This window comes from Rhinoderma darwinii, chromosome 1 (assembly GCF_050947455.1).
Source record: "Rhinoderma darwinii isolate aRhiDar2 chromosome 1, aRhiDar2.hap1, whole genome shotgun sequence".
Taxonomy (NCBI): domain Eukaryota; kingdom Metazoa; phylum Chordata; class Amphibia; order Anura; family Rhinodermatidae; genus Rhinoderma; species Rhinoderma darwinii.
The window spans coordinates 180853653-181105633 of record NC_134687.1 but is presented as its reverse complement, the minus strand read 5'-3'; the positions used below and the strand labels follow the sequence as shown (position 1 = coordinate 181105633).

The 251981-nt window shown below is 43.0% G+C and overlaps 2 protein-coding genes across 3 annotated transcripts; both read left to right on the top strand.

The window, feature by feature from the left end:
* The first annotated feature begins 8561 nt into the window (after positions 1-8561).
* LOC142757576 (alcohol dehydrogenase 1-like) lies at positions 8562-56778 on the top strand. The gene is made up of 9 exons (XM_075860629.1): positions 8562-8662; positions 14304-14405; positions 28632-28773; positions 41606-41693; positions 42142-42361; positions 44884-45144; positions 45217-45352; positions 54587-54725; positions 56596-56778. The coding sequence occupies exons 1-9, from the start codon at positions 8645-8647 to the stop codon at positions 56618-56620; spliced, it is 1131 nt and encodes a 376-aa protein (XP_075716744.1). The 5' UTR covers positions 8562-8644; the 3' UTR covers positions 56621-56778.
* Positions 56779-95733: 38955 nt separating this feature from the next.
* LOC142757550 (alcohol dehydrogenase 1-like) lies at positions 95734-217886 on the top strand. Of its 2 annotated transcripts, XM_075860628.1 has the most exons (10): positions 95734-95838; positions 128974-129075; positions 154195-154336; positions 158976-159063; positions 159968-160187; positions 162974-163234; positions 191463-191598; positions 191753-191891; positions 208078-208131; positions 217743-217886. In XM_075860628.1, the coding sequence occupies exons 1-9, from the start codon at positions 95821-95823 to the stop codon at positions 208100-208102; spliced, it is 1131 nt and encodes a 376-aa protein (XP_075716743.1). In that variant the 5' UTR covers positions 95734-95820; the 3' UTR covers positions 208103-208131; positions 217743-217886. The 2 variants fall into 2 exon arrangements, with proteins under 2 accessions (XP_075716743.1, XP_075716742.1); XM_075860627.1 differs by lacking the exon at positions 217743-217886 and having other exon boundaries at positions 208078-208221.
* Positions 217887-251981: the final 34095 nt, after the last annotated feature.

Genomic DNA, 251981 nt, shown 5'->3' with positions numbered 1-251981 from the left:
CCGCATCCTAAGGACCCGAATACAATTGAGTGCAGGGGACCGGTTCCAGTTTCTCGCTTCACCCCGGTTCTGCAAACCGGCTGTAATTTTAACAACTGGTTCGGGGCCTGATCCCACTAAAGTTTTAGGAGAATTTACGTCTAGATAGGAATAATTGCTTTCAAGCAAAAGTTAACAAAAGGTGTGCTTGTAGTGTTCTCTTTTTGACTGAAAGAGAAGCATTGATATCAATAGAGGGTTGAATAGTAATAATTTTACTAGGTGTCCAGAAAACAATGCCATAATAATAATAATGGTTGCCATACCAACAATAATAACATAATGTTACACGTAATATCACTATTGTGACTATGACAATCTAATGATAATTATGTCGTCATAAAGCCTTCCTTTATTACAATGGCATCAAAGTTCTTTTGTCAATATCAACATCATAATGGTTTGCATGTCAATTATCAGAACGTCCTGAAAAGACATCATAGAGGCCAAACAATAAGCATATGGAGCAGGCATTGAGGAGACCGACGAACAGAAAGTTGCCTGAAACAGAAGTATATGGCAGAAGTGCAGCAGACTGAAAATATGCACAGACAGGCGCGAGGCAGTGATGTCATCGTGCCTGTCTGCGCTGAGCCGTGAGCCGTCGACGTTACACAGTGAATAGTAGATCAGGGAGCTGACAGTGCCCGAATCTACTATAGGTTTCAACTGAATCTGCATCCTGAGGATGTTATCAAGCACTTTATCACATTTTGTGTCTTCCCTGTTTCCTCACAGATTGTTAGCTCTTGTGAGCAGGGTCCTCACTCCTCTTGTTTGAATTGTATATTAGTTTTGTCACTATGTAATGTCTGATATTGTCTGTACATGTTCCCTCTGAATTGTAAAGTGCTGCGGAAAGAGAATTAAGAAGGTCAATGGATATAGAAACTGCAGTATACATACAATATACCTGCTTATACCAATGAATTTACAAACAGCAGTACATGATAACTCCATCATTTTTTATTTAATTTATACCATTGGATCTTATATTCAATATTTAAACCCCTAGAATACAAATTGCCTAACAGGAAAATGCATCTTCTTTTTTTTTTTAATAAAGCTTGTCTATCACCGGCTCTACAAGGTCAGTGACATTAAAATGCAACTGACTAATGTTGTGCGACTTCTCTAAAAAAATGTTGTGGGACCGGTAATTCAACCATATTTTTCCAAATGGTGCTCTTGTGTTTATAAATCCTGGCCTTTATCTCCTTAGTTGTCTCTCCAACGTAGTTCAAATTACATGGGCACCTGATCATATAAATCACATAACTAGAGGAACCAGTCTTAGTTGCCTTGGCTCTAGCTGCCTAAGATTATGTAGTGTATCAAAAGGGGCCTAGACACACATGACAAGGACATAATTCTACCACTTTATATATCACTAGTCAGACCGCACACGGAATAGTGTGAACCATTTTGTGCACCACTGCACAGGAAAGACATAGAAGGGCTTGAGAGAGCTCAAAGTTGGGCAACCAAAGTAATTAATTGGTGGACTACAGTACCCAGAAAGATTAACACAATTTTGGTTATTTAGTTTAGTAAAAATACGGCTGAGGGGGTGACCTAATAACTATGTATAAATATATCAAAGGTCGATACAGAGATCTCTCTCATAGTTTATTAATATGCAGGACTGTAACTATAAAAAGGGGGCATACTCTATGTTTAGAAGAAAGATGGATTCTACATCAACATAAATGGGGGTTCTTTACTGTAAGAGCAGTGAAACCGGAACTCTCTGCAAAAGAAAGTTATAGTGAATTAAAAAAAAAAAAGATTCAAGAGGGTCCTGGATGTCCTCGAGTGTAATAACATTACAAGTTTTGTTGCTAGGTTACTGGAAATGTATCGTTGATACTGGGAATTATTCTGATTGCCAGATTTGGAGTCAGGATTCAGGAAGGAATCTTTTCCATAAGTTTATGCCACATGTGGGTTTTTGCCTCCCTCTTGATCAACAAGGCAAGATAATAGGCTGAACTGGACGGACATTTTTTTTCAGCCTTACAAACTATGTTGCTATCATATTATGGCTTTATATACAATCCCCAAGTTATATGGAGCCATGAAACATCAACCATTAAGGTGTATGGGACCTAAAATTTTATAAGGAGGCATACAGAGGTTTTTTTTCTTGTCAGATGACATATGAATTTGCGGCATGCTCCATAAGATGCCTTATTACGAATATATTCTATCCTAAAAGCATTGCCTTTATAATAAGGTGTTGTAAGTGCTTATGGCTTTACACATGCTTTGCTGTGTGCATGACACCTGAAGGACAGAACCGAGAGGCCTGATTCGTCAGTTAAAGTGTAGCTAAACGTTTAACAAACTTCTGACATGTCATAGTGACGTCAGACGTTTGGATTGGTGGGGGTCCAAGCACTGAGACCCCCATCAATCGCTAGAACAAAGCAGCTGAAGCGCTCGTGTGAGTGCTCAGCCGCTTCGTGACTGTTCGGCTTTTTCCGGAAATAAATGTATCGGTGTACGGACTGAATAGAAAGTCTATGAGCCCGTACTCCGGAACATCGGCTTCCTGGAAAAAGAAGAACAGACACGAAGCAGCTTAGCGCTCACACGAGCACTTCAGCTGCTTCATTCTAGCGATTGAAGGGGGTGCCAGTGCTCGGACCCTCACCAATCCAAACTTCTGACATGTCACTATGACATGTCAGAAGTTTGTCAAACGTTTAGCTACACTTTATATGGTATTGCTCCTGTGAATCTGAAGGTCTGTAAAATCAGGTATGTATGTGATTATAATGTTGTTCTTCTGTGAAAATCTGATTCTTTTACAGTATATATGTTTTATATAATTTTAACAGTTGAACATGTTACATTTGGCCATCAATAATAACACCTGAAAGAAAAAGATTATGTTGTCATGTGCATCAGCAAAAATATAGATGATAATTTACTTTAATAATGTAACATTTAAAGTGGCTTAAACCCCGACCTTCACCTTAAATAACAGGAGTATTTGGAGCATAAGTATTGGAGTTTGACATACATGTCACAGTTACATTCTCTGTTTGTTGGTGTTCTTTTTCACTTTGTAATCAAACCCATACCTTGGACTTTGTTACAATGATAAGAAAACTGCTATACTGACAGGATTCACTGTGTTCTTTTTTTCAAAATCATTTGGGACCTTTTTTTTAATAACGAGAATATTTTAATGTGTGTATTTTTTTCTATATCCCCATTGCCTATGATTGATGTCTCTACTTTACTGTAGATATGTATTAGAAAGAGCGGCCAAGTTACCAATGCCTAAAAGGCTATGAACACCTACGGTATGAATGTTTTTTTAAAATGTATTATTAAATCAATGTTTAATGTGTTTTTAATCACTTTTCCAATTGACTAATTAAGAAATAATTTTACCTTTTTACGATACAGCTTCTATGGCTTTATACATCGAAGCTGTATCTTTCTCTTAGTCGATTCCGTCAGTTCATCTTAACTGACGTCTTGGTTGAGAGCGGGTCCTGAATGTCTCTGAAAACACAGTATCCAGCTAATATCGATCATATCTAAATTGCTAATATCGATCACATCTGAGTTCATAACTTAGATGTGGTCGATATTAGCTGGATCCTGTGTGTCAAAGACACAAAGGACATGTTCTCAGCCGAGCTGTGTGTTGAACCGAACTGACTAAATCGCCTGAGAGAAAACGAAAAGCTTCTATGTATACAGCATACATAAAAGCTGTATCGTTATTTTTTTTTAAATAAAAGTCAATTTGAAAACTGTTTAAAAACACAAAACACATTGATTAAAAAAATGAAAATATTCCATTCAAAAGGTGTACATAGCCTTTAAAGGGGTTTTCCCCACGATGGACGTTTATGACATATCCACAGGATATTACGCCAAAGTAAGAGAAAATGAAGCAGCACAAGTCCCGAGTTTCTGGTGCGGTGCACGCTGTCAAGCCAGGCAAACCCACTATGGCATAATGCTAATTCCAAACGAAGTAGTAGGACAACAACAGCACACGTCTCCAAATCTTCAAAAAGGTTTTATTGTCAAAACATCTTACGACAAACAGGCAATGTTTCGACCCATAGTGAGTGAAGGGTCTTTTTCAAGAGTCGAAACGTTGCCTGTTTGTCGTAAGATGTTTTGACAATAAAACCTTTTTGAAGATTTGGAGACGTGTGCTGTTGTCCTACTACTTCGTTTGGAATATCCACAGGATATATCATAAATGTCAGATAGATGCGGGTCCCACCTCTGGTTTTCACCTTCATGGTCAGGAAATCAGCTGACACACACAGAGGTAGAACAGGGTTTAGGGGCCCCATTCTAGAGATAGGTGTGGGACCCGCATCTATCTGCCATTTATGACATATCCTGTGGATATGTCATAAATGTCCCTTGTGGGAAAACCCCTGTAAGGCCTCATGCACACAGCAAAGCCATGTGCAGGAGGCTGTGCAGAGACACATGGCATACATATGGCGTACACATATTGTACTCCAACCTGAAAAAACAAAAACACTTTTCACCATTGATAAAATATAGCTCAGGAGGTGCATCTGGACATTAATCTTGTTCTAGTGTAAAAAATTTTGATGGAATCAGAATTCGGCTAAATTTAAGGGTAGCTCCTTTCCAAGCTCATCATTTTTACTTGTGAATTATCTGTGTAAAACAGCTCTAAACCAATATAGGAGCAGGGACCAGATTCAGTGCAACTAGATAGGACTGGACACAAAAAAAATTCCAATAGTTTTTCCCACTTTCTTACCATTTCAGTAGTGAGTGGATACTAAGCCAATGACTCTTCAATAAGTGTGGCTAGGAATGTCCTTAGAGGAGTGGTTAGGGTATTCTATGAGTATAATGTGCATAGGATTACCTTAAGGTATGTGTCTCGGCACGGAGTGTGGACCCACTGGGCCGTACCACGTAGCAGGATAGCAGACCGGCTGGTCTGGAGTGGGCAACTTTATTTGCTGTGCACACCGTACAGGAGGAGACAAAGTCCATGACGTCTTTGGGCAGCGTGGGCCACCAGAACTGGCGGGCATTTAGGTCTCGGGTCTTACGGGCACCCGCGTAACCTGCCAGCTTGGAACTGTGGCCCCAGCGAAGGATTCTTCCTCTGTCTGCCAGACGTACAAAAGTTCTCGGAGGAATGTCTCTAACTTGCAGAGGGGTAACAGAATAGATGCAGGAAGGGTCGATAATATTCTGTGGGGACTCCACAGTGTCCTCTGTTTCAAACGACCTAGACAAGGCATCGGCCCACAAATTCTTGTCGGCAGGTCAGCAGTGTAGTTCGAACCGGAAACTAGCAAAGAACAACAACCACCTGGCTTGACGAGGATTCAGCCGTTGAGCCGCCTGTAGATAGGTCAGGTTCTTGTGGTCCGTGAAGACCAGGATAGGATGAGCTGCGCCTTCCAGTAGGTGTATCCACTCCTGCAGGGCCAGCTTCATGGCCAGTAACTCCAAATCCCCAATCGAGTAGTTGCGCTCTGCGGGAGAAAACAGCTTAGAATAGTAGCCACATACCACAGTCTTTCCTTTCGAACCTCTCTGGAACAAAAGTGCACCGGCACCAACAGAGGAAGCGTCCACCTCTAATGAAAACTGTAGGGATACATCAGGGTGATGAAGAATAGAGGCTGATGTGAAGGCCCTTTTTAAGGTTTTAAATGCGACTACTGCTTCTGGAGTCCATACATTGGCATTCATGCCCTTTTTAGTGAGGGTGGAGATGGGAGCTGTTAATGAAGAGAATTTGGGAATGAACAGCCGGTAGAAGTTTGCGAATCCCAGGAAGCGTTGTATGGTCCTTAAGCCTTGGGGGCGTGGCCATTCCAGGACAGCCTTTACCTTCTCAGGGTACATTTTGAGGCCCTGATCGGAGATGATATAGCCCAGGAAGGGTAGAGACTTCTTTTCAAACACACATTTCTCCAGCTTGACATAAAGATGATTCTCCCTTAAATCGAAGCAACACTTGGCGGACATGACCCTGATGAGTCACAAGATCTGGGGAAAAAAATCAAAATGTTATCGAGATACACCACAACACAGACATAGAGGAGATCATGAAAAATGTCACTGACAAATTCTTGAAACACCGCGAGGGGCGTTACACAGGCCGAAGGGCATGACCAGATATTCATAGTGTCCATCACGTGTATTAAATGCAGTCTTCCACTTGTCACCCTGACAAATCCAGATTAGATTGTAAGCCCCCCATAGGTCTAGCTTAGAATTTTTTTTTATCCCTCATATGCGATCAAACAGTTCTGAAATCAAAGGCAATGGGTACCTGTTCTTCACCGTGATCTGGTTGAGACCTCAGTAGTCAATGCGGGGTCGGAGGGATCCATCCTTCTTGACAAAGAAAAACCCGGCTCCGGCCGGGGATGAGGATTTACGTATGGAGCCGCTCTCCAGATTCTCCTTAATGTAGGCTGACATAGACTGGGTCTCAGGCAAGGAGAGAGGGTATACTCTACGGCGAGGAGGGGACGAATCAGGAACCAAGTTGATAGGGCAATCATACATTCGATGTGGTGGCAATGCCTCTGCTTCCTTCTTGTTGAAGACATCTGAGAGTAACAAGGAGGCAACCCTGCCAGTGACTGATGTGGAGGATACTGAGGCGGATGGACCTGCACCAGAGAGCGGTCGAGACACTTGGGACCCCACTGGAGAACCTCTCCAGAGTTCCAATCCAGGACTGAGGCGTGTAGAAGGAGACAAGCAAACCCAGCAGCACGGGGTTGACGGTCTTGGGCAGGACAAACAGGGAGATGAGTTCAGAGCGAAGGACTCCCAATTGGAGTCTTAACGGCTTGGCCACAGACAAAACTGGGTCAGGCAAAGGCAGTCCATCTACCAAGGCAATGATCAACGGCCTTTCCAGCAGAACAATGGGCAACTGAAGAAGATCCACAAGGTCTTGGCAGATGAAATTGGCTGCAGAGCCAAAGTCCAGACCATCACATTACCTCCACCATTCTTGACAGATGGCGTCAGGCACCCTTCCAGCATCTTTTCAGTTGTTCTGCGTCTCACAAATGTTCTTCTGTGTGATCCAAACACCTCAAACTTCGATTCGTCTGTCCATAACACTTTTTTCCAATCTTCCTCTGTCCACTGTCTGTGTGCTTTTGCCCATATTAATCTTTTCCTTTTATTAGCCAGTCTCAGATATGGCTTTTTCTTTGCCACTCTGCCCTGAAGGCCAGAATCCCGGAGTCGCCTCTTCACTGTAGACGTTGACACTGGAGTTTTGCTGTACTATTTAATGAAGCTGCCAGTTGAGGACCTGTGAGGCGTCTATTTCTCAAACTAGAGACTCTAATGTACTTGTCTTGTTGCTCAGTTGTGCAGCGGGGCCTTCCACTTCTCTTTCTACTCTGGTTAGAGCCTGTTTGTGCTGTCCTCTGAAGGGAGTAGTACACACCGTTGTAGGAAATCTTCAGTTTCTTGGCAATTTCTCGCATGGAATAGCCTTCATTTCTAAGAACAAGAATAGACTGTTGAGTTTCACATGAAAGCTCTCTTTTTCTAGCCATTTGGAAAGTTTAATCGAACCCACAAATGTAATGCTCCAGATTCTCAACTAGCTCAAAGGAAGGTCAGTTTTATAGCTCCTCTAAACAGCAAAACTGTTTACAGCGGTGCTAACATAATTGCACAAGGGTTTTCAACTGTATTCTAATCATACATTAGCCTTCTAACACAGTTAGCAAACACAATGTACCATTAGAACACTGGAGTGATGGTTGCTGGAAATGGGCCTCTATACACCTATTTAGATATTGCATTAAAAACCAGACGTTTGCAGCTAGAATAGTCATTTACCACATTAACAATGTATAGAGTGTATTTCTGATTAATTTAATGTTATCTACAATGAAAAAAAAAAATTTTCTTTCAAAAATAAGGAAATTTCTAAGTGACCCTAAACTTTTGAACGGTAGTGTATGTCCCTGTCTGTGTATTTATCTGCGTGTGTGTGTGTGTGTGTGTGTGTGTGTGTGTGTGTGTGTGTATATATGTGTCTGTACGTCTATATATTTACCTGTATGTATATATTCCAGATGTGTGTATGTATATTTGCCTGTATGCCTACATACCTGTCTTTATGTATGTACAGTATATATGTTCCAGTATGTGCGTGTCTATATATGTGGTTAATTTTTGGTTTGTGTAGGGGGCGGCAATAGAGAGTCCCGCACAGGGCGCCATCCAACCTAAGGCCTGTCCTGGGCTATAGGCTTTGGGCACTGCCGTAATACAAAATGGTCAGCTCAACTCTGAATCCAATAATAAGAGACTGTGCAGTATAGTGGGGGAATGCAGGATGTCCAATTATATAGTAAACAGGGGCATGTTTTTACCTATTTGTTTACAGCTCTTCACTTACATGTAGTAGATGTTTTTAACATCGAGGAGGAAATTTAGGCATTTAGCCATTTTATGGGCAGGATTGAACGTGGGAGGTTTAATTAATAACTTTTATAAAAGGAACACTGCTAGTCAAACTTGCGTCCGGTAAGTAAATATTGTGTCAGAAGGACAAATCAAATCGAGAAGGACAAATTAAATGGCAACCTCTGGGAAAGTAAGTACACAGCATTTTTATAGATTAATTTGTCCTAAATATAGGTAAAGCAGAACTGTCAAGTAGTTCATGACTATACTTTTTTTTTTTTAAATCTGTCTCTTCAGATTTTTGCACTTAAAAATGTTTTCAACTAATTAGAGGTAGAGCCCCAGAACTAGTGCAAAAACATTTTTGTACAATCAATAGGAAAGAGGGGATGTGTGGACTGAGCCGCAACTGAACTGTTTTTGACCCTGTTCAGGAAGAGGGAGGGTTGCCTCATTATAGAGGACTTAATATTTTTAATGATAGGTAATTGCATTTTTTTTTAAGGGTATGCTCACACATTGCAGATTTGTTGCAGAAAATCCTCTTTGTGAATCTGAATAGGGTAGTGTCTGCATCATGTGCATGGATTTCCTTAAGGGAACCTAGTATATCCAGTAACGAGTGGTTCAAGGCAAGAAAAGTGACTGATAAAGATATTTTTTGTACTAGAAACATTGTTGTGGATTAACTGACTCAGGCCCCCTGCACACGACCATGCCCGTAATCACGGATTGGGATTACGGGCACGGCCAGTAACTGACGGCCGCGGACAGCCACTCGCATTTGCGGGCCATCCTTCGATATGGGAGCACGTTTGATAAAAAGCAAAAAATAGGACATGTCCTGTTTTGCGGAGCCTTTCTACGGCCCGGACACCTTCCCATAAATATACGGGAGGGTGTCCGTCGGCCATAGAAATTAATGTGTCCATAATTCGGTCTGTAATTACAGATCGTAATTACGGGTGAATTCTACGGTCGTATGCATGGGGCCTCGGTGAAAACATCTTTATCTGATCAATTGGTGACCCCTCTAGATTTTAAACAGTACAGATCAGCTGCTGAGTTTGCAGCTACCAGGAGCATTTATAGAACTGGTCACTGCTGCTTACTGAAGCTGTGAGCACATGCATTGGGCAGGTCGTATTGACCCACACAGTCAATTAAAAAGATGGGTGACATTATTTATTTATTATTTATTTATTTCAGTTACTTATATAGCGCCAACATATTACGCAGCGCTGTACAGAGGTCCACTTTTTTACTGTCAGTGATTGACAATCCTACTGAAATAAAAGAAAATAATGTATAGGAAAGTTTAGTGTTGATTCGTTCTTGTGACTGTTAAAAGGGAGGACAATTGAAATCTTTAGTTAGGTATGTTCACACGCTGTGTTTTCAGGCATATTTCGGGGCGTAAACACCTCGAAATATGCCTGAAAAAACGGTAGCTAAACGCCTACAAACATCTCCCCAGTGAATTCAATGAGAAAAATGGTGTTTCGTTCAGACAGGGCTTTTCTTTAAGCCGCCATTTTGAAAAACGTCACTTAACAAAACGCCACATGAAAAGAAGGACCAGGTCACATCTTGAGCCGTTTTTGGAGCTGTTTTTCATTGTGTCAACCCCATAATCCTTATGGTTAAAAATACTTTTTTTTTGAGCCCAGAATTGATTGATTTACTGAAATGTTGGAGTATACTTCCATTGCACATTTGCTCCAATTCTTTCTCTAAGGCTAGGATTGCACACAGATTTTTTTTATAAGATTTGCAAAATCTTACATTGAATTGCACACAACTATGGACTGCAGCTGTCACCCAATAGTTAGGCCCCATGCACACGACCGTATTTTCAGCCAACCGTAAATATGAATCTGTAGTCATCCGCAACTTATTGGCATATACAGAACGGTGTCCGGAAATATGGTACGTAGTGCATCCGTAATGCATCCGGATCCGCAAAAAGAAGTAAACCATAAATGATGTGCAACATCTGCAACCTGGTGTCGCCTTGCAACACTTCCGTAATTACGGGCTGCTACAGGTGCACATTTGTAGCCGTCCGTAATTACGGAAACGCCTATAGACTTCTATGGGCAGTCCGTGCCATAATTGCGGACAAGAATAGGACATGTTCTATATTGTATGGATAATTTCTACGGAACGGACACCCATCCATAAAAATACGGAAAGGTGTCTGTAGCACATGGAAATGAATGAGTCCATAATTACGGTCCGGATGAAAAATACGGTCGTGTGCTTGGGTGCCTCAATGTGTTAAAACCTTGCTACAAAAATGTATTCATATAATATTGTATCATTTTAATCTTTTAACCCCTTAGTGACCACCAATACGCCTTTTCACGTGAGTCACTAAGGGGCTTTAGGCTAAGGCGACGCCTTTTCACGTGATCGCTTTAGCCTAAAGTAGCGCCGAAACGAAAGGTCAGCGCTCCGCTCTCTCAGCTACCGGAGGAGGATCACGAGTGGTCTCTGGTCACGTGATCGCCGTGAATCGTTATTTCACGGCTATCACGGTAAAGCGGCAGATCAGTGCCATTTCTCTCTCCTCTCATGGAATAACTCCTTAGAGAGGAGAGAGAACGGGTAATTAGTGTTCCCCACCCCCTCCCCCGCCCCGTCCGAGTCCCCCCCTTCCGACCCCCCCTCGTCCGATTCCCCCCCAAAAATGGCTGTGTTGGTAGCTGGCACAGCAACAGTCAGGGACCGTTGTGACTGGTCCCTGATCTCTGTGATAAAACCTATCACAGAGATCACTGACAGTTCTTTTCATAACACAGCCAGGACATGGGCTGTGTTTCTCTCTCCTCCCATTTTAGTTGTTATGAGAGGAGAGAGAGATGAGTCTGCGTCCTGTTCTGTGAAGAAAAAAAGTGAAAAAGCAAATCATCTTTCTAATATATACATATATATATATATATATATATATATATAATATATAAAATCTATATTAGTGTCAGCGCTAGCTTAGCGTTAGTGCTAGATTAACGTTAGTGCTAGTTTAGCGTTACTTTAGGGTTAGTTCTAGTTTATCGTTACTTTAGGGTTAGTTCTAGTTTATCGTTACTTTAGGGTTAGGGCTAGTTTAGCGTTAGTGTTTAGGGCCGTATTACTACATTAGGGCTTTATTTTTATTTAATTTTTTTACGTCTGTTATATAAAATAAAAAAAATCCCTACTTTAGGGTTAGGACTTATAGGGTATATGTATATATATATATATATATACACATATCTATAAATATGTCTCAGCGAATGTACAGCGCGGAGCAAGCCTACGCCTTGCTATGTTCCGACACTTCTGAAAGCGAAACAGACACCGCTTCAGAATTTGTTCTCGACAGTGACAGTGATGATTCTAATTCTACCGCTGAACCCCATAGTCCTATGGTGGTAGATACGTCAGTCGCTGTAAAGGTGTCAAGTGCAGGGCCGAGTGTTGCAGTCCCCCCCGTGATGTGGGATCCTGCACTATTATTTTCCCCCCAAGTACCCCAATTTGAAGCGACTCCAGGAATTAGTGTCGACGTCCAAAATTTTACCCCCTATGATTTTTTTCATTTATTTATATGTGATACGGTCCTAGACTTGATAGTCCAGCAGACTAATCTGTATGCTAGGCAGTTTGTTCTGCAAAAGCCTGCATCTATGTACTCAAGACTGTGGAGCCCCACAAGTGTCCCAGAAATAAAAAAAAATGTAGGCATTACCCTCAATATGGGTTTGGTTAAAAAAACAATCTGTCCGGTCCTACTGGATTTCTAGTGCTGTCCACGCTACCACTGTATTTGCACCAGTGATGTCCAGAAACCGCTATGAGGCCCTAATGCGATTCATGCATTTTACTGACAATTCCCAAGTACCCCCAAGAAGTGACCCAGCCTATGATCGGCTGAATAAATTAAGGCCATTAATCACCCTTCTAAGTGATTTATTTTTAAAGTTGTACACCCCTGATAAAAATTTGTCTGTAGATGAATCGCTCATGAGCTTCAAAGGCCGTCTTTCCTTTCGTCAATTCATCCCTTCCAAACGAGCCAGATATGGGGTGAAATTGTACAAAGTGTGCGAGAGCACAACGGGTTACACCTGCGGTTTCAAAATATATGAAGGCAGGGACCGCCAAATTCATACCCCAGGCTGGCCAGAAACTATTGGCACCTCTGGCAAAATTGTGTGGATCCTAATGGAGCCATTTCTGCACAAGGGGTACCACATCTATACAGACAATTTTTATACTGGTGTTCCCCTTTATAAAGCCCTCCATGCTGCAAATACAGGGGCCTGTGGGACAGTACAGAAGAACAGAGTGGGACTCCCACAACAGTTGGTGTCCAGGCGTTTGGGAAAAGGAACATCCATGGCCCTTGCAAATGAGGAATTACTTGCAGTGAAGTGGAACGACAGGAAGGATGTCTACATGCTGTCCACAGTACACACGGACACCACTGTGACAATTACAGACAGGGGGGCTACCACTGCAAAGCAGAAACCTGTCTGTGTAACAGACTACAACAAATTTATGGGGGGTGTAGACCTTTCCGACCAGGTGCTTCAGCCTTAACTGGTGAAGCGCAAAAATAAGGCCTGGTACAAAAAGGTAGCAATCTATCTCATCCAGGTTGCTACCTATAACAGTTTTGTTATTTTCAAAAAAGCCCAAGGAACGCTCACTTTTCTTCAATTTCAGGAGAAGGTCATTGAGCATCTCCTTTTTGAGTCCACTATACCTGCACAATCCTGCGAATCTGAGGATGTGCGCAGGCTTTCAGAGCGCCACTTTTTACACCCTATTCCTTCCACTGAGACCCAAAAATATCCCCAAAAAAGGTGTCGGGTATGTAGCAAGCATGGCAGGAGGAGGGATACCCGCTTTTATTGCCCAATGTGTCCATCAAAACCAGCCCTTTGTAACTACCCCTGTTTCAAAACCTTTCACACGGTTTCAAATTACTAGAATTTAACACCCAAAAAAATAATGAAATGGGTTGGGGGCCTTTTTAGGGAGTCAATTTCTTTATATTTTCTTTTTAGTTTGTGGGCTTTCCAAGTACGGATTATTTTTTCAGACCGTGAAACTAATTTTACCCCTTATGATTTTTTTTTCAAAAGTGCTGCCATAATAGAGTAAAGAGATGGAAATATATATTTAATAAAAAAAATTGTACAGTATGTGTGTACATATGTGACATATTGCAGTTAAAAATAGGGAAAAATGATAATTTTTACAAAATTTCTTCAATTTTTCAAATTTTTTATTAATTTCCGCAAATCGTATCAGTCTACTTTAACCACTAAAATAAAGTACAACATGTGACGAAAAAACAATGTCAGAATTACAGAGTTATTAATCACAGAGTTATTCTCTGATAAAGTCAGACATACCAGATATGACAAATCTGGCTTGGTCATTAAGGTCTAAACAGGCCCGGTCATTAAGGGGTTAAGTTACTCTTCGGCAAGTATCCAAACTGCAGCATATACAAATTTTCCAACTGTCATAACACCTGTGCAAAAACGCAGCAGCTTTGCAAATACACTGCATTTTGTTGCTTTTACCTCTGAAAATTGGGGCAAAATGAGACAGGACTGTCACGTGTGGACTGACCCTTAGGCCCCATGCATACAAGAGGTAACCATGCTATATACTCTACCTTACCATCTGCTGTATTAATTTTTTTAAATAAATACATGTAAAATGGACTGTAATAGATATAAAGATAATTCTAAAATTAGTCATGAATTGTTCTAAATATTTTTTTTTTATAGCAGAGAAAATCATCCTTATTATATATTGTTTCTTTGTAGATTATAAAATGCAAGGCTGCAGTGTGTTGGGGGCCCAACAAACCCCTTAGCATTGAGGAGATTGAAGTTGCTCCTCCAAAAGATCATGAAGTTCGAATCAAGGTAAAGTCTGTTTAATTTTTCTGACTGCTACTTTGAAGCTTCCTTTACCTTGAAGGGTATGTACAACTTTGCAAACAATTCTATTGCTCCAAAGGAATAAAATTGAATCCTAATTAAAAGTATCCTACAGAGTTGTATACAGTTCCTATGCAGACCAATGTGTATTCATGGTTACAGACTACAAACAAACCCTGTGTGTAGTCCAAGAGTATGTGCACACGACCTCTTTTCAGACGTAATGGAGGCGTTTTACGCCTCGAATTACGTCTGAAAAGACGGCTCCATTACGTCTGCACACATCTGCCCATTGCTTGCAATGGGTCTTACGATGTTCTGTGCAGACGAGCTGTCATTTTACGCGTCGCTGTCAAAATACGGCGCGCAAAATGACGGCTCGTCAAAAGAAGTGCAGGACACTTCTTGGGACGTTTTTGGAGATGTTTTCTCATAGACTCTATTGAAAACAGCTCCAAAAACGGCCGTAAAAACGCAGCAAAAACGCAGCGAAAAACGCGACTTGCTCAAAAAACTTATGAAAATCAGGAGCGGTTTTCCCTTGAAAACAGCTCCGTATTTTCAGACGTATTTTGTTAATTGTGTGAACATACCCTAAGGGTATGTTCACACGCAGAGTCAAAAACGTCTCAAAATACGGAGCTGTTTTCAAGAGAAAACAGCCCCTGATTTTCAGACATTTTTTGTGCCACTCGTGATTTTCGCGGCGTTTTTTACGGCCGTTTTTGGAGCTTTTTGTAATAGAGTCTATGGAAAACGGCTCCAAAAACGTCCCAAGAAGTGTCCTGCATTTCTTTTTCGCGGCCGTTTTTTTACATGTAAAAAAACGCAGTGAAATCAGAACAGAACGCCGTTTTCCCATTGAAATCAATGGGCAGATGTTTGGAGGTGTTCTGCTTCCGATTTTTCGGCCGTTTTTCGGGCACTTACGGCTCGAAAAACGGCGGAAAATAGATCGTGTGAACATACCCTTATACTGCAGCCACCTTCTTCTTGTTGGCCTTGCTGACAGTAGGCGTTGTTTTGGGGTTTATGGCCTTGTTTTGGGGTACAAAAATCAGCAGTACATCACAAATTCCAGAATCATAGGCAAAGAAGTTTTCACTGTATACAAATTTGGTGCAAGCGGTGTCAAGCTGTAGCCACTCCAACTTTCCAGATATTATTATTTTGGGGTACATATGTACATGTTTTTGGGAAGTAAATTCCGCCATTGTTCTTTTTTTTGTTTTGGTTTTCATGCAGAACACTATTAATAGTTTGTTACTTTTATCGTGCAAGATCTTATGATTATGGGCACACCAAATATCTGAACAGTACATGTAAAGAAAAACCTATTATCATATGCTATAAAAGTGTCAAATTGAAACTAAAATAAAAAATCACTACAGGAAAGAAAAGTAAAAAAGTAAAAGAAACAATGTAAAAAAAACAAGGCACACATTTTTAGCACTAATAAAGTTCATTACATGTATTTTGCTATAAAAGTTAAAAATACCTTCAAAAACGTTTACGATTTTATGCACAATATAAATAATACGTGTATCTTATGGCTTTTGAAGGTTTAATGTATAGTAACCATCTCAAGGAACAAATAGTCACATCAAGACAAATTTAACATATGGATTATACCCAGTTTTACATACAATGCTTAGCGGCATTATTGGCTCTGTTTCATTTTTTGGAGGTTAAAATGCTGCAGATGTTTGTGCGGAGTCTATAGCAAAATATGCACAGCATTTTGGTTTGTGGCCTTTTAGTGCCATTTTTCCAGTGTTTTTCTTCATAGGATTTTTTAATATAACTTCAAAATCACATGTAGAAAAAGACACAATATAATCCCCTGCCGCACACTAGAAGCGCATGTAAAAAAACACCATTAATTAAAAAACGCTTTATACAGCAGGCACGTCTTTTTACGTCTTTTAAAAAAATGCCCAAAAAAACAACCTTTGTGACGGATGCCCTATTCGTGTATATTCAGATTCAGTAGATTCGTTGCAGAAATTTCTGCAACTGAAAATCTGTTCCATATATCTGAATTGCATTGTTTCTGCAGCATGCACATGACTTTCTGAAAGCCCCCTTTCAGATGAATAAGACAGGTGCAGAAATGTCTACAACAAATCTGCCGCATGTGAATATACCCTTATGCCTCATGCACACGACAATGTGTGCCGGCCGGATCCCATCCATGATCCATGGAAAGATAGGACATGTCTTATCTTTCCACGGATCGGAAAGTCGAGTCTGTTTTCACGGATCCGATTCACCCGCTAAAGTGAATGGGTCAGTAAAAACTATCGGATGCCACTCGGATGCCGTGGAATACAGCCAGAGTGGCACTTGGTCGTGTGCAACGGGCATTGGAGTCACTATACTGGGCTGTAGCAAAAGACAAATGCAAGGAGATCCAATGAACTAATATAAATACAACTATAATATAACATACCCCTACCCAGAGTTGATCGATATGAATAAAATTCAAAATACTTAGTAATAGAGTCTATTAAAAATAAAAAATGAACACATTTTTTAGATGTCAGTTGGAATGCACAAGCATCCATCATTTCCATGTGAAAGGGTTATTCCCATCTAAGATGTTTATGCCATATCCCCAACCCCAATCCTGCTTGGTGAGGCTGGAGAGGTGTCAGCTGCTCACTAAATTCTGTTCTATGGGAGTTACAGAAACAGTTGAGCCAGCCTGCTAGGCTGTTTCCGTAACTCCCTTAAAAGTGAATGCACACATACGCAGTCTCCTCTCCATTCGTTCTCTGCTTGGATGCAGTGGTCAGGGCCCATCTCCTCAGGTGTAATGGGGGTCCACCAGTCTCGGAATTGGTGTGGGTCCCAGAGTTCAGACGCGTAACTATGACCCCATAGATATGCCATAAAAGTCCTGGTTGGAAATAATCCTCTAGGGAGATTGTAAATGACCTTGGAAGAATTTACATAATAAACATTGTCTTACCACTGACATGCCCTATAATTTGCCTCCATACTTGAAAATATGAATATTCAAGGATGACAAGTTATCTGCCAATGCAAAGTCAATGGGGCATGCACTTGTTTACGCACTGTTGTCCTGGGTTATGTCCACCAGCTGTGATGTTTTTAGGTGGACGTCTATGCTCAGATCATACTACCCTGTCCTCAGTGTGTGTGCTTCTCCCCTTACCATCCTGCTTCTCATACACTGACAGAAAATCCTGAGCTGTTGGATACTAACAGGTACCAAAGCAGGGCCCTCCTAAGGTTACATTCACATGAGCGTATCCATTTCACGCGCTTGAAAAACGCGCGTGAATGTGGTCCGTGTGTGTTGCGTTATGCATCAGTGTGTTTTGAGAGTGGCATGCGTTATTCACGCACTCGCAAAGCACATTTTTTTTTTTTTAACCTATTGATGTGCAAATCACGCACCGCACACGCATATGCATCCATGTGCGTGATTTTCACACACCCATTGACTTGAATGCGCGCGTAGGTGCGTGAAAACGCACCAATATGGGACATGCAGTGAGTTTTATGCAGCAGACTCTCGCTGCGTAAAAACTCACGCATGTGTGAACAGCCCCATTGAAATCAATGGGTCCGTGTGCTGCACATGATTTCCATGCGCAGCACACGGACGTTATTCACGCTCGTGTGAATGGGCCCTAACTTGTTTTTCTTACGAGCCATTCTGCTGCCCTGCACTATAGTTAAGTTTACAATATGGTGTGTTAGTATTTTATTATAGCATGCACTACTTTTTAGATACTGTATTCAAAATGATAGCTCCTAAGAAAGCAGTGCATGTTATAATAAAGACTAGGCTGTGCTCTGTGAAAGAAATATTCATGCAGCTGATATACTGATAAGATGAAAGTAGTGCAGGCAGGGTCGCCATCAGGAATTTCTGGGCCCCATAAAGCCAAGGAGTCTGGGCCCCCCTTCATTACCGAGGGTTGGGCAAAGAAACGTGGTGCTCACGTTTGTACGTTATGCGCATTAACTGATTTTCGTACTGATGTCAGTTACAGTGAACAAAACCATGGGTCCGGCACATAACTGGTTAATGCCCTGGATATTGTTCAATTCAGCCAAAACGTATGGCATACAGTGGGATACATCGCCCGGGGAATAGCCCTGGGGAAACTGCTGAAGTCACAGTCCATAAATGGCCAGTGACGTTAGTAGCTTTCCCAGGGCTGGGCTCCCCGTAGTTTCTACTATAGCTCTGCCTAGGGACTCAGGGGGCTGTTCCTGATTTCCATGTTTGAAAAGTGATGTGAGGAGCTTCCCCAGGGCCAAAGTCCAAGTGCAGAGTGATTGCAATGCTGGGGACTCCGGCATTGGGAAGCTCCTGACATCACTGTCAGTATAGTGTTGTCAATCGCAGTATACGTTTTGTTTTTTTAGCGGGATCTCTCAGGAAGGAATATAACAGTCTCCTATGCTATTCCATCCTTCAAAAAAGGGTAAACCCCATTCACATGAGATAGGAGAGTTGTAGCCATGTGCCAATTTAAAAGCAAATTGTTCTTCTATTACTCTTCCAACCTACATGTAGTTTTTAATCTATCTATCTATCTATCTATCTATCTATCTATCTATCTATCTATCTATCTATCTATCTATCTATCTATCTATCTATCTATCTATCTATCTATCTGTGTATCTATTTATCTCATTTTTATTGGTATATAGTAAAGGTAAAGTTTTAGGCTGGACCGGCGGCTTTGGCTGTGACACAGGTCGCACGGCAAAAGATTACTATGTTCCATAGCCTACATGGCAAGTAATGACAGTGAATGTGGTCGCAGTCATATTACTTGCGATGTAGGCTACTGGACAAAGCGATTTTTGGGTATGGGAACGGTGTCGTAATGTAGCCCCAGCCTAGAACTATACTATATATCGATATAGATAGATAGATAGATAGCAGTGGCGTAGCTATAGGGGTCGCAGCGGTCGCAGTTGCGACCGAGCCCGCAAACATGAGGGGCCTGCAGCGCACTAATATAATTTTTTTATGTGCCGTGATGCCGGCACTTCCTGGTTACGGGCATTGTTTGTTTAGACGTCACAGTCACATGGTACACTCAGTGTACCATGTGACCGTGACGTCACGTGAGGGGGCGTTCCAGCCACTGTGGAAGAGCCGATGCGGAAGAGCATGGAAGACTGCAGGTGAGCTGCAGAGGGGGCCCGTAATGTATGTGTGTTGTATTGTACTGTCTGTGCTTGCGGTGGAGAGAGGAGAGAGGGGCTTTAAATTACAGCCCCCCCCTCTCCTCTCTCCACCGCAAACACAAACTGTACGACACAATACATTAAAAAACTGTGGGTCGCACTCCCCCTGTGGGGTCGCATGAAGACCTCCGGGGGGTCGCGAACCACTCACCGAGGTCCTGCTTCCAACTGTATTTGTGTCCTTAGGATGCAGATACAGTTGAATTTAATCCCGGAGCAAGGAGCTGACGGCTCCTTCCTCCAGCATTTACTGTGACGTGAGCTATTAGCGGCTCAGCGCAGACAGGCGCGATTTAGTGACGTCATCACGGCTGTCTGCGCCGAGTCACTCATAACACAGGGCAAAGGAGGAGGAGGATCTCCTCCTCCACCCGTCGTGGAAACAGGGATAGGTAAGTAACTTTATTATTTTTCTATTATGCACATATGAGGAATTATACTGTATAAGGAGGGGGGCTGATATGGTGGCAGCTATGAGGGGCATTATACTGTATGGGGGGCTGATATGGTGGCAGCTATGAGGGGCATTATACTGTCTGGGGGGCTAATATTGTGGCAGCTTTGAGGGGCATTATACTGTATGGGGCTGCTATGGGGCATTATACTGTGTTGGGCAGCTATGAGGGACATTATACCGTATGTGGTCTGCTATGGGGCATTATACTGTAGGGGTAGCGGGGCCCAAGCTGAATTCTTGCACCAGGGCCCATCAGCCTTTAGCTACGCCCCTGATAGATAGATAGATAGATAGATAGATAGATAGATAGATAGATAGATAGATAGATAGATAGATAGATAGATATGATATAGTTACATAGTTAGTACGGTTGAAAAAAGACACATCAAGTCCAACCAAGGGATGGGAAAAGGGATGGGAAAAATTTCTACACATTGACATAGCAGCTGATATTTTTTAATTCTAGGAAATTATCTAAGCCTTTTTTAAAGCCATCAACTGTCCCTGCTGTGACCAGCTCCTGCGGTAGACTATTCCATAGATTCACAGTTCTCACAGTAAAGAAGGCTTGTCGCCTCTGCAGATTGAACCTTTTTTTCTCCAGACGGAGGGAGTGCCCCCTTGTTTTTTGAGGGGGTATTTACATGGAACAGGATTTCATCATATTTTTTGTATGTGCCATTCATATATTTATATAAGTTAATCATGTCCCCACTTAGTCGTCTTTTTTCAAGGCTAAATAGGTTTAATTCTTTTAATCTTTCCTCATAACTTAGATTATCCATGCCCCTTATTAGCTTTGTTGCTCTTCTTTGTATTTTTTCTAACTCCTGGGCCAATTCTCAATCCAATTACAAACTATACTTGCTAAACCTATAGTCCTTAATTTACCCATTAGACATCTATGGGGGACAGTGTCAAATGCCTTTGCAAAGTCCAAAAACACTATATGCACAGTGGCCCCTCTGTCTAGGCTTCTGCCCACCTCTTCATAAAAACAAATCAGGTTAGTTTGACAACTTCTGTCCTTAGTAAAACCGTGCTGGCTGTCACTTATAATACTATTTTTTGTCATATAATTCTGTATATAGTCCCTCAATAGCCCCTCAAACATTTTCCCCACGATGGATGTTAAGCTTACTGGTCTATATTTACCCGGGGAAGACCTAGAGCCCTTTTTGAAAATAGGCACCACATTTGCCCTGCGCCAGTACCTTGGCACTATACTAGTCACTAGAGAATCTCTGAATATTATGAAGAGGGTGACAGAAATAACTGAACTAAGCTCTTTAAGAATTCTAGGGTGTAACCCATCTGTTCCTGGGGCCTTGTGCACATTTATTTTATTTAATTTAGCTTGGACCATATCTACATTCAGCCAATTCAGTATATTAATTGATATATTAAAAGAACTGGCACCGGCTACAACAGCTGCTCTTTCTTCTTTAGTAACTCTGCCTTCTCTTGATCCCTTGTGACCAACTCCCCATTACCACTATTTAGGGGACCTACATGTTCAGACCTTAGTTTCTTCACATTTACATACTTGAAGAATTTTTTGTGATTTGTTTTACTATCCTTGGCCACCTGCCTTTCATTATGTATTTTTGCTGATTTTATTACTTTTTTACAGATTTTATTAAGCTCTTTATAATTTACAAAGGCTACAACTGTATCCTCAGATTTGTATTTTTTTTCTTGTTTTTATCATACATGGATAGATACTAGATAGATAGATAGATAGATAGATAGATAGATAGATAGATAGATAGATAGATAGATAGATAGATAGATAGATAGATTCATGGATAAATAGACAGACAGACAGATGATAGCTAGATTTTAAAAAAGTGTTTTATTATTACTATTATTGATCTCTGTTCTATTATTGTTCTCCCTCTCCTGACAGCCTGCCAGGAGAGGGAGAATTTACAACAGGTCTGCGGGGGTGGGGGCGCGAGAGGGGGGCCGTGAGAGGGGAAATGAAGGGGGGCCGTGCCAGGGGGCCCCGTGGGGGGGCATGAAGGGGGGCCAAGGGGGGTTGAGGGAAGTGGGGGGGTTGGGGAGCCGCCAGTCCGGCTGGCCCCTTTTTGCAGTTATGTGGCCGGGCCCCTGATGGCAGTACCACTAGTACTGCATTGATGGCAGCCCTGAGTGCAGGCAGCAGTTTGGCTATGCGGTGTATGGAGACTTGTGTTGACCAACAACATTGTGCCTGACAGTTATGTTGGGGCAGGTTGAAGGCATGCTCACCAATCGTAAAGTACAAAGGAGCCACAGAAGGAAGAGAAGATGGATCAAATGGGTCAGAGTGAATAATTTTTCAATACATACACTTGTAAGGCGTAGTTCAAATCGCCTGTGTGCCTTCCGTCGGAGGTCTACCTTATATGGTAAGCTACAACTTATCCCACTGATAGGCATACAGTGGGACATGTCGCGAGTACCCCGTGTAGAGCACTACCACAAGCACTGTGCCTGGGAAGCTTCATATATGGAAAGTCATGTCAGTAGCTACAATGCCGGAGTCCCCGGCCAGAGCGCTCTGGCATTATAAAGCTCTTGACATCACTGTCCATATATTGAGGAATTAGCGTAGAGCCTTTTGAATACTGAGCTTTCCCGACTTACGCGCTAAAAAGTTAGGGCAAAAAAGTGATGTGAATTAGGTTTAAGGGCTGTAAATTTGTATGATATGTAAATTTAGCAACTTTTAAAATAAAGAGCATTGTGAAACAACCCCTTTAAAGAGGCTCTGTCACCAGTTTTATACTTCCCTATCTCCTACCTAGCGACGGGAGAATGACCAGACACCAACTCCAGCTGCCTCCAGGCTGGAGGCGATTTCTGGTCATTCTCCCGACGCTCCGGTGAAGGACCTGTGGGAGTAGGTGATGGCACAGCGTGATCTCACGAAATCACGCTGTGCTGTGACTAAAACTGGACATGAATGAAGAGAAGTGTATGATGCTGATTGGTCAGTGTCATACACTTTTCTTTACAACGCCCACTTAGTTAAAGTAAAAATTTGCATAAACTTTAAAATAATCATAACTTTGCCACTAATAAACGTTTTTTTTTTACAAAACAACAACACAGTAGTTATCTACAACACAGCGCCTATTAGATTAGGTAGGAGATAGGGAAGTATTAAACTGGTGACAGAGCCTCTTTAAAGATCATGCACTGGTTTTCTGGCCTGTGCCATTAAAGTGCTACTTTGGGAGGAGGCACTGGCCTATAAATGTAAAAATTATTTTATTATCCACTATGGTGGACTTTCACCGTGTAAATCTCCAGAAAAAGCTAAGTTTAACATTGAGATATATCAAGCTAATATTTAATCTATCCCGTGTTTGGGACCAGTCAGGGCCGCCATCAGGGGGGTATTAGGGGTACTGGTGTGAGGGGCCCGGCCAAACCTAATTGAAAGGGGGGCCCGGCAACTGCCGCGACATTCTTTTGGTAGGAAAAAACGGGCTCCTGCAATGGGGCCCGTTTTTTTCACCAAAAGAATGTCGTGAGCTGCTGCTGCTGCGGGCCCCCTCCCCTCCCCTCGTCATGGGGGGCCGTCAAACAGTCCGCCCGCGCACCTGATCGCGCGCACAACGAAGCTGCCGCGCGTGCGCACTCGTGAGCGTGCACCCACGAACGCCCGCACTCGAGACCGCGCGCGCACCCGCGACCGCGCGCGCGACCCCGACCCCGCGCGCGGCGCGCCCGCGATCGCCCGCGCGGCGCACCCATGGAGACACATGGACAAAACTTACCTGGAGCCTGGCTGGAGGTGAAGGACTGGACGTCTGGACCGAAGACCTCGCCTGGAAGACATCGCCGGAAGAGGACTGGAGTGGGAGCAGCTCTTCTGACACAGTGAGTAAATTATCTCAAAGTGCTGATCATGTATGGCCCTGTTCACACAGTATTTTGCAGGCAAAAAAAAATCTGCCTCAAAATTCCTTAAAGAATTTTGAGGCAGATTTTGACCTGCCCACACTATCTTGCCGCGTTTTTTTGCTGCGTTTTTTGCCCGCGGCGATTGACGACAGCAGACAAAAAACGCAGCGAAAAATGCATTTTCTGCCCCCCATTGATTTCGATGGGAGGTCAGAGGCGGAACCGCGGCAAGAAAGGACGTGCTGCTTTTTCTTTTTTCCGCGACTGGCTCCCATTGATTTCAGATTAAATCAATGGGAGGCGGTTTTGGAAGTTTTTTGGTGCTGATTCTGACGCAGCGTCCGAGTCAATATCAAGGCCCAAAAACTCTGAACTGGGCCTTATTGTTAGGGCTTATTCAGACGAACGTGTAATACATCCGTGCAACGCGCGTGATTTTCACGCGCCTCGCACGGACCTGTGTTAGTCTATGGGGCCGTGCAGACTGTCCGTGAGTTTCATGCAGCGTGTCCGTGTGTCCGCTGCGTAAAACTCACGACATGTCCGATATTTGTGCATTGTTCGCGCATCACGCACCTATTGAAGTCAATGGGTGCGTGAAAATCACGGCCAGCACTTCCGCAGCCGTATAAACTATGAATGAAAACAGAAAAGCACCACGTGCTACAAACATACAAACAGAGTGTCATAATGATGGCGGCTGCGCGAAAATCACGCATCATACGCTGCTGCCACACGGAGCTGTTATGGACCTTTTGCATGCGCAAAATACCACGTTTTTGCGCGCGCAAAAAGCACACGCTGGTGTGAATCCGGCCTTAGGGTAGGAACACACTAGGCATGAACGCTGCGGATTTTATGCAACACATTTTATTGTGGATAATCCGCAGCGTATTAGTCGCAGCAGAGAGGATGAGATGTGAACAAATCTCATCCACACGCTGCAAAAATAATGGACCTGCAGTGTGGCTTTTGGCTTTTTAAGCCGCAGCGTGTCAATGTATTCTGTGGAATCGGCGCTCCTCTGTTGCGGAAATGCTGCGGTTCTGCCGCAAAAATCACAAAAGAGAAAAAAAAAAGGTACTTTTTAAATTGATAAAGTTTAGACTTGCCCCGGCCGTAGTCCTGGTGACGCGATCCTCTATTCTTAGCGCAGCCCGGCCTCCTGTCATGGCGTTTCATCCCATGTGACTGCTGCAGCGGTCACATGGTCTACAGCGTCATCCCAGGAGGCGGGGCTACGTTCAGAAGAGAGAGATGCGTCACTTAAACTACGGCCGGGGCAAGTCTAAACTTTTTTTTTCCTGCAGGATTCCCGCAGCGGACGCGCCTCACCAAACCTGTGCCACTATTTGGTGCGGTTTTGCTGGCAGAATTCCCTGCGGCTCCCGGGATAAGCTGTGTAGTTTTACTCAGCATATCCGCCTAGTGTGTCCCTTATGATGTCGCTCCTGGAGCTGCTGCCGGTCTCTAAATAGGCAGTTGGTCCAGTAGAATTTGGAATTATTTTTTTTTGTGAACCAGCTTAAAAAAAGACAAAACTTTTGTGTTAGGGTGTTAGGGCCAGTTCACATCACCGTTCGCTTCCGCTCCGGGGTTCCGTCTGAGGTTTCTTTCGGGTGAACCCCGCAACGGAAAGTGAAAGTGACAGCACAGCTTCCGTTTCAGTCACCATTGATCTCAATGGTGACGGAAACATTGCTAATGGTTTCCGTTCGTCACCATTCCGGCTGGTTTTCGGACGGAATCAATATCGCAGTCAACTGCGCTAATGGTGACGGAAACGGAAGCTGTGCTGTCACTTTCACTTTCCGTTGCGGGGTTCACCCGACAGAAACCTCAGACGGAACCCCGGAACGGAAGCGAACGGTGATGTGAACAGGCCCTAACACAAAAGTTTTGTATTTTTTTAAGCTGGTTCACAAAAAAAAATAATTCCAAATTCTACTGGACCAACTGCCTATTTAGAGACCGGCAGCAGCTCCAGGAGCGACATCCTAAGGGACACACTAGGCGGATATGCTGAGTAAAACTACACAGCTTATCCCGGGAGCCGCAGGGAATTCTGCCAGCAAAACCGCACCAAATAGTGGCGCAGGTTTGGTGAGGCGCGTCCGCTGCGGGAATCCTGCAGGGAAAAAAAAGTTTAGACTTGCCCCGGCCGTAGTTTAAGTGACGCATCTCTCTCTTCTGAACGTAGCCCCGCCTCCTGGGATGACGCTGTAGACCATGTGACCGCTGCAGCAGTCACATGGGATGAAACGTCATGACAGGAGGCGGGGCTGCGCTAAGAATAGAGGATCGCGTCACCAGGACTACGGCCAGGGCAAGTCTAAACTTTTTTATAAATTTAAAAAAGTGCCTTTTTTTTTTTCTCTTTTGTGATTTTTGCGGCAGAACCGCAGCATTTCCGCAACAGAGGAGCGCCGATTCCACAGAATAAATTGACACGCTGTGGCTTAAAAAGCCAAAAGCCACACTGCAGGTCCATTATTTTTGCAGCGTGTGGATGAGATTTGTTCACATCTCATCCCCTCTGCTGCGACTGTGATACGCTGCGGATTCTCCACAATAAAATGTGTTGCATAAAATCTGCAGTGTTCATGCCTAGTGTGTTCCTACCCTAAGGCCGGATTTACACAAGCGTGTGCTTTTTGCGCGCGCAAAAACGTGGCATTTTGCGCATGCAAAAGGTCCATAACAGCTCCGTGTGTCAGCAGCGTATGATGCGTGATTTCCGCGCAGCCGCCATCATTATGACACTCTGTTTGTATGTTTGTAGCACGTGGTGCTTTTCTGTTTTCATTCATAGTTCATACGGCTGCGGAAGTGCTGGCCGTGATTTTCACGCACCCATTGACTTCAATAGGTGCGTGATGCGCGAACAATGCACAAATATCGGACATGTCGTCAGTTTTACGCAGCAGGCACACGGACACACGCTGCGTGAAAATCACTGACAGTCTGCACGACCCCATAGAGTAACACAGGTCCGTGCGAGGCGCGTGAAAATCACGCACGTTGCACGGACGTATTACACGTTCGTCTGAATAAGCCCTAACAATAAGGCCCAGTTCACAGAGTTTTTGGGCCTTGATATTGACTCGGACGCTGCGTCAGAATCAGCACCAAAAAACTTCCAAAACCGCCTCCCATTGATTTAATCTGAAACCAATGGGAGCCAGTCGCGGAAAAAAGAAGAAGCAGCACGTCCTTTCTTGCCGCGGTTCCGCCTCTGACCTCCCATCGAAATCAATGGGAGGCAGAAAATGCATTTTTCGCTGCGTTTTCTGTCTGCTGTCCTCAATCGCCGCGGGCAAAAAACGCAGCAAAAAAACGCGGCAAGATAGTGTGGGCAGGTCAAAATCTGCCTCAAAATCTGCCTCAAAATTCGGTGCGCGGTTCCAGGTGGTCGCCGGTGCGCATGCGCGGGAGTTTGCGGGTGCGCGCGATCGGTCGCACGGGCGGCGGTGTTTGACGGCCCCCATGCCACCCAGGGCCGATATCAGGGGGGGTATTAGGGGTACTGATGTGAGAGGCCCGGCCAAACCTAATTGAAAGGGGGGCCCGCAGCTCATGACATTCTTTTGGTGAAAAAAACGGGCCCCATTGCAGGGGCCTGTTTTTTTTCTACCAAAGGCAAGTCGCGGCAGTTTGCCGGGCCCCCCTTTCAATTAGGTTTGGCCGGGCCTCTCACATCAGTACCCCTAATACCCCCCCTGATGGCGGCCCTGGGTACCATGATATAGTGCTGGACGGAATACCGTTAACAGGCGGTGCCACGGTAAGGGGGCCCAGAAAATTTCGCTGTAGGGGGCCCTGAAATTCCTGATGGCGGCCCTGGGACCAGTACTATAACCTTTGTAAGGATGATGGGCCAAACTAGTTCCTTCATATGTGAATATAATTACTCTGAAACGTATTATCGGGCAGGCATGGTTTTGGATTTTACAACAGCTATGTAAAATGACTGATGAAAGGATGAGCTGACAAATTTACCCTGCTATGTCCACCTTTGAAAGCATTTTTTTTTTATTGCTTCAATGCGTCTAAAGTAAAAAATGAAACAACTTTGCACACAGTCTTAATGAAAAATATTGTTTCATTTTTTGTTTACAGCTCTTCTGCAGACCTAAGTGTCTCCATGGTAACAGACTACAAACAAACACTACAGTCATCGACATATGATAGGTCAGCAAGAAGTAGCGGATAGATAGAAGAGAATATGACAGTTTGATCAGTCTACACAGAGGAAGTGATGTCCAAAGGCTGAGAGAGATTGAGATTCTGATGACCACATTTAGTTCTTTGATTTTTGTCAGGTCTACTGTTGTCATGGAGATCTTGAAAGGATTTAAATTAGCAAATATATTGATGTCCCCCCATGTACACACATAACTGCCACTATTTTTGTCAGGTAGAAAGTAGATATTGTTGGCTTTGGTGATTTGGATCTACACATGGTCTTCATGACAACACAAAAGCTGACAGAAATGAGAAGGGAACATAATGTCATCGGGTTTTCACATTTTAACATACACTAAATGGCCCTCTGTAGTATACACTGTGTACGTATTCTTTATAATGATACATTAATATCTTTAATTTTTCTACAGATTGTAGCCACAGGAATCTGCCGCTCAGATGAACATGTCTTAAGTGGGGCATTAGATTACGTAAAATTTCCAATCATATTAGGGCATGAAGGTGCAGGCATAGTGGAGAGTGTGGGATCAAGTGTAACTGGCATTAAAGCAGGTAAGGCTAATGTTCCTAAGGTTTCCTATGACTTATAATGTACTGCATAGCCACAGTAGAAAGCAGCACAAAGGTTTGGGCAACCACTCATGCAAGTCTTAGTTTTGAATGTAAAAAACATATAAACTTCATATGATATCTTCCGCAACAATTTAATCCTAGCTTTCTTTTCAATCTTAACTTTATCTTTGTTTTCTATTGTTTTCTCTCTCAGTATTACAGAAAATGTAAATATAGTTACCAGTAATGCATTTATATTGAATCATCCACATCACCAGGGGTGATGCAAGTTAAAAAGAAATAGCAAAAATCTAAATGCACCTCCCCACCCACCTTTTGGAGCTTCTACAGACCCACAAAACACAGCTTCCATCTATGACATGAAAGGCCTGGCACTTGTTTACCCCCACACGACCTTCCTATCTCCAGATGGAGTAGGGGCCCTTTTACGCGGGTCAATTATCGGGCAAACGAGCATTCACAGGACGACAACAACAGGGCAACGATCAGCCTATGAAAGAACAAACGCTCATTCTTCAGCTGATTGTATTGTTTTAAATGGCAAAAATATTATCTTTGTCGGCAGCACATCTCCCTGTGTAAGCAGGTAGACGTGGTGCTGACGTGATGGAAATGTATGGGGATGAGCGATCATACTAAGGAGCGCTCGTCCCCATACTAGCTCTTCGTGAAAGGATCAAACAAGCGCCGATCAACGAGCCATCTCATTAATCGCCGCTCGTTTACATGGCCAACGTCGGGCTGTGTAAGACCACCTTAGGAAAGTATGGTCAGACTCCCCCCTTGCTTGCTAATGCTGCATTAGCCCTGCTGAAAGAGATTATTGATTAGGTTGTTGCAGCTCATTTCAGAAGATGCAAGGGGCTAACCTGACCTAGGGTCTCCTTTCTTAATGGGTCCCCCATTTGCATGGGCTTTCTCTATGGTATGTATGCCCTTGATTGGTTTCCTATTGGAAACTGACACCTTTTTGAAGATGCACAATAACTACAAGTAGGATCCATCCCAAAAATATATTAAGTACCTTTGTAGCAACATGGGTAGGATAGATAGATAGATAGATAGATAGATACATAGATAGATTAAAAAAAGACAAAAGAAAATGTTAGCCGCACAGCCTCCGTAGAATGTGGGTGCAATGTTGCACTGATGGACCAATAATCACCACCACTGTTTCTGCTTATACCTTGGAGTGCTGGCTGAATTTTGATAGATAGATAGATAGATAGATAGATAGATAGATAGATAGATAGTTCGATTTTGTTAAAATGTTGTTAAAATTACAGCCGCTTACAGAATCGGGGTGAAGCGGGAACTGGAACCGGTTCCCTACACTCTATTGTATCCCCGTCCTTAGGACGCAGATACAATTGAGTTGACTAGCGCTGCCTGGCGCGGCACTTTAGCGATGATGCAGTCGGCGCGATGACATAATCGCGCTGCTGCGTCGTTCCGCTGGAGGACTGAGGTCTCTGAGGGATGGCGCGGGAATGGGACAGGTAAGCATATAATATTTATTTTTTTCCTTTTACTGTGGCCAATGTTGGGGGCCTTATCTATAAGGGACACTAACTACAGGGTAGGACTACATAGGGGACACTAACTACAGGTGAGGTCTATATAGGGGACACTAACTACAGGGGAGGACTATATAGGGAACACTCACTATAGGGGAGGACTATATAGGGGCACTAACTATAGGGGAAGACTATATAGGGGGCTCTAACTACACGGAAGGACTATATAGGGGGCACTAACTACAGGGGAAGATTATATAGGGGGCACTAACTGCAGGGGAGAACTCTATAGGTGACACTATCTACAGGGGAGCACTATATAGAGGACACTAACAACAGGGGAGGACTCTATAGGGGCACTAACAGCAGTGGAGGACTATATAGGGGCACTAACTACAAGGGAGGGCTATATAGGGTTCACTAACTACAGGGGATGACTATATAGGGGCCCTATCTACAGGGAATGCTATAGGGGGCACTATCTACAGGGAATGCTACAGGGGGCATTATCTACAGGGAACGATAATAATAATAACGCCACAGGGGGCCCTATCTACAGGGAATGCTATAGGGGGCACTATCTACAGGGAACGATATAGTGGGCACTATCTACAGGGAAGGACTATATTGGGGGCTCTAACTACAGCGAAGGACTATATAGGGGGCACTAACTGCAGGGGAGGACTATATAGGGGCCCTATCTACAGGGAAATCTATAGGGGGCACTATCTACCGGGAATGCTACAGGGGGCACTATCTACAGGGAACGATAATAATAATAACGCCACAGGGGGTCCTATCTACAGGGGATGCTACAGGGGTCCCTATTTGCAGGGTATGCTGCAGGGGGCACTATCTACAGGGAACACTACTATTTACAGAGGGCTCTATGAGGGGTACTATCTACAGGGGGCTCTATGAGGGGCACTATCTACAGGGGGCTCTATGAGGGGCACTTTCTACAGGGGTACTGTTTGTGTGGTGCATTACTTTACAGCGTTTAACACAATTTTATTTATGGGTACAGTGTATGGTACTATTATATTCAGGAGCACAGTGTGTATCCCTATTATATTCGACGGCACAGTGTATGATGCTATTATATTTAGGAGCACAGTATGGTACTATTATATTCAGGGGCACAATGTATGGTACTATTATATTCAGGAGCACAGTGTGTAGCACTATTATATTTGGCGGCACAGTGTATGATGCTATTATATTTTGGAGCACAGTGTATGATACTATTCTATTCAGGGGCAGAGTGTATAGTACTATTATATTCAGGAGCACAGCGTGTAGCACTATTATATTTTCGAGGACACAGTGTATGACACTATTATATTTAGGGGCATAGAGTATGGCACCATGAGAATTTTCTCTTCGTTTATAGGTGCGAAAATGTTAGAAAAGTGAGGAGCCGAACACATCTGAGCGGCAAACTGCAGAAATGGGTCGTGGACGGGAGAAGTCATCATAGATGCCTGGACCATATGGAAAAGAAAAGAGAAAAGCAACGACTCCAATCTGAGTCTCCAGAAGTCGTCACTGGTGAGTCACTAGATGTAAATGTTTATTCTCTCTGTGACTGATCAGTACTGTAGTCACTGTATGATCTGCAGTGAGATGATGTGTGTATCATTCTTTTTTGTGAAACAGCAACTCCCCGCATATCCTTACCATTGTTCTGGCTATACTGGGAGCTGTAGTTTTATGCCATACAAGCTTATATGGCAGGTGTTAAACTGAATTTGCAAATGATCTCTGTAGTGAGCTGTATTTGTGCTTGTACTGTATTTATGTACTGAGCTTGGTTCTAGAGTCATAACAACCAAGCCCAATACGTATATACAGCACCAAAAAGAAGCTTATTACATATATACAATTCCAGAACCAAGCTCAGCATGTAAATACAGCACCAGAACAAAGCTCAGTACATTTATACAGCACCACAACAAAGCTTAGTACATATATACAGCTCCACAACAAGGCGCAGTACATAAATACAATACCAAAACCAAGCTCAGTACATATATACAGCACCAGAGCAAAGCTCAGTACATATATACAGCACCAGAACAAAGCTCAGTACAAAAATACAGCCCCAGAACAAAGCTCAGTACATATAAACAGCACCACAACAAAGCTCAGTACATATATATATCACCACAACAAAACTCAGTACATAAATACAATACCAAAACCAAGCTCAGTACATATATACTGTCACGATCTGTGGGTGTGCGGGCCGCACCGCCGTAGCGGGATGGCAGCTGGCCAAACTACAGTGTACCAAGTCAATAAATATATTGTCCAAGCACTAGGGTACCTGTGATAGTCCAGACAGTAGCAACGGCAGGCACAGATGGGATCTTGACGGGAGGCAATGCAAACGAGACAGATGAAACCAAACATGTGGTGTAACACAGCAGACGTGGCCGATGGCAGAACTCGACTCCAATACTATAGCGGGCACAGGAACAACTCCAACACGGGATGCAGGATACAGGTAGCAGGGCACGGGAAGAACGGGAACAGGATAACACTAAGGGACCATTTTCAAGATTAAGAGAGGAATACGAACAGCGCTCAGGCAGGGAGTGAAAGGGCAGGGCGCCTTTTATAGTCCAGAGTGATTAGGGCTAATTTGTGATATAATTCATGTGCGCACGCACCCTACGGGACAAAGCCGAGCAGAGCGGAAGCCAGCACTCACAGATCCATGGCCGCGGCCGCCGAGGGAGCTGCAGTCCATGGCCGTGTACGCTGCAGTATCCCCCCTCTTTCAGCCCCTCTTCTTGGGGCCAGAGCGAGAGAGAAATTTCTTCATGAGGGTAGGGGCATTAAGGTTCTCTTCTGGCTCCCAGGAGCTCTCCTCAGGACTTTGAGAAAGAATCTGGAGGCCGTGAAACGGCCGTAGGCCAGCTATCTTGTCCGTGATTCCCGTGATATGCCTGCCCCAGTTTATTGAAATAAAAGCACCTTTGGAAAACGGTGAGTGCCGTGCTGTAATGACGGGGTGGGGAGACAGACAGGTGAGCCCTAATCTACCCGCCACTCAGTCCTTGCCTACTTGCACGGCCCGTCCTAGGCGACGGCGTACAACTGGGCGACGGTCCCTACGCTCAATATGTGCATGACAGACAAACAGACAAGGGTACACAGAAACTAAGGGAAATGGGGCAGTTGCCCACGGCAACACCGTGAGCAACAAGAGTAGTGAACGAGCCGAGTCAAACCAGGAGTGTACGAGGTACCAAACGCAGAGCAGGAGAGTAGTCAATAAAGCCAGGGTCAATATGAAGCAGAGGACAATAGTACAAGCAGCAGCAGAGCCAGGAAACAGGCAGAATCACAGGCAAAGGAGGAGCAGGAAATGAAGGTATAAATAGACAGAGGGCGGGAGCTAGCTCCGTCTGGCCAGGCTGTAATAGGCTCTCCCACTCCTCAGCCTCCCAGCCTGAGTAGTAGCAGATCGAGTCACTCTATCAGACTTAGGAGCAGGTGCAGACTGATTAACCACGAGCTGTGTCTGGCAGACCCTTTACAGTACCCCCCTTTTATGAGGGGCCACTGGACCCTTTCTAGGTGGACCTGGCTTATTGGGGAATCGAAGATGGAACCTCCTGAGCAATACCCCAGCGTGAACATCCCGGGCGGGTACCCAAGTCCTCTCCTCAGGCCCGTATCCTCTCCAATGGACCAGGTACTGGAGGGAGCCTTGGACCATCCTGCTGTCCACAATCTTGGCCACGTCGAATTCTACCCCTTCAGGGGTGAGAACAGGGTCCGGAGGTTTCCTCGAGGGAGCCAAGGACGGGGAGCAGTGTTTCAGGAGGGAGGCATGAAACACGTTGTGTATTCGAAAAGACGGGGGTAACTCCAGTCGGAAGGAGACAAGGTTAAGGACTTCAATGACCTTGGCCTTGGCAGGGTCCATGCGGAATTCATGAGGAGTGAGGATTTGAACCAAAAATGGTATCTCCTGCACCCCAAACACACATTTTTCGGTTTTAGCAAACAGTTTGTTTTTCCGAATGGCCTGGAGCACCTTCCACACATGCTCAATGTGGGAGGACCAGTCCTTGGAAAACACAAGTATGTCATCAAGGTACACTACAAGAAATACCCCCAGGTAGTCTCTTAAAATCTCATTTATGACATTCTGGAAGACAGCAGGAGCATTACACAACCCAAAGGGCATGACGAGGTATTCGAAATGACCTTCGGGCGTGTTAAACGCAGTCTTCCACTCATCCCCCTCTCTGATGCGGATAAGGTTATAAGCCCCCCGTAGATCAAACTTAGAGAACGATTGGGCCCCCTGAACCTGATTGAAGAGATCAGGAATCAAAGGAAGGGGATACTGGTTCCTTACAGTGACCTTATTCAAGTTTCGGTAATCGATGCACGGCATAAGACCACCATCCTTCTTCCCTATGAAGAAGAAGCCAGCACCTACCAGAGAAGTAGAGGGGCGAACCCTTGGCCAGGCATTCCTGGATATACTCTCTCATGGCTTCACGTTCGGGAAGAGATTAAATATCCTACCCTTAGGGAGCTTAGCTCCTGGTAGCAAATCAATTGCGCAATCGTATTCTCTATGAGGAGGTAACACTTCGGAGGCCTTTTTAGAAAAAAACATCAGCGAAGTCCTGAATAAACTCAGGTAGAGTGTTCACCTCCTCAGGGAGAGAAATAAAATTAACAGAAAAACATAACGTCATGCATTCATTACCCCATTTGGTAAGATCCCCAGTATTCCAGTTAAACGTGGGATTATGCATCTGCAACCAGGGAAGGCCTAAAACTAAATCGGACGATAATCCCTGCATCACCAATACAGAGCACTGCTCCAAATGCATGGAGCCAACAAGGAATTCAAAAACAGGTGTATGCTGCGTAAAATAACTATTAGCAAGTGGAGTGGAGTCGATACCCACTACCGGGACAGGTTTAGGCAAATCAATCAATGGCATAGCTAGAGACATAGCAAATTCCACAGACATAATATTAGCAGAAGACCCTGAATCCACGAAGGCACTGCTGGTGGCAGACCTACCCTCAAAAGAGACCTGAAAGGGAAGCGAGATCTTATTAGGTTTCATATTTACGGGAAATACCTGTGCGCCCAAGTGACCTCCCCGATGGTTACTTAGGCGCAGAAGTTCTTCCGGCTGCTTATTCATACGCCTAGGACAGTTGTTCACTTGATGCTTGTCATCCCCACAGTAGAAGCAGAGACCATTCTTCCTGCGGAGCTCTCTACGTTGTTGGGGAGACACGGAGGCCCCGGGTTGCATTGGTTCATCCAAGTTTTCCGTGGAAGAACAAAGCAACGGAACCTCGGGAGCCATCATGGGGGAGCCAGAGGAGAAAGCACAAAAACTTTCAAGTCATCGTTCCCTGAGACGTCGGTCAAGACGTACCGCTAAAGCCATAACCTGATCTAGAGAGTCAGAAGAGGGATAGCTAACTAACAGGTCTTTCAGGGCGTTCGACAGACCCAATCTAAACTGGCACCTCAAGGCAGGGTCATTCCACCGAGAAGCTACACACCACTACCTAAAGTCAGAACAGTACTCCTCAACGGGTCTCTTACCCTGACGTAAGGTCACCAAGTGACACTCGGCAAAGGCAGTCTTGTCAGTCTCGTCATATTTGAGCCCGAGAGCAGAAAAAAAAAATCAACAGAGGAAAGTTCAGGGGTGTCAGGAGCCAAGGAGAAGGCCCATTCTTGGGGCCCGTCCTGGTGCCGGGACATAATTACACCCACTCGCTGGCTCTCAGAACCTGAGGAGTGGGGCCTTAGACGGAAATAGATCCTACAACTCTCCCGAAAGGAGAAAAAAGTCTTCCGGTCCCCTGAGAACCAGTCAGGCAACTTGAGGTGGGGTTCAAGAGGTGAGGTGGGGGGCACTACCAGGGTAGCAGCATGCTGGTTGTTCCTCTGAGCCAGGGCTTAGATCCTGTAGGGAGAGGCCCTGCATTTGCTGAGCCAGGGTCTCAAGGGGGTCCATTGTTGTGTCAGGGACCAGGGTAGAAAAGGTATATGGGCCTGTGATTATCTAATGACAAGGTGGGGAGACAAACAGGTGAGCCCTAATCTACCCGCCACTCAGTCCCTGCCTACTTGCACGGCCCGTCCTAGGTGACGGCGTACAACTGGGTGACGGTCCCTACGCTCAATATGTGCATGACAGACAAACAGACAAGGGTACACAGAAACTAAGGGAAATGGGGCAGTTGCCCACGGCAACACAGTGAGCAACAAGAGTAGTGAACGAGCCGAGTCAAACCAGGAGTGTACGAGGTACCAAACGCAGAGCAGGAGAGTAGTCAATAAAGCCAGGGTCAATATGAAGCAGAGGACAATAGTACAAGCAGCAGCAGAGCCAGGAAACAGGCAGAATCACAGGCAAAGGAGGAGCAGGAAATGAAGGTATAAATAGACAGGGGGCGGGAGCTAGCTCCGTCTGGCCAGGCTGTGATAGGCTCTCCCACTCCTCAGCCTCTCAGCCTGAGTGGTAGCAGATCGAGTCACTCTATCAGACTTAGGATCAGGTGCAGACTGATTAACCACGGGCGTCGACACAGAAGCGGTGTCTGGCAGATCCTTTACACGTGCAGTCTATTTTCTTTGTGCTGTGTACCTTTTCTCAGGACCAAACCCTCCCCAGTCCACCAAATAGAAAGTCCTTCCTCCTACCTTCTTGCAGTCCAGGATCTCCTTCACCTCAAACACATCAGATGAACTGCTGGTAGCAACTACGGGACTAGGAGTCTTACTGTAGTGGTTCAGGACCATCAGGTGGGACACATGAAAGGAGTTGGGGATTCTGAGGGTAGGAAGCAGCCGAAGCTTATAGGAGACAGTGTTTATCTGTTGTAGTGTCTCAAAGTGTCTGAGGAACCTGGGAGCAAACTTGTATGAAGGCACCTTTAAACAGATATTCCGGGAGGACAGCCAGACTTTGGTACCTGGAAGATACTGAGGCGGCTCTCTTCTTCTTATATCCGCTTTTCGCTTCATGCTATCAGAATAGAGGACCGGGTCTGTTGCCAGATTTGCAGAAAGTCCCCAAATGCAGAGTCAGTGGCGGGTACCTGAGATGTAGCCGAAACAGGAAGAAAGATTCTAGGATGCTGACCGTACACAATGTAGAATAGTGTGGAAGTGGTGGACTCACTTGTGTGATTTTTGTATGAGAACTCGACCCATGGAAGCAGCTGTACCCAGTCATCATGCTGCATGGAGATGAAGTGGCGGAGATAATTCTCCATGATCTGGTTAATCCTCTCGACTTGACCATTGGACTGGGGGTGATAGACTGAGGAAAAGTCCAATTTCACATCCAGGAGTTTACAGAGGGCTCTCCAGAATTTTGAGCTGAACTGAACCCCCCGATGACACACAATGTGAAGGGGCAAGCCATGCAAGCAGAAGATGTGCTGGATGAAGAGATTTGTCAGTCGAGGAGCAAAATGAAGGGCGGTCAGCGGGATAAAATCTTCATCTTCAAGTACCGGTCCACCACCACCTAGACAGTGTTGCATCCTGCTGAGGGAGGAAGGTCTGTGACAAAGTCAATCGCAATGTGCTGCCAGGGAGCATTGGGTACGGGCAAAGGTTGGAGCAGATTGGCAGGCTTGCAGTGAGCAACCTTATTAGAAGCACACACAGCGCAGGAAAACACATAGTCCACAACATCTTTGGGTAGCATGGGCCACCAGAAATGACGAGTAATCAGGTCTCGGGTCTTACAAACACCAGTGTGCCCAGCCAGTTTAGAGCTGTGTCCTCAGAGGAGAATTCTTCTCCTGTCTGACAACCGAACAAAAGTTCTCCCCGGAGGGATGTCTTTAACCTGCAAAGTATTGTCAGTGACAATGCAGGACGGATCTATGATACTTTGAGGGGACTCCACCGTGTCCTCCATTTCAAACGACCTGGACAGGGCATCAGCCCTTACATTTTTGTCAGCGGGATGGCAGTGGAGCACAAATTGGAAAACGAGTGAAGAACAGCGACCACCTGGCTTGACGAGCGTTTAGCCTTTGAGCCGACTGGAGATATGTGAGGGATATCAGTATGGGGTGAGATATCAGTATGGGGTGAGCTGCGCTCTCTAGCAGATATCCCCACTCCTCCAGAGCCAACTTGATGGCCAGTAGCTCCCAATTCCCAATAGAGTAGTTGTGCTCTGCAGGGGAATAAAATCTTGAGTAATCGCCACATCCTATTGCCTTTCCTTTGGAGCTCCTCTCGAACAGAAGTGCACCTGCACCAACAGAAGAATCGTCCACTTCCAATGGGAACTGCCGAGATACGTCAGGATGATGGAGGATCGAGGCTAAAGTGAAGGCTTTCTTGAGGCTATTAAATGCAGATTCTGCCTATGGAGTCCACACCTTGGCGTTTACACATTTTTTAGTAAGAGTAGAGATGGTGGCCATCAGTGAAGAGAAATTTGGTATAAATTGCCGGTAGAAGTTAGCGAATCCCAAAAAATGCTGTATGGCCGGCAGGCCCTGAGGACGTGGCCACTCCAGGACAGACTTTACTTTCTCAGGATCCATCTTGAGACCCTGATCCGAGATGATGTAGCCCAGGAAGGGCAAAGAATATTTTTCAAAAGTACATTTCTCCAACTTGGCATATAGGCGATATCGGTGTGTTGTCGGATCTGGGGAGAAAAACGAAATGTCATCAAGATAGACTACAACGCAGACATAGTGGAGGTCTCTGAAGATATCATTGACAAATTCTTGGCAGACCGAGGGAGCGTTACACAGCATGTACTGAGCTTTGTTCTGATGCTGTATATATGTAATGAGCTTTGTTCTGGTGTTGTATTTAGCTACTGAGCTTTGTTCTGGTGCTGTATATATGTACTGAGCTTTGTTCTGGTGCTGTATTTATGTACTTAGCTTGGTTCTTATGCTGTATATATGTACTGAGCTTTGTTCTGGAGCTGTATTTATGTACTGAGCTTTGTTCTGGTGCTGCATTTATGTACTGAGCTTTGTTCTGGTGCTTTATATATGTACTGAGCTTTGTTCTTGTGCTGTATATATTTACTGAGATTGGTTCTGGTGTTGTATTTAGCTACTGAGCTTTGTTCTGGTGCTGTATTTATGTACTGAGCTTTGTTCTGGTGCTGTATCTATGTACTTAACTTGGTTCTGATGCTGTATAGATCTACTGAGCTTGGTTCTGGAGCTGTATTTATGTACTGAGCTTTGTTCTGGTGATGTATATATGTACTGAGCTTTGTTCTTGTGCTGTATATATGTACTGAGATTGGTTCTGGTGTTGTATTTAGCTACTGAGCTTTGTTCTGGTGCTGTATATATGTACTGAGCTTTGCTCTGGTGCTGTATCTATTTACTTAGCTTGGTTCTGATGCTGTATATATCTACTGAGCTTTGTTCTGGAGCTGTATTTATGTACTGAGCTTTGTTCTGGTGCTGCATTTATGTACTGCACTTTGTTCTGGTGCTGTATATATGTACTGAGCTTCGTTCTGGTGCTTTATATATGTACTGAGCTTGGTTCTTGTGTTGAATTTTTGTATTGAGCTTTGTACTGATGCTGTATTTATGTACTGAGCTTGCTACTGGTGCTGTATTTATGTACTGAGTTTGGTTTTGGTGCTGTATATATGTACTGAGCTTTGTTTTGGTGCTGTACATATGTACTGAGCTTGGTTCTGGTGTTGTATATACGTACTGAGCTTGTTCTTGTGCTGTATATATATACTGAGCTTGCATCTGGTGTTGTATTTATGCACTAATCTTGGTTTAGGTGCTGTATATATGTACTGAGCTTTGTTTTTGTGCTGTATATTTGTATTTAGCTTGGTTCTGGTGTTGTATTTATGTACTGAGTGTAATGATGGGGGTAGAGAAACAGACAAGTGAACCCTAATCTACCCGCAACTCAGTCCCTGCCTACTTGCAAGGACCCGCCCTAGGCGACGGGGTACAACTGGGCGACGGTCCCTACGCTCAGTAAGTGCACGACAGACAAACAGACAAGGGTACAAAGAAGCTAAGGGAAATGGGGCAGTTGCCCACGGCAACACCGTGAGCAACAAGAGTGGTGAACGAGCCGAGTCAAACCAGGAGTGTATGAGGTACCAAACGCAGAGCAGGAGAGTAGTGAACAAGCCGAGTCAAACCAGGAGTGTACGAGGTACCGCAGAGCAGGAGAGTAGTTAGTAAGCCAGGGTCAATATGAAGCAGGGTCAAATAGTTCAGAAGCTGCAGCAGGGCCAGGAAACCAAACGAGAAGAATCACAAGCAAGGAGTAACAGGAAAGGCAGGTATAAATAGACAGAGGGCGGGAGCTAGCTCCGTCTGGCCAGGCCGTGATAGGCTCTCCCACTCCTAAGCCTGCCCTCCTGAGTGGTGGAAGATGGAGTCAGTCTCACAGACATAGAAGCAGGTGCAGACTGATTACCTATGGGCGTTGACACAAAAGCTGTGCCTGGCTGATCCTTTACACTGAGCTTGGTTCTGGTTTTGTATTTATGTACTGAGCTTGGTTCTGGTGTTGTATTTATGTAATCAGCTTTGTTCTGGTGCTGTATATATGTATTGAGCTTGGTTCTGGTGATGTATTTATGTACTGAGCTTGGTTCTGGTACCATATCTGTGCATTAGCCAGAGATTTGTCATGGCTTACTGTGCACACCACACTGTCCTCCACCCTTCTGACAGTGCACAGCCCCACTAAATTTGCTGAGCATGCTAAGGATATTGAATGTGCGCATATAGGTCTGTATGTAATGGGTGAGTGTAATATAATGTTTGGGTAGGTAGTTATGTATGCCTATGTTATTATATGCATAGTGTGGAAATCCACACTAAAACATTCTGGACAGGGAATTTCCTTATTTAGAGTTCACCTTAATATAGGATGTATTTGGAATATCGTAATAGTTTTATTTTATTAAAATCATTTTCCATGGCGCGATACACCGCAAAACACTGGGACCCCACCCCACCCCCCCCGGTGCGTATGTTTTTGTCCACCAAACAGGGAACCTGTTGTTAAAAATTTGAATCCAACCCCTGTAACGATAGAGAGATAGATAGATAGATAGATAGATAGACAGCACAGATATAGCAGCACTGTGACAATGACTCCAGGTGCAGGCGCGCAGGTTTCCGATCCACATTCCCAACAGTCAATAGAAGAAGAATACCACAGAACTCCAGAACTATATATATATATTAGTATAAACACAACATTTTTGGTTTTGATTTTTACTTTCTATTTGTTTCAGGAGACAAAGTCATACCATTGATTGTTCCTCAATGTGGAAAATGCAGATGTTGCCTAAATCCAGAGAGTAACCTCTGCTACAAAAATTAGTATGTATTAGATGTATTGATGTATGTAACAATTTACATATAAAGTTCAAATATACAGAGGTCAGAACCTTGGGGTTAGGGCCATTATCTGAAGCAGGAACAATGGGGCAGATTTACTATTGGTGATGTGTCAGAAACCAATCACCAACCAGTCACACAGTGACTATTACAATAGTTACAATCACAAAGTACACAATATTTCCTGCCAAACAATGTGCCCATAAACAGAAATGTCCGATCTATTTGACCTATATTTAATATTTATTATTTTGGTGGCGATAAGAGGTTTTGGCAAATGTAATATCTATTTGGTTTGTTGAACGATGCATTGAAAGATGTGGCCTCTCGCTGGTTTTTAAATGCCTTATATAAAGTACTTACAAAAAGTGATCAATACAATAAATATATATTTATTGGTGATCTAATTGTGTTTCCATTACTTATATAGCTTTGGCAAATGTGATGGTACAATAATGGACAACTCCACCAGATTTACCTGCAAAGGTATCGGTGTTTACAACTTCCTTGGTACTAGCACTTTCACGGAGTACACTGTAGTGGATGATATTTCTGTTGCTAAAATCCACGATGATGCTCCGCTGGATAAAGTCTGCTTGATAGGCTGTGGATTTTCTACTGGATATGGCTCAGCTATAAATACTGCAAAAGTAAGAACAGAGCGTGCATTATAACCTTGTATGGGAGTCTGTGTAAATGTTTCCAATACAAAATATGTAATGAGCAATGCTTATTAATTCGTCTTGTCTGCAATTTTAGCAAAATGGAATACACAACATTGTGAAATACAATTAACCCCTTAACAATCGCCGTATAGTGTTTTCTCGGCGGCCGTTCAGGGTAGTTCTGAAGCGCCGCGTTTTCACGTTGGCACTTCAGAAGAACTTTTCCCGCTTTGTGCAGGGTGCTCCTGATGCCTGGGCTGTTGCTAACAGCATCGGGCTTCAGAGCAACGATCAGAGATCACTAGCAGATAATGCGCTCAATAGCGATCATCGCATCTGAGTGGTTTTAGAGGGATGGAGCTCCCTCTTTCAACCCACTGGCACCCCGCGTGCATCGCGGGGTGCCGATGGTTTCTATGGCAACCTGGGGGCCTAACAAAGGCCCCCCAGATCTGCCTTTAGCAATTGCCTGTTAGGCCATGCCAGAGGCATGACCTAACAGGTGCCTGTCAGTTTTAAACTGACAGGCATAATACACTGCAATACAAAAGTAATGCAGTGTATTATAAAAGCGATTAAAAGATTGCACAGTGAAGTCCCCTAGTGGAACTAAAAAAAAAGTTAAATAAAGTTTGAAATAAATAAATAAAAGTCCCAAGTAAAAAAAAAATAAAAAACCCACTTTTTCCCCTTACAAAATACTTTATTATGAAAAAAAGTAAAAAGTTACAGATATTTGGTATTGTCATGTCCGTAACGACTCCAACTATAAAAGGATTACAATGTATAACCCACACAGTGAACACCGTAAAAAATAAAATAGAAAACAATGTCAGAATTGCTGTTTTCCGTACATCCTACCTTCAAAAAAATTTGATAAAAAGTGATCAAAAAGTCACAGGTACCGATAAAAACTACAAGTCGTCCCTAAAAAAAAAACCCTCATACAGCTAAGTCGGTGGAAAAATAAAAAAATTATTGCTCAATTTTGAAAAAAAAGTGTTTTTACTGTCTAAAAGTAGTAAAAGATAAAAAAACTATATAAATATGGTATCACTGCAATCATAACGACCTGCTGAATAAAGTTTTTATGTTATTTATACCACACGGTAAATGGCGTAAAATGAAAGACGCAAAAAAGAATGGCAAAATTTCTGTTTTTTTTTCCAGTACCCCACTAAAAAAGTTAATCAATAAATTATATGTACCCCAAAATGGTGCTATTTAAAAATACAACTTGTCCCACAAAAAAAAAAGTTTTATGTCGACGGAAAAATAAAAAAAGTTATAGCTCTTCGAATGCGACAAACACGTAAAAAATTGCTTGGTCATTAAGGTTTGAAATACCTTCGGTATTAAGGGTTTAAGTATGCCAAAATGCGCATTGGTTATATCACTTGCATTACGTATGAAAGTCTATGTCCACTTAGGAAACCATATTTTATTGTTCCATTAAAAATAAAAAATGAAGCAACTTTGCAAATAGTCTTCTTAAAAAATATTATCATTTTATGTTTACAGCTCCTACACAGGCCCATGTGTTTCCATGGTAACAGACCACAAACCCTGTGTAGTCTGAACCTGCAGTCATACTTCCGTCTTTCTGTCCCCTACTCAGCACTAATGTATATTTGATGGCTTGATAGGTTAGTCAATTCAGCCTTCAGCATAAATTTTTTACAAATCATGATTATATGGAAGTTACAATGACTTTAGACTACTGCTTCTCTGCATTAGAGGGTAATTGTAATCTAAACCACGTCCCTAGACTGTGCAGACACCTGTTGTTAGATAAAACATAAACCAATGTATAACACCTGCGCCCTTTTTATAATAATGTAGAAGCCAGGGCAAAAGTCAGTATTATATATCCATCTATTATCTGCAATGACACATAGTTAGTATTAGATATAGCTCCTTTTAGTGTCCCACTAAATAGATGTTAGCGAAAACAGTTTTTACCTTGCAACATATAAACGTTCACAATGTGATTGAGTAGTTTCATATTTTTAGTATATTAGATACATTGATGTGATATATACCAATTTACAGTGGCACTGTTCTGTATATATTGTCCATACTGCTAGGAAAGGCTGTGCCATATACACAGAGCTATGCTCCTTTACTCAAATCGTATGCCTCTATCTCAAATCATACTTTACCTTAAGTATTGAAAAACGGTTGGCACCTCCTTTCCGGTAGACTAGATTATGAAATATGCAAGTAAATAAACCAATTTAATGCATCCATTATTTATTAAATGGTACCTTTTTCTCTGTTTTCTTTTCTTTATTTTTTCTCTGGGTTAAAAGAGGAATTTAGTCATAAATGTATCTAGGGCGGCAACAAGCTTGGCAATTTTCCAGGGACCCTGTTTAACAGTGGTCCCTTAGAGGACACAAAACCCAGGAACAAACTAAAACCACCCAGTATTATTTAGTGGTGTGCGTAGTGGTATTACAGTACTTGGAAATGTAATTGCATTATTAATGTTTTACCGATTACAGGTTAAGCCCGGCTCTACATGTGCAGTATTTGGTTTAGGAGGAGTTGGTTTGTCTGTGATAATCGGATGTAAAGTAGCTGGAGCTTCCAGAATTATTGGAGTTGATATAAACACTAATAAATTTGCAAAAGCCAAAGAGCTTGGAGCCACTGAATGTATCAACCCCAAAGATTATGACCGTCCTTTCAATGAGGTGTTGGCAGAGATGACTGATGACGGAGTGGACTATGCCTTTGAGGTCATTGGAAACACTGAAGTCATGGTTAGTAATAGAACAGTTATGACAAATTAATTTATTCTGGATTATTTCTTGAATTCTTGTACATTTGTTTAGGAATCTGCTCTGTCTTCTTCTCACTTTGGGTGTGGAACCACCATAATTGTTGGAGTAGCTCCTTCAAATGCCAAGATGTCTTTTGATCCATTGATTCTTCTCACTGGTCGAACCCTAAAGGGATCATCATTTGGAGGTAATGCATTACGTAGCAAGTAGGTGCTGGATACAAAAAAGCAAAGCAAGTAGTAAAGCAATGAGGTTGCTGCTTTATTTTAAAAAAATAAAAAAATTAAGTCCTGGGATTTGATCTATTGCAATAAGCAACTCCTCCACTTTTCCTTTGCACTAATCTGATCAATCTATTTAGACTGGACCAGGATACTGTACAACTCACCTTTACGACTGATACTGAATTTTGTTAACATAATTGTTTAGTAAACTTTGCTCATACGCTCATGGAGTTTGCATTGCGTTATTCTATGGAAGTGTTGCAACGTTAGAGAATCTAAACAAGCAGAGCCTCAGTTTAAAGCATGAGGGAGGGAAAAATGCAGGGAGGGAACAACAGTCTCAGCCTCTGACATTTTCAAAATCTACGGCTCCAATAAATGCCAACCGGCACTGTAGCTGATCAAATAAAAGCCAAACCTCATGAATATTAATAGCATCTAAGCACTAACCAAAGTCTAGTGACCAATAAATATATTTTGAAGACCAAATATGCACTTTTACTTTAAGGGTATGTTCACACAGGGCGTATACGCTGCGTAAAAGTACACAGCGTATCTGCCATGGATGCCACATGGAATTCCGGCCGAAAAACTACACCACATTGAGGTGCAGTTTTTCGGCTGGAATGTCCGCTGCGGAAAATAGCAGGTAAAATAAAAAAGCTTATATTTACGGTAGCCGTGGCGATGCGTCCCTCTGACATCCTGCATCCAGGCCTCCTGAGATGACGTTTCGTTAATATGTAAAATAACTCCCAGTACAATGTCACATTTAGCCATTAACCCCTTAATGACCAGGCCAATTTTAATTTTTTAATTTTTGTTTTTTCCTCCTCGCATTCTAAAAGTGATTACTTTTTTATTTTCCCATCGAGATAGCCGTACGAGGGCTTGTTTTTTGCGGAACGAGTTGTAGTTTTTCATGGCTCCATTCCATTACCATGGAATGGAATGAAAAACTCAAAATAAATTCTTTGTGGGGTGAAATGGGCAATAAACAGCAATTCCACCATTGTTTTTATGGTTTTGTGTGGTAAAACGACATGTTAACTTTAATCTTCGGGTTGATACAATTACGGCGATACCAAATTTACATAGTTTTTTTGTGTTTTACCACTTTTACAAGGAAAATACTATTTGTTAAAAAAAAATTACTTTGTGTCGCCATATTCAGAAAGCCATAACTTTTTTTTTTTTACGCAGTATGAGGGCATATTTTTTTGCAGGTCAGGCTGTAGTTTTTATTGGGGAGCTAAGGTAACCAGAAAATAGCAATTCTGCCGTTTCAAATTTTTTCTTTTTACAGCGTTTACCGTGTGGGTTAAATAATGTTATATTGTAATTGTTTTAGTATTTCATTTTTTTGGGCATTAAAAAACTTCAACTGTTTTTTATTTTATTTATTTCTAAGTCTCCGTAGGGAACTTGAACCAGCGATCTTTGGAGTGCCTATACTATAAACTGCAATTCAATTTTTTTGTGGTATATCGTGATTTTGACAGGCTTCTATTAAGGCCTGGCAGGGCTAAACCCTTTTTCCAACATCCCCTGTATATATAAATTAGTCCTTCTGAATGAATTAGAATATTATGAAAAAGTTAATTTTTTTCAGTAATTCAATTCAAAAAGTGAAACTCATATATTATATAGATTCATTACACACAGAGTGTTCTATTTCCAGCATTTTTTTCTTTTAATGTTGACGATTATGGCTAACAGCTAATGAAAACCCAAAATTTAGTCTCTCAGAAAATGTGAATATTATATAAGCCCAATTTCAAAAATGATTTTTAATACCAAAATGTAGGCCTACTGAAAAGTATGTACAGTATATGCACTCAATACTTGGTCGTGGCTTCTTTTGCATCAATTACAGTATCAATGCGTCGTGGCATGGAGGCGATCAGCCTGTAGCACTGCTGAGTGTCACGATCTAGAGGTATGTGGACCCACTAGGCCGCTCCGCAGTAACGGAGAGGCAGCTGACCAACTCACAGTCTATGCACAAAGTCTATGGTAGGAGTGTAGCACAAGGGTACCTGGGTTAGTCCGGATGGTGGCAAGGGCTCGCGCGCGCACCTTAACAGTGAGAGCAGGACCAGCCGGCCGTGGGTGCTGGTGTTTCCTAGGAGGTAGACGCCGGCAGGAAGCCAACGGACCGCGGTCGTGGGCGTTGCCAGTTAATGAATGGCGGTGGTCCGCGACCACAGTCATGACAATACCCCCCCTTACGCCCCCTGTTCTTAAGTCTGGAGTGCAAGAGGAACTTCCTTATGAGGGTAGGAGCATTGAGGTTCTCTTCTGGCTCCCAAACCCTCTCCAGTCCACTAGATAGAAGGTTCTTCCTCCTATTCTCTTAATGTCCAGAATCTCTTTTACCTCGAACACATCAGATGACCCGCTGGGAAGAGGTTCAGAACCACAGCCTTAAGAAGGGACACGTGGAATTAGTTTGGGATCTTGAGAGTGGGAGACAACCGAAGTTTATAGGATACAGGGTTAATCCGTTGCAGAACTTCGAAAGGACCGAGGAATCTGGGAGCAAATTTGTGGGAGGGCATCTTGAGATGAATGTTTCTGGAAGATACCCAGACCTTGACTCCAGAAGAGAACTGAGGAGGAACTTTTCTTCACTGCTTGGAGATTCGCAGACTTACTCTGAAGCCAGATGTGAATAAACGTCCCAAAAGAAGAATTGGCTGCTAGTACCCGAGTCATGGCTGGCACAGGAAGAGGAACTCGAGGATGGTGGCTGTACACAATGTGGAAGGGAGACGAGGCAGTAGACTCACTTGTGTGATTATTGTACGAGAACTCCGCCCAAGGCAGAAGTTGCACCCAATTGTCATGTTGGGCAGAAACTAAATGGCGGAGATAGCTCTCCAAAATTTGATTGGTCCTCTCCACTTGACCATTGGACTGTGGGTGACAGGCAGAGGATAAGTCCAGCTTTACATCTAACAGGTTGCATAGGGATCTCCAGAACTCGCATGTAAACTGTACTCCTGGGTCCGAGACAATATGCAGAGGAAGGCCGTGCAGGCGTAGAATAAACAAATTTGCAATGCGAGGGCTAGTCAGTGGAACAAAATGTGCCATTTTTGAGAAACGATCCACCACTACCCAGATAGTAGTACATCCAGCAGAAGAAGGAAGGACATCGCAATATACTGCCAAGGGGCATAATGAACAGGCAGGCGGAATGTCTCTGATTTGCAGGGGGTTAGCAGCAATAATCCTAGAAGGATCTATAATATATTGAGGAGTCTCCTCAGAGTCATTGGTTTCAAAGGAGCGAGACAGTGCGTCTGCCTTCTCATTCTTGTCTGCAGGACGGAAGTGAAGCAAAAACTGAAATCGGGCAAACAACACCGAACATCTGGCCTGGTGTGGATTTAACCATTTGGTCGACTGTAGATATGTGAGGTTTTTGTGGTCTGTATAAATGATAATAGGATGAATAGCACACTCCAGCAAGTGTCTCAACTCCTCTAAGGCCAACTTGACGGCCAGCAATTCCTGATCCCCGATTGAATAGTTGCGTTCTGCTGGGGAGAATAATTTTGAGAAGAAGCCACAAGCCATCATCTTGCCTTTTGGAATTCTTTTGGCACAGTAGTGCTCCCGCACCTACGGAAGAGGCGTCTACCTCCAGAAGAAATTGCAGAGAAGCATCAGGGTGATGGAGAACAGATGCTGAGGTAAAAGCGCTTGTGAGATCCGAAAATGCAGATTCTGCCTCCCGAGGCCAGACCTTGGCGTTCTCCCCCTTTTTGGTGAGGTCCGAGATTGGGGCAGTCAGAGATGAGAAGTTCGGGATGAACTGCCGATAGAAGTTTGCAAATCCCAGAATTAGTTTTATGGAACGAAGATCCTGAAATCGTGGTCATTCTAAGACAGATCTCATTTTCTGAGGATCCATCTTGAGACCACTGTCAGACACGATGTAGCCCAGGAAGGGAAAAAAGTTCCTCTCTAACACACATTTCTCGAGTTTAGCATAGACGGTTCCCCCTTAACCGCAAGAGAACTTGGCGAACGTGCTTCCGATGTGTCAACAAATCAGGTGAGTAAATCAGGATGTCGTACAGATAGACCACCACACAAACATGCAGTAGGTCTCGGAAAATGTCAATCACAAATTCCTGGAACATAGCTGGGGCGTTACATAGTCCAAAAGGCATTACGAGGTATTCATAATGGCCGTCTCGGGTGTTAAATGCAGTTTTCCACTCGTCCCCCTTGCGGATACTGATCAAGTGATAAGCTCCACGTAGATCCAGCTTTGTGAACTCCATGGCCCCACGAATTCTATCAAAAAGTTCGGAGATGAGTGGTAGATGGTACTTATTCTTGACCGTAATTTGTTTCAGACACCGGTAGTCGATGCATGGACGAAGAGATCCGTCAATGAACCCTCTCTTGAGGTTCTCCTTAACGTAGACAGACATGGCTAGGATCTCTGGCAGGGAGAGAGGATAAACTCGACCTCTAGGTGGCGAGGCGTCAGGAAGTAATTCAACAGGGCAATCATAGATACGATGGGGGGGAAGCGTCTCTGCCTCCTTCTTACTAAAGACGTCCGCAAAACTAGCATACTGTGATGGTACATCGGAGAGTGACTGAGGCAGTGCCGGGAAAACAAGACGAACCTGTGGCAGGCAGGGGGCAAGGCACTTGGGACCCCATTGGAGGACCTCACGGAACTCCAGTCAAGAACCGGAGCATGTAGTCGGAGCCAAGGCAGGCCCAACAGGACAGGATTGATGGCTTTAGGCAGGACAAGTCAACTGTGTTATATCAAGTCCAGAGTCAACGCAGCCGTCTACCAGGAAATTTTAGAGCACTTCATGTTTCCTTCTGCTGACAAGCTTTATGGAGTTGCTGATTTAATTTTCCAGCAGGACTTGGCACCTGCCCACACTGACAAAAGTACCAATACCTGGTTTAACCCCTTAAGGACGCAGCCTATTTTTGGCCTAAAGGCTCAGAGCCCATTTTTCAAATCTGACATATTTCACTTTATGTGGTAATAGCTTCGGAATGCTTAAACCTATCCAAGCGATTCTGAGATTGTTTTCTCATGAGACATTGGGCTTTATGTTAGTGGTAAAATTTGGCCGATATATTCAGTGTTTATTTGTGAAAAATTGCAAAATTGTAAAACAGACGGTTATACCACCAAAAATAGTTACTAGTTCACATTTCCCATATGTCTATTTTAGATTGGCATTGTTTTTTGAACATTCTTTTATTTTTCTTGGACGTTACAAGGTTTAGAACATAAACAGCAATTTCTCATATTTTTAAGAAAATTTCAAAAGCCTTTTTTTAAGGTACCTGTTCAGTTCTGAAGTGGCTTTGAGGAGCCTATGTATTATAAACCCCCATAAAACACCCCATTTTAAAAACTAGACCCCCTCAAAGTATTCAAAACAGCATTTAGAAGTTTTTTTTAACCCTTTATGCATTTCACAGGAATTAAAGCAAAGTGGAGGTGACATTTGCAAATGTCATTTTTCTTGCTGAATTTCAATGTTATTCCATTTTTTTCTGTAACACAGAAGGTTTTACCAGAGAAACACTACTAAATATGTATTGCCCAGATTCTGCAGTTTTTAGAAATGTCCCACATGTGGCTCTAGTGTGCTCGTGGACTAAAACACAAGCCCCAGAAGCAAAGAAGCACCTTGTGCAATTTGGGGCCTCTTTTTTTATTAGAATATATTTTAGGCAGCATGCCAGGTTTGAAGAGGTGTTGAGGTGCCAAAACAGTAGGAATCCCCCAATAGTGACCCCATTTTGGAAACTAAACCCCTCAAGAAATTCATTTATGGTTGTTGTGACCATTTTGACCCCACAGTTTTTACACAGCATGTATTGGAATTGGGCTGTGAAATAAAAAAAATGATTTTTTTTCCAATAAAATGTAGTTTTTCATCAACATTTCTTATTTTCACAAGGAACAAAATACCCCATTTTGTTGCCCAATTTCTCCGGCGTATTTTACAGACGGTACTGGAACTGTTTTTCAATGAGTCAATGAAAAACGGCTCCAAAAACGGCCCAAAAGGTGACATGCACTTCTTTTTCACGGGTGTCATTTTACGCGCTGTATTTTGACAGCAACACGTAAAATAACACCTCGTGGGAACAGAACACCGTAAAACCCATTGAAAGCAATGGGCAGATGTTTGTAGGCGTAATGGAGACGTTTTTCAGGCGTAATTCAAGGCGTAAAACGGCTGAATTACATCTGAAAACAGTGCGTGTGAACATACCCTTACAATAAACCATTATTTAACGCGCACGGTGAACGGCGTAAAAAAATCAAAATTGAAAAACGCCCAAATCGCTGTTTTTTTTAATCAACTTAGATCTCAAAATTTGTTTTTAATAAAAAGTGATGAAAAAGTTGTATGTACCAAAAAATTATACCGATAAAAACTACAGCTCGACCCGCAAAACATAAGCCCTCACACTACTCAATCGACAAAAAATGAAAAAGTTATGGCTCTCAGAATGTGGCAACACAAAACAAAATTTTTCTTTAACAAAGTGTTTTGTTTTTTTTTTAAATTGTAAAATATAAAAAAAACAATATAAATTTGATATCACCGTAATCGTATTTAGCCACAGAATAAAGTTAAATTGTTGTTTTTACGGTGAAAGACGTAAAAACGAAACCCAAAAAACAATGGAAGAATCGCAGTTTTTTCCAATTTCAGCCCGCAAAATAATTATTTTGAGTTTCCCAGTACATTATATGGTACTTTAAGGGTATGTTCACACGCTGAGCCAAAAACGTCTGAAAATACGGAGCTGTTTTCAAGGGAAAACAGCACCTGATTTTCAGACGTTTTTTGAGCAACTCACGTTTTTCGTGGCGTTTTTCGCGCCATTTTCGCAGCGTTTTTGCACCGTTTTTTTTGACCGTTTTTGGAGCTGTTTTTAATAGTGTATGAGAAAACGGCTCCAAAAAAGTCCCAAGAAGTGTCCTGCACTTGTTTTGACGAGGCTGTAATTTTACGCATCGTCTTTTGACAGCTGTCAAACGACGACGCGTAAATTACAGGTCGTCGGCACAGTACGTCGGCAAACCCATTCAAATGAATGGGCAGATGTTTGCCGACGTATTGGAGCCGTATTTTCAGGCGTAAATCGAGGCATTATACGCCTCGTTTACGCCTGAAAATAGGTCGTGTGAACCCAGCCTAAATGCTACCAATAGAAACTACAACTCCTCCCACAAAAAAATAGCCCTCACACCACTCTATTGATGAAAATTAAAAAAGTTATGGCTCTTGGAAGGCGGGGAGTGAAAAACGAAAATCTAAAAATGTCTTGTTCCTGAAAGGGTTAAATGTGCAGAATCAAAGTTATCTTTGATTATGTTCGTTGCGGTAAGGTGTCGGCTGTATTCAGCCAAAACCCGCTGAGTATGGAGCGCACTAAGCCTGTGAGCACACTTTATACTTCCCTTTAACGCCTATACCAGATATGTAAGTCACAATGCGTTAGGGGTTAAAGAAGACTCGAGAACATAAGGTGGGATAAATTGGCCACAGCAGCCATTTATTGAGAAAAATATAACAGAATTCTTTGATAAATAACCATCAATAACCATTCAATCAAATATTCAAAACACCTGAATGCAACCAGCGTTACTAACACATTACCAACAACACCCGTCAGACCACCACAAACAATTAACACATAAAACAGGGGAAGTCCTCGGTGCTACAAAATATTGAGGCGGCAATCTGCCCACACTAGTTTTACAAGGTATCGGTAAGCCCTGCAGATGCCATAATGTAAACAGCCACCAAACTCTTGAGGGCTAACATCCTAAGGAGCACCCCCACCGTCAAGCCGGACAGTGTAAGTCACACCTTTAAAGAGGCTCTGTCACCAGATTTTCAAACCCCTATATCCTAATGCAGCAGATCGGCGCTGCAATGTAGATTACAGTAACGTGTTTTTTTTTTTTTGCACTGCCAGAAGCTGGGTGGTAATGAAGAGAAGTGGATGATGCTGATTCGTCAGCATCATACACTTCTATTCACAACGCCCAGCTAGTAAAACAAGTAAAAACGCCCAGATGTAACAAACACAATACATGCCCAGTTGGACATAACTTTTAACACGCCCAGTTGTACATAAGAAAGGCTCATTTGCATAAATATAAAAATGGTCATAACTTGGCCAAAAATGCTCGTTTTTGAAAAAAAAACAAACGTTACTGTTATCTACATTGCAGCGCCGATCTGCTTCAATAGGAGATAGGGGGTTTGGAAATCTGGTGAGAGAGCCTCTTTAAATTATGGGGGATACATACCCACAATGCATCCCCCCCACTACTTTTTCCACCAACTCCAAGAACTCCTCCCGCCATGATGAGAGACATAAGATAGAAACACAAAAATAGGACCACTAAACCACAAAGACACGTATCTCAACAAAAAAAAAAATGGGCGGGCGGGAATGCTGTTCCTGTGCTGCTCACGCTGCCAATGACCGGGAAATCCAGTAAGAAGGGTGAGTCTTATTAACTAGATCCCGCCTTCTCTCCACCCACCCGCTGAATATGGCCACGTTGGGACCCGCAGGTTGCCGCGACACTACAGTCACAAGCAATCCTTCAAGTTCTCGTGATAACTTGCGGGTTGCACAGGCAAGAGATACTGGCACGCTGCTCACATGGTGCATCATTATTAATAGAGCTCTCCCTATACAGATCTGTTCTAAATAATTATGGTGAACATTAACTTAATAAAAAATATTCTATATTTGTCAGAGCTCTCAGTGTGGAGGGGGGGGCATACTAATTTTTGCTATGAGGCCCTATGATTTCTGTGTACACCCGTGCCTAGAAGAGGGCATTTCTATGACAAACTATTTTTCATTCTCTACAGAAGTCCAGTGTAGGCTGTCAGGGAGCCACTAGATGGTGCAGTAAAGTAAAAAACGACCAATAGTTGAAAAAATGTTTCCGTTCACAATAATTCTAACAACTGCTAGATAACAAAATACAATGTAATATGTTGTGAAATTGAAACATAGTAACAAATAAAAATGGCAACTAAATATAGAAATTTTGAAAACCACGGTACAGAAAAATATAGTGTATATAATTCAAGAAATTAAATAGGTAGAATCAATACATTATAACATGTATCTGGCCCTATTTTTTACAGGTTGGAAGAGTAGAGATCACGTACCAAAACTTGTGTGTGATTATATGAATAAGAAGTTTAATTTGGATAAACTGATAACACACAAATTGGGTTTTGAGAAGATCAATGAAGGATTCCAGCTTTTGTGCAATGGAGAAAGGTATGTAAATGTTATACCTTGAAATTAATGAGGACCTATCAGTTCTGAGAAAAAGACAAAAAGTGCCAGTGGATGACGTTATACGTATTATTTCCTATATTTATCATAAGCAGAACAGATTTCCCTCAGTATTACAGGACACAATTTAAACTTTCATTTCAGCAGAGTAAAATCCAAATCTTCTTCTGTGGGAGGTACCAAATGTGAGGGGGAGGAGCTGACTTTATACAGCATCTGAATGGCAAAGTGGAGCCTTGTGCTCAGATCTGGTCAGGAGTAGGGGGTGAGAGAATTAATTCACTTGTTTTATCGTTATCTTGCTTTGCTGCTCCATAGAATACAATGGGAGAATCGATTTCCCCATATTTCTCATAAATCCACCAAAAGCAAAACTCAAACCTTGTGAATTAATTCCCCAATGCATCGTAATGAGTGAACAATCAGCGAAGTACATATCGGGCGAAAACATTTCTCACCTCTCGCTCAAAGTCTAAACTTTACTTCATATAAAATATTGTTATTTTATCAGCCATGCAATAAGATTTCCCTGTGCATTATGCAGCCCAGATAGAGGAGAATACAGCTGCTTGTAAAAGGATGTTAACACAGTGCGGATACGCTGCGTAAAAGTACACAGCGTATCCACCCTGAACCCTACAGGGAATTCTGGCCAAAAAAACACACTAAATTGTGGTGCAGTTTTTCGTGCAGTATGTTTACTGCGGAAAACAGCAGGTTTTAAAAAAAATACGTTTAATTGCCTGTGATTGACTGCAGCAGTCACATAAGATGCAATGTTGTCCCAAGAGGCCCGCCTGGACGAAGAAGTAAAGAGAATGGGTATGTTTAATTATTTTTTTTTCTAAATTATGGTTTTTGTGCCAGTATCACAGATTTTCCACTGCAAAACTCACAATTCAACGGGGAGAATCCGCAACAGAAAACCAGCAATTTGCATCATAAATTGACTTGCTACAGATTAAAAAACAGCACCGCGGTCGATTTATTAATGTTTTTAGGCAGATTTTTAATGCAGAGTGTGGATGAGATTTGTTCAAATCTCATCCACTCTGCTGCTGCTGTACTATGCTGCGGATTTTCACTATGAAAAATCTGCAGTATTTACACTATGTGTGAACATACCGTAATGTGTTAATCTAGCAGCAGCCACTGAAAAGAAAGCTGTGACAGGATTACGTCTGCTGCTTCTTCTAGCCTCCCTCCCTATAACAGGAATCCATCGTATATTGCTGCTAAATTGGAGCAAAGATCTCCCCTATGTTTATATGCTACACATATACGCCCAACCCCCTCACAGTGGGTTCTCCCTGCTCATGAGCAGGAAATCTCACACAGCGGTAAAAGTCTAGTGAGACTTTGACTGCACTTTTTCAGCTGAAGTCGAAATTTCTGGGACTGAAAATCAGTTCCATTCATCAGAATGGGGCTTGTATAAATCCATGAATCTGCTGCACAAACAACCTTATTCAAATGAATGGAACTGATTTTCAGTTGCAAAAATTCTGCAACAAATCTGCTGCGTGTGAACTTAGACTTAGGGTGAAACAAATTATGCAAATTAATAGATTCAGGGTGATGTCACATTTAACTAGTAGAATTCATTGCATTTCTGGCTGCTAAGGTAAGATACTGTAGAGGATATGCTGGTGTTAAAATTTTCTTCTTAACATAATCTAAACCAAATTTACAATAGTCATATCCCTTATATGAACTTGGGTACCTAGGTTGGTCGCTTGTCCTGCACTCAAACACAAATATGACATTATATTGTAATGATGCCCACTTATTACTAAAGTGTAACTATGCTCTGATTTATAGCGAAGCTAATGGATATGTTTTTTATCTGCAGTATCCGCACAGTGCTGACTCTATAAAGACCGGCTTCTATCAAGTTTAGTCGAGTGGCAAATTTCTACTTCCGATTAGTGAATCATTCTGTTCCTCCATCCTACTAATACGTGTATTGTTGTTGTTTTGTTTTTTTTGAGCATATAAGGGAGAAAATAGAAATAAAATAAATGCTTGTATGAGATTCTTTACTTTAGATCTTTTGTAAGGATGGGTTCACACATCGCGTTTGAAATGCGTTTTTGCAAAGAAACGCTGCAAAAAACACATTTTAACCACGACATGTGGTCTAAGATTGTTTAGTCACATAGTATGTATTTTTGCACTACTACCATTTACCGAAATACTAGATGTTTAACTACTCTATTTTGAGTCATAATAAAAAGATATATGTATATACTCATGGCAAGAGACAAGGACAAATGCACCATCCTAATCCTCAGATCTTTTCGCATTTGACATAGTTGACCATAACATCTTACTACATAGATTTAAAGTGACCCTCCAGTCCCCACAAAAAAATAAACTTGCGATACTAGAATGATTTTTAACTTACCTAGTGTCCATCCCGTTGGTTCTTCTCTGTTTCATAGTCTGCATGTCCGAGACACACCCCCTCCTCCTCCTTCACTGCCCTCTATTGGACCAGTGCTATTGACGTCATCGCTGGTCCATCGTTACTAACACATCAGAGGGCAGTGAAGGAGGAGGGGACGTGTCTCAAACATGCAGACTACGCTACCTGTGCAATGTTGGATGGAAGGCAACGGGGACCGAGAACGAGGCAACGGAGAGAGAAGAACCACTGGACACTAGGTAAGTTAAAAATTATACTATTGCTGGTTTATTTTTTTCTGGGGAGTGAAGGGTCGCTTTAAAGGGTTACTTACATCTCAGACATTTATGGCATATACACAGTATATGCTTGGCTGTTTCCATAACTCCCATAGACTAGAATGGAAAGAGCCACACGTATTTGCAGTCCCCTTTCCATTCATCTTCTGCCTGGATGCAACGGCAAGTGGCCGCATCACCAGGCGGAACAGGGGTTTGGGGTCCACCATTGTCCAAATAGAATGAGGGTCCCAGACCTGGGACCCGCACCTATCACACGCTCAGGGCATATCTTGTGGATATGTCATAAATGTATGAGATTGGTATAACCCTTTAAAAAGTTTTGTGGAATTGATGCCACAGTTCTTTAGTGCTTTAGTTCCTTCTTGGCTGGCAGACTACAAAGAGTATCTCTTGGCTCATCCTCCTCCTCCTCACCAGTTCCCTCATAATATGGAGAACCACAGGGCTAAGTTCTATCCACAATGCTGTTTGCAGCTTACATGCTACCACTAGGCAAAATAATCCAAAGCCACAGTCTGGCATACCACTGAGATGCAGAATATACTCAACAATACCTATTTTGTGAGCCCGGAGTCAATGACCGTTCTCTAGCTATAAATTCCTGCTTAGCTAAACAAAAAGAATGGATGAATGCAGGCTGGCTAAAACTGAACCCGGACAAAACTGAAGTTCTCTGGGTCGTGGATCAGCATCTAACAGAAAATGGAAACTTACACATCCAACACTTCTATCCTTGGGATACACAATCCTACAAACCTCAGACCATGTGCATAATTTGGGTTTAGTTATTGTTGGGGAACTACTGACTCTCAGGAACCAGATATTGGCTATTATTAAATCTTCATTCTTCCACATGAGGAACATGTAAAAAATGAAACACCTTATTTACTATAAGCGCTATCAACACTAGTACATGCCTTTATTAACTCACGACTGGACTACTGTAATGCCCTATATGTAGGCCTACCAGAGAAAGCGATACGCCACCGCCAGTTAGTTAAAAAAAACTGCAGCTAGGATAATATCCAAACAACCTCGACATTCTCACATAACACCAATCTTTCCCTTACTGCACTAGTTGCCCATAAAATGAAGAAGAAAAAAAGCATTTATATTTTAGTTGCTGACATCATTTAAAGCCATACACATCTTAGACCCTGGCTACTTGAAAGAATTACTGAAGCCCCACGCTTCTTGCCATTCTCTCAGACAGGCATGAATAAATTGTCCATACCCAACCACCATAAAATATTTGAAAGCCAGAGTCTTCTATGATGCAACCCCCACAATCTGGAGTGATTCCTGGACCAATCGGAGATTCCATCCTTCGAAACATTTAAAAAAAGACTTAAAACTCACCTGTTCAGTTAGGACTAAGTTCACACTACCGTTAATATACGTTTACCTCTCTTCCATCAGAGGAAGAGAGGATCGAAACATTAAATGGAAAGCAATGTTTACGTTAGTATTACCATTGATTTCAATGGTAATTCTTTTGTTTCAGTTGCTTTCCGTATGTCTCCGTTCGCTAGGTTTCCATTTTTTTGAATGGAAACAAAAGTGCAGTATGCGCTGTGTGGCAACGGGTGCCCTGTGGGCCCCCCAGGCTTAGGGGCCCAGTCGGAACTGAGACCGTTGCGACCCCTTCAGCTCTGCCACTTCTTACAAATGTGAGGTACTTATGGTACATTTTTATCAAATTGTGTGAGCACAATCTGCTTTGACTGGTAGTCATTGCTGGGATCGAGGCCCCAGGCCTAGAACTGCTTGTTGTTTCCTCCCTGGTAGCGTCTGATTTTTTCCTGCCTCCTGGGTGTAAGCAGGATGGGAGGCCCTGGGAAGTGTGAGTGTTAGGGTATGTTCACACGTAGTCAACAAAAACATCTGAAAATCCAGAGCTGTTTTCAAGGGAAAACAGACCCTGCTTTTCAGACGTTTTTTTACCAACTCGCATTTTTCGCGGCGTTTTCACGCCGTTTTCGCGGCGTTTTTTACGTCCGTTTTTGGAGCTGTTTTCATTGGAGTCTATGAGAAACCAGCTCCAAAAACGTCCAAAGAAGTGTCCTGCACTTCTTTTTACGAGGCGTAATTTTACGCGTCGTAATTGCCGTACGACGCGTAAAATTACGCGTCGTGTGGACAATACAGCGTTCTACCCATAGAAAGTAATGGGCAGATGTTTGACGACGTATTTGAGACGTATTTCCAGACGTAAAACGAGGCAAAATACGCCTCGTATACGTCTGAAATTTGGCCGTGTGAACATACCCTAAGGAAACCACCTGCTCCCTTAAGGTCACTATGACGACTTCTCTAGCTTCTGGGCGGTTTTTCCTTTGCCTTGAGCCTATCTCTTTTCTCTGTCCGTCTACCAATCAGCTGTGGGGTTGTATTGTATTTATGCCTGTCTTTTCCACCTGTAATTTACTTGTGAATTTCCTCCTTTGGTTTCTGATTAAGCTTCTGACATCACCTGCACTTCTGATTCTGGACCTCGTGTACACTGACCTCGGCTTGTCTCCCGTTTACTCTCTGCTTACCGATTTTGATTATCCGCTCCCGGACGGTTTTGACCTTTTGCTATTCCTGATATCCGCTTGCTTTCTGTTTTGAACATTCAATTACCCTCTGGCTGTCTGGTTTCCAACTCAAGTTTGCACGTCTCGTCCCAGGCTGCACTTTGCTAAGACAACCTGGGTTCAGAGAAACAGAGTCCATCCCACCTTGCGGTCGGCTTTGGTGAACACCTCAGAGTAGCCTTAGATGATGTCGATCAGAGTGGTTGCGGATTTGGGTTTGCAGTTTACGTGCATGCTCTCTCCTGGCAGACTCCAGCAGCCTTGAGGTAATCGCTAACACTACAGTGAGGGAGAATGTCAGAAATCAGAGTTGATGGAGGGAAGGTGGTATTTAGCAACCTAGACATCAGAACCGAGTCCTGATCTTAATTGCCCAACTTGGATTGGAGTGCTGCCTTACCAGACCTCCACCCTGTCAGTACTGGTCTCTGATCATACATGACTACACATCTCTATACAGTATCTCTGATATAGATGCACACCTCATTGCCATCTTTAGTTTGCTAATCTTGTTAATATAGAAGATACGTGTCAAATTAGCTTTAATATTGTGACAGAATCCAGATAACTAATTTAATGCCTTCATTGCTGTTTGCCAAAAATGACTGGAAAATTATGGTAGAGAGGGCATACACAGTGCATCTAAAAGGTTACATACAATATTAGACACAATCCGACAATATATGTGAAAAGACACAAGTATGTGAACATTTAATATACAACTTGTCAAATTCTAACTGTACGAAGAAGGAAAACACAAGGATCCACATGCAAGAAACCTCACATTCTTGGGAAAACATTTTGTTCCTTGGCATAAAATTAGAAATCGAATTGCTAGCCCCGGATCGAAGAAATATGAAAAGGAAGTCTGTTTCTTCACCATCGAATGTGTGCTGTTCTTTGTACTACAAATTACCGTTTGTTTTTTTTTAATACTGAAACATTAAAAAAAACAGACTTTCAAAATAGGACGCACTTATAATTATTTCAACAATTTAGACTGCACTGTAGAGCTCTCGCCACTGCTTTAACCCTTTCCTCCCAACCCACATAAATTAACAGGCTAATGGCACAGACCCCATGCCAGAAGCCTGTTAATTTAAATTCTGCATCGACAGGATCGATCCTGTACTGGAAAAATCTGCAACGGAATACAGTAAGGCCGAATTCAGACGAACGTGGGGAAACTCGGACATGAAAAACTTCCAATTTTAACGTCCGAGGTGCCTCCGTGCGGGTCCCGTTTTTACAGATGACCATAGACTTGAGTCTATCGAGGGATCCGTTAAAACAGAACAAATTAGGACATGTTCTATTTTTTAACTAACCCTTCACACTGTCTGTTGAAGCAACGTCCGTGTGGACGGCCCCATTGAAATACATGCATCCGTGTGACGGCCGTTGTTTTAACAACATTCGTCTGAATTCGGCCTAACAGCAAAGTGAATGAGATTTGATTATTCCTCATCCATGTGCTGCGGACAATTTCTGCGCAGAAATTGAGATTTTTATGTAACACCCCTTTGGGCCGACCTCTGTAGAGGGGGGTGTAGTGTAGTTCTCACCTCACTATGGCGCAGTGCCTCCACCCGAATCTTGCTAGGAGCTCTATAGGAAAGCAGGAGGGTCTTCCTCTTCTGCCAGGGGTTGACTCGGGAAACCCCCACCTGAGCTCAGTACACACTCACAAGCGGTTATGGTGAAACTACTAAACAGTTTTATTTAGGGAAAGGTAAACACGGGCGATCTGAATAAGAATGATGCAAATAAAGAAAAAGCACAAATGACATAACAGTTACAGTTCTGTGTGATTGACCCCCTAGTGGTGGGCATGAGCTATATGCCAGACCTGGCTGGTACAACACATCAATATTCCCAGAAATGTTATGGGGATAACAAAGGGTTAAGATAATGTCTTCACCAAACATATACAGTATATCAGTGACCCACACAGGATAATGATCACTCACCCACACTCATACTGCTGGTAATAGCTGGCACGCGCTTATACTGCTGGTAATAGCCGGAACGCGCTTATACTGTACTAATGGCTGCAGTAATGGAATGAACACAGTCCAAACGTTGGGGCCCTGTTGCCACGGATGTTGGCGCGCTTTTCAGGAACCGTTGGTGCACTTAGATACTGAACTTCCTCTCCAGAACAGTTCTCTCACTAAGTCCTCAAGATCAGCACAATAAGTTCCAGCAATGTGTACTCACTACTTCTTACAGAAAAGATGATATTCCCCGGGATCCAGCTCGGGGCCGCAGCGTTCAGATGCGTGGATGACAATGGAGTCGCATGCAAAATCCTCCTGTGCTGCAGACCAGGGAACCTCCCTGGAATCAGGCTGTTTTGCAGAGGGGATGCTGCTGCAGCATTTCTTTCTCTCATACAGTGAGCTGCTGGCCTGTCAGGACTGTCTCTGGGTCTCTGTGCTGTGTGCCCCAGTGCAGGACTCCCTTCTCTCTGCAATGCACTCACAGACTCCCTATCTCCTGACCATGTGTCTCTCCCAAAGATGGCCACCGTCTCTCCTCCCTGCTCAGCCTTGTCCCACAATCCCCTGCTCAGCCAATCAGTGCTCCCCTCTGCTGCTCCTCTCCTAGGCTGCAGGGGTATAGAGAAGCAAGCTGCTACCAATCACACACTGCAGCGATCACGTGACTACACATCATCGATGGAGGCCGGGTGTACAGAGACTGGCGGGGACCAGGGAATTGTTGCCACGGGAGCACCAGGAGATGTAAGTATAGTGTTTGTTTGTTTTTTTAAACTTGCTTCAGGGAAATCCTGCAGAATTAGGTGCAGACTTGCCTTTGCGGATTTCAATGCTGAGATTTGTAATACAAAAAATCTGCATGGTCCAAACTTGTTGGTAAATCTCAGCAGAATAAAAACAGCAAGGCGTGAATGGAAATTCATGAGTTTCCATTCACTAAAAGTCCACATAAGGCTTGATTCACACATGCAGTTCTTGATGCAATTTTTTTTATCCAAACACAAGAGTGGATAAAAAAAAAGATAAATATCAGTCTTTCTCCTTTATACTTTTCCCTCCTTTGTGATTCACTCTAAGGCCTGATTCACACGAACGTGTTAAACGTCCGTGGGACAGCCGTTGAAACAGCGGACGTCCCACAGACCTATATAATTCAATGTGGCCGCTCACACAGCCATTGTTTCAACGGACCATGTGTGAAGGGTCCATGGGAAAATAGGACGTCCTATCTTTTTGCACATCACGCATCCCTCTATAGATTCTCAACTATGGTGGATGCGTGACATCGCGTCCCGCAGCGCTGAGCACGGGTGCACCTCGGACGTGAAAAACTGCAGTTTTTCACGTCCGAGATGCGCAGCGTTCGTGTGAATCAGGCCTTAGTTTTGGCTAAAAAACTGCATGTGTGATATCAGCGTTAGGCAACGATATTGCAAGTGATCGTGCATATTGCAAATTAAAAAAAAAAAAAACACATGTTGAAATACAAAAATGCACTGTACAAAACAACATTTATAATTCTCCACTATTAACTGTAACAAAATACAGCCTGTATGAACCTAGCACAATTGTTCACACGTAGCTCAATTGTTGTAGATTTTCTGTCCAGACTGGAGGGCAGAAAATCTGCAGTATATTACAGTAGCAACAAAGTGGATGAGACTTTACAAATGCGGAAAATTTCAATGCAGAAACTGACCTGCGGTGCAGATATTTTAATCTAACATCTGTCAATTTATGCTGCAGAAAAGATTTGCATTTGTTGCAGATTTTTCCCATTGAGTTTAAAGAGGCTCTGTCACCAGATTTTGCAACCCCTATCTGCTATTGCAGCAGATCGGCGCTGCAATGTAGATTACAGGAACGTTTTTATTTTTAAAAAACGAGCATTTTTGGCCAAGTTATGACCATTTTTGTAGTTATGCAAATGAGGCTTGCAAAAGTCCAAGTGGGTGTGTTTAAAAGTAAAAGTCCAAGTGGGCGTGTATTAGGTGCGTACATCGGGGCATTTTTAATACTTTTACTAGCTGGGCGCTCTGACGAGAAGTATCATCCACTTCTCTTCAGAACGCCCAGCTTCTGCCAGATCACGCTGTGACGTCACTCACAGGTCCTGCATCGTGTCAGACGAGCGAGGACACATCGGCACCAGAGGCTTCAGTTGATTCTGCAGCAGCATCGGCGTTAGCAGGTAAGTCGATGTAGCTACTTACCTGCAAACACTGATGCTGCTGCAGAATCAACTGTAGCCTCTGGTGCCGATGTGTCCTCGCTCGTCTGACACGATGCAGGACCTGTGAGTGACGTCACAGCGTGATCTGGCAGAAGCTGGGCGTTCTGAAGAGAAGTGGATGATACTTCTCATCAGAACACCCAGCTAGTAAAAGTATTAAAAACGCCCCGATGTACGCACATAATACACGCCCACTTGGACTTTTACTTTTAAACACACCCACTTGGACTTTTGCAAGCCTCATTTGCATAACTACAAAAATGGTCATAACTTGGCCAAAAATGCTCGTTTTTTAAAAATAAAAACGTTACTGTAATCTACATTGCAGCGCCTATCTGCTGCAATAGCAGATAGGGGTTGCAAAATCTGGTGACAGAGCCTCTTTAAGGGATAGCTGCATTTCTGCATCAAAATTTGCAACTAGTTAACTTTGAAATAAAAAAAAACTATAGTCACCACTGGCACTCCTGTAGCGTAAGCGTAACATTCCTTCCCCCCGGGCTGGTCTGTTTATCCGGCCCCCTGGGATAATGTTTTGTCCCATGTGACCGTTGCCGCCAATCACAGACTACAGCGTCACTTGGGACGAGATGTCATTCCAGTAGACCGGCTTAACACAGACCGGCCGGGGGAGCAGGGACCCTACAGGAGTACCAGAGGAGGTGACCATGGTCTTTTTTTTCAAATCACACTGCTGTCCTCTTCTTCTCCGAAGCGGCCTGGTTTGCCACTACAAAAAAAGATGAGAAAAGCAGAGGGGATTTAAAAGTCTGCACACTAATTGTTGCGGACTTTCGGACAGAGTTCCCTCCAGAATCTGGATCGGATTTGCTGCAGAGTTTTCTGCAGCAAACACCACCCGTGTGAACATACCCTTAAACTTACATGCAAAACTGGCCAAAAATGGTATCGTTTTGTATCGGGATGAACCATAATGATCGTAAGATGTGTTTAATGCTATTTAATTGTGCAAAAGTTATAATGAAAAATATAGTGCACACAGCATGTCAACATAAGTCTAAGGCCTCGTTCACATCACATTCGGTCAGATGAACAGATGAACGGAAAGGAAAATGGAAACATAGTTTCCTTTTGCATTACCATTGATTTCAACGCTAATGCTTCCGTTGCAAATGGTTTCCGTTTGTTTCCGTTCCATAAGGTTTCCGTTTTTAGCGGAAACAATAGCTTAATCGACTACGCTATTGTTTCCGCTTAAAAAAACGAAAACCTTGCGGAACGGAAACAAACTGAAATAATTTGCATCGGAAGCATTTGCTAACTTCAATCTCCAAAACTTTTTAGATGCTGCGGTCTGTAAGCCCATCCTTGCCTCTCAATGCCGATGCGTTTCTAAGGCAGCCGGAGGACTAACTAAGGCCCTGATCCCGTGATATAGGGATGAGAAGTAAAAACTGCAATGTCAGTGATGATAAAAAAAAACTTTGTGCCAAAATAAACATTTACTTTTGTGTCTAAATAAACATATACCCCTTGTATGAAAATTGCCTTAGAATAAAAGTATTGTTCAGTGATTTTTGCCTGATCCATCAGTCATCAGAATGCATTTGGCAATTTAGTTTGTCAGGTTTAAGAATTTCTTTTGTGAAACTTAAGGCTATATTCACACGTCAAAAACGGCCGTGTGTCAGACATTTTTTTAACAGCCGTCACACAGCCATTTTCAGAAGAATGAAGTTCTATGGGTGTATTTACACATCCTTTTTTAACGACCCGTGAATGCTGGCCGTCAAAAAATAGAACATGTTCCATTTTTGTCCGTTTTCACGGCCCAGCGGCCCCCATAGATGTAAATGGCTCCGTTTTTAACGGCCCTTTTTCATCTATCTGTGAGACGGCCGTTGAAAACTGACCCTGACCCTCACAAGGGGACTCCTCCGACTCCACATATATGGACAGTGATGTCAGGCCTTTCAACTAAGGAGTCCCCGGCCAAAGCATCACAAGCTCTCTGGCCGGGGTCTCCTTTCTTGGGAAATCCTTTGTCTTCACTGTCCATTTATGGCAACCCTCTGGCCAGGTATTCCGCTTCTGAAGGAGCCCTTAACATCACTGTCCATATATGGACAATAACGTCAGGGGCTCCTCCAGGAGCCAAATCCCTGTCCAGAGCGTTGGCAACACTCTGGCCCGGTACTACTGGAGAAGCCTCTGACGTCACTGTACATAAGTGGACAGTGACGTTAGGGGATTGGGACAGTGACGTCAGGGGACGGTGACGTCAGAGGTTACTGCAGGAGCGGAATCCCCGGCCAGAGAATCAGCAACGCTCTGGTCTGCGATTCTGCTCCTAGAGGGATCCCCAATGGCGCTATCTACAGGGGCGGTGTATGGCACTATCTACAGAGAGGGTGTGTGGCAATATCTACAGGGGGGGCATTGTTTCAGGGGGGTGTGGCCCTATTTACATGGGCACTGTGGCACTATATGGCACCATTTACAGGGGACACTGGGACTATTTGCATAGGCACTGTGTGTGGCACTATCTAAATGGGCACTATGACACTGGCACTTGTGGGCACTATGGCACTTTTTATGGCACTTTATATGTGAGCACTATGGCACTTTGTGGGCACTGTGGCCCTATCTACAGTGGGCACTGCTACTATTTATGTTGGCACTATCTACAGTGGCCACAGTGGCACTATCTACAGTGGGCACTGCGGCACTATCTTCAGGGGCACTGTGGTGTTTTCAGGGGGTTGGGACAAAAAAACCCTGACTAATGAAATTCATCCGTTTTTTTAACGGCCAAGAAAAAGGGATGGCAAACGAAAGGATGAAAATTTGCAGACACACTGATGCAAAATTTTTCATATTCGTGTGAATATAGCCTTAGACCAGAGGTCTCAAATACTCGGCCCGCAGACTGCATGTGGCTCCTGAAGCTGTCATCTGCGGGCCCGCTGACAGCGGGAGAGCAGAGAGCAAGCTGAAGGAGGAGCGCCGCACACACACCCCTGTAGATAGTGCCACACCACACCCCCCTGTAGATAGTTCCACACCACACCCCCCCATGTAGATAGTGCCACACCACACACCCCACCCTGTGGACAGCGCTACACCCCCCTCTCAATAGATAGCTTTATTGGGGCTCCCTCTATGAGTGGAATCCCCAGCCAGAGCGCTCTGGTCGGCAATTCATATATGTACAGTGACGTAAGTGGCTCCTCCTGGACGGGAATGCCCGGCCAAAGTGCCGGCAATGCTTTGGCTGGTGATTCCATTCCTAGAGGGAGCCCCATTGGAGCTATCTATAGGGGGATATGTGTGGCACTATCTATAAAGGGGTGTGTGTGGCACTATCTACAGAGGGCACTGTGGCATTATCTACAGAGGGCACTGGGGAATTATCTACAGAGTGCATTGAAGAATTATGTACAGAGGGCACTGTGGCATTATCTAAGGGGGGTGTGGCACTCTCTACCGAGGGCACTGTGACATTATCTACAGAGGGCACTGGGGAATTATCTAGGTGGGGTGTGGCTCTATCTACAGAGGGCACTGTGGCATTATCTAGGGGGGTGGCAGTATCTACAGAGGGCACTATGGCAAAAAGGGGCTGCCAATCTTGACATTATTGTGTCTGCCAAACGCTGCCAACTGAGCAGCCAGACTGCATTTAGCGACACTTAAACTGGATTGTTAAAATAAGCACGTGGAATACACTTGCAAATTTCTGGTAAGTTTAAACCTAACGGTGTTATTATAGTAATGTAATGTAGTATTATTATAGTAATGTAGTATTGTTATAGTAAGGTAGCATTATTATAGTAATGTAGTAGTATTATAGTAATGTAGAATTATTATAGTAATGTAGTATTGTTATAGTAATGTAGTATTATTATAGTAATGTAATGTAGTATTGTTATAGTAATGTAGTATTATTTTAGTAATGTGGTATTATTATAGTAATGTAGTATTGTTATAGTAATGTAGTATTAGTATAGTAATATAGTATTGTTGGGGCATGGCTTGGACCTGAATGGAGTCGGACGTGTGATCGGGAGCTCCGGAGACTTGAAGCCTAAAACGGCACGCTTAAACCCTGCTTTTTTTACTTAATCATCTCTCGATTACTCAGACTACCTCTTACCCTTCTGGAGGCTTGACAGGAGTGGAAGCTGACTGGAACGGGTGTCAGATCTGCTGTGGAGGATTACGTGTCTCAGCGGGGGAGTTGTGCTCTGTGATCCTGTCTGGATGTCGGCTGTCTAGCGGTGCCTGCAAAGATACGTTTATTGCAGGGATTCTGGCATCGTGTGAGGGTGTGGGACTCTGTGAACCTGTGGACGGTGTACAGAATAAGAGTGTACCTCAGTCACCTGGAGCTGGTGTGGGTCACGTGGCTGTAACTTGAGGAATCCTCCATCTTGTTTCTCTAGCAGACACGAGGTGTATGCTCAAGGCATACCTATCTCCTGAATCTATTTACAGCCATTCACAGAGTTAATTTTCATCTGATACCACTCAGACACAGTTCAGTGAAATTGATTTAGTACTTTCACTTGCCTAATAAGCCCAGTACATCATGGGTGGAGCCACAAAGAAAAAAGATCAGAAATCAAAACCCACTAAACTCAGAGTTTTTTGCCAATTCTCCTTCTCAGCGGGTGGGAGCGCAGAGACGCTTATCTTTGCCTCCTTCCTCTCCAACTTCTTCAAGGGCAGAATCGTTAGATACCGATGTGAGGGAAGATCCTGATTTACAGCCAGTGTCAGAGAATACAATTAAAAAATTGTTATCTTCATTGAGAGATTCTTTACAGTCCGATTTCAAGAGCATGCTGGGAGAACTGAAAACTGACATTCTTGCTATATCCTCCAGAACAGAACATATTGAGCATAAAATTGACACATTTGCTAAGTCGCATAATTCGCTGATAGATGCGAACTCATCTCTGGAGGAAGAAGTTCAGAGGCTGTCAAATAAAGTTTTGGATCCTGAAGATAGATCTCGGAGAAACAATGTTAGAATTAGGGGTATACCAGAATCGGTGACCCCGGATCAAATTCATTTATACTTGACAGATTTACTATCATTGGTATTACCTCAAAAAACTGCATTGGATATGACTATCGACAGGATTCACCGTATTCCCAAACCTAGACACATTGCGGCACATCTTCCACGTGATTCCATTGCTCGTATCTATTTCTTCCATATTAAAGATGAATTTTCGTGCTCTGAAGAACTCTCCTAATTTGCCGGAAAGATTTAAAGAGATTGTGCTTTATCCAGATTTATCAGCGGCTACTATGTTAAGGCGTAGAGAGTATCTGCCTTTCACCAAAATATTGCGAGTGTAAAAGTATCATCTATAAATGGGGATTTCCGGTGCAGCTCATTGTTTCTCGGAATGGAAGTGTTCATGTGTGGACTTCCCCCGATGCGGCAAAATATTTACTCCATGACTGGGGATTCATTCCTTCATCTTCACATAGCCCCCCGCGTAGGGGAGATTCCCGTCCGGAAATTGTTACTCCGTTATGGTCAGTGAAGGGCAGACGATCCAGACAGAGAATGGGAGATTGACTGACAATTCACTCTATAATGTTATATGTATAAGAGCTTCATTTTCTTCTGTAATTCTTGGTGGTAGGTTGTTTGATTGTTCCTACTTACCTGCGGACTGACAGGTCCAACTGACTTTACCTCCTATTTTTCCCTGAAAGAGGGAATGAATGTGTTGATTTTTTATTCTTTTTTTTGGGGTACTGTATTAAGTTGGAATTAGTTTTTTCTGACATGTCTTTTTGTTTTTGTTAATTTCTTGGCCTCAATCTTAAAGAGAATAATGATGCATCGGAGAATCTCTCATATTGGTTATAATGGGTCTTAAGTTTTTATCACTTAATGTGCATGGCTTGAACTCCCCCTTAAAGCGTTCCTTGTTATGGAAGGAAGTGAGTACCTCTAGATGTGATATAGTGTGCATTCAGGAAACTCATTTGCGTGCCAATGATGTTCATCTCCTTAAATATTCAAAATTTTCGCATGTTATCTCCGCTGCTTCTGATGTGAAAAAAGCAGGAGTCACTATTGCAATTAAAAATTCGGTAACATTTGAGAATATTAATTTTCTCATAGATCCTCTTGGGCGGTATATAATTTTGGTTTGTAAATTGGATTCAGTTTTGTATACCATTGTTTCCATATGTGCGCCTAACAAACGTCAGGTTCCTTTTATTACTAAAGTTATAGCTAAAGCTAAAAATATGCAACAAGGAGGCTTGTTAATTTGTGGAGATTTTAATATAGTGATGAATAACAGATTAGACAGATCTAAATCAGGGATTGGCAGGGGTTTGGATATGGAGTCGTTGGCTTCAGAAGAATATTTGCATGATGTGTGGCGCTATCAACATGCATCGGAAAAGGATTACACTTTTTTCTCAGCACCCCACAGGGTATATTCCAGAATAAAAAATGTTCTTGGTAGACAGGGAGATTTTATTGAATTCTGAAAAAACTGACATTGGTATTATTACGTGGCCGGACCATGCTCCCATTTCCCTAACCCTAATGGATAAATATAATTTACCCCCTAGAGCCCCATGGAAATTTAATACATTTCTCTTGAATTCTCGGCCTAATCAAGATTCTATAAAGGTAGCATTAAAAGAGTTCTTTGAAATAAATTCACCCTCTTCTTCTTCAGAAATGGTGTGGTGTACTCACAAGGCTTTTGTGCGTGGGCCTTTTATACAACTTGCTGCTAAGGCAAAATGTGAAAGGAATAAAAAGATGGATTTGCTTTTAGCAGCAATTCAGGTCAATGAAACCTTGATGAAATCTACTCCTACAATTGCTGTAAGAGATATCCTACAGACTTAAGAGAACAACTTAAAGGCGTTGTCCGAGATTTTTTTTTTAAGTACAGTTAGAAATACATTACACCAGGGGTCGGGAACCTATGGCTCGCGAGCCAGATATGGCTCTTTTGATGGCCGTATCTGGCTCGCAGACATGAGCTTCATAACCCCCTCCATTTATATTCGTTGTGCTCCGCAGCTCTTACTTCCGCGTTAAACCGTGCATCTTACGTCGTGCTGCCACTGGTGCGCATACGCTGCCAGCAGATTCCATTTACCTCTATGGAGAGAGAGGGAGCAGCGTGACGTAAGATGCAGGGATCAACCCGGTAGTCGGAGCTGCAGAGCACAACGAATATAACTACATATTCGGCAGGTACCGATCGCTGCTAGTTCACTCTTGGGGGGCTTTAAATCAGTTTCTTATACCCCCAAGAGATGATTTAAAAGCCCCCAAGCATGAAATATAGGTGGCAGAAGTCCTTTAATTCCAGGGGAGTCCTGAGGGAGAGGTTTTATTTGGGGAAATGGCTATGTTCACACTGTAGAACAGATTTTATCTGTCGCTGAATCAGCGGCAGATAACATCTGCCGTAATCAAAATTTTCTCTATGCAGATTTCACAGCATTATGCTGATGCTTATTTATATTTACGGGAATGCAATCTGCAGCCCCGTAGAAGTCTATGGGAGTTCCGCCAAATATAGGACACTGCAATAGGTTGAATCGCAGCAGATTCTGCAACTGTGGCATGGATGCAGAATCCGCAAGTCTCCATAGACTTCTATGGATAGCAGATAAAATCAGCGCATATTTAAAAAAAAAATCTGCAGTGTGAAAGCAGCCTAATAGTGTCACAGGCCAATCACCGCTAACTGATGCCTGTATACAGCACTTAAGGCAGTGACACCCCGGTGCTTTCCAGGATTGCGGTGGAGGTGATAGGATGTGACATCTTGCACAATCCTATCACAGCCAGCGCTGCAGCCTCCACTATTCCAGGCAGCGGTATACAGGCAGCGGATAGCAGTGATGGGACTGTGACATTAGTGGTGGTCCTCTACTGTTAGAAGCCCACCGCTTCCACCAGGTGTTTTCTAAGACACCCCACGTTTTTGGGTGACAGTAATATAAGACTGTCTTATTCTCAGAGAAACTAGATTTTTGGCACACTTAGGCTCCTATTCACACTGAGGAATGAAGCACTGAAAATTGTACTTCATTCTTCAGTGTTGGCGCGATGAACATGGGCTGTGTATACTGCCCAATTTGAGTGCAGAAATGCTTCTGCGAGTCCTGTGGGCTCCCATTGAGCTCCTCTTGAGCATAACAGGAGGTCAGCGCAGACCTGCAACATTTATTGTCAGGGTCTTTATGTCAATAGGAGCTCAGTGGCAGGAGGAATGCTGCAGCATTTCTGGACTGAAATTGGGCAGTATACACAGCCCTTGTGCTTCTAGCCTCACGCAGGCAGCACTGAGGAGTGCAATTTTCTGTGCTGTATTACTCTGTGTGAATGTGGGTTATTCTATATATGGGAAAATGTGAGAAACAATAAGCTTGTGTGACAAACTCTCAATAAAGTGATCAAGATAAGCTGTGTTAAATTAAAATGAATGTCACTTTGATACAAAAACAGAGTTATTAGTTCAGCAATGAGCTACATTCACTGCTGAAGTACTTGCTCCTTTTAGCTAATAAAGCCCCTTTATACTTACCTATTGTTCTGACCTCAGATTTATGTCCCAGAAGAGGAGTTTTGACTGTTGCTGTCACAGTGTCTCTTCTTTGCTCAGTGACTGTTTTTTCATCGGAAAGACTGGAAGTTGCGAAGCTATCTGCGCCATATTGGTGAAGAACACCAAGTTGAGAAGAAGCGACCTTCAATCAAATTGCAGACTCCCCCCAAGGATAAAATTTGAGGTAAGAAAATATCTAAACACAAATGGGGCTTTATTAGATAAAATTATGATGTTTTGAATGTAATAGGTACGTAGGCAGGGGTGGGTGATGTTGCTTGTAGTCACTGGGTGTAATAGGTATGGGTAAGGGCACACCACCTGTAGTCACTGGATGGGGGGGGCTACTGGGGTGTAGTAGGTATCCCTACAGCTGACATCTTACCCATATGGTGGGCCATGCTGGGGTATTGAAAGTGACAGCTGAACACGGCCGGCGTCAGCACCCGACTAACACGTGACGAAAAGAAGACAGCTCTTCTAGAGGTCTACTAAAGTTCTATAGCACAAGGACCAAAAGAAACCTGGAGTTGGCCCTGCTTGCAGACAAATCCACAAATTAAAGAAATAATGACTCAGAGCCTTCTTTTCACCCCACAGTACTGCCCTTTATTGAAGAAGATGGCTAAAAGAAATTTAATTTTTTTACTGCTAATTACCATTGTTTCAGTCCAGTTGTGGCTTTATACAGCAGGGAGGAGCATTCCTTGCTGTACTAAGTGAACATTGGAGCGATTGATCTGTCAATGGCCCTTTAAACATATTGTACGGCTCTCGCGGAATTATATTTCAAAATATGTGGCGTTTACGGCTCTCTTAGCCAAAAAGGTTCCTGACCCCTGCATTACACATATTAAAAATTGCATAATATACTTACCTGTGCAATCTTGCTTCTGTTCTCCGCTCTGGCTGCTTCTTCCTTCTGGTCACTTGAGCTCTGACGTCACCTTTTCAGCCGCCTCCACTGTCGTGTCGTATCCCGATCACATGGTCTCGCACCAGAGAGACCTCGGATGGTATATGACACGTCACTTGTCACGTGGTGTAGATCGGCTTCTTCTGCTTCACATGCAGTAACGCGCATGCGCTGTCACTGCTGTTCTCGCAGTCCCTGCTGTTCTCGAGATAACAGCAGGGGCCGCGCATGCGCGTTACAACAGAACAAGCCGATACACACCACGTCACAAGTGACATGTCGTGTACCCGGCAAAAATTCAAGATCAACAATGCGGCAGAGCCGGAGCAGAGAGAGACGTCAACAATCAAGTTCCCGACGACAGGATCTGGAAACTGGGCCACTTTGGAAAGCGTAAGTATATTACAAATGTATTTATTTTTTTAACTTAAATGATTTAATGGTGTTATTAAAAATATTATGTTATCTCGGACAACCCCTTTAAGACCTTGAATTTATTTCAATATGATAAAAATTTAAATCGTCTCAAATTAAATTTTTATGCTCAGGGGGATAGGCCTAGTAAACTTCTGGCAAGGAGAGTGAAATGCCAAATAGCTAAATCCAAAATTCAATACTTATCTCTTTCCAATGGTCACAAGGTATATGATCCTCAAAGGATTGCTGATTGCGTCGCGGAATATTATAGTAAATTATATAATTTGAAAGATGACTCTTCTTTGATTCACTGTATATAAGATAGCAAATGTCGTTCAAAAATGTTGATATATATTCACCGCCTGATAGAACGATTAAAAATGTATTTATTGTTAAATTGATAAAAGATATGGCTCAACCAGCCATTATTTCCAGAAACAGGCAAAAGCAAGTGATTGGCGACAGGAGAGGTGTACCAGAGTGAACGAAGTTTCTCAAACACTCCAGGACCACCCTCCCTGCTTATTGTATAGTATTTCGCTACACCCTTGCCAATAGATAACAATCTATCCAGATCCAACGCGTTTCAGCAACACATCAAGAGTGATGCCTCATCAGGGATTACTAGATAGCGATTTCAATTAGAATTGTTAGATTTCAAAAGCTGGATAGCACTGTATATGTGCAGATTTTAGCCTCCAGACGCGTGAACGGCTCTGATACAATGACCGCACACGCGCCCGGGAAGCTGCAGGCTTATACGATTGAGAGCCCGCCCTCATTCCAATCGTCACCGGGGCAACCGCCAATCCGCATGCAACACGCACATTGTGACGTGCCGGAGGCGGCGCCTCACGATACAGACGACCAATGAGGGTACCTGGACGACAAGCGTCCATAGTTACTAGGGGACGCTAGACGCGGCTCCTAAACTGCTGTCAACATCAAACAACAAGGAATGGATAAAGAACGAATGTCCCTCCTATCACACATAACACCGTCCCCAAACAAGCGGGGCAGTGTGAGGTGGAGGAGATAAGTATCACGGGAGTCGTCAAAAGGAGACTGACCCCCAGTGATTCCATAGTTGCCTAGCAACTTATCGTTACCCTACTAGCCAGGGATCAAACTCAGATAGAGAATGGGTATAGCCCATTATCCCGCAAGGAGTACGCATAGAAGTCCTATACGAGCATCCTCCCAAACAGAAACGGAGGGTGCCCGGCGGAGGAAAAACTCCCATCCATAGTCGCTCCCTTAATCTCAAGGTGCGATAGGTAGACATAAAAAGTAAATAGAAAGGAAAAGGTCAGCAAGTGGAGAACAATACAGCCACAAATCGCAATAGAAAACGCATAGTGTGAACAGGGACTGAAATACCATTTGTCAGTCAAAATATAATATATTGATATATTCACAGAGACATCCCCAATTATCAGAGATGCCATTGTCAGTCAAAATACTATATATTGGTATATTCTCAGAGATAACTGGGAGTAACCAAAATCACAACTTGTCGCAATAAGGCACAAACAACTCGACAGAGAGGAATAAGAAATAAGAGGCACAATGTAACTAGAGAAAACAAGAATAGGAGATTTGTTCATTCAGTCCATGGGGATTTATGGTCTGCATCCTAAAAATCCATTCAGCCTCATTTTGTAATATTTTCTTGTCCAGATCCCCCCCTCTCGCGAGCGGTCTGACATATTCAATTCCCTGAAAGCCAAGAGCAGTAACATCCCCATCGTGACAGGACCATACGTGTCTTGATACCGGGGTGTCCACCTTCCTTCTGACATCCCCAATGTGGTCACGGATCCTTCTCCTAAACTCCCTTTTGGTTTTACCCACGTACTGTAGACCACATCTACAAGTAATCATGTATACAATGCCTTTCGTTTTACAGTTGATGTATGATCTGTTGTCAAATGTTTTACCAGTTTTCGTGCTACTAAAACTCCTGCTACATATAATGGACACACATGCTTTGCATGTTCCACATCTATAAGTACCTTTTAGACTGTTCTCCAACCAAGTACTGCACTGCGCCTGTGGTAGTAGATGACTATGAACCAATCGGTCCCTAAGGTTCCGCCCCCTCCTGTATGTAATAAGCGGGGAGTCATAGAAAACTATGCGTTTTCTATTGCGATTTGTGGCTGTATTGTTCTCCACTTGCTGACCTTTTCCTTTCTATTTACTTTTTATGTCTACCTATCGCACCTTGAGATTAAGGGAGCGACTATGGATGGGAGTTTTTCCTCCGCCGGGCACCCTCCGTTTCTGTTTGGGAGGATGCTCGTATAGGACTTCTATGCGTACTCCTTGCGGGATAATGGGCTATACCCATTCTCTATCTGAGTTTGATCCCTGGCTAGTAGGGTAACGATAAGTTGCTAGGCAACTATGTAATCACTGGGGGTCAGTCTCCTTTTGACGACTCCCGTGATACTTATCTCCTCCACCTCACACTGCCCCGCTTGTTTGGGGACGGTGTTATGTGTGATAGGAGGGACATTCGTTCTTTATCCATTCCTTGTTGTTTGATGTTGACAGCAGTTTAGGAGCCGCGTCTAGCGTCCCCTAGTAACTATGGACGCTTGTCGTCCAGGTACCCTCATTGGTCGTCTGTATCGTGAGGCGCCGCCTCCGGCACGTCACAATGTGCGTGTTGCATGCGGATTGGCGGTTGCCCCGGTGACGATTGGAATGAGGGCGGGCTCTCAATCGTATAAGCCTGCAGCTTCCCGGGCGCGTGTGCGGTCATTGTATCAGAGCCGTTCACGCGTCTGGAGGCTAAAATCTGCACATATACAGTGCTATCCAGCTTTTGAAATCTAACAATTCTAATTGAAATCGCTATCTAGTAATCCCTGATGAGGCATCACTCTTGATGTGTTGCTGAAACGCGTTGGATCTGGATAGATTGTTATCTATTGGCAAGGGTGTAGCTAAATACTATACAATAAGCAGGGAGGGTGGTCCTGGAGTGTTTGAGAAACTTCGTTCACTCTGGTACACCTCTCCTGTCGCCAATCACTTGCTTTTGCCTGTTTCTGGAAATAATGGCTGTTGAGCCATATCTTTTATCAATTTAACAATAAATTAATTTTTAATCGTTCTATCAGGCGGTGAATGACTCTTCTTTGCCACAAGTATCGCCAAATTTAATCAAAGAGTTTATGTCTGAGATTGTTCTTCCAAAGCTTTCGGACTCTCAACTAAGTAGTTTAAATGAGCCCATTTCAGAGATGGAAATAAAAAAGGTAATAAAGGGGTTGAAACAAAATAAATCCCCACGTCCAGGTAGGCTTTCTAATGAGTATTTTAAAGTGTTTGAAGAAATACTTGTTCCATAAATGAATACTACCTATAATGAGATGGTGGCCAAACAGTTCCCTCCGTCAGAAATGCTTCAGGCAATCTTAATTACTCTTCCTAAACCTGGCAAATTACCGGATAAACCAGAAAACTTTCGTCCAATTTCATTGTTAAACAGTGATATAAAGATTTTCTCCAAATTAATAGCGATGCGAATCAATGACTATTTGCCCTCATTGATTTCCCTAGACCAAGTGGGGTTTGTGAAGGGACGTCAAGCCAGAGATGGCACTAGAAGATTACTAGATTTGATTCAGGTGGCATATGATTCTTCGGAACCCACCGTTGTCCTCTCTTTAGATGCGGAAAAGGCATTTGACCGGGTACATTGGCGCTTTCTGGAAGAGGTATTAGATACATTTGGCTTTCATTCCTTTATAAAGCAGGCAGTTCTTTCTCTTTATTCCACCCCTGTCTGCTATTGTTTTTACTTCTGGATTCTTGTCCAAATCATTTTTAATAAGCAATGGCACTCGCCAGGGTTGCCCTTAGTCTCCTCTAATTTTTGATTTATGTATGAAACCCTTCGCGGAAATGATCAGAACATCTCCGCATATTACGGGTATTCAGGCTGGAGGTCGTGAACATAAAATTGGTCTTTATGCGGATGATGTGGTGCTCATTTGTAAATCCCCAATGTCTTCCTTATCTGAAATGTCTAAAATTATAGAATGTTACTCTGAGATGTCATATTACAAATTAAATGTAGCTAAATCTCTGTTGATGCCCATTAATATTCCACGAATATTAAAACCGCTCCTTTCTAGTTTTAACTTTACATGGGCCGATAAGGGCCTACCATATTTGGGGATAATATTGACTCCTCACCTGGCCATGGTTATGAATACAAATTATACGGATCTCCTGTTGCATTTGACACAGGAATGTAATAGATTGGATAAGTTTCAATTATCTTGGATAGCCAGGATTAATTTTGAAAAATGCTACTTTTACCTAAATACTTGTATTATTGTAGGACAATTCCTTATTTAATATCGTCTTCGCTATTATCTCAATTACAGACTTTATTTATGAAGTTTATGTGGAATAATAAGAGAGCAAGGGTAGCTAAATATCTTCTTTTTCAAAGGGTTAAATATGGCGGATTGGGGGTTCCGAACTTAAAAGCGTATAATATAGCGGCTATTATGGACCAGATGCGATCGCGTTGGTGTTCTCCTGATGTGAATTTATGGTCTCATTTGGAAGATATAATGTTTTCTACTTTATCAATTAAACATTTTATGATAGCTACTTATTTGGGTGCTAGACCTCCTCCTATGCCTCTGAGGTCGATGTCTAACTCTCTGCAAGTTTGGAAGATGTATGTTTGTAAAGAACGTTGGATTTATGTCCCACTAAATCAAATTCCGTTACAGGTTATGTCAGTCTTTTTACCTCACATTGCAATAAAACCATGGTTGGAAGCTGGCCTTATCTGGTTTTCAGATTTTTTTGAGGGGCCACAGTTTAAGTCTTTTGAGAACCTTACAAGAGCCTGTAATATCTCTTCTAGGTATTTTTTCCAGTACCTTCAGATGAGGCATCTAATTCAGTCCTTAAAGCTTCCGTCGACGCCAACTAGTCTTAATGCCTTTAATAAATTCTTGTGTGCCTGGCCAGGACATGAAAAGGGTTTGACATGTAGCTACGACTTGATTCTTAAGGTGGGAGGGGGGGGAGGAGGCAATTTATATGAAAAAGTGGGAGGGAGAATTGGGGACTTCCTTTTCAATCGAGCAGTGGATTAAAGCATCTACTTGGACATCTAAACATTCTAAATGTGTGAATAATATGGAATTAATGAAAAAAAATCATCTTAGATGGTACCTTACTCCTTCTAGACTGATGCATATTTTTCATGGGACTTCTAGGGCTTGTTGGAGGGGTTGTGGACTGTCAGGTTCCCTCTTGCATATGTGGTGGTCTTGTCCCATCATTACACCTTTATGGATCGATACATTTGATTTGATTTCGAAGTTCTCCGATTCCTACGTTAATATCGATCCTTCTTTAGCAATTCTTGATATTTCACTTGAACATATTTCTCCTGATTTGAGATTGCTTACACATCATATTCTAATTGCTACTAGAATGGCTATAGCTCACTCTTGGAAGTCCCCGGTTCCTCCCTGTATTTCGGAGGTTATTCGTCGAGTAAATATTTAATGTCACCATGAAACGTCATTACTTTAAAATGTCCGAAAGCATCATCATAAGTTAAAGTCATGGTAAAGGTGGATGCAGTCTAAATACTTCAAGTGAAGTAACTTGAAAAGTATCTATGGATGTTCTCTTTATTCAGAGGCAATGTTTATCTCTTGTTTTGTATCTAATTGTACATTTGTTCGGATCTCGCCTTGTTTAGAGATCTTTATGTCTTTGTTGTTTTTTTGGAAAATTCAAATAAAAATGTATTGAAACAAAAAAAAAAGTTATGTAGTATTGTTATAGTAATGTGGTATTTTTATAGTAATGTAGTAGTATTATAGTAATGTAGTATTATTATAGTAATATAATGTAGTATTGTTATAGTAATGTAGTATTATTATAGTAATGTAGTATTATTATAGTAGTTTAAATAACGAATTGATTAACAATAATTTTGTATTTTATCAAATTTGAAAGTAATGAGGCCCGTCAACTTCATATTTTTTCTATACCCGTCTGAGTTTGAGTATCCTGCCTTAGACAATAATCAGATTCTGAATTCTCCTGTTGTATTTTATGGCACATCTGCGAATAGAGTATTGTTTCTAAAAAGTAATGGTGCATATACGCTTTGTATAAGAGCAGAAAACCTAGTACAGGGTCAGCACCCTGTCGCCTTCCAGTTGTTGTGAGACTACAACTCCCAGCATGGCCTGACATCTAAGGCTTTATTATTACAGCCAATGGCTGTCAGGGTAAGCTGGGAATTTCACAACAGCTGGAGTGCAGAAGGTTGCTGAACCATGACTTAGTCCAGGGCCGATTCTAGCTTTTCTGCTGCCTTAGGTGAAAATTGAAATGGCACCCCCCAGATCTTCATTGACATCACCTGGCTGTTCTACATCACTAGCAGCCTCACCAAAAAAAAAAAATCATACCACCCATTATCTCGCTGCAGATCATACAGTGACATTTCTGCAGTTTTCCGCTCAGATGTCTTCAGCTTCTCATTTTTCAAACATTTCTGCACCTATAAACGAAGATAAAAATATCACGGTGCCACACACAACGCCCCTAAATATAATAGCGCCAAACACTGCACCTCTAATTATAATAGCACCATACACTGTGTCCCTGATTATAATAGCACCACACCCTGTGTCCCTGATTATAATAGAACCATACACGGTGTCCCTAATTATAATAGCACCATACAATACACTGTGTCCCACACACACACACACATACAGTGCCCCCTGTAGATAGTGCCCCCCATAGAGCCTCCTGTATATAGTGCCCTCTGTAGACAGTGCCCCCCATAGAGCCCCCTGTAGACAGTGCCCCACATAGAGCCCCCTGCAGACAGTGCCCCACATAGAGCCCCCTGTAGACAGTGCCCCACATACATAGTGTCCCCTATAGAGCCTCCTGTATATACTACCCCCATAGAGCCCATGTAGATAGTGCACAACATAGATCCTCCTGTAGATAGTGCCCCACATAAAGCCCCTGCAGATAGTGCCCCACATATGACCCCCCTGTAGATAGTGCCCCACATATGGCCACCCCTGCAGATAGTTCTCCACATATAGCCCCCACATATAGCCCCCCTGTTAATAGTGCTCCACATATAGCCCCCACCCCCTGTAGATAGTGAACCACATATAGCCCCCACATACAGCCCCCGCTGTAGATAATACTCCAAATATAGCCCCCACCCCTGTAGATAGTTCTCCACCTATAGCCCCCACATACAGCCGCCCCTGTAGATAATGCTCCACATATAGCCCCCACTGTAGTTAGTGCTCCAAATATATTCCCCACCCCCTCTAGATAGTGCTTCACATATAGCCCCCACATACAGCCCCCCTGTAGGTAGTGCTCCACATATAGCCCCCACCCCCTGTAGATAGTGCTTCACATATAGCCCCCACATAATGCCCCCATTATAGTTTGTGCTCCACATATTGCCCCTCACACTTTTAACAGAAAAAAAACAACTTTACATACTCACCTAAACCCGTTCCCGTGCCGTTCTCTTGCAATGCAGGACTGCTCTCTTCTAAGCAGGTCTACTGGGGCTGAACGACGCAAGCAGCGCGATGACGTCGTTAAAAGATGCTGAGTGGCAGGGCAAGTCATTCTGCCCAGCCAATCAGCACGTTGCGTCATTGAAAGGCGCAGATTGTCAGGCTGCCTTGCCCTGTCATTAAACGACGCACACGCTGCTTACGTCATTGAAAGGCGCTGAATAGCGGTGCACATTCCGTGCCCCGCCATTCATGCGCTTATGCATGTAATTATATCTGTGTCCTGTAGACGCAGGTAGAATTATAATGCAGGAGGGGGTGGTGGCGGCTGGTTTCAGTGGTGCCGCCGCCCCCTCAGATAGGCAGCTGGCCGCCGCCTGAGGCGAGATGCTCATCTCACCTCATGGACGGTGCGGCCCTGACCTAGTCCAATGGTTGACCTTTAAGCTTTGGTTCACCTGTATTGTATTGGTTCATCTATAGTTGTTAGAGGACATCAAAGATAAAGTGACCTCCAAAATAACAGAAACAGAAAAAACCTCTTACAAAGCTGTGAACTCTAAGGGTATGTGCACACACACTAATTACGTCCGTAATTGACGGACGTATTTCGGCCGCAAGTCCTGGACCGAACACAGTGCAGGGAGCCGGGCTCCTAGCATCATACTTATGTACGACGCTAGGAGTCCCTGCCTCGCTGCAGGACAACTATCCCGTACTGTAATCATGTTTTCAGTACGGGACAGTTGTCCTGCAGTGAGGCAGGGACTCCTTGCATCGTACATAAGTATGATGCTAGGAGCCCGGCTCCCTGCACTGTGTTCGGTCCGGTACTTGCGGCCGAAATACGTCCGTCAATTACGGACGTAATTAGTGTGTGTGCACATACCCTAATGCAGTCATTATGGGTTATATTATGATTACATGTTAAAAAGGACCTGTCACCTCTCCTGGCATGTCTATTTTAATAAATACTTGTATTCCCCATTAAATATTTTCTTAGAACTCTGCATTGTGCAATTCATCTGTTATTCTTCCTTGAAATTTATGAATACATTGCAACTGGGTGTAACCATGTCAAAGGGGTTTTACCCTACACAGTCTCACACTGTCTGCACTGATTGGACATTGTCTGTTTAGGGACATCCCCACAACTGGTAACATCCAGTTGTCAATTGATGCATAAATTTCTAGGAGGAATATTAGAGGAACGCCACAATGTACAGATCTTAGAAAAGATCCTCCAGAATTTTTATTTCATGGGAAATGCAATTATTTACTAAAACAGACATTTTAGAAGAGGTGACAGGTCCTCTTTAACGTTTGTGTACTGTATAAAACGTAAGTTTTATTAGTTAACATTATCAAATTAAAGATAATTAACATAAACTAAACAGGGGTTCTGTGATAGGATCATTTAATGAATAAACACATCAATCTCTGCACTACAGCCGTAGGAGATATGTTAAAGACAGCCTATTCCGCTGTATGATATATTATCTATGGGGAGGGTCTGCAATCTGCATCCCCCTTTTACAATAGTACAGAACCACATGCTGTTATTAAAAACAATACTCAATGCCCCCCCCCACATGTTTTACTGTAAACATGGCCTCGTCAGAGGTATAAGGCAATGGTCAATCACTATTGCCCCTATACCCCTGAGGACGCCAAACGCTTCTGTACTATTGTAAAAGGTAGATGTCGACTGCAGACACTCCCCATAGATAATATATTATTGTACAGCACACAAGAAAATGGCAACAGCACTCTGCGAACACTAATGCCACCTAAGCCACTAAACATAAATGAATATGCATTACTGCTAAATCTAAAAAAAATAGGGAGGTTCTTAGTGCACATTTTGATCAAATTGTGTAAGCCCACCTGCCACGACAAGGCGACCTCTATGAGTTGGGAACCTACTCTGCACATACACCCAGAACTGGGACTAAGCCTACATATATATCTGGGGATGGTAGGAACCAGCATTAAACTAATTTAAATCCCCCAGGGCAGAATGGGAGGAGTACAAGATCAAAAATGGAGGCAGTCACTAACCCCACATATATGAATCAAATAAACACCACAAAAGTTTAAACAGCACATTCCAACAAAACGTGTATACAGGCAAACGCTGTGACTGCAAATTTATACAGCACACAAGAAAATGGCAACAGCACACTACGAACACCAATGTCATCTAAACCGCTAAATATAAATAAATATGCATTACTGCTAAATCTACTTACATTAGTGTAAAGGATCTGCCAGGCACAGCTTCGGGGTTAACGCCCATAGATAATCAGTCTGCACCTGCTTCTATGTCTGTGAGACTGACTCCATCTTCCACCACTCAGGGTGGCAGGCTTAGGAGTGGGAGAACCTATCACAGCCTGGCCAGATGGAGCTAGCTCCCGCCCTCTGTCTATTTATACCTGCCTTTCCTGTTCCTCCTTTGCTTGTGATTCTTCTCGTTTGGTTTCCTGGCCCTGCTGCAGCTTCTTGTACCATTGTCCGTGCTTCATACTGACCCCGGCTTGCTGACTACTCTCCTGCTCTGCGTTTGGTACCTCGTACACTCCTGGTTTGACTCGGCTTGTTTACTACTCTTCTGCTCTGCGTTTGGTACCTCGTACTCTCCTGGTTTGACTCGGCTTGTTCACTTCTCTTGTTGCTCACGGTGTTGCCGTGGGCAACTGCCCCTTTCTCCCCCTAGCTCTGTGTACCCTTGTCTGTTTGTCTGTCGTGCACTTATTGAGCGTAGGGACTGTCGCCCAGTTGTACCCCGTCGCCTAGGGCGGGTCGTTGCAAGTAGGCAGGGACAGGGCGGTGGGTAGATTAGGGCTCACTTGTCTGTCTCCCCACCCCCATCATTACATAATCACAAGCACATACCTAGTCTACCCTGGTCCCTGACACCACTATGGACCCCCTTGAGACCCTGGCTCAGCAAATGCAGGGTCTCTCCCTACAGGTCCAGGCCCTGGTTCAGAGGGTCAACCAGCCTGATGCTACCATGGTAGTCCCCCTCACCTCACCTCTTGAACCCCACGTCAAGTTGCCCGACCGGTTCTCAGGGGACCGGAAGACTTTTCTCTCCTTTCGGGAGAGTTGTAGGCTCTATTTTCGTTTAAAGCCCCACTCCTCAGGTTCTGAGAGCCAGCGGGTGGGTATAATTATGTCCCAGCTCCAGGAAGGGCCCCAAGAATGGGCCTTCTCCTTGGCTCCTGACGCCCCTGAACTTTCCTCCGTTGATCTTTTCTTTTCTGCTCTCTGACTCATCTATGACGAGACTGACAAGACTGCTTTTGCCGAGAGTCAGCTGGTGACCTTACTTCAGGGTAAGAGACCTGTTGAGGAGTATTGCTCTGACTTTAGGAAGTGGTGCGTAGCTTCTCGGTGGAATGACCCTGCCTTAAGGTGCCAGTTTAGGTTGGGTCTGTCGAACGCCCTGAAAGATCTGCTAGTTAGTTATCCCTCTTCTGACTCCCTAGACCAGGTTATGGCTTTAGCGGTACGACTTGACCGACGTCTCAGGGAACGACGACTTGAACGTCTTGATGTTTTCTCCTCTGACTCCCCCATGATGCCTCCCGAGGTTCCGTTGCTTCGTTCCTCCCCGGAAGACTCGGAGGTACCTATGCAACTCGGGGCCTCCGTGTCCCCCCAACAACGTAGAGATTTCCGCAGGAAGAATGGTCTCTGCTTCTACTGTGGGGATGACAAGCATCAAGTGAACAACTGTCCTAAGCGTAAGAATGCAGCCGGAGAAATTCCGCGCCTAAGTGATCATCGGGGAGGTCACTTGGGCGCACAGGTATTTCCCGTAAATATGAAATGTAATAAAATCTTGCTTCCCTTTCAGGTCTCTTTTGGTGGTAGGTCTGCTACCGGCAGTGCCTTCGTGGATTCAGGGTCTTCTGCTAATATCATGTCTGTGGAATTTGCTATGTCTCTAGCTATGCCTTTGATTGATTTGCCTAAACCTGTCCCGGTAGTGGGTATCGATTCCACTCCTCTTGCTAATGGTTATTTTACACAGCATACCCCTGTTTTTGAACTCCTTGTTGGCTCCATGCATTTGGAGCAGTGCTCTGTACTGTTAATGCAGGGATTATCGTTCGATTTGGTTTTAGGCCTTCCCTGGTTGCAGTTGCATAATCCCACGTTTGACTGGAATTCTGGGGACCTTACCAAGTGGGGTAATGAATGCTTGACGTCATGTTTTTCTGTTAATTCTATTTCTCCCCCTGAGGTGGTGAACACGCTACCTGAGTTTGTTCAGGACTTCGCCGATGTTTTCTCTAAGGAGGCCTCCGAAGTGTTACCTCCTCATAGAGAATATGATTGCACAATCAATTTGGTACCAGGAGCTAAGCTCCCTAAGGGTAGGATATTTAATCTCTCTTGTCCCGAACGTGAAGCCATGAGAGAGTATATCCAGGAATGCCTGGCCAAGGGCTACATTCGCCCCTCTACTTCTCCGGTAGGTGCTGGCTTCTTCTTCGTAGGGAAGAAGGATGGTGGTCTTAGGCCATGCATTGACTACCGAAGCTTGAATAAGGTCACTGTAAGGAACCAGTATCCCCTTCCTCTGATCCCTGATCTCTTTAATCAGGTTCAGGGGGCCCAATGGTTCTCTAAGTTTGATCTACGGGGGGCGTATAACCTTATCCGCATCAAAGAGAGGGATGAGTGGAAGACTGCGTTTAACACGCCCGAATGTCAGTTCGAATACCTCGTCATGCCCTTTGGGTTGTGTAATGCTCCCGCGGTCTTCCAGAATTTCATAAATGAGATTTTAAGAGACTACCTGGGGTTATTTCTTGTAATGTACCTTGATGACATACTTGTGTTTTCCAAGGACTGGTCCTCCCACATTGAGCATGTCAGGAAGGTGCTCCAGGTCCTTCGAGAAAACAAACTGTTTGCAAAGACCGTAAAATGTGTGTTTGGGGTGCAGGAGATACCATTTTTGGGCCAAATCCTCACTCCTCATGAATTCCGCATGGACCCCGCCAAGGTCCAGGCTGTGGCGGAATGGGTCCAACCTGCCTCCCTGAGGGTGTTACAGTGCTTCCTGGGGTTCGCTAATTATTACAGGAGGTTTATTGCTAACTTCTCGGTCATCGCTAAGCCTCTTACGGATCTCACTCGCAAAGGTGCTGATCTCCTCCACTGGCCTCCTGAGGCTGTCCAGGCTTTTGAGGTCCTTAAGAAGTGCTTTATCTCGGCCCCGGTGCTGGTTCAGCCCAACCAAATGGAGCCATTTATCGTGGAGGTTGACGCGTCCGAGGTGGGAGTGGGGGCTGTCTTGTCCCAAGGTACCAGGTCCCTCACACATCTCCGTTCCTGTGCCTACTTCTCCAGGAAGTTTTCACTCACTGAGAGTAACCATGATATTGGCAACCGCGAACTCTTAGCCATTAAATGGGCATTTGAAGAGTGGCGCCACTTCCTGGAGGGGGCTAGGCACCAGGTAACGGTCCTTACCGACCACAAGAATCTGGTTTTCCTAGAATCTGCCCGGAGGCTAAACCCGAGACAAGCTCGTTGGGCGTTATTTTTTACCAGATTCAACTTTGTGGTTACCTATAGGGCTGGGTCTAAAAATTTTATGTAGCTTCATGGCCAGTCCTCCTTCGGAGGAAGATCCTGATTGTACTTTGCCTCCAGGTATAATCATTTCCGCTATTGATTCTGATTTAGTCTCTGAAATTGCGGCTGATCAAGGTTCAGCTCCCAAGAGCCTTCCAGAGAACAAGCTGTTTGTTCCCCTGCAATTCCGGCTAAGGGTACTTAGGGAAAATCATGACTCTGCACTATCTGGCCATCCAGGCATCCTGGGTACCAAGCACCTCATTGTCAGAATCTCTTGGTGGCCTAGGTTGCCTAAAGACGTTAAGGCCTACGTCGCCGCTTGTGAAGTTTGTGCTAGGTCCAAGACTCCCAGGTCCCGCCCAGCGGGCTTACTATGTTCTTTGCCCATTCCCCAGAGACCTTGGACCCATATCTCCATGGATTTTATCACCGATTTGCCTCCATCTCAAGGCAAGTCGGTGGTGTGGGTTGTAGTAGACCGCTTCAGTAAGATGTGCCACTTTGTGCCCCTCAAAAAACTACCCAATGCTAAGACGTTAGCTACCTTGTTTGTCAAACACATCCTGCGTCTCCATGGGGTCCCTGTCAATATTGTTTCTGATAGAGGGGTACAATTTGTTTCATTGTTTTGGAGAGCCTTCTGTAAAAAGTTGGAGATTGATCTGTCCTTCTCCTCTGCCTTCCATCCTGAAACTAATGGCCAAACTGAGAGGACTAATCAGTCTCTAGAACAATATTTAAGGTGTTTTATCTCTGACTGTCAATATGATTGGGTCTCATTCATTCCCCTCGCCGAATTTTCCCTTAATAACCGGGTCAGTAACTCGTCAGGGGTCTCCCCATTTTTCTGTAATTTTGGGTTTAATCCACGGTTCTCTTCCATTTCACCTGGTAGTCCCAACTATCCCGAGGTAGAGGTCGTTCATCGAGAACTGTGCACAGTCTGTGCTCAGGCAGATAGAAAACTTTCTGCTAACCCCTTGTTTATGGTCGGGGATCTGGTGTGGCTATCGTCTAAAAATTTGCGCCTTAAGGTCCCGTCCAAGAGGTTTGCTCCCCTGTTTATAGGGCCGTACAAGGTCATTGAAGTCCTCAATCCTGTCTTTTTCCGACTGGAGTTGCCCCCATCATTTCGAGTACACGACGTGTTCCATGCCTCCCTCCTTAAACGCTGCTCCCCGTCCTTGGCTCCCTCGAGGAAACCTCCGGTCCCTGTTCTCACCCCTGAGGGGGCAGAATTCGAGGTGACCAAGATTGTGGACAGCAGGATGGTCCAAGGCTCCCTCCAGTACCTGGTCCATTGTAGAGGATACGGGCCTGAGGAGAGGACTTGGGTACCCGCTCGGGATGTTCACGCTGGGATATTGGTCAGGAGGTTTCACCTTCGTTTCCCCAGTAAACCTGGTCCACTTAGAAAGGGTCCAGTGGCCCCTCATAAAAGGGGGGTTACTGTAAAGGATCTGCCAGGCACAGCTTCGGGGTTAACGCCCATAGATAATTAGTCTGCACCTGCTTCTATGTCTGTGAGACTGACTCCATCTTCCACCCCTCAGGGTGGCAGGCTTAGGAGTGGGAGAACCTATCACAGCCTGGCCAGATGGAGCTAGCTACCGCCCTCTGTCTATTTATACCTGCCTTTCCTGTTCCTCCTTTGCTTGTGATTCTTCTCGTTTGGTTTCCTGGCCCTGCTGCAGCTTCTTGTACCATTGTCCTTGCTTCATATTGACCCCGGCTTGCTGACTACTCTCCTGCTCTGCGTTTGGTACCTCGTACACTCCTGGTTTGACTCGGCTTGTTTACTACTCTTCTGCTCTGCGTTTGGCACCTCGTACTCTCCTGGTTTGACTCGGCTTGTTCACTTCTCTTGTTGCTCACGGTGTTGCCGTGGGCAACTGCCCCTTTCTCCCCCTAGCTCTGTGTACCCTTGTCTGTTTGTCTGTCGTGCACTTATTGAGCGTAGGGACCGTCGCCCAGTTGTACCCCGTCGCCAAGGGCGGGTCCTTGCAAGTAGGCAGGGACTGAGTGGTGGGTAGATTAGGGCTCACTTGTCTGTCTCCCCACCCCCGTCATTACAATTAGGGAGGTTCTTAGCGCCACACATTTTGATCAAATTGTGTGAGCCCATCTGCAATTTTTGTGTGTGTTTATGTGTTCTATTGTAATGATGCCACAATAATCTTTGTATTCTGTTATGGGATAAACGCTATTGTGATGATGCTAGCACATGAAGATCTAATCTCTTTGTTTCTATTAATGACTTATGATTATTATTTCATCTCTAACTTTCACCAACATAAAACAATTTGCAAAGACATTGTAAAACAAATTATAAATTCAGCCTGACATGTAAGATGTTTACTACTTAAACTACTGCCAGTAGGTTGGCTTTGAAAAGATAGTGAAGCAATTGGGTATAGGTCAAAAAAGGACAGGGCTCTGTCCTTGTTTAAACTGCAGCAATTGCATGTGCATGTTTAAAGGTGAATCATTTAGACATCCAAGTACTTGAAACAGTTTTAATATGAGACATTATCTAACTTGTTAAGCTACATTCGCACGAGTGTGTCCATTTTGCGTGCAAAAAAAATGGAGCGTATTTCCTGAATTTCATGTCCATGTGCCATCAGTGTCTGTTGTGTATGGCATCAGTGTGCTTTGCGTGTGGCATTCGTTTTTCACGTCCATGCAAGCACTTCTTTTTTTGTATTTCTCTGTATTACTAAGCAACTGATGCATGAAACATGGACAGCATACGGATCTCATCCGTGTACTGTCCATGTTTTTATACACTCATACACTTCAATGGACGAACACGTATGCAAAAACGCAGCGACAAAAGACATGCAGTGAGTTTCACGCAACGGACACTTGCTGCGTGAAAACTCACACATGTCTAAATAGCCCCATTGAAATGCATGGGTCGCTCTTAGGCTTTGTTATACATGTTTTACAATGTACTTGCTAATTGTTATATGCTGGTGAAACGTCTTTTGGAAAGTAGAAACCATTAGTATTAGTATCCATTAGTATTCATGGATCAACCATTCTAAAAAGAGATAAGATCACAAGTACTTAAGCAGATGCTTTTTTCCCCTCTTAGTTTTTCTTGAGTATAGTAATTATTTTGTTTCATTACTTATTAATTGTATGTTGAAATAAAATATTACACATTTTAAATTGTGTTCATACAAATACAAAAGGAGCTTTCCACCTGTTGACAGCCCCTTGTGAAATGCCCTTTTGGGCCATGTCTAAAACGAGCAAAGTAGAGGATCCCCCAGTGTTACCCAAGAACAATGACTATGCACAGGAGACAGACAGTGGTTGACTTGTACTGTGAGATATTGCTTAGAGAAATGCTTGAGTCAATGTAATTGCATTGCATTGCAGCTCTGTAGAAGTTTTGAACTGTACGAAGCCGTATTATGGCACCCACAGAAGTCTATGGGGCCCTACTGGACCTTCGTACGCCACCGATATCCTAATGAGGCAAAAAAAAAAGTGTATTAAATTGCTTCTAGATGTGAATACCTCCATAATATGGTCCTAATATGGAGTCGTACGGTCTCTTTGAAAAAGCAAAGAAGAGGAGACCCCCTAGTGGCTGGCAGGGATAATTAAACAATGAAGAGAAATGTGCCTAGGCACAAAGTCCCAATTTCCCAGCCACCAGTCAATTAGTCGATAAGTGTCAGTAAAGGCAGTTAAAATATAACTTTTATTAATGTATCAAACAGACAAACAACACTGAAGAGTTAAAATTGTATCAGAAGACGGCCAGTATGTAACGCAGGAGTCAGTGTGCATGCATCCAGTACAAGACTGGATGCAGTGAGAGAGACTGATTCGGCAGCTGCAGACTGCCGTACATAGGAACAGTTCCCCCCGAATGGAGGCAATAACTGGACCGTCAGTGATGTATTAAAATGGCGATAGCCCCCCCGACATGTTTCGCTGCAGAAGCAGCGTCCTCAGGGGATAACACGGGGCTAAAAGTTATTTTAATACATCACTGACGGTCCAGTTATTGCCTCCATTCGGGGGGAACTGTTCCTATGTACGGCAGTCTGCAGCTGCCGAATCAGTCTCTCTCACTGCATCCAGTCTTGTACTGGATGCATGCACACTGACTCCTGCGTTACATACTGGCCGTCTTCTGATACAATTTTAACTCTTCAGTGTTGTTTGTCTGTTTGATACATTAATAAAAGTTATATTTTAACTGCCTTTACTGACACTTATCGACTAATTGACTGGTGGCTGGGAAATTGGGACTTTGTGCCTAGGCACATTTCTCTTCATTGTACGGTCTCTTTGCACACAGCTCTGTCGAGTGCATGAAGCCTTATTTTACAACTTATTGATATGATGGAACAGATATAACAGGTACTAAGTTAACTTTTTTGGTAACGCTCGTTGAAATATGGAAAATTTGGCAGGTTTAGGAGAAGGCAAATAAGTTGTTCCTTATAACAACCAGTCAGAATGGGGCTCCTGTTTTCTTAAAGCATGGTGAAAATCTACTATACATGGATGTCTAATGACTTTTGCCCAAAATGAATTGTCCAGTAAATAAATAATTGTGGTCAGTAAATGATTTATTTGAGTGTCATGCCAAAAAGAGGTTTCTTATTAACCTGGTAAATAAAAAGTGTTTGGGGAATGTATCAGGAACATGTGTTTTTATTTTGGCACATTCTTAAATCTGCTATCATATACTTTGACACAGATTCTGTAGCTGTAGAAATGGGGTTGTTATATGACATATGATTATATTATATAATTATTCAAGAATGTACACACCAGAGGCAGACCATGTAGCTGCTATGGTGCACTTGGAGAGAGGGGGCCAAGCCCTGGTGGGTCCCATTGTCTCCTGTGCAGGACTCTCCAAGGGAGCTGCAATGTTATCAAGCTAGGGGGGATTGGGAAACAAACATCAAGCCCTTCTGACCTGTGATATCATAATGGGGGCCCATATTGACCTTTGATACAGGGTCCCATCTCTTTTATATATGCCACTGTAATTATTGTATTTCACAGGTTTCTATGTGACAAGGATGTGTCACCTCAAGCTGGAATCACAACAAACTTGGATACATGCACTAAAATACACGGTTTTATGGTACATGATTGCATGAGGAAACCACACTCTCTAAACAAGTCTGATTATTTTTATGCAAGCAACGTTTCAGCTCAGCTTGTTCAAGCAATGCCTCTTAATAACTTTGTTTCATCTCCAGTTGTCTTTGCGCCACTAAATGAAATCTACGCCAGCGTTTCAGTTTCAATCTATGCCGGGCCGCTAAGAGTGTCCGGAACAGCCCAAAAGTCGCAATCTTTGTGACTTTTGGGCCGTTTGTGACCTCGACGCCAGAAAACTGGCATAGAAACGTTGTTAAATCACCCCCCCCCCAGTGCTTAGTAAACTAAAGGTGAAAATGAAAATACTAGTGGAAAATTAACATACTAGTCTATAAGTATTTATTGCAAATATTTAAAATATATAAAAAGCGTATAATGGGAATATAAATTACTAAAATGCCCATTACAATAGGGAAATATGTGATTGTTAAGAGAGACAAATCTAAGTTAGTATTTCCATTCATTGGTAGTTAAATCCATCATTACCTTAGTGATGATTCCATTTTCAGCCTCAAGTTTCTGTGTGCAAACATTGTGAAAGAGAGGGCACAAATAATGGCAGGTAATAACCACTACGACTGAAATCAACACTGTATATAATAAAAGAGCAATAATATACCAATCAGCAATGACCAATGATATCTCCACCCGCATAAATTGTAAGTGAGTTATCAGGACAACTGCAAACTGGTGGTCAAATTGCTCTCTTGTAAAAAGTGGAAAGCTGTTATGCTGGAACCATGAATAAGAGCCCAAATCTAATTATATCAGCGCTGGTCAGAAATTAAATGTGCTTTTTGGGAAGCTAGAGATTGACCAGCTGGTTGTAGAGAACAGGAGCCACTTCAAATAACGGCTCATGCACACGGCTGTATAATGGCTTCATTTTGTATAGAGCCATAATAGGGTTGCTATAGAGTTGCATGGGCACCTGCTGCACCTCCGTATACCTCCAATTTTATACGGAGACGAACATAGGTTTTTCTGTCAGATTTCTTACATATCTGCAAGAGAATCAATCATGGCATGTTCCATTGGATGCCATATTTGTGGAGGTATTCTAAATGCTTCTAGGGGAGAGTATCAGTGAATGTACGACACCCAATAAAGCCTGTATAGTAGAACACAGAGACTGTACGGCTCTGTACTAAGACAGTGTACAGCCTCTGTGCACTGGCATTCAGGAACCTTGCCATGGGCATCTGCCCTAAAGATGCTCTTACACGGCCCGATGTGTGCCGTGTAAACAAGCACCAATCAACAAGAGGGCTCATTGATCAGCCCTCGTTTGCTGATACCTGGCTGCACATACTCTCCTTGCCAGGTGTCATCTCTTGCTCTCTCATTTGGCTTACCCGATGATCCATCAACAATCCTACTACCAATGGGCTCATAATTGTGGGCGATGCCAAAAGCGTACCTAGAGTGAGGGTAAATGTCAGCCGTCTTACCTTTTGCCGGATTAAAAACCTCAGCGAGCACCTCCACCTATGCTTCTTGAGATGAACAAGAAGGTGAAAGTGATTTCTGGATGATTTCTCCAGTGCATCGTGACTTCGCGTATCCTGTCTTGTACATACTATATATGATGAAGTATCTCTACATTACAAATTTACATTGGAAACCCATGTTGCATATGCATAAACTATGGTTCAAATGGGTGGACTCTTATTTATTTTTTAAAATAGAAAACAAAATTTTATATACTTCTCCATACTCAGCTGATAATCCAGAACATTTAAAAATGCCACCCCATGAGTTCCCGTAAATGCCTGATTAATACCATCAGCAAAAATAATTTTACTAAAATCTGAAATAAAACTAACAATGTTCAAGTAATTTTCACCTCCTTCCCATCTGAGTCTGTAAAGACTCATCTGTGACTGCCGTCACCTCGACCTCCTGTGCAGATTTGCTGGAGGGGAGTAATTTGTTACACAATACCTCCTTTTGAGTGACTACAGCACAGTATACACGGTGCAGGATTTGCCATTCTGGAAGGATCTGGAACATCTAAACAAGAAAACTCAAAATCTAGGTTACTCATCGGGGTCTCATACACATTTTGTAGACCTCCTAGCTCTAAGTTCATTAATTCAAAACAAAATTGTGTGGTGTCTCACTGAAATGTACCTGATCAGTCTCATCACTACTTCCCCCTTTTGAACCCTGTTGAAGTAATGTAAAAAATTTAATATGAAAGATGAAATCTGGATTTTATGAAATGTATTGTGGAAAATTCAGTTAGTTTTATATAATATAACAATAGAGTAAGAAAAATTCTGCGGTAGTTAAGTGCCATGCTGCTGTGCACACAACGTCCTGTTGCTGAACGGCGACAGAGCCCAGCGCTGTGCCCAGAGGTGAAGAGGACCTGACTCAGGAGTTGTGACTGGGTAAATATATGGAGGCCCTAATGGAGATGGCAGCGACTGCAAGAGCGGGGCCCGGGATGCGCGGAGCCTAGGGCATGGGCCCCACCCAAAGGATAGCCCTGTTGCTGTGTAATCTCCATGCGGCTGCTGCTGTAGCTTCTATATATATATTTTTTCTTTGTCTGGTAGTGTCCGTTTATTTGTTTTGCCTTTTAAAATATGGTAGTTTGCTTTAGGGAGATTAAAACATAATACCCATTGAATGCTTCCTACGGCATTATATCAATTTTCTGCATTGCAATTGGGCTTTAATAATTTCTGTGTGGCAATAAAAATGTATTTAACCCAAATTCTAGTTAGTTATTTTGTGAAAAAAGATGAGAACCAATAAAACTTTTATTACGATTTCATCTAGTTTTCCCCAACTTTGAATTGACCAATATGCCTATATATGCAGTGATATAACACCCTGCTCCCATGTATCTGCATAGCTAGTAAGAATTGAAAATGATTGACAAATGCTATGTTAAATGTAATGACAAAAACAATAAACAGATATAAGCAAGAAATGGGCAAAAATATATTTCAAGCAACTGTACAAAATAAACAGCTCAAAGATATTTAATAGGAATTATAATTTTTTTGTGGGGAGAAATAATTTCCTTTAACAGTGTATACGGGTCCCATTTCATATCTCATGTCCTGATTCCTTCAAATATTTATAAGTGAACAATTATACATTGCAATGCGACTCTAATCCCATTTACAGCCTCATTGCATGATTGCATGAATCTTGTCAGAAAAACAGGTTGCGCAGTATTTGAACTATTGGAATTATTTACAGACACTGGGAGGGGTCAGAGATTTGCCTTTTCCTATTAAGTTGTGCATAGTAATAGAACTACATTACAACTATATAAAGTTCTCCAGAAACTTCTGTACTTGCTGAGTCACAATGGATACAGCTGGAAAAGTAAGAAATACTGCAATGTATTGGGGCATTCTGCATTAGAAAATAGTTAAAGGGGTTCATGGAGAAGTGGTTGTAGAAAGATAGACTGTACATTTTTACTATTTATTTATTATGCATTTCTATTTAGTGTTATGTATGTCTATGTTATTATTATTATTATTATCATCATCATTATGATTATCAATAAGGAGAAGGGTTCCAGAGGATCACCAGCAATCCCACATGGACTCCCGTTGCCCCTTGTTGAAGGACTCTCCAAGCAGACCACTGATCTACTATATGTAGTGTCTTTGGGTCAATAATAAATTGGAATATGCTGACACTTTCCAGGATTTTTTGCAGAACAGTCTTAATTCCACAAATATTTTGGACAACACTGTGCAATTATGCAACCTGAAGCTATGAACAAGCACAATGCTCTACATTTACAACCAATGGACAGGTCAGATTGGCTCAGCGGCTTCAGTCAAAGTTTTAGAAACCAGAAAAGTGAATTATCTTTTGTATACTAATAGATTGTAGGAGCAGGAGAAGCTGTAAAATAACTGCTGCATTAAATGGGAAGTCCCAGCAATAATAAATAGGCTTACAAATAAGTCACTTCTAATGAATATGTTTATAATGTATACTTGTAAGGGCAAAATTCAAAGCAGAAATGATGTGGAATGTTCTGCATGCCATGCAAACTTTTTTAGCCCTAACCTGCCCTTAACAGTGTGTGCTAGACATAGATGCTCCATAAGTGCCTCATATGACCCTGCCAAGTGCCTGGCATATAATCCACCTGGATTGCTTGCTAGAGAGGTGTCCTCTAGGGTACCCGCAGAAGAAAAGTCCTAGGAGAACCTGCCACAGATGTCTCATAGATGTTTGTCTACTGTATATTAGAAAGTTGCAAAACTTGATCATACAGTGATATATTTAGCTATACACCAGAAAACCCCTTTAATGAAGAACTATTTATAAATCTCCACGCAAGTAATTAAGAATATAACTTGCAACTAAACACTGTGTTTTTTGGAAATCAGAAATGTTTATTTACATGTACATTACTATTTGCTTACATTTATTGTAAATGGCAATATTTTAAAATTAATATTTAATTATACATGGCAGCAAAAAAGCTTTTTATAATACTAGTAAATATATGAATTTGAACATTGCACCCTCTAGAGATAAATATTTTGCCTTTGCTCCAAGAGTCCTAAGTACTGATGTAAAATAGAAAAAACACATATGTTCGCTAAAATAGCAATAAACATTGTCATAAATATTACAAAAGCATCAGCAACTTATAAGTTTAGCAGAAATTTCTCACATTTTCAAGAAAATGTCAAAAGTCTATTTTTTTAGGGACCAGTACAGTTCTGAAGTGACTTTGAGAGGGCTATATATGAGAAATCCCCATAAATCACCGTCTTTTAAAAATTGCACCTTCAAAGTATTCAAAACAACATTTAGAAAGTTTCTTAGCCCTTAAGGTTTTTCACAGGAATTAAAGCAATGTGAAGGTGAAATTTACAAATTTCATTTTTTTACAGAAATTCCATTTTAAAAACAGAAATCAATATTTATTGACCAGATTCTGTAGTTTTAGAAATATCCCACATGTAGACCCAGCGTGCTAATTGAATGAAACACAGGCCTTAGAAGCAAAAGAAGCACCTAGTGGAATTCGGGGCATTTTTTTTTAGATTATATTTTAGGCACCATGTCAGGTTTGAAGAGGTCTTGTGGTGCCAAGGAAACACACCCAAAAATACCCCATTTTGGAAAATACACCATACAAGGAATTCATCTAGGGGTGTAGTGAGTATTTAGACCCACAGGTTCATAGATTTTATTACAATTTGGATGGGAAAATGAAAAATGAAATTTTTTTCCAATAAGATGTAATTTTAGCTAAAAAAAACAACTATGTCTACAAGGAATAAAGGAGAAACTTCAGTCCCCACCATTACAGCAGGGTATCAGCTGTAACATACAGCTGACACCCGCTGCTGATGGCACGGGCTCAGCTTCAGAAAATGATTAATGTCTCTAATAATCAAATAAAACAATTACAATATTTCAAAGACACTATATATAAAAGTGGACTCTTAATAAATATTTTTGTATGTATCAGTAATATCCTAGAAACTTCCAAGCTTGTGTGTCTCCATATCAAGAATATTTAACTGGATTGTAACATATGTATATAATTCCATAAGCATATACCTATTATGTATAGACATATTTGTGCACATTCAGTTCCCACAATGCAGATTTGCTGCAGATTTTGCCTGCATTTTGTAAGCCAAACCAGAATTGGATCCAGGAGAGAAGACCTACAAGGTTATTCGTGATATATTTCTTCTGTTTAGGTTCTGTACCTGTTTTTAAATTAAAAAATACCTGTAAAATCTGCAGCAAATCTGAATTGCGGGAATCCAGCCTAAGCATGCTCCGCCCATTTAGTTAGGCTGTGCACTGTGGGAAGGGAGGAGAGCAGTGCGGTGTGTGTGCGCCACAATTTGTCACAACCTCAAATACAAAAATTTAGTATACAAATATGTTATCAGATTTAAGTTTAAAGTATAGATACTGAATCAAGCTCAGTACATAAATACAGTACCACAAACAAGCGCATTATATAAATACAACACCAGAACCAAGCTCAGTACATAACTACGACACTACAACCAAGCTCATTAGATATATACAGCACCAGAATCAAGCCCAGTGCATAAATATAGAACCAAAACAAAGCTCAGTACATATATACAGTACCAGAACAAAGCTCAGTACATAAATACAGGACGAGAAACAAGCTCAAAACATAAATATAGTACCAGAACTGAGCTCAGTACATAAATAAAGCACCAGAACCAAGCTCAGTATATAAATACATCACAAGAATCAAGCTCTGTACATAAATACAGCACCAAAACCAAGCTCAGTACATAAATACAGCACCAGAAACAAGCGCATTGTCACGAAGCGGGTTAGCAGCTGGCCAAACAACAGGAAACCCCAGCAATACAATGTCCCGCACAAGGGTACCTTGATAGTCCAGACGGTGGCCGCAGCTCTGGCACTGATAGTCCAGACGGTTGCAGCAGATATCGCCAAACGTGGCAGATGACACAGGTGCCGCAGGTTGCGCCAGACGTGGCAGATTCCTCCAGACAAGGCAGATGACACAGGACATGGCGGATTCCTCCGGACGTGGCAGATGACACAGGACGTGGCACGACTTGATGCTAAAGGCACAGCACGGGAAACAGGAACAGGGAACAAGGCACGGGTAACAACTGGAACTGGAAACACTAAGGGACCATTTGCAAGGCAGACTTGGAAAAATAACAACGCTCAGGCAAGGATCAGAAGGCCTGGGGCCTTCTTATAGACCAGGAAATCGTGGCAGTTGATGATGATGATCTCCTTTGTGCACGCGCTGGCCCTTTAAGGCCGGGCACGAGCATGCACGCACCCTACGGAACACAGAAGACCGAAGCGGAAGTGAGCGCTGGCGTCTCCTAGGAAGGAGATGGGGACCAGCGCTCACGGATCCATGGCTGCGGGCGTCGGGAGGTGAGTAAACCCGACGGCCCGCGACCATGGACGCTAAAGTATCCCCCCTCTTATGCCCCCTCTTATTAAGGCCAGAGCGAGAGAGGGATTTCTTAATAAGCGCAGGGGCACTGAGGTTCTCCTCTGGCTCCCAGGACCTCTCCTCAGGACTAAACCCTCTCCAGTCCACCAAATAGAAAGTCCTTCCTCCTACCCTCTTGCAGTCCAGGATCTCCCGCACCTCGAATATATCAGAAGAACCGCTAGGAGCAACTGTGGAGCTAGAAGTCTTGCTGTAGAGGTTCAAAACCACTGGCTTCAGGAGGGACACATGAAAATATTTGGGGATTCTAAGGGTAGGAGGCAGCCACAGCTTATAGGAGACAGGGTTTATCTGTTGCAGAATCTCAAAAGGACCAAGGAACCTGGGAGCAAACTTGTATAAGGGTACCTTCAAGAGAATGTTCCAAGAGGACAGCCAGACTTTAGTCCCCGGAAGATACTGAGGCGGCTCTCTTCTCCTAGTATCTGCTTTTCGCTTCATGCGGTCGACTGCCAGTAAAATAGAGGACCGGGTCTGTTGACAGATTTGCAAAAAGTCCCCATATGCAGAGTCAGCAGCGGGTACTTGAGATGTGGTCGACACTGGAGAGGGACTCTAGGATGTTGACTGTACACAATGTGAAATGGAGTGGAAGTGGTGGACTCACTTGTGTGGTTGTTGTATGAGAACTCAGCCCATGGAAGAAGCTGTACCCAGTTATCGTGCTGTGAAGAGATGAAGTGGTGGAGATAATTCTCCATGATCTGGTTGATCCTCTCAACTTGCCCATTGGACTGGGGGTGATAAGCTGAGGAAAAGTCCAATCTAACATCCAGGAGTTTACAGAGGGCTCTCCAGAACTTTGAAGATAACTGAAACCCCCGGTCGGACACAATGTGTAGAGGCAAGCCATGCAAGCGAAAGATGTGTAGAATGAAGAGACTCGCCAGTCAAGGAGCAGAAGGTATGCCGGTCAGCGGGATAAAATGTGCCATCTTAGAGAACCGGTCCACCACCACCCAGACGGTGTTGCATCCTGCTGAGGGGGGAAGGCCTGTGACAAAGTCCATCGCAATGTTCTGCCAGGGGGCATTGGGTACAGGCAGAGGTTGAAGCAGGCCGGCAGGCTTGGAGTGAGTAACTTTGTTAGAGGCACACACCGTGCAAGAAGAGACAAAGTCCAGAACATCTTTAGGTAGCGTGGGCCACCAGAAGTGACGAGCAATCAGGTCTCGGGTCTTACGGACACCAGCGTGCCCAGCCAGTTTAGAACTGTGTCCCCAGCAGAGAATTCTTCTCCTGTCTGCCAACCGAACAAAAGTCCTCCCAGGAGGGATGTCTCTAACCTGCAGAGGATTAGCAGTGACAATGCAGGACGGGTCTATGATAGTCTGAAGGGATTCCACCGTGTCCTCCATCTCAAACGATCTGGACAGGGCATTGGCCCTCGCATACTTGTCTGTGGGACGGTAGTGGAGCACAAACTGAAAACGGGTGAAGAACAGCGACGACCTGGCTTGACGGGGATTCAGTAGTTGTGCAGACTGAAGGTAGGTAAGGTTTTTGTGGTCGGTGAAGATCAGGATGGGGTGAGCAGCGCCCTCTAGAACATGTCTCCACTCCTCCAGAGCCAATTTGATGGCCAGCAGCTCCCGATCTCCAATAGAGTAATTGCGCTCGGCAGAAGAAAAAAAAGTCTTGAGTAGTAGCCACATACTACTGCCTTTCCTTTGGAGCTCCTCTGGAACAGAAGTGCACCTGCACCAACAGAGGAAGCATCCACTTCCAGTGAGAACTGCAGAGATACATCAGGAGTATGGAGGATCGAAGCTGAAGTGAAGGCTTTCTTGAGGCTAATAAATGCGGATTCTGCCTCTGGAGTCCACACCTTGGCGTTCACACCCTTCTTGGTAAGGGTAGAGATGGGAGCCGTCAGAGAAGAGAAGTTAGGAATAAACTGCGTGAAGAAATTGGCGAATCCCAGGAACTGCTGTATGGCCCTTAAGCCTTGAGGACGTGGCCACTCCAGGGCAGCTTTCACTTTTTCAGGATCCATCTTGAGGCCTTGATCCGAGATGATGTAGCCCAGGAAGGGCAGAGAACTCTTCTCAAAGACGCACTTCTCCAGCTTGGCGTATAAATGATTCTCCCTTAATCGTAGTAGAACCTGACGGACATGCCTCCGATGAGTCGTCGGATCTGGGGAGAAAATCAAAATATCATCGAGATAAACAACAACACAGACATAGAGGTGATCTTGGAAGATATCATTAACGAACTCCTGAAACACTGCGGGAGCGTTACACAGTCCGAAGGGCATCACTAGGTATACGTAGTGCCTGTCCCGGGTGTTAAAAGCCATCTTCCATTCATGACCCCGGTGAATCCGGACTAGATTATAAGCCCCCCGCAGGTCTAGCTTAGAAAATTTTTTGGCTGCTCATATGCGATCAAACAGCTCAGATATAAGTGGCAACGGGTATTTGTTCTTGACCGTGATCTGGTTGAGACCCCGGTAGTCAATGCAGGGTCGAAGGGATCCGTCCTTTTTAACGAAGAAGAATCCAGACCCAGCCGGGGAGGAAGACTTTCGTATGAAACCTCTCTCCAGATTCTCCATTATATAGGCCAACATAAATAGAGACTCAGGCAAGGAGAGAGGATATACTCGGCCACGGGGAAGAGAGGCATTAGGAACCAGTTCAATGGGGCAGTCATAAGTCCGATGTGGAGGCAGAGTCTCAGCCTCCCTTTTGCTGAAAACATCTGCATACTGAGCAAAATGGGGAGGCAGACCTGCCAATGACTGAGGCAGAGGAGGCTTGACAGGATGGATCTGCAACAGACAACGACCATGGGACTTGGAGCCCCATTGGAGAACCTCTCCAGAATTCCAGTCCAGGACTGGGGCATGTAGTCGAAGCCAAGGCAGGCCCAGTAGAACAGGATTGATGGCCTTGGGTAAAACAAGGAAAGAAATTAGTTCAGAATGAAGGACTCCAAACTGGAGCTTCAACAGCTTGGTTTTAGAAATGATGGAATCAGGCAAAAATCCCCTGCAGGACCTCGGATCTCCGGCAAGAAACACAGTGGATTGGTACCAGTACAGACAGGAAGTGTAGCTGGAGGAACCGCAGGAATGGGTGCAGTGACGACTATGGTTGGAGCAAGCAGCCAATGGGCTAGGGCGTTCACCGACAGTAGGAGCTGGTCTTGTAGTGACTGGAGATCCTCCATCTCGGCCAGCATGGCTTGTGTCGTCAAAGTCTCAGGTTGACCAGCAGGCTCCATGGCCTGAGTGTACTGTCACGAAGCGGGTTAGTGGAACCACTAGGCTGTACCGCCGTAGCGGGGAGGCAGCTTGCCAAACAACAGGAAACCCCAGCAATACAATGTCCCGCACAAGGGTATCTGGATCGTCCAAACGGTGGCCGCAGCTCTGGCACTGATGGAAACAGTTGCAGCAGATAACTCCAAACGTGGCGGATGACACAGGTGCCGCAGGTTGCGCCAGACGTGGCGGATTCCTCCGGACGTGGCAGATAACACAGGACGTGGTGGATTCCTCTGGATGTGGCAGATGACAGGACGTGGCGTATTCCTCCGGACATGGCAGACACATGACGTGGCACGACTTGATACTAAAGGCACAGCACGGGAAACAGGAACAGGGAACAAGGCACGGGTAACAACTGGAACGGGAAACACTAAGGGACCATTTGCAAGACAGACTGGGAAAACTAACAACGCTCAGGCAAGAATCAGAAGGCCTGGGGCCTTCTTATAGCCCAGGAAATTGTGGCAGTTGAGGATGATGCCCTTAAGGCCGGGCACGAGCGTGCACGCACACCCTACGGGACACAGCAGACCGGAGCGGAAGTGAGCGCTGGCTGTCTCCTAGAAAGGGGATGTGGACCAGCACTCAGGGATCCATGGCTGCGGGCGTCGGGAGGTGAGTAAACCCGACGGCCCGCGGCCATGGACGCTACACGCATTATATAAATACAACACCAGAACCAAGCTCAGTACATAACTATGACACTACAACCAAGCTCATTAGATATATACAGCACCAGAATCAAGCTCAGTGCATAAATATAGAACCAGAACAAAGCTCAGTACATATATACAGTACCAGAACAAAGCTCAGTACATAAATACAGAACGAGAAACAAGCTCAAAACATAAATATAGTACCAGAACTGAGCTCAATACATAAATAAAGCACCAGAACCAAGCTAAGTACATAAATACATCACAAGAATCAAGCTCTGTACATAAATACAGCACAAAAACCGAGCTCAGTACATATATACAGCACCAGAACCAAGCTCAGTACATGAATACAGCACCAGAACCATGGCCAGTACATTAATACAGCATCAGAACCAAGCTCAGTACGTACGGTATGTGTATACATCAACAAAATATATAGCACCTAGGCTCTGGTGCTAAATAAATATAGCACCAGAGCCTAGCTCAGTATATACATACAGCACTAGAACCAAGCTTAGTACATAAATACAGTACCAGAACAAAGCTCAGCACAGAAATACAGCACCAGAACAAAGCTAAGTACATAAATACAGCACCATAACCATGCTCAGTACATAAATGCAGCACAAGAACAAAATTCAGTACATACATACAGCACCAGAACCAAGCTCAGTATATAAATACAGCACCAGAACCAAGCTCAGCGTCATGTCCATGGCCGCGGGCCATCAGGATCACTCACCCCCTGACGGCCACAGCCTTTGGTTTGCGAGCGTTGGCCCCAGTCTCCTCCTCCGGAGACGCCAGCGCTCACTTCCTCTTACCTTGGCCGGGTCCTGCGAACGCACCAGAATTTAATGTCTAAATTAGCCCATGAGTACCCTGGACTATAAGAAGGGCCCAGCCCCTTTCACCCATGCCTGAGCATTATTGTCATACCCTAAGTTTGTCTAGCAAATGGTCTTCTAGTATTTCCCAGTTCCCAGTGTTCCCCGTTCCTTTACCTGAATCCTGTATCCCGTGCTACCTGGTCAAGTTCCGTGCTGAGCTGTAGTCGTGCTGTGCTGTATTCCACGCCTTTCCTGCTACACCACGCCTGACGTTTGCCTGCTGCCTAAGTCCCAACCGAGCCTGTCATTTCTACTGTCCGAGCTGCCACAGGTACACTATACGAACTGTAGACTGTGACCTGCGTCCTGTTGGCCAGCTGCCATACCGTCAAGGCGGTACGGCCCAGTGGGTCTACGCACCCTACATGACAGTACGCTCAGGCCATGGACCCCGCTGGTCCATCCAAGACCAAGATGACGTAATAAGGGATGCGGACGGATATGCTGGTCCTCCGGTCTCGACAGGACCAACTCCTCCAGGCCTTGAACATTCTCGCACGTTGGCAGGAGGCACAAGCTGGCGTTCCTCCTACTATACCTCCTAGCAGTGTCGATCCTCAGTCTACACCTCCTGGCAGTGTGGATCATCGATTTTCTTTGCCACTTCCTGACCGCTATGATGGAGACGCAGGGACCTGTCGTGGATTTTTGAACCAGTGCCAGATCCACTTCACCCTGTATGCAAGAGCATTTTCATCTGATGGCGCAAGGGTCGCTTTCATCATCTCTCTCCTCACTGGCAGGGCCCTTGCATGGGCGAATCCTATCTGGAAGAGACAAGGACCAGAGACCCGTGATTTCCAGGGGTTCTTCCGGACATTTTGCACGGTGTTTGAGGAGCCTGGACGAGTCTCGTCTGCTGCAGCCTCCTTGCTGAACCTACGCCAAGGAGACACCTCCTTAGGCGAGTAAGCCATCCACTTCCGCACCCTGGCGGGAGAACTGTTGTGGAACAATGAGGCCCTGGTGGCTACATTCTGGCAGGGATTGTCTCCAAAGATTGTCGCTCGAGATCTACCGTCTACCCTGGATGACCTCATCCCTCTGGCCGCCCGGATTGATATAAGGATCCGAGAACGGCTCCAAGAGGCTTGTCGGGAGGGAGGCCTTACTAGTCCGGTTCCTACTTTGCAGCAACCCCTGTTGTCTACAGATGCCGATCCTCCTAAGGAGTCTGTGAGGATGGACTAGTTTAACCCCTTAATGACCAGCCTATTTTAGACCTTAATGACCCAGCCATTTTTTACGTTTTTCCATCGTCGCATTCCAAGAGCTATAACTCTTTCATTTTTGCGTCGACATAGCTGTATAAGGTCTTGTTTTTTGCGGTACAAGTTGTATTTTTTAATAGCACCATTTTGGGGGACATATTATTTGTTGATTAACTTTTATTAACTTTTTTTTGGGGGGGAATAGAAAAAAACCTGAAATTTTGCCACGCTTTTTCGCATCTTAAATCTACGCCGTTTACCGTGTGATATAAATAACACAATAACTTTATTCAGCGGGTTGTTACGATTGCAACGATACCAAATTTGTATACTTTTTGTATGTTTTACTACTTTTTGTGTCTCCATGTTTGAAGAGCCGTAACGTTTTTATTGTTCCGCCGATGCAGTTGTATGAGGGCTTTTTTTTTTGCGGGAAAACTTGTAGTTTATATTGGTACCATTTTGGAGTAGATGCGACTTTTTGATCACTTTTTATAACATTTTTTTTAAGTCAGGATTCACAGAAAACAGCAATTTTTCCATAGTTTTTTATTTAATTTTTTACGCCGTTCACCGTGCGGGTTAAATAATGTAATAGATTTATAGTCGGGGTCGTTACGGACACGGCGATACCAAATATGTGTAACTTTTTTAATTTATTTTGTTTTTTTAATAGTAAAGGAGTTTGTAAGGGGAAAAGGTGGGTTTTTCATTTTTTTTCAATTTTTTTTTCAATTAACTTTATTAAATTTTTTTTTTACTTTTTTACTAGTCCCACTAGGGGACTATAATATGCGATTCTACGATCGCTATTATAATACACTGCAATACTTCTGTATTGCAGTGTATTACTGCCTGTCCATTTAAAACGGGCAGGCATCTGCTAGGTCATGCCAGAGGCATGATCTAGCAGGCATTCATGGCAGGCAGACCTGGGGGCATTTATTAGGCCCCCGGCTGCCATAGAAGACACAGACACTCGGCGATCTTATCGCCGGGTGTCGGTGGGAGAGAGAGGGAGCTCCGTCCCTCTCTCCAAAACCACTCAGATGCGGTGCTCGCTATTGCACACCGCATCTGAGGGGTTAAACATGTGAGATCGATACGTATATCGATCTCACACGGCAGAGCAGGGACGCTCCCAGCCCTCAGCTGCCTCTGGCAGCTGAGAGCAGGGAGATTTGACGGCTCCCTGCTCTGTTTACTCATCCTGATGCAGTGCCGTAAAAAGGCATATGCATCAGAATAAAGCCCGTTAGTGGCCGCCGTTAAAAGTCGTATTGGCGGTCACTAACGGGTTAAGCTATCTACCCAGGAGAGACAACGCAGATGCACTTCGGGACTCTGTCTATATTGCGGCCTCGGAGGCCAGCTTGTGCGTCTGTGTCCCCAAAAGCCCCAAATCCTAGGGTTGGTAGGAGAGACAACCTTGGGTAAAGATGGACTTCCATCTAAATTGTCCATACCCGTGACCATAGTGTCCGGCAAGAGAACGCATCGGATCTCTGCGTATCTGGACTCTGGATCAGCTGCTAATTTCATTCGTAGAGACCTGGTGAATCTTCTCCAATTGCCCACAACTGCTCTGGAGAGGCCATTGATCGTTGCATCAGAAAATGGACTACCTCAGCAAGACCCAGTTATAGCTGTGACCAAGCCGCTGAGGCTCCAAGTTGGACCCCTCCACTTCGAGCTTTTATCGTTCTTTGTCTTGTCTAAGGCCATTAACCCCATGCTACTGGGCCTGTCTTGGCTCCGACTACATGCCCCAGTTCTGGACTGGAACTCTATGGAGGTTCTCCAGTGGGGTCCCAAGTATCACAACCGTTGCCTGCTACAGATTCGTTTCGCTCAGCCTCCTCTGCCCCGGTCATTGGCAGGATTGCTTGGTCATTATGCTGCAACTTTGGACGTCTTCAGCAAGAGGGAGGCGGAGACGCTGCCCCCACACCGGGCATATGACTGTCCTATCGAGCTGATTCCTGGTGCATCCCTTCCCCGTGGTAGGGTATATCCTCTCTCCCAGCCAGAGACTTTGTCCATGTCCGCCTATGTTAAGGAGAACTTGGAGAGGGGCTTCATACGGAAGTCTTCCTCCCCGGCAGGAGCCGGGTTCTTCTTTGTCAAGAAAAAGGATTGTTCCCTGCGTCCTTGTATTGACTACCGGGGTCTCAACCAGATCACGGTGAAAAATAAGTATCGGTTGCCACTGATCTCAAAACTGTTTGATCGTATACGTGGTGCCAAGATTTCGACTTGTGACGAATGGAAGACTGCATTTAACACCCGTGATGGACACTATGAATATCTTCCAGGTCTTCCAGGAGTTCGTTAATGACATCTTCCGTGACTTCCTCTGTGTTTGTGTTGTGGTCTATCTTGATGACATCTTAATTTTTTCTCCAGATCCTATGACTCATCAGAGACATGTCCGTCAAGTTTTGCTGCGGTTAAGGGGGAATCGTCTGTACGCCAAGATGGAGAAGTGTGTGTTTGAGAAAGATGCTTTACCCTTCCTGGGCTACATCGTCTCAAATCTAGTTCTCAAGTTGGATCCTGAAAAGGTAAAATCCGTTCTGGAATGGCCCCGCCCTCAAGGCTTGAGGGCCATACAGTGCTTTCTGGGATTCGCCAATTTTTACAGACAGTTCATCCCAAACTTCTCCTCACTGACATATCCTATCGCTAACCTCACCAAGAAGGGCATGAATGCCAAGGTGTGGACTCCTGAGGCAGAGACCGCATTCAATAGCCTGAAGAGTGCCTTCATGTCCGCCTCTATCCTCCATCATCCAGAAGTTAGTCGACAGTTCTCGTTGGAGGTGGACGCCTCATCCGTCGGTGCTGGTGCACTCCTGTTCCAGAAAGGTTCCAAGGGCAAGTTAATGGTATGTGGATATTTCTCTAATCTCTTCTCTTCCGCAGAACGCAACTACTCGATTGGGGATCGGGAGTTACTGGCAATCAAATTGGCCCTGGAGTAGTGGAGACATCTACTAGAGGGCGCAGCTCACCCTATCCTGATTTTTACGGACAACAAGAATCTCACCTATCTCCAGACGGCCCAACGGCTGAACCCTCGTCAGGCCTGGTGGTCATTGTTTTTTACTAGGTTCCAGTTTGAGCTCCATTATCGCCCGGCCGATAAGAATGTGATGGCCGATGCCTTGTCCAGGTCATTCAAGACAGAGGACACCATGGAGATTCCACAGAATATTATTGATCCGTCTTGCATTGTCTCTGTCAACCCCTTGCAAGTTAAAGACATCCCTCCAAGGAGGACCTTTGTGCGCCTGACTGACAGAGGGAGAATCCTCCGCTAGGGACACTCCTCTAGACTGGCAGGTCACGCGGGTACATGTAAGACCCGAGACCTTATTGCCTGTCATTTCTGGTGGCCCACACTGTCCAAGGACATTATGGACTTTGTTTTTTCCTGTTCAGTGTGTGCAGTTAACAAGGTTGCTCACTCGTGCCCGATGGTCCCTGGCAGAATATAGCTATGGACTTTATTACTGACCTACCTCTCTCTGCAGGATGTAGTACTGTGTGGGTGGTGGTGGATCGATTTTCAAAAATGGCCCACTTAGTTCCTCTGACCGGCCTTCCTTCTGCTCCTCAACTGGCCAAGCTTTTCATCCAACACATCTTCCGCCTGCACGGCTTGCCGCGGCATACTGTGTCTGATCGGGGGGGGGGGGGGTTCAGTTCACCTCGAAGTTCTTGAGAGCCCTCTGCGGAGTCCTCGTGTGAAGTTGGAGTTCTCCTCAGCCTACCATCCTCAGTCCAATGGTCAGGTCAAGAGGATCAATCAGATCTTGGAGAACTACCTACGCCACTTCAACTCCAAGCAGCATGATGACTGGGTGCAGCTGTTTCCGTGGGCTGAATTCTCATAATAATCACACCAGCGAGTCCACAAGGAATACACCTTTCTTCATTGTCTATGGCCAACACCCACGAGTTCCTCTCCCGGTGCCTGATACGTCCAAGTTACCAGCAGCTGACACTGCTTTTAGGGACTTCCTGCAGATCTGGCAGCAGCCTCGATCCTCCATCCTACTGGCAGTCGACCGCATGAAACGGAAGGCAGACACAAGGAGAAGAGAACCTCCTCAATTTTTCCCTGGCACCAAGGTCTGGCTGTCCTCTAGGAATATCCGACTGAGTGTGCCATCATACAAATTTGCTCCCAGGTTCCTCGGACCCTTCGAGATCCTACAACAGATCAACCCTGTCGCCTCAAGATCCCCAACTCCTTCCATGTCTCCCTCCTGAAGCCGGTGGTTCTGAATCGCTATACCAAAACTCCTAGCCCTGCGGTTGCCTCAAGTGGCCCTTCAGACACCATCAAGGTTAAGGAGATCTTGGACAACAAGAGGGTAAGAGGAAGAACTTTTTATTTGTTGGATTGGAAGGGGTTTGGTCCTGAAGAGAGGTCCTGGGAGCCAGAGGAGAACCTCAATGCTCCTACCCTTTTGAAGAAGTTTCTCTCCCACTCTGGCCCCAAGAGGAAGGGGCATAAGAGGGGGGATACTGTCATGTCCATGGCCGCGGGCCATCAGGTTCATTCACTTTCTGACGGCCGCAGCCATGGGTCTGCAAGCGCTGGCCCCAGTCTCCTCCTTGGGAGACGCTTACCTTGGCCGGGTCCCATAGGTTAATGTCTAAATTAGCCCATGAGTACCCTGGACTATAAGAAGGGCCCAGCCCCTTTCTCCCATGCTTGAGCATTGTTGTCGTACTCTAAGTTTGTCTAGCAAATGGTCTCCTAGTGTTTCCCAGTTCCAAGTATTTCCCGTTCCTGTACCTGTATCCTGTATCCCGTGCTACCTGGTCCTGTGCTGAGCTGTAGTCGTGCTGTGCTGTATTCCATGCTTGTCCTGCTACACCATGCCTGACGTCTGCCTGCTGCCTAAGTCCCAGCCGAGCCTGTCATTGCTGCTGTCCGAGCTGCCACAGGTACACTATACGAACTATAGACTGTGTCCTGTTGGCCAGCTGCCATACCGTCAAGGCGGTACGGCCCAGTGGGTCCACGCACCCTACGTGATACTCAGTACATAAATATAGTACCAGAACCAAGCTCAGTACATAAATACAGCACCAGAACAAAGCTCAGTACATAAATACAGTACCAGAACCATGTCCAGTTAATAAATACAGCTCCAAAAACAAGCTCAGTACATGAATACAACACCAGAATCAAAATCATAACATAAATACAGCATGAAAATACATTCATTACATAACAGCAGCAGAACTAAGCTCATAACCAATACAGTACCAGAACCAAGCTTATAAACAATACAGTACCGTAACCAAGCTCATAACACAATACAGTACCAGAATAAAGCTCAGTACATTACTATAGCACCAGAACCAAGCTCAGCACATAAATACAGCACCAGTTCAAAGTTCAGTACATAAATACAACACAAGAACCAAGCTCAGTACATATATACAGCACCAGAACAAAGCTCAGTACATATATACAGCACCAGAAAAAAGCTCAGTACATAAATGCAGCACCAGAACAAAGCTCAGTACATAAATACAGCTCCAGAACCAAGCTCAGTACATATATACAGCATCATAACCAAGCTAAGTACATAGATACAGCACCAGTACAAAGCTCAGTACATATATTCAGCACCAGAACAAAGCTCAGTAGCTATAAAGGATCTGCCAGACACAGCTTCTGTGTCGACGCCCGTGGTTAATCAGTCTGCACCTGCTCCTAGGTCTGATAGAGTGACTCGATCTGACCTTAATACAGCACCAGAACAAAGCTCAGTACATAAATACAGCGCCAGAACAAATCTCAGTACATAAATAAAACACAAGAACTAAGCTCAGTCCATATATATAGCACCAGACCCAAGCTCAATACCTATATACAGCACAAGAACTAAGCTCAGTATAAAAATACAGCACAAGAACTAAGCTCAGTACATAAATACAGCACCAGAACAAAGCTCAGTACATAAATACAGCGCCAGAACTAAGCACAGTACACAAATATTGAATAGAATAATTTTAAGAAGAAAATCCTCAGCCCTGGTATAGTGCCAAGGGACTGGCGCAGGGCAAATGTGATGCCTATTTTCAAAAAGGGCTCTAGGTCTTCCCCGGGTAATTATAGACCAGTAAGCTTAACATCCATTGTGGGGAAAATGTTTGAGGGGCTATTGAGGGACTATATACAGAATTTTGTGACAAATAGTATTGTAAGTGACAGCCAGCACGGTTTTTCTAAGGACAGAAGCTGTCAAACCAACCTGATTTGTTTTTATGAAGAGGTGAGCAGAAGCCTAGACAGAGGGGCCGCTGTGGATATATTGCTTTTGGACTTTGCAAAGGCATTTGAAACGGTCGATCATAGACGTCTAATGGGTAAATTAAGGACTATAGGTTTAGAAAGTAAAGTTTGCAATTGGATTGAGAATTGGCACAAGGACCATATCCAGAGAGTTGTGGTAAATGATTCCTACTCTGAATGGTCCCCGGTTATAAGTGGTGTACCCCAGGGTTCAGTGCTGGGACCACTATTATTCAACTTATTTATTAATGATATAGAGGATGGGATTAATAGCCCTATTTCTATTATTTGCAGAGGACATCAAGCTATGTAATATAGTTCAGACTATGGAAGATGTTCGTGAATTGCAAGCGGATTTAAACAAACTTAGTATTTGGGCGTCCACTTGGCAAATTAAGTTTAATGTAGATAAATGTAAAGTTATGCACCTGGGTATGAACAACCTGCATGCATCATATGTCCTAGGGGGAGCTACACTGGGGGAGTCACTTGTTGAGAAGGATCTGTGTGTACTTGTAAATCATAAACTAAATAACAGCATGCAATGTCAATCAGTTGCTTCAAAGGCCAGCAAGATATTGTCGTGTATTAAAAGAGGCATGGACTCACGGGACAGGGATGTAATATTACCACTTTACAAAGCATTAGTGAGGCCTCATCTAGAATATGCAGTCCAGTTCTGGGCTCCAGTTCATAGAAAGGATGTCCTGGAGTTGGAAAAAATACAAAGAAGAGCAACGAAGCTTATAAGGGGCATGGAGAATCTAAGTTATGAGGAAAGATTGGAAGAACTAAACCTATTTAGCCTTGAAAAAAGACGACTAAGGGGGGACATGATTAACTTATATAAATAAATGAATGGCACATACAAAAAATATGGTGAAATCCTGTTCCATGTAAAACCCCCTCAAAAAACAAGGGGGCACTCCCTCCGTCTGGAAAAACAAAGGTTCAACCTGCAGAGACGACAAGCCTTCTTTACTGTGAGAACGGTGAATTTATGGAATAGTCTACCGCAGGAGCTGGTCACAGCAGGGACAGTAGATGGCTTTAAAGGCTTAGATAATTTCCTAGAACAAAAAAATATTAGCTCCTATGTGTAGAAATTTTTTATTTCCCCTTTCCCATCCCTTGGTTGAACTTGATGGACATGTGTCTTTTTTCAACCGTACAAACTATGTAACTATGTAACATCCACATTTGGAAAAATATATAAAGAGCTTTATTTAGACATAATATAAAAGTCCATGAGACACAGGTAGGAAGTGTTACCGCTAACGCGCTTCGAACAAAGTGTTCTCACTCATAGCATAACGTAACACACTTAGGACATGTGTTTTAAAATCAACATCGACCAATACGGTAACATTTAAGGTCAGAAAGAAACGATCACACTTTTGAGGAACAAATTAATTAAGCTGCAGGTTTCAGGCAGCCATACCTATACATAGAAGCTAGTTCACACTAGTTTTGATGGAAAAAAAATAAATGCGATAATGTACAACCTTATGGGAAGAAACCCATAGCACACATTGATTAAATGGAATAGAGGACAAGTATTGAACCAGAACCAATACAATGTCCTCTAGATAGGTGCTATGGTGCTCCCTGTAGATAGTGCCCGCTAAAAAAATATATATTATATACTCACCTGTCCCACATTATCCTCTAGTAATGCAGGTCTGGTCTTTTATGACCAGGCCTTATCCAGCGGAACGACGCAGGACTGATAGTACTGATAGTTCCCTTACCTAAATAGCGCAAGTTAGACTACTCAATTGTATTCGCGTCCTAAAGATGCAAATACAATTTAAGGCAGGGGGACGAGGTCGGGATCCCACTTCTCCCTGATTCCACAAACTGGTTGTAATCTTAACAAGGAGGTCGGGTTGTGACCCTTGTTAATGACATGTGAAACTCAGGGAGAATCACTACCAAATAGCCAGGGCTACAATAACAGCTAAATAAAGAAAAGTTGAATGCACTAAAATGTATCAGTTTTATATAGTTTATATATCAGTATTATATATAAACTAGAAAAATAAGGTTGAGTATTTGGCCAAGAGCTATCTCATATGTAGGGCCGACTTCAAGGGAATCTGTTACCAGGTTTATGCTGCCCTATCTGAGATCTCTCCATATGGAGTTCTCGATATTCATGAGAAGTGTGTAGCCATGCCCACTTATCGCTGATTGGTAGCTTTCTTCCTATGCACAGTATGGGAAGAAAGCTGTCAATAAACGGCCGGTGGGCACTATCTTACCGGTATTTTCACCTGATAAATATGGGCTCCATGAAAAAAAAGGGATTTTTAAAAAAACAACTGAAGATTGACAAGTAAGGCTTCGTTGACATTTGTGTTCGGTATTTCCGTTGTACTGTTTCGTCATAGGAGCAGAACAACAAAAATACTGAAGCGAATGATCCGTTGCATGATAGACGCCATCGGTGCCCTACGGAACCTATTAATTTTAATTAGTTACGTCGGATTATTACTATGGTTTATGCAGTTTTACCGAACAAAATGGCGCAGCATGCTGCACTATTTTGTGTGGTATTTTTGACCGGATCTGTGACCGAGCCCTTTAAGGGAGCCTCCAATGCAGATGTGAACGGAGCCTAAGTAATACAGCGTTGGAATTCAGGTCTCTGGCACCACTTTATGCTGCCCTCAGATTCCCTTTAAAACACTCCTCAATAGATGTCAATAGATAATTTTTTGACTTTTGTTTCTTATGTCCATGTGGCTGCTGTAAAATAAGTTTTTGAATTGCTGTTCACAGCCCAGAGATGCAGATGCCACCATTATTATGTACACAAACAGAATAAAAAAATATAAAAAAAATCAAAACAGATTAGAAAAAAAATTATTGTTTCAGTATCTGGTTTTCATTATATATATATATATATATATATATATATAAATGGATTCAATCCCTTTAATGTCTCATATTCCATATGAGTCAGTCTTTAACACATCTTCCTGTACTAAACAGAAACTAAAAAGTTTTTCTTGGACTGTTGTCATGATGACTTCACTTACAAAATTTATGTTTTTATGTGACCCATCTATCTCCACAAAGTCTTAAGGCCAGGATCACACACACAGTTTTGATGCAGTTTTTTGGTCCGTTTTTTTAGCCAAACTCAGGAGTAAGCTCAAAATAAAGCATCTGCTGTACTTTATAAATGTCCTTCCTCTTGGATTCACTTTTGGCTTTGACTAAAAAAAACTGAGCCAAAAACGGCACTGAAAAATGCATCAAAACTGTGTGTAATCCTGACCTAATAGTAGAGCACAGATAAAGGCATGTGTTGCATGATCGTTCCAAAGATCGCATGTAGGGGGACAAAAAAAAAAGTTTAATAAAAAGTTAAGATAAATTAAAAAAAAATACAAAAGTAAACTAAACATAATTGATATCACCGTGTCTGGGAAAATCCGAACGAACAAAATAAATAACGGTATTTAATCCGCCAGGTGATCGCTGTAGGAAAAAAAAATTCACAAGAATTGCTATTTTTTGGTCACTTCACTTTATAAAAAAACCTGGAATAAAATGTGATTAAAAAGTTGCATGTACCCCAAAATGGTACCTGTAAAGACTACATCTCGCCCCACAAAAAAAACATGCCCTCACACCACACAATCAACAGAAAAAAAAAAAGTTATGGTTCTCCGAATACAACACAAAACATTTATTTCTTAACAAATATTTTTTTGGGAAATTTAGTAAAACATAGAAAACTATATTCATTTGGTATTCCTGTAATCATATTGACCAGTAGAAGAAAGTTAACATGTCGTTTTTACCGCACAGTGTATGCTGCAAAAACAAAACCCAAAAAACAAAGCAGAAATCACCGTTTTTTTCCCATTCCACGCCACAAAGTTATTATTTTTTTCAGTTTCCCAATACATTATATGGTAATTAAATAGTGCTATTAAAACTACAACTCGTCTCGCAAAAAACAAGGCCTATGGCTATATTGACGGGAAAATAAAAAGATTTTTGCTCTTGGAATGCGACTACTGAGATACAAAAATGAAAAAAATTTAATTGCCTGTGTTTCCAAGTGATTAATGATCAAAGTTGTTAGAAACCAATTTAATAATCTATGCAGATACTGAGGTGAGTGAGAACAACTTCAATCCTTCCATTCAGGCTGAAGGTTAAGGAAAAGCCAACCGATAACTAAACATCTATATCCTATTAACAAGATGAAAACAATGTTTAACAGATGGACTGTTCTATGTGAATTTACATAAATATAAGTAACTTAAACATTTAATGCATTACTGGACCATAACCTGGGTAACTTATTCTGATTAAAGTGAAGCAGACTTTTGTAGTATATGGAATCTGGTGGTTTTCCACAATTTGTGGAAAACAATAAAAAAAAGTAAAAAACCTCAGTCCATTCACTTGCTATACTGCAGTGGCAATGCCTGCACAGTGACATAACGTAATATGTCCACATTGCTAAATTGCTACCACATATGGAGGAAACATCAGAGCTTCAGCGCCGATTCTAGCTTTTCTACTGCCTGAGGCGAAAATTTTAATGGCGCCCCCATATCTTGATTGACATCCTCCTGGCTGTTCCACATCACTACCAGCCTCTTCCAACTCTTGCGGATGCGCCAATACAGAGTACATCTTGCTGCATGGTGCCTTCCCATGGAGTACAAGGCAATGTCACATCCTAGAGAGCTGGAGGACACTGGTAGTGATGTAGACCAACCAGAAAGATCTAATAAGCATGGAAAGGTGGGTTTGGAGTCAGCACTGTGTGACTCTTCAGTATAGCGGCACCAACCCATGACCTTTAAACAGTAATTAGAATACAGCGTGTACTGTTTTTAAAAGTTGACTTTACAGATTTTGTTGCATCTGAAAAAACATTCAGGGGAATGTTTGGAAATATTGTCAGGTCATGTATTACTGCATGGTGGCAGTTCAAGGGGGTTACAACTACCTGACAGGTTCCCATTAAATAGACAATGAATTGCAACAATTTCATCTGCCCTGCAATTTTGTTATTATAAATACAGTGAAGGAAATAAGTATTTGATCCCTTGCTCATTTTGTAAGTTTGACCACTGTCAAAGACATGAACAGTCTAGAATTTTTAGGCTAGGTTAATTTTACCAGTGAGAGATAGATTATATTTAAAAAAAAAACAGAAAATCACATTGTCAAAATTATATATATTTATTTGCATTGTGCACAGAGAAATAAGTATTTGATCCCCTACCAACCATTAAGAGTTCAGCCTCCTCCAGACCAGTTACACGCTCCAAATCAACTTGGTGCCTGCATTAAAGACAGCTGTCTTAAATGGTCACCTGTATAAAAGACTCCTGTCCACAGACTCAAATAATCAGTCTGACTCTAACCTCTACAACATGGGCAAGACCAAAGAGCTTTCTAAGGATGTCAGGGACAAGATCATAGACCTGCACAAGGCTGGAATTGGCTACAAAACCATAAGTAAGACGCTGGGTGAGAAGGAGACAACTGTTGGTGCAATAGTAAGAAAATGAAAGACATACAAAATGACTGTCAATCGACATCGATCTGGGGCTCCATGCAAAATCTCACCTCGTGGGGTATCCTTGATCCTGAGGAAGGTGAGAGCTCAGCCGAAAACTACACGGGGGGAACTTGTTAATGATCTCAAGGCAGCTGGGACCACAGTCACCAAGAAAACCATTGGTAACACATTACGCCGTAATGGATTAAAATCCTCCAGTGGCCGCAAGGTCCCCCTGCTCAAGAAGGCACATGTACAGGCCCGTCTGAAGTTTGCAAATGAACATCTGGATGATTCTGAGAGTGATTGGGAGAAGGTGCTGTGGTCAGATAAGACTAAAATAGAGCTCTTTGGCATTAACTCAACTCGCCGTGTTTTGAGGAAGAGAAATGCTGCCTATGACCCAAAGAACACCGTCCCCACTGTCAAGCATGGAGGTAGAAACATTATGTTTTGGGGGTGTTTCTCTGCTAAGGGCACAGGACTACTTCACCGCATCAATGGGAGAATGGATGGAGCCATGTACCGTAAAATCCTGAGTGAGAACATCCTTCCCTCCACCAGGACATTAAAAATGGCTCGTGGCTGGGTCTTCCAGCACGACAATGACCCGAAACATACAGCCAAGGCAACAAAGGAGTGGCTCAAAAAGAAGCACATTAAGGTCATGGAGTGGCCTAGCCAGTCTCCAGACCTTAATCCCATTGAAAACTTATGGAGGGAGCTGAAGATCCGAGTTGCCAAGCGACAGCCTCGAAATCTTAATGATTTACAGATGATCTGCAAAGAGGAGTGGGCCAAAATTCCATCTAACATGTGTGCAAACCTCATCATCAACTACAAAAAACGTCTGACTGCTGTGCTTGCCCACAAGGGTTTTGCCACCAAGTATTAAGTCTTGTTTCCCAAAGGGATCAAATACTTATTTCTCTGTGCACAATGCAAATAAATATATATCATTTTGACAATGTGATTTTCTTTTTTTTTTTATATATATATATATATATATATATATATATATATATATATATATATATATATATATATATAATCTATCTCTCACTGGTAGAATTAACCTAGCCTAAAAATTCTAGACTGTTCATGTCTTTGACAGTGGGCAAACTTACAAAATCAGCAAGGGATCAAATACTTATTTCCTTCACTGTATATCCTATATAATTACAGTACCAGAACAAAGCTCTGACATATATACGGCACCAGAACAAAGTTATGTACATAAATACAGTACTAGAACCAAGCTCAGTATATATATACAGCACCAGAACAAAGCTTAGTTCATATATATAGCTCCAGTACAGAGCTCAATACATATATACAGTACCAGAACAGAGCTCAGTACATATTTACTGCACCAGAACAAAGCTCAGCACATAAGGACAGCACCAGAACAAAGCTCAGTACAAAAATAGAACACCAGCACAAATACAGCTCAGTACAGAGATCATTTAATCATTTACAAATTCAGTGTAACCCCTGCCGTATAGGTTTGTACTGTGTAAAACTACAGCTCCCAGAATGGCCCAAACAACGGTAAGAAGTTGCTGTTTCACAAATAAAAAAATCATAACACCCTTCATCTCGCTGCAGATAATACAGTGACTGCAGTACTGATTAGAGGTAAAATAAACATTTACATTGAGTGATTCACAGGTGACGTCTTTTCTTCTACATCAGGTCCAGACCTCATGATGACTTCTCCTGGCAATGGCCCAAATCAGCAGTTTGCCGCTCAGATGTCTTCAGCTTCTCACTTTTCAAACATTTCCGCACCGATAAGTGAAGATAAAATTCTCATGGTGCCACACACTACGTCCCTAGATATAAAAGCCCTATACACTGCACCTCTAATTATAATAGCACCATACACTGCGTCTCTGATTATAATAGCACCATACATTGTGTTCCACACACACAGTGCCCCCTGTAGATAATGGACCTTATAGAGCCCCCTGTAGATACTGCCCCTCATAGAGCCCCCTGTAGATAGTGTCCTTCAAAGCGCCGCCTGTAGATAGTGCCCCACATAGAGCCCCCTGTATACAGTAACTCCCACACATAGTGCCCCATAGAGTCCATAGAGCTTCCTGTAGATAGTGCCCCATGGAGCCTCTTGTAGATACTACCCCCCATAGAGCCCCCTGTAGATAGTGCCCTCCATAGAGCCCCCTGTAGATAGTGCCCCATATAGATCCACCTGTAGATAGTGCCCCACATACAGCCCATTGTAGATGGCTGCCTAGAGTCCCCTCTAGATAAGGCCCCTCCTGTAGATAGAGCCCCCCTGTAAATAGAGCCCCTGTAGATAATACCACTCATACTGGCAACTGGAAAAAAACTAAACGTTACATACTCACCTAACCCTGTTCCTGCATCGTCCTCTAGCAACGCAGGGCTGGTCTCTTCTGACCAAGTCCGGTGAGTCATCGCCCCACTTGCGGCATTGAAAGGCGCTGAATGGCAGGGCATTCAATGAGACAGGTTGCGTGATGATGTAATTTCGCAGCTTGCATCATTGAATGGCATGGCAAGGAACTAATGTTCCTTGTCATGCCAGTGCTAGTGATCCATGTAATTGTATCTGCATCCTATAGACGCAGATACAATTATAGTGCAGGCGGGGGTGGCGCCGGTTGGTTTTAGTGACACCGCCGCCCTCTCAGAGAGGCAGCAGGCTGCTGTCTGAGGCGAGAAGCTCATCTCGCCTCATCGACGGTGCGGCCCTGCACAGCAGCATACAGTCATTGAATGATACAGATATGTGACTAAATGAACATATATTACAGGAGAATGCACTGTGCTAGCAGAATGTCCTCATCCAGATATATAATTGATTGTTTTTTAGGGTAAGAGATACTAGGAAAGATAATAGATTCACCAGAGTCATAGTACAATGGCCTATTAATGCAGTTATAGACACCAAAGTGTACCATGTTTCCTAACAAAAAAGAATGAGGCATCCTGCAAGCAGACACCTCATCCTCTGTGCTCTTTAGTGACTGCTATGGCTGTGCCACCTGCAGTTACACCCATGTTGTTGGCAACATCCCAGAACCATCTGAGAAACTTTCATGTTCACGCTCATTTTCTTTGCATCGTTTTGTAATTGGCTCTGGATTTGATTATTATATTTCCGTAAGAATGGATTTTGTTTGGAAAATTTACTGTTTAACACCTCTTGACACTACAGCTTAGACCCTTTACATTAAAAATTCTAAATTAGCACTAAATGAAATTATTTGTATACATTACCTTGCAGAATGAATAGCGTGATACATAATAAGATTGAACAGTCTGGCTTTGGGACAATATTCCACTAAAATATAATTGCGCTTAATTGAAATCCTCCTGTTTGTCAGCACTTCTAATAACGTGTTTACTGTTCTTAAGCAGGGCCGGCCCTAGGATAGATGGCGCCCTGTGCGAAATGATCTATCGGCGCCCCACCCCATCATTAAAAAAAAATGCCCCATAAAAAAATTATAATGCCCCTTTAGTGCCCCCATATAGTATAATAATAATATTTAATAATATAATATATTACAACCCCTTCAAGGACACAGTATTTTGTCCTCTAATTGTGCACACAGTATTATGCCCCCTGTAGTACCCCTACACAGTATAATGTCCGTTTAGTGGCCCCCACACAGTATAATGCCCCCCTGTAGATTTTGCCATATAGCCTCCCTGTAGACAGTGCCATAATCCCCCACCTCCTTTTTGTAGATCGTGCCATACAGCCCCCCACACCTCCCCCTTGTAGACAGTGCCATACAGTCCCCCACCTCCCCCTTGTAGATCGTGCCATACAGTCCCCGCACCTCCCCCTTGTAGACAGTGCCCCCAAACAAAAACAAAAATTGTACTCATCTAGGCCCCGTTCCCATGACTAACTGAGCTGCTCCATGACGGGACCCTAGTACAGAGTTTCCCAACCTTTTCGAGGCAGCACTGGAAAAACAAAATTTCCTCAGGGCCCCCCTACCAAAAATTGTTTTGAGAAAGACAGAAAACGGCTAAGAACAAGCACGCCACTCGTAGGGCATGTTCACACACGTTTTTTGTAAGGCAAAAAAAAAATCTGCCTCAAAATTCCTTCAGCAACTGACAGCGTTGTGTGACCTTTTTTTTGTGTTTTTTCTTAAGCTGTTGAAGCGAATGCAAAAGACGCAGGAAAAAAAAGCTCCAAACGAGCGCCGCAGGTATCTTCTGCCTCCTATTAATTTCAATTGGAGGTCAGAGGTGGAAACCACTTGAAGACCATCAGCCCCCCACTCACAGAAAAATGACCATCAACCCCCCACTCACAGTAAAATAACCATCAGCCCCCCACTCTCAGCAAAATGACCATCAGCCCACCACTCAGTAAAATAACCATCAGACCCCCACTCACAGATTCCCCCTGTAGGTAGCGCCACACAACCCCTTGTAGGTAGCGCCACACAGACCCTTGTAGGTAGCACCACACAGCCCCTTGTGGGTAGCGCCACACAGGCCCCTTGTGGGTAGCGCCACACAGCCCCTTGTGGGTAGCGCCACACAGCCCCTTGTGGGTAGCGCCACACAGCACCCTTGTGGGTAGTACCACATCGCCCCTTGTAGGTAGCGCCACACAGCCCTTTTGTGGGTAGCGCCACACAGCCCCCTTGTGGGTAGCGCCACACAGCCCCCTTGTAAGTAGCGCCAAACAGCCCCCTTGTAGATAGCGCCACACAGCCCCCTTGTAGATAGCGCCACACAGCCCCCTTGTAGATAGCGCCACACAGCCCCCTGTAGAGTGTGACACACAGCCCCCTGTAGGGAGGGCCACAGAGCCCCCTGTAGGGAGTGCCGCACAGCCCCCTGTAGGGAGTGGCGCACAGCCCACAGCCCCCTAGTTGGTAGTGCCACACAGCCCACAGCCCCCTGGTTGGTATAGCCACACAGCCCACAGCCCCCTGGTAGGTAGTGCCACACAGCCCCCTGGTAGGTAGTGCCACACAGCCCCCTGGTAGGTAGTGCCATACAGCCCCCTGCTTGGTAGTTCCACACAGCCCACAGCCCCCTGGTTGGTAGTGCCACACAGCCCACAGCCCCCTGGTTGGTAGTGCCACACAGCCCACAACCCCCTGGTAGGTAGTGCCACACAGCCCCCTAGTAGGTAGTGCCCCACAGCCCCCTGGTTGGTAGTGCCACACAGCCCACAGCCCCCTTGTAGGTAGTGCAAGGACTACGAAATGACCGATAGCTGGCGGGCAATAGACATTCAAGAAAGGACAACTGTGCAGGAGAACACAGAATACCCAGCTTTCCCAGCTATCAAATAAATGTGTGGAAATAAACTAAGTTATAACTTTTATTTAGTCTGAGTAAAGGATTAATCCTTTTAGCTAAATTAAATAAAAGTTATATCTTAGTTTATTTCCACACTTTTTTTTATACCTGGGAAAGCTGGGTATTTTGTGTTCTCCTGCACAGTTGTCCTTTGTAGGTAGTGCCACACAGCCCACAGCCCCCCTGTAGATAGCAACCCCCCCTCCTTCCAGTAAAGATAGCGCCACCGTAGCTCCCTAAAGGAGCGGAATCCCTGTGTTGTCGGGGATTCCGGTCCTGGAGTGCTGCTTGATGCCTCTGTACATATATGGACAGTGACATCAGGGAAAACTCCTGAGGCGGAATCCCCGGTCACAGCATTGCAGACTCTATGATCGGGGATTCCACTCCAGGAGAAGCCAATGACGTCATGGACACATATCTATATCTATATCTATGTAAACACATTATACCCTAGTTAATCAAGGAGTTGTTGTAAACTGCCAATTTCTGAACGAAAAGGACTTACATGGTGCAGGTCCATTTTACGCGACAAACACAGTGTACAGTACCTTCATTGCTGTAACAGACACATCATCGCTGCTCTTATCCATGCGGCTGTGTCTGGCACTGCAGCTCAGCTTCATTCACTGAATATGGTTGAACTACAGTACCAGACACATTTGCACATAAGGGTATGTTCACACAGAGTTTTTTCAGACGTTTTTCAGGCCGTAAATGCCCGAAAAACGGACGAAGAATCGGAAGCAGAAAGCCTTCAAACATCTGCCCATTGAAATCTTCTGTTCCGATGGGCCTTTTTTTTACGGGGCCGTTTTGAAAAAAATGGCCGCGAAAAAGAAGTGCATGTCACTTCTTGGGACGTTTTTGGAGCCATTTTTCATTGACTCCATTGAAAAACAGCTCCAATAACGGCCGTAAAATACGCCGCAAAAAACGCATCTCCGTATTTTCAGACGTTTTTGGTCACTGCGTGTGAACATACCCTTATTCGGGCGTTTTACGCCTCGAATTACGCCTGAAAGAATGGCTCCATTATGCCTACAAACATCTGCGCATTGCTTTCAATAGGTTTTACGGTGTTCTGTTCCAACGGGGTGTAATTTTACGCGTCGCTGTCAAAATATGGCGCGTAAAAAGATGCCCGCGAAAAAAAGTGCATGTCACTTCTTGGGACATTTTTGGAGCTGTTTTTCATTGACTCCATTGAAAAACAGCTTCAATAACGGCCGTAAAATATGCCGCGAAAAACGCGAGTTGCTACAAAAACGCCTGAAAACAGCTCCGTATTTTCAGACGTTTTTGGTCACTGCGTGTGAACATACCCTTACTGTATTAAAAGGGCCATGACACTTCAGCAAACGCCAATGACCTTCTGTTGATCTGTTGAACCTCCAGAGATCTCACATTAACCCCTTAAGGACCAGGTCTGTTTCGGTCTTAATGACCAAGCATTCTTTTTCGTTTTTTCCTTCCCGCTTTCCAAGAGTCATAACTTTTTCATTTTTACGTCAATATAGCCATATGGGGGCTTGTTTTTTGCGGGATGCGTTGTATTTTTCAACAGCACAACTTTGGGTGTATATATTATATTGCTTATCTTTTATTCATTTTTTTATGGAAGGAATTGAAAAAAACAAACAGCTATTCCAGCATAGTTTTTCGCGTTTCAAATTTACGCCGTTTACTATGCGGTGTAAATTACATGTTAACTTTATACTATGGGTCAGTACGATTACGGCGATACGAAATATGTATAGTTTTTTTATGTTTTACTACTTTTGCACAATTAAAACACTTTTAAACAAAAATTATTTGTTTTTGCATTGCCGCATTTCAAAAGCCGTAACTTTTTATTTTGTATGTCGATTTCACCATATGAGGACTTGTTTTTTGCGTGACAAGATGTAGTATTCATTGGTATCATTTTGGGGTACATGGGACTTATTGATTACATTTTATTGAATTTTCAGGTGGGAGGAATGGAAAAAAAACATAATTTTCGCCGTTGCTTTTGTGTGTTTTATTTGTACCGCGTTCACCCGGCAGTTAAATTAATGTGTTAACTTTATTACTCGGGTCATTTTGATCGTTCGTGGCGATACCATATATGTGTGTGTTTTCTGTTTTTTTTTTGCACTTCTAGAAAATAAAAGCACTTTTTTTTGTTTTATTAAAATGTTTACTGTCATTTTTAATTTCTTTTTTTAATAAACTTTATTTAACTGTTTTAATAATTTTTTTATTAGTCCCTCTAGGGGACATTACCATGCGATCTTCTGATCGCTTATCTAATGCTTTGGTGTACTTAGTATACCAAAGCTTTACTGCCTGTCAGTGTAAAACTGACAGGCAATCTATTAGGCCATGCCTCTGGCACGGCCTAATAGGTATACAATCAGGGCAGGCCTGGGGGCCATTGTTAGGCCCCCGGCTGCCATGGCCAACCATCGGCGGATGTCGATTGCATTTGCGGGTTGCCTATCGGTGACAGACGGAGCTCACTCCCTCTGTCAAAAAACGTAAATGTCGGGGTCGCTATTGACTGCGCCATTTAAGGTGTTAAACGGCCAGGATTGGAGGTTTCTCCAATCCTAGCCATTGCCATTGCAGTGGGAGCTCGGCTGTCAGTCACAGCCGGGTTTCCGCGGCTATCGTGCGGGCACAGCTTCTGCATTCTGTCCCGTGCATGTACGTGATTATGCGCCAATGAGTTAAAAAGCTTGCCCAGGTTATGTGTGGCATTGCAGCTCAGCCTCACTCACTTCAATTAAGCCGAGCCACAATACCAGACAAAACCTATGGACAGGTGTTGCGCTGTTTCTGAAAGAAAGCAGACATGTTTTTCTAATGCTGTACAGTCCCTTTAATGGCTGATCCTAAGAAAAGGCTCTTTTATATGTTTTACATGAAAAAGATAAATCACACATAGGACACCAGTTATGACAGGCACATTCTTTATGGTGCCATCTTTTTACAGCCCTGAGCCATATTAGTTTACAAAAGCCATAAAAAATGTGTAGTTCGCACTCTAGCAGGGACAGTAAAAATGCCTGCCATTCTCTATTTTTTCCTGTGCTCAAAATTGGCACAAAAAATCATTTAAATACTAAGAAAGCCTTGCATTAACTGAATGGAATTTTTTTTAATCACCACAAATGATTAATCTGGGTGCTATTTAGCAGAGGGTAGGGCAGACACTGGATACAGTCCATGCCCCCAGAGGAGTAAACTGGTCTATTGAAATACATCTATTGAAACAACTATTTCTCTATTGAAACATATTTGCATTGAAGTGACATGCCAGGCAAATTTGTCCCTTTAAAGGGATTGTATATATATTCAAGGAATGGAAGGATGGTTTTGTAGGAGGTTTTTTTTATTTCTCCTCCTTCCCCCTTGGGAAGTTGGGGCGGGCAGGGGTATTGATGGAGACTCTGCAATGACACCCACTGACTGTATTGTCTGGCAAACCTACAGGCTCTAGTCTGAAGGAATTCCAATGACTAATTACAGTTGGAGAAATATATATTTTTTTGTTTTTAGTGACACTCTAAAGTTAAACCCTAAAGGAACAACTTACAGAATACCTGAATTTAATTCCATTTGAAACTTTGCCTGATGCACAGAGAAAGCCTGGATCAATTAATTACGCTGGAGGAACTGAAAAGTTCATAAAAAAATATAAAAGGGAATACAGCTCCTAGATTGGATGGATTTTGAACTATATAGGAAATTTAGAGAAGAACTATTGCCTGCCCTGCTAAGGGTAATAAACTCTGCAGTAGAGGTAGGTAAATTACCTGCTACCATGACAGAAGCCAATATTAATTTGATTTTAAAACCTGATAAAAGTGCTCTGGAAATGGAATCATACAGGTCGATTTCATTACTGAACACTGAAGCCACACTTTTGGCGAAAGTGTTGGCGAGGAGATTGGCCAGGATAATTTCCACAGTGATACATACTGATCAAAAGGGGTTTAATCCAGGTAGATCGGTCAGACAATGAATTTGTAGGGTATATGGAAATATCCAGGTGCCATCAGGGGTGGCTTCCCGCTCCATCCTGTCCATAGACGCGTTTGACAAGATGGAGTGGGGCTATCTTTGGGTCATTATGAAGAAACAAGGGTTTGCAGATTGTTTTATTAACCTAGTCAAATTATTATACACTGGGCCTAGGGCGAATATTAATATAAATGGTAAGAATTCAGAGTTTTTTGTTTAACCAGGGGTACTAAGCAAGGTTGTCCTCCCTCCCCCCTGCTATTTGCATTAGCTAGTGAAACGTTGGCTAGTTTGATAAGAAATGATAGTAACATCATAGGATTTGGAGCCAGGGGGAGAGAGGACAAAATAGTTATTTATGCAGACGATCTTTTATTATTTTTAGCTGATCATGAGGAGAAGCTAGAATATTTAATTGTTAAGATTCAGGAGTTTGGATACTTCTCGGGTCTAAAAATAAATTGACATAAGAGTGGTTTATCCGGGAGCTAATTTTAAGTATTTCGGTAGAAAAATCGCAAATGAGATTAAAAAATTTGCAGCTTTGAATCTTTACCCATTGATAAGGAAGGTGGAAAGAAAAGTCAAAATTTGAAGTGAACTACCTATATCCAGAACAGATAGAATAATTTTGATAAAATCAGTTTTGGTTCCGAAGCTTTTATGTGTCTTTGTGGTAGCTCCCATTTGGATGCAAGATAAACTGTTTAAAATAATTATAACGTTGCTAAACAGTTGAGTCTGGAAAATTAAGAGAGTTCGCATGAAACATGAATATCTATGCCTTCCAAGAATAAAGAGTGGACTAGGATTTCCTAATGTTAGAGCATACCACTTAGCAGCGCAACGCCAGTATATAAAGGAATGGAGGAATGAGGTTTTTAGTACAGCTGTTAACTAGGAAAGCTAAAGGATATTGCACAGACATATAGGAGGTTTTAGAATCAGGACTATTAAATTCTGCGAATTTTAAACAAAATTCCATTAGCTGTATATTTACATAAATGTTGGATACTATTGGGGAAGGATTTGGATCGTAGGGGGTCGTTGGATTTTTCGCCGTTATGGCATAACATGAACCTCAATGAATTTAAAGATATTCAAGAATTACCTCCTTTGAAGTTAAAAGGAATAAGGATGATATTGGATGTTGCGGAGGGTGGACAATTAAGCCATGGGAAGGATTGGTGGAGGAATTTGGTTTATCAGAAAAAGAGAGATTTTCATATGCTCAATTGGAATCTGCAATTATACATATGAAAAAAAAAAAGGGGATTTTTAATAAACACTCTATGAGTGTAATTTATAAATTGTTATGAGAACAGGAGACTGGGAAAAATAAAACCCTGTCAAGTATATATAGACATTTAATAGAAAGGAAGATAGAACAGTTAAAATGTAAAAGTGCTCCTAACTGGGAGAAATAGTTGAACACAATTAGGGAGATTGAATGGGAAACTGTTTATAAAAACATTAAGAAAATGTCAATTAACCTTAATCACCAGTTGATTCAATTCAACCTAGTTCATAGATTCTATTATCCTCCTCACTCGCTGGGTAAAATGTATATAAGTAAGAAAGATATTTGTCCCAGATGTGGAGAAGAAGGGGTGGATTATACTCATATTCTTTGGAAATGTGTGGTAATATTTAGGTTCTGGGATGAAATCTTCTGTGAAATCTCTGAATGTCTCGAAGTTGATATTTATTTCTTACCACAGTTGGTGATATTAGGAGATGACTCAGAAGTAAATATGTCAAGGAAAAAAAAAACAGTTTAAGAAAACTCCTGTTTATTGCTAAACTGCAAATTGTAAGAAAATGGCACTCAAATAGTCCCTTAGAAGTTAAAATATGGAAAAATAATGTTGAAAGTATAATGAAATATAAGAAGTTACAGTATGGGGAATCAGAATAATAATACATTGTGGGGAAAATGGAATTGAAGGAGTTGAAACTAGGCTGGTCTTGAGAGTGGGAAGGGTGGGATTAAAAAAATATTTATTTATTGCTTGTTGATTATGTATACAACTGGAATCTGTGATAAACTAAATGAAATTAAAAAAAGTTACACCTTGGTTTCCTCTCTAGTGGCAGAGAATGGGATGCTTTAAAACACTGAATTATGTAATTTAATCCACTTTGATTAAATTTTACTACAAAATAAATCATGAAAAAGCCAAATCACAGAATCTTCCATTTCAGTATAGTCAAGTAACTGTTTTAATAATATTTTTCAGGTTATTAAATGCAAAGCTGCAGTGTTGTGGGAGCCACACCAAGCATTTAAGCTTGAAGAGATTGAAGTTGCACCGCCAAAGGCCCATGAAGTCCGAATAAAGGTAAATAAAACATATACCTAACCTTTTCAGTCAGTTCATTACAATTTTTTTTTTTTTATAATTTGAAAAATAAATTAACAAATTGGAGGAAAATGCATTGGATAAATCTGTTATCCCCAGTAGAAATTAGATATTGAATACCATCAGATTCAACAGGGAAGGTCAGAATCAGTATCATGTTCCAGCTTCGAAGTTTGGCACACACAGGAGTTCTATTCTCACCCAATCAAAGTAGAGTGTAAAGCTCACCCTCTCAAATTTTATTGGCTATGGGGCTGGTGGGGAATATTTTTCCTTCTGTGTACAGCTGGATAAGAATTAAGCTGGATTAACAGCTACACTGATCATTACTGATGTATAATCTCGTCCGTGTTGATGCTACTTCTATAAATGTAAGGCCTGATTCACACAGGACGCGATGTCACGCATCCACCATAGTTGAGAGTCTATGGAGTGATGCGTGATGCGTGAAAAGATAGTTCATGTCCTATTTTCCCACGGACCCTTCACACGGTCCGTTGAAACAACGGCTGTGTGAACGGCCACCTTGAATTACATAGGACGTTGAAACAGCGGCTAATAGATAGAGATAGGAGAGCAGGATTCTCCTCTTCTATGTGTGCTGAGTATAAAAGACATTATAATAGTTAGGCATTACCCACAAGCTCAGGGAAACTGAGATTTAGAAATAGAGTCTGCAGATAGGAAAACTGCAAAAAAAAAAAAAATGCCATTAGAATTACAAAGTCCCTTTATTAACAAAAAATCCCTCTATGCATGCTGCAGCTGGAATCTGTTGGTTGATCAAAATAATTAATCTACTAGTAGTGCTGGAGGCAACAATATTCCACACTCCACCCTAACCCATGAAGAAAAGGCAGCTCTTAAAAAATGGTAACATCTTCTACACCATCTTCAGTGTCAGCAAAACCCTGCTCGAAAGTTGCAATGACCCCAACTAAAATGGATAATGAGAAAAGGGAATAAAGAATCTTTGCTGTATTTCCCTCAACTTGTCTTTAACCCCTTCCCTCTTTAGCCACTTTTGACCTTCCTGACAGAGCCTCATTTTTCAAATCTGACATGTGTCACTTTATGTGGTAATAACTCCGGAATGCTTTCACCTATCCAAGCGATTCTGAGATTGTTTTCTCGTGACACATTGGACTTTATGTTACTGGCAAAATTTGCTCGATATGTTCAGTATTTAATTGTGAAAAACACCAAAATTTAGCGAAAAATTGCAAAAATTAGCATTTTTCTCAATTTAAATGTATCTGCTTGTAAGACAGGCAGTTATAATACACAAAATTGTTGCTAATTAACATCCCCCATATGTCTACTTTAGATTGGCATCGTTTTTTGAACATCCTTTTATTTTTCTATGACCTCACAAGGCTTAGAACATTAGCAGCAATTTCTCACATTTTCAAGAAAATTTCAAAAGGCTATTTTTACAGGGGCCAGTTCAGTTGTGAAGTGGTTTTGAGGGCCTTATATATTAGAAACCCCAAAAAAGTCACCCCATTTTAAAAACTTCACCCCTCAAAGTATTCAAAACAGCATTTAGAAAATGTCTTAACCCTTTACACATTTCACAGGAATTAAAGCAAAGTAGAGGTGAAATTTACAAATTTCATATTTTTCTGCAGAAATACATTTTTAATACAATTTTTTTTATAACACAGAAGGTTTTACCAGAGAAATGCAACTCAATATTTGTTGCCCAGTTTTTGCAGTTTTAGGAAATATCCCACATGTGGCCGTAGCGTGCTACTGGACTGAAACACCGGCCTCAGAAGCAAAGGAGCACCTAGTGGATTTTGGGGCCTTATTTTTGTTAGAATATATTTTAGGCACCATGTCAGGTTTGAAGGGCTCTTGCGGTGCCAAAACAGTCAAAATCCCCCAAAAGTGACCCCATCTGGGAAACTAGACACCTCAAGGAAATTATCTAGGGGTGTAGTGAGCATTTTCACCGCACAGGTTTTTTACAGAAATTATTGGAAGTAGGCCGTGAAAATTAAAATCAACATTTCTTCAAAGAAAATGTAGGTTTAGCGATTTTTTTTCTCATTTCCACAAGGACTAAAGGAGAAAAAGCACCGCAAAATTTGTAAAGCAATTTCTCCCGAGTAAAACAATACCTCACATGTGGTAATAAACGGTTGTTTGGAGACACGGCGTGGCTGAGAAGGGAAAGAGCGCCATTTGGCTTTTGGAGTTCACATTTAGCAGGAATGGTTTGCGGAGGCCATGTCACATTTACAAAGCCCCTGAGGGGACAAAACAGTGAAAACCCCAAACAAGTGACCCCATTTTGGAAACTATACCCCTTGAGGAAATTATCTAGGGGTATAGTGAGCATTTTGACCCCACAGGTTTTTTGCAGAAATTTTTGCAAGTAGGCTGTGAAAATGAAAATCTACATTTTTTCAAATAAAATGTAGGTTTAGCTAATTTTTTTTCATTTCCACAAGGACTAAAGGAGAAAAATCACCATAAAATTTGTAAAGAAATTTCTCCCGAGTAAAACAGTACCCCACATGTGGTAATAAACGGCTGTTTGGACACACGGCGAGGCTGAGAAGGGAAAGAGCGCCATTTGGCTTTTGGAACTCAAATTTAGCAGGAATGGTTTGCGGAGGCCATGTTACATTTACAAAGCCCCTGAGGGGACAAAACAGTGGAAACCCCCCACAAGTGACCCCATTTTGGAAACAACACCCATTGAGGAAATTATCTAGGGGTATAGTGAGCGATTTGACACCACAGTTTTTTTGCAGAAATTATTGGAAGTAGGCCCTGAAAATAATAATCTACATTTTTTCAAAGAAAATGTAGGTTTAGCTAATTTTTTCTCATTTCCAGAAGGACTAAAGGAGAAAAAGCACCACAAAATTTGTAAAGCAATTTCTCCCGAGTAAAACAATACCCCACATGTGGTAATAAACGGCTGTTTGGACACACGGCAGGGCTTAGAAGGGAAAGAGCACTATTTGACTTTTTGAGATCACATTTAGCAGGAATGATTTGCGGAGGCCAGGTCACATTTGCAAAGCCCCTGAGGGGACAAAACAATGAAAACGCCCAAAAAGGGACTCCATTTAGGAAACTACACCTCTTGAAGAATGCATCTAGGGGTGTAGTGAGCATTTTGACCCCACAGATGTTTCATAGAATTTATTAGAATTAGGCAGTGAAAATAAAAACAGTCCTTTTTCTTCAATAAGACGTAGCTTTAGCGCAAATTTTTTCATTTTCTCAACAAATAAAGGAAAAAAAGAACCCAACATTTGTAAAGCTATTTCTCCCGAGTACGGCAATACCCCATATGTGGTCATAAACTGCTGTTTGGGCAAACGGCAGGGCTCAGAAGGGAAGGACCGCCATTTGGAGTGCAGATGTTGCTGGATTGGTTTCTGGGCACCTGTGGGCCCAAAACAGTGGAAACCCCCCAGAAGTGACCCCATTTTGTAAACTACACCCCTCAATGCATTTACCAAGGGGTGTAGTAAGCATTTTAACCCTGCAGGTGTTTTGTAGAAATTAGTGTGCGCTCAATGTTGCAGAGTGAAAATGGGATTTTTTTCCATAGATATGCCAATATGTGGTGCCCGGCTTGTGCCACCATAACAAGACAGCTCTCTAATTATTATGCGGTGTTTCCCGGTTTTAGAAACACCCTACATGTGGCCCTAATCTTTTGTCTGGACATATGACAGGGCTCAGAAGTGAAGAGTACCATGCGGAGTGGAGGCCTAATTTGGCGATTTACAAAGTATTGGTTCACAACTGCAGAGGCTCAGATGTGAAATAATAAAAATAAACCCCTGATAAGTGACCCCATTATGGAACTGCACCCCTCAAGGCATTTATTAAGGGGTGTAGTGAGCATTTTCACCCCACAGGTCTTTTCCATAAATGAATGCGCTGCGGATGGTGCAAATTAAAAATTTATATTTTTCCCTAGATATGCCATTCAGTGGCAAATATGTCATGCCCAGCTTATGACGCTGGAGACACACACCACAAAAATTGTTAAAAGGGTTCTCACGGGTATGACGGTGCCATATATGTTGAAGGAAACTGCTGTTTGGGCACGCTGTAGGGTTCAGGGCCGAGGGAGCACCATTTGGCTTTTGGAGAGCGGATTTTGCTTGGTACTATATTTGTTTGAGTATTGCTGGTGTTTTATAATGTGGGGGTACATGTAAGCGGGGCGGAGTATATAAGGGGCATAGTCAGGTGGTATAAAAAAATAAAAATAATCCATAGATGTGTGTTACGCTGTGAAGCAATCCTTTCTGCACAGGCCGGTGTCGCACTGATAAATGGTGTCATTTCTTATCCCCCTTTTGGTCCACACTCCGCGCCTTTGTAGTTTGGGGAATTTTGCTGGGAAAGTATTATCCTGGTATAATACGGGCACCGTCGCTTCCATCGGATATGATTGGGCCCTCCCTTCCTGGTTCCCTAATTTTAGGTCCTTGATAAATCGCCTCTTGAAACAGAAGAAATGTTCTCCTCGGGCACAACTGCATATTTTTTTATTTCCTGACTTATTGGAGCCATAACTAATTTTATTTTTCATAGACGTAGCGGTATGAGGGCTGGTTTGTTGCGGGACGAGCTATAGTTTTTATAGGTACCATTTTTGGATACGTGCGACTTTTTGATCACTTTTTATTGTAATATTTGTAGGGCAAAGTGACTAAAAAACAGAAACTCTGGTAACGTTTTTTACGGGTTTTTTTTACGCTGTTCACCGCGTGCAATAAATAATATAATATTTTGATACCTCCGGTCGTTACGGTCGTGGCGATACCAAATACATATGGTTTATTATTATTTTTCAATAATAAAGGACTTGATAAGAGTAAAAGGGGGATTGTGTGTTATTTGATTACTTGAAACTTTTATTGTTTTCAAACTTTTATTTTTTGCACTTTTTTTTACACTTTTTTATACTTTTTTTACACTTTTTCTCAAGTCCCACTAGGGGACTTGAAGGTCCAACGGTCAGATTTTTTTTTTTCTAATACATTGCACTACCTATGTAGTGCAATGTATTAGATCTGTCAGTCATTCACTGACAGCAAGCCGTTTAGGCTTCGCCTCCCGGCGGGGCCTAAATCGGCTTCCGTAATGGCAGAGCAGGAGACCATTGTGTCTCCTGTTGCCATAACAGCAGTCGCCAGTCCCGATTGCCTGTCAGGGCTGGCGATCTGCTTGTAACCGCTACGATGCAGCAATCGCTTTCGATTGCTGCATCGAAGGGGTTAATGGCAGGGATCGGAGCTAGCTCCGGTTCCTGCCGTTACAGGTGGATGTCAGCTGTACAGTACAGCTGACTTCCACCGCTGATGACGCCGGATCAGCTCCTGACCCGGCGCCATCTTGCCGGCAGCTACGGAAGCCGATCAGGCTCCGCCGCCGGGCGGATCTTGACCGGCTTCGGTGCTAGGCAGACCGGGAGGCCAGTATTAGGCCTCCGGTTGCCATTGCAGCCACCGGAACCCCGGCAATTTCATTACTGGGGTTCCGATGAGCTGCAAACACCTTAAGTGCAGCGATCGCGTTTGAGCGCTGCACTTAAGGGGTTAATGGCGGGGATCGAAGCTAATTTCGGTCCCCGCCGTTACAGTCGGATGTCAGCTGTAAGATACAGCTGAGATCCGGTGATGATGGGACCGGCTCAGCTTCTGAGCCGGTGCCAAACGTTTGACGTACATGTACGGCAAGATGCGGGAAGTCAGTACTTTCCATGACGTACATGTACGGCAAATGTCGGGAAGGGGTTAAGTCATGAGTCAGTTTGACAATCAGTGGAAATTAACGCCATACCCACATGCCATCATCTGATATTTGTGTAGAGGATAATCTGCCGCTTTCCTTCTTCATAAAGACCTTACCAAATGAGGAGGATAGTAGTTCTATCTTGCTCTATACTACAGTTTTAGGGAATGTCCACATGTAGCTTAAACACTGCAGATTTTCTGCAATGGATTTCCTTGCGGAAAACCTGCGGCATAATACAGTAGCAGGAGAATGGATGAGATTTGAACAAATGTCATCCAAAGGCTGCATAAAAAATAAGCCCAAAAACATTCATTAATTGACCTGCGGTGCATTTTTTTAATCTGCAGCATGTCAATTTATGCTTTGGAATTGCTGCTTTTCTGGTGCGGCTTTTCCCCATTGAATTCAATGATGAGGTAAAACCCGAAACAAATAGCAGATGTTGCGATTATTGTGGCGGAATATACGATGCCTTATGGAGCCAACAAGTGACAGCACAAGGATAGCCTATAGGTCTGTAAAGTCAGTGCAACCCCGGACGATTCTGTGCAACCAGCCATAATATTTGCATGATGCCTCAAAAGAGAAAGTAGAGTCAATCCCTCTGCTGTGTCACTGAACATTCTACCCAACAGTTTCGGTCACATGATCCTTACAGCGTCTGGAAGCCAGTCTCTATATTCGTTCCAATGAGAGACTCGATGTGAGTCTTATAGGAATTGCTCATTGAAAAATCATATTTATATATTCTTTAGGTGTTATTGTGACTTAAAGTATAGCTCTCATTTTAAAGAAATTCAAAAATCTCTCAGTTGCTCTTTAGCACCGACTAAACTACTGAGGTGACATACACTGTTATGACAGTGACAGTTTTTAATTGTAGTTTCAAGTGAATTGGACTGAGCTGCAGTGGTATGTCCCGGTGTCAACTGTGTCTGCGTCCTCAGGACACAGATATAGTTGAATCCAATGCTGAAGCAAGGAACTGTCAGCTCCCTGCTTCAGTATTAGCACAGAGCGGAGGAACAGAGGCAGCTTCTCGGCTCGTCGAGGACTCCCCGGGCACAGTGCTACTTTAAGCACTGAGCCCAGGGAAGCCCTTGACATCACAGTGACGTCAGTGGCTCCTCCAGGAGCGGAATCCCTGACCGTGGTTTCCGCTCCTGGAGAAGCCCCTGGCATCACTATCCATATATGGACAGTGACGTCAGGGGCTACTCCTGGAGTGGAATCCCGTGCCAGAGCATTGCCGACGATCTGACTGGGGATTACTCCCCTAGATGGAACCCCTGACATCACTGTTCATATATGTAGTGACGTCAGTGGCTCCTCCAGAAGCAGAATCCCCGGTAAGAGCGTTGCCTATGCTCTGGTCAGGGTTTCTGCTCCAGGAGAAGTCCGTGGCATCACTATCCATATATGGACAGTGACATCTTGGGGCTACTCCTGGAGCAGAATCCCCTGCCAGAGTGTAGGCAACGCTCTTGCCGGTGATTCTGCTTCTGGAGGAGCGCAGACCATGTCAATGCTCTGGCCATGGATTCCTCGCCTAGCAGGAACCCATGACGTCACTGTCCATATATGGACAGTGACGTCAGGAGATACTCCTGGAGTGGAATCTGCTGCCAGAGGGTTGCCGATGCTCTGGCAGGGAATTCTGCTCCAGGAGTAGCCCATGACGTCACTGTCCATATATGAATAGTGACGTCAGGGGCTTCTACTGGAAGAAGCCCCTGCCAGAGGAATTCCACTCCAGGAGGAGCCCCTGACGTCACTGTCCATACATGGACGGTGACGTCAGGAGTTCCATTTAGGAGCGGAACCCCCGGCCAGAGCATCGGCAACGCATCTATCCATACATGGACAGTGACATCAGGGGCTCCTTCTGGAGTGGAATGCCTGCGTGGCCAACGCTCGACCCGGAGATTCTGTTCCTAGATGGAACTTCTGACGTCACTGTCAATTTATGGACAGTACACAAGAAAATGGCGACAGCACACTGCGAACACCAATGTCTCCTAAGCCGCTAAATATAAATAAATATGCATTACTGCTAAATCTACTTACAATAGCGAGGTTCTTAGCGCACATTTTGATCAAATTGTGTGAGCTCACATGCCACGACAAGGTGTCCTTTAAAGGGGGTAACCTACTCTGTGTCACGAAGCGGGTTAGTGGACCCACTAGGCCGTACCGCCGCAGCGGGGAGGCAGCTGGCCAAACAACAGGACACCCCAGAAATACAATGTCCCGCACAAGGGTACCTGAAAAGTCCAGATGGTGGCCGCAGCTCTGGCACAGATGAGATGGGTGTAGCAGATGGCGCCAAATGATTCCTCCGGACATGGCAGATAACACAGGACGTGGCGGATTCCTCCGGACGTGGCAGATGACACAGGACGTGGCGGATTCCTCTAGACGTGGCGGATTCCTCCAGACGTGGCAGATTCCTCCAGATGTTGCAGATGACACAGGACGTGGCGGATTCCTCCAGACGTGGCAGATTCCTCCAGACGTGGCAGGACTAGATACTAGGGCAAAGCACGGAAACAGGAACGGGGAACAAGGTACGGGGAACAACAGGAACGGGAAACACTAAGGGACCATTTGCAAGACAGACTGGGAAAACTAACAACGCTCAGGCATCAAACTAGGGGGCTGGACTCCTCTTATAGCCCAGGGTACTCACGGGTCAAAGGTCGTTCAAGATGTCCGGTGCGCGCGCTGCCCCTTTAAGAGCGGGGACGAGCGTGCGCGCGCACCCTGCGGGCTCCGACGAAGGAGAGTGGATGCAAGCGCTGGCGTCTTCTGAGGAGGAGGCTGGGGCCAGCGCTTGCCGACTCGTGGCTGCGGCTGTCAGCGGGAGGCTAGAGCTGACAGCCCGCAGCCACGGACGTTACAGTATCCCCCCTCTTACGCCCCCTCTTCTTGGGACCGGAGCGAGAGAGAAACTTCTTTAGAAGAGTAGGGGCATTGAGGTTCTCCTCTGGCTCCCAGGACCTCTCTTCGGGACCAAACCCCCTCCAATCCACCAAATACAAGGTCTTTCCTCTCACTCTCTTGGTGTCCAAGATCTCCTTTACCTCAAAGATGTCCGAGGAGCCGCTGGGAGCAACCGCAGGGCTGGGAGTCTTGGAATAGCGGTTTAGGATCACAGGCTTCAGGAGGGAGACGTGGAAGGAGTTGGGAATCCTGAGGGTAGGAGGCAGCCGAAGCTTGTAGGTGACAGGGTTGATATGCTGCAGGACCTCGAATGGTCCAAGGAACCTGGGAGCGAACTTGTATGAGGGCACCTTCAAGCGAATGTTCCGAGAGGACAGCCAGACTTTAGTCCCCGGAAGATACTGAGGCGGCTCTTTTCTCTTAATATCTGCCTTTCGCTTCATGCGATCTACTGCCAGCAAAATAGAGGACCGGGTCTGTTGCCAGATTTGCAGGAAGTCCCCATATGCAGAGTCAGCAGCGGGAACCTGAGATGAAGTCGACACAGGGAGAGGAACTCTGGGATGTTGACTGTACACGATGTGAAACGGAGTGGAAGTGGTGGACTCACTTGTGTGGTTGTTGTAAGAAAATTCGGCCCATGGTAGAAGCTGTACCCAGTTATTGTGCTGTGAAGAGATGAAATGGCGGAGATAATTTTCCATGATCTGGTTGATCCTCTCAACTTGCCCATTGGATTGGGGGTGATAGGCAGAGGAAAAGTCCAATCTCACATCCAGGAGTTTACAGAGGGCTCTCCAGAACTTAGAGGTAAACTGAACCCCCCGGTCGGACACAATGTGAAGAGGCAAGCCATGCAAGTGGAAGATGTGCTGAATGAAGAGACTTGCCAGACGAGGAGCAGAAGGTAGGCCGGTCAGCGGGATAAAATGAGCCATCTTAGAGAACCGGTCCACCACCACCCAGACAGTGTTACATCCTGCTGAGGGGGGAAGGTCTGTGACGAAGTCCATCGCAATGTGCTGCCAGGGGGCATTGGGTACAGGCAGAGGTTGAAGCAGGCCGGCAGGCTTGGAGCGAGTCACTTTGTTAGAGGCACACACCGTGCAAGCAGAGACAAAGTCCAGAACATCCTTAGGTAGCGTGGACCACCAAAAGTGACGAGCAATTAGGTCTCGGGTTTTACGGACACCGGCGTGCCCAGCAAGTTTAGAACTATGTCCCCAGCGGAGAATTCTACTCCTGTCCGCCAACCGAACAAAAGTCCTCCCAGGAGGGATGTCTCTAACCTGCAGAGGATTAGCACTGACGATGCAGGACGGGTCTATGATGGTCTGGAGGGACTCCACCGTGTCTTCCGTCTCAAACCATCTGGACAGGGCATCGGCCCTCACATACTTGTCTGCGGGACGGTAATGGAGCGCAAACAGAAAACGGGTGAAGAACAGCGACCACCTGGCTTGACGAGGATTAAGTCTTTGAGTGGACTGAAGGTAGTGAGGTTCTTGTGGTCGGTGAAGATCAGGATGGGGTGAGCAGCGCCCTCCAGAAGATGTCTCCACTCCTCCAGAGCCAATTTGATGGCCAGCAGCTCCCGATCTCCAATGGAGTAATTGCGCTCAGCAGAAGAAAACAGTCTAGAGTAGTAGCCACATACTACTGCCTTTCCTTTGGAGCTCCTCTGGAACAGGAGTGCACCTGCACCGACAGAGGAAGCGTCCACTTCCAGTGAGAACTGCCGAGATACGTCAGGATGATGGAGGATCGAGGCTGAAGTGAAGGCACTCTTCAGGCTATTAAATGCAGACTCTGCCTCTGGAGTCCACACTTTGGCGTTCACACCCTTCTTGGTAAGGGTCGAGATGGGAGACGTCAGAGAAGAGAAGTTAGGAATAAACTGCCGGTAGAAATTGGCGAATCCCAGGAACCGCTGTATGGCCCTTAAGCCTTGGGGACGTGGCCACTCCAGGACAGCCTTCACTTTCTCAGGATCCATCTTGAGGCCTTGATCCGAGATGATGTAGCCCAGGAAGGGCAGAGAACTCTTCTCAAAGACGCACTTCTCCAGCTTGGCGTATAAATGATTCTCCCTCAATCGCAGTAGAACCTGACGAACATGCCTCCGATGAGTCGTCTGATCTGGGGAGAAAATTAAAATATCAGAGATAAACAACAACACAGACAGAGTAGATCTCGGAAGATGTTGGTTAACGAACTCCTGAAACACTGCGGGAGCGTTACACAGTCCGAAGGGCATCACCAGGTATTCGTAGTGCCCGTCCCGCGTGTTAAATGCCGTCTTCCATTCGTCACCCCGGCGAATCCGGACTAGATTTTGGCCCCTCGTATGAGATCAAATAGCTCAGAGATGAGTGGCAGCGGGTATTTGTTCTTGACTGTGATCAGGTTGAGGCCCCTGTAGTCAATGCAGGGACGAAGGGATCCATCCTTCTTTTTAACGAAGAAGAATCCAGCCCCGGCCGGGAGGAAGATTTTCGTATAAAACCCCTCTCCAGATTCTCCTTTATATAGGCCGACATGGATAGAGACTCAGGCAGGGAGAGAGGATATACCCGTCCACGGGGAAGAGAGGCATTAGGAACCAGTTCAATGGGGCAGTCATAGGTGCGATGTGGAGGCAGCGTCTCAGCCTCCTTTTTGCTGAAAACATCTGCATACTGAGCAAAATGGGGACGCAGTCCCGACAGCGACTGAGGCAGAGAAGGCTTGACAGGATGGATCTGCAGCAGACAACGACCATGGCACTTGGAGCCCCATTGGAGAACCTCCCAGAATTCCAGTCCAGGACTGGACAAACTGTGAAATTCCACAAATATAAGTTTAACAGTGGGCAAAAGGTGTGTTCTGCATTTTATTTGTAACTACGTTTCGCCAGCAAACTTGTTCTGCAATTCTCAGTAATATAGAATGGAATGCAAACGTATCCACTTCATGTGGTTTTTGGCTCTATGATACCTGCAACAAAAATAAATATAAAACAATCATTTAGCCCAGTGATTATTTACTGTTACAGAGGGAAACCTCTTCCCCATCTATCCCTCACCCTAGAAGAAATCCTTTGATAGCACCAACTTATAGCCAACCATGCTCATGAACAGTCTCCTGCTGCCTTGTTTCTCTTCCTTTGATCAAGTCTTCTTTTTTGCTCTCCACAGTGCTTTGTATAAGAGTAATGTAAACATAGACAGCACACGGCAGCTTTTTCTGGCGGCAAAGCACTTTCCAATAGGACTGCCTCAGTCAACCAGAGTAATATCTTAAATCAACGATCCACTTCGTTATATCGATCAGTTGTCATGGATTTTTACGTTGCAATTTAGAGTCGCCTTTACTTTGAGCTGCGTCTGTGAACCCTTGTTGTAAGTGAGGAGGCAAAGAGTGAGAGATAGTAGGTGTGTGCGGAGAGGTGGTCTGTATTCCTTTTAGTAAATTTGGTGTGAGATTGTGGTGAAATGCTGCAGAGGTAGAACCTGGGGATGTTACTGCACCAGCAGTGTCACTCCCAAAGTTGAGCAGCTCCAAAGGAAACTGGAATGGCATGGTGACCGGTAACAGTCCGCCCAACATGCCGAATGGATTAAGAGAGGTTGTCGTCACATTTGGGTTTGTAACCGATAGCGGTGATGTCATGAGTGTCAATGGTGCCGTATTTGCAAGAAGAGATGCTGCAGCAGACTACAGTAGCTGGGGCATGTAGTCGAAGCCAAGGCAGGCCCAGCATAACAGGATTGATGGCTTTGGGCAAAACAAGGAACGAAATAAATTCAGAATGAAGTACTCCAACCTGGAGCTTCAACGGCTTGGTTCTAGAGGTAATGGGATCAGGCAGAGGCAGTCCATTAACTGAGGCAACAGCCAAAGATGTCTCCAGGGGAACTGTGGGCAGCTGAAGATGATCCACAAGCTCTTTCTGGATGAAATTTGCAGCAGAGCCAGAGTCAAGATAGGCAGAGACTTGATGCGTCCTGTCGCCGGATACCAGGGTCACAGGAATAGTCAGTTTGGAAGCGAATCCTCTGTTAGATTCTGTTCCACCTAGTGTTGTCTCTCCAACCAATCCCAGGCAATGGGGTCTCTCCGGCCTCTGGGGGCACAGACGCACAACATGGCCTCCATGGCCGCATTACAAATAAAGTCCAGAAGTGCGTCTGCGTTGTCTTTCCTGGGTAGACAATTTAACATAATTACTCTGCATCGGGTCCTCTGGTGGGACGACTGAGGAGGATTGCGGGACAGCAGAATCCAGCCTGGGAGGCGAGTAGGATAAGATCGTCCAGGGTAGATGGCAGATCGCGAGCAGCCAGCTCGTCCTTGATCCCTGAAGACAGTCCCTGCCAGAATGTAGCCACCAAAGCCTCGTTGTTCCAGGTCAATTTAGCAGCCAGGATACGGAACTGAATGGCATACTCGCCCACGGAGAGGTCTCCCTGGTGTAGGGTCAGCAAGGATGCAGCAGCCGAAGAAACTCTCCCAGGTTCCTCAAAGATCGAGCGGAAGGTCTGTAAGAAGCACTGCAAGTCCCGGGTCTCTGGTCCCTGATGTTCCCACAGAGGATTGGCCCATGCCAGGGCTTTGCCGGTAAGGAGAGAGATGATAAAGGCGATCCTGACGTCATCGGAACAGAAGGACCTGGCATGTAGTCTGAAATGGTTCAGGCACTGATTCAAAAATCCCCTGCAGGACCTCGGATCTCCGTCATAGCGTGGAGGTAGCGGCAAGAAACACATGGGGTTGGTACCGGTACAGGCAGGAAGTGTAGCAGGCGGAACCGCAGGAACGGGTGCGGTGATGACTGTGGACGGAGCAAGCAGCCGATGGGCTATGGCGTTCACCGACAGGAGGAGCTGGTCTTGTCGTGACTGGAGATCCTCCATCTCAGCCAGCATGGCTTGTGTAGACAACGTCGCAGGTTGACCAGCGGGGTCCATGGCCTGAGCGTACTGTCACGAAACGGGTTAGTGGACCCACTAGGCCGTACCGCCGCAGCGGGGAGGCAGCTGGCCAAACAACAGGACACCCCAGAAATACAATGTCCCGCACAATGGTACCTGAATAGTCCAGATGGTGGCCGCAGCTCTGGCACAGATGAGATGGGTGTAGCAGATGGTGCCAAATGTGGCGGATGACACAGGAGCCGCAAGTTGTGCCAGACGTGGCGGATTCCTCCGGACGTGGCAGATAACACAGGACGTGGCGGATTCCTCCGGACGTGGCAGATGACACAGGACGTGGCGGATTCCTCTAGACGTGGCGCATTCCTCCATACGTGGCAGATTCCTCCAGACGTGGCAGATGACACAGGACGTGGCGGATTCTTCCAGACGTGGCAGATTCCTCTGGACATGGCAGGACTAGATACTAGGGCAAAGCACGGAAACAGGAACGGGGAACAAGGTACGGGTAACAACAGGAACGGGAAACACTAAGGGACCATTTGCAAGACAGACTGGGAAAACGAACAACGCTCAGGCATCAAACTAGGGGGCTGGACCCCTCTTATAGCCCAGGGTACTCACGGGTCAAAGGTCGTTCAAGATGTCCGGTGCGCGCGCTGCCCCTTTAAGAGCGGGGACGAGCGTGCGCGCGCACCCTGCGGGCTCCGACGAAGGAGAGTGGATGCAAGCGCTGGCGTCTTCTGAGGAGGAGGCTGGGGCCAGCGCTTGCCGACTCGTGGCTGCGGCTGTCAGCGGGAGGCTAGAGCTGACAGCCCGCAGCCACGGACGTTACACTCTGCACATACATCCTGAACTGGGACTAAGCCTACATATATCTTGGGATGGTAGGAACCAAATCACCCAGGACAGAATGGGAGGAGTGCAAGTTTAACAAAATTGAGGCAGTCACTAACCCCACACTGGGACTAAGCCTACATATATATATATATATAGGGATGGTAGGAAACAGCATTAAACTAATCAAAATCACCCAGGGCAGAATGGGAGGAGTACAAGATCAAAAAATGGAGGTAGTCGCTAACACCACATATATGAATCACATAAACACCACAAAAGTTTCATAGCACATTCCAACAAAATGAAACAAAACGTGTATTCAGGTGCAAGAACGCCTGTGACTGCAAATTTATACAGCACACAAGAAAATTGCGACAGCAAACTGCGAACATCAATGTCACCTAAGCCGCTAAATATAAATAAATATGCATTACTGCTAAATCTACTTACAATAGGGAGGTTCTTAGCGCACATTTTGATCAAATTGTGTGAGTCCACCTGCCACGACAAGGCATCCTCTATAGGTGGAAACCTACTCTTCACATACACCCAGAACTGGGACTAAGCCTACATATATCTGGGGATGGTAGGAACCAGCATTAAACTAATTAAAATCACCCAGGGCAGAATGGGAGGAATGCAAGATCAAAAAATGGAGGCGGTCACTAACACCACATATATGAATTACATAAAGCCTACAAAAGTTTTAGGTTATGTGCACACGATGAGAGGCTTTTACGTCTGAAAAGACAGACTGTTTTCAGGAGAAAACAGCTGCCTCGTTTCAGACGTAAATGCAGCTCCTCGTATTTTGCGAGGCTTCTCTGACAGCCGTAAATTTTGAGCTGTGCTTCATTGAGTTCAATGAAGTACCTCTCAAATTACGTCTGAAAGAAGTGTCCTGCACTTCTTTTGACGAGGCTGTATTTTTACGCGTCGTCGTTTGACAGCTGTCAAACGACGACGCGTAAATGACAGGTTGTCTGCAGAGTACGTCGGCAAACCCATTCAAATGAATGGGCAGATGTTTGCCGACGTATTGTAGCCTTATTTTCAGACGTAAAACGAGGCATAATACGCCTCGTTTACGTCTGAAAATAGGTCGTGTGAACCCAGCCTAAACAGCACATTCCAACAAAATGAAACAAAATGTATATGCAGGTGCAGGAACGCCTGTGACTGCAAATTTATACAGCACGCAAGAAAATGGTGACAGCACACTGCATACACCAATGTCACCTAAGCCGCTAAATATAAATAAATATGCACTATTACTATACCTACTTACAATAGGGAGGTTCTTAGACCACATTTTGATCAAATTGTGTGAGACCACCTGCACGACAAGGCGTCCTCTATAGGTGGGAATGTACTCTACACAAACAACCAGAACTGGGACTAAGCCTAAATATATCTGAGGATAGTAGGAACCAGCATTAAACTAATTAAAATCACCCAAGGCAGAATGGGAGGAGTGCAAGATTTTTCATTATTATGTATATTCGCTTCTCTTGGACACAGCCGGGTCTTTGATGCTGGGAGAGCATGGTGTGTTGTTGTTTGGCATAGCAAGCAGGGTAGCCCGCTCTATGAATTATCAAGGCGTCACAAATAGGCTTCTACCTGGCTATACACGTTGTGCCTCATGACGTACACACTATCCCTCCATGTTTCACTCACTTGCACCCCATTATCCATTTATTTCTATTGAGGCACTTCATTTATTACTGCCCCCTATATTTCACTTATAGTATTACACTTGCACACACACTATTCATTTATTATTTCTTACTACACCTCACATGCACCACACACCACTCCCCTCAAGACTAGTGGGAGTGGCTACTATTATTTAAAGCACCTGCTCGCCCTTTCATCAGCATTTCTGGCCTGGCTGTGTCCATTTGTAAGTCTTGCAATACCATGTAGGTGAAAAAAATGAAAATGCGGCACTCACTCGTTTGTATTTCTTCTGAACTTTAATGTAGCATCTTGACAAAGATAAAAAGCGTTACAGGGAGGACAGCAAGTTGTAGGTTACAGCCTGTTTGGCTCTGAGACAGCGCTTCTTCTGACCTAAATCATCATTGCTGGTGGCGTTCTTTTAAACTACTGTCAGCTGTAGCTACCATAGCAACGTGTGTAGCAACAGTGAATAGCTTCTGAGACACCCCCCTTTATGTTAATTCCTTTCAGGAAGGAAAACACTTCGTTTTAGCTTGACTGAAAAGGATTCCACAAATCAAAAACGATTTGCGCCAAAAACGAGCGGTAAGCCGCGATATGAACAGCAGCGCTCATCAGCAGGATACATCCACGCCAACAGGGTTCTAGTGCCTGACGAAGGTCTTCTTGGACCGAAACATTGCACGCACTCCGCCCATGGCATTTGAATACAATACAAATAAAAAGAAAGAAATTTTGAATCATATTTGTCTGTGTGCCGAATACTTCTCTACATACTTTAGATCGCTGAGAAAAGAACATTTCTATTGTGGCTGCGTCGGACTCAAATAGGTAAGTGAGATTTTAGTGATAAAGAACCTTTTAATACATGTCGGGTGGTGGAGCATAGAACCGTATTTAAATGTATACGATATTATTAAATTAGGTTATACTTGAGTAAACATTTTTTTATATATAAAACAAAAATGGTTACGATATAGGAAGCCGTTCATTGTTCCTTTACAGAACGCATAGTCAACTGCTGTACACATGAGAAAAGATAAAATGAAACACATATTAATTGTGTAACAAATTAAAAACAAAGACCATAAGCACAAACAAAAGAATCATTATAAAAACACTGCCATGTCATTTTTATCATTTAGACCAGCAGGTCCCATTGCATTGGCACGTATAATCCATCCTGATTCTTTTCTCAATAACATCTTATGTCTATCTCCCCCGTTTTCTGGGATTGGGACATGTTCAATACCTGCAAACCTCAGTAAACTAGAATCTCCACCATGGGCACTATTCATATGTTTAATTAATCTTGGAACTCCCTCATTTGTTGTTATAGATCTGCAGTGTTCTCTAAATCTGACGTATAGGCATCTGATGGTTTTCCCTATATTAAATTGTCCACATGGACAAAAAATGATAAACAACGAATTTAGTTTTACAACTAATAAATTGTTCAATTTTTTTGTGTGATTCCCCCAAAACGTAGTATTTTTGCTTGGAGGTTGAACCTACAAAAAGTGCAGTTTCCACATTGATGGTTCCCTTTCGGGATCTGTTTTTCGAGCCAGTTATATTTAATTTCAGAAATCTACTGCGTACCAGATTATCTTTTAATGTGGCACTTCGTCTGAAAGAGATTAGGTTTTTTTTTTACCGCTACATTTCTTAGGCAAGAATCTCCTTCGATTAAATGCCAGTGTTTAAAATCAAATTTTTTATAATTTGTGCTTGACATGTATGTTTGAAAGTGAAAATGAATGTCTTTTCTTCATTGTCATTTATTTTTTTCTTTTTATGATTTTCGGATTTTAATAAATCATTTTGGTTTTTCATGAAGGCAGTATTCATTGCTTTGTCTATTATATCAAGCGGAAAGCCTCTTTCTAATAGGCGTTTTTTTTTTAAAGCATTTGCCTGTTTTAAGAAAGATTCATTAGTATCGTTTATTCGTCTTAATCTTATAAATTGACCGTATGGAATTGCTCTCTTGACGACGTGTAGGGGATGAAAACTGTCATAACGTAATAAAGAATTTGTAGCAGTTAATTTTCTAAAACCTTCTGTATGTAACGTATTTTCCCTGTTAATTTTACGTCAAGAAAGTTTAACTCCACAGGGTCAATTTTACTTGTAAATTTCATATTCATGACTCTTGCCTAAGAAATGTAGCCGTAAAAAAAAAAACTAATCTCTTTCAGACGAAGTGCCACATTAAAAGATAATCTGGTACGCAGTAGATTTTCTGAAATTAAATATAACTGGCTCGAAAAACAGATCCCGAAAGGGAACCATCAATGTGGAAACTGCACTTTTTGTAGCTTTAACCTCCAAGCAAAAATACTATATTTTGGGGGAATCACACAAAAAAATAGAACAATTTATTATTTGTCAAAACTAAATTAATTGTTTATATCATTTTTTGTCCATGTGGACGATTTTATATAGGGAAAACCATCAGATGCCTATACATCAGATTTAGAGAACACTGCAGATCTATAACAACAAATGAGGGAGTTCCAAGATTAATTAAACATATGAATAGTGCCCATGGTGGAGATTCTAGTTTACTGAGGTTTGCAGGTATTGAACATGTCCCAATCCCAGAAAACGGGGCGGATAAACATAAGATGTTATTGAGAAAAGAATCAGGATGGATTATATGTGCCAATGCAATGGGACCTGCTGGTCTAAATCAGGGGTCTCAAGCATGCAGCCCGCGGGCCACATGCGGCCCCTGGGGCTGTCATCTGCGGCCCATGGGACACAGAGCCGCTAGTATCGGCTCTGCTCTGAGACTCTGGAAGTCCCTGACATCGCTATCCACATATGAACAGCGATGTCTGGGGCTTCCCCAGAGCCGGAGTCCCGGGCAGAGCGCTAGTACATGCTCTGCTCCGGGACTCTGTGGAATTCCCTGACATCGCTGTCAACATATGGACAGTGTGTCAGGGTCTTCCCCAGAGCGGAGTCCCGGGCAGAGCGCTAGTATCGGCTCTGCTTCGGGACTCTGTGGAATTCCCTGACATCACTGCCCATATATGGACAGTGAGTCAGGGTCTTCCCCAGAGCGGAGTCCCGGGCAGAGCGCTAGTACAGGCTCTGCTCCGGGACTCTGTGGAATTCCCTGACATCGCTGCCCATATATGGACAGTGTGTCAGGGTCTTCCCCAGAGCGGAGTCCCGGGCAGAGCGCTAGTATCGGCTCTGCTCCGGGACGCTGCGGAATTCCCTGACATCGCTGCCCATATATGGACAGTGTGTCAGGGTCTTCCCCAGAGCGGAGTCCCGGGCAGAGCGCTACAGTCGGCTCTGCTCTGGGACGCTGTGGAATTCCCTGACATCGCTGCCCATATATGGACAGTGTGTCAGGGTCTTCCCCAGAGTGGAGTCCCGGGCAGAGCACTATTATCGGCTCTTCTCCGGGACTCTGGGGAAGCCTCGGACATCGCTGTCCATACATCGACAATGATGTCAGGGGCTTCCCCAGAGCAGGAGTCCCAGTGATGTCAGGAGCACAGCTGGAGTCCCAGTCTACAGGGGGCACTTCTGTGGCAGCATCTACAGGGGGCACTGCTGTGGTGGCATCTACAGGGGGCACTGCTGTGGCGGCATCTACAGGGGGCACTGCTGTGGCGGCATCTACAGAGGGCACTGCTGTGGCAGCATCTACAGAGGGCACTGCTGTGGCAGCATCTACAGAGGGCACTGCTGTGGCAGCATCTACAGAGGGCACTGCTGTGGCAGCATCTACAGAGGGCACTGCTGTGGCAGCATCTACACAGGGCACTGCTGTGGCAGCATCTACACAGGGCACTGCTGTGGCAGCATCTACAGAGGGCACTGCTGTGGCAGCATCTACAGAGGGCACTGCTGTGGCAGCATCTACAGAGGGCACTGCTGTGGCAGCATCTACACAGGGCACTGCTGTGGCAGCATCTACACAGGGCACTGCTGTGGCAGCATCTACACAGGGCACTGCTGTGGCAGCATCTACACAGGGCACTGCTGTGGCAGCATCTACACAGGGCACTGCTGTGGCAGCATCTACACAGGGCTCTGCGGCAGCATCCACCGAGGGCACTGTGGCACTATCTAAAAAGGGGCTGCCCAATCTTGACATGTGTGCTAACTGAGCCGCCGGACTGCATTTAGTGACACTTAAACTGGAAAGCTGGATTGTTGAAATAAGCACGTGGAGAAATATAAAAAAATTTAAACCTAGCGGTATTATTATAGTAATATAGTGTTATAGTAGTTCAAATAACTAATTGATTAACAATAATTTTGTATTGTATCAAATTTGAAATTCATGCGGCCCGACCACTTCACATTTTTTCTATATGCGCCCCACTTACCCAGCCGAGTTTGAGACCCCTGGTCTAAATGATAAAAATGACATGGCAGTGTTTTTATAATGATTCTTTTGTTTGTGCTTATGGTCTTTGTTTTTAATTTGTTAGACAATTAATATGTGTTTCATTTTATCTTTTCTCATGTGTACAGCAGTTGACTATGCGTTCTGTAAAGGAACAATGAACGGCTTCCTATATCGTAACCATTTTTTTTTTATTTTTTTTTAAATGGTTACTCAAGTATAACCTTATTTAATAATATCGTATACATTTAAATATGGTTCTATGCTCCACCACCTGACATGTATTGAAAGGTTCTTTATCACTAAAATCTAATTTACCTATTTGAGTCCGACGCAGCCGCGATAGAAATGTTCTTTTCTCAGCGGTCTATAGGTCAGGACCAGGTGTGATTTGTGGAATCCTTTTCAGTCAAGCTAAAACAAAGTGTTTTCCTTCCTGAAAGGAATTAACATAAAGGGGTGTGTCTCAGAAGCTATTCACTGTTGCTACACACGTTGCTATGGTAGCTACAGCTGACGGTAGTTTAAAAGAACGCCGCCAGCAATGATGTTTTAGGTCAAAAGAAGCGCTGTCTCAGCACGAAACAGGCTGTAACCTACAACTTGCTGTCCTCCCTGCAACGCTTTTTATCTTTGCCAAGATGCTACATTAAAGTTCAGAAGAAATACAAATGGGTGAGTGCCGCATTTCCATTTTTTTCACCTACATGATAACTGGGACTAAGCCTACATATATCTGGGGATAGTAGGAACCAGCATTAAACTAATTAAAATCACCCAAGGCAAGAATGGACAGTATTGTCAGGTGCTCCTCCTGGAGTGGTATCCCTGGCTACAGCGTTGCCGACCCTCTGGCAGTGGCTTCCGCTCCTAGAGAGAGCCCCAATGATGCTACATACAAGAAGATAGCGCTATCCTCAAGGGCTGTGTGGCACTATCTACATGGGCACTGTAGCACTATATGGGCACTAGCTACAGTGGACACTGTGGCGCAACCTACATGGACACTGTGGCACTATGTATGGGGGGACTGGCACTTTATATGTGTGCACTGGCACTAGGGGCAGCTAGGGGGGTATTATACTGTATGAGGGCAGCTAAGGCGGTATTATACTGTATGGGGCAGCAACGGGGTGTTATACTGTATGGGGGTAGCTAAGAAGGAATTTTACTGTAAATGGGGCAGCTATGGGGGCATTATACTGGATGGGGCAGCTATAAGGGCATCATACTGTATAGGGCAGCTGTGGAGGCATTATATTGTATGGGGCAGCTATGGGTGCATTATGCTGTATGGGGCAGCTATGGTGGCATTATGCTGTATGGGGCAATTATGGGGCATTATACTGTATGGGGGCATCTGTATGGGTATTATACTGTATGGGGGCCTCTGTGTGGGCATTATACTGTATAGGGGCATCAATGGGGGCATTATACTTTATGGTGGCAGCTACGGGGGAATTATACTGTATTGGGGAAGCTATGGGGGCATTATTCTGTATGGAGCAGCTATAGGGGCATTATACTGTATGGGGCAGCTATGGGGGCATTATATTTTATGGGGGCAGCTATAAGGGTTTTATACTGTATGGGGCAGCTGTGGGGGCATTATATTGTATGGGGCAGCTGTGGGGGCATTATATTTTATGGGGCAGCTATGGGTGCATTATGCTGTATAGGGGGAAATTATGGGGCATTATACTGTATGGGGGTATCTGTATGGGTATTATAATGTATGGGGGCATCTGTGTGGGCATTATTCTGTATAGGAGCTTCAATTGGGGCATTATACTTTATAGGGCAGCTATAGGGGCATTATACTGTATGGGGCAGCTATAAGGGCATCATACTGTATGGGGCAGCTGTGGAGGCATTATATTGTATGGGGCAGCTATGGGTGCGTTATGCTGTATGGGGCAGCTATGGGGGTATTATGCTGTATGGGACAATTATGTGGCATTATACTGTATGGGGGCCTCTGTGTGGGCATTATACTGTATAGGGGCATCAATGGGGGCATTATACTTTATGGTGGCAGCTAAGGAGGAATTATACTGTATTGGGGAAGCTTTGGGGGCATTATTCTGTATGAGGCAGCTATAGGGGCATTATACTGTATGGGGAGCTATGGGGGCATTATATTTTTGGGGGGCAGCTATAAGGGTTTTATACTGTATGGGGCAGTTGTGGGGCATTATATTGTATGGGGCAGCTGTGGGGGCATTATATCGTATGGGCAGCTATGGGTGCATTATAATGTATGGGGCATTATGCTGTATCGGGCAGTTATGGGGGCATTATGCTGTATAGGGGGAAATTATGGGGCTTTATACTGTATGGGGGTATCTGTATAGGTATTATACTGTATGGGGGCATCTGTGTGGGCATTATACCGTATAGGAGCATCAATTGGGGCATTATACTTTATGGGGCAGCTAAGGGGGAATTATACTGTATGGGGCAGCTATAAGTGCATTATACTGTATGTGGCAGCTATGGGGGCATTATATTGTATGTGGCAGCTAAGGGGGCATTATACTGTATGGGGAAGCTATGGGGCATTATGCTATATGGGGCATTACAATGTATGGGGCAGCTATGGGGGTATTATGCTGTATGGGGGAAATTATGGTGCATTATACTGTATGGGACAGCTATGGGGGCATTATGCTGTATGGAGCAATTATGGGGGCATTATACTGTATGGGACAGCTATGGGACATTATACTGTTTGGGGGCATCTGTATGGGTATTTTACCGTATGGGGGCATCTGTGTGGGCTTTATACTTTATGAGGGCATCTATGAGGGCATTATACTGTTTGGGGGTAAATATGGGGGCATTATACTGTATGAGGGCTACTGTGTGGGCATTATACTGTATGAGGGCATCTGTGTGGGCATTATATTGTATGGGGTAGCTATGGGGGCATTATACTGTATGAAGGCAGCTATGAAGGCATTATGCTGCCTGGGGCCAGCTAAGGGGCATTATACTGTATGGGGAATTTGTGTGGGCATTATACTATATGAGGGCATCTGCGTGGGCATTATACTTTATGGGTGCATCTATGGGTGCATTATTCTCTGTGGGGGGCAGCTATGGGGCATTATACTCTGTGGGGGGCACTATGGGGCATTATGCTGTGCGGGGGCAGCTATTTGGCATTATACAGTGTGGGGGCAGCTATGGGGCATTATACAGTGTGGGGGCAGATATGGTGCATTATATTGTGTGGGGGCAGCTATGTGGCATTATACTGTGTGAGGGGCACTATGGGGCATTATGCTGTGCTATTTGGCATTATACTGTGTGGGGCAGCTATGGGGCATTATACTGTGTGTGGGGGTTTTATGGGGGCATTATACTGTGGGGAGGCACTATGTGAGCATGATACTGTGAGTGCTGTTTGTGTATGGGCGGGGATTGGGGGAGGTAGAGGCGTATCGTTGTCTCATTTTGCGATACTTGAAAGTTGGGAGGTATGCTGTAGTACTAGGTAAAGCAGCACATATGGATGAGCTGCAGTGCACGGATAAACATTGAAGGGAGTGAGCACCAGCGATCCCTTTGTTATGATGATGGGCGGGAATCTGATCCCCCCAATCAAACACTGATGGGTTATCCTTCCCCTTTAAAGAGCAGCTAGAGATTTGGCAATTTTAAAATACTTTTTTCATTCCATATACAAATAGCATGTTGGAATAGATAATCTGGCTTACATCTAGATTTACCATGGCTCATGTGTTCACAGTCTAAGATGTGTCAGGGTATGTGCACACTCAGTGACCAAAAACGTCTGAAAATACAGAGCTGTTTTCAGGCGAAAACAGCTCCTGATTTGCACGCGTTTTTGTAGCAACTCGCGTTTTTGGCAGCGTATTTTACAGACCTTATTGGAGCTGTTTTTCAATGGAGTCAATGAAAAACAGCTCCAAAAACGTCCCAAGAATTGTCCTGCACTTCTTTTTTTCGGCCGTTTTTTTACGGGGCCGTTTTAAAAAACGGCGGCGTAAAAAAGCGGCCCATTGGAACAGAATGTCGTTTTTCTTATTGATTTCAATGGGCAGATGTTTAGAGGCGTTCTGCTTCCGATTATTCGGCCGTTTACATACCCTTAAAAGTAAATCAAAAGTGGTGGAACCATAGTTAGTTGATAAGAACAGGTCATATAAAGATTACTAGCATTGTGTAATACGCTTATTCTATGCCGTATTAGCGTAGTGCCTATATATCATTATTGATAATTACCAAGTGACTTTGCCATGTAGCTTTGAAGCAATGCTTCAGAGATGACACCATGTGCCATTTTTTAAAACTGTACTTAGTAGTGTCAATTATTTTGTTATGAAGATGTAGCCAAAATCTAAAGTAGATGGACAGAAGGCCGTATTTGGTGGACAAATCTGTATGCATTAAATATTCATAGTGTGACTAAAGTCCAATGTGCTACTTTATCCTTAAAAAACTATTTGTAATGCAACACGTGTACAAGCTTTAAGCCATGATGACCACTTGCTAGCGGGTTATGCATGTCTCATTTCTTTTTCTAAACAGATCATTGCTACTGGAATATGTCGATCAGATGACCATATAGTGGATGGATTAATGAAAGACCGCAAGTATCCAGTGATTTTAGGTCACGAAGGTGCCGGTATAGTAGAGAGTGTTGGGGATGGAGTAACTACTGTCAAGCCTGGTAAGTCCCACAAAATGTATAAAGAAAATTCAGCTTTCCCCGATTTGCGATACAGTTTATGGTAAAACACTCCTTAGCTACATATTGTTATAAAGCCAGTATATGGGATTTTCAATCTTTTAATATTGATGGCTTATCCTAAGGATAGGCCATTGATATTTGATTATTGGGGGTCCGTCTCCCAGGATCCACGCCAATCTGCATAAGGAAGGGGCCACGGTGCTGCAATACCAGGCACAGCTGCCTGTTGGGGCACCGTAGTCCCTTTTATTCTGATGGTCAGCAGGGTCCCATGGCTAAGAATAGGCAGTTAATAATAAAGTTCTGGAAAACCCCTTTAAGCATTGCATAAATCATCTCCCAGCTATCTCCTCTCTTTCTGTATTTAGTTTTAATTCTTCGGACTTTAAAGCACCTGTTAACATAACCGGTTCAGGACCGGGCTATTTTGAGCCTTCAGGACCAGACACCGTTTAGCCCTTTTTAGCACACGTTAGTTAAATGGCTATAACTTTTTTATTTGTTGGGCTAATAACGTGATTTTTGCAATGTTTTTTCCGTAGACAATGCAGGTTTCTTTTTTTATCGCTTCTATACACATCCTTTTTGCTATTTTAGAATTTTTATTCTTGAAGTTTGAAAATAATAGTAAACAAATAAGCTTTTTTACGTTTTAGCTATTTTTTTTGGTAATAACATAGTTTTACCCTAAAATAGACTTTTATTTGTGATCGTCATTGTCTACCGTAAATTTTAATATATTACATGTCTATATTAGGGTAATTGGGTCAGCGCTAGCGTTACAACAATGATTGGCGGGGGGGGGGACTTTTTTGCACTCTACTTTACTATTTTTTTATTAATATGGTCTGTCCCTTAACCTCTTAATGACCGCCGATAAGCCTTTTTACGGCGGTCATTAGTGGGCTTTATTCTAGAGCGCCGCCATTCTACGTCGCTGCTGTAGAATAAAGTAAACAGAGCAGGGAGCCGTGAAATCTCCCTGCTCTCAGCTGCCAGAGGCAGCTGAGGGCTGGGGGCGTCCCTGCTCTGCCGGGTGAGATCGATATTAGTATCGATCTCACCCGTTTAACCCTTCAGATGCGGTGCACAATAGCGAGCACCGCATCTGAATGGTTTTGGAGAGAGGGAGGGAGCTCCCTCTCATCTCACTGACACCCGGCGATAAAATCGCCGAGTGTCTGTGTCTTCTATGGCAGCCGGGGGTCTAATAAAGACCCCCAGGTCTGCCTGGAGCGAATGCCTGCTAGATCATGCTGCAGGCATTACCTAGCAGATGCCTGTCCGTTTTAAACGGACAGGCAGTAATACACTGCAATACAAAAGTATTGCAGTGTATTATAATAGCGAACGGAGGATAGTGAAGTCCCCTAGTGGGACTAGTAAAAAAGTAAAAAAGTTTAATAAAGTTAATAAAAAAAAAAAGTGAAACAAAAAAAATGAAAAACCCACTTTTTCCCCTTACAAAATGCTTTATTATTAAAAAAAATACAATAAAGCAAAAAAGTTACACATATTTGGTATCGCCGCGTCCGTAACGACCCCGACTATAAAGCTGTTACATTATTTAACCCGCACTGTGAACGCCGTAAAACATAAAATAAAAAACAATGGAAAAATTGCTGTTTTCTGTTAATCCTGACTTAAAAAAAATGTGATAAAAAGTGATCAAAAAGTCGCATCTACTCTCAAATGGTACCAATAAAAACTGCAAGTCGTCCCGCAAAAAACAAGACCTTATACAGCTATGCCGACGCAAAAATAAAAAAGTTACAGCTCTTCGAATGTGACAATGGAAAAATGTAAAAAATGGCTTGGACATTAGGGCCCAGAATGCAAGCAGGGGGAAGGGGTTAAAGGTCAAAAAAGACCTTTGGGGAACTTTATATATATTTTTTTCTTTCTTTTACACCATCTTTTCCATCGTAACTAGACGATTGTCACTAATAGGGCTGTGCTGGGTCTAGTAAGACCCAGCAGCAGTCTGCCAGTAACGGCACGCGGCGACCATGTGACCAGTCACCAGGAGCAATAGAAACAGCAGCGCGGCCGCTGCCTCTATTCCTATACACAGCGTGCATTGAGCGCTGTGAAAAAGACATCGGAGAAGACAGAAGCAGTGTAAGCTGCTTCTATCCTCTCCTCAGGGTCCACGGCAGTCACTGACAGCTGGAGACCCGACATTCAGCTGCCCGATCGCTCGGGCAGCAAGTTAAAAACCGAGCCGTAAAAAGTCTATGGCTCGGGTTTTAAGGACCCTGAGCGCTGGCCGTAAAAATACAGTCAGCGGTCGGGAACCAGTTAAATAGTAAGCCTGTCTGAATATGAAGATACAAAAGACGGAGGGGGTGTTTTAAACTGTACCCTGATAGCAAGAATGTAGTTCTGAATGGACAGAAGAATTTCTTGCCTGATAGGAGTTACTAATTCTAAAAAGTACAAATTTCACAGCAGCATTATTCATATCTCCCAATATTTAAATTCCAAATTACTGGACATTTAAAGGGGTTGAAACCTAAGGGGGAAAAAGAGTAAACAGTGCCACATGGTGCAAGATAAACCTGGTGGACAAGGTAGATAAAATGCAAGGAGAGGTGATCGCGCTCACCTATAGGGGTTGTACAAGTCAGGTACAACACTGATTTAAGCGTGTACAGTTTAAAAACAGCTGCAGCTCCCCAATCCAGAAACCAGTAGCGTAAGCACGGTACCGCAATAAGAATTAATGTAAAAGAAGTAAAATCTATGGCTATACAGGAAAGCGCTGCTGATAAGAATTAAATAGCGCTGATAAATTCCTTGAATAGTTTAATACAAGGCAACGCGTTTCGACACAGGACATGTGTCTTCATCAGGCCAAGGTAGTCTTCCTTCCATACATTCAACTTCTTTTACATTAATTTAAAGGAGTTGTCCGGATTTTATTTTATTTTTTATGTATTTGTAGAATAGGAATCATACAGTTTTCTCAGAGGTGTAGCTAGGTTCTCCAGCACCCGGGGCAAAGATTCAGTTTGGCGCCCCCCCCCCCCCAACCTCTTTCCCGGCATCTCCTTCCCCCTCGCCGTGTTTGTCTTCTCTACCAATCGACGTGTCATTTATTTTTATGTAACGCGAGCATAAAAACATTTGTACATTTTACAAGCAATATGGTTCTATACACAACACCAGAACCAAGCTCAGTACATATATACAGAACCAGAACCAAGCTCAGTACATAAATACAGCCCCAGAACCAAGCTCACTATATATATACAACACCAGCACAAATACAGCTCAATTTAGTGCAACCCTTGCTGTATAGGTGTGTGTACGGCGTAAAACTACAGCTCCCAGCATGGCCCGAACAATGATAAGGATATGCTGGGAGATGCCGTTTCACAAAAAATAAATCCTATCATAATCATACCACCATCATCTCGCTGCAGATCATACAGTGACTACAGTGCTGATTAGAGGCAGAATGGACATTTACATTAAGTGACTCACCGGTGACGTTTCAGATTTTAGTTCTTTTTCTCCATCCGGTCCAGACCTCTATGGTGGCTTCTCCCGGTCACAGGCCATTTCTGCAGTTTGCCGCTCAGATGTCTTCAGCTTCTCACTTTTCCAACATTTCTGCACCTATAAATAAATAAATATAAAGTTATTATACCACACACTACGCCCCTAAATATAATAGCGCCATACACTGCACCTCTAATTATAATAGCACCATACACCGTGTCACACACACAAACACACACACACACACTGTGCCCCCTGTATATAGTGCCTGCCATAGAGCCCCCTGTAGATAGTGCCCCCCATATAGCCCACCCCTGTATATAGTGTCCCACAAATAACTCCCCCTGTAGTGCTCTACTGATAGCCCACCCCTGTATATAGCCCCCTGTAGATATAGCCCACCCCTGTATATAGTGCTCTACAGATAGCCCAACCATGTATGTAGCCCCCCTGTAGATATAGCCCACCCCTGTATATAGTGCTCCACATATAGTCCACCTCTGTATATAGTGTTTCAGATAGCCCACCCCTGTATATAGCCCCCCTTGTACATATAGTCCACCCCTGTATATAGTGCTCCACTAGATAGTCCACCCCTGTATATAATGCTCCACAGATAGCTCACCCCTGTATATACTATATACAAGGGTGGGCTATCTGTGGAGCACTATATACAGGGGAGGACTATATGTACAAGGGGGCTATATACAGGGGTGGGCTTTCTGTGGAGCACTATAGTGGGAGCTATTTGTGGGATACTATATACAGGGGTGGGCTATATCTACAGGGGGACTATATCTACAGGGGGACTATATACAGGGGTGGACTCTTGACACTATTGAAAACAGCTCCAAAAACGGCCGTAAAAAACGCCGCGAAAAACTCGAGTTGCTCAAAAAACGTCTGAAAATCAGGAGCAGTTTTCCCTTGAAGACAGCTCCGTAAATTGAGACGTTTTTGACTCTGCATGTGAACATACCCTTAGAATTTCATTAAGAAAGCAAATATCCACACATTTTAGCTGACAGTATTAAATATTTCCAGTAAAAAAATGAAACATTCATATTAGGACAGTAAGTTTATCTAGTGTAAAAGTAGTTTTTTCTTCTAGGGGACAAAGTAATACCACTGTTTCTTCCTCACTGTGGAGAATGTAGAGGCTGTGCTGAACCTAAAAGTAACGTGTGTTGCAAATCTGAGTAAGTTTCTATTATTATTATTATTATTATAATTATTATTATTTTCTCATTATTATTATTACTAATAGTAGTAGTAATAGTAGTAGTAGTAATATACCGTATGCAATCCAACTTTACTTCAGTCATATTACAAAAGGTTAAGGCTGCCTTCACATCTGTGTCAGGGCTCCGTTCCGACGTTCCGTCTGAGCTTTCCGTCGGAAAATAGCGTAGTCGACTACGCTATTGATTACATCAAAACGACAGAACCCCTGCACAACGGAGACAAACGGAAACGATTGGCACCAGATCTGTCACCATTGAAATCAATGGTGATGGAAACGGAAACCTCTGGTTTACGTTTGTGTCGGTCAGGGCTCCGTTGCAATGGAAAATTTAGACAGAACGTTGGAACGGAGCCCTGAGGCAGATGTGAACGCAGCCTAATATTGAGACTTTTTAGGCTTTAAATTTGCCCAAATCATACACCAAGAACACTCCTAAATTGTAAGGCTGGATTCACACGAGCATGTTCGGTCCGTAAAAGATGGAACGTATTTCGGCCGCAAGTCCCGGACCGAGCACACTGCAGGGAGCCGGGATCCTAGCATCATAGTTATGTACGACGCTAGGAGTCCCTGCCTCGCTGCGGGACAACTGTCCCGTACTGTATTCATGTTCAAAGAATCAAAATATAATATATATAAATCCGGGGCCTTTTGCTCCATAGTGCGGAGCAGCAATAAGGTGCTGCTAGGAAATGATCACTGTATTTCACATATCTCCGTTTCGGAAAACATTCAGAAATATATACATGTTAGGCATCATTTGTGAATGATATTAGCTTTGTTAGCTAGGTTTGATGGCTTTTATTTTAAATGACAATATATAAAATATGTATTTATTACATTTATATTTCTAACAGCATTGGCAAGAATAATGGGCTGATGTTCGATAACACCAGTAGATTTACCTGTAAGGGGAAATTGATACATAATTTCATCAACACCAGCACTTTTACTGAATACACCGTAGTGGATGAAATATCTGTTGTCAAGATACACGATGATGCCCCTCTGGATAAAGTATGTTTGGTTGGATGTTGCTTTTCAACAGGATATGGATCCGCAGTTAATTTGGCTAAGGTAAGTAATAAAGTCATTTTCTGAAAAGGAAAAACTAACAAAAGTACTACTAAGGCTGGGTTCACACGACCATGTTACGTCCGTAATGGACGGAGCGTATTTTGGGCTCTAGTATCATAGTTATGTACGATGCTAGGAGTCCCCGCCTCTCCGTGGAACTTCTGTTCCGTACTGAAAACATGATTACAGTACGGGACAGTTGTTCTGCAGCGAGGCAGGGACTCCTAGCATCGTACATAACTATGATGCTAGCAGCCCGGCTCCCTGCAGTGTGTTCGGTTCGGGACTTGCGGTCGAAATACGTTCCTTCCATTACGGACCGAACATGCTCGTGTGAATCCAGCCTAAGGGTATGTTCACACACTTAACCAAAAACGTCTGAATATATGGAGCGGTTTTAAAGGGAAAACAGCTCCTGATTTTCAGCCCTTTTTTGAAGCAACTCGCGTTTTTCGCTGCGTTTTTTTACGGCCGTGTTTGGAGTTGGTTTTCTATAGAGTCAATGAAAAACGGCTCCAAACACATCCCAACAAGTGACATGCACTTCTTTTTCGCGGGCGTCTTTTTACATGCCGTTTTTTACGGAACGCGGTATTTCCCATTGAAATCAATAGGCAAATGTTTGGAGACATTCTGCTTCCAATTTTCAGCCATTTTTCGTGTCGTTTACGGCCTGAGAAACTGCTAAAAACACTACGTGTGCACATACCCTAAGATTCGTCAATTTTTTTTATTACATTCGGCTCATATGTAGGGAGACTATTTATGAAAAAAAAAAGTATACCGTGTGTGGCATACATGTTTTTGCTGAACACTTTTGTATTTAAAAGTACACTGACACATAACACCTCAACATATGGTAAAATGACACATATTTTGGGTCAATTAAAGCCTATGAAAGCCTTCATCAGTATTACAAACGTATACCAAAAACTGGAGCCTGGCATTTTTAACTACACCTGTATTTGTTATACTTCATGTATCTTACATATATGGATGGTCGGACAGTTCAATATATATATATATATATATATATATATATATATATATATATATATATATATCTAGATATATATTCAAGATATAATTTTTTGTAAGATCTTTTAAATGCTATTCATACACAATGACACAGAGCCATGTGTTTTCTACACAATACTGTGCCATTATTTTGATAATCAGGACGGGTTGAACCGGTCTGAACACCAAAAGGGCAACATTGCAACCAAAAATAATTAATTTTCTTTAAAACCTTCCCGCCACAGCCAATTTTAACATTTTAATTTTCGTTTTTTTCTTTCCCACCTTCCAAAAGCCATAACTTTTTTATTTATTCATCGATAAAGCCATATGAGGGCTTGATTTTTGCAGGACGAGTTGTAGTTTTTCATGGCAGCATTTATTGTATCATATAATGTACTGGGAAACAAAATAAATTCTTTTGTGGGGAGGAATGGGAAAAAAAACAGCAATTCCTCCATTGTTTTTTGGGTGTTGTTTTATGTTAACTTTATTCTGCGGGTCAATACGATTACAGTGGAACAAAATATATATCTTTTTTTTATATATTTTACTAGTTTTAGAAGGAAAAGACAGTAAAAAATAGTGTAGTACTGTGTTAGGCAGAAACAATATGCAATGTTAAATACTTGTGTTTGTTTTTTGTTTTTCTAAGTCATTCATTTGTAAACTGCCTGAAGAAGGAGCCTCTGTGCTCTGAAAGCCGCATATAGAACTTTTATGGTTAGCCAATAACGGTGTCATACCTACTATACTTTTGTCTTTTTTGACACAAAAGTATTTAACATTACACAAGGAAAAAACAAATTGTTAAAAATAAAATTATTTTGTGTTGCCACATTATGAGATCCATAACTTTTTTACTTTTCCGTTGATTGAGCGGTATCAGGGCTTATTTTATGTGGGACGAGCTGTAGTTTTAATGATACATGCGATTTTTTGATCACTTTTTTCCATTTTTTATGGGAGATTTAGGTGACTAAAAAGAGCGATTCTGGTGTTTTCATTTTTGTTTTTACTGCTTTCAAACTGCGGGTAAAATAATGTTCAATTGTAATAGTTCCGAGTTTTACGGACATGGCGATACCAATTATACTTATTTTTTGGACAATGCTTTAGGGGAGGAAGGGGAAAGGGGTGTTTTTGTAACTTTTAATATTTTTTGTGTGCATAAAAAATATTTTTTTACTCTTTTTTTATTAGTCTCTCTAGGGGACTTGAACCACCGTTAGTTGGATCGCTTGCACAATATACTGCAATACTAATGTATTGTATCCTGATGGTCTCCTAGTATCCTGACAGTCTCCTAGTAAGCCCTGCCTGAGGCAGGGCTTAATAGAAGTACAACGATGGCAGACCTGTGTGCCTTTATCAACCAGTGGCACCCCGTGATCACATCACAGGGGTTCGATGAGCTGTCAAAGGGGGCCGCCCCATTCTTTCTAACGGCTTAGTTGCCGTGGTCTCTTTTGACTGCGGCATCTAAGGGGTTAAATAAGCGGATCCTGCTCGTTACAGTGAAGTGTATCATACAGCCGACACCTGCGTAGCATAGAGCGGACTCAGTCCATGAGCCCGCGCTATACTTCCTCTACCCAGCTATGACATAAGTATACGTCATACGTTGGAAAGGGGTTAATAATCACTTCTAATAGAGGCAGACACAGGCAGCTGAGGGCACTGTTTCAAGAATAGTATATGGGTCCCTTGCTCACTCATATCTTATCATAGATTAAACCCTTACTTTGTGATTAAACTTTCTGTTCCAGGTCGAGCCTGGCTCTACATGTGCTGTATTTGGTTTGGGTGGCATCGGCCTCTCAGTGATAATCGGATGTAAAGCAGCTGGAGCTTCCAGAATTATTGCAATTGATGTAAACAGCAGAAAATTTGAAAAAGCCAAAGAGCTTGGAGCCACTGAATGTGTCAACCCAAAGGACCAAGAAAATCCCATTCATGAGGTGATACAGAAGATGACTAATGGTGGAGTCCATTATTCATTTGAATGCATTGGAAACACTGATATCATGGTAGGTTTATTACAGATTTTACATTGACCGTATTAAATGTATTCTAGATTTCCCAGATATATACTTATGTAGTAGATGTCATTTAGCTTAGCTTTTTCTTTATAGAATGGCACCTGCAGTTAAAAATGGATTATTAGCAAGTGACAGCAAGTTGTGGAGCATGTGTCACAGTATTGTAATACTCCGCACAGAAGGTGGTGTCCACGCTTCTTAATATTAAAGGCTATATAAACCTTTGAAAGTAATCACATAGCAGCTGTATCGTTCGCTAAGATCTGAGTCTGTCAGGTCCGCGAGACTGACGGGTTCTGTGCCAGTGGGTCCTGCATGTCTCTGACACGCAGGATCCACCTGTAATCTAGCACATTTAAGTTATGAACTTAAATCTGATAGATGTGGTTTACAATAAGTGTTGGAGGTTATACTGTATAGGGAGTAGGGCACACTATTTCATGATATGTGGGAATGCAAGGAAATACAGCACTTCAGGATGTTTGTTTATGTCTTGTGAATAAGGCGTATAGTTAACCATATAATAATTGCAGCTAGATCTACAATTACCAGAAAACAGAAAGACCCTTTACCTCCAACTTTCCATGACCTATTATTAACAACACATTCCAATCATACTGTGGAAATTACTGGTAGACTCCTGCTGAAGGTGTAAACCTTAACCCACCACCCCAGATTTATTTACACTGCTGTTGGGACACAACACCATTTACTGTAGTTGCTTCTGAGCTTTTTTTCACGTCTGGGTCCCGTTTTGTCGTTTCGTCAGAGCTTCCTGTCAGAATGGTGATGGATGCGGTGCCAATGGTTTCCGTTTGTCTCAGTTGTGCAAGGGTTCTGTCGTTTTGACGGAATCAATATTGGCACCGGATCGGTCACCATTGAAATCAATGGAGGCATGGGGTGTTTCCTCAAACTCGAAAAGGTGGATTCAAATTGAGCAAACCATGGTTGGTCGTCCATTGATGTCCCTATTTAGTGTGGTACCGCAAAATTCAATCCCAAGTTCATCTTCAATGTCCCTTAATGTGATAGCCTCTATGCGGACCTGGAAAACGTATGTCTCCCAATTTCCTGCATCTGTCCTAATTCTGTTGGGGAATCTGCCTTTGCAATATTTGCTATCTGAATTGTTGGATATTTCTCTGGACAATTGGATATCTGGAGGAATCTCCCACATTTATATGCTATTTAATGATCATTCCCTAAAGTCATTCTCGAAGCTAACTGGTCAATACTCTATTCCCAATAAAGACTTCTATAAGTACTTATGCATTCGCCACCTACTTACCTCTATTGATACTATAATGCCAATGTTCCCCTCCTTTGCTCACAGATTCCTCTTTGACCCCACATGTAAGAGAAAAGGTATTTTCTGGTTTCTATAATGACCTCGGCTCCCGCCTCTCCCTCATCAAGCCTCCTTATTGCACAAATTGGAGGTTTGAAGAAATGCCTTCTCTTGGACTAGAAAGGTTTTTAAGGGGGCTCAACATTGGGAAGCTTACAAAAAATTATTATTGAGACGGTATCTAAACCCTTCACAAATTGCAAAATCTAACCCTACTTACTCGGAGGTGTGCTGGCGGGGATGTGGTTGTAAGGGCTCATATATGCACATGTGGTGGTATTGTCCAGGGGTACATTCCTTCTGGAGTGAAATATTTAGCCTCATTTCCATTATTTCTTCATCTATAATTCATCCAAATCCAGCGATGGCTCTATGTTTTTTTGAAAATGCAGACGATCCCGGTGCCTTTCCAAGTGGTGACCAGTCATATTATAATTGCATCACGCCTACAAGGTCATGGAAATTAAATGATACCATTTCTATCCCGAGCTTACAAATCTTGTATTTATTTTACAATGGAACGAATGTTTGCTCTGAGATCCAATAATTTGTCTAAAATTCTTTCTATATGGTCACCCTGTACCCAATACCTTGCCTAGAAAACACCTGGGTGTGTCTCACAACCTTCTTCAGTATCTGTCTTTTTAAATAAATGTGCATAGATAGTATACTATTACTATAGCAATGGTTACCAGACTGAAGTCATTTACGTTCCCTATTTTTGCCCTTTAGAAATGAATGTTGGCGTTGCTGTAATCTTGTAGGGGTAATAGTCTCCTGATGTGATTTGATTTGTTTTCATTTTTCCTGATATATATAGCATCAAGTGCATAAGTCGATTGTAACTTGCTAATATTTTAGTTTATCCAGATATCTCCTCAAGGTAGACAATATGATAGGTAATGTCCTGGGTGGACATATTTGGTTCTATTCTTTTTTTATATTTTCTTTATTTATTTTACTTTTCATTGCCTCTTGTTTTCTGGACTAAGACCCCATGCACACAAACGTGTTTTTGCAGCCGCAATACAGCCGCAAATCTGCGGGTGAACTGCAGTCCCATTTATCTGTATGGGCCCATGCAGACGACTGTGGTCTCCATGGTCATTGCACGGGAGCCCCGGCCGCAAAAAGATAGGACATGTCTTATTACGACCTCATTTTGCGGTTCGGGCTCATTGAAATGAATGTACACGGCCATGTGCACGGCCTGTGATTTGCGGGCGGCCCGCCAATGAAACTCCATGACTGTCCGAGCCGCAAATCATGGGCCGTGCACACCACTACGGTCATATGCCTATATTGCACAACGGCCACGTACTTACTTATGTAAAATGTATGTCACATTTACTATACTGTTGACTCAACATTAATGTGGTGCCTTTGCTCCCATTTGGGCTTGCTGGATTAAGTGGCTTGTGAACAAGTGGAGTTATTAAACCGGAGTTAAAAAGAGGAGTTAAAATCCCAGTAAGTACTCTTCTTTACTTTTACTTTTTTTAATTGCTCACTGTTTTTTTGTAACTGGAATAATGGATAGCAAGATTGGAGGTTTTCTTCAGTGCACAGTTTGCCACATGTATGCACGACTGGAGCTGGAGTTCCAGGGTGAATACCTCTGTGGCAGATGTGAGCATGTTGTTCACCTGGAAACAGAAATGGAGATCTGGAGGAGCAAAATGCAACACTGAGGGCGATAGACAATCTTGAGCGGAGCATGCTGCACACTGAGAAAGCAGTTAGTGGAGTAGACCTCAAGGGTGAATACATGGGTCAGCAGGTTTAGGCAAGTAACCTCGGTTAATGTAGTTAGGGGCAGTAGAAAGGGGTCCAAGAAAAGGAAGGTCAATCCTGTTTCTGTTATTCCAACCAAAATTGCCAACTTGGCTGATGATGCGAGGGTGTCGGTCTCAGAAATGGCAGCCCTAGTGGATACTGATCTCCCTAACAGCCAGTAGAACAGCCCAGCTAGTAGTCAGCGGGATGGTAATGCACGTAAGGCAAGACAATTAGTAGTTGTAGGGGATTCTATAATCAGGAAGACGGATATAATAATTTGTCGCCAAGACCGCCTCAACCGAATGTTTTGCTGTCTCCCTGGTGCCAGGGTTCGGCATATGGTGGAACGGGGAAAAATGTCCTCAATATGTTGCAGGAAAATTTAATGGGCCAGTTTGTGGAAGACCCGACTAGAGGTGAAGCTCTGTTGGATCTGGTCATTTTTAATAATGCAGAGCTTGTTGGGAACGTCAATGTTCGTGAAAACCTTGGTAACAGTGATCATAATATGGTTATATTTTACATATACTGTTAAAAACAAACACTGGCTGGGAGGGCAAAAACACTTAATTTTAAGAAGGCCAATTTCCCCAGGATGAGGGCTGCAATTCAGGAAATAGACTGGGAAGAACTAATGTGAAATAATGGGACAAATGATAAATGGGAATGGGTGATCTTAAAATCCACTTTGTATAATTATAGTGCAAAATTTATTCCTATAGGTAACAAGTGTAAGCAACTAAAATTAAACCGTACATGGCTTACACCTTCTGTAAAAAGGGCAATATATGACAAAAAAAAGGGCATTTGAAAAATACAACTCTGAGGGTTCAGCTTTAGCCTTTGTAAATTATTATAAGGAGCTCAATAAAATCTGCAAAAAAGTAATAAAATCAGCAAAAATACAAAATGAAAGGCAGGTGGCCAAGGATAGTAAAACAAAACCCAAAAAATTCTTCAAGTATATAAATGCAAAAAAGCCAAGGACTGAACATGTAGGACCCCTAGATAGTGGTAATGGGGAGTTGGTCACAGGGGATCAAGAGAAGGCAGAGTTACTAAATGGGTTCTTTAGCTCTGTATATACAACAGAAGAAAGAGCAGCTGATGTAGCCGTTGCCAGTGCTGTTAATATATCAGTTAATATACTAAATTGGCTAAATGTAGATATGGTCCAAGCTAAGTTAAATAAAATAAATGCACACAAGGCCCTGGGACCAGATGGGTCACACCCTGGAGTTCGTAAAGAGCTTAGTTCAGTTATTTCAGTCCCCCTCTTCATAATATTGAGAGATTCTCTAGTGACTGGTATAGTGCCTGGGGACTGGCGCAGGTCAAATGTGATGCCTATTTTCAAAAAGAGCTCTAGGTCTTCCCCGGGTAATTATAGACCAGTTAGCTTAACATCAATGGTGGGAGAAATGTTTGAGGGGCTATTGAGGGACTACATACAGGATTATGTGACAAAATTTTTTATTATAAGCCAGCACGGTTTTACTAAGGACAGAAGATTTCAAACTAACCTGATTTGTTTTTATGAAGAGGTGAGCAGAAGCCTAGACAGAGGGGCCGCTGTGTATATAGTGTTTTTGCCCTTTGCAAAGGCATTTGACACTGTCCCTCATAGACGTCTAATGGGTAAATTAAGGACTATAGGTTTAGATAGAATAGTTTGTATTTGGATTGAGAATTGGCTCAAGGACCGTATCCAAAGAGTTGTGGTCAATGATTCCTACTCAGAATGGTCTCCGGTTATAAGTGGTGTACCCCAGGCCAGCTGATTTGGACACACTAAGTGTGTACCCCCCTTTGTCGTCTCTTTACTATATTAAATAGGTTTTTTGCGCGCCGTTTTTACGGAATTCACTGTGCAATTAAAACAAAATGTTAATTTTATTCTGTGGGTCAATAAGATTACGGCGATACCAAATATTTATAGTTTTTCCTATATTTTACTACTTTTACAAGTAAAAATCTAAGTATAAAAAATAAAATTTATTTTGTGTCGCCAAATTCCGAGAGCCATAACTTTTTTATTTTTCCGTTGATTAAGTGGTATGAGGGCTTATTTTTTTGCGGGATAAGCTGTCGTTTTTAATAATACCATTTTGGTGTAAATGTAATGGTTTGATCACTTTTTATTTCATTTTTTGTGGGAGATTAGGTGACCAAAACATAGAGATTCTGGCGTTTACAATTTTATAATTTTTTATGGCGTTCACCGTGCGGGTTAAATAATAATATATTGTAATAGTTCAGACTTTTACGGACGCGGCGATACCAATTATGTTTATTTATTTATTTTTTTACTATGCTCTAGGGGGAAAATGTGAAAAGGTTTTTTTTTAACTTTTAATATTTTTTTATTTTTTTTACACAAAAAATAACCTTTATTTAACAAATTTTAACTTTTTTTATTAGTCCCCCTAGGGGACTTCAACCAGGGATCGTTAGATTGCTTGCACGATATACTGCAATACTAATCTATTGCAGTATATCGTGATTCTGACAGGCATCTATTAAGCCCTGCCGGAGGCAGGGCTTACTAGGTGCACAAAGATGGCGGACCTGGGGGGCTTCATTAGGCCTCCAATCAGCCATAGCAACCATCACCCCTCTGCGATTGCGCTGCGGGGGGCACGATGAGCTGTTAGAGGGGGTCGCCCCCCTCTTTCTAATGATTTAAATGCTGCGGTCAATTTAACGAATTAAACGAGCGGGATCGCGCTCGAGCACGATGCCGCTCGTTACTCTGAAGTGTCGGCTGTAACAAACAGACAACACCGGCATCGTATGTAGCGGGTTCACTCCGTGAGCCCGCTCCATACTTCCCCTACCCGACTTTGGCGTATGGATACGTCAAATGTCGGGAAGGGGTTAAAAGAGGCCTTTACAAAGCATTAGTGAGGCCTCATGTAGAATATGCATCTGGAGAAAAAAAGGTTCAATCTGCAGAGGCGACAAGCCTTCTTTACTGTGAGAACTGTGAATCTATGGAATAGTCTACCGCAGGAGCTGGTCACAGCAGGGACAGTAGATGGCTTTAAAAAAGGCTTAGATAATTTCCTAGAACTAAAAAATATCAGCTCCTATGTCAATATGTAGAAATGTTTCCCTTCCCTTTTCCCATCCTTTGGTTGAACTTGATGGAAATGTGTCAAACGAACTAACTATGTAACTACCGTATTTTTCGGACTATAAGACGCAGTTTTTAACAAGAATAAATCTTGCTAAAAAGTCCTTACGTCTTATAGTCCGCAGTCAAGGGACCCGGCATCGCCGGGTGCCATGACCACTTCATTACTTAACCAATTCCCCACCCATGATGTGCCGGCACATCATGGAGCAAGGGGGGATGATGTATGGAGCGGGCTCACGCACTGAGCCCGCTCCCTACACTGCAGGTGTCAGCTTCTGACACGCTGCTCTAACGGCCAGGAACAGCAATTTCGCTGTTCCTGGCAGTTTAAAGGGGTTGTGCCAAAAAACGCATGTATCCCCCTATCCACAGGATAGGGGATACATGTGTGATCGATAAGGAGAACGGGGACCGAAAGTTACCAAGAGCGCTGCATGAGAAGATGTGACTTCCGCGTTCTGTGTCCGGCAGCTTCATAGAGATCAATGGGAATCTTCTGCGCATGCGCGAGCGGCTCTTCATTGATCTCTCTGAAGCTGCGGAACAGATAAGCCGGACACAGAACCCAGAAGTCCAGGCTTCTCATGTAGCGCTCTGGGTCACTTTCGGTCCCCTGTTCTCCTTATCACTGGGGGTCCCAGCGGTCAGACCCCCAGAGATCTCACATGTAGCCCCTATCCTGTGGATAGGGGCTACATGTGTTTTATGGCAAACTAGTTAAATGCCGCGGTCAATAGCGACCGCGGTGTTTATAGGGGTTTTTCTATGAAGGACATTTATGACATATCCTTTGGATATGTCATAAAAGTCAGATAGATGCAGGTCTCAGCTCTGGGACCCACACCTATCACTAGAACGTGGCCCCCTAAACCCCATTCTAGCTTTCTCTGCTCTCCCGGCCACTTGGTTACATGTGGAGTTACTGAAACAGTGTCACTCGCTGAGCTACGCTGTTTCCGTGACTCCCATAGAACTGAACAGTAGTTACGGAAACAGCGTAGCTCGAATGCTACGCTGCTTCCGTAACTGCCATATAATAAAAAGTGATCAAAAAGTCATATGTACCAAAAAAATGGGACCAATAAAAACTCCAGCTCATCACGCAAAAAAATAAGCCCTCACAACATCTCAATTGATGAAAAAATCTAGTTATGACTTTCAGAATGTGGCGAATTTTTTTTATCAAATCATGTTTTTTTTTTGTAAAAGTAGTAAAACATAGTAAAAACTATATAAATTTGGTATCGTCGTAATTGTATTGTCCAGTAGAATAAAGTTCTTGTTTTTACCAAACCGTGAACAACGTTAAAAAAATGGGAGGAACCACAGTTTTTTCCCAATTCTACCCCACAAAGAATTTATTTTCAGTTTCCCAGTACATTATATGGAACTTTAAATAGTGCCAATAGAAACTACAACTCCTCCCGCTAAAAATAAGCCTTCACACCACTCCATTGACAGAAAAATAAAAAGGTTATGGCTCTTGGAAGGTGGGGAGTGAAAAATGAAAACGAAAAAACAAAAAATGGCAGTGGTGCCAAGTGGTTAAAATCTGTTTTCATGCTTCCCTAACTAGGCTAGATTAACACGTAGAGTTGCTTGTGACTTCTTTATCCCCATTAATTTTTTTTTATCCTTCTTCTCTCTTTGCCATTTATTTTCCATTTTAATCGTTTCACGCCGCAGCCCTTTTTCAGATTTTCATTTTCGTTTTTTCCTCCCCACCTCCAAAAGCCATAACGCCTTTATTTTTATAGTACTATGAGGGCTTCATTTTTGCGGGACGAGTCGTAGTTTTTCGTAGCACCCTTTACTTTGCCATATAATGTACTAAAATTATTTGTGGGGTAGAAAATGAAAAAAACACTGATTCCTCCTTGGTTTTTTGCGCGCCATTTTTACGAAATTAACTGTGCAATTAAAACAACATGTTAATATTATTCGATGGGTCAATACGATTACGCTGATACCAAATATATATAGTTTTTTCTATATTTTACTACTTTTACAAGTAAAAACATAAGTGTAAAAAAGAAAATTTATTTTGTTTCGCCAAATTCCGAGAACCGTAACTTTTTTTTTTTTCCGTCGATTAAGTGGTATAAGGGCTTATTTTTTTGCGGGATAAGCTGTAGTTTTTAATAATACCATTTTGGTGTAAATATGACGGTTTGATCACTTTTTATTTCATTTTTTGTGGGAGATTAGGTGAACAAAAAATAGAGATTCTGGCGTTTACAATTTTTTTTTTACGGCGTTCACCGTGCGGGTTAAATAATGATATATTGTGATAGTTCAGACTTTTACGGACGCGGCGATACCAATTATGTTTATTAATTTATTTTTTTACTATGCTCTAGGGGGAAAATGGGAAAAGGGGAGTTTTTTGAACTTTTAATTTTTTTTATTTTTTTTTACACAAAAAAAAACTTTATTTAACTAATTTTCACTTTTTTTATTAGTCCCCCTAGGGGACTTCAACCAGCGATCGTTAGATCGCTAGCACGATATACTGCAATACTAATGTATTGCAGTATATCGTGATTCTGATAGTCTCTTATGGAGCCCTGCCGGAGGCAGAGCTTCATAGGAGTACAAAGATGCCGGACCGGGGGACTTCGTCAGGCCCCCAGGCAGCCGTGCCAACCAACGGCTCCCCCCGATCTCGCCGCAGGGGGGGGGGCGTTGGGACGTTACAGGGGGTCACTCCCCTGTTTTTAGTCATTTAAATGCCGCGATCTGTATTGAAAGCGGCATTTAACGGGTTAAACAAGCGGGATCGCGCTAAAACGCGATCCCGCTCATAACCCGGAAGTGTCGCCCGTAACACACAGCCGACACACTCGCTCTATGGAGCGGACTCAGCCCGTGAGCCCGCTCCATATTCCCCCACCCGGCGTGCCCCGTATATATACGGCGGATGTCGGGATGGGGTTAAGTTAGTTTAAGAAAAAATAGTAAAACCACAATTAAACTGTTGTGTTTCAACCTGGTGCAAAGTCTATTTATCATTACAAAAAAATCACAATCACTCCACAGGCATCTGTAGATGGATATCAGGTGTAGTAAAATCAGAAATATGTCTAACTTTTTATACATATTTTGGGTCTTTTTCCTTCCCCCTGCTGGTTCACACAGTAGCATCCCCTCTCTCTCTTTCTCACTCTCTCCCTCTTATTTTCTTTCTAGATTTTTTGGTGATTGGAAATTTTATGAACATTTGACAGCCTGGAGGAAGGGACAGGGAAGCCTTTAAAGTGCAACTAAACCTTCAACAAACTTCGTTAATCAAAAGTTCAGGAGCATTGAGCACTGAGACCCCCACCGATTATTAAAACGTAGTGAGCGCTGAGACACTTGGTTTCTGATCGGCTTTTTTTTTTGGGGAAAACCGATGTTGCGGTGTATGGGCTCATAGATTTTCTATTGAGTCTATACACTGCTGCATCGGTTTTCCAAGAAAAGCCTATCAGAAACCAAGTGGATCTGCACTCATGCGAGCGCTTCTGCCGCTTTATTGTAGTGATCGGTGGGGGTCTCATTGCTTGGACCCCCACCAGTCAAAACTTCTGACATGTCACTATGACATGTCAGAAGTTTGTTGAAAGTTTAGTTTCCCTTTAAATGCTATGTACACCTTTGAAATAATTTGTTTGTTTGTTTGTTTGTTTGTTTGTTTGGTGCAATTTTCTAAATACATTTTATTAAAAATTACTTTTACTTTTTGAGATACAGCTGATTTGTATCCTATATACAGAACAGCTGTATCTATCTGAATCCTGTATCCGTCAGGTCAGCGGGACTGTCGGGTTTATTGTCAGCGGGTCCTGCTTGTCTCTGACAAGTAGGATTGAGCTGTTACCGATCACATCTAAGGTTATTAACTTATGTCAGACACACACAGGACCCGCTTTCAGTGATCCCGTCAATCCTGCAGACCAGACGGATTCAGGTCTTAGCGGACGATACAGCTGGTATATATACAGAAAACAAAGCAGCTGTATCTCAAAAAGTTAAAATAATTTTTAATAAAATGTACTTAGAAAGTTGCAGCAAACACATTAATAGACATTTTTATTAAAAAAAATACAATTTAAATAAAACTATTTCAAAGGTGTACATAGCCTTTAAACTGCTGGAAGGTGAGGAAAATGCCACTTTCCTCTAAGTGTGTAATAAAGTTTAATATATTCACGAGTACTACAGATTTATGCAAAAACAACATTAACAAAAGGCCCACTTTAACAGCTTAACGACCGCCCACCGTCTTTTGACGTCGGGCGGTGCAGGTACTCAGTCTACAGCGACGCCTTTTGGCGTCGCTGTAGTAGAGTGGGTTTAACGGCAGCCTGGTCAAGTCTGCACTAAAAACCGGCTGTATGTAACAGGTCCGGTTCTTAGTGCAGCCATCAGGACCTGCCGATTTCGTCGTAACAGCATGTGACCGCTGTGACAGCCAATCACAGCGGTCACACGCTGTTACTGTGTACAGAGCCGCTGGGAGTGTCTAAATGACAGCTCCTGCTCTAAGAACGAGCTGTTGCTAGCAGCTCTGTTCTTAGAGCAGTGATCAGGAGCCAATAGTATTGGTTCCTGATCTTTTTTGTGTTCACTATGATATCCAATCATAGTGATCACTACTGTAAAATAAAAGTAAAACATGTATCTGTTTCTCCTCACTCTGTTCTAGCTGTGGAGAGAAACAGATACAAGTGTGTCAGTGTCCCCTACACAAAATCACTTGTTCCTCACATAGTTTAAAAAAAAACAACATTTTTTCAGTATTTTATAGTATATAGTATATACATATATATATATAAATATAAATATATTTAATGTTTATACTAAGAATCGTACTATAAACGACTTTCTATTTAGGGTACGCTGTTAGACGGCGTGTACGCTGTTAGACGGCGTAGGGTTCTGTTCTGGGCTTAGGTTTACAGTTTGTGTTAGGCGTAGGGTTTAGGTTTAGGTTTGAAAAAAAAAAAAACGTAAAAAAAAAATACAAAAAAAAAATACAAAAAAAAAATTATTCCTTTAGTGTGATTAGTTGATAAAAAAATTGAAACCGCTAGTTACGTTTATTATTTGCGGTTTAGACTGTATAATCATTATGGCTGCCAAAAGATACAGCGTTGAGGAAGCCTATCAGATGCTATGCTCCGATACTGATTCTGCATCTGAAGTTGAGCTTTTTCTTGAAAGCGACAGCGAAAGTGTCGCTTCAAGGGATTCTACGGATATGAGACCCAGCACCAGTGATATGGGAGACGGCGCAGTTGCCACAACGTCCGTTCAAAGTGCAGCCCCTGAAATTGTACAACCCCACCAAATCAATTTAGTGTGGGAACCCACAAGTCTATTTTCTCCCACCATAAATGACTTTATTGCTACTCCTGGCATAAATCCCAATGTCAGTAATTTTTCACCACAAAATTATTTTAATATTTTTATTACGGACCAAGTTTTGGAACATTTTGTGCAGGAAGCAAATTTGTATGCCAGGCAGTACACTGCCAATAAGCCTTCGTCACCTTATGCCAGGTTGTGGAATCCCACAAATGCAACGGAAATAAAAAAAATTCTGGGCCTCACCCTTAACATGGGAATTATAAAAAAAAACCTCTATTAGGTCATATTGGGCATCAAGCCCTATACATGCCACCCTCATTTTTTCTGGCATTATGTCACGCAGCAGGTATGAAATACTTATGTGATTTCTCCACTTTAGTGACAACCTACAGGCACCCCCTTCCAGCGACAGAAGCCGTGACCGGCTGTATAAATTAAGGCCTTTGCTACATTTTCTGAATTCCTCCTTTTTAGGAGCATATACCCCTGAACAAAATTTAGCAGTGGATGTATCGCTAATCAATTTCAAAGGGCGTCTCTCATTCCGCCAATTCATACCCTCAAAAAGTGCAAAATACGGGGTAAAGATCTACAAATTATGTGAAAGCACTACTGGCTACACATGTGCATTTAAGATCTACGAGGGTAAAGACAGTGAATTCAATCCACCAGGGTGCCCTCCAAATATTGGTACCACTGGTAAGATTGTGTGGGATTTAATTGGCCCTTTCCTACACAAGGGGTATCATGTATACACGGACAGTTTTTATACCAGTGTGCCATTGTTTAGCGCCCTTCATTGTGCCAACACCGTAGCCTGTGGCACAATACGCAAGAATCGCAAAGGTTTCCCACGTCAATTTGTGGATAAAAAACTACCAAAGGGGGAGTCATGCACTTTTCAAATTGAGAAGATGCTGGCTATAAAATTTCGTGACCGCAAGGACGTCTATATGATCAGCACTATCCATACAAGTGCAACAGCAACTATTAGAGAACGTGGGGCCTCTGCAGATAGACAAAAGCCTGTGTGTGTCATCGGCTATAACAAATTCATGGGTGGGGTAGATTTGTGCGACCAGATGTTACAACCTTATCTGGTTAAAAGGAAAACCAGAACGTGGTATAAGAAAGTGGCAATATACCTCATCCAGGTTGCAATGCACAATGCATTTGTCCTGTACAAAAAATCAGCGGGCAGGGCGACATTCTTTGAATTTCAGGAGAAAGTGATTGAAGATCTCCTATTTCAATCTGCAGACCAGAGTAGTCCATGAGTCAGAGGATGTACGCCGACTTGTTGAAAAACATTTTTTACACCCCATCCCTTCAACACCTAACCAAAAATACCCAAAAAAACGGTGTCGGGTCTGCAGCAAACGAGGACAGCGAAGTGAGTCATGATATTATTGTTCCGCTTGTCCTTCCAACCCTTGTCTATGCATAAGTCCCTGTTTTGAAATCATACCGTCGCACATTACTAATTTTCTTTTGTGAGCTATAAAAGTTAAAATGCAGGATTTATTTCGGATTTTATTTTTCTGTACACCTCTTTTTTTTTTTTTTAGGGAAGCAGCTTCGCTTTATATTTAGGAGATGCCAAAATTTAGGGTTCTTTTAGAGATTTCTTTTTTTTAATCACTTTTTTTGGGAGGGAGGGAGGGAGGGAAATATACTTTTCTAGACTGAGTCATTTTGGGATATAACCCAGTTATATAATGTGGAATAAGGCCCTGAAATTCATTCAAGATAAAATTGTGCCCTGAAAGCTTTTTATTTCCTTTTCCGTTATGACTATGTCCTGCCATAAATAGCTGTTACTGACTGGGGATACGGCATCATTTTTTCTTTTTATTCTGAGGATTTCTAATAAGCGAGCTGTTCCTTATCAATACACTATGGGCTTTATTATAGTTTTGTTCGGGTTTTTGGTGGACCTCTTACACCCGACAATACTTCTAGAAATAGCGACATTAATTTGGGGAGTAGTGATCCTTTACTGTATCTATACATACGGTGTGGGACACTGCCCCTTTATATATTCTACAGGTGATTGGTTGTTTTGTGCACACGGCGGTTCCTACCTTGCCGGGCAGGGGCTTGTTATGGTGTACCGCGTCACTTAGCACATTCGTCCCTTATATAGGGATTGATAGAGCTAAAGAGACGTTGTATGACCAGTCACTTTGAATAATAAAGTCATTACAACCCTACAAATTTTCTTTCATCCTGTGAACATGCTCTAGTTTTCCACATAGCTGGATACATTCTTCCTCCTTTTTTTTGGATATATTGCCTTTTTAATAAATTTTCCCACTCTAACTTACTATATATCAGAGCGGGTTGATATACATAATGTCTACGGACTGACATGATTTCAGGACAGCTGCTTTCTTAGCACGACATAGTCATAGGGTGTATAAACTGTTAGGGACATATATTTCTCAATCTAGAAAATTAGAATCCTCCCATTTTCAAGCAAAATGTGTGTCCTGAAAGCCTCCGGGTGCTCCCTTCCTTTTGGGTCCTGCCGTGTGTCCAGGAAATACACATCCGACACCCGCAGCGTATGGAGCGGGCACAGCACGTGAGCCGGCTCCATACATCAACCGCCGCATCATGACGGGCAATTAAGTCATAGTGCGCAAAGGGGTTAATGCGCAGCGGATGGTTCAAAGTGAAAATTGCAATTTTCCACTGATACGCCATTTTAGTGCATAATATGTTGTGCTCAGTTTGTGCCACAGAAGACAAATACCTCATAAAACGTTAAGCGGGTTCTCTCAGGTATGCCAACGCCATATGTGTGGGCGCAAACTGCTGCTTGGGCACGCTGCAGGACTCAGAAGGGAGGGAACGCCATTTTGCTTTTGGAGCGCAGATTTTGCTTGGTAGTTTTTCTGTTTTGGGTTTCGCTGGTATTTCAGTTTATAATGTGGGGGCAAATGTAATCTGTGCGGAGAACATCAGGGCATAATAAGAGGGTATAATAATGGGGTAAATAAATAATATTTCATAGATATGTGGCCGGTGTCGCACTGATAAATGGCGCCCGATCTTATCCGCTTTTGGAACACTCTGCACATTTTGCATCGCCATATTCTGAGAGCCAGAACTTCTTTATTTTTTCACCACCGGAGCCCTGTGAGGGCTTATTTGTTGCGGGACAATCTGTAGTTTTCATTGGTACTATTTTGGGGTACATGCGATTTTTTTTTATCACTTTTTATTCAATTTTTTTGCAATCCTGAGCAAAAAACAGGAATTCTGACACCGTTTTTTAGGTTTTCTTTTTGCGGCGCTCACCGTACGCTATAAATGACATTTTTACTTTATTCTGCGAGTTGGTACGGTTACGGCGATACCATATGTATATAGGTTTGGTCCTTTTTTTTAGCGTTTGCACAATAAAATGACTTATTTATAAAAAAAAAAAATTCTGTGTCACCACCATTCTGAGAGCCGTAATTTTTTAATTTTTTAGTCAAAAAAGCTGTGTAAGGGCTTGTTTTTTGCGGGACGGATAGAAGTTTTTATTGGTACTATTTTCGGGTACATGCGACTTTTTGATCACTTTTTATTCTTTATTTAGGGAGCGGTGGTGACCAAAAAAATAGCGATTCTGTCGTAGTTTTTTATTGATTTTTTTTGGGGTGTTCATCGTGCGGAAAAAATAACATTATAGTTTTATAGTTGGGTTCGTTACGAACGCGGTGATACCAAATATGTGTACTTTTTTTAACGTGTTCATTTTTTTTCTATAATAAAAATCTTATTATAGAGAAAAAAGCATTTTGTGTTTATATAACTTATAACTTTTATTTTTACACTTTTTTTTAAAACATTTTTATTACTTTTTTTTACTTTTTTCACTTGTCCCACTAGGGGACACTTAGTCTTGCAGCTTTGATCGCTGCTAGAGTACATTACACTACACACGTAGTGTGATGTACTCTAACTGTCATTGTGAAGTGACTGTCACACTGACAGGAAGCAGAGGAGGAACGGCCGGAGGCTGTTCCTCCGAGGCTTCCGTACATGGCAACCCGGAGGTCATTATCTGACCTCCGATTGCCGTGACAAGCATCGGTAGCCCCCACGATCACTTCGTGGGGGCTGCTGATGTGCTTCAAACCACTTAAATGCGGCGACGGCAATCCGTCGCCGCACTTAAGGGGTTAACTGCCGAAAGCAGCGGCGATGGTCCGCTGTCCGGCGAGACTGATGTCTCAGCTGTCTAGGACAGCTGTCAGCGCGGGTCTGTCACTCTGTGTTTACACAGAGTGACAGTTTGAAATGCGGACGAAAATGAACGTCATGGTGCGGGAACTAGCAGCCGACCAGGACGTTCATTTTCGTCCTTGGTCGTTAAGGGGTTAAGGTCTTTTCAGGCCCGGTCATTAAGGGGTTAAGGGTACACCGCCAACACAGCCCTAACAAAATAATTTTCCCCCCACTGTTTTTATAAAAAAAATATAATTTTTGCAACTTTAAATTAAGGCATAATTAAACAAATGCTTGTTTTGCTAGTCAAGGCATTTAGCTTGATAGGATAATTCAAGATTGGCATTACTACAAATGATCTCAAAGCTAAAAAAATAAAGTATAAAATGGTATGGAAATAATTTATTTCCAGCTGTGTTTACTTTATATGCAAAACAAGGGAAATTAAACTCCTCCAAAACAATGATAGCCAGGATGAAGTCTGATCATGTTATTGTAATACAGGCACCATTTATTGTTAATGCCAAGGTCATTTAAGGACTGCACCATTAGTTTCATTAAAAACATTAGAATTAGGTAGGACTTGAAAATGTAACGTATATTTATAATATAGTAAATTGGGGTCCATGGTGCTTGCTGTGCATTATCATAACCAGGGTAAAGTGTCTCACTCTATGTCCTAAGCTCCTGTATTCTGTATTGGCAATCTGAGGCTGTATTCACATTGAACGGATTTGCAATAGGCAAATCTGACCCGTGGATCCACGAAAGAATTCTGAGGCTTATTTCTGCCACAGATTTGCTGTTTTTTTGTGCGGCAGATCCGCATGTGATTTGTGAAAGTCCACTGTCTTTTCTACATGGAATCCACGTCAATAAGTTACATGTGACTTATTGATGCAAATTAAGCTATGTAAACATTTGAAAGATTTTTTTTTTTAATAAAAAGTTCAATCATTGTTATTGGTGCAACTTTATAATTGGTTTTTATAAAAAAATAAAAAAATAAAAATGTTTACTGTTTGAGATACAGGTGCTCTGTATCCTGTATACAAAGTAGCTGTATCGTTAGCTAAATCCTGCTTCTGTCAGGTCCGTGGGACTGACGGGTTCAGTGAAAGCGGGTCCTTCGTGTCTGCGACACGCAGGATCCACCTGTTATCCACCACATCTAAGTTCATTACTTAGATGTGATAGATTACAGGTGGATCCTGCGTGTCAGAGACTAATTATAAAGTTACACCAATCACACTGATTGACCTTTTTATTTAAAAAAAAATCCCTTTCAAAGGTTTGCAACCTTTAAATAAAAAACTTATTGAAAAATAATGGGTGGATTTCGGAACGGAATTCACGTGAAATCCTGAATGTGTGAACATGGCATTATTGTAATGTCCCATATGATTTAGCCTTTTGTGTTAAATATTGTATTGTCCTACTTAGATACATGTTTGTACCATGATTTCAAATGGATTCCATTTTGGTAACTTGCATTATTTTGGTGTTGTCAATATGTGTAAAATACTTAAATAGGTTGTCCTATTTGGAAATCCTTTTTTTGCTAGCAGGGTCTAGTTTAGAGAGTGTTCAGACTGGCACTTATCGTAAACCCACAGCTGGAAATGCAGTTTTGCGTGGCAGATCATGCCACTCTGAACACACTATGAGGGGAGTTCCAGTGGGAGAGAAACTCAGGGCAAAAAGACACTGCTCATCTGAACAGGTGTATAGGGACGAAACCAAGAAAATATGTTGTGGTTTAAAGAAACGAGTATATCCCCAATGGACTCTAGACAGGGACATTAACATAGGCAAGGGGTAGCAAACACTCTGAGCTATTATAGAGAAAACATAAAAATAGCAATAATTCATCTCCTGCATTTGTTATATCATACAGCAAAGAATATCTTTTGATATGATCCATAGTGTCCAAATATTTACCAGTCCTTTTTCAGGATGAAGGCTTTCGCCACATCCTGGAGCCAGGATGCAAATTTTCGACGCAACGACGTCAGTGGCTACTGAATAAGCGGAATCCCCGTTGCCGGTGATCTGGCCGGGGATTCTGCTCCTAGAGGAAACCCCTGAGGTCACTGTCCATATATGGACAGTGACATCAGGGCTTCCCTCTAGGAGCGGATTCCCCGGCCTTTGCTCACGCTGCGGATTCCGCTCCTAGAGGGAGTCCCAATGGCGCTATCTACAGGGGGAGTAGTGCTATCTAAGGGGGGTGGCGATATCTTCAAAGGGGGTGTGGCACAATCTACATGAGCACTATCTACATGGGCACTGTGACACTATCTACAAGGGCACTGGCACTTTATATGTTGGCACTTGCACTAAGGGCAGCTTTGGGGGCATTATACTGTATAAGGGCAGCTAGGGGGCATTATACTGTATGGGGGCATCTGTGTGGGCATTATACTGTATGGGGTCATTATGCTGCATAGGGAAGCTATTGGCAATTATGCTATATGAGGGAATTTGTTTGGGCATTATACTGTTTGGGAGCTTCTGTGTTGGCTTTATACTGTATGGGTGCATCTATGGGGGCATTATACTGTACGGTGGCAGCTAGTGGGCATTATACTGTATAGTCAGTGGCGGACACAGACTGCAAAAGGCCCCTGTGCAGATAATGTGCCAGGGCCCCCCCCCCCCCACCCCGCAAACTTCTCATGGCCGACGGTCCGCTTTCAGCTGCATCGCTGGGTCTCCTAAGTGACCCAACAATGCAGCACTAGCAGCCGGGGCGTCACTAAGGCTGGGTTCACACACACACTATTTACGGACGTAATTTGGGCGTTTTAGCATTGAATTACATCCGAAAATGCGGCTCAAAAGCGTCGGAAAACATCTGCCCATTCATTTGAATGGGTCTTACGATGTTCTGTGCCGATGGTCATTTTTTTTTACGCGCCGCTGTCGAAAGGCGGCGCGTAAAAAACTGCCTGTCACTTCTTCAGATGTAAATGGAGCCGTTTTCCATGGACTCCATGGAAAACCAGCTTCAATTACTTCCGTAGTGGACGCAGCAAAAGACGCCTGCACATGCCATTACGGCTGAAATTACGGTGCTGTTTTCTCCTGAAAACAGCACAGTAATTTCAGCCGTAACAGACGCTGCCGTGTGAACATACCCTCAGGGCTTAAAATGTCCGGGAAATAGCCCCAATACATATGTGTCCGCCCCAAAAAAAAGTGTGTGTATAGGAGACAGCATAGCATATCTATAGCACTACGACCCTATAAACTATGGATAGGATTAGATACAGTGGCTGAGCAGACAGTATCACACATGATAGGATTAGATACAGTGGCTCAGAAGGCAGTATCACACATGATAGGATTAGATACACAGCTCAGCAGACAGTATCACACATGATAGGATTAGATACAGTGGCCCAGCAGACAGTATCACACATGATAGGATTAGATACAGTGGCTCAGCAGACAGTACCACACATGATAGGATTAGATACAGTGGCTCAGCAGACAGTACCACACATGATAGGATTAGATACAGTGGCTCAGCAGACAGTATCACACATGATAGGATTAGATACAGTGGCTCAGCAGACAGTACCACACATTATAGGATTAGATACAGTGGCTCAGCAGACAGTATCACACATGATAGGATTAGATACAGTGGCTCAGCAGACAGTATCACACATGATCGGATTAGATATAGGGCCCAGCACAGTATCATACATGATTGGATTAGATACACAGCTCAGCAGACTGTATCACACATGATAGGATTAGATACAGGGCCCAGCTCGCTGACATTGCGGCTCCAGCGCTGGACCCAGGAAAGGTAAGAATAATAATTTTGCTTCTTTATGTGTTACTGATTATTTTTGTGTGTTTGTGTTTTTTTTACAGGTTCGGTTGTTGGACTTCGGATACGAGGACTTCAATGACGGCGTTTTTTTTATTCTCAATAAAATGGTTAATGAGGGTTGTGTTTTTATTTCAATAAAAAAAATTTCTATGTGCTTGTATCTTTTTAAACTTTATTATCACCGCCTTAGTAATGGCCGCTGGCTGATTGACAACCTCCATTACTAAGGCGAGGCTTAATGTTAGCCGGTGCAGAGTCTACACTAACCCCCATTATTACCCCGGTACCCACCGCCACCAGGGGTACTGGGAAGAGCCGGGTACAAACCAGTACCCGACCAGCTGTAGTGACGGGCAGGCACCGGGGTGGCCGCAGGCTGGTAGTATTAGGCTGGGGAAGGCCAAAAACAGTGGCCCTTCCCACCCTTGTAATGCTGCCTGCTGCTGCTGTGTTGTATCTGGCTGGTTATGAAAATTGGGGGGGACCCGACATCGTTCTTTCCAATTATTTTTTAAATGACGTGGCGTCCCCCCCATTTTCATAACCAGCCAGATACAATAAAGCAGCAGCAGCCTAGCATCACCAGGGTAGGAAGGGCCACTGTATCTGGCCTTTCCCCTCCTGATAATACCAGCCTGCGGCCACCCCAGTGGCCGACCATCACTACAGATGGTCAGGTACTGGATCGTACCCGGCTCTTCCCAGCACCCCTGGTGGCGGTGGGTACCGGGGTAATAAAGGGGGTTAGTGTTAGCCTATGCACCGGCTAACACTAAGCCCTGCCTTAGCAATGGATGCTGTCAATCAGCCGGCGGCCATTACTAAGGCGGTAGTAATATAGTTTAAAAAAAACCACAAAGACATAGAAAAAATATTTTATTGAAATAAAAAAAAAAAACACAACCCTCATTAACCATTTTATTAATAAAAAAAAAAGCTGTCATCGAAGTAGTCCTGGAATCCGCCGTAGTCCAACGACCGAACCTGTAAGAAAACACACAAAAAATGATTAGTAACACATGTGTTAGGGTATGTGCACACACACTAATTACGTCCGGAATTGACGGACGTATTTCGGCCGCAAGTACCGGACCGAACACACTGCAGGGAGCCGGGCTCCTAGCATCATAGTTATGTACGACGCTAGGAGTCCCTGCCTCGCTGCCGGACAACTGTCCGGTACTGAAAACATGATTACAGTACAGGACAGTTGTCCCACAGCGAGGCAGGGACTCCTAGCGTCGTACATAAGTACGACGCTAGGAGCCCGGCTCCCTGCAGTGTGTTCGGTCCGGTACTTGCGGCCGAAATACATCCGTCACTTACGGACGTAATTAGTGTCTGTGCACATACCCTAAGGCTTAGATACAGGGCCCATGTGTGATACTGTCTGTGGGACCCTGTATCTAAGCCTACCACAAGGTAGGCTTAGATACAGGGTCCAGCAGACAGTAATCTTATACAGTATAAGATTACTGTGTGCTGGGGCCCTGTATCTAAACCTACAGTGTGGTAGGCTTAGATACAGGGCCCAGCAGACAGGATCACGCATGGGCCATGTATCTAAGCCTACCATGTGATTGGCTTAGATACAGGGCCCAGCAGACAGCATCACACAATCTGTGATCCTGTCTCATGGGCCCCCTAAGCCTGCTACATCGTAGGCTTAGGGGTTGTGCAGTCCCTAAACATTGATGGCCTATCCTCAGGATAGGCCATCAATAGCTGATGTGTCGCCCGGGACCCGCAAATCAGCTGTTTTGAAGGGGCCGCAGCACTCGTACGAGAGCTGCTTCCCCTTCATTTCACTACTCGCCCACACTGTGAATCGCCGAAACCGATTCACAGTGTGACCGGAATGAAGTGACAGGAATGAAGGGGAGCAGCTCTCGTACGAGTGCTGCGGCCCCTTCAAAACAGCTGATTGGCGGGTCCCAGGAGTCGGACCCCGCCAGTCAGGGCTATCTTACCTTCCTCTTCGGCCGCGGCGGGAGTTCTGTAGTCTCGATGCTGTGCGCGGCGGCATAGCGCTGTGACGTCATGCGCTGCGCACAGCGCCTGACGTCAGGACCTCCGCTGCGATCCGGAACCAGGAAGGTAAGTAAAGTATGTTACTATAGTAACAGGGGCCCGCGGCCCGAGTTACTATAGTAACTTTTTATTGATGTGGTGCGGGGGGCCGTGGGCCCCCCTGGCTTCGGGGCCCGGTCGCAATTGCGACCGCTGCGACCCCTATAGCTACGCCAGTGGTCCACGGGCCTCTGTCTCAGTCCTCAGCATCGCGCAGCTGAGAACTGAGTCGGCCAGCAGAGGAACGGGCCCCCTTCCCACGCGGGGCCCTTGTGCAGCTGCACCGGCTGCACATGCGGTATGTCCGCCCCTGTGTATAGTGGCAGCTATGGGGGCATTATACTGTATGGTGGCAGCTAGAGCGCATTATACTGTGTGGGAGGCACTATGGGAGCATGATAGAGGCGTGGCTTAAACAAAAAATGTTTTTCCCTGTTTGGGATACTTAAAAGTTGGGAGGTATGTTTATGTAATTTGTCCACTTTGCCTGTTTTTAACCGCTGGCTATTTCAATAAAGAAGAATATTTTTATATTCCACAAGGAGCGCTGATCCTTTTCCTCTTGAAAACAACTTTTTTGACAATAAGCTCACAGAGTGTCCCGCTGCTGAGACCCCCAGCAATTAGCTGTAATCCGTGGAGGAATCTACAAGCAAGTGTTCAATTCCCTGAATTGACACCACAGGAGTATTACACAGTTGGCAATGAAATCAATAGACTAATAAGGAATTTGAAAATGGGATTTCTAAACAACCTTTTAAACATTTTTGTATTTGTGGCACTTTTATTTCCGAATTTTTGTTTATATGTTACTTTATTTTTTCATATGCAAAGTTTATTTTACTTAGGCTTAATGCACATGACCATGGTTTTATGTTTGTGTGCTATCTGCAATTTTGCGGACAGCTCATGGACCCATTTAGTTATATGACCACATGCACACGACCGTGATGTTCACGGATCAGTGTGAGCGCCGCGAGTTCGGGCAGCAAAAACTTGGGACATATTGTTTTACTGTCCGTATTTGCGGATCATGTGACCTACGCAGTGGGTTGGGACAAACTAATGACATTAATTACAGCCTTCCTTTTTTTTGCGGATCATTGAATACTGATGTCACACCGATCCACTACGGTAGACTTTTTGCGGGCAAATCTACCGCAAATAAAGACAACAGATCTGTGGTTTTGCGGACTGCAAAATCACCACGGTCGTGGGCATTAGGCCTCAGAATTAGACCATCCAGTTTTATGGTCGAGCATGTAAACACATACATTACCACTAGAGGGCAAGAGGTGACACTAATAAATAACAGTGTTTCATTTCCAAGACAGGATGTCAGTACCAGTGTTTTCTGCGTTTTCTGCCAGATGCAGTATGAGGAACAAGGCAATGAAATTATTTTCTCTTTCTGTAATTAGAAATTGGCATGAAAGCCCCTGTGTTTTTATACATGTGTAAAGTTTATGCAAGATGAGGGGTATGGTTAATATTTTATATAAAATGTATAATTTAGTAGAATAAATGTTTTTGTAAACTGCTTTTTTATTAGCTGTAAAATAGTAAGACAAAATGGTTCTAATATTACAAATTATATAGGTGGGTGGCAGAGTTTGAATGCTGCGGATTTCAGAATGGTGCCAATCCTGTTTAGATGTAAGGATGTCAACATCTTAGAAAATATATGCCAAACATTTCTATGGAAAGGAATGAGAGCCAGGGTACCAATGAAGAACCTCAAGAAAGAAAAAAAATGTGGGCGCACTGGCCTTCCCAATTATAAGGATACATGACATATGCTTAGCAAGATTCGTGATAGAAAAAAAACAAATTAATGAAGCGTGATCTAGAACAGCAATTCATCAACCATGACATTAAATCTGTTTATACATGAAAATACAGCCAACCTGCCCTCTATAGATAAAAGCTCACTCCTTCTCCGCGACACTAGGGCTACTTGGAAAATACTTACAAGATCTGAATAAGTAGGGCCCCTAAATAGTGTTAATGGGGAGCTGGTGACAGGGGATCAAGAGAAGGCAGAGTTACTAAATGGGTTCTTTAGCTCTGTATATACAACTGAAGAAAGAGCAGCTGATGTAGCCGGTGCCAGTGCTGTTAATATATCAGTTGATATACTGAATTGGATGAATGTAGATATGGTCCAAGCTAAATTAAAGAAAATAAATGCGCACAAGGGCCCAGCACCAGATGGGTTACACCCTAGAGTTCTAGTTCAGTTATTTCTGTCCCCCTCGTCATAATATTTAGAGATTCTCTAGTGACTGGTTTAGTGCCAAGGGACTGGCATAGGGCAAATGTGGTGCCTATTTTCAAAAAGGGCTCTAGGCCTTCCCCGGGTAATTATAGACCAGTAAGCTTAACATCTATCGTGGGGAAAATGTTTGAGGGGCTATTGAGGGACTATATACAGGGTTATGTTACAATAAATAGTATTATAAGTGACAGCCAGCACGGTTTTACTAAGGACAGAAGTTGTCAAACCAACCTGAAAAGGCATTTGACACTGTCCCTCATAGACGTCTAATGGGTAAATTAAGGACTATAGGTTTACAAAGTATAGTTTGTAATTGGATTGAGAATTGGCTCAAGGACCGTATCCAGAGAGTTGTGGTCAATGATTCCTACTCTGAATGGTCCCCGGTTATAAGTGGTGTACCCCAAGGTGCAGTGCTGGGACCACTATTATTCAACTTATTTATTAATGATATAGAGGATGGGAGTAATAGCACTATTTCTATTTTTGCAGATGACACCAATCTATGTAGTATTGTTCAGTCTATGGAAGATGTTCGTAACTTGCAAGCTGATTTGAACACACTAAATGGCAAATGAAGTTTAATGTAGATAAATGTAAAGTTATACATCTGAGTACCGACACTCTGCAGGCATCATGTGTCTTAGGGGGAGCTACACTGGGGGAGTCACTTGTTGAGAAGGATCTGGGTGTACTCGTAGATCATAAACTAAATAACAGCATGCAATGTCAATCAGCTGCTTCAAAGGCCAGCAGGGTATTGTCGTATATTAAAAGAGGCATGGACTCGCGGGACAGGGATGTAATATTACCACTTTACAAAGCATTAGTGAGGCCTCATCTAGAATATGCAGTTCAGTTCTGGGCTCCAGTTCATAGAAAGGATGCCCAGGAGTTAGAAAAAATACAAAGAAGAGCAATGAAGCTAATAAGGGGCATGGAGAATCTAATTTATTAGGAAAGATTAAAAGAATTAAACCTATTAAGCCTTGAAAAGAGACGACTAAGGAGGGGCATGATTAACTTATATAAATATATGAATGGCACATACAAAAAATATGCGGAAATCATGTTCCATGTAAAACCCCCTCAAAAAACAAGGGGGCACTCCCTCCGTCTGAAGAAAAAAAGGTTCAACCTGCAGAGGCGACAGGCCTTCTTTACTGTGAGAACTGTGAATCTATGGAATAGCCTACCGCAGGAGCTGGTCACAGCAGGGACAGTAGATGGCTTTAAAAAAGGCTTAGATAATTTCCTAGAACAAAAAAAATATTAGCTCCTATGTGTAGAAATGTTTCCCTTCCCTTTCCCATTCCTTGGTTGAACTTGATGGACATGTGTCTTTTTTTCAACCATACTATGTAACTATGTAACTTAGGTAGAATTTCCATCTTTCAGTATACAGATTGGAATTCTTCAATATAGTAGAATGTTTTGACCTTTTTCAGAGATAAAGGCAATAGAAATTGAACTAAAGGCTAGGAACGGTTAAGAATGATAACAGTGACAGATTTGATAGAAAACCAGAGTGTCAGAATGAAAACTTTTATTTAAGTTAAGGAGAAATACAATCTTGATAAAGTTTCTGCATTTTATTCAGATAACTGATAAGCTAAAAAAGGAAGGAAATCTAGATATAATTTGTGATGCACCCATAATGATTTTAGGATGATGGTGTCACAGTCTGTGGGTATGTGGACCCACTAGGCCGCACAGCCGTAGCGGGGAGGCAGCTGGCCAAACAACAGAGCAGCCCAGCAATACAAAGTCCCACACTAGGGTACCTGAATAGTCCAGACAGTGGCCGAGGCTTTGGCACGGATACAGGTGGGTGCAGCAGGTTACGCCAGACGTGGCGGAGGACAGCACGTGCAGCAGGTTGCGCCAGATGGGGTGGATCACATTGGACGTAGAAGGTGACACTGGACATGGCAGATGACACTGGACGTGCAGATGCAGTTGGACACGACTCCAACACTAACAGGCTCAGGAGCAAGAACACAGCATGGGATACAGGTAGGAGGGCACGGGTAACAACAGGAACAGGATAACACTAAGGGACTATTTGCAAGACTGACATGGGAATACTAACAACGCTCAGGCAAGGATCAGAAGGGCAGGGCCCTTTTTATAGTCCAGGGAATTATGGGCAGTTGATGATGATGATTCCATTCGTGCGTGCGCTGGCCCTTTGAGGCCGGGCACGAGTGTGCGCACGCACCCTACGGGACACAGCGGACCAGAGTGGAAGTGACTACTGGCGTCTCCTGGGAAGCCAGCGCTCACAGATCCATGGCTGCGTCCGCCAGGGGGTGAGTAAACCCGACGGTCCGCGGCCATGGACGCTACAAATGGTAATAGAGCACAAAGGGAGCCCATCTATTTCTTAAATAAAAAGAAAGCTTACTAAACAGGAGTACAGTTTATTTAGTGGTAGTGTGGGAGAATTGTGGCATGGAGATCTAATTTATTTCAGTTACTACTATTGCACCAACATATTATGCAGCACTGTACAGAGGTCCTCTTTTACTGTCCCAATTAGGGCTCATAATCTAAGTTCATTATTAGTATGTTTTTGGGGTGAGGGAGGAAACCCATGCAGAACATACAAACTCCATGCAGATGTCATCCTTGGTTGGATTTGAACCCAGGACCCCAGCTTTGCAAGGCAATATTGCTAACCACCGAGCCACCAAGGATAATTTATCAGCGTTAGGGCGAGAAATGCAATGAAAGGTAAGCTGCAGAGTTTACAAAGCATTTAATACCCCAATGGAAAAGCGCAGTATATTTCAAACTTTAAAGAGGCTCTGTCACCAGATTATAAGTGCCCTATTTCCTACATAATCTGATTGGCGCTGTAATGTAGATAACAACAGCGGCTTTTATTTTGAAAAACAATAATTTTTTAGCAAGTTATGAGCAATTTTAGATTTCTGCTAATTAGTTTCTAAATACTCAACTGGGCGCTTTTAACTTTTGACCAAGTGGGCGTTGTAAAGAGAAGTGTATGACGCTGAGCAATCAGCGTAATACACTTCCCTCCATTCATGTCCCTTTGTACTCAGCACAGCGTGATCTCACATTAACTTTACTGAAGTGTCTTGAGAGTGAATAGACATTGCCTCCAGCCAGGATGTGATGTCTATTCACACTCCCGACACTTCGGTAAAGTTTGTGGGACTTACACGGCACAGCCTGATCTCGCGAGATCACGCTGTGCTGAGTACAAATGGACATGAATGGAGAGAAGTGTATAACGCTGATTGCTCAGCATCATACACGTCTCTTTACAATGGCCACTTGGTCAAAAGTTAAAAACGCCCAGTTGGGCATTAAGAAACGAATTAGCATAAATCTAAAATAAATCTAAAATTGTTCATAACTTGCTAAAAAATGATCGTTTTTCAAAATAAAAGCCACTGTTATCTACATTACAGCGCAGATCAGATTATGTAGGAGATAGGGCACTTATAATCTGGTGACAGAGCCTCTAAGCAGGAATGCCTGAAGTGCAGGGAATTCTAAGGAGATTTAATACACTGCCTATGGAAATTGTCTGGCTATTGGTAGATTATGGAAAAATGTCTAGCGATATCTAGAGCATATTCTAGGTAGGGAAATCCTGGATCCACGGTTAGGTCTTTTTTATTATTCGGATAAAGGAGATGATAGGCAGCTAAAGGATCTTATACATCTCACAATACTGGCTACTAAGAAATGTATTCTTACAGAATGGATCTCCATGTACTTTCTCTCCATTGTGCAAAGATGAGAGGATTTTTTTTGGTGATAGAATAAAGAAGGTATATACATTTTATTAGATAGAGATGGTTGCAGGCTGGGATGGGTGAAGGTGTAGTGAGGATATAGAGGATTTAATTTTGTATTTATTTATTTGTTTTTTTATATAAAATAGGCTCCTAATTAAAAGGGGGCAATGTGAGAAAATGAAATAAAGATCGTTATAATTAATTTTTTTATTTTTAAAAATGGGTTTTTGAAAGATTCTCCACATATTGATACTGTAAATTTGTCGCAGATTTTCGGTGCAGAATCCTTGCCTTCTGAACATGCCCTGTAGATATTGATAATAAGGAACATAGTCATTATTTCTTATTAGATGTCTATCTTAGATGATTTCTTAAATGTTCTCCATGTGTTCCTACACAGGTTTCTGCACTACTCTCCAGCCACTTGAGTTGCGGCACCGCTGTTATAGTTGGAGTGGCTCCTTCACTATCCAAACTCTCATTTCCACCAATATTGCTTCTCACTGGACGAACCTTGAAAGGAGGTTTATTTGGAGGTGTGTAACAATAATGTGTAAAACTTGCTTTGGCACAGAAATACCAACCTATGGGGGGCATAGTACTTGGATTTTTTTTTAGAAACACCCATTAAAACATTCTGCGTTTGCCCCGATAGCCTAGTACTCATTATTATTATCTTTTTCTGTTTAGGCTTTAGGGGCAAGGACAGTGTTCCTCAACTAGTATTAGATCTGATTTCCGAGAAGTTCAAAGTTGATGGTTTGCTAACTCACAAATTGGCATTTAATGAAATAAATAAAGGTTTTGACCTGTTACGCAAAGGTGAAAGGTATGTTTGAATTGTTCTTTGGATAAACATATAAAACAAACATAGAATATTATAAATGTCATATTTTTGAACCTCACAATAATCTGTTATATTAATGTAGGACAATATGAATACACTAAAAGGGAACATTTTAAACTAAATTCTCAAAATTAGGCAAACATGTTCTTAGTGCTTTCTAAGGGTATGTTCACACGCTGAGAGGCATTTACGTGTGAAAAGACAGACTGTTTGCAGCTGCCTCGTTTCACACGTAAATGCTCCTCCTCGCATTTTGCGAGGCGTCTGTGACGCTCGTAAATCTTGAGCTGTGCTTCATTGAGTTCAATGAAGAACATCTCAAATTACGTGGCAAAGAAGTGCCCTGCACTTCTTTGCCGAGGCAGTCAATTTACGCGTCGTCGTTTAATAATACGCCTCGTTTACGCCTGAAAATAGGTCGTGTCAACCCAGCCTGATACTAACGTGAGACAGACACGGTTAATGTACACCTTGCTGCGGACTCCAAAGAATGGCATTGTGGCCCACATATGGTCTCGAGTTCATACATAGGCTGTGCATGTAAACTCCAGAATCTATAAAAGGGGATAAAGTGAAAATACAGCTATTTCCTAGAGTGGAAGCGCCCATTCCAAGTCCCAAAGTCTTACTTAAATGGTCCCTGCCAATTGGGGGATCTATGGATGTTTCCTGGCAGGCTATGAATAGGAGTAGTGATTCTAGAGAATGATTCTAGAGAATGTTTAACCATTCTTTCATATATTGTTTAGGTTACTAAATTAATGCTCCGATACTTACACAACAATATAATGCATTTCTAGATGGACCTTTGATTAGTTATCTGATGAGATTACCACTTTAATGAAATTTAGTCTGAATTATCTTTGTAGTGCCCCCCTGCCCATTTTCTTGTTGTGATTTGTTTCAGGATATTTTTTATGTTTGTGTATTAACCCTTTCCCACCCTGCACTATAATAGTACTTCACAGGAACTGCATAGAACAGAACCGATGTACTATTTTGGTACAGTCATGGTGTGGATACAGGAGTTGTGCCCGTGCTATCACTTGCGGGTGTTGGCTGTATTATGTAGCCGACACACTGCTTTAATGACTAGGATCAGCAATAACTCCATTACTGGCCATTTAACCCCTTAAAAGCCTTGGTCAATGCTGACCACGGCATCTAAGTGGATAAACAGAGGAAAAGGGCTCCCTCTGTCACCGCATCTGTGCCCCCGCGATGCTATTGTGGGGTGCCAATGTGTCAATTTTTTTTGACACACACTGCCCTCTGTAGATAATGACACACAGCTCTTTGTAGATACTGCCACAGCCCCCCTGTAGATAATGCCACACACTGCCTTCTGTAGATACTGCCACATAGCCCCCTGTAGATACTGCCACACAGCCCCCTGTAGATACTGCCACAGCCCACTGTAGATAATGCCACACACTGCGCCCTGTAGATAATGCTACACAGCCCCCTGTAGATACTGCCACAACCCACCTGTAGGAAGTACCACACAGCCCCCTTATACATAGCACCCCTGTAGATGGCACCACCCTGTTGATGGCACACCCTACTATAGGTGGCACCCCCCTTCCTGTAGATAGCGCCACTGAAGGGGACCGCTCCAGGAGAAGTCCCAGACTTCCCTGTTCATATATAGACATCTCCTAGAGTGGTCCCCTGCTCCTGAAGCGGAATCCCCGACCACAGCGGCCCATCGGCTGGTGATTCCACTCCAAGAGAAGTCCCTGACTTCACTGTCCATATATGGACGGTGAAGTCAAGGACTTCTCCTGTAGCGGAATCGCCGGCCACAGCTGTGTCGGGCATGGCTGTGACTGGGGTTTCAGCTTCAGGAGTAGTCCCTGACGTCACTGTCCATATATGGATAGTGACATCAGGAACTTCTGCTGGAGCGGAATCACCGGCCACAGCGCCGGCTGCTGTGGCCGGGGATTCCTCTTCAGGAGACGTTCCTGATGTCACTGTCCTAATATATGGACAGTGAAATCAAGTACTTCTCCTGGAACTGAATCATGGCCTGTTGTGGCCGGGGATTCCGCTTCAGGATTAGGGGACCGCTCCAGGAGTCCCTGAGGTCACTGTCCATATATGGAGAGTTTTTTGTGTGATATCACGATGCAGCAAGTTATCAGTCAAGATAGATCTGGCTACATCTGTAGGCATAGCCAGAGAAATGCACACACTCCACAGAGACACAGAAATTGCCTTAGGGTAAAATCACACACAGAGTTTTGATACCGTTTTTTGTTGCAGTTTTTTTAACCAAAGTCAGAAGTCAAGCTAAAGAAAGAAAAGGTGTATAGAAAAGACTGAGGCATCTCCATTCTTTGGTGTCCACTCCTGTGTTTGGCTCAAAACCTGAGCCAAAAACTGCATCAAAACTCTGTGTGTGGTCCTGGCCATAGAGAGACAAACACATGAAAGAGTCAGAAGGAGACAAACACAGAAATCAGATATCCGAGATAGAGAGCAACGAGATAGGGAGAACAGATTAAAAAAAGAGAGAGTTAAATTGAATGTGTTGCCAAATAAAAAAAGTTTTTAAGTAACTTACTTACTTTTATTATATGTTATACGTTTTTTTGCTATATATTTTTTTTGCCACAAGGTGAAAAGTATTAAAAATTAAATAATAATTTGACATGTGTTTTCCTATGTTGGCCACCAGAGGGAGCACTTCCCGGAATTACAGCAAGGGGAATCAGGCAAAGCAGCCTGACCTACAGCTGCTGTAAATGTGGGAGGGAAACTCACCCGCTCTCTATTTTTGGGTACAAGTCAGGAAAAGGTGTCTTTAAATTGCTAAGAAGCGTCCAGCTCCCATTTTGGGAGTCTATTTGGCAGGAACTACAGGACACACTGAAAGGCTAAGAATGATGAAAGTCAAGAGGGAAGACCCTGTGGTGAATGACTTTTCAGTCGACAGGTTCACACGGCGTGTATTTGACTCGGATTTTGACGCATTTTATGTGCCGGAAAACGCGTCAAACACTTGATTAAGCTTCTCATTTACATCAATGGGAAAGAGCGCCGTTAGTACATACAACACAATTTTTTGTGCAAGCACTTTTAAAAAACCTGTTGCGGAAAAAAAAAAGCGTCTTGACAATTCTTTGGCAGGTAAAACATGCCAAATGTTCCCATAGTCAATGGGAGTCCTAATTACGCAAAATCCGTAAAAAAAACACGGAAAAAAATACATAAACGCTAGTGTATTTGACATGTTTTTTTGAGCGTCGTGTGAACATGCCCTAAGGGAATTATTTTTCATTGGCCTGTAGTTTCTATTGTGGTGCATGTTTGGTGTGTGTGTATGTGTGGGGGGGTGCTCGACGGAGCAGCGGTGCTCGTGGCTGATCCTTCAAAACAGCTGATAAGCGGCCGTGAAGGATCATAAGCGCACGTGTGCCAGCTGATCCTTCATACCTGCCAATCAGCTGTTTTAAAGGAACAGCGGCAAGCACTGGTGCTCCGTCGAGCGCCCCCACACACAAACCCCCATAAACAGGCAACCGCACCACACACAGACCCCCACACACACAAACCCCCCCACACAAACACAAACCCCCCCCCCTTCCGCGCACACACACACACACACACAGAGCTTACCTGCATGTTTGGGGGTGTTTGTGTGTATGTGTGTGTGGGGGGGGGGGTGCTCAATGGAGCAGTGGTGCTAGTGAGCCACTGATCCTTCATAGCCACCAATCAGCTCTTTTGAAGGAACAGCGGCGAGCACCGCTGCTCCGGCAAGCCCCAATGCCCATTGTGTAGAAGAGATCAGAGAAGATAGAAGCAGCGAAAGCTGCTTCTATCTACTCCTCAGGGTCCCCGGCAGTTACTGACTGCCGGAGACCCGACATTCAGCTGCCCTCTTACTCAGGCAGCAAGCTAAAACCCGCGCTGTAAATAGTCTACGTCGCGGGTTTTAAGAACTCAGACCGCCGGCTGTAAATACACAACCAGAGGTCGGGAACCGGTCAAGAGTTGTGGAAAATATTTTGAGAAGGTTTTACTTATTGTTGAAGGAGTTTTTCAGCCAATAAGAATTGATGGCCTATCCTCAGGGATCCACGCCGATCAGCTGTTTTGAAGCTGTTTTGAGCGATCAGCTCGTATGAGCAGTGATTGCCTACCTGCACACACACACACAAACTCACACACACACACACACACACACACACACGTGTGTATATATATATATATATATATATATATATACACACACACAGTGAAGGAAATAAGTATTTGATCCCTTGCTGATTTTGTAAGTTTGCCCACTGTCAAAGACATGAACAGTCTAGAATTTTTAGGCTAGGTTAATTTTACCAGTGAGAGATAGATTATATTAAAAAAAAAAAAAAGAAAATCACATACTCAAAATTATATATATTTATTTGCATTGTGCACAGAGAAATAAGTATTTGATCCCCTATTAACCATTAAGGGTATGTGCACACGTAGTGACCAAAAACGTCTGAAAATATGGAGCTGTTTTCAAGGGAAAACAGCCCCTGATTTTCAGACGTTTTTTGAGCAACTCACGTTTTTCGTGGCGTTTTTCGCTGCGTATTTTACGTCCGTTTTTGGAGCTGTTTTCATTGGAGTCTATGAGAAAACGGCTCCAAAAACGTCCAAAGAAGTGTCCTGTACTTCTTTTTACGAGGCTGTATTTTTACGCGTCGTCGTTTGACAGCTGTCAAACGACGACGCGTAAATGACTGGTCGTCTGCACAGTACGTCGACAAACCCATTCAAATGAATGGGCAGATGTTTTCCGACGTATTGTAGCCCTATTTTCAGACGTAAAACGAGGCATAATACGCCTCGTTTACGTCTGAAAATAGGTCGTGTGAACCCAGCCTTAGGTATGTGCACACGCTAGCTGTCATTTACGTGTGAAAAGACAGACTGTTTGAGAGAAAACAGCTGCCTCGTTTCACACGTAAATGCTCATCCTCGCATTTTGCGAGGCGTCTGAGACGCTCGTAAATCTTGAGCTGTGCTTCATTGAGTTCAATGAAGAACAGCTCAAATTACGTGGCAAAGAAGTGCCACGTAAATTACAGGTTGTCTGCACAGTACGTCGGCAAAACCATTCAAATGAATGGGCAGATGTTTGCCGACGTATTGTAGCCCTATTTATGCGCCTCGTTTACGTCTGAAAATAGGTCGTGTGAACCCAGCCTCAGACGTAAAACGAGGCATAATACGCCTTGTTTACGTCTGAAAATAGGTCGTGTGAACCCAGCCTAAGAGTTCAGCCTCCTCCAGACCAGTTACACCCTCCAAATCAACTTGGTGCCTGCATTAAACACAGCTGTCTTAAATGGTCACCTGTATAAAAGACTCCTGTCCACAGACTCAATTAATCAGTCTGACTCTAACCTCTACAACATGGGCAAGACCAAAGAGCTTTCTAAGGATGTCAGGGACAAGATCATAGACCTGCACAAGGCTGGAATGGGCTACAAAACCATAAGTAAGACGCTGGGCGAGAAGGAGACAACTGTTGGTGCAACAGTAAGAAAATGGAAGACATACAAAATGGCTGTCAATCGACATCGATCTGGGGCTCCATGCAAAATCTCACCTCGTGGGGTATCCTTGATCCTGAGGAAGGTGAGAGCTCAGCCGAAAACTACACGGGGGGAACTTGTTAATGATCTCAAGGCAGCTGGGACCACAGTCACCAAGAAAACCATTGGTAACACATTACGCCGTAATAGATTAAAATCCTGCAGTGCCCGCAAGGTCCCCCTGCTCAAGAAGGCACATGTACAGGCCCATCTGAAGTTTGCAAATGAACATCTGGATGATTCTGAGAGTAATTGGGAGAAGGTGCTGTGGTCAGATGAGACTAAAATGGAGCTCTTTGGCATTAACTCAACTCGCCGTGTTTGGAGGAAGAGAAATGCTGCCTATGACCCAAAGAACCCCGTCCCCACTGTCAAGCATGGAGGTGGAAACATTATGTTTTGGGGGTGTTTCTCTGCTAAGGGCACAGGACTACTTCACCGCATCAATGGGAGAATGGATGGAGCCATGTACCGTCAAATCCTGAGTGAGAACATCCTTCCCTCCACAGGACATTAAAAATGGCTCGTGGCTGGGTCTTCCAGCATGACAATGACCCGAAACATACAGCCAAGGCAACAAAGGAGTGGCTCAAAAAGAAGCACAATAAGGTCATGGAGTGGCCTAGCCAGTCTCCAGACCTTAATCCCATCGAAAACTTATGGAGGGAGCTGAAGATCCGAGTTGCCAAGCGACCTTAATCTTAATGCCTTGAAATCTTAATGATTTACAGGTTTTTCTACAAAGAGGAGTGGGCCAAAATTCCATCTAACATGTGTGCAAACCTCATCATCAACTACAAAAACCGTCTGACTGCTGTGCTTGCCAATAAGGGTTTTGCCACCAAGTATTAAGTCTTGTTTGCCAAAGGGATCAAATACTGATTTCTCTGTGCACAATGCAAATAAATATATATAATTTTGACAATGTGATTTTCTTTTTTCTTTTTTATATAATCTATCTCTCACTGGTAAAATTAACCTAGCCTAAAAATTCTAGCCTGTTCATATCTTTGGCAGTGGGCAAACTTACAAAATCAGCAAGGGATCAAATACTTATTTCCTTCACTGTGTATATATATATATATATATATATATATATATACACATATACACACACACACACACACACACACACACACACACACACACAATCATTCAACATGTATATAATCCTTAGAGTATTGTTTTACCCCAGCTGCTGGTTCTAGACCCTTAGCACATCAATGTAAAGCCATTGGTGTTAAGAGACTCTTCCACCTTTAAGAAGTTGATATCTATAATATAATTAGCCCTATAATTACGCCAGTTATCCCCTGCCAACACAGCCAACTGCTTAATTCTGGACCAGAAATTACTCACTAGAAATATATATTCTAGTTTAAACATGATCACAAATCCAAGTACCTTGAATGACTCCTAAAGCATACAGCATGAGGATGAACATACATGCAAGGAGTGGTAGTAGAACAGTCATTTTATAATGCATCATATATTTATGAACATGTTAAATTGATTAAGAATAAGGTACTATATAGCTATATGAGGGCTTATTTTTGCGGGACAAGTTGTAATTTTTCATGGCCCCATTTAATGTATCATATAATGTACTGGGGAACTGCAAAAAAAATTATTTGTGGGGTGAAATGGAGAAAAAATATTGTGCGGTAAAAACTACATGTTCACTTTATTCTATGGGTTGATATGATTACGGCAATACCAAATTGATGTTTTTTTTTTTTATTCCAAAGCCCTAGATGCCACAGTTGCGATTCACTTAAGGGGTGAAAAGAATTAAAGAGATTTTTGATTCCACCCATTGAAGTAAGGTGTAGGCTGTATTACAATGCCGACACCCGCTGATTATGGAGCGCGCGAAGTCTGTGAGCCTACACCATAGTACCCCTTAACGGCTGCCACCAACATGTCATTAAGGGGTTAAGGACGCAGTCTATTTTCACCTTTAGAATGCAGTGTTTTGTTGTTTTTTTAAACGTTGCATTGCGAGAGTCATAACTGTAGCTGTATGAGGGATTGTTTTTTGTGGCACAAGTTGTAGTTTTATTGGCACTATTTTGGGGTACAGATAATAAATTTTTAGTAGGGGGAATGCGCTGTGCAGTATAAATAATATGTTAACTTTGTTCTATGGGTTGGTATGATTCAAGCAATTTCAAATGTAAAAAGTTTACGGGGTCGGGGGAATGGGAAAAATCCGCAATTCCGCCTTGTTTTTTTCATTTTCTTTATTACGCTATGGGTGATGCAGTTTAAATAATATGAAATCTTTTTTTGTACGAGTCGTTATGTTTGTGGCGGTACCATACAGTACAATGCCTTTTTAAAGTATTTACACCTTGGTGTTTTTCCTGTTTTGTTGCATTACAACCTTGAATTAAAATAGATTTTTTTGGAGGTTTGTACCATTTGATTTACACAACTTGTCAACTTTGAGGGTGCAAAAGGTTTTTTACTGTGACAATAAGTGTATGTTCACACACAAACTCAAAAACTTCTCAAAATAAGGAGCTGTTTTCAAGGGAAAACAGCTCCTGATTTTCAGATTTTTTTGAGCAACTCGCATTTTTCGCGGTATTTTTTACAGCCGTTTATGGAGCTGTTTTCAATAGAGTATGAAAAACGGCTCCAAAAACGTCCCAAGAAGTGTCCTGCACTTCTTTTGATGAGCCGTCATTTACACACCGTATTTTGACAGCGACGCGTAAAATTAAGGCTCGTGGGAACAGAACACCGTAAAACCCATTGAAAGCAATGGGCAGATGTTTGTAGGCATATTAGGGGCGTTTTTTCAGGCGTAATTCAAGCATAAAACGCCCGAATTACGTCTGAAAATAGGCCGTGTGAACATACCCTTACAAAAATTAAGACAAAAAAAAAAAGTGATTAATGTGCATAAGTATTCACCACTGGAAAGTCAATACTTTATGGAGCCACATTTTGCAGTAATCACAGATTAATCTTTCTTAGGATATGTCCAGACATAGATTTTTGGCTGTTCTTTCTGGCAAAACTGTTCCAACTCCTTCAAGTTAGAAGATTGCGTTGGTGTACAGAAGTCATGCCACAGATTCTCAATTGGATTGAGGTCTGGGCTTTGACTAGGACATTCCAAGACATCTCAGGGTATGTTCACACGCCCTATTTACAGACATAATTCGGGCGTTTTACGCCTCGAATTTCGCCTGAAAATACGGCTCCAAAGCGTCGGCAAACATCTGCCCATTCATTTGAATGGGTTTTACGATGTACCGTGCAGACGGTCTCTTTTTTTACGTGCCGCTGTCAAAAGACGGCGGGTAAAAAAGACGCCCGCGACAAAGAAGTGCCTGTCATTTCTTGAGACGTAATTGGAGCAATTTTTCATTGACTCCATAGAAAAACAGCTCCAATTACGTCCGTAATGGACGCTGTGAAAAACGCCTGCACATGCCATTACGTCTGAAATTCAGGAGCTGTTTTCGCCTGAAAACAGCTCCGTAATTTCAGCCGTAACGGAGGCTGCCGTGTGAACATACCCTAAATGTTTCCTCTTAAACCTCTCCAGTGTAGCCTTAGCAGTAAGTTTAGGGTCATTGTCCTGCTGGAATGTGAACCTCTGTCTCAGTATCAAATCTCTGGTAGACTGAAACAGGTTTTCCTAAAGAATTACCCTGTATTTATTGCCCTCCATCTTTCCTTCAACACTGACTAGTTTTTCAGCACTTGCAGATGAAAAGCATCCCCACAGCATGATACTGCCATCGCCATGCTTCACTGTGGGAATGATTTTCTTGGAGTGATGGAAAGTGTGTTTGCGCCCCACATAGCGTTTAGTATAAGGGACAAAAATTTCAATTTTAGCCTCATCTGACCAGAAAACCTTCCATGTGTTTAGGGCGTCTGCCACATGCTGTTTGGTAAACTTAAAACTAGTTTTCTTTTGTTTTTCTTTGTTTGGCTTTTTCTGGCCGCTCTTCCATAGCCCCACTCTCTGGAGTATATGGCTTATAGTGGTGCTATGGACAGATACTTCCATCTCCGCTGTGAATCTTTGGAACTCCTTCAGTTTTATAGTTGATGTCTTTGTTGAATCTCTGATTAATGCCCTCCTTGCCCTTGCTGTGAGTTTTGGTGGGCGGCCTTCTCTTGTCAGGTTTCTAGTTGTGCCATATTCTTTCCATTTTGTTATAATAGATTTAATGGTGCTCCGTTATGTTTGAAGTTTGGGATATTTTTTTTACATTCCACCCCTGATTTATACTTCTCTACAACTCGGTCTCTGACCTGTTTGGAGAGCTCCTTGGTCTTCATGTTGCTTGATTAGTGACTCCGGATCCTTTCAGAACAGGTGTATTTATAATGAGATCATGTGACAGGTCATGTGACACCTTGATTGCACACAGGACAACCTTATTCAACTAATTATGTGACTTCTGAAATTAATTGGTTTGACCAGACCTTATTTAGGGGTTTCATAGCAAAGGGGGTTCATGAACATGAACACACAACTTTTCCGTTTTTAGTTTTTTTTTTTTTTTTTTTTCATTACACTGTAAAAATTTGGACTATTTTGTTAGGTCCTTTAAAAAAAATCAACTTCAAAATCTATTTGAATTCTAGGTGGTAATGTAACAAAACACGTGGGTGGCAAAACACAAAAGGGGTGAATCCTTTCACAAGGCACTGTATATCTAATAGGAAAAACAGAAAGGGGTAAATACTTTCACAAGGCACTGGGGGTATATATTTTTGCAAGGCACTGTAAATTTTTTTTTTTTTATATTTTTAAAAAAAAACCATTTAATATCGTTTTTTTAGGAGCACTATGTGAGTAAACATTATTAAACTTAATTCCACTTTTTTTTTTTCTCATTAGGGGAGTAAAAGCTGTGATCCTTTAATCGCTTACATAATGCTTTAGAATACTTGTTATACTGACAGGCAATAATGTTTTGAAATACTGACCAGCAAACCATTAGATGAGCTTGTCAGGGATCATTACCATGTATATTGTTTGAAAAATATTATCCTTACATATATATATATATATATATTCAGTATATTACACAAAGAGATTGGATTCATGGAGCACAAAGAGCCTGCATAACACGCCTATGGAAGACACCGCCCCCTGGAATGCAAAGAGGAGTGTGCAGAAGAATGTATAGGAAAACTTACAGCAATGGGACTTAAGCAAGTCCCACATCTCGAGGGAGGGGCATGTGTCTCTTTCTGTGTTTCTTTGTTCTGAATAAAAAGTTTTTCAGTCTTCCTCCTGGCAGAGAGAGGAGCTGTACCAAACAACTGTGTGGTGTACTTCTCTCCAGGCATGCCTTCAGCTTTCAATTTACAGAGGTGGTTATTCGGTGTGAAATACGGACCTGACAAGCTAATAGGCAGATGTCTCTGTCAGACATGCGGCCTTGATCGCGTCTCTGCATGCCAATGAGCTGACAGAGGGAGTCTCCTCCTTCTGTCAAACTCCTTCGAAGCCACAGTTGATATCTAAGAAATTACATAGTCAGGGACAGGCATATACTTGTTTTTCAGTCAGTCAGGATAAAGTGTACACAACTACTATACAAAGACCAATATAACCAATAAAACTGCTATACAGTGACCATACAGTGGTCAGATACCAGTTCTACACAGGCAGCCTGCAAGAGTATCGTCACGTTGCAGATTATACAAGAGAGTACAGCGTCAAACTCTTTAGATGCCACAGTCACAAGGGGTTAACCCCATCCCTCTTTAGCCACTTTTGACCTTCCTGACAGAGCCTCATTTTTCAAATCTGACATGTTTCACTTTATGTGGTAATAACTTCGGAATGCTTTTACCTATCCAAGCGATTCTGAGATTGTTTTCTCGTGACACATTTGACATTATGTTACTGCCAAAATTTGCTCGATATGTTCAGTATTTAATTGTGAAAAACACCAAAATGTATGAAAAATTAAAAATTTCTCAATATAAATGTATCTGCTTGTAAGACAGGCAGTTATACTACACAAAATTGTTGCTAACTAACATCCCCCAAATGTCTACTTTAGATTGGCATAATTTTTTGAACATCCTTTTATTTTTCTAGGACGTTACAAGGCTTTGAACTTTAGCAGCAATTTTTCATATTTTCAAGAAAATGTCAAAAGGCTATTTTTACAGGGGCCTGTTCAGTTGTGAAGTGGCTTTGAGGGCCTTATATATTAGAAACCCTCAAAAAATTACCCCATTTTAAAAACTTCACCCCTCAAAGTATTCAAAACAGCATTTAGAAAGTTTCTTAACCCTTTAGACGTTTCACCGGAATTAAAGCAATGTAGAGGTGAAATTTACAAATTTTATATTTTTTTGCAGAAATTAATATTTAAGCCAATTTTTTTTATAACACAGAAAGTTTTACCAGAGAAATGCAACTCAATATTTATTGCCCACGTTCTGCAGTTTTAGGAAATATCCCACATGTGGCCCTAGTGTGCTACTGGACTGAAGCACCGGCCTCAGAAGCAAAGGAGCACCTAGTGGATTTTGGGGCCTTATTTTTATTAGAATATATTTTAGGCACCATGTCTGGTTTGAAGGGCTCTTGCGGTGCCAAAACAGTGTAAATCTCCCAAAAGTGACCCCATTTTGGAAACTACACACCTCAAGAAAATTATCTAGTCGAGCATTTTGACCGTGCCGATTTTTTGCAGAAATTATTGGAAGTAGGCCGTGAAAATTAAAATCTACATTTTTTTCAAAGAAAATGTAGGTTTAGCTAATTTTTTCTCATTTCCACAAGGACTGAAGGAGCAAAGCACCACAAAATTTGTAAAGCAATTTCTCCTGAGTAAAACAATACCCCACATGTGGTAATAAACGGCTGTTTGGACACACGGCAGGGCTTCGAAGGGAAAGAGCGCTATTTCGCTTTTAGAGCTCAAATTTAGCAGGAATGGTTTGCGGAGGCCATATCACATTTGCAAAGCCCCTGAGGGGATAAAACAGCGGAAACCCCCCACAAGTGACCCCATTTTGGAAACTACACCTATTGAGAAAATTATCTAGGGGTATAGTGAGCATTTTGACCCCACAGGTTTTTTGCAGAAATTATTGGAATTAGGCCGTGGAAATGAAAATCTAATTTTTTTCAAATAAAATGTAGGTTTAGCTAGTTTTTTTTTATTTCCACAAAAATTAAAGGAGAAATAGCACCACAAACTTTGTAAAGCAGTTTCTCCCGAGTAAAACAATTCCCTACATGTGGTCATAAACGGCTGTTTTGACACACGGCAGGGCTTAGAAGGGATGGAGCGCCATTTGGCTTTTGGAGTTCAAATTTAGCAGGAATGGTTTGCGGAGGCCATGTCACATTTACAAAGCCCCTAAGGGGACAAAACAATGAAAATGCCAAAAAAGTGACTCCATTTAGGAAACTACACCCCTTGAGGAATTCATCTAGGGGTGTAGTGAGCATTTTGACCCCACAGATATTTCATAGAATTTATTAGAATTGGGCAGTAAAAATAAAAACAACCCTTTTTCTTCAATAAGACGCAGCTTTAGCGCAAAATTGTTCATTTTTTTCAACAAATAAATGAAAAAAAGAACCCAACATTTGTAAAGCTATTTCTCCCGAGTATGGAAGTACCCCATATGTGGTCATAAACTGCTGTTTGGGCACACGGCAGGGCTCAGAAGGGAAAGAGCGCCATTTGGAGTGCAGATTTTGCTGGATTGGTTAATGGGCGCCTGTTGGACCAAAACAGTGTAAACCCCCCAGAAGTGACCCCATTTTGAAAACTACACCCCTCAATGCATTGACCTAGGGGTGTAGTAAGCATGTTAACCCTGCAGGTGTTTTGTAGAAATTAGTGTGCACTCGAAGTTGCAGAGTGAAAATTTGATTTTTTTCCATATATATGCTAATATGTGGTGCCCAGCTTGTGCCACCATAACAAGACAGCTCTCTAATTATTATGCTGTGTTTCCCGGTTTTAGAAACACCCTACACATGGCCCTAATCTTTTGCCTGGACATTCGACCACGCTCGTGAGTGAAAGAGTACCATGTAAATTTGAGGCCTAATTTGGTGATTTACAAAGTATTGGTTAACAATTGCAGAGGCTTAGATTTGAAATAATAAAAAGAAAGTGACCCCATTATGGAAACTACACCCCTCAAGGCATTTATTAAGGGGTGCAGTGAGCATTTTCACCCCACAGGTCTTTTCCATAAATGAATGCGCTGCGAATGTGCAAATTAAAAATTTATATTTTTTTCCCTAGATATGCCATTTCAGTGGCAAATATGTCATGCCCACCTTATGCCACTGGAGACACAGACCCCAAAAATTGTTAAAAGGGTTCTCCCGGGTATGGCGATGCCTTATATTTGGAAGGAAACTGCTGTTTGGGCACGCTGTAGGGTTCAGAGCGGAGGGAGCGCCATTTGACTTATGAAGAGCGGATTTTGCTTGGTAGTAGATTTGAGTATTGCTGGTGTTCCCATTTATAATGTGGGGGTACATGTAAGCTGGGCAGACTACATCAGGGGCATAGTCAGGTGGTATAATAATGGGGTAAAAAAATAAAATAAAATTATCCATAGATGTGTGTTACGCTGTGAAGCAATCCTTTCTGCACAGGCCAGTGTCGCACTAATATATGGTGTCCTTTCTTATGCCCCTTTTGGTCCACACTCCGCACCTTTGCAGTTTGGGGAATTTTGCTGGGAAAGTGATGTCCTGGTATAATACGGACACCGTCGCTTCCAGCAGATATGTTTGGGTCCTCCCCTTCCTGGTTCCCTAATGATTGCCTGTCAGGGCTGGGGATCTGCTAGCAACCGCTAAGATGCAGCGATCGCTTTCGATCGCTGCATCAAAGGGGTTAATGGCAGGGATCGGAGCTAGCTCCGGTTCCTGCCGTTACAGGTGGAGGTCAGCTATAACACACAGCTGACTTCCACCACTGATTATGCCAGATCAGCTCATGAGCCGGCGCCATCTTGAAGGGCAGCTACGGAAGCCGATCAGACTCCGCCGTCGGGCAGGTCTTGACCGCCTTCCATGCTAGGCAGACCGGGAGACCAGTATTAGGCCTCCGGTTGCCATTGCAGCCACCGGAATCCCGGCAATTTCATTGCTGGGGTTCCGATGAGCTGCAAACACCTTAAATGCAGCGATCGCGTTTGAGCGCTGCATTTAAGGGATTAATGGCGGGGATTAAAGCTAATTTTGGTCCCCGCCATTACAGCAGGATGTCAGCTGTAAGATACCGCTGGATGATGGCACCGGCTCAGCTTCTGAGCCGGTGCCAAGCATTTGGCGTATGGATACGGCAAAAGCATTAGCTTTCCATGGCGTAACCATACGTCAAATGTCGGGAAGGGGTTAAATAGCTGGGATCGAAGGCAACTATTCTCCTGTGCCTGCGCCATCAACTGGACAAACCATTTAGTTATATTGCAGTAAGAACACTGCAATTAGAACGTAATGGTACATATATTTGCAAGAAAGGGTTAAATATGTAAGCCACGCCATTTTAGACCCCAGATCCCTTCTATTACCTCAGACCCCTCTAATAATCAGACCCCCAGGCCAGAACCCTAGGTATACTTACCTCTCCTCGTTCCCGGCTCCTCTTCAGCTCTGGGTGCCGCAGCACAAGGGGTCCTGATGCTGGACAGTTTCCGGACCCAAGAGCTCCCAGAGCTGAAGAGGAGCTCGGGAGCAAGGAGAAGTAAGTAATACGGGCCCTTATCTATCCCAAGACCACTATTTAATAACCTCTAGATAAAAATAATAGGTTCACCTACAACCTTTGTTAATTCATCAAAACATTGATATTGTGTTCAATGATGTATAAAATTATACAGGGAGTTAAGAATTGTGCTTTGTGCTAAAAAAAAAAAAAAGGAATAATAATCATATCAAACTTTGTCCATAATTGTTTCCATTTCTATTATTATATCAGAAAATGTCAAACAAATCATTTGTGACTTCGTATTTATCTGAACCATATGGATAAGCTGTGGTGAAGATAAATCTAATGTACTCCAATCGATTCTATATAAAGAGTTTACGCTCATTTACATACTATTTACATAACATTTGGTCCAAATGTAAAACATGTGAATATAATTGGTTACTAGGACTAAATATTCAGCGCTACATGGTAACAAGTGGCCAGTTGTCAGAAAGAAAAGTTTCTTTGTCTGAACCAAAACATATTTTTTGCCTTTTCGTGGAAACTTGAACTGTAAATGTCTGATTTTCATTTTATTAGCAAACAAATAACCACTGTTTATATATATATATATATATATATATATATATATATATATATATATATATATACTGAGTTTACATTGTTGGCGATATCTTTTTCATCTATTATATCTGCAGCTGATGAAATAACATTGTAGATTCACCTGGAAAATATCCCACTGTAACCAGATAGAAACTGTAACTAACTGATAGTTAATAGTATACTGAATAGTAATTATCACTATGCATTTTCTTGAATGTTTTCACTTTGATCCACATGACCGTGAGCAGTAATTTTGTCTTTTGTTGCTTTCTTTGTCTACAGCATACGTACAGTGCTGGAGTTCTGAAACCATCAGCAGAAATGCCCGTTGTTAATGTAAGAAGAAAGCATTGATTCATAGGATTGTTTGAATATATGTAATATATCCCTTCCTGATCTCATAAGATTAAAATGAGTGCAACGGGATACTGCTGTGTGCTGTACTGCTTTCATTGTTCATGAGGACTATAGTATTCAATAATCACATAATGGGGCACATTGACACTCCTCAGCCATAACATTAAAGAGGCTCTGTCACCAGATTTTGCAACCCCTATCTGCTATTACAGCAGATAGGCGCTGCAATGTAGATTACAGTAACGTTTTTATTTTTAAAAAACGAGCATTTTTGGCCAAGTTATGACCATTTTTGTATTTATGCAAATGAGGCTTGCAAAAGTACAACTGGGCGTGTTGAAAAGTAAAAGTACAACTGGGCGTGTATTATGTGCGTACATCGGGGCGTTTTTACTTCTTTTACTAGCTGGGCGTTCTGACGAGAAGTATCATCCACTTCTCTTCAGAACGCCCAGGTTCTGGCAGTGCAGACAGCGTGTTCTCGAGAGATCACGCTGTGACGTCACTCACAGGTCCTGCATCGTGTCGGACGAGCGAGGACACATCGGCACCAGAGGCTACAGTTGATTCTGCAGCAGCATCGGCGTTTGCAGGTAAGTTGATGTAGCTACTTACCTGCAAACGCCGATGCTGCTGCAGAATCAACTGTAGCCTCTGGTGCCGATGTGTCCTCGCTCGTCTGACACGATGCAGGACCTGGGGAAGTGACGTCACAGCGTGATCTGCCAGAAGCTGGGCGTTCTGGAGAGAAGTGGATGATACTTCTCGTCATAACGCCCAGCTAGTAAAAGAAGTAAAAACGCCCCGATGTACGCACATAATACACGCCCAGTTGTACTTTTACTTTTCAACACGCCCAGTTGTACTTTTGCAAGCCTCATTTGTGATAGGATGTGTAGTATTAGCCTACCACTGCTTATGCTGAATAAAGAAGAAATTTATATTGTTAAATGGGGAGTGCTTTGGATCTTTCTCGCTACACATGCATTTTAAGGATTTGTTTCTACATACCACAGAGCACCACCTGGTCCAAAATTGTTCAAAGGAGGGACAACCAGTGAACTGGCGACAGGGTCATAGGTGCCCAATGATTATTAATTCATGTGGGGATCAAAGGCCCATCTGGTCCAATACCATAGAAGAGCTACTGTAGCACAAATTGCTGAAGTTAATGCTGGCTATGATAGAAAGTCAAACTATTCAGTGAACCACAGTTAGATGTGCTTGGGGCTGGTTAGCCGCAGACCTGTCAGGGTGCCCATGTTCACTGCCAAAAGTGCCTATAATTGGCACATTAGCATCAGAACTGGACAATGGAGAAATGAAAGAAGATGGCCTGGTCGGCTGAATCAAGTTTAATTTTACATCATGTGGATGGCTGGGTGTGTGTGTGTGTGTGTGTGTGTGTGTGTGTGTGTGTGTGTGTGTGTGTTGCTTACATGGGGAAGAGATGGCACCATGATGCACTATGGTACGAAGGTAAGTTGGCGGAGGCAGTGTGCTGCTCTAGGCGATGTTCTGCTGGGAAACCTTGCATCCTGGCATTCATGTGGATGTTACTTTGACATGTACCATCTACCTAAACATTTCTGCAGACCAAGTATACCCTTTCATGGAACAGTATTCCCTAATGGCAGTGGGCTCTTTCAGGCAGCATATTGTACACTGCAACACTGAAAAAAATTATTCAGGAATGGTGTAAGGAACATGACAAAGAGATGAAGGTGTTGACTTGGCCTCCAAATTCCCCAGATCTCTATCCAATCAAGCATCTGCGGCCATGGGCGTAGCTAAAGGCTCATGGGCCCCGATGCAAAAGTTCTTATTGCCCCCCCCCCCACAAACTTCTCATGGCCGACGGTCCGCAGCTTTCAGCTGCATCATTGGCTCTCCTAAGTGACCCAACAACGCAGCACTAGCAGCCAGGGGCGTCACTAAGGACTTAAAATGTCAGGGGAAATAGCGCCAATACATATGGGTCCGCCCAAAAAAAATGTGTGTGTGTATAGGAGACAGCATAGCATATCTATAGCACTACGACCCTATAAACTATGGATAGGATTAGATACAGTGGCTCAGCAGACAGTATCACACATGATAGGATTAGATACAGTGGCTCAGCAGACAGTATCACACATGATAGGATTAGATATAAGGCCCAGCAGACAGTATCACACATGATGAGATTAGATACACAGCTCAGCAGACAGTATCACACATAATAGGTTTAGATACAGTGGCTCAGCAGTCAGTAATACACATGATAGGATTAGAGATAGGGCCCAGCAGACAGTATCACACATGATGGGATTAGATACATAGCTCAGCAGACAGTATCACACATGATAGGATTAGATATAAAGCCCAGCAGACAGTATCACACATGATGGGATTAGATACAGTGGCTCAGTAGACAGTATCACACATGATAGGATTAGATACACAGTTCCACAGACAGTATCACACATGATGGGATTAGATACATAGCTCAGCAGACAGTATCACACATGATAGGATTAGATATAAAGCCCAGCAGACAGTATCACACATGATGGGATTAGATACAGTGGCTCAGTAGACAGTATCACACATGATAGGATTAGATACACAGTTCCACAGACAGTATCACACATGATAGGATTAGATACACAGCTCCGCAGACAGTATCACACATGATTGGATTAGATACAGTGGCTCAGCAGTCAGTATTACACATGATAGGATTAGAGATAGGGCCCAGCAGACAGTATCACACATGATGGGATTAGATACATAGCTCAGCAGACAGTATCACACATGATAGGATTAGATATAAAGCCAAGCAGACAGTATCACACATGATGGGATTAGATACAGTGGCTCAGTAGACAGTATCACACATGATAGGATAAGATACACAGTTCCACAGACAGTATCACACATGATAGGATTAGATACACAGCTCCGCAGACAGTATCACACATGATTGGATTAGACACAGTGGCTGAGTAGACAGTGTCACACATGATTGGATTAGATACAGTGGCTGAGCAGACAGTATCACACATGATAGGATTAGATATAGGACTCAGCTCGCTGACATTGCGGCTCCAGCGCTGGACCCAGGAAAGGTAAGAATAATAATTGTTTTTCTTCTTTATGTGTCAGGGCAAGGCCAGACGTGGGGGATTTGCTGTGGAATTCTGCTGCGGACAGTCCACAGTGGAATTCTCCAGCGGCCGTTTTTTACAGTTGTTTCAATAAATTTTCTGGCAAGTTAGTTCAGATGTTGCGAAAAACTCCGCTGCGGACCATAGGCTGCGGTCTCTGACCTGTTTGGAGAGCTCCTTGGTCTTCATGTTGCTTGATTAGTGACTCCGGATCCTTTCAGAACAGGTGTATTTATAATGAGATCATGTGACAGGTCATGTGACACCTTGATTGCACACAGGACAACCTTATTCAACTAATTATGTGACTTCTGAAATTAATTGGTTTGACCAGACCTTATTTAGGGGTTTCATAGCAAAGGGGGTTCATGAACATGAACACACAACTTTTCCGTTTTTAGTTTTTTTTTTTTTTTTTTTTCATTACACTGTAAAAATTTGGACTATTTTGTTAGGTCCTTTAAAAAAAATCAACTTCAAAATCTATTTGAATTCTAGGTGGTAATGTAACAAAACACGTGGGTGGCAAAACACAAAAGGGGTGAATCCTTTCACAAGGCACTGTATATCTAATAGGAAAAACAGAAAGGGGTAAATACTTTCACAAGGCACTGGGGGTATATATTTTTGCAAGGCACTGTAAATTTTTTTTTTTTTATATTTTTAAAAAAAAACCATTTAATATCGTTTTTTTAGGAGCACTATGTGAGTAAACATTATTAAACTTAATTCCACTTTTTTTTTTTCTCATTAGGGGAGTAAAAGCTGTGATCCTTTAATCGCTTACATAATGCTTTAGAATACTTGTTATACTGACAGGCAATAATGTTTTGAAATACTGACCAGCAAACCATTAGATGAGCTTGTCAGGGATCATTACCATGTATATTGTTTGAAAAATATTATCCTTACATATATATATATATATATATTCAGTATATTACACAAAGAGATTGGATTCATGGAGCACAAAGAGCCTGCATAACACGCCTATGGAAGACACCGCCCCCTGGAATGCAAAGAGGAGTGTGCAGAAGAATGTATAGGAAAACTTACAGCAATGGGACTTAAGCAAGTCCCACATCTCGAGGGAGGGGCATGTGTCTCTTTCTGTGTTTCTTTGTTCTGAATAAAAAGTTTTTCAGTCTTCCTCCTGGCAGAGAGAGGAGCTGTACCAAACAACTGTGTGGTGTACTTCTCTCCAGGCATGCCTTCAGCTTTCAATTTACAGAGGTGGTTATTCGGTGTGAAATACGGACCTGACAAGCTAATAGGCAGATGTCTCTGTCAGACATGCGGCCTTGATCGCGTCTCTGCATGCCAATGAGCTGACAGAGGGAGTCTCCTCCTTCTGTCAAACTCCTTCGAAGCCACAGTTGATATCTAAGAAATTACATAGTCAGGGACAGGCATATACTTGTTTTTCAGTCAGTCAGGATAAAGTGTACACAACTACTATACAAAGACCAATATAACCAATAAAACTGCTATACAGTGACCATACAGTGGTCAGATACCAGTTCTACACAGGCAGCCTGCAAGAGTATCGTCACGTTGCAGATTATACAAGAGAGTACAGCGTCAAACTCTTTAGATGCCACAGTCACAAGGGGTTAACCCCATCCCTCTTTAGCCACTTTTGACCTTCCTGACAGAGCCTCATTTTTCAAATCTGACATGTTTCACTTTATGTGGTAATAACTTCGGAATGCTTTTACCTATCCAAGCGATTCTGAGATTGTTTTCTCGTGACACATTTGACATTATGTTACTGCCAAAATTTGCTCGATATGTTCAGTATTTAATTGTGAAAAACACCAAAATGTATGAAAAATTAAAAATTTCTCAATATAAATGTATCTGCTTGTAAGACAGGCAGTTATACTACACAAAATTGTTGCTAACTAACATCCCCCAAATGTCTACTTTAGATTGGCATAATTTTTTGAACATCCTTTTATTTTTCTAGGACGTTACAAGGCTTTGAACTTTAGCAGCAATTTTTCATATTTTCAAGAAAATGTCAAAAGGCTATTTTTACAGGGGCCTGTTCAGTTGTGAAGTGGCTTTGAGGGCCTTATATATTAGAAACCCTCAAAAAATTACCCCATTTTAAAAACTTCACCCCTCAAAGTATTCAAAACAGCATTTAGAAAGTTTCTTAACCCTTTAGACGTTTCACCGGAATTAAAGCAATGTAGAGGTGAAATTTACAAATTTTATATTTTTTTGCAGAAATTAATATTTAAGCCAATTTTTTTTATAACACAGAAAGTTTTACCAGAGAAATGCAACTCAATATTTATTGCCCACGTTCTGCAGTTTTAGGAAATATCCCACATGTGGCCCTAGTGTGCTACTGGACTGAAGCACCGGCCTCAGAAGCAAAGGAGCACCTAGTGGATTTTGGGGCCTTATTTTTATTAGAATATATTTTAGGCACCATGTCTGGTTTGAAGGGCTCTTGCGGTGCCAAAACAGTGTAAATCTCCCAAAAGTGACCCCATTTTGGAAACTACACACCTCAAGAAAATTATCTAGTCGAGCATTTTGACCGTGCCGATTTTTTGCAGAAATTATTGGAAGTAGGCCGTGAAAATTAAAATCTACATTTTTTTCAAAGAAAATGTAGGTTTAGCTAATTTTTTCTCATTTCCACAAGGACTGAAGGAGCAAAGCACCACAAAATTTGTAAAGCAATTTCTCCTGAGTAAAACAATACCCCACATGTGGTAATAAACGGCTGTTTGGACACACGGCAGGGCTTCGAAGGGAAAGAGCGCTATTTCGCTTTTAGAGCTCAAATTTAGCAGGAATGGTTTGCGGAGGCCATATCACATTTGCAAAGCCCCTGAGGGGATAAAACAGCGGAAACCCCCCACAAGTGACCCCATTTTGGAAACTACACCTATTGAGAAAATTATCTAGGGGTATAGTGAGCATTTTGACCCCACAGGTTTTTTGCAGAAATTATTGGAATTAGGCCGTGGAAATGAAAATCTAATTTTTTTCAAATAAAATGTAGGTTTAGCTAGTTTTTTTTTATTTCCACAAAAATTAAAGGAGAAATAGCACCACAAACTTTGTAAAGCAGTTTCTCCCGAGTAAAACAATTCCCTACATGTGGTCATAAACGGCTGTTTTGACACACGGCAGGGCTTAGAAGGGATGGAGCGCCATTTGGCTTTTGGAGTTCAAATTTAGCAGGAATGGTTTGCGGAGGCCATGTCACATTTACAAAGCCCCTAAGGGGACAAAACAATGAAAATGCCAAAAAAGTGACTCCATTTAGGAAACTACACCCCTTGAGGAATTCATCTAGGGGTGTAGTGAGCATTTTGACCCCACAGATATTTCATAGAATTTATTAGAATTGGGCAGTAAAAATAAAAACAACCCTTTTTCTTCAATAAGACGCAGCTTTAGCGCAAAATTGTTCATTTTTTTCAACAAATAAATGAAAAAAAGAACCCAACATTTGTAAAGCTATTTCTCCCGAGTATGGAAGTACCCCATATGTGGTCATAAACTGCTGTTTGGGCACACGGCAGGGCTCAGAAGGGAAAGAGCGCCATTTGGAGTGCAGATTTTGCTGGATTGGTTAATGGGCGCCTGTTGGACCAAAACAGTGTAAACCCCCCAGAAGTGACCCCATTTTGAAAACTACACCCCTCAATGCATTGACCTAGGGGTGTAGTAAGCATGTTAACCCTGCAGGTGTTTTGTAGAAATTAGTGTGCACTCGAAGTTGCAGAGTGAAAATTTGATTTTTTTCCATATATATGCTAATATGTGGTGCCCAGCTTGTGCCACCATAACAAGACAGCTCTCTAATTATTATGCTGTGTTTCCCGGTTTTAGAAACACCCTACACATGGCCCTAATCTTTTGCCTGGACATTCGACCACGCTCGTGAGTGAAAGAGTACCATGTAAATTTGAGGCCTAATTTGGTGATTTACAAAGTATTGGTTAACAATTGCAGAGGCTTAGATTTGAAATAATAAAAAGAAAGTGACCCCATTATGGAAACTACACCCCTCAAGGCATTTATTAAGGGGTGCAGTGAGCATTTTCACCCCACAGGTCTTTTCCATAAATGAATGCGCTGCGAATGTGCAAATTAAAAATTTATATTTTTTTCCCTAGATATGCCATTTCAGTGGCAAATATGTCATGCCCACCTTATGCCACTGGAGACACAGACCCCAAAAATTGTTAAAAGGGTTCTCCCGGGTATGGCGATGCCTTATATTTGGAAGGAAACTGCTGTTTGGGCACGCTGTAGGGTTCAGAGCGGAGGGAGCGCCATTTGACTTATGAAGAGCGGATTTTGCTTGGTAGTAGATTTGAGTATTGCTGGTGTTCCCATTTATAATGTGGGGGTACATGTAAGCTGGGCAGACTACATCAGGGGCATAGTCAGGTGGTATAATAATGGGGTAAAAAAATAAAATAAAATTATCCATAGATGTGTGTTACGCTGTGAAGCAATCCTTTCTGCACAGGCCAGTGTCGCACTAATATATGGTGTCCTTTCTTATGCCCCTTTTGGTCCACACTCCGCACCTTTGCAGTTTGGGGAATTTTGCTGGGAAAGTGATGTCCTGGTATAATACGGACACCGTCGCTTCCAGCAGATATGTTTGGGTCCTCCCCTTCCTGGTTCCCTAATGATTGCCTGTCAGGGCTGGGGATCTGCTAGCAACCGCTAAGATGCAGCGATCGCTTTCGATCGCTGCATCAAAGGGGTTAATGGCAGGGATCGGAGCTAGCTCCGGTTCCTGCCGTTACAGGTGGAGGTCAGCTATAACACACAGCTGACTTCCACCACTGATTATGCCAGATCAGCTCATGAGCCGGCGCCATCTTGAAGGGCAGCTACGGAAGCCGATCAGACTCCGCCGTCGGGCAGGTCTTGACCGCCTTCCATGCTAGGCAGACCGGGAGACCAGTATTAGGCCTCCGGTTGCCATTGCAGCCACCGGAATCCCGGCAATTTCATTGCTGGGGTTCCGATGAGCTGCAAACACCTTAAATGCAGCGATCGCGTTTGAGCGCTGCATTTAAGGGATTAATGGCGGGGATTAAAGCTAATTTTGGTCCCCGCCATTACAGCAGGATGTCAGCTGTAAGATACCGCTGGATGATGGCACCGGCTCAGCTTCTGAGCCGGTGCCAAGCATTTGGCGTATGGATACGGCAAAAGCATTAGCTTTCCATGGCGTAACCATACGTCAAATGTCGGGAAGGGGTTAAATAGCTGGGATCGAAGGCAACTATTCTCCTGTGCCTGCGCCATCAACTGGACAAACCATTTAGTTATATTGCAGTAAGAACACTGCAATTAGAACGTAATGGTACATATATTTGCAAGAAAGGGTTAAATATGTAAGCCACGCCATTTTAGACCCCAGATCCCTTCTATTACCTCAGACCCCTCTAATAATCAGACCCCCAGGCCAGAACCCTAGGTATACTTACCTCTCCTCGTTCCCGGCTCCTCTTCAGCTCTGGGTGCCGCAGCACAAGGGGTCCTGATGCTGGACAGTTTCCGGACCCAAGAGCTCCCAGAGCTGAAGAGGAGCTCGGGAGCAAGGAGAAGTAAGTAATACGGGCCCTTATCTATCCCAAGACCACTATTTAATAACCTCTAGATAAAAATAATAGGTTCACCTACAACCTTTGTTAATTCATCAAAACATTGATATTGTGTTCAATGATGTATAAAATTATACAGGGAGTTAAGAATTGTGCTTTGTGCTAAAAAAAAAAAAAAGGAATAATAATCATATCAAACTTTGTCCATAATTGTTTCCATTTCTATTATTATATCAGAAAATGTCAAACAAATCATTTGTGACTTCGTATTTATCTGAACCATATGGATAAGCTGTGGTGAAGATAAATCTAATGTACTCCAATCGATTCTATATAAAGAGTTTACGCTCATTTACATACTATTTACATAACATTTGGTCCAAATGTAAAACATGTGAATATAATTGGTTACTAGGACTAAATATTCAGCGCTACATGGTAACAAGTGGCCAGTTGTCAGAAAGAAAAGTTTCTTTGTCTGAACCAAAACATATTTTTTGCCTTTTCGTGGAAACTTGAACTGTAAATGTCTGATTTTCATTTTATTAGCAAACAAATAACCACTGTTTATATATATATATATATATATATATATATATATATATACTGAGTTTACATTGTTGGCGATATCTTTTTCATCTATTATATCTGCAGCTGATGAAATAACATTGTAGATTCACCTGGAAAATATCCCACTGTAACCAGATAGAAACTGTAACTAACTGATAGTTAATAGTATACTGAATAGTAATTATCACTATGCATTTTCTTGAATGTTTTCACTTTGATCCACATGACCGTGAGCAGTAATTTTGTCTTTTGTTGCTTTCTTTGTCTACAGCATACGTACAGTGCTGGAGTTCTGAAACCATCAGCAGAAATGCCCGTTGTTAATGTAAGAAGAAAGCATTGATTCATAGGATTGTTTGAATATATGTAATATATCCCTTCCTGATCTCATAAGATTAAAATGAGTGCAACGGGATACTGCTGTGTGCTGTACTGCTTTCATTGTTCATGAGGACTATAGTATTCAATAATCACATAATGGGGCACATTGACACTCCTCAGCCATAACATTAAAGAGGCTCTGTCACCAGATTTTGCAACCCCTATCTGCTATTACAGCAGATAGGCGCTGCAATGTAGATTACAGTAACGTTTTTATTTTTAAAAAACGAGCATTTTTGGCCAAGTTATGACCATTTTTGTATTTATGCAAATGAGGCTTGCAAAAGTACAACTGGGCGTGTTGAAAAGTAAAAGTACAACTGGGCGTGTATTATGTGCGTACATCGGGGCGTTTTTACTTCTTTTACTAGCTGGGCGTTCTGACGAGAAGTATCATCCACTTCTCTTCAGAACGCCCAGGTTCTGGCAGTGCAGACAGCGTGTTCTCGAGAGATCACGCTGTGACGTCACTCACAGGTCCTGCATCGTGTCGGACGAGCGAGGACACATCGGCACCAGAGGCTACAGTTGATTCTGCAGCAGCATCGGCGTTTGCAGGTAAGTTGATGTAGCTACTTACCTGCAAACGCCGATGCTGCTGCAGAATCAACTGTAGCCTCTGGTGCCGATGTGTCCTCGCTCGTCTGACACGATGCAGGACCTGGGGAAGTGACGTCACAGCGTGATCTGCCAGAAGCTGGGCGTTCTGGAGAGAAGTGGATGATACTTCTCGTCATAACGCCCAGCTAGTAAAAGAAGTAAAAACGCCCCGATGTACGCACATAATACACGCCCAGTTGTACTTTTACTTTTCAACACGCCCAGTTGTACTTTTGCAAGCCTCATTTGTGATAGGATGTGTAGTATTAGCCTACCACTGCTTATGCTGAATAAAGAAGAAATTTATATTGTTAAATGGGGAGTGCTTTGGATCTTTCTCGCTACACATGCATTTTAAGGATTTGTTTCTACATACCACAGAGCACCACCTGGTCCAAAATTGTTCAAAGGAGGGACAACCAGTGAACTGGCGACAGGGTCATAGGTGCCCAATGATTATTAATTCATGTGGGGATCAAAGGCCCATCTGGTCCAATACCATAGAAGAGCTACTGTAGCACAAATTGCTGAAGTTAATGCTGGCTATGATAGAAAGTCAAACTATTCAGTGAACCACAGTTAGATGTGCTTGGGGCTGGTTAGCCGCAGACCTGTCAGGGTGCCCATGTTCACTGCCAAAAGTGCCTATAATTGGCACATTAGCATCAGAACTGGACAATGGAGAAATGAAAGAAGATGGCCTGGTCGGCTGAATCAAGTTTAATTTTACATCATGTGGATGGCTGGGTGTGTGTGTGTGTGTGTGTGTGTGTGTGTGTGTGTGTGTTGCTTACATGGGGAAGAGATGGCACCATGATGCACTATGGTACGAAGGTAAGTTGGCGGAGGCAGTGTGCTGCTCTAGGCGATGTTCTGCTGGGAAACCTTGCATCCTGGCATTCATGTGGATGTTACTTTGACATGTACCATCTACCTAAACATTTCTGCAGACCAAGTATACCCTTTCATGGAACAGTATTCCCTAATGGCAGTGGGCTCTTTCAGGCAGCATATTGTACACTGCAACACTGAAAAAAATTATTCAGGAATGGTGTAAGGAACATGACAAAGAGATGAAGGTGTTGACTTGGCCTCCAAATTCCCCAGATCTCTATCCAATCAAGCATCTGCGGCCATGGGCGTAGCTAAAGGCTCATGGGCCCCGATGCAAAAGTTCTTATTGCCCCCCCCCCCACAAACTTCTCATGGCCGACGGTCCGCAGCTTTCAGCTGCATCATTGGCTCTCCTAAGTGACCCAACAACGCAGCACTAGCAGCCAGGGGCGTCACTAAGGACTTAAAATGTCAGGGGAAATAGCGCCAATACATATGGGTCCGCCCAAAAAAAATGTGTGTGTGTATAGGAGACAGCATAGCATATCTATAGCACTACGACCCTATAAACTATGGATAGGATTAGATACAGTGGCTCAGCAGACAGTATCACACATGATAGGATTAGATACAGTGGCTCAGCAGACAGTATCACACATGATAGGATTAGATATAAGGCCCAGCAGACAGTATCACACATGATGAGATTAGATACACAGCTCAGCAGACAGTATCACACATAATAGGTTTAGATACAGTGGCTCAGCAGTCAGTAATACACATGATAGGATTAGAGATAGGGCCCAGCAGACAGTATCACACATGATGGGATTAGATACATAGCTCAGCAGACAGTATCACACATGATAGGATTAGATATAAAGCCCAGCAGACAGTATCACACATGATGGGATTAGATACAGTGGCTCAGTAGACAGTATCACACATGATAGGATTAGATACACAGTTCCACAGACAGTATCACACATGATGGGATTAGATACATAGCTCAGCAGACAGTATCACACATGATAGGATTAGATATAAAGCCCAGCAGACAGTATCACACATGATGGGATTAGATACAGTGGCTCAGTAGACAGTATCACACATGATAGGATTAGATACACAGTTCCACAGACAGTATCACACATGATAGGATTAGATACACAGCTCCGCAGACAGTATCACACATGATTGGATTAGATACAGTGGCTCAGCAGTCAGTATTACACATGATAGGATTAGAGATAGGGCCCAGCAGACAGTATCACACATGATGGGATTAGATACATAGCTCAGCAGACAGTATCACACATGATAGGATTAGATATAAAGCCAAGCAGACAGTATCACACATGATGGGATTAGATACAGTGGCTCAGTAGACAGTATCACACATGATAGGATAAGATACACAGTTCCACAGACAGTATCACACATGATAGGATTAGATACACAGCTCCGCAGACAGTATCACACATGATTGGATTAGACACAGTGGCTGAGTAGACAGTGTCACACATGATTGGATTAGATACAGTGGCTGAGCAGACAGTATCACACATGATAGGATTAGATATAGGACTCAGCTCGCTGACATTGCGGCTCCAGCGCTGGACCCAGGAAAGGTAAGAATAATAATTGTTTTTCTTCTTTATGTGTCAGGGCAAGGCCAGACGTGGGGGATTTGCTGTGGAATTCTGCTGCGGACAGTCCACAGTGGAATTCTCCAGCGGCCGTTTTTTACAGTTGTTTCAATAAATTTTCTGGCAAGTTAGTTCAGATGTTGCGAAAAACTCCGCTGCGGACCATAGGCTGCGGTGTGGAATTTTCCCTCCGCAGCATGCACTGTCTGTTGCGGAGAAGAAGCAGAATTTCACTTCAGATTTCAGCCTTTGCAATGCAAAAACTTAAATCTGTGGCAAGTCCGCTGTCTTTTCTGCAACGTCTGAATTACCTGTCAAATATGCAAATTTTGGTGCAGATTCGTTGCGTAATTGCCCCAAATCTGCACTGACATTTGCAGCGGAAAAACTCTGCCACGTCTGGCCGTGCCCTTACTAATTATTTTTGTGTGTTTGTGTTTTTTTACAAGTTCGGTTGTTGGACTACTTCGGATTCGAGGACTACTTCAATGACAGCGTTTTTTTATTCTCAATAAAATGGTTAATGGGGGTTGTGTTTTTTTATTTAAATAAAATATTTTTTGTATGTGCTTGTATTTTTTTAAACTTTATTATTACCGACTTAGTAATGTCCGCTGGCTGATTGACAACCTCCATTACTAAGGCACAGCGCTGTGACGTCAGGATCTCCGCTGCGCTCCGGAACCAAGAAGGTAAGTACTGTTAGTTACTATAGTAACAGGGGCCCGCGGCCCGAGTTACTATAGTAACTCTTTATTGATGTGGTGCAGGGGGGGGGCCGCGGGCAATTGCGACCACTGTGACCCCTATAGCTACGCCACTGTCTGCGGCAAGTGCTAAAAAAGAATTCCGATACTTACAGGACTTAAAAGATCTAACGCTAGGAATCTTGGTGCCAGATACCATAGGACACCTTCAGAGGACTGTGGAGTTCTTGCCTCGACTGTGAGAGCTGTTCAGTACACAATATTAGGCAGGTGATTTTAACGTTATAGCTGATCGGTGTATGTAGATATAACATATTTTTTTTTATTCCACACTCTCGTTTGCACAACGCTCCACCTTAATCTCTAAAAATACGGTTCAATACAATTCTATATATTTATTTTTGCCATAGCAATCTCAGTTACAAGAGAAATTCATGGCGCACAGTGAATGCCGAAAAAAACAAAACAATAAAAAAAAACTATACCATAATTGCTTGTTATTGGTAAATCTCCTCTTCCAACAAATAAAATAAAAAGTGATCAAAAAGTTGCATGTGTCTCAAAATGGTACCAATAAAATCAGCTTGTCTTGCAAAAAACAAGCCCTCACACAGCTACATCAACCAAAAGATAAAAAAATGTATGGCACTAGTAAGGCATTGATGAAAAAACAACCCGATGTCACGGTTTGTGGGTATGTGGACCCACTAGGACGCACCGCCATAGCATGGAGGCAGCTGGCCAAACAACAGGGAACCCCAGAAATACAAAGTCCCGCACAAGGGTACCTGGATAGTCCAGACAGTGGCCGCACCTCTGGCACAGATGGAGGTGGGTGCAGCAGGTAATGCCAGACGTGGCGGGTGACAGCAGGTGCCGCAGGTTGCACCAGACGTGGCGAATCCCTCAGGTCGTGGCAGATGACACAGAACGTGGCGGATGACACAGGTGCAGTAGACACGACTCCAACTAGTAGGCACAGGAACAAGAACACAGCACGGGATACAGGAACGGGTAACAGGGCATGGGTAACAACTGGAACGGGAAACACTAAGGGACCATTTGCAAGACAGACTTGGGGTATACTAAGGGTATGTTCACACGTTTTAACAAATTACGTCTGAAATTACAGAGCTGTTTTCAGGCGAAAACAGCTCCTGAATTTCAGACGTTTTTGCAAGTACTCGCGTTTTTCGCCGCGTCCATTACGGACATAATTAGAGCTGTTTTTCAATGGAGTCAATGAAAAACGGCTCCAAAAACGTCCAAAGAAGTGACATGCACTTCTTTGACGCGGGCGTAATTTTATGCGCCATCTTTTGACAGCGACGCATAAAATTACACCTCGTCTGAACAGAACATCGTAAAACTCATTGCAAGTAATGGGCAGATGTTTGCAGACGTAATGGAGCCATCTTTTCAGGCGTAATTCGAGCCATAAAATGCCTGAATTACGTCTGAAAATAGGTCATGTGCACATACCCTAACAACGCTCAGGCAAGGATCAGACGGGCTGGGGCCTTCTTATAGTCCAGGAAATCATGTGTGTTGATGATGAGGATTTCCTACATGTGCGCGCGCTGGCCCTTTAAGAGCGGGAACGAGCGTGCACGCGCACCCTACGGGACCAGCGCTTACAGATCCATGGCTGCGGGCGTCAGGAGGTGAGTGGACCCGACGGCCCGTGGCCATGGACGCTACACCCGATGTTCAGGCCGGAGGCACCCGTATTTTACCAGGGCATCACTTTCCAAGCAAAATTTCTCAAACTACAAGGGAGGAAAAGTCCCAAAAATGTGCAGAGTGTTATAAAAGGGAGATAAGAAAAGACACCTTTTATCAGTGCGACACTGACCTGTGCATAACGGATTGCTTCACAGCGTAACACACATTTTTGGATAATAGTATTAATTACCCCATTATTATACCCTCTTATTATGTCCTGGTGTACTCCACACAGATTACATATGCCCCCACATTATAAACTGAAATACCAGTAAAGCTCCAAACAGAACTACTACCAAGCAAAATCCATGCTCAAAAGGTGGTCCGTTTCTTCTACTGGTATGTTCACACGCAAAAGTAAAAACGGCTGTAAAATACGGAGCTATTTTTAAGGGAAAACAGCCTCTGATTTTCAGCCATTTTTAAAGCATCAAATGTTTTTGATGCGTTTTTGAGCCGTTTTTCTAATGACACAATAAAAAACGGCTCCAAAAACAGCTCAAGAAGTGACATGCACTGCTTTCTACGTGACGTTTTTTCAAACGACCGCTTAAAAAAAACGCCACAATTGAACGAAATACAGTTTATCCCATTGAAATCAATGGGCAGGTGTTTGGAGGCGTTCAGCTTCCGTTTTTTCAGGCATTTTTTGAGGCGTTTATGCCCCAAAAAACACCTGAAAACACTGCTTGTGTACATACCCTAAGGCTGGGTTCATACGACCTATTTTCAGGCATAAACGAGGCGTTTTACGCCTCGAATTACGCCTGTTAAGACGGCTTCAATACGTCGGCAAACATCTGCCCATTGCTTTTAATGGGTTTGCCGACGTACTGTGCCGACGACCTTTAATTTTACGCGTCGCTGTCAAAAGACAGCGCGTAAAATGACAGCCTCGGCAAAGAAGTGCAGGACACTTCTTGGGACGTAATTTGAGCCATTTTTCATTGACTTCAATGAAGAACAGCTCCAAATTACGTCCGTAATTGACGCCTCGCAAAACGCGAGTACGAGCAATTACGTCTGAAATGCAGGAGCTGTTTTCTCCTGAAAACAGCTCCGTAATTTCAGCCGTAATTGTCGTTATCGTGTGCACATACCCTAAACCCTACAGTATGCCCAAACAGCAGTTTAAGTTCACATGTATGGCATTGCCATACCCATGAGAACCCGCTTAACAATTTATAGGGTAGGATTCTCCAGTGGCACAAGCTGGGCACAACATATTGTGCGGCGAAACAGCATATCAGTGAAAAAATTGCAATTTTCACTTTGCATCATCTGTATTAATTTCTGAAAAACACCCGTGGGGTCTAAATGCTCACTATGCCCCTTGGTAAACACCTTTAGGGGTTTAGTTTCTAAAATGGGGTAACTTTTTTGTACAAATGTGACATGGCGTCCGTAAACCATTCCAGCAAAATCTACGCTCCAAATACCACTCCTTTTCTTCTGAACTCGCCCATATGTCCAAACAGCAGTTTATAATCACATATGGGGTGTTACCGAGATATTGCTCTACAAATGTTGGATTGCTTTTTTTTCTTTATTCCTTGTGAAAATGAAAAATGTTGATTTAAAACTACATCTTATTGGAAAAAAATTTAATTCTTCATTTTCACGGCTTAATTCTTATCAATTCAGCAAAAAACCTTTGGGGTCAAAATTCTCACTATACCCCTAGATTAATTCCTTAAGGGGTGTAGTTTACCAAATGGAGTCACTTTTGGGTTTTTCCCTCTGTACTAGTACTGCAAGGGCTCTGCAAATGTGACATGGTGCTCAGAAACCAATCTAGCAAAATCTACATTCCAAAAGCAAATGGCGTTCCTTCCCTTCTGAACCTTGCCATATGCCCAAACCGCAGTTTATGACCCCATATGGGGTATTTCCGTACTCAGGAGAAATTGCTTTATAAATTTTGGGGTGCTTTTTCTCCTTTCTTCTTTGTGAAATTGAAAAATGTTAAGCCAAATCTACATCTTATTAGAAAAAAATAAATTTTTCATTTTTGATGCCCAATACTAATCAATGCAGAAAAAAAACTTGTGGGGTCAAAATGCTTTATATACCCCTAGATGAATTCCTCAAGGGGTGCAGTTTCCCAAATGGAGGCACTTTTTAGGGGTATACACTGTACTGGTACCTCAGGAACTCTGCAAATGTGACATGGTGCCCAGAAACAAATCCAGCCAAATCTGTTCTCCAAAAGCCAAATGGCGCCTCTACCCTTCTCAACACTGTCGTGTATCCAAACAGCAGTTTATGCCCACATATTGGGTATTTCTCTATTCTGAAGAAGTTGATTTACATATGTAGGGGTGCTTTTTCTCCTTTACTCCTTGTGGAAATGAAAAAAACATTGCGCTAAATCCCATATTAAAATTTCATCCATAAAGTTCAATTTAACATCCATAAATTTTTCATTTTCATGGCCCAATTCTAATAAAATCTATGAAACACCTTTAGGGTCAAAATGCTCATGAAATCCTTGGGGGTGTATTTTCCAAAATGGTGTCATTTTTGGGGTTTTTCCTATGTTTTGGCAACACAAGACCTCTTCAAACCTGACATGGTGCCTAAAATATATTCTAATAAAAAGAAGGCCCCAAAATCCTCAAGGTGCTCCTGTCTGAGGCCTGTATTGCAGTCAAGTATCATGCTAGGGCCACACATGGGATATTTCTAAAAACTTCAGAATCAGGGCAATAAATATTAAGTTGTTTTCCTCTGTTAACACTTGCTGTGAAACAGAAAAAAGAGATACAAACTGAATATCTGCTAAAAAAATAAAAATGTTGAAATGTCATTAATGAATGAAGGCAAAATGTCATTGATTTGCATTCATTCCTGTTAGACACCTAAAGGGCACGTCCAGACGTGACGGAATTGCTGTGGAATTCCGCAGCGGACAGTCCGCAGCGGAAATCCGCAGCGGACAGTCTGTCCATTGGTTTCCACACCTTTTTTGTTATGTTCGTGCAGACGTGGCAGAAAACTCTGCTGCGGACCATAGGCTGCGGTGCGGAATTTGGTGTCCGCAGTATACACTGGCTGTTGCGGACTTGATGCGTAGTTGTTGCAGAATTTCTCTATTGACTTCAATGGAGTTTCAAAATTACGCAATCTAATCCGCAGATGTAATGTGTGTTGCGTTGCAGATTGCTTTTACGAACAGGATATTTCATCATTCTGGCTGGACCTATGTGTGTCGAGGTCTATACCCAGACTGAGATGGAATGTTTTAAAAGAGAGCAGGATGTACTCTTCACTTGAATCCGCAACGACAAATTGACATGCATTTTACTTAACATTTTAGCCAAATCCGCAACGGAATCTGCAACGCGGATTATGTGTGGCATTGATGCGGACAGCGTCTGCAGAAATACGCCACGTGTGACCATGCCCAAAGGGTTGCAAACTTTCTAAATGTTGTTTTGAATACTTTGTGGGGTGCAGTTTTTACAATGGCGTGATTTATGGGGGTTTCTAATATATAGGCCCTTCAAAGCTACTTCAGAACTGAACTGGTCCCTAAAAAAAAATTGGCTTTTGACATTTTCTTGAAAATTTGAGAAATTACTGGTAAAGTTAAAAGCCTTGTAATATCCTAGAAAAATAAAAGGATGTTTAAAAAATGATGGCAACATAAAGTAGACATATGGGAAATGTTAACTAGTAACCTATATGTGTGAAATAACTATTTGTTCTACAAGCAGATATATATAATTTTAGAAAAATGCAAATTTTCTTACATTTTCTCAAAATTTTGGTGCTTTTCACAAATGAACACTTAATGTATCGACCAAATTTTACCACTAAAATACAATGTGTCACGAGAAAACAGACTCAGAATTGCTTGAATAACAAAAAGCACTACAAAGTTCTAACCACATAAAGTGACACATCAGATTGGAAAAATGAGGCTCTGTCAGGAAGATCAAAACTGGCTGCAGCGGGAAGGGGTTAAAGGTGATATTGTTTGTGTATATACATATGCAGACACCCAGACCCCGCACCGTTAAGCCGCTCCGGTGGCCTGCGGGCACCGGATGTTATGGCACATAATGCTTCTCTACCGTTCAAAAGTTTGGGGTCACCCAGACAATTTTGTGTTTTCCATGAAAACTCACACTTATATTTATCAAATGAGTTGCAAAATGACTAGAAAATATAGTCAAGACATTGACAAGGTTAGAAATAATTATTTTTATTTGAAATAATAATTTTCTCCTTCAAACTTTGCTTTCGTCAAAGAATGCTCCATTTGCAGCAATTACAGCATTGCAGACCTTTGGCATTCTAGCTGTTAATTTGCTGAGGTAATCGGGAGAAATTTCACCCCATGCTTCCAGAAGCCCCTCCCACAAGTTGGATTGGCTTGATGGGCACTTCTTGCGTACCATACGGTCAAGCTGCTCCCACAACAGCTCTATGGGTTGAGATCTGGTGACTGCGCTGGCCACTCCATTACAGATAGAATACCAGCTGCCTGCTTCTTCCCTAAATAGTTCTTGCATAATTTGGAGGTGTGCTTTGGGTCACCCGTTGTAGGAAATCTTCAGTTTCTTGGCAATTTCTCGCATTGGAATAGCCTTCATTTCTAAGAACAAGAATAGACTGTCGAGTTTCACATGAAAGCTCTCTTTTTCTAGCCATTTTGAGAGTTTAATCGAACCCACAAATGTAATGCTCCAGATTCTCAACTAGCTCAAAGGAAGGTCAGTTTTATAGCTCCTCTAAACAGCAAAACTGTTTACAGCGGTGCTAACATAATTGCACAAGGGTTTTCAAGTGTTTTCTAATCATCCATTAGCCTTCTAACACAGTTAGCAAACACAATGTACCATTAGAACACTGGAGTGATGGTTGCTGGAAATGGGCCTCTATACACCTATGTAGATATTGCATTAAAAACCAGACGTTTGCAGCTAGAATAGTAGTTTAGCACATTAACAATGTATAAAGTATATTTCTGATTAATTTAATGTTATCTTCATTGAAAAAAACTGTGCTTTTCTTTCAAAAATAAGGAAAATTTCTAAGTGACCCTAAACTTTTGAACGGTAGTGTATGTACAGAGTCGGAAGCAGTTGGCTCCGTACATAGCATAGCGGCCGTGCTGCAGAACTGCAGGTCCGCTCCTATTCACATAAATAGGAGCAGAGCTTCAGTACTGCAGCTCGACTGCTATTCCGTGGCCGGAGCCAACTGCTTCCGGCATGTACGACCGATGCATGGAGGCACCGGACCAGCTGATGGCCTGGATGCCATCTTAGTTATTTTTTTGGCACACTATAAGTTCGGATTTTTCCGCAATTAAATACTTAATTGCGGAAAATCCACAGCATAAGGCTGGATTTACACGAGCGTGTGCGTTTTGCGCGCGCAAAAGGTACTTAACAGCTTCGTGTGTCACCCTCGTATGATGCGTGGCTGCGTGATTTTCGCGCAGCCGCCATCATTATGACACTCTGTTTGTATGTTTTTCAACAGAAAAGCATGTGGTGCTTTTCTGTTTTAATTCATACTTTTTACTGCTGTTGCGCGAATCACGCGCGTCACACAGAAGTGCTTCCGTGTGCTGCGCGTGATTTTCACGCACCCATTGACTTCAATGGGTGCGTGATGCGCGAACAACGCATACATAATGGACATGTCGTGAATTTTACGCAGCGGACACATGCTGCGTGAAACTCACGGACGGTCTGCACGGCCCCATAGACTAACATAGGTCCGTGCGAGGCTCGTGAAAATCACGCGCGTTGCACGGACGTATATCACGTTCGTCTAAATAAGCCCTAATACAGTAGCAGCAGAGTGATTGAACAGTGATATGATTGAACAAATCTCATCCACGCCCTGCATAAAAACAAAAACGGCGATAAATCTTTCAAAAATGTACCTACGGTGCGTTTTTTTATTCCGCAGCATAAATTGACATTCTGTGGATTAAAAAAAAACACACCGTAGGTACGTTTTTGAAAGTTTTAATCGATGGGGTCTTTTTTCCATGGTTTTCTGTTGCGGTTTTTTCCCATTGAATTCAATTGGAGGTAAAACCCGCAACAATTAGCAGATGTTGCAATTTTTGCGGCGGAAACACTGCAATTCCGCTGCAAAAATCGAAAGTAGGAAGAAAAAAAAATCTCATACTTACCCAGAACTCTCTGCTGCTGCGTCCAGCCCTGCCTCCAGGCATGACATTTCATCCCATGTGACTGTTGAAACCAATCACAGGCTGCAGCGGTGAGTATGAAAGTATTAGTTTTTTTCTAGCGCTGCTTTCCGCTGCGGAAATTCTGCCCGAAAAACTGCATCACAACATGGTGCGGCTTTTCGGACGGAATGTGCTGCGAGCTCTAGGTCGGATACGCTGCGTAGTTTTACACAGCGTATGCGAACCGTATGAACCCAGCCTAACATCGTTGAGGACATTACCGGCGTGGCTTGGCTGCGCTCTTACGTTGGTGGCGGTGCCTATTACCTAAAAGGACATCTGCCGTTCAGTGTGCGGTAAAATCCTGAGGAACTGGCTGTGTAACGTGCTGCTGTGGGGGAGAACCTGCTGTTTGTGCCAAGCGGGTTTTGAGTCTGAAGTTGGTCCAGGAGCATTGACGGGTGATGTCAAAGAGTGGAGTAGAGGAGCAGAGTAGCCTATTGAGGCCTAGTTCAGGGCCTGAAATCTGTGAAGACGTCACCTGTAATCTGTCCTGTGGAAGTGGTCAGCCAGCCATCATCGCCTGCCTGAAAACGACCAGAACCTGTATTAATCCCTTCCATTTTTCATTCTCATTTTTTCCTCCCCACATTCCAAAAGCCATAACTTTTTCATTTTTCCGTCGATATAGTCCTCTGAGGGCTTGATTTTTGCAGTACAAGTTGTAGTGTTTCATCTCGCCATTTATTGTACCATATAATGTACTAGAAAACGGGAAAACAAATATTTGTGGGGTTGAAAACGAAAAAGACTTTTACGGATTCAGCGATACCAATTTTGTTTACCTTTTTTTTTTTTACATTACTTTAGAGGAAAAATGGCATAAAGAGTTTTTTTGGACTTTTTAATATTTTTTATTTTTTTTCACTACTAATAACTTTATTTCCACACAGTTAATTAGCCCCCCTAGCGGACTTGAACCAGCGATCGTTGGACCACTGGTACAATACACTGCAATACTAATGTATTTCAGAGTATATTGTAATTTTTACAGGCTTCTGTAGGCTTCATTTTACAGGCTTAACAGAGGCAGATTGAAGGCAGTCCTGGTGGCCTTCATTAGGCCCCTGGACTGCCATGACAACCATTGTGACCACCCGACCTCGCTGCGGGGGGGGCGATGAATTGTCGAAGGGGGCTCTCAATGCATTCCTACGGGAGTCAGAACGAGGCTCCATAGGAATGCATTGAGAGCCTGAGTTAGGGTTTTCTCAAAAGCGCAGTGATTCCATACCAGGTCAGAATGAAGATCACATGGGCGTCACTGGCCACGAAAACTACAAGATGCACGGATTGGTAAGTATTTCTGCACACAACACCCCACTGAAGCACCAATGTACAAATGGAGGGGGGAATAAAAAAACAAATGTGAAGTGCTTCTTTAATAGAAGCCTGTAAAAATGACAATGCACTGCAATACATTGGTATTGCAGTGTATTGAACCAGCGATCTGACAATCACTGGTTCAAATCCCCCTAAGGGGTCTAATGAAAAATGTACAAAATAATTAAATACACTTTCAGCAGTGTACCAAAATATATATATATATATATATTTTTATATACTTTACGAAAAGTTCAAAAAAACATTTTTTCCCTAAAGAATTGTTAAAAAAAGTTTAAATAATTGGTATTGCTGCATCTGTAAAAAGCCAAACCATTACAATATAATGGTATTTAACTTTCTCGGTGAATGCCGTAAAAAAATATAAAAATGAAAAAGCTGTTTTTGGTCACCTCAGCTCTCCACAAAAATTGAATAAAAAGTGTTAAAAAAGTTGCATGTACCCCAAAATGGTATCAATAAAAACTACAGCTCTCCCTGCAAAAAAATAAGCCCTCAATCGACAGAAAAATAAAAAAGTTATGGCTCTCAGAATGTGGCGCCACAAAGGTAATTTTTTTTAACAAATTTTTTTTATTTACAAAAATGGTAAAACATAACAAAACATAAATGTGGTATCGCGGTAATCGTATCAAACCATAGAATAAAATGTACATGCAGTTTTTACCGCACAATGAATGCCGTAAAAACTAAACCCCCAAAAAATGGCGCAATTTTGCCCATTTCATCCAACAAATATTAGTTTTTTTCAGTCTCCCAGTACATTATATGGTACATTAAACGGTGCCATGAAAAACGACATGTCCCACAAAAAAAAATGTTGACGAAAAAATTAAAAACGTATGGCTTATGGAAGTCGAGGGGTGGGGGTTGGGGGAATAAAAGGAAAAAATGTAAATTGGCAATTTTTAAGGGGCTAAAACAGCATTTTAAACTTTTGGTATGAAAATTGAACGGGGTTAAAACAGCTATTGACAGCATTTAAAATATGAAAATTTTATTTCCTTCCCTTTCCAGTAGCCCGTATTTTCCCTTTTGCTTGCTTGTAGCATCTGTCAGGGATCATTACCATGTATATTGTTTGCAAAAATATTATCCTCACATATATGTGTATATATATATATATATATATATATATATATATCAGTATATTACACAAAGAACTGGAATGTAACAAAATGGAGCATGTAAGAGGGACACGCCTATGGAAGACACCGCCACTGGAATGCAAGAGGAGTGTACAGATGGACTTACAGCTGAGGAGCCAATAGGGCTTAAGCATATCCCACCTTCCTACAGGGAAGATTTTTGTAACTCTTTGTTCAATAAAAAGTTAGTTCTTACTTCCTACTTGACTGAGGGAGGATGTGTACCAACTTGTCTCCTGGTATATTTTCTCCACGCATGCCCTCAGATTCCAACTTACGGAGGTGGTTATTCGGTGTGAAATAACAGGGAAAAGGAAGTTACCCTGACACATCTATTTAAATGGTCACTCAAAAAAATCTGTCCTGTTAAACAGTATATAAAAGACAGGGAGAAGGGGGATGCAGCTGCAGTCTGTATCCCTCAGTGTGTGAAAAACTGACTGCTGTGAGGGTGGATGAGGGAGCAGGAGGGAGAGATCTAATTGGCTCAGAAGAGAAAGTATAGTTTTTACTTAAAACCAGCAAGACAGTGCTTAAGGGGGGAATATCTTTGTAACACGGCCTCCGCTGGAACGTGCCACAATTCTTTTAATAATGGATTTTGTGTTAAAGAGGCTCAACTATTGTCGTCTTATACAAAAATGTGTTGGTTTGTTTTCATTTAATAATTATATACTATGGGGGGAAATTGATCAAAATTTGTGTAAAGCAAAAATGATGTAGTTGCCCTTAGCAACCAACCAGATTCCTTCTTTCATTTTGCAGAGATCCTCTGGAAAATGAAAGCAGAAACCTGATAAATGTCCCCCTATGTATTTGTTCCTGTGTTTAGATATTTTTTTTAGATTAAATTTACAGATTAGTAAACATATAAAATATATTTTTCAGAATGTAAACAAGGTCACTGGGCTTTGACTTCTGTCTGATGCTTTGATGCATCACAGCTATAACAACATTGACTTAAGTTACAATACAATACTGACATGGGGGTTTTCTTATTTACAGTAGTACTGAGACACAAAATGCAACTGGCTAAGTAAGGGCCTGTTCACATCAGCGTTTGGTTTACGTTGACCTCTCTGTCGGAGGAACCCATCAACAGAAAGGCAGACGGAAACCATAGCTTCCGTTTGCATTACCATTGATTTGAATGGTAATGTTTCCGTTGCAAATGGTTTCCATTTGTCTCTGTTCCGTAAGGTTTTTTTTGACGGAATCAATAGCGCAGTCGTTTATGGGTTCCTCTGATGGAAAAGTCTGGCGGAATCCATCAACGAAAACCGAACGCTGATGTGAGCACACTCTAAGTAGGAAACACTGGCAACAAAATAAAAGAATGTGGATACACTATACTCTCAATACAAAGTTTTATACAAGGTATGCTGAGGCAGGAGGGCACATAATGTTTCTCAGGAGAATTTTACTGTTAGGCCTCTTTCCCACAAGCATATTTTTTTTTTAGTATTCCATCAGAAGAGCAGCACAAGGGAATAACGGGAAGCGGCGTTTCCGTTGCACTATGCACAACACCAGCGGCCGATGGGTTCTGTAGAGTTTCCGTTGGGTGTCCGTTGTTTTACTGTAAACAATAGTGCAGCATGCTGCGCTAATATCTCCAGTAATTTCTGGCGGATCTGCAACGGAGGCCCCCAACGGTGCCTTAAAAGCAGATGTGAACGAGCCCTTATTTTCTGGCAGAGAAATACAATTTATATTGTATCAAATAGACATATTTGTGCCATTTAGCCTTTGCCAGGTAATAATACGACTATTTTCCTCGAATATTAGTTTGCACAATTATCCGGTGACAAGATGTACCTCGACACGCTTCAGCAGCATCCTTTTTCCTGGTCTACAAATTTCTCTGTTCTTTACAGCAGGGCTGGCCATACTGAGCGACACAGGTGCAGTGTGCACAGCCGCTCATTCAATCACACTAGAGGGCGCTCTACTTAGACTCCTTTCAGTTGCTTTACTATTTACTATTTCTTATCATGCTACTTCATTGCAAGACACTCTATTGCCTCTGGCAAACACCTGCACTTGTAACCCTCTCCATCCTGGCTTCTAATATGCTACTCAAAATATTTACTTCTGGACAACAAACATGCATAGAAGTCCTGAGGCCAACAAGGACACTAAACAAAGTTCTGGGAAAAGGGGATGCTATAGATGAAAATAGAGATGAGCGAACCGGGACAACCGAACCCGGTTTCGGTCCGAACATCGTGAAAAGTTCGGTTTGAAGCGAATCCGAACTTCACCGGGTTCGGCCGAACACGTTTTGACCGAACCCGGCTTATGAGTCACTGATTTTCCGGTACGTGACATCAGGAGATAGTCACTGTCCAGGGTGCTGAAAGAGTTAAGCGATCGGCAGTAACAGTTTCAGCACCCTGGACAGTGACTTCCGATCACAAGATACATGAACGTGTAAAAAAAAAATTGAAGTTCCTACTTACCGATAACTCCGTGCTTCTTCCTCCAGTCCGACCTCCCGGGATGACGATTCAGTCCAAGTGACCGCTGCAGCCAATCACAGGCCGATCACAGGCTGCAGCGGTCACATGGACTGCCGCGTCATCCAGGGAGGTCAGGCTGGATGCCGAAAGAGGGACGCGTCACCAAGGCAACGGTGACGCGTCCCTCTCTAGACATCCAGCCCGACAACCCTGGATGACGCGACAGTCCATGTGACCGCTGCAGCATGTGATTGGCCTGTGATTGGCTGCAGCGGTCACTTTGGCTGAAACGTCATCCAGGGATATCGTGCCAGATGTCGAGAAGGACGCGTCACCAAGGCAACGGCCGGACTGGAGGAAGAAGCAGGAAGTTCTCGGTAAGTACGAACGTCTTTTTCTTTTTTTTTTTTACAGTTTGCTCTATATTGTGATCAGAATTCACTGTCCAGGGTGCTGAAAGAGTTACTGCCGATCAGTTAACTCTTTCAGCACCCTGGACAGTGACTATTTACTGACGTCGCCTAGCAACACTGCCGTAATGCCGGGTGCACACATGTAGCCACCCGTCATTACGGGAGCTCCATACATGATTTATTATGGGCTTTCTTGAATTACAGGTTCGGTCCGAATCGAACTTTTTCAAGAAATTCGGCGAACCAGCCGAACCGAACTTATCATAAGTTCACTCATCTCTAGATGAAAAGTTATTTTTCTGAGTTGAAAAACTGGACTCAAATGTACTACATTTTGCCACAAAACACCTCTTTACGATGGAGACTAAATGCGTCTCTTCTATATAAGGAAAGTGATTGTGCTCACCTCAAACACCACCTTCAGACCTTCTATGAAATCAATTCTCTAGGTAACACTAACTACCCTATAATATGGGAAGAACACGGGTCCTACATTAGGGATATCCTCATTGCATTAGGGTCAAAATGTAGGAAAGACAAGCAATTGGAGATAGATTCCATTTTGGCACAAATTGCCTCATTGGAACGTATCCATAAGCAATCTGCGTCCCTCCTGATCCAAGGTGACCTCTCCAGGTTGAGAATCTCTCTGAGGGAGTTCTTGGATGCTAAAGCAGCCAAGAATTACCTATACTTTCGACATAAACTATATGCGCATGGTAACAAGGGAGTCAAATTTATGTCCCGTTTGATTAAAAAAAGAGAGGGAGAGATCTCACATTGTTTCCATTAAAGATGAGCACACACCATTCACTCCGCCACCAAGGATATTGCTCGGTCATTTCAGAGCTTTTATTCTAAACTTTACAATTTGAAAGACTCTGAACCGGGGGATCCCACTTTTTGTAAAGCAGAAGCGACCAAACTCTTTCTCTCATCTCTGGACCTCCCGTCCATAGACGCTGAATCCGCTGAATTACTGGTGGCCCCTGTCTCGTTGCAAGAATTACAAGACGTGCTGGCTAGTTTCCCCCCTGGTAAAAGTCTGGGTCCTGACGGCCTTCCACTGCTATATTATAAGAAGTTTCAGGATGTTCTTTTGCCTCACCTTACACAGATGTGCAATACTTTATTGCAAGGAGGTAGTTTGCCCAGACAGACACAGGAAGCACATGTGGTACTCATTCCCAAAGAAGGAAAGGATCCTCAGCTCTGCGGCAGCTACAGGCCTATTTCGCTGTCGAATCTTTACCTTAAAATATGGGCCAAACTTCTGGCCACTAGGTTAAGGCCGTTGATGCCTCATCTTATCAATAGTGAGCAGTCGGGGTTTGTTCCTGGCCGAGAGGGAAAGGATAACACCGCTAAGATCTTTAGAGCCATTTAAAAGGCGCATATGACAAACACACCTCTAGTCCTATTAAGTATTGATGCTGAAAAGGCCTTTGATAGAGTTGATTGGTCATTCATGAGAGCCACTTTGGTTAAATATAATATACCTTTGGTCCTTATTGAGGCGGTCATGTCCCTCTATGCGGAGCCCCATGCACGACTAAAGGTTAATGGTCTATTATCACAGGTATTTGAGATCTCAAATGGTACGAGACAGGGGTGTCCCCTTTCCCCCTCCCTATTTGTTTTAGCGGTTGAGGCGCTTCTCCAAGCTGTAAGACAGGACCCAGAGGTGGAGGGTATGTCAATGGGCTCGGCGACACTGCAGGTCACGGCCTTTGCTGACGATTTTTTCTTCCTGGTCACTAACCCTCTGTTGGGGCTCCCTAAACTGGAGGCCATACTGAAACAATATGGCCATATATCAAAGTTTAAAGTAAATTTCAATAAATCGGAAGTGTTAAATATAACCCTCCCGCAAAATGTCTTGTCCACGCTACAATCCACTTCCCCATTTTAGTGGTCAAGAAACGACATTAAGTACTTGGATATTCGCCTGTCAAATAAATGTTCAGAATTATTCAATCTCAATTATGCGCCCCTTCTTTCCAATATTACTAAATTACTTAAGGAATATGATATTCCACTTATTTCTTGGATGGGGAGGATTGCTTTGCTAAAAATGTATGTGGTCCCTAAAGTTCTGTATCTGTTACAAATGGTGCCCATAGGCCTCTCCGGCTCCTTTTTTAAATCACTACGAGGGATTTTTTCATGGTATATATGGTGTCACAGGAAGTCAGACTTTCACACTCTCTTTTGACGAAACAAAAAATGTCAGGTGGCATTGGCTTACCGGACATGTCCTTGTATTATAAGGCTATCCAGGTCAATTGATGGCTGGATTTGGTCAGGGCCTGTTGAGATCCACTCGCAGCCACCATGGCGAAGTTCTTTTGGGGCCATTCCTTTCATAAGATGCTGTGGTTACCTGACCCGAAAATATTCAGGAATCCTTCTTTTGACCTCATGTCAAGGGGACTTTGTGAAGTCTGGCATTCTTTGGGCCCTACTTTAATGCCCTTGCCCTCCCTGTGTCTCCCACTGGGACTCCTTCCTGAACTCTTAAGCATGGACACAAAGGCGTACCCTGACATGTGGGATGCTCTCAATTTATACTCGGTTCAGGACGTTCTACATACTCACTTGGTCCCTGATGAACTTAATTTTCGTAACCACTTGCCGGGGCTCTCCCTTACATTCCTGCACTATATCCAATTTAAAAAAGTTTGCTCCCAGTATTTTAGGATTTAACCCTCTTTTAAGGAGATGACTGACTTGGAGCGGGTATTGTTGGCTAAGAACCCTTCCACAAGGAAGATTTCGTATTTACACTACCGTTCAAAAGTTTAGGGTCACTTAGAAATTTCCTTATTTTTGAAAGAAAAGCACAGTTTTTTTCAATGAAGATAACATTAAATTAATCAGAAATACACTCTATACATTGTTAATGTGCTAAATGACTATTCTAGTTGCAAACGTCTGGTTTTTAATGCAATATCTACATAGGTGTATAGAGGCCCATTTCCAGCAACCATCACTCCAGTGTTCTAATGGTACATTGTGTTTGCTAACTGTGTTAGAAGGCTAATGGATGATTAGAAAACACTTGAAAACCCTTGTGCAATTATGTTAGCACCGCTGTAAACAGTTTTGCTGTTTAGAGGAGCTGTAAAACTGACCTTCCTTTGAGCTAGTTGAGAATCTGGAGCATTACATTTGTGGGTTAGATTAAACTCTCAAAATGGCTAGAAAAAGGGAGCTTTCATGTGAAACTCGACAGTCTATTCTTGTTCTTAGAAATAAAGGCTATTCCATGCGAGAAATTGCCAAGAAACTGAAGATTTCCTACAACGGTGTGTACTACTCCCTTCAGAGGACAGCACAAACAGGCTCTAACCAGAGTAGAAAGAGAAGTGGGAGGCCCCGCTGCACAACAAGACAAGTACATTAGCGTCTCTAGTTTGAGAAATAGACGACTCACAGGTCCTCAACTGGCAGCTTCATTAAATAGTACCCGCAAAACGCCAGTGTCAACGTCTACAGTGAAGAGGCGACTTCTGGATGCTGGCCTTCAGGGTAGAGAGGCAAGGAAAAAGCCATATCTGAGACTTGTTAATAAAAGGAAAAGATTAATTTGGGCAAAATCACACAGACATTGGACAGAGGAAGATTGGAAAAAAAGTGTTATGGACAGATGAATTTAAGTTTGAGGTGTTTGGATCACACAGAAGAACATTTGTGAGACGCAGAACAACTGAAAAGATGCTGGAAGAGTGCCTGACGCCATCTGTCAAGCATGGTGGAGGTAATGTGATGGTCTGGGGTTGCTTTGGTGCTGGTAAAGTGGGAGATTTGTACAAGGTAAAAGGGCTTTTGAATAAGGAAGGCTATCACTCCATTTTGCAACGCCATGCCATACCCTTTGGACAGCGCTTGATTTGAGCCAATTTCATCCTACAACAGGACAATGACCCAAAGCACACCTCCAAATTATGCAAGAACTATTTAGGGAAGAAGCAGGCAGCTGGTATTCCATCTGTAACGGAGTGGCCAGCGCAGTCACCAGATCGCAACCCCATAGGGCTGTTGTGGGAGCAGCTTGACCGTATGGTACGCAAGAAGTGCCCATCAAGCCAATCCAACTTGTGGGAGGGGCTTCTGGAAGCATGGGGTGAAATTTCTCCCGATTACCTCAGCAAATTAACAGCTAGAATGCCAAAGGTCTGCAATGCTGTAATTGCTGCAAATGGAGCATTCCTTGACGAAAGCAAAGTTTGAAGGTGAAAATTATTATTTCAAATAAAAATCTTTATTTCTAACCTTGTCAATGTCTTGACTATATTTTCTAGTCATTTTGCAACTCATTTGATAAATATAAGTGTGAGTTTTCATGGAAAACACAAAATTGTCTGTGTGACCCCAAACTTTTGAACGGTAGTGTATATGATAATTTTATGGTGGGATCCTCGTCTCTCAAACCAGGCTTTCTTTCCGGTGTGTCTTTTTCAGACTTTGAATCAAAATTCATCCTCAGACATTCGCATTGCTTCTCTACTTGTGTATGTCTCCAGGAAAACCATTATAAACTTCTCTCTAGGTGGTACAGAACTCCTGAGCTCTTATTTACTCATAACATGTCTGACTCTAAAGTTTGCTGGAGATGTAACGCAGCTACAGGCACGTACACACATATTTGCTGGTCCTGTCCTGTTATCTCTAATTTTTGGACCCAAGTGGGTGGCAAGATTGGACAGATCACTAACACGGTTTTGGATTTGTCTTTTGATATGATTGCTCTTTCCAAACCTTCCAAGTCATATACACCGTCCAAAAACAACCTCACCACGCATTTAATTGCTGCAGCCAAAACCTTAATCCCTCTATATTGGCTGCAGACAAACCCGTCCTCTGTGCAAACTTGGCTCTCTAAAGTGTCTCAAATCTACAGGTTTAAAGAACTATCTAGTTGAGCCAACAGAACCCATGACAAATTTATTAGCATATGGTCGCCTTGGGCACAGTTTCAAGCCTCTTCCCCGCATCTATTTGTTATATAGTCATCACCTTCTTTTACCTTCTCGTGTTGAGGTTTTTCGCTTAGCTGGCTTAGGGAATCTGACTGGAGTGGAGACTTGGATCCAACCATTACCCATTGCTCCTTCTTGCCTTACCCCCCCCCCTTACCCCTCATCCCTATCCATCATGTTCCTTTATCTTTTGTGCCCTTGCTTACCCCTTCCCCCCCTCCCTGCTTAACCCATTCTTGTATACCCCATTATGGAGATGTGATATCCTACAGTACAATGTAGTCCTGTTGGGCTTGTATTTCGGAATGCTAATATTATCTTATATTGTATCCCATTTTGAATAAGACGTCAGTTATGATGTTTGTTTCTTTGTTTGCTTTTGTGTTTCAAGACAGTGCCTTGTATGGTTTGTCTGGTAAAAGATATTATGCTGTGCTGTTATCATGTATACATGTCATGTGCACCTTGCTTGTTGTTAACCTTTCAAATGGAAAAGAAAAATAAAGAATGTTAAAAAAAAAACAAGACCTTTTTACCGTCTCTAAAACCACTTCTAGGTGCATTACCATCCTTTTTTTTCTGCTTAATCACATTCCATCCCCCAGTTTAAGCACGTATCCCCCCAATTTAGGCCAGGACGGGAAGCTATCTTCCATATATGCTACTGGCTTCATGAGAGGAGCCCCTCTGCTCTGTTCTTTCCCATGTCCTTACTTGAATTTTTGTCTGTGACGGTGGCAGTTAGATCTGTTAGGAAACTATACTCTGTGGTTGCTAAGACTGGATAAAATGGTTATAATAGTACGTACATGAAATTCATTCACTGTGGAAGCTTATTATTAACTTTTTAGTATGAAAAATGTATACACAAAATAAGATCATGTATGCCAACAGAATTCAAAACAGGAATGACCCTCCAAGACATGTTGGCGCTTGATACAATGTACGCCAGTGAGCAGCATATTGACATGTTGATATCAAATAATCCAGCTTTCATTTCAGTTGATTCATGTACCCTGCTGTAGGCCAATCTAAACATTCTTGTAGCTCATATAACAAGGAGCGCTGGAAAATAATTTCTAGCTATTCTTTCTATATCCAAGTTTTAAAAGCATGGAAACCTCTCAACGAAATGTGGCTCTTAGTAAGCAGAATCAACATCAGTTTAGATGACTTTGAAACGATCTTCACAATAAATAATAACATGTATTTTCTGGTACTTTCTGGTTGCAAATATTCTTGAAGGTAGGATTTTTACAGTACAAATCACAAAGCCACCACGGCACTACACAGAAGAGAAAACGCAGAAAAGGTTGTCTCAAAATGACCAACGTCTGACAGTGCTGTATATGTCAATTTATTTGATTAGGTACGTATGTTCATTTGCTGTTGTTTTACAGTGGATTCAAGGATTGAGAGAATAAATAGATACACACAATCGCTAAGTGAAGAGATACAATTACTTTAAGAGAACCTATCACCAGGAGTATTAGCCCCCACAAATAAATGATTTTTTAAATATAACTAATAAAGAAATATATATATAAAAAAACAAAAAGTGTTTTTAAGGAGCGTGCCTATTATACAAATAGACGACTCTCACCTACGGAATCGGCGCATCCATACTCTCTGATTGTTCCAGTCATGTCCAGTCCCGCAGATGACACATTCTCATAAACCCCCGCGGCATCGTCTAAACCCGCAAGATCTTGCAAGTTATGTTAAATTTAAGTTATGGCGGCAGCGCTTGGCACAATGGGAGCCGTCAGAGAGGATACATGAACCGACACTTGAAGGGAGAGTTGCCTATTTGCATAATAGGCACGCTCCTTAACCCCTTCCTGACATTTGCCGTATGGGTACGCCATGGAAAGCATTGACTTCCTGCATCTTGCCGTACCCATACGCCGAATGTTTGGGACCGGCTCAGAAGCTGAGCCGGTGCCATCATCACCGTATCTCAGCTGTATCTTACAGCTGACATCCGGCTGTAACGGCGGGGACCGAAATTAGCTTCGATCCCCGCCATTAACCCTTTAAGTGCAGCGCTCAAACGCGATCGCTTCACTTAAGGTGTTTGGAGCTCATCGGAACCCCAGCAATGAAATTGCCGGGTTCCGGTGGATGCAATGGCAACCGGAGGCCTAATACTGGCCTCCCGGTCTGCCTAGCACCGAAGCCGGTCAAGATCCGCCCAGCGGCAGAGCCTGATCGGCTTCCGTAGCTGCCGGAAAGATGGCGCCGGGTCAGGAGCTGATCCGGCGTCATCAGCGGTGGAAGTCAGCTCTACTGTACAGCTGACATCCACCTGTAACGGCAGGAACCGGAGCTAGCTCCGATCCCTGCCATTAACCCCTTCGATGCAGCAATCGAAAGCGATTGCTGCATTGTAGCGGTTACTAGCAGATCGCCAGCCCTGACGGGCAATCAGGACTGGCGAATGCTGTTATGGCAACAGGAGACACAATGGTCTCCTGCTCTGCCATTACGGAAGCCGATTTAGGCCCTGCCGGGAGGCGAAGCCTAGTCGGCTTGCTGTCAGTGAATGACTGACAGATCTAATACATTGCACTACATAGGTAGTGCAATGTATTAGAAAAAAAAAATCTGACCGTTGGACCTTCAAGTCCCCTAGTGGGACTTGAGAAAAAGTGTAAAAAAAGTATAAAAAAGTGTAAAAAAAGGTGCAAAAAATAAAAGTTTGAAAACAATAAAAGTTTCAAGTAATCAAATAAAACACAATCCCCTTTTACACTTATCAAGTCCTTTATTATTGAAAAATAATAATAAACCATATGTATTTGGTATCGCCATGACCGTAACGACCTGAGGTATCAAAATATTATATTATTTATTGCACGCGGTGAACAGCGTAAAAAAAAAATGTAAAAAAACGTTACCAGAGTTTCTGTTTTTTGGTCACTTTGCCGTACAAATATTAGAATAAAAAGTGATCAAAAAGACGCACATATTCAAAAATGGTACCTATAAAAACTATAGCTCGTCCCGCAAAAAACAAGCCCTCATACACCTCAGTCGACAAAAAAATTAAAAAGTTATGGTTCTCACAACTTGGCGACAGAAAAAATACATTCAATTATACAAAAGTAATTTTATTGTGCAAAAAGTTGTAAAACATAAAAAATCGTACTGACCCGCAGAATAAAGTTAACATGTAATTTATAACGCATGGTGAACGCTGTATAAAAACACCGAAAAAAGCTGTGCCAGAATTGCATTTTTTTGTTTACCTGGCATCCCAAAAAATAGGATAAAAGGTGATCAAAAAGTTGCATGTACCCCAAAATGGTACCAATAATAACTACAGCTCGTCCCGCAACAAACCAGCCCTCATACCACTACGTATATGAAAAATACAATTAGTTATGGCTCCAATAAGTCAGGAAATAAAAAAATATGCAGTTGTGCCCGAGGGGAACATTTCTTCTGTTTGAAGAGGCGATTTATCAAGGACCTAAAATTAGGGAACCAGGAAAGGGAGGGCCCAAACATATCTGCTGGAAGCGATGGTGCCCGTATTATACCAGGACAACACTTCCCAGCAAAATTCCCCAAACTGCAAAGGCGCGGAGTGTGGACCAAAAGGGGGATAAGAAAGGACGCCATATATCAGTGCGACACCGGCCTGTGCAGAAAGGATTGTGTCACAGCGTAACACACATCTATGGATCATTTTATTGTTTTTTTTTACCCCATTATTATACCACCTGACTATTCCCCTTATATACTCCGCCCGGCTTTCATATGCCCTACATTATAAACGGAAACACCAGTAATACTCAAACAAATCTACTACCAAGCAAAATCCACGCTCCAAAAGCCAAATGGCGTTTCCTCCCATCTGAACCCTACAGCGTCCCCAAACAGCAGTTTCCTTCCACATATATGGCACCGTCATACCCGGGAGAACCCTTTTAGCAATTTTTGGGGTGTGTGTCTCCAGTGGCATAAGCTGGGCACGACATATTTGCCACTGAATGGCATATCTAGGGAAAAATATAAATTTTTAATTTGCACCATCCACAGCGCATTCATTTATGGAAAAGACCTGTGGGGTGAAAATGCTCACTACACCCCTTAATAAATGCCTTGAGGGGTGCAGTTTCCAAATGGGGTCACTTCTCAGGGGTTTATTTTTATTATTTCACATCTGAGCCTCTGCAGTTGTGAACCAATACTTTGTAAATCGCCAAATTAGGCCTCAATTTTACATGGTACGCTTTCACTCCTGAGCCTGGTCGACTGTCCAGGCAAGAGATTAGGGCCACATGTAGGGTGTTTCTAAAACCAGGAAACCCAGCATAATAATTAGAGTGCTGTCTTGTTATGGTGGCACAAGCCGGGCACCACATATTGTCCACATATCTGTGGAAAAAAATCCCATTTTCACTCTGCAACATCGAGTTCACACTAATTTCTACCAAACACCTGCAGGGTTAACATGCTCACTACACCCCTAGGTAAATGCATTGAGGGGTGTAGTTTCCAAAATTGGGTCACTTCTGGGGGGTTTCCACTGTTTTGGGCCCACAGGCGCCCAGAAACCAATCCAGCAACATCTGCACTCCAAATGGCGGTCCTTCCCTTCTGAGCCCTGCCGTGTGCCCAAACAGCAGTTTATGACCACATATGGGGTATTGCCATACTCTGGAGAAATTGCTTTACAAATGTTGGGTTCTTTTTTTTCCTTTATTTGTTGCGAAAATGAAAAAATTTGAGCTAAAGCTACGTCTTATTGAAGAAAAAGGATTGTTTTTATTTTCACTGCCCAATTCTAATAAATTCTATGAAAGATCTGTGGGGTCAAAATGCTCACTACGCCCCTAGATGAATTCCTCGAGAGGTGTAGTTTCCTAAATGGTGTCACTTTTTTGGCGTTTTCATTGTTTTTTCCACTCAGGGGCTTTGCAAATGTGACATGGCCTCCGCAAACCATTCCTGCTCAATGTGATCTCCAAAAGCCAAATGGCACTCCATCCCTTCGAAGCCCTGCCGTGTGTCCAAACAGCCGTTTATTACCACATGTGGGGTATTGTTTTACTCGGGAGAAATTGCTTTACAAATTTTACGGTGCTTTTTCTCCTTCAGTCTTTGTGGAAATTAGGAAAAATAAGCTAAACCTACATTTTCTTTTAAAAAATGTAGATTTTTATTTTCAGGGCCTACTTCCAATAATTTCTGCAAAAAAATTGTGGGGTCAAATCGCTCACTATACCCCTAGATAATTTCCTCAATGGGTGTAGTCTCCAAAATGGGGTCATTTGTGGGGGGTTTCCACTGTTTTGTCTCCTCAGGGACTTCGTAAATGTGACATGGCCTCCGCAAACCATTCCTGCTAAATGTGATCTCCAAAAGCCAAATGGCACTCCATCCATTCGAAGCCCTGCCGTGTCTCCAAACAGCCGTTTATTACCACATGTGGGGTATTGTTTTACTCGGGAGAAATTGCTTTACAAATTTTACAGTGCTTTTTCACCTTCAGTCCTTGTGGAAATGAGAAAAAATTAGCTAAACCTACATTTTCTTTGAAAAAATTTAGATTGTAATTTTCAGGGCCTACTTCCAATAATTTCTGCAAAAAACCTGTGGGGTCAAAACACTCACTTTACCCCTAGATAATTTCCTCAATGGGTGTAGTTTCCGAAATGGGGTCACTTGTGGGGGGTTTCTACTGTTTTGTCCCCTCAGGGGCTTTGTAAATGTGACATGGCCTCCGCAAACCATTCCTGCTAAATGTGAACTCCAAAAGCCAAATAGCGCTCTTTCCCTTCTAAGCCCTGCCGTGTCTCCAAACAACCGTTTATTACCACATGTGGGGTATTGTTTTACTCGGGAGAAATTGCTTTACAAATTTTGCTTTTTCTCCTTTAGTCCTTGTGGAAATTAGAAAAAAAATCGCTAAACCTACATTTTCTTTGAAAAAATGTAGATTTTAATTTTCATGGCCTACTTCCAATAATTTCTGTAAAAAACCTGTGCAGTCAAAATGCTCACTGTACCCCTAGATAATTTCCTTGAAGTGTGTAGTTTCCCAGATGGGGTCACTTTTGGGGGATTTTGACTGTTTTGGCAACGCAAGAGCCCTTCAAACCTGACATGGTGCCTAAAATTTATTCTAACAAAAAAAAGGCCCCAAAATCCACTAGGTGCCCCTTTGCTTCTGAGGCCGGTGCTTCAGTCCAGTAGCACGCTACGGCCACATGTGGGATATTTCTTAAAACTGCAGAAACTGGGCAACAAATATTGAGTTGCATTTCTCTGGTAAAACCTTCTGTGTTATAAAAAAAATTGTATTAAAAATTTATTTTTGCAAAAAAATATTAAATTTGTAAATTTCACCTCTACTTTGTTTTAATTCCTGTGAAATGTGTAAAGGGTTAAGACATTTTCTAAATGCTATTTTGAATACTTTGAGGGGTGAAGTTTTTAAAATGGGGTGACTTTTTGGGGGTTTCTAATATATAAGGCCCTCAAAACCACTTCACAACTGAACTGGCCCCTGTAAAAATGGCCTTTTGACATTTTCTTGAAAATGTGAGAAATTGCTGCTAAAGTTCTAAGCCTTGTGACGTCATAGAAAAATAAAAGGACGTTCAAAAAACGATGCCAATCTAAAGTAGACATATGGGGGATGTTAATTAGCAACAATTTTGTGTGGTATAACTGCCTGTCTTAAAAACAGATACATTTAAATAGAGAAAAATGCAAATTTTTGCAATTTTTCGCTTAATTTTGGTGTTTTTCACAATTAAATACTGAACATATCGAGCAAATTTTGCCAGTAACTTAAAGTCCAATGTGTCACGAGAAAACAGTCTCAGAATCGCTTGGATAGGTGAAAGCATTCCAGAGTTATTACCACATAAAGTGACACATGTCAGATTTGAAAAATGAGGCTCGGTCAGGAAGGTCAAAAGTGGCTAAAGAGGGAAGGGGTTAAAAGCACTTATTTTTTTTTATAACAAAGCGCCTTCTAGAGGATTTGATGAGGATTTCGGAACGGATTCTACATCAAAATTGCTCACAATCCATCTCTAAAGCAAGTGAATGGGGTTTTTGTAGCCCCATTCAGATGCTCCCGAAAAAAAAAGTTAAATGCTTATTCTTCTCACAGATTCCGCACAGAAAAGCAGTGGATTAGCTGCATTGAATTACCATGTCGGTCTCAGAGTTCTGCAACAGATTCTTCAAAAAATCCACATCGGATTTGCCTATGGCAAATCCGGAACGTGTGAACATAGCATTACACTGTGTTTTGTTACTTCCTCACTTATAAATTATCTTAGGTGTCCATATTTTTATTAGTTATTGTGACCATTTTGCTATTATATGTTTATTTTAATTATATATATATATATATATATATATATATATATATATATATATATATATTCGCTGTTGCAAATAATGTGCATGTTGTTTAACACTTATAACTGTTTACAGCGGTAGAGGCGTGACTTAAAGTCGCTAGGCCTAAACAAAAAATCTTTACCATGGCCCCTCATCTACTATGTGTCACTTATAATACTGGTGTCTTCTAATGTGATACAGGTGCCTTTGGGCCCTCTTGGATACCAGGGCCCGGGTGAGACTGCTACATCTGCACCCCCTATACAATCCCATAATTTTGGTTGTATCATCTGTCATAATATGCATTCTCATGCTGAACATACTATTTACTGTGCCAAACATCTCACACTTACTAGAGATCGCCTTTAGCTATTTAACCTGTTTCCTGCCAAAGAATGAATTGTGTGCTGGTTTTGTATCGCAATATACACAATAACAAGCTTTATCAACTTGCCAATTTATACTGGTAAGTAACGATGACAGAGCAATTCTTATCACTGGATTCCATTTATACTTGCCACTATTCTATATGTTAACAGTTTCACTAAAAACAGTTACACCGTAGTAGATAAGAGATTTTACAATTAACAGAACACATTATATACTGTATGTTAGTGTACAGCTACTACAACATCTCCTGTCGTCGTAGTGCCGGATTATCAGATTGTATAGATTAATGGGCTAATATAATGTCAATTCAACAATAATAACTAGATCAAGGTTGTGGCTCACGATATTACTTTCAACTTTGTCTCATGGATTTGTATGTTCCTTCCTATCAACTAATAGGATGTTCAAGTGACTGATATGCAATTCAAAAATAAAATCTATAGAGCATCAGGAATATTTTGATGGACTGTCAGGAGTTTTAAATGATTGAGATGCAGATGAATGATATTTTACCACCAACGTCAGTTCTAAAATATGTAAAGTGCACACAGCTGAGTTGTTGAGCTTGAGCATTTTTATGACCTGCCCTTTTCTGTTCTTTAACCCCTTAATGCTCTATGACATATACTATATATCCATCATGAGCGGACGCTATTTCCTACTCTCTGGCGGATATATACTGTACGTGAAAATGCGAGAGGCATGGCCTAGCAGATTGCCTGTCAGTTTTACACTGACTGGAATAAAGCTTTGGAATATTTTGGTTTCAAAAGGATTATACAAGCACACCATTGTTTTTCTTGTGAAATTCTCGATAAGTTTGATGTGTCACATGACCCTCTTCCCATTGAAAAAACTGAAGTTGGATACAAAATGGCCGACTTCAAAATGGCCGCCATGGTCAACACCCAGCTTGAAAAGTTTCCCCCCTCCCATATACTAATGTGCCACAAACAGGAAGTTAATATCACCAACCATTCCCATTTTATTTAGGTGTATCCATATAAATGGCCCACCCTGTGTATATATATATATATATATATATATGTATATATATATATATATATATATATATATATATAAAATATGTAAAAATGGCGACAGCCGACTGCGAACACTAATGCCACCTAAACACTATAAATAAATATACATTGCTACTGAATCTACTTACATTAGTGAGGTTCTTAGCACACATTTTGATCAAATTGTGTGAGCCCACCTGCCACAACAAGGCGACCTCTAAGGTGGGTCGCTACGCTGCTCGTACCCCCAGAACAGGGACGAAGCCTACATATACCTGGGGATGGTAGGAACCAGCATTAAACTAATTAAAATCACCCAGGGCAAAATGGGAGGAGTGCAAGATCAACAATGAAGGTAGTCAACCCCACATATATGCAATACATAAGAGACAACTGTTAGGGATCTGCCAGGTACTTCATCTAGCTACACTCCTGGGATTAATCAATCCACACCTGAGGCCAGACCTGTTCGACTGACACCTTCTCCCACCAACCAGGGTGGCAGGCTCAGGAGTGGGAGAGCCTATCGCGGCCTGGTCTCTCGGAGTTAGCTCCGCCCCCTGCCCTTTATTACCTGCCCTGTGCTCTCCCTCAGTGCTTGTAATTCTTTTGGATTCCTGGCCCCACTGCTGCTTGCTCCAGCCTGCTTCTGCCGTGCTTCTGCCTTGCTGCAGTTCTGCTTGACCTGCTTGCTTGCCCTGGCTTGCTTCTGTCTCCGTGTCCGCTCGGGTGTACTCACTTCGTCCTGGTCCTGACTGTTCGTTCGCCGCCCCGTTTCCTCGTGGCGTTCCGTGGCTACTGCCCCTTCCCTTGCGTGTTCCCTGTTTGTCTTCCTGTGCACTTAGCCAGCGTAGGGACCGCCGCCCAGTTGTACCTCGTCGCCTAGGGCGGGTCGTTGCAAGTAGGCAGGGACAGGGCGGTGGGTAGATTAGGGCTCACTTTCCCTTCACCTCCTTCCTGCCATTACATAATTACAAGCCCCTACCTAGTCTACCATTTCTCCTACGCTGACGCTATCATGGACCCCCTTGAGACCCTGACCCAGCAGATGCAGGGCCTCTCCCTACAGGTCCAGGCCCTGGCCCAAAGGGTCAATCAGGGTGACGCTGCTTTAGTAGTACCCCTCACCTCACCTCTAGAACCCGACCTCAAGTTACCTGACCGGTTTTCAGGGGACCGTAAGACGTTTCTCTCCTTCCGGGAGAGTTGCAGACTGTATTTCTGCCTAAAGCCCCACTCCTCAGGTTCCGAGAACCAGCGGGTGGGTATCATCATATCCCGACTCCAGGAAGGGCCCCAAGAGTGGGCCTTCTCCTTGGCTCCTGACGCCCCTGAACTTTCCTCTGTTGATCGTTTTTTCTCTGCCCTCGGACTCATTTACGACGAGACTGACAGGACTGCTTTAGCCGAGAGTCAGCTGGTGACCTTACGTCAGGGTAGAAGACCGGTTGAGGAATACTGTTCTGATTTTAGGAAGTGGTGCGTAGCTTCTCAGTGGAACGATCCGGCCCTAAGGTGCCAGTTTAGGTTAGGATTATCTGACGCCCTGAAGGATCTGCTGGTTAGCTACCCCTCGCCTGACTCCCTTGACCAGGTTATGGCCCTAGCAGTACGACTTGACCGACGTCTCAGGGAACGTCAGCTAGAACGCTTCAGTGTGCTCCCCTCTGACTTTTCTGCGATTCCCCCCGAGGTCCCGTCTCCTCGCCCCTCCACGGAGGACTCGGAGGTACCTATGCAACTCGGGGCCTCCATGTCCCCTCGACAACGTAGGGAGTTTCGCAGAATGAATGGTCTCTGCTTCTACTGTGGGGACGACAAGCATCTACTGAACACCTGTCCCAGGCGCAAGAATAAGAAGCCGGAAAACTTCCGCGCCTAAGTGATCATCGGGGAGGTCACTTGGGCGCACAGGTATTTCCCGTTAATGTGAAACGCAATAAAATTTTGCTTCCCTTTCAGGTCTCGTTTGCTGGCCGGTCTGCCACGGGCAGTGCTTTCGTGGATTCTGGCTCATCTGCTAATATCATGTCTGTGGAATTTGCTATGTCTCTAAAGATGCCTTGTATTGATTTACCTTATCCTATCCCTGTAGTAGGAATCGACTCAACACCCCTTGCTAATGGTTATTTTACTCAGCATACTCCTGTTTTTGAACTCCTGGTTGGCTCCATGCATTTGGAGCAGTGCTCTGTACTGGTGATGCAGGGATTATCGTCTGATCTGGTTTTAGGCCTTCCCTGGTTGCAGTTGCATAATCCCACATTTGATTGGAATACTGGGGATCTCACCAAATGGGGTAATGAATGTCTGATGTCATGTCTTTCTGTTAACTCTATTTCTCCCCGGGAGGAGGTAAACACACTTCCTGAGTTTGTTCAGGACTTCGCCGATGTGTTTTCTAAGGAGGCCTCCGAGGTGTTGCCCCCCCATAGAGATTACGATTGCGCTATCGATTTGGTGCCTGGTGCCAAGCTTCCTAAGGGTAGGATATTTAATCTTTCATGTCCTGAACGTGAAGCGATGAGGGTGTATATCCAAGAATGCCTGGCCAAGGGTTTCATTCGCCCCTCGACTTCTCCTGTAGGTGCTGGCTTCTTCTTCGTGGGGAAGAAGGACGGTGGTCTTAGGCCGTGCATTGATTATCGTAACCTGAATAAGGTCACCGTAAGGAACCAGTACCCACTTCCTTTGATTCCGGATCTTTTTAATCAGGTTCAGGGAGCCCAATGGTTTTCTAAGTTCGATCTACGGGGGGCATATAACCTTATCCGCATCAAAGAGGGGGATGAGTGGAAAACTGCGTTCAACACACCCGAGGGTCATTTCGAATACCTGGTCATGCCCTTTGGGTTGTGTAATGCCCCTGCTGTCTTCCAGAATTTTATTAATGAAATCCTGAGAGAGTACCTGGGTAATTTTCTTGTTGTGTACCTTGATGACATACTGGTGTTTTCCAAGGACTGGTCCTCCCACGTGGAGCATGTCAGGAAGGTGCTCCAGGTCCTTCGGGAGAATAATCTGTTTGCTAAGACTGAAAAATGTGTCTTTGGGGTACAGGAGATACCATTTTTAGGGCAAATCCTCACTCCTCATGAATTCCGCATGGACCCTGCCAAGGTTCAAGCTGTGGCGGAATGGGTCCAACCTGCCTCCCTTAAGGCGTTACAGTGTTTTTTAGGGTTCGCCAACTATTACAGGAGATTTATTGCCAACTTCTCGGTCGTCGCTAAGCCTCTTACGGACCTTACCCGCAAGGGTG

Excerpts from the sequence above, each read along its gene's own strand:
- LOC142757576 (XM_075860629.1), top strand. Across the intron at positions 14,406-28,631 it reads ATCATGAAGTTCGAATCAAG|ATTGTAGCCACAGGAATCTG; the intron begins GTAAAGTCTGTT and ends ATTTTTCTACAG. Across the intron at positions 28,774-41,605 it reads TGTAACTGGCATTAAAGCAG|GAGACAAAGTCATACCATTG; the intron begins GTAAGGCTAATG and ends TATTTGTTTCAG.
- LOC142757550 (XM_075860628.1), top strand. Across the intron at positions 154,337-158,975 it reads AGTAACTACTGTCAAGCCTG|GGGACAAAGTAATACCACTG; the intron begins GTAAGTCCCACA and ends TTTTTCTTCTAG. Across the intron at positions 191,892-208,077 it reads CTGTTACGCAAAGGTGAAAG|CATACGTACAGTGCTGGAGT; the intron begins GTATGTTTGAAT and ends CTTTGTCTACAG.